General features: G+C 41.6%; 7 protein-coding genes, 2 long non-coding RNA genes and 2 pseudogenes across 19 annotated transcripts in view; 6 read left to right on the top strand and 5 right to left on the bottom strand.

Annotated features, from left to right (window-relative positions):
* slc38a9 (solute carrier family 38 member 9) overlaps window positions 1-687 on the top strand; it is a 24,422-nt gene extending 23,735 nt beyond the window's left edge. For both annotated transcript variants that reach the window (XM_086301598.1, XM_086301599.1), the window contains one exon: window positions 1-687. This exon is cut by the window's left edge and continues 1,088 nt beyond it. The gene's annotated coding sequence lies outside the window, so the exon portion shown is untranslated.
* A 10,578-nt stretch (window positions 688-11,265) lies between these two features.
* Window positions 11,266-68,243, top strand: nrg1 (neuregulin 1). 4 transcript variants are annotated; one of them, XM_086301595.1, is made up of 9 exons: window positions 11,267-11,643; window positions 11,755-11,946; window positions 12,035-12,999; window positions 17,094-17,232; window positions 19,047-19,114; window positions 34,166-34,268; window positions 35,006-35,156; window positions 35,250-35,371; window positions 67,518-68,243. In XM_086301595.1, exons 3-9 carry the CDS (start codon window positions 12,300-12,302, stop codon window positions 68,122-68,124), a joined length of 1,890 nt encoding a protein of 629 aa, XP_086157721.1. In that variant the 5' UTR covers window positions 11,267-11,643; window positions 11,755-11,946; window positions 12,035-12,299; the 3' UTR covers window positions 68,125-68,243. The 4 variants fall into 4 exon arrangements, with proteins under 4 accessions (XP_086157722.1, XP_086157721.1, XP_086157723.1 ...); XM_086301596.1 differs by having other exon boundaries at window positions 11,266-11,946; window positions 34,169-34,268; XM_086301597.1 differs by lacking the exon at window positions 19,047-19,114 and adding an exon at window positions 21,867-21,925 and having other exon boundaries at window positions 11,267-11,946.
* A 12,872-nt stretch (window positions 68,244-81,115) lies between these two features.
* On the top strand, window positions 81,116-89,351 carry LOC147326380 (thyrotropin receptor-like; annotated as a pseudogene). The gene is made up of 10 exons (XR_015130093.1): window positions 81,116-81,138; window positions 83,000-83,074; window positions 83,653-83,727; window positions 83,844-83,918; window positions 84,011-84,088; window positions 85,314-85,382; window positions 85,854-85,931; window positions 86,114-86,302; window positions 87,788-88,915; window positions 88,953-89,351. The product of XR_015130093.1 is annotated as a thyrotropin receptor-like (transcript).
* Window positions 87,125-114,187, bottom strand: pomk (protein O-mannose kinase). Of its 2 annotated transcripts, none has more exons than XM_086301591.1 (3): window positions 114,103-114,187; window positions 91,784-92,065; window positions 87,125-90,861 (listed from the first exon to the last, which is right to left on the bottom strand). In XM_086301591.1, the coding sequence occupies exons 2-3, from the start codon at window positions 92,063-92,065 to the stop codon at window positions 90,091-90,093; spliced, it is 1,053 nt and encodes a 350-aa protein (XP_086157717.1). In that variant the 5' UTR covers window positions 114,103-114,187; the 3' UTR covers window positions 87,125-90,090. The 2 variants fall into 2 exon arrangements, with proteins under 2 accessions (XP_086157717.1, XP_086157718.1); XM_086301592.1 differs by lacking the exon at window positions 114,103-114,187 and adding an exon at window positions 92,423-92,753.
* Window positions 99,268-104,598, bottom strand: LOC147326379 (uncharacterized; annotated as a pseudogene).
* Window positions 114,188-114,400: 213 nt separating the features above from the next.
* On the top strand, window positions 114,401-169,764 carry pam (peptidylglycine alpha-amidating monooxygenase). Of its 3 annotated transcripts, none has more exons than XM_086301590.1 (25): window positions 114,401-114,477; window positions 126,510-126,690; window positions 126,913-126,991; window positions 134,910-134,967; window positions 135,434-135,521; window positions 138,132-138,223; window positions 138,437-138,520; window positions 144,207-144,255; window positions 144,436-144,503; window positions 145,245-145,325; window positions 145,415-145,491; window positions 148,589-148,692; window positions 149,703-149,896; window positions 150,110-150,166; window positions 151,772-151,901; window positions 152,487-152,603; window positions 152,732-152,804; window positions 153,032-153,242; window positions 153,657-153,860; window positions 154,353-154,468; window positions 158,792-158,888; window positions 159,116-159,166; window positions 165,915-166,154; window positions 166,372-166,431; window positions 167,136-169,764. In XM_086301590.1, the coding sequence occupies exons 2-25, from the start codon at window positions 126,596-126,598 to the stop codon at window positions 167,312-167,314; spliced, it is 2,604 nt and encodes an 867-aa protein (XP_086157716.1). In that variant the 5' UTR covers window positions 114,401-114,477; window positions 126,510-126,595; the 3' UTR covers window positions 167,315-169,764. The 3 variants fall into 3 exon arrangements, with proteins under 3 accessions (XP_086157716.1, XP_086157714.1, XP_086157715.1); XM_086301588.1 differs by having other exon boundaries at window positions 126,871-126,991; XM_086301589.1 differs by having other exon boundaries at window positions 114,419-114,477; window positions 126,566-126,690; window positions 126,871-126,991.
* A 40,720-nt stretch (window positions 169,765-210,484) lies between these two features.
* Window positions 210,485-212,713, bottom strand: LOC147326376 (uncharacterized). Of its 2 annotated transcripts, none has more exons than XM_086301585.1 (4): window positions 212,151-212,713; window positions 211,683-211,841; window positions 211,548-211,604; window positions 210,485-211,115 (listed from the first exon to the last, which is right to left on the bottom strand). In XM_086301585.1, exons 1-4 carry the CDS (start codon window positions 212,710-212,712, stop codon window positions 210,868-210,870), a joined length of 1,026 nt encoding a protein of 341 aa, XP_086157711.1. In that variant the 5' UTR covers window position 212,713; the 3' UTR covers window positions 210,485-210,867. The 2 variants fall into 2 exon arrangements, with proteins under 2 accessions (XP_086157711.1, XP_086157712.1); XM_086301586.1 differs by having other exon boundaries at window positions 211,548-211,601.
* An 8-nt stretch (window positions 212,714-212,721) lies between these two features.
* On the bottom strand, window positions 212,722-213,832 carry LOC147326375 (uncharacterized; the record flags this gene model as incomplete). The annotated part of the gene is made up of 1 exon (XM_086297783.1): window positions 212,722-213,832. A coding segment is annotated over exon 1 (1,092 nt), but the record flags the coding sequence as incomplete, so codon positions are not given.
* A 2,747-nt stretch (window positions 213,833-216,579) lies between these two features.
* On the top strand, window positions 216,580-222,362 carry LOC147326374 (uncharacterized). Of its 2 annotated transcripts, none has more exons than XR_015130470.1 (4): window positions 216,580-216,789; window positions 218,298-218,352; window positions 218,609-218,704; window positions 221,588-222,362. It is a non-coding gene; the product is annotated as an uncharacterized LOC147326374 (long non-coding RNA). The 2 variants fall into 2 exon arrangements; XR_015130469.1 differs by having other exon boundaries at window positions 216,580-217,139.
* A 2,548-nt stretch (window positions 222,363-224,910) lies between these two features.
* On the bottom strand, window positions 224,911-226,900 carry LOC147326373 (histone-lysine N-methyltransferase set-1-like). Its single transcript, XM_086301587.1, has 5 exons — window positions 226,849-226,900; window positions 226,029-226,154; window positions 225,783-225,945; window positions 225,471-225,663; window positions 224,911-225,175 (listed from the first exon to the last, which is right to left on the bottom strand). Exons 2-5 carry the CDS (start codon window positions 226,129-226,131, stop codon window positions 225,065-225,067), a joined length of 570 nt encoding a protein of 189 aa, XP_086157713.1. The 5' UTR covers window positions 226,132-226,154; window positions 226,849-226,900; the 3' UTR covers window positions 224,911-225,064.
* Window positions 226,901-237,770: 10,870 nt separating this feature from the next.
* Window positions 237,771-245,268, top strand: LOC147326372 (uncharacterized). Its single transcript, XR_015130468.1, has 2 exons — window positions 237,771-238,131; window positions 238,261-245,268. It is a non-coding gene; the product is annotated as an uncharacterized LOC147326372 (long non-coding RNA).
* The last annotated feature ends 7,196 nt before the right edge of the window (window positions 245,269-252,464 follow it).

Genomic DNA, 252,464 nt, shown 5'->3' with positions numbered 1-252,464 from the left:
GGTCACATGGGGATCAAGATGCACTGTGGTAAAAAAGCAAGCAATAGCTCAGTATTAATAATTCTTATAGCAGGGTAATATTAAACTATTAATAACTAGTTTTGCCTCATAGGCATCTTTGTATGTTACCCATGCCCATAGTTTTTGGCCCCTTCTTTCACATTTTAGTCTAATATGTTTCAGCCATAACAATTGTTGATACAAGCTATTACTTGGTTTATATCTTGGTATTTCTCATGCTATTATGTGAGTATTGCAACGTTTAGACATTACAGCAGTATTATCATGTTAATACTGAGCTGTTATTAAGTCCTGTCATAATAGTGAACAAAATTATAAATATCAATTTGGGGTTTTCAGATTGATTTCCCTTTCCACACAGCAAAAATGAACAGAAATGTTGGGTGTGAGGGAAGATAAGGTGCTGCGAAAGTCACTTGTACAAATCAGTCAAACTGTTTAGGTGTTTGGTTTATTTTATTATTATTATGAGTTGTTTTTTTTTCCTGTAGCACACAAACCAAAATCTGATTTATTTTTCTCCACACTTTGTATTATTTTATCTACCAGTTTACACTAATTAAAGCTTAATTGAAATTACTTTGTCTTTGAACCTTTGAACCAAGTACACTACAGTTGTTGTAGTTAATCTAAAATGGTATAGTAAGTAAATATGTTTACTGTAAATAGTTGGCTAATAATTGATTCTGTCGCCCTCTATACACACACACACACACACACACACACACACACACACACACACACACACACACACACACACACACAAGTCATTAAAGTGCAAGGCAGATGTTATGATTTCATACTGTTACCCATTTGTATCTATTCAGTTATTACCCGTTCACCTGAGTCTAGTTACTGAGGATGATGAAATCATCCATTGCTAAAGAATGAATTCAATTCAATTCTATTTTATTTATATAGCGCCAAATCACAACAAAAGTCGCCTCAAGGCGCTTGAATGAAGTCAGCTGTGATTTGGTGTCTCCTCTTTGAGAAAAATCCTCCCCAGTGTCTCCTTCCTGTCGCTGCTCTATTCATTCATCCAGTCTGTCATTCTAAAACCATGGTACATGGGCTCCCTCTAGTGGTACGCGGGAATCCCCCCCCCCCCAAGGGAAAAAATAAAAAAATGTAAGATTAAATAATGTTCTGATCAGGCACGTGCAGAGGTGGGGGGGCTAGAGGGGCTTGAGCACCCGCCCCTTTCCTGATGGGTGCCCAAGGTGCCCTTTTGTTGAGGCAACTATTAAAAAAAAAATATATATATATATTTTTTTTTTTAATGTGTGTGTGCGTGCGGAGTCTTGTCTGTGCCCCTCAACAATAATATTTAACTATTAATCACAATTTTGCTAAATAAAAGGATCTAGCTTGCATCAGTCACATGATCACATTTAACCAATGATCGCCCTTAACGGCAGAACGCGCTCGTTACGAGCCGGGAACGAGCTCACAAAGAGCACGCGCATTTTTTCCGGTCCGTAGCTGTAGGAGAAACACAAGTTAACTCAGAGACACAGACTGATGCGACAAAACCAGTAAGTAGGTGTACAGCGTACACTGTAGTGTATAGCACCCAGGAGTATTAGCTTATTTTGTACACGTTGGTAAGCTGTCTTGTTGCAACTGACGAACTGAAACAAACGAGCGTGCTGTGTGTGCAACAGCGCGACAAACATTACCTGTCCTTTTATTAACTGCACAAGTAGTGCTGGTCATAGCTGCTGGCTACCTGTGTAAGGCTGTCATGGGTCTGTAGCTCTGTCACCGTTTTAGGGAACATATTTAGTTTTAAAGTATTTAGAAACATATTTAGTTTTAAAGCAAATTACAGGGCTTTTCCTGCCTTTCTGGAGGGATTATATTTCACTAAAAAACGATCTAATATGCATGTCCACATAATTATGCATTATTATAATTATAATATATTAAAAAAACACTGTATTTTAAAGAACATACATTAAGAAGCAGATTATATTAGATTTATATTTTAAATAAGACAAAATTTGGATTTTACAGCAGTAAAATTATTGTATCTCTACAGTTTAAAAATGTAATAAGCTTTGCCCTGCACAGAGTGGATAGTGAAACAAATGGAATCATCATAATGACATTATTTCATATTTATTACTTCCCCCTCCTCATTGCTTTATTATTGTAGCTCTAGTAATAAATAATAATAATTTAAAAAAAAAAGATTCTGGATCAACACCATGATGCCCATAGTATATACAGTATTCTGAAGAAAGTCTAAAATGTCATTGTGTGTGCGTGCATGTGTGTGTTTTATTTAGATGGATTTTTAAAAAAAAATATTACTCATGATATAACATTGTCCAGACATGCCTTCCAAGGACATGAGGAGGAAACAGTAGGAGCTGTGTGAGGCTATAACATTTTTCTGTCATCATTTTATTTTAGATTAAGTGCAAGAGTTGTTAGGTGTGGATAATTAGATTATAGTTTATTGCAATAGCAAGTTGTGCCTTGTTCTCAGATAGACAGCAAGTGGAGAGTGATATATGAAATGATGGGATGGAAGGAAGAAGAGAAGCAAAGAGTGAATCACAGACAGAGCCTAAATTATTTCTCACAGTTTTTTGTTGCCTTATGGTTCCAAGCGCTGTCACCAATCTTTGCATTTTGTTATTATCTCATGACACTTGTTTAATCAGCTACCATCTCTCCTATGGACTTTTTAATGTTTACAGTCTCAGATCAACTCAGCCCTGCCCTCCAGCACTATCCACAGCAACCCCTCAACAGCAACATTGTACCCATCAGGTAAAGCATCGGCTACGTTTGCTTTGCCTTGTTGCCCATATTAGATTCTTGATGAATGTGTGTTGTTGTTATTCAGCCTGGTTCAATGTGCCCCTTTTTAACTTTGAGCACCCGCCCCTTTAAACCTCTCTGCACAGCCCTGGTTCTGATTGATGGATTTCTGAAGATGTACAGTACAGTGGCCCCTAGAGACAAAGCACGTACAAACTCCAAAGCACGTACAAACTCCAAAATTTGTATGTGCTTTGGAGTTTGTACATGCTTTGTCTCTAGGGGCCACTGTAGTACAGCTCTACAGAAAACTAAACAGTAGTAAGGTTTGTAGGGTTACTGAAGCTGGGCTAGCCGGTATATAAAGGTGTGCTACGTGATCACTAACTACACAGCTATGGTTGAAATAATATAAACACATTAGCACACTGAAGCTGGAGGATTCAAGATTCTTTATTCGTCACATGCATAGTTATACAAGTATAACATGCAGTTAAATGTAATCTGACATGCTCCTCGACATGTGCAAAAGGGGGAGAGAAGAAGAACGTTATATATTATATACATTAGGTGAATGTGCAATAGTAGCATTGTATGCAGCAAGCAGGTGAATTCTTTACATTAAGTGAATTAAATAAGAGTAGACAATCTGAACGTTTTAGAAAATAGACAATATTAACATATTTAAAATTAACACAGGGACTTCCACAGCCTTTTTTTTTTTTTTTTTTTTTTTTGTGTCCCGTTTGGATCTTTAGCCATCAGAATTGTTGTCTTAAGGCCAAGAAAGATGCCAAGCGGATTTATTTTACCAAGTGGATCATCATGGCCTTGCCATATTGGTCCATTTGATTGACCTTTATTATAATTATGTATTTATTTTATTTTTGGTTGCTACAAACGGGACAGACATGACTAGGGGATAGGACAGGGAGAAAGAATGAAAGAAAGAGAGGGAGAGAAAGAAAACCAAAGGGGAGAAGAGACGGTGAGAAGGGGGGGAAGAAAGAAAACAAACAAACAAACAAAACACCTGGATCACCTGTATGGAGAAAAAAAAACAGAAGAGAAAGCAAATAACAAAGAGCAACATAATAAAAAAACAGCACCTTCACAATAAACTAGCTAGCAGTAGATAACAGTAGTTACTAAATAATAAACGATATTGTGCAGCACGCAAGATAGACAGCGCACAATATGCTTTGAGGCAGCAGCCAAGAAAGGTGTAGTCCGCGTCTGTGAACACCTGTGTGTACACCTGTGTGGATCAGCATGCTTGTATTCCAAAGGTTTCTCCATGTAACGATCTGCTAGGGAGCGTGGGGAGCCATAGCCCCGTCCACCAGGGTATGAAGCAGGTATGGAGGAGATCCAGGCCCCAGATATCCAGAGGCCCCAGAGTACAAGGACCCGAGGAGGACCACCAAAGGGGGAGGAACCGTGCCACCCTACTGGGAAGAGCTGAGTAGAGCCCCAAACGAGAGGTCACCCCGCAGCTATGGAGCAGAGGCCAGAGGGGGTTGCAGTGGCGTGCCCGTGGGCTCTGCCAGCAGCCAGCTGTGCCAGAGAGGACCGAGCTTCAGGCCCAGAGGCCTGAGGGCATCCCACCCCCCGGAAGGAGCCCAGCCGGGCCACAGGCGCCTGGCCCCGCCAATCGGCCACCAGGAGTGAGCCGGTACATACATGAGCGCCCAGCCCCAGATGACAAGGACCACCAACACACCAACGTCTGAGGGCATCAGCCACCGGCAGGGAGTGTGGTGAGGGGAGATAGGCCTCCGTACTTTAGAGGGCCTGAGATGTACCCAGAGAGGTTGAGTCTAAGATCCAACCTGACATATAGACACAGACGAACAGGCACACGCGGACACAAACATGCATTCCCACCCCATATGCACAACCAAATACTCGGCACTCACCCAACGTGTAGACAGACACAAATAGACACTGCACAGACAGTCACACTCCCCAAACATACTCTATATCCTAGGTCCAGGTACCCCCGCCCTCAGAGGGGCAAGCCGCACCTAGACCCAGGAGATGTAACCCTTCTCTCTGGGGTGGAGGCAAGCGGACCACCTCCTTATCTGCAGTAGCAGGGAGGCCCCGCATCCCAGACCCCAGTCTGACGGCCAGCACCTCCTCCCAGCCCCCCAGCCCTGACGGCTAACAGAACTGGGGTGAGTGAAGACCTCAAACCTCCCTACGCCCGCTCATATGTAGTGTTGCTGTGTGCTGTTCTAAAGTGCATTTAAAACTCAGGAGAGCATGGTACTAGCTTCCTCTCAGAGAGCAGCACGGCTCCTCCCGAAAACCCTTAGTGTCTAAAGCATTTAAAATTGAGGGTAGGGCACTAGCGCCAGAGGTGGGTTGGAGTACACCGACCATCCTCTGGATGCTGTAAAACGTGCCCACCCCCAAGGCCCTATATGTATGTGTTATGTGAGAGTGTGAGTAATGTGGATGTCTAGGTTGCAGAATAAAATTGAGGCACAGAAGAGGCGGCCAGAAGGGGATAGAGGGAGAGTGCCTCCCCTGCACCCTGGTGACATACCTGCACCCCAAGGTGGGTGTGGTATAGCGGGAATAGGGAGGCAGCTGAGGATGGGGAGGGAAGAAAGGGAGGGGCAAGCGGCCCCTCCCTGGGGCCAGCTCCCCCGCTGACCCCAGTAGGCACCCCCACTCTGGAACCCACCAGGGCAAGGGGGCCCAGGCCCATCCGGTCCGGGGCCCGCAGCAGCAGCACCGCCCAGCCCCACAGAGTCCGGGGCAGCCCACCCGACTCCACCCCAGAGAAAACTGCACCCACCCCATCATCCAATCATCTCTCAAACTATACAAGACAATAGACACCCAGGTTGACTTCATTCTCCACCTCTCCTATATATCTCCCCCCACCTGCAGAGTGAGCTCCTGTAGTGAGGAGACCACCTGCAAAGATATAACAACTCCCCACCAGTTAGAGAGCCCCCTAGTTGGGCCGATGCACCAGAGGTCCCCTGCACCCACCCGCCCACTGCTCCGGTGACACAACAGCCAGGACCCAAGCCCCCAAGGCCCGGCCCCAGACCCCCTAGCCTCCACGCCCGTCCCGGACCCTCCCAGGGGCAGCCAGGCTACCAGGCCAGTAACCAACGTCCGCCAGCACAGACCCTCCCCCATCTCTGCTGTACGCAGCCACAAGGAAAACACCATCTAAGAGCCCCCAGACCTCCTAACCAGGTCATGGCCACATCCCCCAGGTTAGGCCTTCTAGGGAAACGTCCCTAGGGACTCCCCAGATGCCCTAAGGCCGTCCCTACCCCCATATCAACCACAATAGAGATAGATTGAAAATGTGACGTCATTCAGGGGTAAAACCGCAAAGAATTCTGGGAACTCGTGGCAAGAGGTACTAGTGCACGCAGGCTTTCAATTGAAATCAGTTATACAGCGATAAAAAGAAACACAAAAAATGGCAAGAAGCTGTTGTATTATTAACTGCAATAGCCGGTCGCATGACAGCCACGGAAAGCTGACGGGTAAAGAGATCGGTTGTTATCGGATTACGTCGTTGAAGAGAAATTGTTCGAGCCATGTTTCCGAAGTAACAAAGAGGCGACGGGTGGCCTGGATTGCAGCCATTCAAAGATCAAATATAACGTCTCAGAACACTCCAGCTCACATGTTAGTCTGCTCCAAGCATTTCCACAAAGGTCAGTGTTTTGTAGTAGTTAATACGTCATTTTTCTTAACATAATTGGTGATATAGGTTACAAGCAAGTCTGGCGCTGAATAGAAATTGTGGCGCTATGCTCCTTTGTTTATTGTGCATAAATAGTGAATTGTCCTGACACAATATTGCGTTTCGCTTCTGTTATTATGGTACATTGACAAAAACATATACTTTTATTCACAGGGTAAAACAGTTTTTTTGTATCACTAATTGCCCAGTACGATTACAGCATACAATATTATTGTCACTGCTATATTTCTGTAATGCATACCAGAAATTATTTCCACTACTAATTAATTACCGTTGAGCTCAAACAAGGAACTCATCATAGACTGTATTTAGTTTGGATAGTTTTTCTTGAATAGTACTGATATATTCTTGTGGGATGTTCCTGGGATCCAATGTTCATAAAGACTATCAAAGTGAAGCAGAAGCAGAGTTTAAAAAAAAGAAAGAAAGCATTCCCCTTTAGTATTAGTCTGCAGGTTCTTTCCCCTCTACGAGACAGCTCAGACCGTGTTGCTCCTTGTGCAAACTCATCTATGTCCCATGGTTCAGGTGCTTGTTTTATGTTAAATACTTTAGACTGTGTCTGAGGTTTTCTCTTATAAACAGTGTAGTTAATAACTTTGCCCTTAAACACACAGAAAAAAGGCTAAACCACAATAGGTGCACATCTTTCATTCAACATTTTAAGTAATTAAAAGGATTTTAAAAACTTGAACGTGGCTTACAATCAGTTATGGTTGACAAGGACCTTTATAATAGCATAGAAAAATACCTTTGAATACAAATGTTCATGTTCCTTCAAATATCAGCTTACTAAAGTGTACACAAGTTCTTTAGCATACTTTTCTTCAATGACTAATGAATGAGAAACATAACGCAAATAGGAATAAATAAAAAATTTCCACCTACCTTAATATGAGTGTTGTTGTTATTAGGATATACAGAGTCCCTTGTAGTTTTTTCGGTCTTTGTGTCACTCTTGAGAGGAAAAACTTCAGTGTCTGTCTTATGGATGTCTTCATAACATACTGTTAAACTTGTGTATCTTAATGCTGAACAGTGTCTTATGTATGACTGCCATCTTGATGAGTTTTCTGGCACAAGCAGGTTAGGGAGATTTCCGGTAGGTCAGAGTTTCAATATCACTCACCGGTGTTGTGTATTTCCTTTACACTTACTGATGGATTTATTCTCTTGCTGGCTCTTCAAAATGCAACACATTGCACAAATCTTTTAGTGCAATGTCTCAAAGCTAAAACAATCAAAGCAATGCCCAGTTTGAGAGAAAGTTGCCTTCCTGGGACATACAGTCCCGATCAAGACCACTTGAAAAACGGTTTCCAATGCGTCACATTGGTGTGCCGTGAGAAAGGATCAGGCGCCCCAGAATGATGCAGCACTTAATAGCAATAGATTAATATTTGAAAAGAAAAAGTAGTCAGTCTGACCTGGGTCCTGGTTGGGGACCACTGGTCTAAGTCATAAAAAGGTCATCATGCAGTATTCTATCATTAAAAGCTTATACTGACTACTAAGTACAATTTTCCATTGACAGGTATGGATGGCAGAGGAAGTTTTTTCCCACTTACCTCATGGAAATGCTTGCATCAGGCATGCCAAAATGAATTTTTGAAGCGATTAACAATAATGGTCGAGCTAGTCATTACTGAGTTCATGTTTGGAACTTTGAATTATGTTTTGGGGGGTTTATGGGTTGTTTTTGGAGTGTGGTCCTAAACTTTTGATCAGCTGTAATACAGCCTGTTTCAGTTCAAGCGTTGTTTTCAATAAATTGCATGCTCAAAAAATGTTTTGTCTGACTCCAATTTCTTGGTGCTGCATGTCGAAGCTTTACTTGGAACTTTGTTAGGATCCAGCCACGCAAAATATGACTTTTTCCATTTTTCAAGTTGTTTTAAACTTTTGATTGGGATTGTATAATCTCTGCCACTGGTTAGAGAAGCTGGAAGTGGAAGACTCCCAGGTGGTGCTTCGACCTAGGGAAAAACCAGCAAAGTGTAAACGCACTCTCCCAGAGATCCTGTCATACTTCATGTCCCTGCCTGGTTCCAGATCCACTTCAGCAGCAGCTGGTCCCACCATAAAGGCATGCAGTACAACCTAGTGGACTGCCGTACCATTGTAAGGGGTATTGATGGTAGGACCCTCCACCCTCTAGTGTGTACGGTGGGGTCTGAGAAAACAGAACTCAGGGACCTGCAATCTGAAATCTACTGACATTCAGTGGTGACCATTTTAAACACTGTAACGTTATCTGTAATAGCTGCATTAGTTATCTCAGAATCAGAATCACTGATTTAGGTTCAGTGAGTCATCTTTCTAATAAGTCTGACTTTAATTACTAAATTGAATGCTGTAAAATTGGTTATTAATGACAGCTTTGATTGGCAGTTCCTGTCATGGAGAGTGATGGTCTAACAGAGCTCCTGAGCCATCGTAGGTGGATGCAGTGCCTAGCCTTGGTGGATCAATTCTGGATCCACTACATTTGAAATTAACTACCTTCACTCCACACATGGCACAAATGGCAACAGGAAAGGGATGAGTTGTTAGCGGTCTGCGTCCGTGAGACTAAACCACACAGCATACAGTATTTTACAGTAAATCCCTCACTCACATTATGGATGTGTAACTTGGATTCTTGTTTAATAAATGAGTGAACGACAGATACCTGAGTGGCAGTGGATTTTGTGGATAGGTTCTCTGTTCTTATTAGACAACCCTGTTGAGATTGTAGATGCATAAAGTCAGCACATTATCATCTTCATCATTCATAGTTCAGGAGGTCAAGTCTGTCTCTCTTAAAGTGACATCCTCCATTACAAAGAGACCTGTGTATATCTGTTTAACAACTGTGCAGAGTAGAATTCCTGGGATCAGTCAGCATTTAATTTTCATAGTCATGGCTGTTTAAAAGTAAATGTGTGTCTATTTTATATTTATATGCAGCTGCCAAACATAAGTACCTCCATGCGTTTTTCTCTGTCATCCTGCAGGTTATAATGATGCAGCACCAGAATTGAACCAGGACCGGAAAACTGCCCAATCATCTCATCTTTGGAGCTCTTCATTTTTAAAAAACACAACTAAATTCAAAGTTTATACTAGATAATAGCTTACTATATAAAGCTGTGTCTTTTTTTTAACAACAAGTTCACATGTTAGCTCTCAGCACAGCTGTGGATAGAAAAAAAAACAGAAAACTCAGGACAGGGAAGGATCAGCTTTATTTAAGTTTTGAGGGACATTTGATAGTTTTTGATGATGATTTTCTCTATGTGATTACATGAGCTTTCCCCAGATTCAGACCTCAGGACCAACCAGTGATAGACAAAAATCATTCTATACTCTCGGATGAATACACTTAATTGTTGTAATGACAGAGTAAATTTGTGTTAACTCCTAAATTAACAGATGAAAAAGGCAAAACTATATTATATGCTGTCAGTGAAAGTTGTAGCTGTTTTACTGAAAATATTAAAGACAAAACATGAAAACTGAATATATTAATGTAACTGCTGTCACTACATATATTCTTATCTTTACTCAGTTTCATCCTACTCTTTTCATTCTGAAGCATCAACAATAAATGAGTTTGGTGTTTAGGAAAACTCTGACATGCTTAGACCTGTATGTATTTTGAATGCAAACACTGAATATAGTGTGGGGGACTTTTACAGAAAGGGAAGCAAACATACACAGACAAAAACATCTTCCACTATTTAGCAATTTGAGATTTACAGTATCGGATAAAAAAAACCAAACATTTGTGCTGCTTTGCATCTTTCTGCAAAATCTGTAAAATTATTTCTATAGTTAAATAAATACTACTAAATTGTTGGTAATTTAGTAGATATTTTCAAGATAAATGTCCATATGGACTGACACACATTCATGTTCCTCAGTCCATTGTTTTATAATGGCGACTCTACTCTTGGATTTCCATCAAGGATGGCATTCTGTTTTTTGCAGCACTCATGCATGTGCCTAACTAATAGAGAACATAATCAGAGTTGATTGAACAAACTGTGATTAGCCTCTCTGAAAACGGAGTTAATTGTTAAAGTCAAAGTCTGTTTAACATAATTTTAGTAATTTAGTACATATTTTTAATGTAGACTTTTTCCATTTATACATATATTTATACACACACACACACAAAAGCGGAACATTAATCAATATTGGACACAATATCACAGGAAGTCATCTCCAAAAAATACCATTAATGGTATTAATTCTGTCTGAGTAAGTGGAAAGGGTCACAGTAGTGTCAGTGTTCAGTGTTGCAGTGACCCGACCTTTCTAGATGTTTCCATCTTGTTTAAGCCCCGACACATCCAGAAGACTATGGACTGTGGATTGTCCTTCTAGCCCTGGTATGAGTGGGGGAGGGAAGTTAATAGTTTTATTGGTAGTCTTGGGGCTTTCTGTCACACTTGATCATTATACAAAAAGAAGTGCCAGTTTTGGAATCAATATCCCCATTTTATCCAGTGAAACATAATACTATATACCAAGATACATGTTGAAATCTAGGCCAAGAAATACATAACACCATATTTAAGGCTAGAAATGCCTAAGAACAGTATCTATCTATCTATCTATCTATCTATCTATCTATCTATCTATCTATCTATCTATCTATCTATCTATCTATCTATCTATCTATCTATCTCTCTCTCTCTCTCTCTCTCTCTCTCTCTCTTTTTCTCTCTCTCTCTATCTCTCTCTCAAATTTATCATGTTATTATTTGTGCAGACCTGATGCTTGAGATGAGTAGGATACAACAGCTTTATCCCCTTAGGTGGATCATGTGGCTGCTTTCTCTGCATAAAAAAAGGAAAAAGCCAACACACCCTTTTGGACCAGCATAATGAATGGGGAGTGGTGCTAGAGGGTGTGGCTACAGCAGTTTGCCTGTCTCTGATTTGCTGACATATGCTCTAATTGGATCAAGTAGGAACTTGCTTAGGTTGATGCTTTGTACAGGGATTGGGAGCAGCCTGCATTGCACACTACCAGACAGGAAGAGAGGCAGTGAGGGAGGAGGCCAGAGTCTGCACAGCTCACCACTTGAAAATAAAGGATTGAGAGAGGAGGGGTGAGAGAAGAAAAGGGGAGTATCCAGTTCTGCCCTTCTGTGCTGCTGCAGCCCCCCTCCCACTCTGTGTAATTTCCTTTTTTCCTCTTTCCCCTTACTCATCTGTTTCAGTGGCTGCACTGAGAGGAAGGACACCTGCCGCTCCCTGATGATTCAGCTTTTCAGCTGTTTGGAGCTCCCAAGACTAGACAGCATGTCCCTCCTGCCACTGCAGTGCTTGGCTGGCCTGTCCTCTGCACTACATTTGCCTCAGCTAGAGCTGGCCCATCACGTCGATACTACCTTTTCTTCCCAAGTATTCAGGTGAGTGAGTACAACTGTTTCACTGCTGCTCACTAGTAGACCGCACATTTTAAAAAATCTTTTCCGTATTTTTTGTTTCTGCCTGCAGGAAATTTGACAGTTGTTTTCCTTGTGAAAAAAAAGCATGAATAAGGAATTCCTATTTCTAATGCATAGACTGTCTACGTATCCCCTGGATTGTTAGCAAGGTTCCACTCTTTGAAGGGCATCACCTTTCTCTGAAACCCAGCTCTCCCTCTGTGTCTACACAATGGAAAAGATACTAAAAGACATTGGTGGAAAAATGTCATTGTGTGATGATCTGAGTTAATAGCTAAGGTGGTAAGAAACACTTCTTCAAGCAGTGTGAAAGGATGACCGAGGGAATGGAGGAAGTCTCTGCAGGGCCAGCCCCCCCTTTTGGATCAGTCTCCCCCACTGGCTCTACTGTTGATACTAGGCAAGTCCCAGAAGAGAAACCAGAGGAGACAGAGGCAGCTGGTGAGAGTGGGGAGGAGGCTATAGAGGGAACTGCAGAAGGAGGTGGTGCTGGTAACGATGGGGAGCATGTGGGGGCTTTTGGAATTGTGACCTTGCCAGAGGCCTGCTGCGTGTGCATAGAGATGGAACAGATTAACAATTGCCTGCACTCTGAGAAAATCTGCATCCTCCCCATACTGGCCTGTCTGCTTAGCTTAGCCCTCTGCACAGCTGGACTCAAATGGGTCTTTGTGGATAAGATATTTGAGTATGAACCACCATCACATTTAGATCCTAAGCCTATTGGACAAGACCCAATTATTATACCAGTTGAACCCACATTGGGAATAACAGTCTCGTTTCCTCATGCAACTCCTTCAAATAACTCCCTAACCACCACCTTCACCCTTACCCCAGAGCATCCTGAAGTTTCAGTAGAAGATAAATCTACACAACAGCCGCATGTGTCTCAGTCTTCACGAGTGATTGAGCCTGCTGTCACACTGAAATATAACGCTGAACACTATACCACCCCAAAGCAGACTCCCCAACGAAAGTCAACACAGAAATCACACAGCCATCATCAAACTATCTGTAAGTACCCAATACTTGTTTATATAAAAATCTGTAAGTGGGTTTTTCTTTAAGTTACTTACATATTTTTATGAGCCTAAATTAGATATACTGTAGGTTGCAATGGCTAGACATTACATGCTAACACAAAATTATGATTTTCATCATTGCAAAAGATAAAACAGGTTGATATAATAAGATTCAAATAACTTTTTTTCTCTTGTATCATTCATTTTGTAGTGTTCTTTTTTTCTGTACAAGAATGTTCTGTACCTGAAAACAGATGTGTTGTGACTTGCACACGGTGCCATGAGTAAGCCCCTGAACTATTTCTACACAAACTGTGTAAGTGTGTACCTTGAACCTTCAGTTTAAATCTACTTTACCCATACACTAATTGTGCGATTTCTGGGAGTCATCCTCTTTTACCCACTTTAGAGTTTAAGTGGCCCTTTATATTATAATGAAATGACTTAAGTAATTAAAGTCAATCAGTGTTTTCTTTAAAATGTTTTTCCTGTTTGCAAAAAAAACGTGAGAAATGTGAAAGATCTCTGAAGTGTGTGGATGCACATTTCGAGATATACTGAAAAGTGCATATCAATAAATGATGCATGACATAAACTGAAAACCCAGGCTGTGGCACAGCCAGACTTCCTGTTTTCTGCCTATGCTACATTTCAAGGTCAGAGCCTTCTTGAAGCTAACTGATGTCCCCACTATCCCTGAGGCACAGGGGAAAATACACCAATCCATTTATGCTCTCTTTCTGCCTGGGCCTCTCAACTAGGCTGTTTTGTTTGTAGTCACATCACTCTGTGTTGTATTGTGGTGAGGTAGTGGTGGTAGGTCAGGGGTTGGTTTGTAGACAGTGCTTTACTTAAGAATGCTTGAATACCAGCAGTGACAGAAGGTTAATGTTTAAAAATTACCTCTGTTAATTTTCTTTCTGAGTGTCCCAAGTGAGATTCTGATGCTGAAATGTATAAATGTCTTGTTTTGGCCTGTAGAATGTTATCTGATTTCTGGCAAAGCTGGTGTCTCTCGGTGATAGCACTGCTGCTCCTCCCCTATCACTCATCTCAAAGTTGCAGCCCTGTTGTAAATTTAGGAAGCAAGTGCAGCTTTATTCCAAAGACTGTCTGTACTTTCTAAACGTTTCACTTTGAAGTTTGACATTATGAGATGCATTGTAACTGTCTTACGCTTCCCTTTTCTATGTTTTTTTTTTTTTTTTTAAAACACCTCTTCTCCAGTATTTTAAAATTGATAACAGTTCATCCATCCATTTCTTAACCAGTTATCCAGGTAAGGATTATGAAGAGTCCAGACCCTTTCTTAGATGTCAGAGGATGACCTGCACACCTAGGACATGTTCCCAGTCTATTGCAGGGTCAAAATGGAGACAAACAAACATTCATACAACTATGGTTAATTTAGAATCACTCCTCCCCTTGCTCTAAGAGCTCTGTAACACCAACATTTCTCATCAGTGGGATAATAAAGGTTTATTCTATTCTATTCTATTCTAACCTAACCTGCATATCTTTGGATTGTGAGAGGAAGCCAGAGTACCTGGAGAGGCATAGGAAGAACTCCACACATGTAGGCCATTGAGTTTGAACCCAGTATTTAATTGCTGTGTGGCAACAGTGCAACACACTACAGCACTGTGTTGCAGTCCTAAAAATCTTGGATATATGTATTTAACCAGATGCTTAATCTGTATGGTTTTACCTTGGCCTCCTCTAAAACTGTGAAGAATCTTCTAGAGTCTGGAGTCAGTTTTGACCAGGATATGGCTTTCAATGACTGCTTTCTTACATTTGTGCAATACCTCTAAAGATAGAAACATCCTGTCTCAGATCAATGCTGAAAAAGTAGTTCATGCATTTTTCACTTCTAGGCTGGACTATTTTAATTCATTAACAGGTTGTCCTTAAAAATCCTTCTTTCCTTCTAGTTCTGATGGGAACTAGAAGGAACGATCATTTACCCACCCCCTCATGTCTTCTTATATGTTTTAGTTATACAGCACCAAAACATAACAACAGTTGTCTCAGAGTGCTTTATACTGTAAATTGAAAACCCTTCAATAATCAAGAGAAAACCCCAATGAGAAAGTGCTTGGAAAAATGGAGGAAAAATGGAGGGAGATGCAGCCATCAGCTGTGATAGAAAAGGAAGAGCACAGAGGAAGACAGGCAAAAGAAAGACATTGGAAGAGAGCCAGATTTTAAAGTTAACTAATGATTAAATGCAACGTATTGTAGAAATACATAAAAAGTCAAAAGAGGTGAGTGAAGAAGAAACACACAGTACATCATGCTCCCAGCAGCTGAGGCCTAGTAGAATCAAGATAATATCAAAGAGGATAAAAACCTATAGCAGGGGAGTTTATAACCTTTAAAAAGCTGATGAGTTACATTTCTAAGATACTGATGTTGTGGAATTATGACCACGACCTTTTAGGATGACTTATATTGTCAAACAACATTTTTGACAATTATCTTCACGCATGATAGGTGGAATGGCTCTCGGCAAATGATTGCTGATTTTAATCCACTAATAGCTTTTACACACTATTGCTACAATTCATTTCATTAGCACAACTTAAAGCATATTGCAATGAAATGTAATCCATCCCTTCACAATGGCTGTGGATAAAAGTCTAAAAATATTTTGGGAGCTTTTGATATTTTAATGGCAAGCTACCGCTAATAATTATGTGAATAACTGCATGTAAAATGTGTTCAACATTTTTTCAACTCTTCTTCTCACAAACTTAGAAGATTTCAAAATCTTCTAAGTTTGCAAAATGCCATTTCCTCTCCATGATTTGGGTTACCTGCTTTGACAAAAAGTTATTGCCACTTCTATCTTGTGATAGGAATGCTCTTTATGCCTGAAAATTATTTGAAATATTGGTCAAACATTTCATGAGAGAAATGTTTGACCAATATTTGACAGATTATTGGCCAAGAAGTAATTTATTGCATGTATTATATATGCAACATGCATATCCATCCATCCATCTTCATCCGCTTATCCGAGGTCGGGTCGCGGGGGTAGCAGCCTAAGCAAAGAGGTCCAGACCTCCCTCTCCCCAGCCACCTCCTCCAGCTTGTCCGGGGGAATACCAAGGCGTTCCCAGGCCAGCCGAGAGATATAATCTCTCCAGCGTGTCCTGGGTCTGCCCCGGGGCCTCCTCCCGGTGGGACATGCCTGGAACACCTCGCCCAGGAGGCGCCCAGGGGGCATCCTTGCCAGATGCCCGAACCACCTCAGCTGGCTCCTTTCGATGTGGAGCAGCAGCTGCTCTACTCTAAGCCCCTCCCGGATGGCCGAACTTCTCACCCTATCTCTAAGGGAGAGGCCAGCCACCCTTCGGAGGAAGCTCATTTCCGCCGCTTGTATCCGCGATCTCGTTCTTTCGGTCACTACCCACAGCTCGTGGCCATAGGTGAGGGTAGGGACGTAGATCGACCGGTAAATTGAGAGCTTCGCTTTTACACTCAGCTCCCTCTTCACCACGACTGACCGGTGCAGCGTCCGCATTACTGCAGCCGCAGCCCCAATCCGTCTGTCGATCTCCAGCTCCCTTCTCCCATCACTCGCGAACAAGACCCCGAGATACTTGAACTCCTCCACTTGGGGCAGGAACTCATCCCCGACCCGGAGTGGGCACTCCACCCTTTTCCGGCTGAGAACCATGGCCTCAGATTTGGAGGTGCTGATCCTCATTCCCGCTGCGTTACACTCGGCTGCGAACCGCTCCAGTGCGAGCTGGAGGCCCTCACCCGATGAAGCCAACAGAACCACATCATCCGCAAAAATCAGAGATGAGATTCTGAGGCCACCAAAGCGAAAACATGCATATGTTTAACAAAATATAATTATGACAGTTTACACGTGTTAATCATTAGCCCACTTGCATGGATACTCTTAGCTGTTCATTGGGTAATAGGAAAGTGGGGAGAAGGTTACCTGTAGGGTAGGGTTAAAATGGTGTTCTAGTTATGGCATAGGTCTGGCGCAGAAGTATAATTCATATTTAAGGCCGAGGATGCATGTGTTGTTTTCATGAAATGCTAATTATAGGTGTCTCTCCCCAGCTACCATCAGCACTTCCACTACAGCAAAGACCTCAAGTCACGTAACCCGCTGCAGTGACAGTCAGAGGAACTACTGTGTTAATGGAGGCGAGTGCTTTACCCTTGAAATCATCCCGGGCAGTACAAAGTTTCTCTGCAGGTATGCCATGAACTGTAGGTTAAGCTCACTGAATACTGCTACTGCTGGCATTTGTAATGCCAGAACAAAATAATTTTTGTACTTTATCCTGCTTAACTAACTAAATCCAACCTATATTGTCTGAAAAGTAGACATGATGATTTCTGATGAAAACATTAGAAATATAATGGAACTTTATCATACAACCCCAGGTCTGTAAAAGCTGGGATGTCAGTAAAAATAGAATGCAATGATATGCAAATCCCATATACTCATATTTTATTCTCAGTAGAACACAGAAAAAATCAATTCAATTTAATGACAATGGTGTGCTTGGTTCTTTCTTCTTTATGAAAGAATAAATTTACGTTGAAACCAAGCACACCATTGTTTTTCTTGTGACATTACCAATAAGTTTGATGTGTCACATGACTCTCTTGTTGTATCCAAGATGGCCGACTTCTAAATGGCAAACATGGCCACCACCCATCTTGAGGAGTTTGCCCCCTCACATATACTAATGTGCCACAAACAGGACTTCAATATCACCAACCATTCCCATGTTATTACGGTTTATCCATATAAATGGCCCACCCTGTAGATTGACCAACCTGTGTACCACTGGTTGACTACAAGAAAGCAGATGACTCAATGCCTATGCATGGATCCTGGAATGCCTAGAACTATACAGGATCATCAGGACCCTAAGAGCATTCATCAGGAATTCAATGGGGATGTGGTGAACAGCATTAGAGGACAATTTCAAGCCAAACACACAAGTCACCATCAAGTGCGGGATCTACCAAGGAGATGCCCTGTCCTCACTGCTGTTCTGTATAGGCCCGAACCCCCATAGTGCTATCATTGACAAGACTGGCTATGGGTACCGAATACGTAATAGAACAATTGTCAGCCACCTCCTCTACATGGATGATATCATGCTGTATTCCAGGAGTGAATGAGGCATTGATTCATCGATCCATACCACCAGGATCTATAGCAACAACATCAGAATGTCATTTGGACTGGAGAAGTTTAGCCAGATGGTAACAAAGAGAGCAAAAGTACTACCAGAAGGGAAATTTGCTGACAATGTAGACTAGGAGAAGAACCATCATGGATAGACAGGGCCCTCCAGGGTATGTACCACCAGCAGATGGTAGAATTGACTAACAGCCAGAAATCCTACCACTGGCTGGGTAAAGCTGAAAAAACAGCACAGATGCAGTAATCATAGCAGAACAGAAACAAGTTCTGAAACAATCAGGCACATAACAACAGGGTTCAAAATGCTAGCCAGCGAGACATACATAGAACGCCATAACCAAGTGGCTGGCATGCGGTGTATCTGTGCTAAGTTATGGCCTGGAAGTCTTGAGGTCAAAATGTGATACGCCATTTGACAATGATTGAGCTAAGATAAGATACTGTGGGGCTTTCAGATAGCCTGTCCAGGGGCCTATCCTTCCATGACAGTGAGGGGAATGATTTGCCCATTTGCCCATTACTTAAAAAAAGTCACTGAGGTAGCTGAACAACTCCTTAGTGGCTGGGTCACTGAGGTGGATGAGGATCACCCTAAGTTCCTAAAGACCATGAGTGTTATAGGGCTTTTTTGGTATGCCTCCCATCCAGGTTGGGAACTCCCACTATGTTTATTATGTTGTAATTGTAACATTATATCTAGATTTTTTTTTTTAAACAAAAAAAGCATTATATGATAAAGTTCTATCTTGGAAAATAGTATGTTTTGTGACTGTGTGTCATTGAGTGTTTGCGTCCTGTGGATAACAGTAGGTGCTGTTTTTGTCTTGTCCTTTCTATCCATTAACTAGGTGCTTGGCTGGATTCACTGGGCACCGATGTGAACAAGCAGTTCTTAAGAATGTCTCAGACCCAAAACGTATGTGAATACAACTGTATTTAGTCCCACATGTCATTGCTGGTGTTTCACTCTTAGCATATTTTCTCCAGGAAATAGTGGAGAAATTCATGTTGCCTTCTATGCACAGATATAAACTTGGTGAGCATGCTGAACTTATTTCTCCAAGTTCAAGTAGACTCTATGTAGAACATGGTCTAAAGGCTTAAGCATACTCTCTTCTGCAGTGAATTTGCATGTAATTCACATCTCACCACACCTCATCCATCCTGTTTAGACCAGTGATCTCCACTTCAGTATGAAGTGGTGTTTCTTTGCATTCAGCCACATTGCCAGATCATCAGAAAACAAAACATTGATTATGTTCTTGTACAATTTGGGTTCTGTAGTGCAAAGCAATTTCAGATTCTCCAAATCTTTATCTTATGCTAATATCATCTATCATACTATCAGTCACAAAAGTGGTTATCAGCCTGATAACTCAACCGAGGGTTTCACCAGTTTAGCTACAAGCTTTTACAAGGTTTAATATTAAAATAAAGTAATTAAACACACAATACATCTAAATATACCTGTGTAACTATGGAATTCAAAGCATCGGAGTATGAGAGTGTATGATAAGAAAATCAATAGACAGTATATAGGCCTATATTATTAAAACAGCTAAATTATGTGCGTGTATTTTAATTGCTTTTAGTAGTCAGCATTATATAAAACGTTGTATAAATAAACTATTTATTCAAAGCTAGAAAGGAAAGCTGAAAATAAGTGGCCAGTTATTAAACTCAATAATCTCTATTATTACAATACAGGGAGATCTGGCTATAGTCAAAATTGTGGATTTAGTTAAACAAATGCGTAAATCAAGATATACCCATGATGTACAAGTCTAACTCAAGCCCTATTCTTTTATTTGCAACTCAGAAAGTGTTAAATTGTGTCAGCACATTAAAGAAATATAAAAAGGAAAATATAAATATATTTATGAAATATAAAAGGAAAATCCAAACTGGTAATTGGGTTTAGATGTAGAAATGATATGAACAATAATAACAATATTAGATGCAATAGTTTAGGATTATACCACTATATTACAGCTTATTGAAAAGCTTTAAAATTATCTGAAAATGCATAAGAGCAGATGAAAGTTGCCCCTAACCTACAGTGCTACAGTCCTATTGATTTCTTTTCTTTCTTTTTTTGATATTTTCTTTTTTTTTTGATATTTGCTGATATGTGACAGATCATCAAAGTAAATTTAATATCAGCCAAAGATTACCTGAGTAAATGCAAAGTGCAGTTATTAAATGATTTAATTTAAGAGAAAAAGCTATTTAAACCTACATGGGCTTATGTAAAAAAGATAGCTATTCTTTAAACCTATAAGCTGTTTGTGCCATACTTGGAAGCAAGAATTACAATCAAGCATTTGCAATAACTGACAATGTCTTTCAGATCACTGGAATTTTGGCCCACTTTTCTTTGCAAAATTCAGCTACACTGGAAGGTTTTGAAGCATGTATGGCCTGTTTAATGTCATACCAAACCATCTCAGATGGATTTAACCTTTGACTAGGCCACTACAAAGCCTTGACTTTGTTTTTTATTTTTATTTTTTGTTTGTGTTGTATTTTGATCCATGATTCCATAAATTGGGGTACTTAATCCAGACCTTGAAGCAGGCCTTGCCCATCATACTACCACCACCATGTTTGACTGTTGGTATGATGTTTTTTTTATGAAACGTGTTTAATTTATTCCAATTGTAATAATAATAATGATAATGGATTGCATTTATATAGCGTGTAATGGAATGCAAACCTTCCCAAGAGTTAAACTTTTGTCCCATTTATCCACAGAATATTTTCCCCAAAGTCTTGGGGTTCATTGAGGTATTTTTGGGGGGAAATGTGAGACAATTCTTTTTGATCAACTGTGGTTTTCTCAGGATGCCAATTTTTATCTAGTATCTTTCATATTGTTGAATCATATCAGTCTTGCAAGTGAGGCTTGCGGTTCTTAATCCAGTTAATCATAGTTAATTCAAGATTTAACATTAAGTAACTGTGTTACATAAAGCCAGGTAGGTGGATAACTATTATGTATAAAAAATAAAATGATTGTTTCTAATCTGCATTTTGTAACTTGTACTCGGGACATCTTTGTGTATTAAACATATTAAAAACGTTTTTGAAATGTGTAAGCGTGAAAAAATTTCAAAATAGTAGTAGTAGTAATAATAATAATAATAATAATAATAATAATAATAATAATAATAATATTGATCAACAGCACTGCATATTTCACTGCATATTTATCTTGAGCAGGTTAGCAGGTCGCTGTAAATTTTCAAGTCTAAACGTAGTGTTGGAAAATAAATGTCACATACAAGAGAGCAGAGGGATTACCTGTTGCAGTACTGAATGACCAAGAGTAATGGAGCCATTACTGGGGTCTTTAATTCTATTTTGTCTGAAATTTATGCAACTGGGGTTATCCTAATTGTCTTATTACATACATGCAAATTTCAGTCTGTTGCAAAGAGAGTAGTTAAATTAGGTTAACTGTAATCACTAAATTAGAATTGATCATCTGTCATTTATGACTTATGCAATATACAACGTAGTCTGAAAGGGTAATTTTAAATAAAGACTCAATAGGTAGACATGCTGGTTTAGATATCCATAACACCAGTGATGACTGTGGGTTTTGCATATGACATAAACTAACACCCTCTTTCTCTTCTTCTTTATTTCTCATGTTTCCTACTCAGGTGTCCAGTTGAATTTACTGGTGATCGCTGCCAAAACTATGTAATGGCCAGCTTTTACAGTATGTCTATTTCCTCTCATCTTCTTGGCTTGCAACTTGACTAACAGTTAACCTCTTTATTTCTTCTTATATTTTTCATTAATGCAGTGTTTCTCCATTTAAGTGTTTTCTTTAAAGCTGTATTTATATTTATTTAGTATGTATATTTATATACATTCAGAAATTGAGTGTTTCAATCCATGAAATGGTGGATTATCATACTTGAATATTAGAACATATTTAACTGAGTCTAAAAGGCGATGCAACAATACAATACTCAACAATACTCAAATGGCTCAAAGCATACTAAGAAAAAAAAACCCTGCTCTGTTACAGTACGAATACCAGCCTGGACTGTCAACACATGGAGGGTTGGATCCATGACACTGACACCAAAATGTCAAAACGTTCAGCAGAAATTTACATTCTGATGAACAAATCTCTGCTCTGTGGACACATTTGGTGTACTCAAACATATTCTCCATAGTCAATCCACTTTATGGTTGGTAAATGGCCTGTATTTATATAGTGCCTTACTAGTCCCTAAGGACCCCAAAGCGCTTTACATATCCAGTCATCCACCCATTCACACACACATTCACACACTGGTGATGGCAAGCTACATTGTAGCCACAGCCACCCTGGGGCGCACTGACGAGGCGAGGCTGCCGGACACTGGCGCCACCGGGCCCTCTGACCACCACCAGTAGGCAACGGGTGAAGTGTCTTGCCCAAGGACACAACGACCGAGACTGCCCAAGCCGGGGCTCAAACCGGCAACCTTCCGATTACAAGGCGCATTATGGGTAGTGCATTCTGTGATAGTTTTCCAATTCAGGTCTACTGTACAGAGTGATTGCCTTATATAGCGTTTTGAGTGCTCTGGGAGAATAGAAAAAGTTATATACTGTAAGAGTCATTCCATTTACTATTTAACATTTAACTGTCTTGGTCACTGTAACTGTTAGTTACTGAAGCTTTTTGTTTGGTGTTTTCGTCCACAGAACTGCTGCAAACTTGTTTCTTACTTTTATATTACATTGTCTTTTATGCCACAATGATCAAAAGGCACAACTTTTATATTAAGGTAAATTTTCAGTTTCTGGTTTCACTTTTCATCATGTAAGTCTGATAATGGAACAAGCAGATGCTTTAGTGTGCTAACTTCTATTGCAAATCTTTATCCAAATTGAAAATAAGACAGTCAACATTTATACAGTATCAGCATTTGAAAGATGAATTCACACATCATTTATCATACATTTGCATTAGAAATATTAGTACAGTGAAAATAGGATATACCCACAAAACAGGAATTTTACATTTTAAAGGGTATAACCTTTAAACAACTGCAATGAATTAAACAATATTTTACCAAAATAGCATAGAAGAAAAGCCAGAAAAACCACAAGGAGTGTGTTCATGGGGATTTTTGACAATTTTTCCAGAAGTGCATTTGTGAAGTCAGACACTGATGTCTCAACTCTGATTAATCCAAAAGGTGTTCTGTGTGCGCTGGTGCACAGTCATGTTCGAACAGAAATATTGATATACAGGGTGGGCCATTTATATGGATGCACAGTAATAACATGGGAATGGTTGGTGATATTAAAGTCCTGTTTGTGGCACATTAATATATGTGAGGAGGCAAAATCCTCAAGATGGGTGGTGACCATGGTTGCCATTTAGAAGTCGGCCATCTTGGATACAACTTTTGTTTTTTTAATAGGAAGAGGGCCATGTGACACATCAAACTTATTGGTAATGTTACAAGAAAAACAATGGTGTGCTTGGTTTCAAAGTAACTTTATTCTTGCATGAGTTATTTACAAGTTTCTGACCACTTATAAAATGTGTTCAATGTGCTGCCCATTGTGTTGGATTGTCAATGCAACCCTCTTCTCCCACTCTTCACACACTGATAGCTACACCACAGGAGAAATGCCAGCACAGGCAACCAGTATCCGTAGTTTCAGGTGCTGCAAATCTCGTATCTTCACACCTTAGACAATTGCCTTCAGATGACCCCAAAGATAAAAGTCTAAGGTGGTCAGATCGGGAGACTTTGGGGGCCGTTCAACTGGCCCACGACGACCAATCCACTTTCCAGGAAACTGTTCATCTAGGAATGCTCGGACCTGGCACCCATAATGTGGTGGTGCACCATCTTGCTGGAAAAACTCAGGGAACGTGCCAGCTTCAGTGCATAAAGAGGGAAACACATCATCATGTAGCAATTTCAAATATCCAGTGGCCTTGAGGTTACCATTGATGAAGAATGGACCCATTATCGTTGTACCCCACATACCACACCAAACCATCACTTTTGTTGTTCCAAGAGTCTTGGAGGGATCCATCCAATGTGGGTTAGTGTCAGTGTTCTGTTTGTTAAATTCACCATTCACATAAAAGTTTGCCTCATCACTGAACAAAATCTTCTGCGTGAACCGAGGGTCCTGTTCCAATTTATTTTTTTGACCATCCATCCATCCATCCATCCATTCGCTTCCGCTTATCCTTTTCAGGGTCGCGGGGGGCGCTGGAGCCTATCCCAGCTGTCATAGGGCGAAAGGCCTATGACAAAAGTTGTATCCAAAAGTTGTATCCAAGATGGCTGACTTCTAAATGGCCACCATGGTCACCACCCATCTTGAGGATTTTGCCCCCTCACATATACTAATGTGCCACAAACAGGACTTTAATATCACCAACCATTCCCATGTTATTACGGTGTATCCATATAAATGGCCCACCCTGTACACTCTGGGTTCCTTCCACTGGAACTAAGGGGCTATTACATTCAGTTCTTTTTAATTCTTTTGGCGGCAAAGAAAGACTGGACCCAGGGTGGTCAAAACTCAATAAATGATCTTTAATTTACATTTACATTTCATACATTTCCTGTTTTTCAGTCTGGCTGAGCACTTAGTTTGTGAGTCAAAAGTGGCTTTGCTTTACAAGCCTTTATTACTAAAATACATAAAACAATATAATCAGAAAATAAGCACTAAGAATATATGTTTATTCCTTAACAGGGCCAAGCCCAACTCCTGAAAAACAACCCCACACCATACTCCTCCTTCCACCAAACTTCACACTTAGCAGAGTGCAGTTAGACAAGTACCTTTCTAAGCTCCTTAGACTACCATGATCTGGATGACTGAGAACCTACACAGACACTTACATGAGTACCAACTGCCGCAACTGCCAAAACCAGACACCTAAGCCTTCATCACTACATCTAATGGTTTGCATTGCACTTGGTGATGTAAGGCTTGCATATAACTTCCCAGCCATGGAAACCTATTCCATGAAGCTCTATACGTCACTGTTCTCAAGCTATTCTGAAGGCCACATGAATTATGGAGGTCTATAGTGATTAACCCTGCAGAAAGTTGACAACCTCTATCATTTTGCGCCTCCTCTGACTGTGGAATATTTAGTAGGGAGTAAATTTCACGCCTGGACTTGCTTTTGCACAGGTTGTATAATATCACTGTGTCATGCTGGAATTCACTGAGCTCCTGAAAACAACCCATTATTTAACAAATGTTTGTAGAAGCAGCCTGCATGTCTAGGTGCTTGATTTTATATATCTGAAGTTTTTTATCACAGAAGTTATTGGAACATCTGAATTCAATTATTTGAATTGGTGCGTTAAAACTTCTGGTAACATAGTGAACTTCATATATGGGCCATAAATACATGTGGTTATTATTAGGGGTTCCCCAGTTGAGTGAGTAACACACGCCAGTGTTATTTTGTCCAGCAGAACATACACTGTGTGGTTAACAGTAATTTTATTTAGAAGTGCAGTTTTGGCCACACACTGCCAGCTGTCTCATACCCAGAGATAACCTTTTCTACTCTGCTCTGCACTCAGTGGCTGTCCAGTCCCAGCTTCAGCTCTTCCTTCCAGGTCCTGGCGCTCTACTGGAATAGGGGAGGCATGACTAGATGATAGTTGCCAGTGTCCCCCGGCACTGTCCTCTGAACCCACTTCACCACCCCACTCCTGCAGCCAAGCCTCAGACCACACCCCACTACATGCTGATTGAGGCCACTATAATAACATTGTAATAACCATTGATACTAAAATCTATTAGATAAATGATGTACATTTTTATTATGCCTTTTAAATTCTGAACTAATATAGTTGGCTGAAGTTTTTCTAAGTAACAGACCAGTGCATTTATTCTTAGCTTGCTCTGAATTTAAAGTGCAGAGATGTCTACAAACCAAAGTGCTTTGAGTGCTCAGATAGAGGAGAAAAGCACTACATAAGCATGATGCCATCTGATTTTGTTCCTGCTGGAAGAACAGGAAGAGTATTATGTGAAATATATAAAAAATTCTAACTTACTAATTTTGGTTTATCAGTACATCAAAAAAGGCTTGTGTCTTAAACGCAAGGTAAAGTTTGAACTTAGTGCTTATCTTTTGGTGTAACTGCCTTGGAAATGATAGGGCCCATGTCTCAGTAAGCAATCATCTCAAATTCAAATCTGGGTATGTGTGGAACTGGAAAAAGGTGATAGGCAGTTCTGAATTTCATCCTTTTTTGGTAATCTTTGGGCTGATGATCTTTAACCACTTCTCATTTGATTAACTTTGAGTATTCTGATATTGTCTGTTTTTGACATTCATTGGTGTAGGCTCATTTTTCTTTAGCTGGTATAGATATTCTTATATGTGATCAAGGCTTTAACCAGGTATGAGGTCCCCATTAGTTAAGTTAAAACATTAAAGTATTAAAACATGTGGCTAAATATACAGGATTTAATACACTGTCAACTGATCACCACTTGGTGGTGAGTTGGATCAGGTTGCCGGGGAGGACACTGGACAGAGCTGGCGCGCCTAAACGTATAGTGAGGGTGTACTGGAAATGCCTAGGAGAGGCCTTGGTCCACGAGTTCTTCAACACACACCTCCGGCAGAGCTTCAACAGCATTCCAAGGGAGACTGGGGACACTGAGTCCGAATGGATAATGTTCAGCATCTCCACTGCCAAAGCCGCTGCACTGAGCTGCGGCTGCAAGGTGGCCGGTGCCTGTCGTGGTGGTAACCCCTGAACCAAATGGTGGACACCAGAGATGAGGGGAGCCATCAAGCTGAAGAAGATGTCCTATCGGGCTTGGTTAGCCTGTGGGACTTCAGAGTCAACTGATAGGTACCAACAGGCCAAGCGGAACGCAGCACAGGGAGTGGCTGGAGCAAAAACTCAAAAAGACTTTTGGACTGCCTCAAAGAGATTCTGGCAAACCGTTACGTTACTCAGGAGGGGAAAGTGGTGTGCTACCGGCACTGTGTATAGTGCGGGTGGAGCACTGCTGACTTGTTGGGTGGCAGAAGGAATACTTAGAGGACCTCCTTAATCCCACTGGCATGTCTTCCGTGGAGGAAGCAGAGACTGGGGACAAACTGGATAACCCGCCAATCTCTGGGGGCGAGGTCACTGAGGCAGTTAAACAACTCCTTGGTGTCATAGCCACTGGGGTGGATGAGGTCCGCCCTGAGATCCTGAAGGCTCTGGATGTTGTAGGACTATCTGGGTTGACACGCCTCTACACTGTTGAGTGGAGATCAGGGGCAGTACCCCTGGATTGGCAGACCGGGATGGTGATTCCCATCTTTAAGAAAGGGGACCGGAGGGTGTGTTCCAACTGTAGGGAAATCCCACTTCTCAGCCTCCCTGCCAAGGTCTATGCCAGGGTGCTGGAAAGGAGAGTCCATCCGTTAGTCAAACCTTGGACACAGGAGGAACAATGCGGTTTTTGTCCTGGTCGTGCAACACTGGATCAGCACTTTATCCTCTCAAGGATACTTGAGGGTGCATGGGAGTTTGCCCAACCAGCTTAGTGTGGCCTCGGGGTGTCCTGTAGGAGGTGCTCCAGGAGTATGGGGTGTCTGGCCTACTGTTACGGGCCATTCGATCCTTGTACAACCATTGCAAGAGCTTGGTCCACATAGCCGGCAATAAGTCGGACTTGTTCCTTGTGGGTGATGGGCTCTGCCAAGACTGCCCTTTGTTGCCGATTCTGTTTGTAATTTTTATGGACCGAATTTCTGGATGTAGCCAAGTGGCGGAAGGCTTTCACCTGGGTGGTCTCAGATTCTCATCTTTGCTTTTTGTGGATGATGTGGTTCTTTTGGCTTCATCAGGTGATGGCCTTGAGCGTGCTTTGGAATGGTTCGCAGCCAAGTGTGAAGCGGTGGGAATGAGAATCAGCAGAGGTCTGGGCTTCTCTTCTTGGGTTGCTGGACAGTGTTCTGGCACCTTTAGTTTCTGAGTATTTAAATCTGATTGGCAAGTTGAATGCTGAATTTGTTCATTTTTTATGTTCTACATCCTGGTGACTCCAGTGACAGCATGGAAATACTTGCTCAGTAATAAGAACATAATGCCTGCTTAGACTATGATGTGATGCATTTATGGTGGAGATTTAAAGTTGTAGTTGCAGGTCTTAAGTATCTAGGTAGCTCATTCCAAGTCTTTTCAAATGCAGTTTTTTAAACAGGTCAAAGGTTCAACATAAATGTTATCATTAGATGGTGAGCGAAGGGGTCTGTGCAGATGTCTGCATGCCTGTTTCTTGTAATAACATGGACTACTCAGTCCATATATATACAAGTATACAGACAAATCAATATTTCCTTCATGGTTCTTCATGTTGCAAGGTAAAAAAGAAAAGAAAAAAAAGATTATAAATAAAAACCAAGCAATTCCAAAATCTCCTGTGAGGAAGGACACTTCTTGGTGGCACAAGGGGGGAACTCCCTTTGAACAGACAAAAATCTTTGTCAAAACAAATAGAGAGTGCAGCCATCCACAGTGAGCAGTGTGGCTGAGCTGAAAGTGAAGCAAGAAACACAGAAAGATGGCAAAAATGATGGGGGGAAAAGCACTGTTAAATACATCTATTATTGTAGAAATAAGGTTATTTGTAGAATAAGTTATTAGTAGAAAGATTGAATACAATAACTTTTAGGTCTTCAAATCTGTGTTGGAGTGTATTATGTATTGGTGTTATGTGTTATTCCTCAAGGAGATTAAAATGCAAAAGGTGTTTTGAGTGAAATTCACAAGTATTTAACTGTTCTGTCCTCACTAGATGTGGGCGTGATTTAGCTTATCTCTCCTTTCTCTTTTCTTTTTGTAAAACTAAATAAACACAAAACAGATAATTACCTTCTCATTCACTGAGCATACATAATGTACTAATTGAAACTTGGTTTTCATGACAACCAGCAAAAACATCAATCTTAAGGTTGCCTAAATTAAACATAAACACCTTCAGTTAACTAGCATTATTGATCATAGCAAGTTAGCAAACACATGCTAATATACAGTCGCTAGCGCACAAGTAGCTTTACAAATGAGTAATGACCACACAGCTGAAATAGTAACTCAGTATACTCAAATTACACATGCATCACAAATCAGATAGTTGAGGTTATAGTATGTAATGGAAACTTAAAGGCATGCGTGGGCAAAGGTTTCACCTCCACTGAGCACTTGTAGCAAACAAGCTGGGCATAACAACTTCCCAAATCATACAAACTGTAATGTATGTTTGCACTGATTGCCGATCACGCTTCAACTGAGTCGTCCTCGGTCAGAAGGAATGGCACTCCACAGTGAGGTAGTTCAAATAACTTTACTAAGGAGGTGGCAGATGACATCAACAGGATGTACAGCGTTGGTAGGGAGGCATTACAGTATTCACATGCAGGTAAAGGGGGTGTGAGTGTGTATATGGGTGTGTGTGTGGTCATCTGTAAACAGAAAGAACAAACATTTGTATTAACCACTATGGATAGCAGTGTACCCCTTCTACAGTACTGTGGGTTTCCAGCGTAATGTTATACAATCTGCCATAACCTCATGGCCACTAGATGGCACCCTAAGACCATAAATGAATTTCTGGCTCGTATATACATTGGCAAACCAGACCTCTGCAGATTACAACGCTTCAGAGAATAAACATAGTAAATAGTTACATCCACCTACAACCACAATGCTTGACAGTAAGTCATATATGGAATGAAATCTGGGCTGAACACAAGCCTGCCTGTAGTAGGTCAAAAAACGTATCTTAGCGATAGCAACGAGACTAGCTTCTTACGTAGCAAATTACACAGATAAAGTCAAACAAGCATCGCTCTCATCTTACAATACTCACATAGTAAGCACGCACACAGTATTAACTCACACAGGAATGCAAGTAAATACGTTATCCTCCGACACACCTCTCATCTGCGCAGAACTGCGCTGAACACGTTCCCAACCGGAAGTACAGATACCAAGGTGCATCATGGGTAACGTAGTATAAACAGTTACAATGAACAAACGGACTTTTAACACAAACAAATCATACAAACAAAAGCATATTACCACATTAAAGTTATACCAACACACAAATTATTTTATACCACTACTTCTTTTACTTTACTGTTTAGTTTCCTGTATACCTCAGTCTTTCTTTATAGTTTCCTTGGGGAACAGAAGGATGAGCTGAGAAACTGGACATAGGTAAATCCGTGGAGCACCTTGTTTCACAACCCTAACCTCCACCTTTCTGACTTTATTATCTTGACTAGGGATGTTCTTAACAATGAGACCAATAGGCCGTTCATTTCGCTTGGTTGGTCATCCTTCAGTAAGACAATGTCTCCGACTTGCATGTCCCTTTTGTCATTGATCCACTTCTTTCTGGACTGCAGTGTTGTCAAATATTCTTGTCGCCATCGTTTCCAAAAGATGTCGGCTAGACATTGGACATGTCGCCACTGTTTCCTGTATAGGTCTTTCAAGTCAAACACCCCTTCGGGAGCAGACACAACGTTTGCCTTCTGAGTAAGAAGCATTGCTGGTGTCAACACTGTCGGTGACTCTGGATCTGTACTCACCGGAACCAATGGATGAGCATTCATAATTGCCATCACTTCTGCCATCAAGGTGAAGGACTTCATGAGAAAGACGGGTAGGCCCCGACTGCAGCAGCATGGCATCTAAGATCTGATTCAAGACTCCAGCTCAGTCCAAGGCTACGCTGAACAGGAAGAGAATCTGTCCCTAGGTCTAGGTTTTTCAGGTCCTTGGCCAGATCATCAGCTGGAAATGCATCCATTACCTTGCTACTGTTTGAGGCAATTTTGTGTAGCCATAAATTGGACTCAGCTAACATCTTCTGTGTTCTTTGAAGAAGACTGATGGCTTCTGTTTCTGTAGGGAGTGAAGTCAGACAGTTGTCGACATAAAGGTTTCTGGTAACAAACTTCCTTGCATCTTTGCTGTGCTCTGCCTCTCCTGCTTGAGCTGCTTTTCTCAGCCCATAGATCGCCACAGCTGGTGAGGGGTATTGCCAAACACATGCACTGTCATGCGGAACTCTGTCACATCTTTTGAGAGGTCATTGTTTCGGTACCAGAGAAAACGTAGGTAGTTCCGGTGATCTTCCCTTACAGTAAAGCAGTAGAACATCTGCAGTTATTGCTATAAGCTCCTTTCGAAACCGCAGTAGCACTCCAACCAAAGTGTTGTTCAAGTCTGGACCACTTAAAAGGACATCATTCAACGACACCCCCTCGTGTTTGGCGCTCGAGTCAAAAACTACCCGTATTTGTCCAGGCTTTTGCGGATGGTATGCTCCAAACAATGGAAGATACCAGCACTCTTCCTCAGGCTTCAAAGCACGTGCTAACTCTGCTTGCTGAGTGTCAAACATCTTCTGGATGAACTTAACAAAGTGATCTCTTATGTCTGCCTTCCTGTCAAGACTCTGCTTGAGAGTGTGCAGTCGTTTAAGAGCCTGCTGGCGGTTGTTTGGCAGTCGCTGCCTATGTGTTGCAAAGGGCAGAGGTGATCGAGATGACGTCGATGCTTGATGCACCAATGTAACCCATCTGTATGTTACGTCTGTCTATGCATTGTGTTCTGGCATGAAAGTAAGAGACAGGAGACAGCACTGGGTCTTTGGCTTTTTACTGCACATCTGCAACACAGAAATAAAGGCCTGAGCTGTGTGTGTCGCGTCTGCCAGGACACCTCTCCTCCGGCCATGCTGAAAGGAGCGGTGACCGGGGCACACATGCACGCGCCTACGTCATATGTAGCGCGCACACACATGAACACACACAGACTCAGATCACACAGGCAGGAGATTAAAATGCAAAATGAAATATTTAATTTAAAAAAAAAGGTGTTTGGGGTGAAATTTACAAGTATTTAACACATATGTTACATGAGCCTCAATAGATTTTCTTTGTACACTGGCTGTGATCAGCTGCTGCGGCTCTGAGATTTTGTTAATATTTGTAGATTTACACATTTGAATTCAAGAAGATGTAAGCAGATGTTTTTAATGAATTGTTTTGGCTGATTTCCAACGCCAAGTTTATCAAATGTCACTGAGTAGTCCTTATCATTCTCCATTGCTGTGTGACGTTTGCTCTCACTCTTTCCTCTACCTGGGAAACACAAGTGGACACAGTGTGCAGGCTGAACACAAACAGTTTGTGTGTCTGCTGATACTTGTTAACTTGTTAACTGAAACATTGCCTTTTAATTTACCTGCTATATTACTCCTTTTATGCTCGCTCCTCTTCTGTAGGTCTATCTAGATTCTGAAGTATCACAAATATATCTTATGTACATTGACACTCGTTTTGATGTGGCAAAACTCCCCAAAACAAACATACAATAAGTTATGCATAAATTACACGTTTTTGCCTTTTCCGTCACTTTATATGTAATAATCCTTGGTGAAACACCGTTAGGATAGTCCTTTGTGTATAGGGATGGGTATCGTCTAGGTTTTATCAGATACTTATGCCACACCGGTACTTTTGAAATGGTGCCAGTGCTTAAACAGTGCTCGAACCGGTGCTTAAAGAATGGAAAACACAAACTTTGTCCAAAAACCTCTCATGTTTAGCTGTGTTTTTTTGTAAAAAGATAACAATGTTAGCCTTTTCTGCAGCTATAGGGCATATATGGTATCACTCTTGGCTGGAAGCAGTGCTTAAACAATGGAAAAAACACAAACTTTGTCCAAAGACCTCTCATGTTTAGCTGTTTTCCACTTTTTCTTTGGTCATTTTAGCTTTTTTGGCCAGGGTGAAGGGAGTATCTGCCATCAAACAAGAAGACAGCCGCATGTAACTACGACGGTGTTTGTTAGGTCACCTTACATGCATTAATTTAATAACGTGGTTAGCCTACTCAACGTAAATTACACACGAACAACATTAAGCCACATTAAGAGAAGAACGGCTGCTGCTAGCATTATCATCTGCCATCATTTCTGCTACACTGGCAGGGCTAGGGCCAGGACTCTCCTCTTCGGGTTCTAGGGGGATGTTGCTAACTCCAGATCCGATAACAGGCACCACACCCGCAGTAGATGTGCTTGGTGTGAGGTCTTGCAGCAAGCTATCAAACACGGCGCATTTCTCGGCTTTTAACAAAATGCTATACGTCGCCAGGTGTTTCATCAGATTCGAGGTGTTACCTCCTTTGACAGTATCACAGTATCACCTTAAAGCACTTGTTGCAGGCTGCTGAGTTTGCATCTTTTGCTGTGAAGTACAGCCAGACTTTTGACCGCTTCGCCTTGGGCATTTTTAATCTGTAGCTCTGCTCTAAAAGAACATACCTACCTGGGCCCACCTACTATCCTTGGAAAGGTAAAATGATTGGCTAGAATCCAAAGTGTATGACATCTCAAGAAAAAAAAGCACCGAAATAAAGCAATGAAATGTGCGGTGCTTTTCGGTCTGATTACTACCGTTTATGTCAGAACTGGTGCCATAATGGCACCGGATACCGGTACCCATCCATATTTGTGTATTAACTGTTTAGTTTCAAACCACTTTGATATTTGAAGGTATGCAGTGATGTGAAATGAAGTACTTTGTTATTTGTCACCTCTACGACTGATTTAAATTTGATTAATTTTGGACAAAAAATAAAAAAAATAATATGAATTATAAGCTTATGGGAATCAAAGAGCATAATACACCTGCCACTGCCTTTCCCCCTCTAATAATTACATTTCAGTTAGATTAAAGACACAGATTTATCTCTCTTCAAATCTTTGCATGTGGACTGTGGTTGCTAGAAATATAAAAACTGTATTACAGAGTCGTTTTAAAAATTGTTTGGGTTTAGGGCTGACAGAGTCTTTGTGTGTGTTTGTGGTTGACTGTGTGTGTTTAGATATAATGTTTTAAAGAATGGTTGTCCTTTTTTTTCAGAAGCTGAGGAGCTGTATCAGAAACGTATTTTAACAATAACTGGAATCTGCATTGCGCTCCTAGTCGTTGGAATCATGTGTGTGGTTGCCTACTGCAAAACCAAGTAATGTCATTAATGCCATTTTTTGTTTTTCATTGTATACTATGTAGGTACTGTCCCTGATTTTATTATAGTTTCATATTGTACCGCCAAATTCAGGGTGCAGTTTCTCTTTTGTAGTTGTGGTTGAATAAATGAATGCAAAATGTATAAAAAAGAAGGGGCATCAATAAAAGAAAGTATTCAGATCAAAGAATAAAAAAAGATGTTAAGATGAGATACTCTGAAGTATTTTAATTAGTAGATGCTCAATTGTACAATTTTAATTGTGCAGTAGACCTCCTTGGTTCAAACATTAGTATAGACTATTAGTTTTACAATTTTTGTAATTGAAAATGTATGTTTGTTTAATATCTGATTCAAAGCATGATTTGATGTGTCTTTTATTGTGATTTAGCTACAAAAGTCTGTTACATTCATCCATTGCACTTCTTCACACAGTGAAACCATTATAACATTTCTAAAGTTACCTATAAAGCTGGACATCATCCACAATTCAATGATCAGAGATACGGTAAAACCAAGTGGGCTGAGAGAATTTTGAGGAATTTGTGTTGCTCGTGGCCAATACAACCATATTCATTGTACTGTTGTACAATGTTATAAACATAAATTACTTTTGCTAGCATCAACTATGAATTACTTTTACTATCTTTTTGTTTATGTGGGACTGCCATCAGTTATGTATCCAAGTTGCGATCTGGGCTCTTTCACGATCTACTTTGTTTCTTTACAAACAGGAAGCAGAGAAAGAAACTACGGGACCGTTTAAGGCAACGTCTAAGGAATAAGAGGAAGAATACCAGTACTGGTATTGACTCCAATGTGGCAAACTCTACCACTGGACGCCCAAATTCTAACTTGCCTCTTCAAGATTTGCAGCTTATTGGTGTATGCTGTTACTGTTATCAAATAAAAGGAATCACAATTTGAATCTGTAAATTCATAACAGTTGTCAGTGTGGTTTCTGCTTTCTGTTTATAGCAACATAATGGAAAGACAATGAAGCATACAGCTGAAAAGGAGACAGAGACAAACCTTTCCACAAGCAAATATACCTTATCTGTGCATAATCCTACCACACTCACCAACATCTCCAGTCAAAGGTAAGAGAATGACTTTATATTTTCACCTTGGGTATTTGATATTATTGAGTTACTTGGTTACTACTTGGTCGGGGTCCAGGTAACACAAGAGGACACTATATAATGTAGTAATTGAATTTGTTGCCAGAGCAAACTATGTAGGGTACGTGGGACACTGTTTAGCACATATGTGACTTTGGTCATTAGAACCATTAACACTTAAACTCAGTGCACACTTTAAGAAAAGCTGTGTGGGAATTTGATTTTCCTCGTAGAATTGAGCTTTACTTTTAATCTGTGTGTCAAGTGTCAAATCAAGTGTTAGTTGAAATATAGCTGAAAATTGCCTTCCATTTTTAGATAGTGAAATAAATTAACTTGTGAAAAAACTAGTGAACAATAGATTTTGCTCTAAAAACAGCATTAACTACTAAAGTAATACTGATCATAGTCTTGAAATTACATAAAGCTAAAGCTTTATATTACTCTCACCCAGAGTGGCAAAAATACAGACATTCTGTACTTACTTAGAAGTACAGACCAAAAAAAAAAAACTCCATTAAAACTTGAAGTACTAGGGGTGGCTGTAGCTCAGGAGGTAGAGCAGGTCACCTACTGATCGGAAGGTTGGTGGTTTGATCCCTGGCTCCAGTCTGCATGTCAAGTATCCTTAGGCAAGATACTAACCCCAAGTTGCTCTGTGATGCGTCCATCAGAGTATGAATGTGTAGTAGTTAGAAAGCACTATGTATAGAGAAAGTGCTTGTGAGAATGGGTGTGATTGGGTGAGTGTGGCATGTTGTATACAGCGCTTTGAGTACTTCGGAAGAGTAGAAAAGTGCTATACAGGGAGTGCAGAATTATTAGGCAAATGAATATTTTGTCCACATCATCCTCTGCATGCATGTTGTCTTACTCCAAGCTGTATAGGCTCGAAAGCCTACTACCAATTAAGCATATTAGGTGATGTGCATCTCTGTAATGAGAAGGGGTGTGGTCTAATGACATCAACACCCTATATCAGGTGTGCATAATTATTAGGCAACGTCCTTTCCTTTGGCAGAATGGGTCAAAAGAAGGACTTGACAGGCTCAGAAAAGTCAAAAATAGTGAGATATCTTGCAGAGGGATGCAGCAGTCTCAAAATTGCAATGCTTCTGAAGCGTGATCATCGAACAATCAAGCGTTTCATTCAAAATAGTCAACAGGGTCGCAAGAAGCGTGTGGAAAAACCAAGGCGCAAAATAACTGCCCATGAACTGAGAAAAGTCAAGCGTGCAGCTGCCAAGATGCCACTTGCCACCAGTTTGGCCATATTTCAGAGCTGCAACATCACTGGAGTGCCCAAAAGCACAAGGTGTGCAATACTCAGAGACATGGCCAAGGTAAGAAAGGCTGAAAGACGACCACCACTGAACAAGACACACAAGCTGAAACGTCAAGACTGGGCCAAGAAATATCTCAAGACTGGTTTTTCTAAGGTTTTATGGACTGATGAAATGAGAGTGAGTCTTGATGGGCCAGATGGATGGGCCCGTGGCTGGATTGGTAAAGGGCAGAGAGCTCCAGTCCGACTCAGACGCCAGCAAGGTGGAGGTGGAGTACTGGTTTGGGCTGGTATCATCAAAGATGAGCTCGTGGGGCCTTTTCGGGTTGAGGATGGAGTCAAGCTCAACTCCCAGTCCTACTGCCAGTTTCTGGAAGACACCTTCTTCAAGCAGTGGTACAGGAAGAAGTCTGCATCCTTTAAGAAAAACATGATTTTCATGCAGGACAATGCTCCATCACACGCGTCCAAGTACTCCACAGCGTGGCTGGCAAGAAAGGGTATAAAAGAAGAAAAACTAATGACATGGCCACCTTGTTCACCTGATCTGAACCCCATTGAGAACCTGTGGTCCATCATCAAATGTGAGATTTACAAGGAGGGAAAACAGTACACCTCTCTGAACAGTGTCTGGGAGGCTGTGGTTGCTGCTGCACGCAATGTTGATGGTGAACAGTTTAAAACACTGACAGAATCCATGGATGGCAGGCTTTTGAGTGTCCTTGCAAAGAAAGGTGGCTATATTGGTCGCTGATTTGTTTTTGTTTTGTTTTTGAATGTCAGAAATGTATATTTGTGAATGTGGAGATGTTATATTGGTTTCACTGGTAAAAATAAATAATTGAAATGGGTATATATTTGTTTTTTGTTAAGTTGCCTAATAATTATGCACAGTAATAGTCACCTACACACACAGATATCCCCCTTAAATAGCTAAAACTAAAAACAAACTAAAAACGACTTCCAAAAACATTCAGCTTTGATATTAATGAGTTTTTTGGGTTCATTGAGAACATGGTTGTTGTTCAATAATAAAATTATTCCTCAAAAATACAACTTGCCTAATAATTCTGCACTCCCTGTATAAGAATAAGTCCATTTACTAATTCAACTTCTTTACTCAAATAAAAGCGAAAAAGTACAGGCTCTGAAATATACTCCAATTAAGAAAGTAAAAAGTTGTTGCTTGTTGGAAGATGATTCAACCAGCAGTTTTTTTACAAAGTTAACTGAACCTGGCGCTATAGTAGCCCAGCTTATACTTGAATTACTTTAGTAGAAGATGGAAATTGAAAAAGAAGGAAAAAAACCCCAAACTTTTTCTTGTCTCTAACCAGCAAAATGAGTATGGAAGGGATTAAAGTGGGATTCAGCACATGGAGGAACCCTAAAATTGTAGTCAATAGGGAAAATAATCACAACTCAAAGAACTTTCTATTGAGAACTCCAGCAGATTTTTCACAAACTGTGATTAACTGAGCTGGGCTACTACTGCTCTAAGTTTTACTGCTCTTGTGGATTTACACAACTGAATAGATCAGTGGCACCCAAACTTTTTTTGCTTTTTTGCAATTTGTTTTACAAGAAGATCTTCAGGGTCTTTGAATTAAACTGCAGCCTCTTAGTTGAATCACAGGTAAGATCAATGAACTGTTCCTCCTTGTATGTGCTGAAGTCAGCAGGGGGTGTTGGACTGAAGGGGTCACGGATCCAGTCATATTATTTGGAATCTTGCACCAGGTAATGTCTCTGGAAATGTTTCTGAAGGGCAGACGTGTTTGTTCATGCATGGGATCACTGTATTCTGCAGCTTGTTGTCTTCAATGAATGATTTCAAATTCTCAAATGAGTCCACGTTTCTATCTTTCACTCGTTGCTTCCACATTTCAAGTTTTCTGACAAATGATGTGACTTTATCTGTCAGATGTGGGAGGTGAGTGTTCCTGCCCTGCATCTGTAAATTTAGTTCATTGAGTTTCAGGAACATGTCACTGAGGTATGCCAGTTTCATGAGAAAGTTGTTACAGTTAAATTTGTTGGTAAGATCACTGCCCTCTTTCTTCAAAAAGCTGCGGATCTCATCTCGCAGTTCAAAGACCTCTCTCCTTCCCACATGACAGCCATTGGGACTCGCTGTGATACAAAACGGCTGTGTAGTTGGAGCCCATTTCTTCACACAGTGCCGAAAAAATCTGGGCTTTCACAGGTCGTGTTTTAATGTAGTTGACTGTGGCGATGACATCAGTCATTACCAGTATGGGCCCATGTATAAAAAAGTTATAGTATTACTAGTAATAGACTGCAGCGAGAACTGCCAGCATCTGAGCCAGACTCTGTCTGTCTCGCTCATCATGGTCACCTAAATGCACAGTAATGGCAGGTTTTGTAATAAGGCAGATCACGCTAACATAATATGCACTGTTAGTTGATTATTTACCTGCCGCATTAACGGGAGAAGACGTGCAAACGTTACCGCTGCTGCTGGGTTGAGATTCACGAGTCCGGAGCGGAATTAAAAACACGACATTCATTTAAGGTCATTGTGCGTTTTGTGAGAAAATGCTTTTGCATATTCGTAGTGTTTCCTCCCTTAAACAAAATATCTACTTTATACTTTACAAGTATTGCAAGTTGCCCTGTTGTCATCTGTTCTCGAAAAGTATAACCAAACTTTTGAGCGTTTGAGCCGCCATGTTTCCTGCCAGGTAAATGACGCTCCGCAACGTGGTGACGTCATTCGGGGAAACTGGAATCGATAAGGGAATCGTTTGCAAAAATGGCAAACAATTCCAAGGAATTGAAACAGTGGGAACCGGTTCTCAACAAGAACCGGTTTTTGATACCCATCCCTACTCATTACCCACCGTTGTGCAGGTGAAGCCAAGCGCAAGAAATGCTTCATCATATTTTCTGCTTTTTGGTTTGGAAGGAAGTGGGTTTGTATGCATATTTGGTGATGCTTCAACTTCTGCTTTTCGTTTGTGTGCGAGCCCCGTCAAAAACCTGTCCATTATGCTAGCTAGCAGAGTTCTTTTTTTTTTTTTTTTGGTTAATTCATACCAAAAATTGCAATTGCTCTGCGCCCTAGACAGTTTCTGTTACTTGGGTGGTTCATTAACAACTAAAGCACAACATTGCCTAATTACCACAGACCTTAAGAAGATATACAAATTGTACTTTGGCTGTCCACTGGGTGACCAGGATAAATCTTGGGGTCAACATTTCTCCTGCAACAGTTGTTCCAGTGGACTTGCTAACTCTGCAAAAAGCAGCAATGCTATTTGCAATCCTGATGGTGTGGCAGAAACCGTGAGATCATCTCAATGATTGCTATTTTTGCCATGTGAAGACTTAGAGACTTAGAGACTTAGAGCTATTTATTGTCATTGTGCAGTTTCTTGCACAGCGAAATTGGGTAGCTAGACCACAAAGGTGCAAAAGTAAGAAGAAGAGAAACCAATATACAACGAAGGGGGGAAAATAAATAAATACAATAAAAAGCAGTGTATATGTATACATATATGTGAGTGAAACTATATACAATGGTGTATGTGTAAGAAACATTGAAATAGACTGGGACCAAAATATTGCACATGAGCCAAAAATATTGCACAGAACATGGAAAGACTTAGATATTGCACATAGATGATCAACAGCACTGTCAGAGTGGATGTGTTGGGGAAGTCTTTACACATTCTTAGTTTGCATTAAGAGTTCTGACAGCCCACGGGAAGAAGCTGTTCTTTAGTCTGCTGGTTTTGCACCTGATGGATCTGAGCCTTTTTCCAGAGGGCAGGATGTTGAAGAGGTGGAGGTTAGGATGGAGGTGGTCCTTTATAATTCCCCTGGCTCTGGAGAGACATCTTGAGCTGGCAATTAAGTCCAGGGAGGGGAGTGGACAGCCAATCACCTTCTCTGCAGTTTTGATGACCCTCTGTAGTCTCTTCTTGTCAGCTGTTGTGCAACCAGTGTACTACACAGGGATGGCGTGCACCAGCACACTCTCGATAGTGGCACGGTAGAAGGACACTAGGAGTTCAGTCTGCCTTATAGGCAAACTGGTGGGGGTCGAAGCTGGGTGGGAGGCACAGGCTTTGAGCACTCTACCAGGTATTCCGTCGGGCCCAGCAGCTTTCCTCTGATTTACTGCTCTGAACACATTGCGGACCTGATGTTGTTGGAGGCTAAATGTGTGGGGGCTGTGCTCAGAGGACGCTGTGGGCAGGGTGGTGTGCATGGTGGGGGTGACTGCAGTTTTCTCGAAGCGGTTAAAAAATGGTTAAGTTCCTCTGCTAACGAGCTGTCCATATTATCTATATTTGTCCCATTGGCTTTGTAATTGGTTATGTGTTTCAGGCCCTCCCATACCTTCCTGGAGTTGTTATCAGAGAGGTGATCTGATAGCTTGTTTGAATAGTCCAGTTTTGCTGCTCTGATGCCTTTTTAAGGTCTGCTCTTGCTCTGCTGTACATGTCCTGGTCCCCAGATTTGTATGCACAGTTGCGTACCTTTAACAGTGACTGAACCTTGCTTGTCATCCATGGTTTACAGTTGGGGTAGACCCGGACCCGCTTTTCTGTGGTGACAGTGTCTATGCAGTGTTTGATGTAACCCAGCACTGCGGTTCTGTGAGTCTCTAGGTCATCCTGTTCAAAGACACTCCACTCTTTGAGAGCAAAACAGTCCTGCAATTGAGCGAGAGCTTCCTCAGAAATGGTATAAATGGTTCTGATGGTGGACTTTGTCCTTTTCCTGAGTGGTGTGTATGCCGGGACAATGAGTAGGGAGAGGTGGTCGGACATACTCAGGTGGGGGAGGGGAACAGATCTGTAGGCTTGCTTAATATTTGAGTCAACATGATCCAAGGTGTTATTTCCTCTCGTAGGGTATTTCACATGTTGTACAAATTTAGGCAGCACAGTTCTTAAGCATGCTCTGTTGAAATCCCCTGCAATGATGTGTACTCCCTCTGGGTATGTCCGTTGCTGTTCAGAGATTATGTCATGCAGGTATGCAAGGGCTGAGCTAGCATTAGCGTCTGGTGGTATGTAGACTGCTGTTATTAGCACTGCAGGCAGTTCTCTGGGCAAGTAGAAAGGTCTGCACATGACAGACATTTCCTCTATGTCCGGGGAGCAGACTGTGGTGATGATCTTAGTGTTTGTGCACCAGTTTGCGTTCCTTCCGCCGCCTGCGTTTCTTGGCAGAGCCAATAACAATCCACGGAGAACCCGATGTTCTGGCTATCTCCGGGGGGATGTTGTGCACCCTCTGATAATCACTGGTAATTGGGATCTGGCTCTTATATCCGATCTTGCATAATTCCAGATGGTTGTCGGAAAATTTGGCTTTACATAATAAGATAAACAAAAGAATAATAAAAAGAGGGGAAACAAAAAGGAAAGGCACCTAAGTGGAGCGCATAGAGCTGCTGCGTCTGTGCGCGCCGCCATCTTAATTGAAGACAAAAGGATTCTCTGAAAAAACAAGCACAAAATTGTATATATCCCACCCTGGATTCTACAATAAGGTCTGTTCCTCATGATGACCACATGATGGATTAGCTTCTGTAGAAGGTGGTAAGGAACATATTCAAGGCGGATCTAGTTACAATCCAGAGTCATCAGATCCTGATTACGTGACCAATGAAGATTCAGAACCAGAGACTTTTACACAAGTAGAGCTGAACAATCTCGTTTGTGATCTGAATCTGTCAAAAGACAAACTTTATTGCTTTGAGGGTTAAGCAGAAGAATGTGCTTACCAAGGGTGTTACTGTAAATTCACTACAGAAGTCAAAGTCATAACTTGACAGCGTTCTTCACTCCTGATGGCTCACTGTGCTATTGTCATGACATCAACAGAACATCAACATTTAGCAGTTTGTCACAAGAGCATGTTCCCGCTGAATGGCGTCTCTTCATTGATTCTTCACAAAGAAGCTTGAAGGCAGTCCTACTCCATATTGGAAATGCCAAACCAAGTATGCCGATTGCCCATTCTGTTTATCTAAAGGAGTCCTATGACAATATGAAGACACTGTTTGAATTAGTCACGTATAAAAATCCTTAGTGGAACATCTGTGGTGATCTGAAGGTGATTGGTATTTTGATTGGAATGCGAGGAGAATTCACCAAATAATGCTGTTTCCTGTGCCTGAGGTACAGCCGATCTACTGTGGAACATTATATCAAGCGTGACTGGCAGCCATAAGATGCCTAGGAGCCAGGAACAAGCACTGTCAGGTTTCTGCCTCTGCCTTGAGGTAGGCTTGATGAAAAATCTTGTCAAGGCCATGAGCAAAGCAAACTCATCAGGTTTTCAGTACCTTGCTGAAAGGTTTCCAAAGATGAATCCTGCAAAAATGAAGGAAGGGATATTTATTGGTCTGCAGATCAAGACTGTTTTGCAGGATGAAAGTTTGGGAGGCGCTCAAGTGGCTCGAAAGCTTTCTGGGCATTACCTAGTCACCTGCATAAAAGGAAGGAGTTCAGCATCTGCTTAATTCCTACCAGAAACTGGGTTGTCGAATGTCAATAAAAAAACATTTCCTGCACTCTTACCTCAAATTATTTCCAGAAAATCTTGGCATGGTGAGTGATGAACAGGGAGTGTTTTCATCAGGACATTAAGTTAACCGTTTTATGCGTGAATTATGACAACCTCAATCAGGATTTTTTTTCTTAAGTATTTTTATTCATCTTTAGGCATAAAAAAAGATGAATAAAATATTTAAGAAAATATCCTGATTGAGGTTGTCATAATTAATGCATAAAAGGGTTAAATAACAATAATTACAAGGAAACACGTCATACGCCAGGGTAAGGAGTGACACATCAGTGTCCAATGTAGTGGTTTGTGTGCAAGTATACCATCAACACTGACACAAATACAAGAAAATGGCCTTTGAATAGCTGTCCACCACTGACTGACTACTTGTGGATGCTGTACTGTACAAATCCAGACATAGTATACACAAGGGTTTTTAAATAAATGGTGGTAGCTGACTGACACTGACCTGAATATTTATTGAGTACTGAAACAGTTAATTGATTGGTGCCTGTGGTTTAATAAAGACACTATGCAAATCCATTGCAAATTAATATTACTCATAATTCAAAAAGTTAATGTGAGAAAAAAAACTAAAAGCAGATCTATAAACTGGTTTAGAAAAGTGTGTTGTGTTTCTGATTATTACAAACATGTTTTTGTTTACCTGTGTTATCAGAGACAATGGTTCTATGGCACATAAATTTAATAGTAATAATTGTGTAATTTCCATTTTCCTGTTCTATCAAAGTTACTTGAAAAGGTTATGGCAGAACAATTAACTGATCATCAACCAATCAATCAACTGTTTCATCCAACACATTTTGGTTTTAGATGTTCTACAAAAAATGAAAACCGTTACTTTGCTGAGAATGTTATGTGCAATTTAGATGATGATAAAGTTGTGCCAACAGTGTTTTTTGACCTAAACATGGCAGTTGGCTTATAGCATAGGTGTCAAACTCTGGCCCGCGGGCCAAATTTGGCCCGCAGCCTAATTACAGGGAGTGCAGAATTATTAGGCAAGTTGTATTTTTGAGGAATAATTTTATTATTGAACAACAACCATGTTCTCAATGAACCCAAAAAACTCATTAATATCAAAGCTGAATGTTTTTGGAAGTCGTTTTTAGTTTGTTTTTAGTTTTAGCTATTTAAGGGGGATATCTGTGTGTGTAGGTGACTATTACTGTGCATAATTATTAGGCAACTTAACAAAAAACAAATATATACCCATTTCAATTATTTATTTTTACCAGTGAAACCAATATAACATCTCCACATTCACAAATATACATTTCTGACATTCAAAAACAAAACAAAAACAAATCAGCGACCAATATAGCCACCTTTCTTTGCAAGGACACTCAAAAGCCTGCCATCCATGGATTCTGTCAGTGTTTTGATCTGTTCACCATCAACATTGCGTGCAGCAGCAACCACAGCCTCCCAGACACTGTTCAGAGAGGTGTACTGTTTTCCCTCCTTGTAAATCTCACATTTGATGATGGACCACAGGTTCTCAATGGGGTTCAGATCAGGTGAACAAGGTGGCCATGTCATTAGTTTTTCTTCTTTTATACCCTTTCTTGCCAGCCACGCTGTGGAGTACTTGGACGCGTGTGATGGAGCATTGTCCTGCATGAAAATCATGTTTTTCTTGAAGGATGCAGACTTCTTCCTGTACCACTGCTTGAAGAAGGTGTCTTCCAGAAACTGGCAGTAGGACTGGGAGTTGAGCTTGACTCCATCCTCAACCCGAAAAGGCCCCACAAGCTCATCTTTGATGATACCAGCCCAAACCAGTACTCCACCTCCACCTTGCTGGCGTCTGAGTCGGACTGGAGCTCTCTGCCCTTTACCAATCCAGCCACGGGCCCATCCATCTGGCCCATCAAGACTCACTCTCATTTCATCAGTCCATAAAACCTTAGAAAAATCAGTCTTGAGATATTTCTTGGCCCAGTCTTGACGTTTCAGCTTGTGTGTCTTGTTCAGTGGTGGTCGTCTTTCAGCCTTTCTTACCTTGGCCATGTCTCTGAGTATTGCACACCTTGCGCTTTTGGGCACTCCAGTGATGTTGCAGCTCTGAAATATGGCCAAACTGGTGGCAAGTGGCATCTTGGCAGCTGCACGCTTGACTTTTCTCAGTTCATGGGCAGTTATTTTGCGCCTTGGTTTTTCCACACGCTTCTTGCGACCCTGTTGACTATTTTGAATGAAACGCTTGATTGTTCGATGATCACGCTTCAGAAGCTTTGCAATTTTGAGACTGCTGCATCCCTCTGCAAGATATCTCACTATTTTTGACTTTTCTGAGCCTGTCAAGTCCTTCTTTTGACCCATTTTGCCAAAGGAAAGGACGTTGCCTAATAATTATGCACACCTGATATAGGGTGTTGATGTCATTAGACCACACCCCTTCTCATTACAGAGATGCACATCACCTAATATGCTTAATTGGTAGTAGGCTTTCGAGCCTATACAGCTTGGAGTAAGACAACATGCATGCAGAGGATGATGTGGACAAAATACTCATTTGCCTAGTAATTCTGCACTCCCTGTACATTTGGCCCGCGGAGCCATACCAAATTACTATTAGAGCTGGCCTACTGGTATTATACAGTTAATATATATATTGTTTAGTATTAAGCTTTGCTTGTTCCATATTCAGTTTTTCAGCAAAACTTGTTTGAGTCCATAAGAAAAGATTCGTTCTTATATCTAGAGGAAGATTTTTTTTTTCAATAAATATTAGCGTTAGCCCGCGACTTTGTTCCAGTTTTGAATTTTGGCCCACTGTGTATTTGAGTTTGACACCCCTTGCTTATAGTGTCAAAAAGACAGTCTGTGTAAACTGTTTAAATTTGATTTTTCAAAATACACAGTTAATTGGTTTGAGCCATGTTGTATTATGGTTTTATTTAATTGAATGTTGTAATTTTGTTTGTTTGGATTTTGAATATAAAAGCCAAAAAGTGACAAAAAAAATGAATGTTTATGAATTTGTGATACCTATAAACTCTATGTGCAGCATATCAGTTTCATGCTCCAAATTGAAACTGTTTAAATGTTAAACTGTATTGTCCCTTTTTAAATAAATAAATTGTCCGGGCAACAAATTAGTTCTTTGATTGAGATATGAGCAGGTCTAGCCCATCGGTTGTTAACAAGAACAGCAAGCCCCCTCCTTTCTGCTTACCACTCACCAAGCTGTCACTGCCACCCCGAACAGTGTGGAAGCCTTCAATAGATACACTGTCATCGGGAATGTCCTGTTTCATCTGTATTTCACTAAAGCACATCAGGCTACACTCCAGATACTCCATCAGACTCCAGAGTAACGCTATTAGTTCATCCATCTTGCTTGTTAGTGACCTAATGATCAAGACAAGAGTAAGAACACCAAGAAAAACTATATATAGTTGTTCCCTCGTTTATCGTGGGTGTTACGTTCTAAACATAACCCGCGATAGGTGAAATCCGCAAAGTTGTATATAACATTTGTATTCTATTGTATATATTATTCTATTTTATTCTATTGTATATAGTATTTTATTTTATTGCATTCCAGTGTTTTCTAATTTCTGCTACATAACTTTGCACTTTTGCTGTAACGAAACAAATTTCCCACCTGTGGGACTAATAAAGGTCATCTTATCTTATCTTATCAATTATTATAGATGTTTTTAAGGCCGTAAAACACCTCACTACACACTTTATAGTTTTCTCAGACAGGCATCGACATTTTCACACGTTTCACTCTTGTTTAAAGAATCGCAAAGTTCAAACCTTCATAGAAAAATAAGTCCAGTATTATAGAATGAAACCAAAGATCAAACCCTCTTTTCAGGTCAAGAACATGGGAATAGAGCAGCTGCGAGAGAATGCAAAATTAATGAATCAATGGTGCGGAAGTAGAGAAAGCAAGAAGAATAAGTTGAATAAAGCTTGACTTATCTGATTGTTTGGTTTTGCTTAATGTGCCTTGTAATCCTTTGATGCTGACACTGTTGTGTTTGTTGTCTTCTGCTAGCGAAGATTTATGTAAATTTGACAATTTGGTCTACAGCCGATCAGGACACAGAACTCAATGTGCGGTAAAAAAAAGAAGCAAAACTGGACCCCCCAAAAATACGCGAAACAGCGAGGCCGCGAAAAGTGAACCGCGATATAGCAAGGGATCACTGTACATAATTTTAAACTCTACAGGCAACTTCTTAGCCCACTGAGCACTTGAATAGATATTGACCAAAGTGAACCCTATATATGTAGAGTGCTTTTTCTGTGACTGGCTGTTTACAACCATTCTATCCACGCATCCATCCATCAGAATTCTTCCCCTTATCGGAGGCTAGATCGCCATCCAGCACTCTAAGCAGAGAGCCCAGATCTCCCTCTCCCCAGCCACCTCCTCCCATTTATAAGGACAACACCAAAGCATTCCCAGGGCTTGTATTTGCAACCTCATTCAGTCACTACCCAAAGTTTGTGACCATAGTCGAGGGTGGGGACAGATCTGGCGGTAAATTGACAGCTTCGCTTTTACATTCAGCGCTCCCTTTTTCTACTTTGGGTAGAATCTCACATTGGACCTGTACTGGGTATTCCAGTCTTTTATAGCTGAGGATCTTATTCTGAGGTGCTAATTCTCAGTCCTGCTGCATCTAAACGCTTCAGTGCAAACTGGAGGTCACCACCTCATGATACCAACAGATCCACTTTATCTACAAAAAGCAGGGATGAAATTCTGAGGACACCAGAATCTGTGACAAAGAGTCCAACATGCACCAAAAATGAGTACAACCTATTGGCAGCAATGCAGACCAAGCTCTCACAACAGTTGTGCAGGCCAGATACCGCATACTCTAGAAACTCCCCCAAACGATACTCTGAGAGACACACTCAAAAGCTTTTTCCAAGTGCTCAAAATATATGTAGTCTGGATGGTAAAACTCCCATGCACCCTCACATATCCTTAAGAGTCTAAAGAGATGGTTCAGCATTCCATGATCAGCACAAAAACCACAATGTTTCTCCAGAATCTGAGGCTCGACTAACAGACAAACCCTCCTTTCCAGTACCCAGCTTTGTGATACCCCCATAATTAGAGCATAGGGTAGCATGAGCGAGCCATAACCCCCAGACTTTACTTGCTTCCTCTACAGAGGAACTTTCAGTGAAGGTCCCAGACACGAGTTATTATAAATTAAATCAAATTCAGTTTTTATATAGTGTCAATTCACAACAACAGCCACCTCAAGGTGATTTATGATGTAAGATAAGCATCTCACAGCAATATAAAGAAAGCCCCAACACTCAGATTAACCTTACAGCATTTTTAATAGACAAGGCCAGTTCACAGCATTAAACCGAGTTATACTGTGGCATCAACATAAGCACAGTTTTAAACAGATTTTTTTTATAACTTGGAAAATGAGTTTGCCAAATTAATTATCAACAGTTATTTTTTCTGTGTAGCTGTGGAATTACTGAAAACTGTTTCTGGAGTACTTTAATGTTCCAGAAATCTTAAAATGCAAAGGTTATGAAGTCTCTCGACTCCTGTCCAGTTAGTCTGTTGTACAATATGATACATATTTTTATGAAAATAAATCATCATAATAAGGAGCACAAGTCATTCCTAAGAGAAGTAAAAAATGTTTAAAAATAGTCATCTGAGTAAATATAAGTTTCCAGATTTAAACAAATATAAAATTTGCTCTGTCCTATCACCTGAGGAAAGTCGGGTTGATTAGACTGAGCAGAATTCAGCTTTGAGAATAGAGTTACCTGTGAGAGAGTGAATCTATAACAACACTCACAAAGCAGAAACCCTTGCATGTATCATGGCTTCTTTGTGTGGGTAGCTGCTGAGTTCTACATGCATGGGTTGTTGAATTCACATGTGAAGTTTTAATTGTTGTTAAGAGCATGAGAGCATGTCATGAGAGCAAAAATACTGTCTGTGCTCTCATGACTGTGAGCCTGCCAGAGGGGAGGGAATTAAAAAAGAGTTTGTCCACTGGCATGTGATGTATCCATTTTATGTTTCCTGAAGTGAACAACAAGCTCATTTGTCTTGCTGGTACTGAGGAGCAAGTGGTTGTTCTAACACCAGGATGTGAATCCCTGGACCTCCTCTCTGTAGGTCGTCTCATTGTTGTCGGTTATCATCCCCACCACGGCTGTGTCATCTGCAAAATTGTATATAAAAATTGTGTTATGAATAGGGGTGCAGTCTTGTGTGAAAAGTGAATATGAGAGTGGGCTGAGAACGAAGCCCTGGGGTGTGCCATGGTTGAGGACAGTGCTGTGATGAGTTCTCCAAGTCTGTCATGCTGTGGTCTGCTGGAAAGGCTATCAACTTGGCATAGTAAGAACAGCAGGACAGATAAAACTCCTGGAACAGGGAGTCAGTCTGCAGGCTCCTCTTTTAGAATAACGGGAAGCCAATAAAGAGAAGCTAATATGGGAGAATTAGGGCCTCTTTTTATTTAGTTCCTATTACTACTTTTGCTGCAGTGTTCTAGAACCACTGAAGGCTTTTCAGGAATATTTCAGAGCGACCTGATTATAATGAATTGCTGTAGTCCAGTGTTAGGAGTAATGTGAGAACTAGCTTTTAAGCATCATTTTGAGACAGGATATTTCAAATTTTACTGATATTGTCCAAATGAATGAAGACAGTTCTACATATTTGCTTATTGTGTGTGCTCAGGGAAATATCCTGACCAAAAATTACTCCAAGATTCCTCCCAGTGTAAAAACCTCTCTCATTGGTTGCCTTTTTTCAGAGGCAAACGCAGTATCCAGCATCATGTGCAGTGAGAATATAACATGTTTACCATTTTCCCAAAAACAAATTCGGATCCACAAAAATTAAGTATATTCAAGTTAGGGAACAAGAAGGCAAGTATTAGAGCCAAGAAACCACTTTGTTTTAAATGCCTTTTTTAAGTATTAAGGAGGGAAAGAAGGCCTTTTGAAGGAAGCTGGGGCAGAGGTCACAGCTCATCAAGAAAGTTTGAGTTATGAGGTACCATAAGATAAGGTCTGCACTGACAATACCTCAGTCAATGTGTGCTAGTCCTGATGGTCTCAATCCAAATGGACTCAAGTCCTTCTGTCCCCCCCGGTGTGTCCACCTCCTGGTGAACATTGCGGACAACTACTCTACTATTATTTTGCTATGCTTTTGAAAAGGTCACTTCTCTTTAGATGTAGAAAATTGTTTCATCTAGTAAGATAAAAGATGAATAAGATCAGAAAAAATTTACTGGGTACTGGTTTTTCCTGATGACAGAATTAACACTTGCATTTTAAATTGCATACATGTTCATACATAGTTCATACATAACCTGGAATACAAAACATACTTTGATAACAGAAAGAAGATATTCAGTGCAGAAATTTTTCCCATATTAATTGCTTTAATGGTCTACAGGCCTAAAGACTGTCATTATGTAAACAACGCCCTCCCTGTCTCTGCAGCTGGAGTAATGACTGGAGCAACAGTGTACAGTCTGACACTGAGTCTGTCTCTGTGATGTCATTGGCGGAGAATAGCCAACGTGCCACACAGGGTGCCCGGGGTCGTCTGAATGCCACCGGTGGCACCAGTGACTTAAGTGCTCATTCAAAGAAGTGCCGAGATGCACCCAACTCCAACAGACACTTGCCATAAACTCTAAGGTAATTGATTAATTAATGAATTAATTTTCAATCTGAACCATGAAGAATATGAACCCAATCCTTTAGGAGACATCTAGCCTGTATTTCTGAAATGGCAAAAAACCAGAAAATTGCTAAATCTATATGGTAAATACTTCAGAACATATGATGTCACTATTGTGTGTTATATAGTGTGCATCAAAGTCCAACACTACTGTCTCCAAAATATGACAATGGAAGAAATGGAAAAATAAATAAAAATAAAATGTTAATAGAAAGTATATACAGCTCATTGAAATCGAAAATGAATACCTCTCAGAAAATAATTCTTGTCTTTCAAGAAAAATGGTACTTACAATGAATTATTTTAAAAGATCATTTGAAATATTTGAATATTTCATCATTCAAATCTGTCTACAGTAAGTTCATACAAATATGACATAATCAAAACCTAAAGGCCAGTGTTTCTGTTGAGTGAAAGACTTGAGTGCTTTTAATTTGAAATGGATGCAGGAAAGATTTATTTATTTATTTTTGTATGATGTTACCTCAATGAAGTATCTTTAACAATGTGCAGCAGATCTAAGATATATAAAATTGAAATATCATATCACATGTTTGAGTTTTATAGATAAAACAAAAGAAATAAAAAAAAACCAAACAAAAGTGCATGAGCTGCCACTTTTCTTCACCATAGCTATAGTTATCTTATCATTATTCTGACTCAACTATATTTTGGTTTTTTCTTTGAGATATTTTTTTGACTTTGTGAACTTGTACTCTAAGCAGTAGTTTGCAAATTATTGTAAAAATCCCATGTATTTACATTCATGAAAGAATTTTGCAATTGCAGACTTCGACGATATACCTACATCATCAAAAATGTTCTTGACTTGGCAAGATGTTGTGAAGGAATTTCCCTAAACTTCTTAATCATGGAAAAAAATCTACAGTCATCCACTTTAGTTGTCTTCCAGGCCTTCTGGTGATTCTGAGCTAGCCAGTGGATTCCTGCTTTTTAAGGAAGTGCCAGACTGTTGACTTGTTTATCTGACAAGTTTTTGCTATCTACACTGTTACAAAAAGAAAAAAAAAAGTGTTTGGTGCAAGTCAGAATCTCATTCCTGTACCACACTACTTTGCATATTCAGAGAAGTTGGATCACACAGAGGGAACACTGAGGGAGGAATTTAAACTCTGTAACCAGACTATATTAAGAATATTGTGGATGTACAAATAAGTATTTTTAAACATGCAAGTTTTAACATAACTTATATTTTTTATGTGTCTTTATAAAGGCTCTCTGCAATGTCTCACATCTTTTATCTCTAAAAGAATGGGGCCCATGTATATGAAATTTATAGTATTATTATTAAATATTTCAGTACTTTATAACAATTAGTGAAATACTTTTTCAAAACCCTTGAATTAAAGCTGAAGGTCTGCATTAAAATAACATCTTAACTGTTTCATTTAAAACCCACTGGGGTCATGTAAAGAAGCAAACTGACAAAAATTGTAAGCATTGCCCTTGTAAGCATTGAAGAAAAATTAAAGAGGTCTATAAAATGTATCCAATTATTTAACCAAAAGAATGGCTTAAAAAAACTGGCTGAGAGAAAATAGAGGATTGTGTAATTTTTAAAAACATTTTTGTTTATTTTTGTTTTTCTTCTTTAGACACAGAAAAGGAGAGCAATAAAATGAAAGAAAGAATTTGAGTATCCAGTGAGGTTAGGAAGTGGCTACTCCCTCAGTACTTTAATGAAAACTAGAGTATTGGTTTGAAAGTGGTGCTAATCACCATACATGCAACAGATTCCATTTTTGCCACTGCAAAGTCATGCTGGTTCTCCTCTGACAACTGTCATAGCAGAACCCTTGACCTGTTGGGTCAAGCAAGATGAGCAGTGGTTACCTAATTACAATAGCGGTTTTTGATACGGGCGACACAGGCGGTTGCCCGGGGCGGCATCATGGTGGGGGTGGCATCACGGGCATCTGCAAAAAATAAAAAAATTAAAAAAATTGCTTGTACTCATGCTGCCCCGACATCAGTCAGCGCAAATGGCATAGGCACCGATCGGTTTTCTATCGCCCATTTGCTGGGAGTAAGGGTGCCCTCCGTTTGTGAGGTGTGCCAGCTGCTTGCGGCACAGGGAGGAGAGGGCAGGGTGGCGGGGGTTTCTCCGGCTGGCTGGAGCAGCATCTAATAACCAACTCGCAAAATAAAACAAAATAAAAACAAACCAACAAACACAAAAACACCAGACATTATGATACAGACTTATAATTTGCACCGATGTCTTTTTGAAATTCTATATGCGAAAAGTGAGCGCGAGCGCCTGCTTGGTGCTGAAGTCAAAGTAAATTTTATTCTCATATTCGCTATATACAGTACAATAGAGAGACTAGACGACAAGGCTCCAGTTACAGCAGTGCAAATAAACAAACAATAAATATAGGAAGAGTAAGAAAAAAGGTATCCACTTTAGGACTAGCGGTAAAGAGATCAATAACAATTTAAAATTTATAATTTACAGTTTGATGATTTAAAATCTCACACACAACCTGTTGAAAGTGGAGGGGACCCTGCTGCTTCCAAATAGAGCACATTTCATTCATAATGTTGTAAATCCAAGCCCATTATGTATTCATGATTTGAATCCTGGGTTGTGTGAAATCCCAGCAATACACCCTAGACAAAGTGAATCTGTGAACTAAGGTGTAGGTTTGTTAGGTTATGTTGTGGTGATCTTCGGGTTGGGGGATTTGTGTTCATACGGGAGTGCAAAATTAAAACCAATGGAAGATGGACAAGAAAAGTTCAAAGCCATCAGGTCCTCATTTTAGAAAATAGAGAAAATAAGTGGAGGAGAAACGAGCAAAAGATACAGGCAAGCAGATGTGTCATTGGATCATGGCAGGTCATGTATACTGAAACAATCAGAACCAGAATACTTTATTAATCCCTAAGGAAATTATGTAGGTTACAGTTGCTCCAAAAACAAATGGTAAAAATAGTAACAGTAACAGACTAAACTCCAAACAATACATTATGTTACAGATTTTAATATTAATTATACATTGTCAATTGTTGATTTGTCCTCTTCTCGTTGTATGACAAATTATGATGGCTGTTTGGTAGCCATTTGCATACTATGCATACTCTCTCTCTCTCTTTATGTGTGTGTGTGTTGTCGTGGAAATTTATTAACAAAGCCTGCAGACCTGATGAGCAGTTAAAACCCAACACTTTATTTCCCATGCATGAGGAGAGACGTCAGTCAGGCGGCACTGAGAGTTGTCTCTGACAATGAACAGTTCAGGTCCTTTTTAAAACACAGTCATAGAACAAAAGGCTTTTACTGTTGCAGTTCACACCTTGGTTCTAAACAGAAAACCCTCTAACACCTTTGAGACTCTCCCCCACTGTGGGGCCAAGCCTACCTGTGTGAGCTTCCATCTCCTGGGAGACATTCACCAGGTTCTCACCGTCTGTTTCCCAGTGTGAATGAGGTGTGAACCAGACATACTAAACTAAGTAACATCAAAGCATTTCATCAAGACAATACATTAAAGAGAAATCCTACTACAATTCCCACCCTCTTGATTGCATCCCAATCACTAATACCAAGGATTTCTCTTCCTAACATTCTGTTAATTACATCAGCAACATTGCACATTCAAAAAGGTTTCACAATATCCATCATTCTTACAGTGTCAGGAAAAATAACTTCACTCATCACAATCATCCTCGCTCTCGCTATCATCAATGTAATCTTCAGCTTTCAACAGGGTAAGCTGCAATTTGGGAGACTCGCTTTCTCTTGTCAGTGCCACTGTGATTAATCTACTCAATAGGGTACGGAGGCATGGGATCAGACAGCAACCGCATCATGTGAGAATGGCAATACAAGTGGCTATGGACATTAGCAACGACATCACTATGGCCTTATACTTCCCAAACTGTCTGTTGAACCACCCGTCTAAGGGGTTATTAATGCCGGAGTCCTCTGTCATTTGGGATGACAGTGTTTGCAAACCTTCCAAGGCTCTGGTTACAGTGCCGCCTGGAGCTGTGTTTTTTGGAATGAAAGTGCAGCACAGAGGACCCACCATAGTGCAGACCCCCCCTTTTTCAGCCAAGAGCATGTCCAGAGCCATTCGATTCTGCCAGGCCATCAAGGATGCGGCAGCCAGCTGTTCAGATAGGCCTGCCACTGCATCCCGTGTCAGATTTGGCCAGTCGCTGGACGTTGTAATGGACATAGTTTATTCTGTCCATATTCTTATTCGGAGTTACCCATAAGAAGATAGACTCGAAGCCCCTGCAACCTGGTTAACCAATTTAAACTCATCAGGGACACTTCTGGGGACACCTATAGCGTCTATATAAGTTGTGGAGTTTTTAGTCAAATCAAAATCTTGCGTTGTGGTCCTACGGGCCCTTCCCACATGGGTCTCTGCAGAGGTGTGGGACCCTGCTAACACTATAGGGAGAGCCAACCTCACAATGGTCCAGGTTCCTGACCAGCTGCTGGGCAGAGTAGGCACACCACTTAACACCTTGTCAACGCACCACCAGAACAGATCGGCTCAAGCCACGTTAATGCTGCTCATATTTTCCCATTTTGTGACATTTATTATTTTAGCACACGATAAATCATCAGGAGCTCCTACGGGGGTGGCATTTACTCTGGTTAGGCATGGGGAGAACACGGGGGGGGAGTGGTAGCATGCAATCAATTCCTGGTCTGTTCTCCCAGAACAATAAAGGGACAGGCACAGTGAACAGTGTGGGGCAGGCTGCAGAGCAGGCCACACAGTCTGTCATGTTGCTTACACTGGCCGTGTATGTTATCCAGTCAAGCCAAGTATTTGGTGGTCTGAATGTTTGCTTGGCTATGGTGGCGGTGACCTCCGTTGCATTAGCACGGGTCACACTGTGGTTTGGGCTTAATGCACGATGTAGTCTTACCTTTATTATGCCCATTGTGTCTGCGCCGGCCTGATCCACTCCTATGATTAAATAATAGGAGTCTTCTTTGGAGTCGTGGCATTGTCCCGGGAAGTTTGGTCTCCTGGAAAATGGGTTCCAGAGGGCAATCATCAGCCCACTGAAGAGCATCAGGGCTACCCCAGTGATGAGCTGCTTCCTGGCTTGTTGCATCGTTGCAGGTAGAGGGTAGACTGCCTACTACCTGAATGAGGTGCGGGGATTATTCTGTCCCGCTTGTCTCGTCCGGTTGTTCCTCCATTCCAGGTGATTCTCCTCCAAACAGCTTACAGTGGCTGGTGTGGATCCAAGTAACTCGTTCTCCAACCTTCACCGCTGTTTGTGGCCAGTAGGACTTGGAATGGGCCCAGCTACCGCTTCGCCTTCCAGTGTCTCCTCCTGAAATCCTTCACTAACACCCAGTTCCCTGGTTTGAACGGGTGCAGGGGTCCTTCTGCTGGCCTGGGCAGGGTTGCTTTCACTGCTCTGTGTACATGCGAGAGAATCCTGGAGAGATTTTGACAGTACACAGTCATTTCGCTGTTGCACTACTCTGTGGACATGCCTGTCCATTTCGGGGGTTCTGCCCCCTCTCTGGCAGGTCGTCCATATAACACCTCATAAGGGCTGAGGTGTACTGGGGGTTTGGTCCGTGTGCGCACATACATCAGCACGAGGGGAAGTGCTTTTGGCCACGTGAGGCCAGTTTCTTCACAGCACTTCACCAGCTTGGACTTTAAGGAGCCATTCATTCTCTCCACCGCACCTCCAGATTGTGGGTGATATGCACAGTGTGTTTGCAATTTGAAACCTAGTTGCTCGCTGATTTCCTTCAATGCCTGGTTCACAAAGTGAGTGCCATTATCACTTGTGATTTTCCCCGGGATATCCCACTTGGGAATGATTTCTGACAGGAGGGCTTTTGCCACTGCACTGCTGTCTGCACTTTTAGTGGGGAATGCTTCTACCCACTTAGAGAACATGTCCACTACCATCAGACAATACTTCTTTCCCTCGGCTGGTGTCAATTCAATAAAATCCATCATTAGATGTTCAAAAGGCATATCGGGGGGGGGGGGGGGTTGCAGTGTTTACCTGTGAGACCCACATTGTTGGTCTCACAAATGAGACACCTTTTGCAACACCTCTCAGCTGCTGTGGAAAAATCCTTTGGTGAACCATAGCGATGTTACTGCTTGTAGCTTCACCCCTTTAGACACATGGTCTAACCCATGTGCCCATTTTAGAAAACATGGGAAGAAGTGGTTAGGCAGACATGGGCGGCCATCAGGGGAGCGCCAGACAGATTTGACCAGTGTGCAGCCATGTTTGCGCCAGATTTCTCTGGCTGGGAGGCAAATGACTGTACAGCAGGAGATCAGCGAGGCTAGGTGTGGGCAGCGGCGCCAAGACAAGTTGGAAGGGTAGGCCTCCTTCGGCGGCTGCTTTGGCGGCTGCATCGGTGGCAGCATTTCCTCGGGAGACAGAATCAGTTTTACCTGTGTGTGCTGCACACTTCAGTACAGCAATGCGAGCAGGTAGGAGGATGGCGTCCAGCAGTGCTGCTACCTGGTTAGCATTCAGGTTGGGCTTCCCATCAGATTTCAGGAACTTTCTGTGTCTCCACAAGGCGCCAAAACCATGTACCACACCAAACGCGTAGCGAGAGTCAGTGTAGATGGTGTCCGACTCACCCTCCGCAAGTTTACAGGCTTCTGTGAGCGCCACAAGTTCCGCAGTCTGTGCTGAGAAGTGTCTGGGCGATGAGCCTGAAACAAGAGTAGCATGATCAGAACACACAGCAAAACCCTCCCGGTTAGTTCCACATGAATCGCGTGAGGAGGAGCCATCTACATATAACACAATGTCAGAGTTCTCGATGGGAACATCTAACAGGTCGATCCGAGGTGTACAAGTTTCACCCAATACAGCAGTGCAGCTGTGTGGCTCACCATCCTCTCGCGTGGGGATAAGAGTGGCTGGGTTAGGTGTTGTGCATCGTTTCACTGTGATGGTGGGCATGTCAAGCAGTATGGAAGAGTACTTGAGCCAGCAAGCTGCAGAAAGGTGTGAAGTTTTCTGCTCCAGCAAAATAACAGAAACTGCATGGGGTACCTGCACTGTCAGAGGAGAGTGCCCTACGATGTCACGTGAGGCGAGAACGGCCTTTTCACATGCAGCTACTGCTCGCAGGCATCCAGGCAGGCCCGCAGCCACTGGGTCAAGCTTGGAAGAGTAATAACCCACCGGGCGAAGGGAATCACCATGGTGCTATATGGCTCTATGGCTTCCTGTTTCAGAGGATATTGTCTTTGGCATGGTCTAAAAGAGGACTTTGAAGTGATTACCACTTGCTCACAATCTTTAATTAGCCTACATCATACATATAGGAGGCCCACAAGCCATCAGGCACCTCTGTCAGCAGGGGGTGTGAGGAGTTTAGAGGAGGTGTCGTTTGAAGCAGACAGTGTGAGACAGCTATGTCCACTAGCTCAACTGAGCGGACACAATGGACTGTATATGTCACGGTTTTCTTGTAGGCTTTTATTTCCCGAGAAAACAACACTGCTTTCTTGTGATCTGTAGTCTCCCAATCACAGGCGCGGTAGCACCAGTGCATAAATTCTCCCATGTCTTCCCACTGGTAGCTGTAAGCTTTTGCCAGGGAAACATGTGGGACCGATGCATCCATAGCAAACATGTTTCTTTGCTCATCAGTGAGAGAAATCGCAAGTGCAGCAAATGTGGAGCTCCAAAACATACATGTCACAGTTAGCAAATCATTCTTGGTTCTGTACCATTCTTCCTCATAACTGTCATCAGGACCATGCAGAGAAAAATGAGACATGCAACTCAACTCTCCGGAAGCCATAAAATAGACGTCTGGAGGCATGCAGTTGCGAGTCCCTTGTACGAATTCTGTAACAAACAGCCCCTCCTCCAGCTTCCACCCGTAAGCGAAAGCCGGGGTCACGGGGCTATATTTCACCATCATATAATCATAGTCAGATTGCGTGATTTTAATGCCATTATAGCAGGAAATTAAACTTATTTTCAGCTTGCACATCAAATCTCTGGCAAGCAACTTGACCGGGCACAGGTCTGACCACAGAAACCCGTGTGTGAATTTTCTACCCTGTCCGTCTACACAACACAGGGGTGAAAGTTTCTCTCTGTATGGTTCCTGATGCGGACACAGAATGAGTGAACCTCTCACCCAGCACGGGCTGGGGTGAGAGAGAATCTGAGCGTAATACAGAGTTGGTGGCCCCGGAATCTACAAGAAATTCTACTTCCTGATTACAAACTAACATTTTATACAAGGGTAGTGATTTATAAGGCGCGCTATTTAAATGTACATACACTCAACAAAAATATAAACGCAACACCTTTGTTACTGCTCCCATTCCCCATGGGATGGACGTAGAGACCTAAAATTCATTCCAGATACACAATATAACCATCCCTCCCAAACAGTGGTCACAAATCAGTCCAAATGTGTGGTAGTGGGCACATCTGCTATATTGAGATAATCCATCCCACCTCACAGGTGTGCCACATCAGGATGCTGATCTGACATCATGAGTAGTGCACAGGTGTACCTCAGACTGCCCACAACAAAAGGCCACCCTGGAATGTGCAGTTTTGTCTCACAGCAAAATGCCACAGATGCCACAAGCAATGAGGGAGCGTGCAATTGGCATGCTGACAGCAGGAATGTCAACCAGATCTGTCGCCCATGCATTGAATGTTCATTTCTCAACCATAAGCCGTCTCCACAGGCGTTTCAGAGAATATGGCAGCACATCCAACCGGCCTCACAACCGCAGACCTCGTGTAACCACACCAGCCCAGGACCTCCACATCCAGCAGGTTCACCTCCAAGATCGTCTGAGACCAGCCACCCAGACAGCTGCTGGAACAATTGGTTTGCACAACCAAACAATTTCTGCACAAACTGTCAGAAACCGTCTCAGGGACGCTCAACTGCATGCCTGTCGTCCTCATCGGGGTCTTGACCTGACTCCAGCTCGTCGCCGTAACAGACTTGTGTGGGCAAATGCTCACATTCGATGGCGTCTGGCACGTTGGAGAGGTGTGCGCTTCACGGATGAATCATGGTTCACATTGTTCTGGGCAGATGGCAGCTGAGAATGTCCCAGTTCTTGCATGGCCAGCATACTCACCGGACATGTCACCCATTAAGCATGTTCGGGATGTGCTTGACCGGCGTATACGACAGCGTGTACCAGTTCCCACGAATATCCAACAACCTCGCACAGCCATTGAAGTGGAGTGGACCAACATTCCACAGGCCACAACTGACAATCTGATAGACTCCATGCACTGCATGAGGCAAATGGTGGTCACACCAGATACTGACTGGTTCTGGGTCCCCAGACCCCCAATAGCGCAAAAAAATACACATTCCAGGGTGGCCTTTTGTTGTGGGCAGTCTGAGGTACACCTGTGCAATACTCATGATGTCAGATCAGCATCCTGATGTGGCACACCTGTGAGGTGGGATGGATTATCTCAATATAGCAGATGTGCCCACTACCACACATTTGGACTGATTTGTGACCACTGTTTGGGAGGGATGGTTATATTGTGTATCTGGAATGAATTTTAGGTCTCTACGTCCATCCCATGGGGAATGGGAGCAGTAACAAAGGTGTTGCGTTTATATTTTTGTTGAGTGTATGTACCAGCTGGTGACACAGAAACCGTTCTACATGCTCAAAAGTGTGATGTATTAAAGTGTGTGTGTCTGTGTGTAAAACACTTTCTACGTCAGTGTGTGTGTGTGTGTGTGTGTGTGTGATTTTCACTTCCCTGTTCTGATGAGGTGGGAAAACCACAGCCTGAAGCATTCTCTGGCGTCCTTTCCCTCCGGTCTCAGTCTGCCTGCACCCACCACTGGCCCTGGTCACTTGGTCGTTTTAGTGTTGATGATGTTCGCGTCTTGGATAGCCTCGGTTAGGGCAATTCCGCTTCCAGTGTCCAAGCTTACCACAGGATAAGCAGGCATCTAGGTCTCCTCACCACTGCTGTCGTTGTTGATCGCATCGTCGATCACGCCATCGATCATGCCGTCGATCACGCCGTCGATCACGCCGTTGATCACGCCGTTGATCACGTCTTCCCCCCCGGCCTCGGCCGCGCCAGCTGCCTTTACAGTGGAAGCCACCCCGCGGGTTCGCTGAGGCCTTTTTACAGAGTTAAGGCTGCGTTGTGGAGGTCGCCGCTCTGTTTTTCCTCTTTCTTGCTTTTTACTTTCGTCAAGGTGGTTCTGAGCGTGGCGGGCATGGCGTCGTAGTTCCGTTAGCCGAGGTTCATTTTCCCTCCCCACTTGCGAACACCTTACTTCGGCTGCCACATCTGATCTTAGTCCCCGTAAAATATGGCCGCAGAGATGGTGCTCACATGTGGAGGCGGTGACACCTGTCATGTCATCCTTCGGTATTCCACCATTAGCTTCAAACACATTTATCATACGAAGTATAAAATAATCCACAGATTCGACCTGTCTTTGCTTGTAAGCCTGACAATATCCATGGTTTTCTTCATGCTCGTAGGTCAGGTGTCTTACCCCCAGCGTAGGGTCAGGCAAGGAATCCAGATCGGCATCGGCGTTCAGGCCCGGCAAAACATCTTGTACTAGGGCACAAGGAGAAGCACAAACAGTGTGTGAACAGGGAAATTATGTTTTGTTCTCCTTGATATACGGCGGCGGAAGAGGCGCTGAGGCCGATTCTGCATCAGCTTCCCTTCCATGCACTTCTCTAGGCAACTCTTTCAGAGCTGCTTTCTTTTCCCTCCTTTCTGCTTCCATCATCCACATTTTCAAACATTCCTTCTCATCGCTTATGCTACGCAAATCTACAGTGTTAACTTTCCTTTATTTCAAAAATTTCACTTCCTCCTCCCGCAACTGTTTCTCTACTTTCTTTAACTGGTTAACACTCAGCGATCCCTTCCCGGGAAACCCGTTTACTTTTTGCCACTTAACAACATATTTCATACACCCAATTCCCCATTTCTTAACCATACAGTCAAATATTGAGTTTTGTCCCTGGCTGCCTGGTGGAACGTCTGCCGCTCTACTGGATCTAGATCCCATTTTACTACATGAGGCGTCCCCCGTGAGGTCCTTGCCTTCTACGGACCAAGGAACGAACACCGCCACTCCGTGCACTATAGTACGCAGAAATGGACTCCGACAGTGTATCCGAACCGCTGTCCCTGTGACGTACTTGGACCAAACACAGGTCTGGGCCGGCTTCTCCCCAACAGCGCGCTCGAGCCAATGTCCTTGTGATGGACATCTCTTTTGGCTCTCAGCGAAGGCGGTCGCACTTTTGTCCTCTCCTGCCCTTATCTTCCCTGCTTAGCTTCTTATGTCCTTGTCTTGTCTTGTCTTGTGTTTTTACTTACTTTTCCCTGGAACACTCTCTCACAGTCTGTTCTCTAAAACCTAAAAGAGGAATTATGGATTTGATCAACTGGTCTCTGAATGCAATTGACACCCCTTCTCAACGAGAATTCTGGGCTCGGGTGAGCCTGACTGCTGAAGATATCTACCTATTCGGAACCATGATAACAGGGTTCTTGCTGATCGGAGCTGGCTTGGCCCTGGCTTATCGAAGAATTAAGGAAGCGGAACCGGCTGTTCAAACCCCCACAAGGCTGCCCGCTGGAATTGAAATGATGGGACGAGGCGTGAGTTTCTCAAAATGGGCTCATTGAGTGCAGCACGGATAAGATCTTGGAGAACGCACGGCTGCTGTGAATACTCAGAACAAGACCTCTGAGTGAAAAACTGAATTACATCTGGAGGGACTAGCTCGAATAACACCTTTGAGCGCAAATTGGATCACATCTTGGGAAGTGCACTGCAGTCGTGAGTTCTCAGAACCTGCTCTTTGAGCACAAGAATGACAACATCACGGAATGTAAGTAACATCATGGCAAAGCTCACGGCTCTCCAACGGGAGATTGAGAGACCAGTGTTGGACTGTTAGAACAGCTTTGAAATTCATATGAGTTGTTCGCACTAGAGTAAAAACCACCATCACTTCATGCGGAGACCCCTTCGGCGCCAGCTGCGGTCTCAAGGCTGGAGCTGAACAAAACACCCTGATAACGACTGTGTTTAGATTGTTCCCCCCATTCCATGCAAGGCCACCTGGGTTGGCTGGAAGACTGTTTACTTAGCCTGGCGGGCGAAGGACACTGTCTCAGCTGAACTCTGGACACACACACACACACATACACTGATATGCACACACTGATCCCCCCTCCCTTTCCAAACGCCTTCGATGCTTGTGCCCTACCGGGGAAGATGGCAGTCGACTGGACCAGCGCAGACATGCTGCAAGACCGGATGCGCTGTCTACACCGGCTCTCGCTTACCCTTTACCCGCCCCTGTTGCTTGTCTTGTGTTTCTATGGTGCATTGATAGTCATGTGCTTTTTGTGCTGAGGTGTTTTTTCTGTTATCAAACTGTTCTCTCACTAGGTTTTTTTTCTCCTCCTCTTACCTCATGTTATGTATTTTCGTTGTTTTTTTTCCTATCAGCCTACCTTTCTGACATGTGTCCCCAATGTGATGTTTGTGTAAAGTTGGTCAGAAGGTTCCTTTGTAAGTGCGCATGCGCCATTAGCGTGCTGCCTGCTGTAACCCTAATTTCCTTCGGGATTAATAAAGTATTCTGATTCTGATTCTGATGGACCGTACCCAACACAAGCCTGGGGCCTCAAACCGCCAGGATTTTTCTCCAGGAGACTCGAACTCCTCTGGCGCCAGAGGGAGTGTTCGCCCAGGGCGCCAAACAGGCTAGTACCGCCGCTGGCGATAAACAAACAAGAGAGAAAAGCCAATCAGCTGATCATTGATCAGTTTCATGATTGAAGTAGCAACAGGAGAGGGAGGGGGAGAGAATGAGAGAAGAAGAGGCTGTACAGCATAAAGACAGAATAACTCCAGCTTTGTGTCTTTTTCCATTCTAGCTGAAGTACGGGACAAACTGCGTTCCTTCTCAGCTCAATACGAAACGTGTAATATTTTCTCTGAATGAGGGATGATTCCATTTTTTATGGGACGGTTGCAACTCTACTAACTAACCTTATGAATAAAATAAAGTTCGCAATCAGCAACATGATAGCACCCACCCAGCTGTATAGAAACTCCATCATTCTAGCTAGTACGCAGTACGAGTTATTGTAACTGAGTGTAAAAATTCAGCACTACAAAAATAAACTATACCTAAACTTGGTTTATATCTTACCCAGTAGGGGTGCAACGATATTGAACCGTTCGATACAGTGCTTTCGGTTCGGTACGCATATGTATCGAACAATACAATTTTTTTCAATTTTTTTTTTTCAATTTTTTTTTTTTTTTTTGTGTCCCGTTTGGATCTATAGCCATCAGAATTGTTGTCTTGAGGCCAAGAAAGATGCCAAGAGGATTTATTTTAAGTGGATCATCATATTGGTCCATTTGATTGACCTTTATTATAATTATGAATTTATTTTATTTTCAGTTGCAAACGGGACAGACATGACTGTGGGATAGGACAGGGGGAAAGAATGAAAGAAAGAGGGGGAGAGAAAGAAAGAAAACCAAAGGGGAGAAAAAAAAAGAACAATACAAAATTTGTAATTTATTTTATCAACTTTCCTTCTGACGATGCTGTCTGTGTTGAGCGCTCAGTGAATCTGCATTTGACTACTCCGCCTAGGCTCGAGAGTGCAGCCTAGGCGGAGTAGTCGAACGCAGATTCACTGAGCACTCAACACAGACAGCATAGTCAGAAGGAAGAGCGCAGGGCAAGCTAGCGAGACAGAAGTGGACCTCCCCACCCTCATTCAGATCTGGCGTTTGGAATTATTTTGGTTTTCATGTGACGTATGACCCTGAAGGTAAGCGAGTCATGGACTAAAGTAAAACAGTATGTTGGATGTGCCATGCAATGCTCAATTACATGGGTGGGAGCTAGTGTGTTAGCGCAGTTAGCTCGTTAACGTGTTGGCCGTCTAGCCCCTCTGTATAGGGTAGCTCGTTAACGGAGATTTGCCGTGTTGTGGCGTTAAGGTTATTTCAACGAGATTAACCTGAAAGCACTAGTGGGAACACAACGAATATGACTGCACATTTACACCGACATCATCCTAGTGCAAAGACAAAAACAACAAGCATGCATGCTACAAACTTTAGCCGAGTCATTTAGACAGCTGTTAGCACAGGATTCTCCTTATGGAGACCTGATATGTTTAATATGCTGCTGAGAATATAGCCCAGAAGAAGCGGATAGTATAGCTTTTATTTTGGAAAGAGACATTTCTCTGTAATAAACTCTCTTTTCCAAAGATGAGTGATTCCTCAATCAGATACAGGGCTCGCAATATCGCTAGCCCGACGTCCCAGGGCTATCTCTGCCCTGCCTGTCGGGCTATTGTAGGAAGGAAAAATATATGTCAATGCTTTTGCATTCTTTCAGAAATGTAGCTGGGTAATTATGTCATTGGGTGAGCCACTGTCAATATGTGACATATTGAAATCGTGTTTGAATTTGCGCTTGTTTTTTTGCTTTCACTTTGCAATCGCGCGAACTGTGTATAGAGAGCGACAGCACTGATCTGTGAGTGATGATAATTTGTGCACCAATTCCTCTGACATCGTCTTATTAATTGTTAGCTTACTATGCAAACATGACAAGTGAAATCTCCCGCAGCTTAAACATGTGAGAGGTTGATCGCGCAGAGAATCGCTGAGCTTATGTGAGTGCGGCAGGATATATATTTCACTACGATGACCTGGATGATTGAGAACCTTCACAGACAGATATATATTTTAGTTCTGCTGAGCCAAATAAGACAGGTCAGGGTGAAGAAGTGACAGCCAAAGAAAAGCTTACCACAAAACGGAGAAGTTATGACAAATCAGACTATAAGGCAAAAAGAAAGTGCAGCTTTATGGTTTCATGGACAAAAGAATTTCTGTGGCTGCAATATGACGAGCTAAAAAACAACACGCACAAGGGTTAGGGTTAAATTTAAAAACTGTACTTTTGTGTTAAAATATATATTTATAATTTTAATAAATGACAAATTAAAAAGGCATGAACATTTTTTTTGTATCGAAAAAATATCGAACCGTGACACCAAAGTATCGAACCGAACCGAACCGTGAATTTTGTGTATCGTTGCACCCCTATTACCCAGATAGACTGCAGGTCATAACTTCTTTCCTGAAGTTCAGTTCACCTGACACTCGGACCGGCAGCCGCCTCGGGTCTCTGCTCTTGCCTCCCCTTTCCTTCATCCACCTGCTAGCCTCTGTGGTAGCTCCGCCATTGCCACCACCAAACAACTTAGTTATTTTTACACATCTGCCAGCACCTGGCCAATCCACCACCTTTCATTGTTTATACTGTTACTAAAAAAATGAATAAATAAATAATCGGCCCATAAAAACGAAAAATCACCATCGTCCAGCTATGGTCTTGCCATCAGTTAAGCTGGCACGCGCACCCAGGGTTGCCGACCCCTGGATTAAATGCACTCTCTCATTTCATCTGTAGTTGTTCTGTCAGATACAATTACGCCTTGCAGAAATATTAGACTCACAGACATATCATGTAGGGGAATGAGACCTGTGTCATAGTCTTCATGACTATGAAGTTCATAGTGCTTCATAGTCATGTTCATTGGTTTAAGACGAATGTGTCTTTGACAAAAGTATTTGATGTTTTGAAAATGAGATGGGGCTGGACTAGTATGGGCTCAAAATGTGGTCATAAATATTTTGTACTTGTAAATCAGTTTTGTACTTGAAAATCAGGATTTGTATGTCTAAAAAGAATTTGTGTGTGCGTAAAAAAGGTTTGTATGTGTAAAAAAGATTTGTGTGTGCGTAAAAAAGATTTGACCGCCAAACCCATTTGTTCTCTGATTGGATTGTTACATTTGTGATTGACATGACATTGACCAATCAGATGAAAGGAAGAAATATAGGGTCAAAATTCGTACTTGTAACTTGCAGGTTTTTTTTGGCTAAGTCCACACACAAATCTTTTTTACACACACACAAATTCTTTTTACACATACAAATCCTGATTTACAAGTACAAAACTGATTTACAAGTACAAAATATTTATGACCACAGTTTGAGCCCATAGACTAGCAGTCTTCTTATGATCATTTGTTAAAAAAACTTCTTTTGTGTGTGTGTTATAGGTAAATAAATCAAAGTGCTTAATTAACTGAATTTGCAGCTTAAAGTATAAAAGTGCTTTTAGTCAGCAACACTAGAAAATCATTATGTCATGTTAATTCATTTAACACCCAGTAATAATGTGATTAGTTATTGTGTGTTAAGTTATACTGATGTTGAATTGAAATGCTACTGACCCAGTTGTATAATCATTGTTCACATGTGTCTGTGAAGGTTCTCAGTCATCCAGGTCATCGTAGTCAAAGGAGCTTGCAAAGAAAAGCGTCTGGACTTCTTTAAGTTGCTTGAAGACGTTTCACCTCTCATCCGAGAAGCTTCTTCAGTTCAATTCATTCAGTTCAGTTCATTGTTCACATGTGTTTTTTTTTTTTTTTAGGTTTGTACCAGTGATGGCAACTTCAGAGTCGCAGAACTCTCTTGCAACCCCTGGCTCTCCTCCATCCGAGATTTCAGCCCCCATATCCAGCCTAGCTATCTCTGTTCCCTCTGTGACTTTAAGTCCCTCTGGTGAGGAAGAGCGCCCTTTGCTGCATCAGCTGCACAAGTCCTCAAGCCGGGATGTACAAAAGAGAACCTCTTCACACTACAATCATGGCCATGTGGCAGATAGCTTGCCATCTAGTCCACTGTTCGCTATGGAGAATACTGACTACCAAACCATACAGGACACCAGAGCTGCCAGCTATATGTTTTCAATAGCACCTGTGAAATTAATTAACACAAACAACAATGTAAGTGACTGCAGCAACAATAGTGTCACTGACCATGTGGTTGATTATTTGAGGTTAAATGGTGACAGCATACTAGTAAGTGATACAGAGGAGCCTCGGGGGGAACACATACCCTTCCTAAGTGCAGACAGGAATACAGTCCTTTTACTCAGGGCTGTAGATAGCGGCAGGACTAACCCAGCATCACCAAATGATGACCTACCAGTAAAGTCATCTAGCCTCATCAACCAACAAGATTTAATTGCTGCGTAAAGTAAAAAAAAAAAAGAAAGAAAAGAAATTGCTAAGATTACTTCACATGGAGGAAGAATATAAACAACCTTTAAACCTTTATTTTCGATAAATTCTCATAATTTATTTGCTGTGTAAAGACTTTTAAAGACAAATGAAGAATGAAACTTTTATTTTAGAGATGTAGTAAATAAAGTTTTATAAAAAAAACAGTACAGATGTCTTGTAGGTAAAGTGCCATACGCTAGTATGCAGCAGTTCATAGTATAGTTAAAAGAATATTTCAGTGCAGACAAATATCAATGGTGCCTTTCTGTTTAGTATGCTTAAGGGGCCGTAATATTGCATACTGGGCCATGCATCACCCTCTTATTCTTCAAGTTAATAATCAGATGCTCTGTGTTGTCTGCCTTTAACATCTTGCACTTTAGGGCACCCACTGACATATTTGAAATCAAATGTTATGGGTTCAAAGTGTATGCTATGTTCTTAAATGCTGTCATGAAAAAATGAGCAGACAATTGACTTGAATTGATGGTTTTCTTACCTGATGTCCTACTTTTATCACAGTCTTATGGTATATATTATTAGTAAGCTTATAACCTGGATTCCATCAAAATGTCAGAGATCTTAACTCATTCACTGCCAGCCATTGGCAGTGAATGAGTTAAACCCATTGACTCATTCACTGCAATTGACGGCTATAGACGTCAATGGCAGTGAATGAGTTAATAATTTTATTCATCACTGGACTACACTGTGGATGACCTGCCAGAAATGAATATTGTAGCTGTGAGATAAACATACATTCATTAAAGTTTGCCTCAACAAGGTGCATAAGATACACACAAAGAGTTGTATTTACATTCGACCATTTCTATGTTTAAGAAGTATTCACTGAATTGTATGGCATTGTTATAACAATTAAACAATGTTCATGCTTAAAGAGTAGCAGCCTAATAATCCTAAGGTTTCTGGTATGGGTTAAGCTGGATGCTGGTTTTCACATGCCCCATAATCCTCCTTAGAAGTTTTATTTATTCCTATGCTGACAGATGTTCTGCCTAAGTATAAACTGTCTCAGTTAAGGTGGTACAGTCAACGACTACTAGTGTGAAGACCAGCAATTCTTTAAAATAGTATCTTTAAATCAACAATATCTACAAAGTAAATTAGCTACAAGATCTATGTCTGATTTGTTCTTGTGTGAATCCAACCAGTGCCTTGTATTGCACTGTGGATCTTAGAGAAGTGCTGAATGTATAAATTGTGGTAATTTCCTTTAATTTAAACCATATTTCTGGAAAAAAAAATTGAAATTGAAATTTCCCCCCAAATTAACTTGTTATCCTCTTGCTGTAAGAGTCAAGTTCAGGTTTTTCCTTTTAATTTAAATGACCTGTCTTGATATACAATTACAATTATTTTCAACAGATTGAATATAAACAATGCAAGATATACAGTCATTTCATCTGCACACATTAGTACATAGAGAAAAAAATATCTTGCACATTTTGTCACTTGAATGGTTAGCATAACACAGAGAACATTGTTTTGAAATGGGGGTGTCTTTAATTTATGTAAATATATCAGGAAAATCTCCTGCATTGTTGTTTCTCACTGAATATCACATTATGTGTTTTGTGTGTTAGTGTCAAAGCATTTGGGATTGAAAAAGAACTTTCAGTTGTTCTGTCTCACTATTGATTGATACAATGAAAGTCTTGTGCAGCTGTAATAATAAATAAAACACACATTTCACATTTGAGCATACATGTGAACATGATTTATATGTCAAATCTATGGCTTTTTATCAGTTTGGGTTTTTTTTGGTAAGGACTGATCATTTTAAAGAACTGAAGATGAATTCTCTTCAGTTCTTTAAAGAGAACTTTGTAATTAGACCTTCTGGACCGCTCATGGCAGAACAAAGTCCCAACAATGATAGGAATTAGGACAAGACTCCTGGTGTCTAGATGCTGGCAGTGGTGGAATTGAGGATGAAGGCTTGGATGTGGGTTCTGAATGGAAGGAAATGTGGAGGAGTCGGGTTGCACATATGAGAGTCTGAAAGACAGAATGACGAAACAGCAGTGAGATTTAAAGCACACACATAAGAGAGGCTGATTGTCTTGCAGCAGGCAGGCAAGAAAATTATCCAGCTTAGAGTGATGATGTCAGTATTGTCAGAGTTTGACACTGTGGGAAAGTGGATGTGATGTAAAGAATGGACTTGCAGTCAAAAACCCAGGAAAGCAGGCAGATTAGTGAATAATTTCTTATAGTAAACACTATAGTGTTTAGACTACACAACTTCAAATTAAGTCCTGGCTGCATATTACACTGAAAATAAATAATAACACAAATTTGTACTCCCTTTACATACATGTTATTCTATGTGCTGAGCAATGCCATTTTGTTTTAATTCTGTATTTTACTTGTATCTTTGATACCCATTAAACATGTAATTTTTTTTTCATGTAATGTCTTCTTTCATGAAAGCAAATAAAAGTAATTTTTGAGCACAAAATTTTGATTTGTGTTCATGACTTATTGAGTGCATAAGGTAAAGCTGCAGATCTTGCCAAGCTTTAAGCAGTTTAGGAAAGCTAAAGACACATGGGTAGCGGGACAACTTCAGTCCTGTATCATTTAATTAATATAATTAATAATGAATTCATCTTACTGCTGGCTATCATATGATGTATATTAGCTTGCTGATTAAAGGTAATATATATATTACTAATTTATGATATATATTATAATATATTGTAGTAAACTTACCATTTAGTTCACCTTTAGTTCAGAATGAACCCAATCCTGGCACCATTCCTCTTCTGCAGCTTTCTGACTACTTCACTCGTCACCATGGCAACCACCTCTTACCCTCCTTTAGACCCGCATGAAAAGAGAGAGTTCTCCAAGCCCAGAAACTCGTGACCATGTTTACCTTCTGGTGCACTCACTAGTGAGACAACCCTCCCCCTTAAATTCCTTAGAGAAGGGGACTTTCTCTGTAATGTCTAATAGTATCAGAGGAGCAGTCCACCTCCAAAACTTCTCCGCAATACACTGTGTGCAGTAAATGACAAAACACAAACACACATATGTGATGCTAATTATGAGATATTAGCCTTACAGACAAACATAAATCGCAACATGGAGGCTTGGGGACCTCATTTGTTCACACCACATCAATAAGATGCTCTCTGATGGTTAGAAGGGATGGCTACTGTGTCACACATAGCTTTGCACTACTAAAGTGTTTTTGGTAACATGAGACTGACCAAGACAGAAGTACGAAGAGTGTGAAGAGAGATAGTGAAATGCGCCAGTGCTTCTACAGGTTGTCAGACTGACAACCTGTGGAAGGCAGTAATTGGTGTGCAATATTTTTACAGGAGGGCTAGTGGAGACAATGACATCTAAGGATAGGAATTAAATTCTGAGTAGTTCAGTTGTACTGGGTCCCAATTTCCAGTAGTTTAATGCTTTATAAATGTTAGTCTGCTTGCTTAACGATTTTGCTTATCGGTTCCACTTGCACTTGTGCTGCAATCACATGATTTCCATTCCAGTGCTGGAGGAGGAAAATAATGGTGCAGTCTGTAGGGTGGAAATGGACATTAATTTTATTTTTACTTTACAAAAGGACAACAGAGCAATGGTACAGTGCAAACTGCATACAGGACAGAAACAACTGCATTATGCTGCTAACAAAATAACATACTAACACTAGCAAGATTCGTGTTAGTGTGCTAACACGAAGCTTGCTAGCTTTAATTCACTTTGTGGTTTCCCCAGTCTGCTGGTTTAGAGCCCCCAGACAGGAGGATTCAGGGTAAATGGCCTGTATTTATATAGCGCTTTACTAGTCCCAAATGTGAAACGCAGTTTGCTGCTTCTTTTGCTGCTGGCTCGGTGAATTTTGGTTGGAGAGAGACAAAACCTGCGCTCAGAATCAGCGCAAAAAGACGTAATCACAGCGCGGACCGGACGCATCAGAATCGCTAAGTTCCGACAGCGTGTCCGTCTACGGGCCATCGGGTGAGAAAGCCGAGAAAGATAAAGCCGATTCTGATGCGTGGGGTCCGTTCTGTGTTTACGTCTTTGTGTGGAATCCGTGTACCTGCTCTCGTTTGCTGTTTGGTTGTTGTTGAAATGGTTTTGTGAGCTTTAATCTGAGAATCTGGCGTTTCTGGCAAAACACAGTTATATTTAAAAGTCGATTCAGGATTTAATGAATTGATATCGCTTTATTCAAGCTACTCACCTCCCACTTCCACCTGCACTTTCAACTGGACCACGGCCAATCAGAGAGGTCCCACCCCTTACTATCTCTGATTGGTTTAGTCCACGATAGGGGCATAATGTGTGTCTGTTGTTGACCACAGGGAATGTTGCAGATATTTATTTTTTTTCTTGCTACCCGAACAGTTGGTCGCACAGGTGCAACCAATTTTTTTTTTTAGTCGCACCACTGAAAAATTTGGTCGCATTTGCGACTAAATTGGTCGCACTCTAGAGCCCTGCCTGATGTGGGGCATGAAGGATTTTAAATTGTACTCTCGATTCAACAGGGAGCCAATGACGAGAAGCTAGATAGGAGAAATATGCTTTCTCTTTCTAGTCCCTGTCCGTATTATTGCTGCAGTATTTTAGATCAACTTATCCTCTATAACTTAAAGTGGTCAGTTTGACATATATTACAAGTGTCATTATCCTGTTTTTCTTCCTGGCATTATCCAGTTTTTGTGTTTTGTTTTGGACTCGTTATTCACTTTTTTGATAGTAAGAAGTTAATTATGTTCTAGTTGAGGGTGTTACTTTCTGGTTCCTCTGAGTTTGTATTTATAGTTTTTGATTTCTGGTCTGTTCATGTCTGTCCCAGTCTCATCTCCATGTTTTGTTATTCTTGTTTTGTTTGTCTCAGTGTGTGTGTTACAGAGATGGGCAGTAACGCGTTACTTGTAACGCTTTACTGTAATCTGATTATTTTTTTCAAGTAACGAGTAAAGTAAGGGATTACTACTGCAAAAAAGGTAATTAGATTACCGTTACTTTCCCGTAGGAACGCTGTGTTAATAATTCAATGTCCACGTTAACGATCATTTCGCTTTAGGTACTTTTCTTTACTGTGTTACTAAAACCGTGATTTTTTTGCTAGAATGTCTCATGACAGTGACGTAAGTGAGTGCAACGTTTGTGATCAACAATGGATAATATATCAAGTGCAGGAGAGAGTATGAGCATGGAGCGTTTAAAGTGTGGAAGTACTGACCCTACTTTAAGTATGATTCCATAAAAAGTGACAAAAACATTAGTGTCCGTTGTGCGTGGGAAGAAAACTTCTTTTTACAGCGAAAAAAACCCCCCTAAACACCGAGTGCGCAACGACGTAATGGGAAATTCACAGAGAAACTCGTGGATTCTTCAACTGACTGCTGCGGCACACCTGCACCAGGGCAAACCTCCGCCTACGCCACTCCTGCTTTACAGGTGAAAATAGAGCAAAAAGGACCGCTAGTCTTTGACTTTATTTATTTTCTGCTGTGTTTTACTTGCATCTATTTGAAAGACTGAGTGTAAACACAAAAAATATTTTATTTTATGTGCAGAAAATAGGTTTAAATGTTAAACTAATTTATTCAAGTCAGAGAATGGTGCATATAATTTAATTTTTGCTTGATGCATAAAGTTAAAAGATTAAAACTGATAAAACAAGTTAAAAAAAAGAGACTTTTCCATTTGATTACATTTTGTATGATGGATTGTGCAGAAAAAGTAGAATTGGGCTGAAAGATCTATCGCTTTATCACCTATTCAGGTTGTAAATCGTGTTTTTTAAAAAGTAACTAAGTAACTAAGTAATTAATTACTTTTGAAAATAAGTAATCTGTAAAGTAATGGGATTACTTTTTTTGAAAACAAAACTTTACTTATTTATTTATTTTTATAAAGCTCTGACTTATATTATGAGCATGAGTCTGTGCAGCGGATGTCCTAGCCTGTTTGGCACCCTGGGAGAACACTCCCTCTGGCGCCAGAGGAGTTCGAGTCTCCGGGAGAAAAATCCTGGCGGTTTGAGGCCCCAGGCTTGTGTTGGGTACGGTCCATCCCAAGGACATTGGCTCGAGCGCGCTGTTGGGGAGAAGCCGGCCCTGTCCAAGTACGTCACAGGGACAGCGTAGAGCTGGGCGATAGAACGATAACGATATGTATCGCGATATAACTTTTACTCGATAGAGAAATTAAGCTATCGCGATAGACCTCGCCGCTCTTGTCCTCTTAAAAAAAAAAAAAAAAGGTCAGCCAATACAAATTAGGTAGCGCAGAGCCGAACCAATCACAGCCGCAGCGTCACGTACAGCACAAGTGCCAAGCCGCACGTGTGTTTGTTTGGGAAGCAGCCAGCGGGTAATGGAGCCAGCGCGTAATGGAGGAAATGAGTGTGCCGACTAGAAAAATCAACCGAGCGTGACCGAAGAGAAAACAGATGATGGTTCCAATGCCGGAGAGATTGTCGAACGGAAGAGCCATAGAAGTTCCGTAGTGTGAAGGTATTTCGGCTATTTCAAGTCTGACAAAAAACAGAGTAGCGTGCACTGTAAATTGTGCCGAAAGCAAGTCTGGAAATACAATAAACTGGTGCATGCGTCACACTGTGCGCCACGTTATTGTTTCGGTGAAATGAATTTCTACAATACTGTTACTGTTAATTCTACTCTCTGCAGTGTTTAAATGCTTACATATACACACAGTTACTGTCCGTCCACACATACGACTCGGTTCTGCTTCTATGCCCCAGCTTTGTTTACTTTTTCCCACCGAGGCTTCTAGACTTCTGATTGGCCAACATTTCTGCACGGTTAGGAATCTAGCGCCACCTGCTGCTTTGGCATGTTCATAGCAGCGTTTTCCTTCATTTCTGCCTTTATGTGTGGACGGGATTATTTTTTAAAACGAAAACGGAAAATCTCCGTTTTCAAAAATACCCGTGTACGTGTGGACGTAGCCTCAGTCTCTGACTGGAAGCGCTAATTCGTCATTCGGCTTTTGTCAGACTAAAGTAACTGTTAAAACTGTTTGAAAAGCTAAGCTATACAACAAGGAGAGATTGAGAATTTCCTTTTAGTTCTCAGTTTATTTGATATTGACAAAAGTTAGTCAGTTTTGTCTGTTCTTCTGTAAAACAAACTAAGATTTATTTTTAGAATTAATATTTTGTTTCTAAGTGGAATTGACAATTTAGTAGTCTGTTTCGTTTGTTCTATTTTGAAACTTAAACGCTTTAGCGGCTGCCTTTTGTGTAGTTTGCAATATTTGCCTTTATTTATCTGAAAAAGTCTCATGTTCCTTAAGTACATCTACCCTGTTGAACTTATTATGGGAAATAAATATTTAAATAAAAACAAGCTGCTTATTATTTCACATTTTACTTGTGAGCAACGGCACATTTAAATCTTACAAATATAGTTATTTGGCTTATATCGTGATAGATATCGTTATCGCCTGAAATGAAAAAAACATATCGTGATATGAAAAAATCTCATATCGCCCAGCTCTAGGACAGCGGTTCGGATACACTGTCGGAGTCTATTTCTGCATACTATAGTGCACGGAGTGGCGGTGTTCGTTCCTTGGTCCGTAGAAGGCAAGGACCTCACAGGGGACGCCTTGTGTAGTAAAATGGGATCTAGATCCAGTAGAGCGGCAGACGTTCCACCGGGCAGCCAGGGACAAAACTCAATATTTGACTGTATGGTTAAGAAATGGGGAATTGGGTGTATGAAATATGTTGTTAAGTGGCAAAAAGTAAACGGGTTTCCCGGGAAGGGATCGCTGAGTGTTAACCAGTTAAAGAAAGTAGAGAAACAGTTGCGGGAGGAGGAAGTGAAATTATTGAAATAAGGGAAAGTTAACACTGTAGATTTGCGTAGGGTAAGCGATGAGAAGGAATGTTTGAAAATGTGGATGATGGAAGCAGAAAGGACAGAAAAGAAAGCAGCTCTGACAGAGTTGCCTAGAGAAGTGCATGGAAGGGAGGCTGATGCAGAATCTGCCTCAGCGCCTCTTCCGCCTCCGTATAACATGGAGAACAAAACATAATTTCCCTGTTCACACGCTGCGCCAAAAATCGGTCCACCCCGAGGATCGGGTCCCCCGACACAAACAGAGTAACATAGTGTACGCTGTTAAGTGCCAGAAGGATTGCCAGGATTTATACATCGGGGAAACCAAACAACCTCTGGCGAAGCGGATGGCACAACACAGAAGAGCTACCTCGTCAGGCCAGGACTCTGCAGTCTATTTACACCTACAGGCCAGTGGACACTCTTTCAATGATGAGGATGTGCACATCCTGGACAGGGAGGAACGCTGGTTTGAGCGCAGAGTCAAGGAGGCCATTTACGTGAAAAGGGAAAGACCATCTCTGAATCGAGGAGGGGGCCTAAGGGTACATCTGTCACCATCTTACAATGCTGTGATTGCAGTCATTCCCCAACTCTCTGTGAATGGGACTCATGGCCATTGATCAGTGGTCTTTGATCAGTGGGTTTTGGTCAGTGGTTGTTGATCAATGGTCATGAGAATTTGCATAATTATGATTAAAGAACTGACCTCCCAGCCCATTGTTCCTTCAGGGGGCTGGTTTCAGTCATTATGCAAATGTACTGTTTATAAGATTGGGGAAACCTGCAGTCAGCTGAGACTGAGAAGTCACTTGGATGAGTGATGAAACGTTTCTCCCACAAAACGCTACGTCCAGATGAACAGATTCAACTTTTGGAGATTCCCCCTCCCTAAACAACTAAATGCCATGTTGCCATATCATTTTTTGATTGGTCGACATGGTACATTTTTCGACCAGTAGGAAAGGGTGGGTTTTTTTGTTGTCCATTTTGCTCACAGGCGGAGAGTGCTTTCAAGCGCTTTCCTTATAAAACACAGTTTTTACCGTTTCTTCCCGCTGTAAATATAAACAACGATAGTATCCAGGAAGAAATCCAAACATTGCATATATTTTTATTATAACTCTGGTTTTACGAGGCCTATCAACACAATTTAAAAACTGGTATAAAGTCCACACTTTTCCCGTCAATTGTTCCTTCTGTCCTGCTCACATCTCCAATGGCTGTAAACGTTGTCAATTAACGTGGCTTCACTCCACATCAGCCACGCCACTTTGATAGCTAAAACACCAGTGTGTGTGACAGGATGCTATCTTAGCCTGTCAATGACGTTGATTAGCTGCGTATATACGAATGTGAATCGCATTATTGGCTGGACTATGGGATAAGGTGGCATCGTTCTAATGCCATATGGGAGCAGCCAGTCACTTACTGACTAACACTGCAAAACAGAATTGTTAAAGTATTTATTTTAATTTCAATTCAGGTTAGATTTTTTTTGTGCGCAACGCAGATTTTTTTTTGCGCAGAGACCATGCCAGCAGTGCGCAATTGCACACGCGCGCAGCTAACAGGGAACATTGGTCATGTGTATTATGTTTAGTTCTGCTTCCTCTTTCTTGCCAGTCTGATTATGTTACTCAAGCGTGAAACTGCATATCAAGATGCTGAGTTCACCCTGTCGCCAGCATCTGATCAGTTACAAATATAGATAATTTTATTAATTTATTAATACATGGGAGAATCTGGTGGTTTATAATCGAATATTTCATTGAATTAATGTTTAAAAGACAGTCTTGTTTTTTATTTGTTCCACAGTAGCCTCAGTGGTCTTTAAAGGCCTTGGAGTAAGTAAAGAATTAATAATACAAATGTAGGGTTAGGCAGTATTCTCCATATAAAGTCAGCAAGTAGAAATATGTGCTCCATTTTAGAAGCTTTAGAGAAGCTTGTCTCCTTTTCTCTGTGTTTGCACTCCTTGTCCCTAAAACAAAACATACATTTTTTTCCCCTGTGCGCATTCCTTTGAAGAAACTTTCCTTGCAGTGGTGAGGTAATCAGGGCTCATGATGGAATTTCTGTGGAATGATTTGAACCTGTGGAATAACCCTGTGGTACCGGAACTTTCATAATACTAATCTTGTGTTTGGATTATTGATTCACGTTCGTGTTTTAAATAAACACCTAAATAAACCTTTAGTACTAGAAATAGTATAAGTTCTGCCTGCCTCAGTGGTCCGTTGACAGCAAGTTTTTATTATAATTTTATTTCAGATGAAATAAGAAATGAACAGCCTAGGCAAAAAAATGCCTTTAGGGTTTAATGAAAGTATTAAAAGTATCAAAAGAATAATGATGATATAAGATTTAATAAGATTTAAACTCTTAATACTGATCAAATATATACCTAACATATTTACTGTATAATCTGCATTATACAAGTAGAAAATTATATTCAAAATCTTATTTTGAAGGGCAGTTGTGGAGCACTTGCAATTGGCCAAAATCCAGGACAGCCCAGTGGCTTTGAAAACTCAAATGAGCAGAGTCTTCACAAGTACTGCTTTTACAATGAATTCTGTTTTTCATATTACTATTTTAACTTTTATCCTTGTCAAGACTACTATTCATCTGGAGTATTGTCCACCTCATTGCCAGTGTGAGTGGGAAATCCACAGTGTGTCGTGCTTTGGAGTTGAGGTTATTCCTGTTTTCCATTCCAGCACAAAGGAAGTGTAAGTAACCACAGTCCTTAACCGCTGATTTCTGTGACTGTTGTGGTTAGACTGAAATGCCTTCAATTTCTCTTTTAGATGGCTTCTGGGGACAAGAATGTATTCTATTCCTGAGAATGCATTTGCAAACTTGGCCAATATTTCACAAATGTAAGATACTTTCTACAAAACTATCCTCTTTCTTTCAATCTAGTAGATTACTACTCAACAAAGTAAATAAACAATATTGACAGTAAACTAGTGCTTAACCAATTACCTTCATGATCCTCTATTGCAAGTACTGACTGAAGACAAAAATTACAGTTATTGTAATAAAAATAAACCTCTTATTATATATTATATTTTATATGAGACTTAAAGGCACTGTTATCTCTTAGTATATGTTTCCTATATGCTTAATAAAAATGAGACTTTCAACAAAACTTTTAACTATTCTAACTATTAACATTACGGGCATTTTTTTCCTTCCCCTCAAGTAAAAGTTAAAGCAGAACTGAAGTATATACTGCCCTGGGTCTTATAGATGACATGATGGTTGATGCAGAAATGAAAATCAGTGTATGTTGCTAATGCAGAGCTGATTGAGGTGGAATGTATGGTTCAGAAGGGGTAGAGTATTCATAGCTCACTGGTCTGGTTAAACGCAGAGAGCTCTACTTTTGGTAGAAGGAGTTTACAAAGTATGTAGCCTGTGGACTACTCTTGTTTGTTTTATTTTTGGTCCTCTAGTCAGAGAAATGTATTAACCAGCTATTGTGGTTTGAGCAGCCTTTTAATAGAATAGAATAGAATAGAATAGAATAGAATAGAATAGAATAGAATAGAATAGAATAATCCTTTAATTGTCCCACAAGAGGAAATTTGGTTGTAACAGCAGCAAGAAAAACACATATACAAACAAACAGTATACAGGACACAGAACAGAAACATACACATTTTTTTTTTACATATTTACATCAAGGACAATAGTTACCAAAAACAGAGTACTGCACAGTTATTAGTACTGTACCGAATATGTGTTAAAAATGGCATCTAGTGGAACAGGTTATATGTTCAACAACTTACCACTGTGATCAAAAAAAGAGACATCCTTGTCACACTGCAAACTCTGATTTAAATTCAAAATACCTTACTAAGGTATTTTGTCATTAAACACACAGTCATAAAGAGCAAATAAAAATGAAATGATTCCGTAAAGACCACAAGAATGGCCAGATTGAAGTAACATCTTGTGTTGTGCCTTGCTCTTCTGGACATTTTCATTTCTAAAATGTAGTCTTTCATTTCATAACAACGCTGTCAGGTTTAGTAATAACAGCTTCATTTGTGTAGCACATTTCAAAAAACAGAAAACAAAGTGCATCACGGTTTTGATAAAAACCACACATTAAAGATTAGGTTAAAACATATTGACTTATGGATTCATAAATAGACACAAAATCATCCATACAACCATAGATTCATTCAACTCGAACCTCAGTTTTTGCCGGAATCAGATAAAAGACATTTGAATACATGCAATTGGTTAATTTCAATTAGATTAAATTTAATTAATGCAGTGCCAAATCACAAGAACAGTTACCTCAGGTTGCTTTATTACTACAGTAGAGAAAAAATCTCAACAATCAAATAACCCCCTGAGCCCGTACTTGGTCACGGAGGGAAGGAAAAGCTCAGTTTTAGCAGGAAGAAACCTCTGGAAGAACCAGGCTCAGGGAGAGCCAGCCATTTTCTGTGACTAAAAGAGGAAAGCAATTTATTAAAAGCATACCCTTGTTTCTGTCTGAAGTTGTCAACACTATCACTCTTCAGTGATTGCCTGTGTATTATATGCAGTGTGCATATAATACACAGGACAACCTAACTCGAAATAAACTCAAGAATGGTAGAAACTAGACTAAGAAACATAGGTCGCACAGAGAATAAAAATGAATGAATAAACAACATTCAAAAAACCCATGAACACAAAACACTTTAGTCAGTGACGCAGGTACCCTGACAGCCTTTAAGTCTGTAAGACATGCCTGTAGCTTAACTAATTGGTTTCTGTTATCTGCCTTCATGCATAAATAAAGCTGGTATTATCTGCATAGCAGTGAAAATGTATGGTATGTCATCTAATAATATTATCAAAGGAAAGCATGTCTTATTTAAATTGAACTGGTTACTGCATAGAACCCCCTGGAACTTAGCAAATTTTGTGTGGTGAGCAGAGATGGGCAGTAACGCGTAATCCGATTACTTTTTTCAAGCAACGAGTAAAGTAAGGGATTACTATTGCAAAAACAGTAATTAGATTACCGTTACTTTCCCGTAGGAACGCTGCGTTACTGCGTTACTAAAACCGTGATTTTTTTTGCGAGAATGTCTCCTGACAGTGACGTAAAGCAAGTGCGACGTTCGTGACAACATCTGTGTGCAGATCAACAATGGTTAATATATCAAGTGCAGGAGAGAGTATGAGCATGGAGCGTTTAAAGTGTGGAAGTACTGACCCTACTGATGATTCCATAAAAAGTGACAAAAACATTAGTGTCCGTTGTGCGTGGGAAGAAAACTCCTTTTTACAGCGAAAAAACCCCCCAAGCAAGCACTGAGTGCGCAACGACGTAATGGGAAATTCACAGAGAAACTCGTGGATTCTTCAACTGACTGCTGTGGCACACCTGCACCAGGGTAAACCTCCGCCTACCACACTCCTGCTTTACAGGTGAAAATAGAGCAAAAGGACCGCTAGTCTTTGATTTTATTAATTTTCTGCTGTGTTTTACTTGCATCTATTTGAAAGAGTGAGTGTAAACACACACAAAAAAAAAGAATTATGTGCAGGAATGTGCAAAAAATAGGTTTAAATATTAAACAAATTTCTTCCAGTCAGAGAATGTTGCATATAATTAAATTTTTGCTTGATGCATAAAGTTAAAAGATTAAAACTAATAAAACAAGTTTTAAAAAGGGACCTTTCCATTTGATTACATTTTGTATGATGGATTGTGCAAAAAAAGTAGAATTGGGCTGAAAGATCTATCGCTTTATCACCTATTCAGGTTGTAAATCGTGTTTTTAAAAAGTAACTAAGTAACTAAGTAATTAATTACTTTTGAAAATAAGTAATCAGTAAAGTAATGGGATTACTTTTGGGGGGAAGTAATCAGTAATTAGTTACTGATTACTTTTTTCAAGTAACTTGACCACCACTGGTGGTGAGGGGTATCAGGTGCTGTACTAAGGTGTAGCAGGACAAGCAAACGATGAGTCCACTGTCAGAGAACATTAGTAACCTTCACTAGTGCTGTTTCTGTGTTATGATAAACTCTAAATCCTGACTGAAACTCTTCAAATAACCCATTCTTCTGGGAATTATACTGTGCTGTTTTACAACTGTTCTTTCAAGAATGTTTAAAATAAAAAGAAGGTTAGAAATCAGCCTATGATTAGTTAAGATAGCTGAATAGTAATGTATTTTAAGTAAAATACATGCGTCTGGGAAGGGATCTCAGTTTTGAGATCCCTTCCCAGACGCCTTAACGCCCACTCACATCCTGGGCCATCTGATCTCAGGAATTCGCATGATAAGGTGGGGCCAGGTTTCACAATGAACTCACCCGAAACTCTGGCTGATTGGGACCCACACCCAGTTTCACACCTTGGCTCAGGTGATTAGAGGATCATCAGGGGGTCCTTTTGTCCCTCTGTAGGGGGATACTCCCACTAGGTTTATATCTGGGACTCTCCATCATTTGACCTTAGAACTGAAGAAGCTTCTCGGATGAGAGGTGAAACGTCTTCAAGTAACTTAAAGAAGTCCAGACGCTTTTCTTTGCAAGGTCCTTTGACTACGATGACCTGGATGACTGAGAACCTTCACAGACATATTTTAAGTAAAGGTTAATATGTTGCTAGGAGGTTGCAGTAGAGCTGCAGTGGTGAGTTTTAAGTTTTGGAGAACAAGCCATTTATTGTCTTGTCAATAAATGGCTTCGGCCCATACATCAGAGTTATGAGTTTCTAGAGCTTTATTATCAGCTATATATTTTTTTTTTTCATTCTTATTCATAGTTGTGCTTCTTATCCATCCAGGATCTGTATCTAATAATGTTCTTATCAGAAGATATCAAATTTGATTCAGTGACCATCATTTTTGTCTTTAAAAGTTGTTCAGACAATTAACAGTATTTCTCTCTCTATTTCTTTCTAAATCTCTCAATCTTCAAATCAGAAGTTGTACTTTGTTTGTGTGTTTTTCAGATACATATCTGATGACAGTACATTAAGATATCTTGAAAGGCATTCTTTCTACAACCTGTCCAGGGTCACACACATGTATGTAAATTTCATGCACAAAAATTTAACATGTAATTGAAATTAATCATCAAATGAATGGATTTATGCTTCAGAAAATACAAATAAGTCTTGTATCATGTTTCCTCTGTCCTGCAGTAGTACTGGCAAAATGATTTTCAAAGACCTGGCTTTTTTTAATGTTGGAGATGGGTTGGTTAGATGTAAAACATAATTATACAGTAATGTACCGATTATTTCAGCAGATTATTCAATCCTTACATGGTTCTTCTCGGTTCCTAAATCCCACCAGCTTCTCCTTTCAAGTACAGGGTTACTGTGCTATTAAACCCTTGTCATTAGCTTTGCATTTTTATATAACAAGCCCCAATATGACAAGCCCCCTTTCCTGTCAGATACTCATATACTCAAACACATGTATAACAGGTTGAAAGTGTTACAGTAGATAACTTGTGAAAAGATTTCTATGGATGTTTCTATAATTAAAACAGTTTTGGAGATATCTTAGACTGAAAAAAATTTTTAGGCAAAAAAGCATTACATGAAAAAATGCAAATATTTTGTGTTTGTGTCTCTGTGTATGTTTTCATGTCCAACAGACAACTAAATGGCATCAAAACACTGTCATATATTGATCAAGATGCTTTTAAGAATCTGCCTAATTTAAAATATCTGTAAGTATGATTTTATTTGTTTATTTATATTATGACTGTATTGTTTGTTTTCCAAATAAGCAACATAAAAGTTATGTACATTTATTGATTCTTGACTCAGCTTTCTTTTAATACAGTGGGATCACAAACACAGGTCTCACCACCTTTCCTGGGCTACAGCATATTCACTCCAGCCAAGACCATTTTATATTGTATGTAGCATTTAGTCATAAATATTCTGCTGCACATTCCTCTAATAATTTGACTTGAAGCCTTTGTGTGTGTGTTTGCTCCTTTTTAACAGAGAGATGGTGGAGAATGTTTTTATCCAAGTCATACCTGCTAATTCCTTTACTGGAATATCTCTGAATACTTTGACTATGTGAGTTTAATTTAATGTCAATGACTAATAATGCAACACATTTTATCTCTTAATTTGCCATGTTAATGGAGCTTGGTGATGACTCTTCATACTTGCTGGCATATGGTTATTGGTTAGGTCTAGAAAGACGGTCATGGTTTGGGATAAAATTCCTTCCTTCCTTCCTTCTGTCCATGAGACGTTATCACTTCAACCTCCTCAAAGCATGGAAAGAGGCTCAAACTGTTTCTCTGGTGAGCTATAGTGATGGAAAGAGATGAGTTGGGGCTGGAGGTGCTAAATTCAACCATTCCCACCTCCCTCCATTGTGATGACCACCTCACAGAGGCCAAGAGAGTGGATATTACTGCATTGCAACAGTGTTTTGCAGATTTGTTCTCCCCAGTAGCAGCTCGCTCATAGGGCACCATTTTGAAACAGTTCCTCAGATGGATAAGACAGCACCCATCGCATCCTGCCTGCCTCCCATGACCAACAAAAAGGGCAGTTCTTGGGGCTGGCTGGTTATTGCCACTTGTTTATCCTGAACTTTGTGGATCTGACCAGCCCCTTGAAGGATCTCCTTCCAGTGGACGGAGCAGTGCCAGGTGGCATTTGTACAGGTGAAGAAGGCTCTCTGTGAGGAACCCCTGCTTCACACTCCTGACTTTTCCCTCCCCTTTGGTTTTGCAGACCCACGCTTCAAACTGAGGGCTGGGGACTGTTTGTCACAGCAACTGTAAATAGACTGGTACTTCATGAGTAAATGGAACACTTTTTACTCTAAGCTTTTTTTCATCCAATCAAACAGACAAACATACAGCAATTGTTTTCTATGACTTCTATGACTAAGTGTTTTGTCAAACAGCGGCACACACTCCCACTCAGCTGAATGTTTCAAGGACAACTGGGGGTTCAGTATCTTGCCCAAAGATGCAGACTGGAGGAGTTACCACACCTGACCAGAGATTGTAGCCCAGTATATTTGAGAACTCTACCAACTACAATACTTTTGGTTATACGCCTTATGTTAAAGATGCAGGTTTGCACATCAGTCATATCTTGATGGCTTGATTTAAAATCGTTTTCCAATATGCATACCCTGCAGATTATGACAACAGAATGTATTTAATGTCGTTTCCAATGGCATACATGTCAGTGTGAAACATAGAGATGGAACTAACGTTTAACAACAAATTTAATTATGAAGATTTAAGATTTACAGGGTTTTCTTCCCCTTTTTTAGTGTGCTGAATAGCAATGGTGTGAAAGAGATCCAGGACTATGCTTTCAATGGAACCAAACTGGAGGAAGTGTATGAACTTTTGATTTATTCACTAAACTGATAGGACACAAGATTCAATTCACATCTTGTATTTATTTATTTCTTGTCTATATAGTTTGTGTCTGAAATTTACTAACGTGCTTGATAGATGGGATAAGTCATAGGTAGATTATAGCCTCAAGTGAACAAGCAATTTTAATGACTAAAATTTCTGGGCAGGGTCAAATAATGTTGGCCCCTTTGGTAGTTGTAGGTATACTGTTTCAGATACTTTAAAATGTTCTAATGTCATTGATTATGGTTTTCAATCTTTTTTTTTTTGTTGTTTAATTCAAAATGGACATGAAACATTGTACAACAGTTCATTTCTTTGTTATTCTTGGAGTTTCATTTTACTAAACACACTTTTCAGAAAAAAATACATTTTAAAACTGAAGGTTTGGTAAAACTAAATAGTTTTTATCATGTCATTTTGTTCCCCATCTTTTCCCAAATATTCAGGTATCTTGATAGGAATTTGGATTTAGAACAAATAGAGGAATTTGCATTTTATGGTGTGATTCAAGGCCCAACTCACCTGTGAGTACAGAATTCACAAAAGACAAAGTGTTCTTGACAAAAATCTCTCTCTCTCTCTCTCGCTCTTTTATTCTCTCTCCCACCCTTCCTTTATATAAAGACAGAGAAAGACAGAGAGAGAGGGAGAGAGAGAGCTCTGTAGCCCAATGAATTAATTCTTAACTATTTGTCTGTCAATCCAGAGATCTTTCAGATACCAAAGTACACTCTTTACCATCAAAAGGTATGAAGAACATTGAAAAGCTCCAAGCTAAAAACACATGGGCCTTAAAAATGCTGCCCCCCTTAAGAGCTTTTGTTCACTTACAAAGCGCTGAATTGACCTTCCCAAGCCATTGCTGTGGTCTTAAAATGCTGAAAAGAGGGCAAGGGTAAGTCTTGGGAAAATATTCCCTGTTTTTCTTTTACTTGTGTACTTCTTTCTCCTTTCTGTTGTAATGTCCATAGTATTAGGCCTTGGTTATTCTCAAAAGCTGTAACTAGCTACTAGCTAAAAATTTTAGTGTATGAAAAAATAGTTACTTAGAACATGGCAATAATTTAGCATTTAAACATTTGACAGTTGAAAAAAGATGCACTGTAGATTGCAGCTTTTGTTTTGTCTGTTTCCATCTTTAGCCAAACATTACACAGAATTTATACTGACTTAACATTCACTATGCTGTCCTATATAACCTGCTCAATGACTGCTATAAATTTACAGAAACAAAAAAGTGAGCTAATTGTAACATCAAACCCTACATAAGGTCATAACAACTTGCAATGTGTGTTGTTTATATAGTGTTGTGATTAATTGCTGTTTTTTGACTGTTGCGATTGCTATCACAATGTGGTTATAATACTACATATTATGTTATACTTTTTAAGACTATTTTAGTCTTTAGGTGGAAACTATTGTCGAGTACTGTCTGTATCTCAGACAAGATCCAACACTCTGACATCACAAAGTGACAAGTGAAAACCATTATGGGTTTTTACTTTTTACACTTTGCATCACATGTAGTAATTCATGGTGTAATAAACACGTTTCCAAAAAAGGAAAAAAAATATTATTTGCAAATTTACATTCTATTTAAAATAGTGCAAAGACAACATAATAAATGTTCATATTGATACACTAATTATAACTTTAAATGTAATACAACAGCAAGTTTAAATTAAAGTGAGTTAGAAAAAAAATTGGAAAAGTTGCATAATGACAAAAATCAGGCTTTATTTCAAATTCATTGCATGACTTCCACATCAGAAACTCAAAAGAAATCACGGACATCACATCCTCTGGCTTAAGAGGAGAGGGACATGTTATTAGGGCACAGTTTAAAAGTCAACATCTATGGGGTTCATTAATGTACATATCTTGTACATCTCCATTAATGTTGAGTGTGGCTTTGGAGAAACACATGTTTATTTGAATGATAGCCAAACCAAATTCTGAATGTATAACAACAGTCCAGAGTAAAGCATGTAGGTGCTAACTTGACCTGCCTGTGTTCCAAACCTCTTAACAATTCAAAAGCTATTTTATGAAATAGAAAAATATGACAAAAATCACAGGAATAGTTAATGTAAAAAGACTTTCATTTACAGTGTTCTTAAAAGAAGAGATAATGAAACTCAGTGGTAAACATAGACTATGTCCTAACTGTTTTAATAGTAACAAAAAAAAGCACATATGGTCACTTGCCTTTGCATTTTTAATTAAAAATAGGCTTTAAATGATTTGAAGATTATTGCATTGTTTTTATTTACAATTTAAATGTGGTTAAACAACAACCCACTTTCGTCACAAAATTTGTATTTGAAAATATGCTTGTAATTCATTCCCTGAAAAATAACTCTTTTCATTTCTGTGCAAGACACTCTGAGGCAGTTATCTGCAACCTGACATGGGCTACTTCAGGAAAGCTGCAGCTGTCTTCTGCAATGCTCTCTCAGAGGTATCTGGAGTACAACATCTCACAACATCTGAAATCTAAAAAGTTTGGTATTCCAACTCATGGCAGTGCAAATAGCAATCCCAACAGACTGATTTGCCCAACCAAGAAGTCTCAGGATGATACTTTGTTCTATGTAAAAACATATTCAGAGCATCTCAGTGAAGTTTTTGACTTTTCGCTGTGTAATGAACTTGACGCAGATGATGGACCCTCATGCACCCCCCTGCCTGATGCTTTGAACCCCTGTGAAGATGTGATGAGTAAAGACATCCTCAGGATATTGGTCTGGGTCGTCAGTTTATTTGCCATTTCAGCAAACCTATTGGTGCTCTTCATCCTGTTGACCAGTCGACAGAAAATGTCTGTTACCCGTTTTCTTATAGGTCACCTGGCATTTGCAGATTGCTGTATGGGGTTCTACTTGCTGGTCATTGCATTTGTGGATTTCTACACACGCTCCAATTATCATCACTATGCAATTACCTGGCAAACAGGAAGTGGCTGCAATATAGTAGGAATATTATCTGTGTTTGCCAGTGAGTTGTCTGTGTTCACATTAACTCTAATCAGTCTTCAGCGCTGGAATGCCATCTTCTCAGCTATCAGGCCAGACAGAAAAATGAGGTTGCGTCATGCATCTGTGCTAATGCTTGTTGGCTGGTTGTTGTGTGCGTTTCTTGCACTGCTGCCAGTAGTTGGTGTGAGCAGTTACCAGAAAGTAAGCATCTGCTTACCTATAGACACTGGGACAACTGCTGCACGGACATACATTATTTCTGTCTTGATTGTTAATGTCACTGCTTTTATGGTAGTATGCTTATGTTACATCCACATCTATTTTATGGTACACAATCCCAATCATAACTCCAGCAGATACGACGCGAGCATGGCCAAACGTATGGCTGTTATTATTTTCACCAACTTTTTATGTCTGGCTCCCATTTGTTTCTACGGCCTGTCTGCAGCTTTCCACCACCCGATGATAACTGTCACAGATTCCAAGGTATAACTTTACATACTTGTAATATTTAATGCACCCCCCCCTCCCTCCCTCATTTATAATAAGGGTTATGTCTTTTTCTCAACAGGTGCTGCTGGTTCTTTTCTATCCTCTCAACTCTTGCACCAACCCATTTTTTTATGCTATCTTGACAAAGGCATTTCACAGAGATATCCTGATGATGCTGAGTCAGATGGGTCTTTGTCAACGGCAAGCACACCTCTATCGAAGCCAACTAGTCAGTATTACTCCCTACATATAAAGAAAATGTCTACCCCAAAGCCCAGCATCCATATCCCAAAACAAATAAGACTCAAAAAACAAAAAGTGGCTTTTTAAATTTGATTAATGTCCATTTCTTATAGTAATAGTCATAAATGGTTACATATTCACAGACCTGATCAATCAAAAGTGTACTATGTCACCTAAACGGAGAAGTAACCATGAGGTTGAATTTCAATATTTAATGTATATGTCTTTGATGCGGTTACAAATAAATAAATAATGTCTGAACATTATACTATTCCAGCCATAAGGTGGAATAAGAAAACAGAACAGTTCAAATCACGAGAAAACAAACATTGCATTTTCTATTTTCTATTCGTTTTTAGAACCAGGTAACAAACCTTGGTCCATATGGGATTTAAAATATCAACCAAAGGGGAAAAATATCTAAACAATGGGAAATGTAAAGAGCAGGTTTATCCTAACTTTTTGTGATCTACCATTTATTCTAAACATTCTAAACTGCTAATTTAAACGAACAGCAAGTGAGACCCAGGTAGGCTGCAGATTGTTGGTTGTTCTGTATAATTAACTGCTCTTTTCTCTGTAAAAAAAAAAAAGGCTACTTATTAGATTGTTTTCAGGGTAAGAAGCATAAAAAAAAATTAAAACAATGTCTTGTTCACTGATAAAGCCACTGACAAGCCATTATGATCCACTGTAGCAGACTAATTCAACCTCTAATAAATCTATTTATAATCAAACTGGATCCTTGCCATTAGTATATGTAAATAACTAAAATGAAATAAAATAGCTCCATTTGGGACCACATCTTATCTGTTCATCTGGACATAGCACTTACACATCCTGGATAGTGAGACACACTGGTTTGAGTGTGGAGTCAAGGAGGCTATTTATGTGAAAAAGGTAAAGTCATTGGTCCGGGTCTTTGATCATTGGATGTTGATCAATGTGGCAGGGGTTTGGGACTGCTGCTCTACAGCATATCTCTAAACCCAGCACTGTCTCGTACCATGCTGCTGTAGACTGATTTGTAAACCTTCAAAACATCAAAAGCTGAAGGGCGGTCAGTGGGATCCTTCTTCTTGCACTTCTCATGGATCTGAAAAAGATGGAAATGGACTAAATCCCCACCAGGTACCTTTCCCATAAGGAACCACGTCACATCTGGGATCTTCCAAATATCGGTCTTCTCATCATACTCTGGCATGAGATTGTCTGAAAATGGCTTTCCATTGTTTCTGAATGGCCATAGCTGCTCTGGGGCAACAAAATCTCCAGTGAGCTCCCGATGGCCACATTTCACTGACAAGTTTCTGGACATATCCACTTCAGGAAGTGCATCAAGGTCATTCACTACTAGATGAAAGTCATTTGTCAGTAGAAATTGGGACAGAGTTTTCTCAAGGCTGTTTGAATCGCACATAACTCGTCGCCCAACTGGGCTGTTATGAAGGTAATGGAGGATGGTGACGTAATCTATAGCTAGCCTCAGCCGCATCTCCCAATTGTTGTGTTGCTGGTAATGCTCTTTTTCAAGAACATCATCCAGATTAAGCAATGAGCCAAACGGGTGGTGTTCTGTCAAAATGATGTGCTCTTCAAGGCAAAACCCCACCAATTGAACCACCTGGGGGCTCTGCAGAGCCTGTAACATTGACAATCCATGGAGAAAATCCTCCAAGTAATTGAGAGATGATAGCCTTGACAGAGCTACCTTCTGGCCTCTCCACTCTGCCAAATAAACCTGAGGAAAGAAAACAAAATAGATGAGATTCACAAGGTCTACTGACTGTTGCCAATGATAAAAATTAATATTTTTAACAAAATCTGTATTTTTAACTGTACAAACCTGCCATGTATTACTTTATGACATAATCAATTATTTTAGCTTTATTTATGCTTTTTTTTCTTCTTCTTTTTGTATGTCCCGTCTGACACTGTAGCAATTAGAATCAGAGTTATTGTCTAAAGGCCAAGAAAAATGCCCAACAGATTTATTTTACCAAGTAGACCATTACGGCTTTTGCTATACTGGTCCACTTGAATGTCATATTTCATTCAATCTTATTATTATTATCATCAATTTTATTTAATTTAAATACAATAAAATCAAATATCAGCTCCCCTGTTGACCCCCATAGTCACCCTCATTCCCCAGAAGCCATCAAAAGCAGGGGGCCCAGGCGACTCAGACACGGGCCCACAGCAGTAGCACCACCACAGAGTATGGGGCGACCCCCCCGACTCCACTGCAGAGGTAAATTACACCCACTCTGGCATTTAGTGAATTCAGTAAAAGACTACATGAGACAATAGACATCCAGGTTGAGTTCATCGTCCACCTCTGCACCTCATCGAGAGGCACTCTCAAGAGCTCAAGAGAGATTTTTTTTTCATGGTAACGAATGTGAATGTTACAATTAAGTTACAAGCAATTTGCCCTAAAACTTTCTTTTTTGAACATTAAACAATGTGGCATCTGTATAACATCAGCGTACTTTGTATTTTGTTGTGACATGTTGTCCAGTGTCACAACTATGATAAGTTGCTAAAGTTACAATGGGAAATTAACATGGAATCTCTTGACATTACATTTATTTGATACACATACAAACTTAGCCAATACACACACACACACATATACATATATATAAAAATCTGTCTACCTTCTTCACTGCTCCCTGGTCAATCAGCTTCAGCTCGTGTACTTCAGCATTTATTTGTAAACACTGGAGCCAGGCGGTGCAGTCTTTCATGGTTGGCATTTTAAAGTGTTGAGGCACACAGCCCACCAGAGGTGAAACTTGCTGCAAACCAGGCTGATACACAGAGTCCAGATAGAGGTAAATGAAGATATTGGTAAGAAGGAAAGCAGCAGCACATATTCCAACTACTGGAACAATGTAGGCCACAGTAGTCCTGCTGCGCTGACCCACTGTGCCCTGCATCTAAAATAAAAAGAGGAATGACAAAAGGGATATTGTAAGTGTACTAATTACAGCTACAGATATTAAAGAGTAGGACAACACGAGGCTGAAAAGCAGTATTTTCCTGCCTTACTCTCACACCCTTTGGCCACTGTGGTCAGAGGTATATTGTGTGGTCAGCTGTACCTGCTGTGTAGCCTTAACAATGGTGTGTGGTGGTCCTGTGTACCACAGAACCACCACACCACCATCCTGGTTAAAGTAGTAAATGATGGAAAATAGTTTTTCTTTAAAGATTTTCGGGAAAATATCCACTAGCCTATCTATTTTCTTATTCTCCCAGTATTAACAAATGTAACGAAGTAACAAATTACTTACTAGTGATGTTCGATTCGTGAACGAATCGTTCAAAACTCGAGAATCACTTTACTGACTCGTGAATCATGACGCACAAGCCCAACTGACTCACTGACTCATCCCTGTTTCTGTTAGCAAACTAATTCGCTTAGTAGAAATATATCTAGCTTATAATTAAAATTGCGGGGGGGAACAACAGCCAGTTTCTTAACAAAAGCATTTCTGCTCTGAACTGGAAGAAAAAACCCTGAGTAGAAGCTCACATCAAGAAAATAGCTCCTCGGTTCACAGTAGCATCGCTCTGCTAACATGCTAACAACACATTTGAGCTACTCACCCCCTCCCTTCCTGTGTTGAATCGTAAGCGTAAGCAAATCACTCAGGACTCGCTCACCCCCTCCCTCCTGTGCTGAATCGTAAGCGAATCACTCAGGACTCACTAACCCCCTCCCTCCCGTGCTGAATCGTAAGCTTAAGCGAATCACTCAGGACTCGCTCACCCCCTCCCTCCTGTGCTGAATCGTAAGCTTAAGCGAATCACTCAGGACTCGCTCACCCCCTCCCTCCTGTGCTGAATCATAGAGCGAGGGAACGAATCACTCACTCACTCACCCCCTCCCTCCTGGCTCACAGCTTCTTCTTCTTGGTTGGCAACCAATGTTAAGGCGCATTACCGCCCCCTGGCTCACAGCTCAGTGGACATTTAGATGAGAAAATATATATTTAACACATTTAAGGAAAATACTAATAAAAAAACAAAAACAGATGTTTATTAAGCAATTTTGATAGGAAATTGCTTAATTTTAGAAATGTTTTTGCTCTTTTTTGCTCTATAAAATAGTTTTTTTTTTTTTAGAATCATTCATCTTAGCAGTGGGATTTACATGAAAAGAGAAACAAATTAAGTTTGAGTGAAAATGTAAATTTTTTGCACTCTCTGGTCAACTGACTCAGTGAATCAAATGACTCAAAAAATCCGAATCACTTTGGTGAGTGACTCATTAAAACTCGATTCAGTAAAAAGAATCAAATTTACCATCACTATTACTTACTTTAAAATGGTGAACACACCTTCATTCATTTTGGTGTGCTCAACTTTATTACTGGGAATAAATCCAAAACAAATCTATGCCAGGGATAGAGGTAATGTTCTTGATAACTGTACATCTACTTTTGTGCCAGCCACTCACAGTCACTATTTTTCAAATCTCAGCTGTGTTTCATCATGAGTGACTGGCTGTCCCTGTCAATTCCTGTCATGTCTTAAAACCAGTGATGGGAATAACGGCGTTACAAGTAACGGCGTTACTAACGGCGTTACGTTTTTCAGTAACGAGTAATCTAACTAATTACTATTCTTATCGTTACAATGCCGTTACAGTCACTAACAAAAAAATGCGGTCCGTTACTATTTTTCAACAAACAAACGGTTGAAGCTGTGTTTAGCTTACCGCATCTTATATCAGTTGCACGGAAGTAGCTGACTACGTAAGCAGAGATGGGCAGTAACGGGTTACTTGTAAGAAAACTTCTTTTTACAGCGAAAAAACCCCCCTAAACTTCCAAGCAAGCACCGAGAGCGCAACGACATAATGGGAAACTCACAGAGACACTGCCGTATCCTTCCACTGACCGCTGTGGCACACCTGCACCAGGGTAAACCTCCGCCTACCTCAGCCCTGCTTTACAGGTGAAAATAGAGCAACAGGACCGCTGAGTCTTTGACTTTATTTATGTTCTGCTGTGTTTTACTTGCATCTATTTGAAAGAGTGAGTGTAAACAAAAAAAATATTTTATTTTATGTGCTGGAATGTGCAGAAAATAGGTTTAAATGTTAAACTCATTTATTCAACTCAGAGAATGTTGCATATAATAAAATTTTTGCTTGATGCATAAAGTTAAAAGATTAAAACTGATAAAACAAGTTAAAAAAAGAGACTTTTCCATTTGATTACATTTTGTATGATAGATTATGTAGAAAAAGTAGAATTGGGCTGAAAGATATATCGCTTTATCACCTCTTCAGGTTGTAAATCGTGTTTTTAAAAAGTAACTAAGTAACTAAGTAATTAATTACTTTTGAAAATAAGTAATCAGTAAAGTAACGGGATTACTGATTACTTCCCAAAAAAAGTAACTAATTACTGATTACTTTTTTCAAGTAACTTGACCAACACTGTACGTAAGTAATCTGGACGCTACAGCTTTAAGCAGCTGCGCACGCTCCCGATCACTGTCTAGCACAGGGCTGCCCAATCCCAGTCCTCGAGAGCTACTATCCTGCAGCTTTTAGATGCATCCCTACTCCAACACAGCTGAATCAAATGGTTTGATTACCTCTTCAGCATGCCATCATGTTTGGCAAAGGCCTAATAACAAGCCATTCATTTGATTCGGGTGTGTGGGAACAAGGATGCATCTAAAAGCTGCAGGACGGTAGCTCTCGAGGACCGGGATTGGGCACTGCTGGTCTAGCACAACACCTGGAGCACAGGGGGCAAAAGAATCGCATGAGTGCTGCTGTTTGACTGAGGAAGAATAAAGTAGTCGTGGTAAGCCAATCACATGACCACTTAAAGACAAAGCAACAAGGTGATATATACCAGTTTTTAAATTGTGTTGATAGGCCACGTAAAACCAGAGTCATGATAAACAATATATGCGGCGTTTTTTCCTGAATAGTTTCGTGACGTTCACCGTCTAACGACTGCACTAGCAAGCACTCTCTGCTTATGAGCAAAAAAACAGGGGAAGTTTTAGGAGTGACGGAGGGAGAGAGAGAGAGAGAGAGAGAGTCTAAACTCCGCTGTAGGTCCATATATCTTGAGGTTACTCTATTCCGTAACCCCTGTTCTCTGATAACATGAGTGAGTTGTCCTCAGAAGCCTCTATATCATTACTCCAGCCAGTATTGGCTGGCAGTCGTGACGCTTGCGTCAGGGAGGGGCACCTCCTCCCTATAAAAGGGTGTGACGCAGCGTCACCCGTCATTCAAGATAAGCTCACCTCTTCCTCGCTTCGTGCAAGGAGGGTGATCTGGTGAGACACCTCACTCATGTTATCAGAGAACAGGGGTTACGGAATAGAGTAACCTCAAGTTCTCTTTCAAACATTCGTTTCGGTGTCTCACTATGGGGATATGCAGACTCCCGTATTGCCAGATAAGCCCATCTGAACGACTGACTGCCAATTTAGGAGGTCTCGTGGGGACCCACACTTAACACAGTGTGGGCTAGAGACGGTGCAGTGACATCCAACCTATAAAACCTTGCAAAGGTCAAAGGTGAAGCCCAGCTCGCAGCTGCACATATCTCGTCTATAGAGACACCCCTAAAAAGGGCCCAAGAAGTTGCCATCCCTCTGGCAGAATGAGCATGAAGCCCCTCCGGGGGGGACAGACCCGTGCTGGAATAAGCCAATTGGATCGCCTCAACAATCCAGTGGGAAATGCGTTGTTTGCTAATGGGCTTGCCAAGATGTGGTTTAGCCCAGGAAACAAACAGCTGATCCGACCTCCTGAAAGCCTTCGTTCTCTCTATATAGGTACATAAAGCCCTAACTGGACAGAGAGCATGTAGGCGCTCCTGTTCAGGGGAAGAGAAAGGAGGAGGGCAAAAAGCTTCCAGCTCCAATGGGGTGCATTGAAGATAAGGATTTTTTGGGCACAAAGGCCGGATTTGGCCTGAGTGTGACTCTAGAGTTATCCCGCGTGAATCGGGTGCACTCTTTGTGTATTGACAGCGCATGAATATCACTGACACGCTTCGCAGATGCGAGAGCCAGGAGCAATGCAGTCTTCAAAGACAGGATTTTTATTTCCACCTGGTTTAGTGGTTCAAATGGAGGCTGTGAAACTGCCCCCAGCACCAGGGATAAATCCCACGTGGGAACGAGAGGTTTAGACACTGGGTGGAGCCGTCGTGCCCCTTTCATGAAACGGCAGACTAGCGGGTGATGGCTCACCGGGCCATCCACGAAGCCCACATGGCAGGCTGAAATGGCTGCTAGATATACTTTAATTGTGGAAAAGGCCTTTCCTTTATCTAACAGTTCTTGGAGAAAGGAGAGAATTGTTGTCACAGAGCACTGAAAGGAGAGAGTGTGAGACTTTCCACACCATTCCTCAAATACCCTCCACTTGTTCTCATACAATGATCTTGTGGAGGGGGCTCTAGCACTCTGAATAGTGGCCATAACACCCTAGGGAAGTCCTGCCGTACTCAGATTCAACCTCTCACGGGCCAAGCCCACAGGGCAAGGCGCTCGGGGTGAGGGTGAAAAATCTCCCCCCTGGCTTGGGAGACTAGGTCTCGTCGGAGAGGGAGAGGCCAAGGTTCGCTCCACAAGAGGGGCATAATCTCCGCTAACTTTCCACCTTGGGGCGATCAATATCATTGTTAGCCCTCTCTCTCTCACTCTGGTTAGAGTGGGAGAAATTAAGGCCAGTGGAGGGAACGCATAAAGCAGAGCATGTGGCCAGTTGTGAGCTAATGCGTCTACCCCTAGCGGAGCCTCCTGGTCCCTCAGGGAGAAATACAGTAGACACTGAGCGTTCTCCCTCGAGGCAAACAGATCGACCTGTGGCTGGCCAAAGCGGGTCCAGATTTGGGTCACCACATGTGGGTGCAGGGTCCAGTCCCCGTACTGCGGGTTTCCCCTGGACATTAAGTCTGCTCCCAAGTTCAGAGCTCCTGGAATGTGAGTAGCTCTCAGTGACAACAGATTGATGCTGCTCCACATGATCAGTCTGCGAGCCAGCATGTGCAAAGGACAGGAACGTAACCCGCCCTGTCTGTTGATGTACGCCACAACAGTGGTGTTGTCTGTTCTGATCAGAACATGGTGGTTTCTCAACAGGGGAAGGAAGTGTCTCAGTGCTAGAAAAGCTGCTAGCAATTCTAGCCAATTTATATGAGCACCCCTCTGTTGTGAGTCCCAGCTGCCGCTCACTGCTCTGCCCTCGTGAGTGGCACCCCAACCCGTGAGACTCGCGTCCGTGGTCACCACCTTTCTGGCTGTGACAGCTCCCAGTGACACCCCCTGAGTGAGAAATGTGGGATTTCTCCAACAGTGGAGTGCTGCAGCGCAGTCTGCTGTCACTCTGATATAGCGGTGGGTATGGCGCTTTCGATTCAGTCTCAGTGATGCAACCCATCGCTGAAATTCCCTCATATGCAGTCTGCCTAGTGGAATGACTGCCAGTGAAGACGCCATTAATCCCAGCATCTGCAGGCATTTTCTGAATGGGAGATACAGTGGGGCAAAAAAGTATTTAGTCAGCCACCGATTGTGCAAGTTCCCCCACCTAAAATGATTTTATTTGCACCAGAGCTACACTTCAACTGTGAGAGACAGAATGTGAAAAAAAAATCCATGAATCCACATGGTAGGATTTGTAAAGAATTTATTCGTAAATCAGGGTGGAAAATAAGTATTTGGTCAATAACAAAAATACAACTCAATACTTTGTAACATAACCTTTGTTGGCAATAACAGAGGTCAAACGTTTACTATAGGTCTTTACCAGGTTTGCACACACAGTAGCTGGTATTTTGGCCCATTCCTCCATGCAGATCTTCTCGAGAGCAGTGATGTTTTGGGGCTGTCGCCGAGCAACACGGACTTTCAACTCCCGCCACAGATTTTCTATGGGGTTGAGGTCTGGAGACTGGCTAGGCCACTCCAGGACTTTCAAATGCTTCTTACGGAGCCACTCCTTTGTTGCCCGGGCGGTGTGTTTTGGATCATTGTCATGTTGGAAGACCCAGCCTCGTTTCATCTTCAAAGTTCTCACTGATGGAAGGAGGTTTTGGCTCAAAATCTCACGATACATGGCCCCATTCATTCTGTCCTTAACACAGATCAGTCGTCCTGTCCCCTTGGCAGAAAAACAGCCCCATAGCATGATGTTTCCACCCCCATGCTTCACAGTAGGTATGGTGTTCTTGGGATGCAACTCAGTATTCTTCCTCCTCCAAACACGACGAGTTGAGTTTATACCAAAAAGTTCTACTTTGGTTTCATCTGACCACATGACATTCTCCCAATCCTCTGCTGTATCATCCATGTGCTCTCTGGCAAACTTCAGACGGGCCTGGACATGCACTGGCTTCAGCAGCGGAACACGTCTGGCACTGCGGGATTTGATTCCCTGCCGTTGTAGTGTGTTACTGATGGTGACCTTTGTTACTTTGGTCCCAGCTCTCTGCAGGTCATTCACCAGGTCCCCCCGTGTGGTTCTGGGATCTTTGCTCACCGTTCTCATGATCATTTTGACCCCACGGGATGAGATCTTGCGTGGAGCCCCAGATCGAGGGAGATTATCAGTGGTCTTGTATGTCTTCCATTTTCTGATGATTGCTCCCACAGTTGATTTTTTCACACCAAGCTGCTTGCCTATTGTAGATTCACTCTTCCCAGTCTGGTGCAGGTCTACAATACTTTTCCTGGTGTCCTTCGAAAGCTCTTTGGTCTTGGCCATGGCGGAGTTTGGAGTCTGACTGTTTGAGGCTGTGGACAGGTGTCTTTTATACAGATGATGAGTTCAAACAGGTGCCATTCATACAGGTAACGAGTGGGGGACAGAAAAGCTTCTTACAGAAGACGTTACAGGTCTGTGAGAGCCAGAGATTTTCCTTGTTTGAGGTGACCAAATACTTATTTTCCACCCTAATTTACGAATAAATTCTTTACAAATCCTACCATGTGAATTCATGGATTTTTTTTTCACATTCTGTCTCTCACAGTTGAAGTGTACCTCTGGTGCAAATTACTGACCTCTGTCATCATTTTAAGTGGAGGAACTTGCACAATCGGTGGCTGACTAAATACTTTTTTGCCCCACTGTATCTTCCCAACTGAAAAATGCCGGCATGTGATAGCATTTTTTTTTTACTCTGTCCACAGAGAGACACGCTCTGTACGAGGCGGAGTTTAGAGCTATTCCTATGAAAGAGATGGCCTGAGCTGGCTGCAGGACACTCTTTTGGTAGTTTATGGTGAAACCCAGAGCCATCAGATGATCCACTGTCAACCTGGTGTGCTCTCTTCCCATTATTTCTGACTCTGATAGCAGCAGCCAATCGTCTATGTATGTTGCTATGCGGATGCCCCGCCTCTTCAGTGGGGCTATGGCCGCCTCTGTGCATTTCATAAATACCCGAGGGCTCAGTGAGAGACCAAACGGCAGGACCTGGTACTCGTACATTCTGCCCTGAAACGCAAAGCGCAGGAATTTTCTGTGAGGCGGGTAAATAGGGATGTGAAAATATGCGTCCTTCAGGTCTATTGATGTAAACCAATCGCCTGGGCGCACTACATGCAGCAGAGTGGTGGTCGTCAACATCCTGAATTTGTATGACCTGAGATGCTGATTCAGAGCCCGTAGGTCCAGTATCGGACGTAGTCCCCCTCCCTTCTTGGGCACGAGAAAATACCTTGAGTAAAAGCCGCATTGGCTCTGCTCCTGGGGTATTTCTCGTACTGCTCCCTTTGATAGCAAGGTAGTTATTTCTTCTTGCAGGATCCTGGCTGATTCGCCTTTTGCAAGAGAGAAAATCACTCTGTGAAATCTGGGAGGGGTGGTTGCGAATTGCAAACGATAGCCTCACCCTAATGTCCTCACAACCCATTCTGGCGCAGCGAGAGCTCGCCATCTCTCTATTCTTGCTGACAGCGGCCCCAAAGACAGGTACTCCACAGTAGATGGAGCTCTGGCTCCCTCTTGTGGCGGAAACTGGTCCTTCGGACCAGGCCCCACTGCGCATGCGCGGGCGGCCCGCGCTTGACCAGCGCTTATGGGGCCGGACACCACTGAGGGAATCAACCCCGGTGGTGTCTGGGTGCGTGGGGGCATTATGTTTTTCAACATACTTTCTGTGTTTTTCACACATTTTTCCCGTGCCCTTGGCAACATGCCTGGATGCAACGGGTGAGTTTTTAATAAACTGTGTTTTGTGAGACAGACATGCTTGATTCGGCTGAACAGCGTTTCGTCGTCTCTTTTTTGAAATCCGCTCTGTGGGATCCAACTCGAGTCCCAGGCGCTGAAAGGTGGAGGCAGAACACACTTCTCCGAACGGGCTCCGGAACTGAGCCCTGGAGTGAACTTTGAGCCCGGGCTGGTCCGGCTCCGATCTCCCCGTGGGGGATGTTAGGCAGTCTGCTTCTTCTTGCGGTCCGACTGCTTGGCTGCTGGTGGGGCACCCTGAGCAGCAGCAGGCGGGACGTGTTTCTTGGGCCAGTGGGTCTTAGGGTTCTGCGATCCTAGAGGACCCTGGGCCGCGACCTGCGGGGCTGGGCGGCGAGGGATTTTAAACGTCGGCACGCCGGCTGGTGACCTGAGCGAACGTGCGGCGACCGGGTGGAGGCGCAGCCTGGGTCTTCCTAGGGAGACACAGCTGCAGGGCCTCTCCCTCTTTCTTCTTCTCCTTGCACCGTCTTTGCATGGTGGCAACGGCGGTCCCGAAAAGCCCAGCGGGGAAGATGCTTTCGTCCAGAATGTCACGTTTTTCTCTGTCCGAAAGCCCCGACAAGTTCAGCCATCTTGCCCTCTCCTGTAGGACGATGATGCTGAGGGCTCTGCCCGCCGCTTGTACTGCTGCTCTAGTGAGGTGGAGACACTGGTCTCTAACTACGCCCAGCTCTTCCCACAACTCGCTAGCATCCGGGTTCGCAGCAGCCTGGTCCTGGAGCTCCGCCGAGTAGGCTAGCAGGAGCGATGAGGCGTTCAATGCCCTCGCGGTGGTGGCAACCGATTTATACGCCTTGTCAGCCAGGGAGGACTGCAGGCGTTCGGCCTTGGAGGGCAGGGACGGACCAGATGACATGGAAAGTTTCTGGTTTGGGTGGAGATGAGAAGCCACCAGATTCTCCACTGTGGGAATTTGGTAGATGCCCTTCTCTTTCATTCCAGCGCAGTCAAACGCCGCCGCTCCCTGCACGGGGTTGGGTGACGAAAATGGCTTTGCCCAGCAGCGTGTGACCTCGTCCACGCATTCGGGGAAAAGCGGCAGTACCTGCTTAGTAGTGCGCTTTGCTTTGGGGAGCCTTTTACCCTCGTATCGTGAGGTGGAGGTCTCCGTTGTCACCGCGGGCCATGGGATTGCCAGCTTTTCAGCTGCCCGTTTTGCAACGTCAAATAGCTCCATGCCGCGGGACTGTGTGCCGGGGTTATCACAATCGGCCCCTTGTGTCGCAGAATTCCGACCAGAGGGGGCAAAGAAGTAAGTAAGTAAGTAAGTAAAATTTATTTATATAGCGCTTTTCACAGATAAAAATCACAAAGTGCTTTACAACACAGAAAATGGGAATATAAAACAATATAACAGTAAATAAAACAATGTAAAACAATAAAACTATAAAAACAGCATAAGAAGAAATTAATCAAATGCTTTTCTAAATAAAAATGTCTTCAGCTGTTTCTTAAAACAATCAATGGAGTCCGTGCAGCGAAGAGACAGTGGGAGAGAATTCCACAACCGTGGTGCCACAGTCTGAAAGGCCCGATCACCACGAGTTTTAAAACGAGTGCGTGGTACCACCAACAGTCTCTGATCTAATGACCTTAAAGCCCGAGAAGATGTATGTGATTTCAGCAGGTCAGATTAATATTGAGGAGCCTGACCATGCAGGGCCCTAAAGGTTAGAACTAAAATTTTAAACTGAAACCTAAAATTTACAGGCAACCAGTGAAGGGAGGCCAAGACTGGAGTGATATGCGATCTTCTCTTGGTGCCTGTTAAGAGACGTGCTGCAGCATTCTGCACAGTCTGAAGACGATTTAAGGCTGATTTGTTAAAACAAGTAAAAAGGCCATTACAATAGTCTAAACGAGAAGAAATAAAAGCATGAATAATCATCTCAAGTTCAAGCTTTGATACCATTAGTCTGAGTTTAGAAATATTCCGTAAATGATAAAAACAGTTTCGGACTAGCTGCTTAGAATGCTGCTCGAGCGACATCGAGCTGTCAAATAAGACACCGAGATTTCTAAGGCTTGATTTTACGTAAGGGTCTAAGAAGCTGATATGCTGTCTAATTTCTGGGACCATATGGTCTGGAGCAATAATTAGAGTTTCTGTTTTATCAGAGTTTAGTTGGAGAAAATTGTCATATAACCATTTGTTGATTTCTGTCAGACAATTACTTAAATTAGACAATTTATAAAACTCAGACATTTTGAAGGAACAGTATAGTTGGATGTCGTCAGCATAGAGATGATAGGAGATATATTTATAGCGCTTAATAATTTGGCCTAGGGGAAATACATAAAGTAAAAAGAGAATTGGACCCAGGACAGATCCCTGAGGTACCCCACACGGCAAAACTGTTGATTCTGATGTGACATGATTCATGCAAACAGTAAAAGATCTCTCAGACAGATATGATATAAACCATTTTAAAACAACACCAGTAATCCCAAACAAGTTCTCGAGTCTGTTTATCATGATACTGTGATCTACAGTGTCAAAAGCAGAGCTGAGATCCAGCAGGACCAGCACTGTGTATTCTCCAGAGTCTGCTGCCATCAAGATATCACTAGATACTCTAAGTAAGGCCGTTTCAGTGGAATGCAATTTACGAAAACCAGACTGGAAAGTGTCCATAACAGCATTTTTATCCAGGAAATAGTTAAGTTGTTCTAGTACTACTTTTTCTAAAATTTTCGATATAAAAGGCAATTTGGATATTGGCCTATAACTGTTAGGAAGAGATGGATCCAGCTGGGGTTTCTTTAATATTGGCTCGACGATAGCTTGTTTAAAGAAGCTGGGGACTGAGCCAATATGAAGAGAAGTATTTATCATTTCCACAATACAGGGGCCAATTGAATCAAACACACTAGTGAAAAATGAAGATGGAAGGACATCAAGGGGGCTTGAAGTCTCTTTTATATGACAAAGCAGGCCTCTGATGTCTTGTAATGTAACAGGAGTAAAAGACGACCAAGTATCAGAGGAGAGCAAGTTAAAAGTTTGATATTGAGAAGATGATGGAGAGATATTAGACCTGGTTGCAATGACCTTATTTCTGAAATAGTTCATAAACTCATTGCAGTCGGACGTTGAGTGAACTGGTGCACAAGGAGCATCAGGAGAAACAATACTCTTAATTGTTTTAAACAAGAATTTAGGATCTTTCTTTTTTGAAGCTATGAGGTGTGAAAAATACTCTGTTCTGGCATTTTTCCACATGTCATTTAGCAAGAGGATAGATTCTTTAAGGTGTAACTTATAAACCTCAAGTTTGGAAGCCTTCCACAAACGTTCTAGCTTGCGACAATATCTTCTGAAATTACGAATGTTTTCATTTAACCAAGGATGAGATTTCAAACGTAGGACAGTACTTTTTTTCAGAGGTGCCACTATGTCTAAAATAGAAGTACACTGGTTATTAAAGGATGAGACAAGAGAGTCCAAATCATTGTAAGTCATTTCAGCGTCAAACATGGCAGAGAACCTTTTGCCGGCGTTCAGGTTTATGATTCGCCTTTCAATCGTTATTTTGGGAGCCGGGGGATCCAAATAAAACGACAAGTTAAAATATATGCAGCTATGGTCACTCACATGGACATTTTCCACACGAATGTCATTTATATTTAAACCCAAGGAGAAAACAAGGTCCAATGTGTGACCCTTTACATGTGTAGGGCCAGAAACATGCTGCATAAAATTAAAAGACTCTGTGATAGTCATGAAGTCAGCAGCCATATTACAGGATGCATCATCAATATGAAAGTTAAAATCTCCCAACATTACCACCTTCTCTAATTTAATAATGGATGATAGGAGGTCGTTAAATTCAGTTAAAAAGACTCCGACAGGGCCAGGAGGTCGGTAGATTAAAATACAATAAAAGGTGTGCAAAGAGCCGACCTTGATCATCTGAAGTTCAAATGAGGTAAAAGAATCCGAGTTCATCAGTCTGCATGTGAATCTGTCCTGGTGCACAACAGCGAGACCTCCGCCACGTCCCGAAAGACGTGGAGTTCCGATGACGGAGCAGCCAGTAGAACAAATTTCCTTCAGATGTATATAATCCATGTTTTGTTGCCACGTCTCAGTTAAACACAAGAAGTTGAGAGATTCCTTTATAAAAAGATCGTTTAAAATAAACTATTTGTTTGTGATTGAGCGAGTGTTGAGCAGGGCAAACCTGATTGAAGACTTTTGGTTGGTGCAGTCAACAGCTGACTGCAGTGGCACTCGAAATAAACACCTGTGCGCACCTCTACACCTGTTACGCCGGGCGGGGACTTCAGGGCTAGCAGAAGCTAATATCCATAGTGGTACATCACCTCTGCCATCAAAACGGCGGTCGAAGGAGGGACGCCAAGTGAACATGGGGCCATCAGACCATAGACTCCGAGCTGGGAACTGCAGTGTAGCGTCGGCACCAGGTGACAATAGATGAATTGGTCGTAGGCACCGGGATTCTTCCCACATCCAAGAAGCTAATCTTCGGTACCTTCTCAGTCGCACCTGGACACCGGCCCTGGTTCCCCTACTTCTTCTTTTCTTCGTGTTAAATCCCACCGATATGTACGGTAACATGCAGTCAGGTGAGGAACACACAAAGGGTGGAGGGAAAAATTTCCTGTAACTGTCCCAGCTGTCACAGTAGCTCTCCATTGAATCTTTGATATACAACATCATGCCCCGATCATAAGTATTGGTGGCAGAGACAAAATCAAAACATAGGACGGTAAAAATAATATTGCAAGTGACAATAGCGGCCAGTATAAAACTATACCAGCGAGCTGTACAAGCGGCAAAGCCAAACACAGGCGCCATCTTGTCGAGCGAGCGTAAAAGAAAACGTCGTCATCCTCGTCCGAGACGAGATGTTCCGACGCTCCCTCAGAGGATTCGCTGAGTAGCTCGTCATTAGCCTCGAGGGAATCAAGCATAGCTTCGCAGCTGACCTCGGCATCATCCACCAGCGGGAGGACGATATCCATCTCGTGCCTGGTGTGGCGGACTCAGTGTTCTCCATCGGTGGGCCGATTGGAGACAGCATTGGGTCCTCCTTCGACAGGCTAGCTTGGCGGGCTAGCCTTCGGCGAAGGCTTTTTAGGGTGAAGCGAGCGCAGTGTTCGCATATAGCCGGTGTGGAAATAGCCGCTTGGGCGTGTTGCAGCCCGAGGCACATCACACACGCGTCATGTGTATCTGAACCTGAGATTTTGCAACCGCAGGGGCAAATTCTGGGCAGCGGTTTGCAGTCTGCCATATTAAGGAAGCTTAGTGTAGCTAGCTTGGAATGGCTGGACGGCTAACGCTGATTTTTTTTTTCTTTCTTCTCTCGGTGAGCTAGTATGACCTGGCTAGTGTGGTGGCTAGCGCTTGTGCTACTTGGCTTGGTGACCGTGTGTAGCAAAGACAGTTAGCTTGGTCAGCTAACTGTTGTGCTAGATGCGTGGTGGCAGCTAACACACTCTCCGACCTGGCTCTGTGGTGAAGAGCAGGCGACTCGAAACGCGAGCCGTGCTAGCGCCCGGTGACCAAGGTGTTAGCTTGTTCGTGTGGACAGTTAAGCTAGCACTCACGTTCACAGTCAGGAGAGATGAGGTTTCTAAGAAGCGAGAAGAGGAAATTGAATGACGGGTGACGCTGCGTCACACCCTTTTATAGGGAGGAGGGTGGCCCCTCCCTGACGCAAGCGTCACGACTGCCAGCCAATACTGGCTGGAGTAATGATATAGAGGCTTCTGAGGACAACGCAGAGACAGCGTTCCCATAGTGAGACACCGAAACGAATGTTTGAAAGAGAACAAACGATCACTGTGGCATTACTGAGAGTTGAAAAACTGTCTAAAGTCTTTCATCTTTAATAAAATGATCAGTGTTCTGCTCTACCAGGTGTAACAATTGAGTTTAACATCCAGGCATCCATGAAAACGGAATTTATGACATTTAACGGCGTTAGAAGTTAGCAGGGAGTTAGCTCGCTAGCTTTTATCTAAATACAATATAGCATGTCCTGACTGTGGGGTTTTGGAAACAAATTAAAACGTACAGCTCTGCTATCACTTCCAGCATAAATGAAGACAGAAAACTAAACAGCAGTGACGTTTGTAGGGTTACTGAAGTTGGGCTAGCTGGTATATAATGATGTGCTACGTGACCGCTAGCGACACAGCTATGTTAGCATAATATAAACAAGCTAACTTTTTTTCCACTCGATAAAAGTTAACGTGAGTGTTCTCGGTGGTCAGAAACAAATGTAATCGCATGGCAGGATGCTGTAAAAGGACCAAACTTCAGCCAGGAGAACAACTGAGATAATCCATCCACAATACGAGGTTAGTCATTCATATACTGCTGCATGGGCTGGGCTGTAGTTACATCCTAAGGTTTTAAAAACTGAGCTTAAATAAATGGTTAGCGGTAATAAAAGCCGAGGGAGGTCAACAGTGATCACTGACTGTTTTAGGAGCTTTTTGAGATCAAATAAAAGAAAATACATACCATTAAACATGTTAACAACACAAAAGCCATATTAAACGCAGACTACTTTAGACCCGGAAGTAGGATTCGTCGCGTCATCACTGAACAACCGGATACCCGTCGAACTCCCGCAGGCACAAAGAAATTACGGAGGCTATTACTTATCACCTGACCAAAGATATGGCTCCCATCAACACTGTGCAAAACGAGGGATTTAGGAAAATGATCAACACCCTAGACAAACGCTACACAGTGCCGTCCCGCAACTATTTTTCTATTGTTGCACTACCTGCTCTATACATGCAGTGTTGAGCAATGGTGGAGACGGAATTTCAAGCAGTACAACATTTTCCGGCAACCACAAAACGTGAGACATTTGTTGTTTTTATGTTTATTTATTGTTTTTATGTTCAGTCTCAACTGTTACGAAGTTGATGTGCAGTTAATAAATGCAATAAATATTTATATTGGAAAAGAAAATCGTGAGAGAATCGTGATCTCAATTCTAAGCCAAAAAATCGTGATTCTCATTTTATGCAAAATCGTGCAGCCCTAATCATGTGTATTTAATCTCTGTAATATTCTGGATATTTATAATTGAGCTATTTGCATACATTAAAGCTATTCCTAATTTTTGTAACTTTGTAATATGTCTGTGAAGGTTCTCAGTCATCCAGGTCATCGTAGTCAAAGGAGCTTGCAAAGAAAAGCGTCTGCACTTCTTTAAGTTGCTTGAAGACGTTTCACCTCTCATCCGAGAAGCTTCTTCAGTTCTAAGGTCAAATGGTGGAGAGTCCCAGATATAAACCTAGTGGGAGTAACCCCCCACAGAGGGACAAAAGGACCCCCTGATGATCCTCTAATCGCCTGAGCCAAGGTGTGAAACTGGGTGTGGGTCCCAATCAGCCAGAGTTTCGGGTGAGCTCATTGTGAAACCTGGCCTGTGAGCGACCATCTTTGAACAGAGGCGGGGGTTTACGACACCAAATCTCTGCCATCTATAATCCAGTTTTGAGATCCCTTCCCAGACACCTTAACGCCCACTCACATCCTGGGCCATCTGACCTCAGGAATTCGCATGATAAGGTGGGGCCAGGTTTTTTTGTAAACACTATTAGTTAGTTCGCAGATACCGGCAGCTGAAATTTTCTCCAGAAGGTGGATGGGCACTCCCTTAGCGACAGGGTGAGGCATTCAGTCATTATGGAGGGGTTCAGAGTAAAACTGCTAGTCCTCCACGTCGAATGGAGACGGCTAAGGTGGTTCTCTCCTAAGTAGGGTGTTCCAACTAAGCATGTCTTACCAAGAAGAGGCCCTGGCATAGACTCGGGACAACACGAGAGAGATTACATTTATTGGCTGGCCTCGGAAAAGCTTGATGATTCCCTGGATAACTTGGAGGAGGTGGCGAGAGGGAGGCCTGGGCTGCCGCCTCTGGAATTTAGATGCGTGGAAGAAAATGGCTGGATGAGTTCTTGTTTCGTTGTTTTAGAATTTTAGTTTTACTGAAGTGGTTGTTATGAATTTTCAAACAGCATGCATCATTCATAATGAACGCCACAATGCGCCACACTTTTCCAATGTTAATTTTTCATACTTTAACAGTACATGAACATTTTTTGTAGCAACATGTTCTCATATCATATTTACCATCGGTTTGTTTTAAGTGTTCTTAGCTGTTGTCTGTCTGGAGTAAAATGGTAAATGGCCTGTATTTATATAGCGCCTTACTAGTCCCTAAGGACCCCAAAGCGCTTTACATATCCAGTCATCCACCCATTCACACACACATTCACACACTGGTGATGGCAAGCTACATTGTAGCCACAGCCACCCTGGGGCGCACTGACAGAGGCGCCCCAATTTTGATAATGCATGATGCAAGGTGTTGTACAGTTAAGCGGCATGATTCATTTATTGAAGAATGTGATTAACGGTTTAAAAAACGTTTGTTATTAATTTTTGACTTTTTTTAAACAGTTCTTAAATTTAAATGAGTGTTTCTTTAGACTTGTCGGTTCGTACAACTTTTTTTTACGGTTAGTCGATTAAGAAATTAGAAATATCGCTAATCTTGAGTATGGATGAAAATGACTAAAATAACTAGTTCTAATAACTACATACTCTAGATTAGTCAAATGGTGCCAGGAGAACAATCTCCTCCTAAACTTCAGCAAGACAAAGGAGCTGATTGTGGACTTCAGTACAAAGCAGGCGAGGAATTACGAGCCGCTAAACATCAGTGGTGCGCTAGTGGAGAGAGTGGATAGCTTCCAGTACCTGGGTGTCCACATCACTCAGGACCTGTCATGCCCATGTCACATTAACACCCTGGTTAAGAAAGCCTGTCAGTGTCTCTTCTTCCTCAGAAGATTTAGAGACTTCCATTTCCAGCTGAGCATGCTTAAGAACTTTTACTTCTGCACCATTGAGAGCATCCAGATGGGGAAATATCTGCACCTGGTATGGGAACAGCACCAAGAAGGACAGACGAGATCTTCAAAAAGTGGTGTGCTTAGCCAAATGCATCATTCGCTATAGGGCTGCCACGATTACTCGGCTAGTCACAATTATGTTGACTATCAAAATCGTCGACGACTAATTTAATAGTTGACACGTCGTTTGAAGCTTTGTAAGATCCCAAAAGACGAAGGAATAAGTAGTAGTATTTAAGAGTGTAATAGCGGACTGAAACAGAAGATGGCAGCAATGCATGTACAAGGATGCCAGCTGCCGTTAACCCCCGAGAAGAAGAAGAAGCAGTGTCCGGTATCGTAGCTGTGTCCAAATTCAGAAACCGCATCCTCCTGTGTCCGCATTTGTAGGCCAATTACGTTACAGCGACACGACGAAGACTGTCCAAATTCGAAGACTCTGACAAATGCGGCCGACAAATGCACCCTTTATTTCCCCAGATTTGAAAGATGGGTCGGGTGTATACTTCGTGGCCCAACCTATCCCAGAATTCATAGCGCGGCCCTGCTCAGTTTCCAACAATGGCGGCAGCTAGTTAGTTTTAGTATTTCTTTTATTATTCTTTCTGGGTCACAAAATAAACGTTTAACATATTTTCAGGCGAGAATGTGGCTGTGTAAACTTGAAATATCTGCTCAGTTTATCAAGACACCACATATTTTCAAAAGCGCTCCGACGTTTTCAGAGACGTCTGTTACCCACCAGCTCGATATCTAGCCGGGGTTCAAGGCTCATTAGAGCCCGTGAGAACACCAGACTCTCGGCAAATCATTTTCAAACCCACTGCCGTCTTTCACTACTCAGGTTAAACATGATATATATGTCACTTAGATAACTTAAAAATGTTATTGTTTGGCTTTTTTCAGTATTTTATTTGTTCTTGAGTAAACCGGTTTGGCTGAGATTAAAGTTATAGTTTTAAAGAGCTGAATAAACGTCAAGCAGACAACTGATTATCAGAAGTGTGAGATGCTCAAGAATATACTCCGGTGTCCTGTTATATTTTAGATAGCAAGGAGCAGACGGCTGAGTTTATTAAACTCCACCGAAACAATCTGCAAATTTCATTAAAATTTAATAAACTATCATCTTGGCTTTTTTTTTTAGTTAGCACATGCCTTAAACACTTAAAGCTGTAAGATAATGATAGTTATATAAGAGCAGATGCATGCTGGTGCAATAAGCTGTATGTTTTACGTCCAATGGACGCATGACCTGATAAGTCGACTAATCGCAAAAATAATCGGTGACTAGTCAACTATCAAAATAATCGGCAGCCCTAATTTGCTATGAACTTCCTTACCTTTGGTCCATGTACACTAAGCGGTGCAAGACCAAAGCCAGGAAGATTATGAAGGATCGCTCTCATCTCAACAATGGACTCTTCTCACTTTTGAGTTCAGGGGGGCACTTCCACTCCCTCAAGTCCAAAACAGCTCCTCATTACAGAGGAGCTTCTTCCCTCAGGCTATTCAGTCCCTGAACCTTGTGTAGGACTGGACTCTCTCTCTCTCACTACTATACATCAGGAACTATTTATTCCACTGCAAACTGTTACTCTGCAAACTGTTTGTTTGCACACTCTCTACTTGCACACTGTTTATTTGCAAACTTTTATAATTTCTTAAATTTGTTTATCTGCACATTCTACTTTTGTTTTGTTAATTATTTTTTTAACCTTTAATTTTATTGTACATTTTTTACAGTTAATTTTAAAATTTGTATATTATGTAAATTACTTGCTAGTTTAATTTTATGTTTAGTTTTATGCTTACTTTTATGTCTACGTTTGGTTCGGCATTGCACAGCAACAAGCATTTCACTGCATGTCGTACTATGTATGACTGTGTATGTGACAAATAAAATTTGAATTTGTATTTCTATTCGTATATCTGAGACACTTTTCAAACAGTCTAACTACAACATGTTTTTTTTCATAGGGTCTAACAAAACCCACTCATCCAAACATAAACATGTTTGAATGAGTATTTCAAACAGGCTATTGCAAGCAGAAACTGATGAATATGGGCGTCACCTACTTAGTGAGGAGAAAAGTGGGACTGACCACCAGGGCCCTAAATGTGAGAGACGCCCTTGCAAGACTGGAACCAAAAGTTTGTTTTTATGACCGACCTGTCAATACCTCATAAATGTGTTTTTTCTAGCTGCAATACACTACAGGGAGCTACAGATCTATATTGTCTGCCAAAACTGCTCACAATACTAATGAAGTATGTAGTGTGAACGGCAAAGCATGAGGACAGAACAAAATGGAAACAGATTTAAAAATATATAAAAACAAAGTTAAATGCAGTCTGTGCAAATCTGTGCTTTTGTTCCAAAACAGCAATAATTCAGTGTACGAGCATTTAAAAGGCTGAAGAAGCTTCTTGAACAAAAAGTAAAAGATCTTCAAGAAACTTAAAGAAGTCTGGTCGCTTTTCTTTCCAAGCTTCTTAGATTACCATGAACCTACGCAGACATAAACGCTGTTACTGTTTGTACAGTAATGTTTATGTTAGCTATCCTGTTGGACCTTCCCAGGATGATGCTTGATAAGTGAACATCATTACAGTTTTGTTAGTTAATGAGTGAAATGCAATATTAAACCATTAAAAAGTATTAGCTATACTGTCTCCTAGTTGTTTGTTTTCCACTCACATTAGCATTAGCATTTCTTCTGAAAAGTAAACTCTTCTTTCTAACGTTAGGTAGTTGATCTGTGTATCAATAATTCGGAAACTTGTTACTCTGGATTAGAAAAAAAACCCTTTTTTATTTAATTTGAAGCTTTTATTTGAACTTATGAAGAGAAGCCATTTTTGATTTTCTATTTGCACAAATGATTTGTTTAAATACTACTAGTACTTTTTTTCACATTTGTATTATCTAATGTTTGTATTTATTTCATTTTATTCTGACGGTCTTATTGAGTAATGTTAAAAATACATTCGATTATTTTCAAATTCCTATGTTTCCTGTCAGCCCACCCTTTGCAGCTATGACAGCCTCAGGTCTTCTAGGAAGGCATTCTACAAGGTTTAGGAGTGTGTTTATGGGAATTTCTGACCATTCTTCCAGAAGCACATTTGTGAAGTCAAGCACTGATGTTGGACAAGAATGCCTAGCTCACAGGCAGGCTCTAATTTATCCCAAAGGTGTTCTATCAGGTTGAGGTCAAGATTCTGTGCAGGCCAGTCATGTTCTTCCATTCTCAATTCCCTCGTCCATGTCTTTATGGAGCTTGCTTTGTGACTGGTTCCCATATATGTTGGAACAGGAATAGGCCACCCCCAAATTGTTAGGAGCATGAAATTATCCAAAAGGTACTGCTATGCTAAAGCATTAAGAGTTCCATTCAATGGAACCAACACCAACCCTGCACTCTCTTTGCACCCATCTATCTGCTGTTAGTTAAGCAGGGCAGTTCGAGGAAGACGGTACATTGCAGTCTGATAAAATTAGCATAAAACCACACAATGACATTGCTTATTAAACAACAAAACCAAGCAACTAGGTAGCATAGCATATAGAAAGTCACTTATATGATGAGGAATGGTTTACTTTGCATTTATCAGTTCTAATGAAACAGACAAACACACAAGACAATTCAACTGCTGTATATAGTAGGAGAAATAATTTATTCATACCCTGCCAAATTTTTAAGTCTGGTCACTTGTCAACCCTGTATTGCAGATTGACATACTGCAGTTTGCAACATACTGTAGAGTACAATGACTTTATATATTTCAATGAGTTATGTATAAGTAGTATAAGTAAGTAATTCTTAGAAATGTAATCTTTGTTTTGTTACGCTTATAGAGAAAATGCTCATTATACAGGCTGAAACACTAAAATTACAGTTCCTTAGCCAAATAGGCCCAATAACAGTGTGTTAAAACAGTAAAACTTGTTCAATGACATGACATACATAATAGGCATAAAAATAGGCATTTAAAAGTTAGAGATGATATAGCGAGGGGGAACTAATTATTTGAGTCTCTTCTGAGCAACAAAAGGCTATAAATTTTTATGGTAGATTCATTTCCATTGAGCAGTGGGAGCCAGAATTCTGGCTCCCACAGACTTATTCTGACCTCAACCTCCATTCCCCCCTCTCCATCTCCATAGACAAAGAGCTGTCAAAGGACGTCAAGGACAAGGTTGTAGACCTGCACAAGGCTGGAAAGGGCTACAAAATCACCCAAAAAGCTTGGTAAGATGGTGACAACTGCTAGCGAGATTGTTTGGAAATGGTAAAAAAGAAAAGAAAATGACCTTGGACTTCGGAACTAGTCTCCTGCAGAAGGGCTAAAATCTGCGATGGGCACTGCTAGTACCATGTGGTTTTTACCAGTGGACAAGAGCGTTCCCTGTGCCTTTGGGTCAGGTGACTGTCATTTGCGCTTCTTTGCCTACTTCTTCCCACGAGAATCTATCATGCTTAAAGTATAATAATAAACCCACACTAAAGATCCCCAAGTAATTAAATACCACAGATGGCGGCAGGCATAAAATAGTGGCTTTTGGGCATGCGTAAGACTTTGACTACGTGCATTTCAGCGCGTGATATTCTTCGCACGGTTTTAAAATGGAACAAATGTGCAAATGTAAAATAATTTCATGTTAAGTTATATTACAACAATGAGATACAGCTAAATGGTGTCAGGCAGAGCAATCTTACGTTTAGCTAATGTAGAGCAATAACACAAGGAAGCCCACATAGAGGTGATGAAGCATATCTATTAATTAGCGTTATTTACGAAGATGCCTACCGTAACTAGGGTTCACATGGTGTTATGACTCAGGAGGTACTTTTTGAGGATAGCAACATGTCTGCTACCCCATCCACCATCAAACGTATCAAGAAAAAAACTTCCTTTCAGATTTCCAGAATAAAAGCATAGTAGTTCACCGAACTAAATATGACTTACCCAAAATATTCCGTTTTTATTCCCCATATTCAAGTTTCAGGGGTTGCAATAACTACACTGTGATGAGGCCTTTCTGAGTCTATATGAAAATAATAAATAATGAAATGCCGGCTTTTACTCTGAAAAGTGAAAGTGTGGACGCCACTGCTTAAGCTCAAGGAAGCATAGGTTATTACAATAACAGGCGAGTGGAAGACGCTGAGTGGCAGCGTGCAGGTATCTTTTCACTTTCAAAATTCATATCTTCAGAATCTTTAATCAAGCTCTATAGTACTTTTGCTATTGTAGTGAAACTGATAACCTGACAAAAAACGAACCAGCTTAACAGATGGCGGGCGTTAGCTTATGTGGAAAACCGATAATAAAGTTGCCTTTTTAGTAACCTGATAAGGTAGACCTAGTTGTAGGAAACCCCTAGCTACATTTTTCTTTAGATTTCGCTTGCTTAGATATAAGGTCATGTATATGTATCGATTCGCTAAATCGATGCATTTTCCCTTTGTAGCTTCCGGTCTATGTCCAGGCGTGACATATGTTTAGTCGTCACGCCAGTGCTATTTTTGCATTATTAAAAAACAAACGCTCAATCAATCAATCAGTCGAATAAATAAATTCTCACGTAATAGCTACACGCTTGTCGTTATAGGCACCGACCAGCTGTCATGTCATAAAATGTATGAACGTGTCTACCCTTATATTGCAATGATTTTTTTGTTTTTTAAAAGATGCTTAATGTTAGTATGTACGTAATAGTATACATGTGAAGATGTTCAGTAAGCCTTGCATTGTTTTTGACGTGTGGGAATAGCCCTGTTTCCATAGTTTCCTCCGTCTCCTGGGTTCTGATGTCAACAGAGCTTCCCCTTCTCACTCCTCCTCTGTTAAAGCCACCCTACTCTGTTATCTGTTAACAGATGATGAGTCACCAAGCAAGCAAAGCATCTCGGTTATTTTTCTTTCGCCATTAATAAGCATTCTCTGGGTTTCAAGTAGAGGAGAAAAGCAGTTGTTGTTGTTTGGATTTTGCCATAATGATGTTATCATCACATTTACGTTTTTGAGTATTTGAAAAGAAAAAATTGAAAAGACTGTTTCAAAGCACGTTTTGCTACAAGCCTCATTCAGATAGCATTTTTTACTATTTCTTAAGGACATGACTTTCAAATACTGTTCAGATACTGCTTTCTCTGAAAATCCCCGAAAGGCCTTCAGAAAGCATTTAGAACTATAGCTCTAGATAAATTGCAAGAGAGTCTGACACACACATAAACTTGCCTAAAGGTTTTCCTGATCCACTTGATCCACTTCCAGCATATTCTTTTGGCATGTTGAATTTTAAGGCAAATTTGAGTCAATATGTGCGTTTTGTCTCAATTAACAGTTATATTTTCATTTTCACATACTGTATTAACACAATAGACCTAAAATCACACAAAACAAAAAATCTCAGTAGGAAAAAGATTTTTTTTTACAATGAAAACAGAATTAAAATGCAGAAAATGTCTCAAGCTTTTTTTGTATAACTATCTATAAAATAATAATCATAATCATGCCACACAAATCATTTGTGCCACTCCAAAAATTAGTTCGTGTCCACAATAAGACAGACAATATCTATGTCGTCCCCTCAGCCTCCCTGGGAAAGTCTGTGCCAGGGTGCTGGAAAGTAGGTTGCATCTGTTTGTCGAATCTCGGATACAGGAGGAGCAATGTGGTTTTTATCCTGGTCGTGGAACACTGGACCAGGTTATTATCCTCTCACGGATACTTGAGGGTGCATGACAGTTGGCCTAACCAGTCTACATGTGTTTTGTGGATTTGGAGAATGCATTCAACTGTGTCCCTCGGAGTGTCCTGTGGAAGGTGCCCCAGGAGTATGGGGTGTTTGGCCCATTGCTATGGGCCATTCAATCCTTATACAACCGTTGCATAGCCGGCAGTAAGTTGCTGGCTATGCCAGGGGTTCCCTGGTTCCCTTTTTTCACCGATTTTGTTCACAGTTTTTATGGACAGAATTTCTAGCCTAGAGACGTAGCGGAAGGCTTTCACTTGGGTGGTCTCAGAATCTCATCTCAGCTTTTCGCGGAGGATGTGGTTCTTTTGGCTTTATTGGGTGATGGCGTCCAGCTCGCACTGGAATATTTCGCAACTCATTGTGAAGCGGTGGGAATGAGAATCAGCACCTCCAAAACTGAGTCCATGGTCCTTAGCTGGAAAAGGATGGAGGGCCCACTCCCGGTCAGAGGAGTATAAGTATCTCTGGGTTTTGTACACGAGTGATGGGAGAAGAGAGTGGGAGATCGACAGACGGATTGGTGCTGTGGCTGCAGTGATGTGAACCCGGTATCAGTCTGCTGTGGTGAAGAGAGAGCTGTGGGTAGTGACCGAAAGAATGAGATCGCGATCACAAGCGGCAAAAATGAGCTTCCTCAGAAGGGTTGCTGGCCTCTCCCTTAGAGAAAGGGTGAGAGGTTCAGCCATCTGGAAGGGTCTCAGAGTAAAGCTGCTGCTCCTCCACATGAAAAAGAGCCAGTTGAGGTGGTTTGGGCATCTGACAAAGATTCCTCCTGAGGTGCCTCTTGGGTGAGGTGTTCTGGGCATGTCCCACCAGGAGGAGGCCCCGGGGCAGACCCAGGACACGCTGGAGAGATTATATCTCGGCTGGTTTGGGAACGCCTTGGTGTTCCTTCAGACAAGCTGGAGGAGGTGGCTGCTTAGGCTGCTGCCCCCGCGACCAGGCCCTGGAAAAGCAAAAGAAGATGGATGGATGTTAGGGCTGCCACGATTAGTCGACTAGTCACGATTACGTCGACTATCAAAATCATCGATGACTAATTTAATAGTTGACGCGTCGTTTGAAGCTTTGTAAGATCCCAAAAGACGCAGGAATAAGTAGTAGTATTTAAGAGTGTAATAATGGACTGAAACAGAAGATGACAGCACTGCATGTACAAGGATGCCAGCTGCTGTTAAACCCAGAAGAAGAAGAAGCAGTGTCCGGTATCGTAGCTCGATACCGGACAACATAGCTCAAGTCTCGATAGAGCCCGTGAGAACACCGGACTCCCGGCAAATTGTTTTCAAGCCCACCGCCGTCTTTTGCTACTCAGGTTAAACATGATATATGAGTCACTTAGATAACTTAAAAATGTTATTGTTTGTTTGTTTTTTTTTCAGTATTTTATTTGTTCCTGAGTAAATCGATTTGGCTGAGATTAAAGTTATAGTTTTTACACAGCTGAATACACGTCAAGCAGACAACTGATTGTCAGAAGTGTGAGATGGTCGAGAATATACTCAGGTGTCCTTTTATATTTTAGATAGCAAGGCGCAGATGGCTGAGTTTATTAAACTCCACCGAAACAATCTGCAAATTTCATTAAAATTTAATAAACTATCATCTTGGCTTTTTTTTTAGTTAGCACATACCTTAACCTCTTGAGCCCCAAGGGGGTTTCTGAGCTTCCTGCTCGAAAATGTAATGCCCAAATCTAATTAATTATTTCTCTGCAATTACAAACTCTGTCCTTACAATCCTGGTATCAAAATAAAGCTAACACTTGTGAGATTTCATCAGCGGTGTAAATATTGAAGCAGATATTACTGTGTCACAGTTACTGAGACTGTAACACAGAAAAAGTAAGTATATTTTATCCTTGCCTAATTTTTTTTTTTTTTTAATTTTTAGCATATAACCTAGGGCTGCTCGATTATGGCAAAAATGATAATCACGATTATTTTCACTGAAATTGAGATCTCGATTATTTGACGATATTTATTTAACCCTTTAAGACCTACCATAGAAACAAGTCCGCCAGAGCTTATATATAGGGCTGCTCGATTATGGCAAAAATGATAATCACGATTATTTTCACTGAAATTGAGATCACGATTATTTGACGATATTTATTTAACCCTTTAAGACCTACCATAGAACCAAGTCCACCAGAGCTTATATTATTTTTTTACATGCTGTAGTGCCATTTGTGGGAGCATTTCAAGTTGCTATACATCAATAAGATAAGATAAGATAACCTTTATTAGTCCCACACGTGGGAAATTTGTTTTGTCACAGCAGGAAGTGGACAGTGCAAAAGTTATGACGCAAAAATTAGAATACAATAAGAATAAATACAGTACACAGCTGTACAGAATAGAATAAAATAATATACTATATACAGTAGAATAAAATAGAATAAAAATATACAATAAGATAAAAATAGAATACGAATGCTATATACAACTGAGTAAAAATACAACGATGCCAGAAAAGATTATTGCACTTAGTGTTATTGCACATGTGTGGATGTGTGTGTTTGTTCAGTTAAAGTCTTTGTTGTGGAGTCTGACAGCAGTGGGGAGGAAAGACCTGCGAAATCTCTCCGTCCCACACCGTGGGTGCCGCAGTCTCCCACTGAAGGAGCTGCTCAGTGCTGTCACAGTCTGCTGCATGGGGTGGGAGACGTTGTCCAACAGGGATGACAGCTTAGCCGCCATTCTCCTGTCACTCACCACCTCCACTGGGTCCAGAGGGCATCCTAGAACAGAGCTGGCCCTTCGGATCACCCTGTTCAGTCTCTTCCTGTCCCCAGCAGAGATGCTGCCGCCCCAGCAGACCACACCATAAAAGATAGCAGAAGCCACCACAGAGTCATAGAAGGTCTTCAGGAGTGGGCCCTCCACCCCAAACGACCTGAGTCTCCGCAGCAGGTACAACCTGCTCTGCCCTTTCCTGTAGAGGGCGTCTGAGTTATGAGTCCAGTCCAGTCTGTTGTTCAGATGAACACCAAGGTACCTGTAGCTGTCCACAGCCTCAATGTCCATACCCTGGATGTTCAGTGGTTGCAGTGGAGAATGCTTGTGCCTGCGGAAGTCTACCACCAGCTCCTTGGTTTTACTGGCGTTGATCTGGAGGTAGTTCAGCTGGCACCAGTCCACAAAGTCTTGAGTCAGTCCTCTGTACTCCTTGTCGTCCCCATCAGTGATGAGGCCGACTATTGCAGAGTCATCAGAGAACTTCTGCAGGAAGCACTGGGTGGAATTGTGGGAGAAGTCTGCAGTGTAGATGGTGAAGAGGAACGGAGCCAGAACCGTTCCCTGTGGGGCCCCCGTACTGCAGACGACCCTGTCCGACACACAGCCCTGAGTCCTCACATACTGTGGTCGGTCGGTGAGGTAGTCCAGGATCCAGGTAGTGAGGTGATGGTCCACTCCAGAGTTCACCAGCTTGTCCTTCAGAACCGAGGGAAGAATAGTGTTGAAGGCACTGGAGAAATCAAAGAACATGATTCTCACAGTGCTTCCAGCGGTCTCCAGGTGAGCGAGGGAACGATGTAGGAGGTGAATGACGGCATCATCCGCTCCAATGCCAGGCTGGTAGGCAAACTGAAGTGGGTCCAGTGATGAGCTTGTTAGGTGCCGAAGCTGAGCCAGGACCAACCGCTCCAGGGTCTTCATCAGGTGGGATGTCAGAGCCACCGGCCTGTAGCTGTTGAGGTCCTTGGGGCGTGAAGTCTTTGGCACTGGTACAACACAGGAGGTTTTCCAGAGCTGTGGGACTCTTCCCAACCTCAGGCTCAGGTTGAAGAGGTGCTCCATCACCCCACACAGTTGGTCCGCGCAGGACCTGACGACCCTCGAGCTGATGCCATCTGGGCCCGCTGCCTTCTTGCCATTAATCCTCCTCAGTTCCCTCCTAACCTGGGTGGTTGAGAGAGACAGGCTGGAGCCTTGTGTTGAGTGTGTATTGGATGCTGTTGTTGGGGGTGGGGAGGAGTGAGCAGGGTGAATAGAGGAGGTGTGAAGTGTCTGAGGTGGAACAGCAGCAGTGGGGGTGGGTGAGTCTGCAGCCGATGTTGTAGACTGTCTCATGGTTGAATCAAATCTGTTGAAGAAATGATTCAGTTCATTTGCCCACCTCACATCCCTCCCAGGCAGAGAGTTCTGCTGTTTGTGGCCTGAGATGGTTCTGAGGCCTCTCCAGACTTCACCAACGTTGTTTTGCTGACTGTTATAGCCCATATTTTAATAATATGTATGCATTAAGTCCATAGTAATTACATTAATTGCAAAAAAGTGCAATAAACAACAAAAAAATTGAAAATCGTTTTTGGTTTTTTTTTTTACATATATTTCTACTTGGGGAAATTTAAGAGGCTTATCCCTCAAAACTTTAAATACAAAAAAGTTGCAAAAAATAGTTTCCCACCACAGGAAATTTATTTTGAGTGTCTTCATAGTTTTATTTTGGAGATACAGCAATTTTTATATACTGCAGGAAAAACAAAAAACAATCTTATGATGCAAATTTGCAAAGAAAACAGCATGTGCATCAAAACAAACTATTTCCAGCAGTGCAATTCGAGTTCTAAGCATCCCAGCAACTATTCAGAAAAGTATAGTCAAACATGACTTATAAAAACACCAGTATAGGCTTTTAAGGCCTACAAGTAAAAAACTAAATTTTCTGCCAAAATGACGTCACTTCCGGTTTCGAACAGGAAATGGCGGACATGCGATAGTTCGCGTTGACGTCTTTTTCACTGTGGGAAGTGTTACGAACAGCTGATCGGATCGGCAAAGCATGTTTCTGGAATATTATGTTTTTGTTCCTGCAAGCGCTTTTTATGCAATTTTTGCAAAGCTTTATGTGGAAGGAAACCGTGACCGAGGACAAGCTGATGGCATAAGATGTAAGTACAACTCCTCCGGTTTCATATGCAAAACAAATTATTGCGCTAGCTTACGCGGTTCCGGTTCTACGGGGATTTAAAGGGTTAACAATAACAATGTATTGAAAAATGACTTTAAAAAATAATATAAAATAGTGTGCAAATACTGATAACAGTGCAAATGTTTGCAATATAAAAAATAAATGAAAAATGTAAACATCTATGTTTAGTGAACTTTGCAGTGTTGCTCTGTGGTGCAGCTATGACACCGTAGCAAAGTTTACACACTATGTCTACTTGATCTACATCTGACTCCGCGAACCCATAATGTTTCCACACCACTGAAGTTTTTTTTTTTTTTACCTCTCTTTTCAACCAACGGCAGTCACTCTCCTCTCCAAATAACTTCTGCTTAGCTTTCCGAGCTTCCCTTGGGTCCTCTTAATTGTTGTGATGCGTGTTCGAAATGCAGAGAGGTGCGCTCGATTTGCCACACGGAGCAGCGCGAGAGTAAAGCATGAGGGAGGGGCTAATAATCGGCTCAGTCATTTTTAATGATCGTTGAAAGCCCAGATCGTAATCGTGATTAAAATTCGATTAATTGAGCAGCCCTAATATAACCCTTTTAAAAATATGCCTCAGATCACATTTGGTTCCAGGATTTCAGTAACCAACATATAAACATCATCTGTGCAAAGATTTATGTTTCTAAAGTGAAACAGTGAAAAATTACAGCCCTGTCTATACATGAATATCCAGACGTTGTACAAAAATGTCCAATTTTGGCACACAATTGGACACCGTGCCAGTTGAATTTTTTAGGTATTGAAGAGCAGAAATTAATAAATTTTATTAACAGGCCTAAAAATGCTTTTTTTAAAATATATTTTTGAAGAATTAACCACACATTTACATGGTAATGGCCCTTTTCTGCAGTGTGCATGAAGCGTTTAATTGGTCTCTGGCCCTTTAAACTCAGAGGGGCTGTAACTTTGGTTTCTTTTGGTCAATTTGCATGATTGACACCTCTTTTTAATCGTTTTAGCCAATAGAATCAAAGTAACGATGCCACGTTCACGTCACTTCAACCAATCAGACGTTGTCTGTGAAGGTTCTCAGTCATCCAGGTCATCGTAGTCAAAGGAGCTTGCAAAGCTCCTTTTCTTTGCTCCTTTTCTTTGCAAGCTCCTTTGACCAATCAGACGTTACAATGCCAAAATCCACGTGGGCCCAAATTTGCTGCATGTGGTGTCTGTCCAGTCACGTGTCTGTAGGTGGGTCTAAAATGGAGATTGTTGACGGAAAACGGCTCTGATACAGCTAGGTAGGCGTGGTAACTTCTGATAATCACGTGGCTACCGTCTACCGGCGACAATAACGGAGGAAATTGGGACCGTAAGCCAATCTCTGTCTTAGCGCATTTGTGTCGCTATGTGTTTTTGTGGTCTTCTTTTGCGGCTCATTCAGTGAATTTTGGTCTGATCGTGGTGAAACTTGGTGTGTGGAGTCAGTGATAGCTCTGGAAGCTAACCAGCCTATCTTTAGCCGGTTACATGAAGTCTGGAGAATTTCCGGTTTGATTTTGTTTGTTTGGCGGTCTTCTGCACATTTACGTAACTGCTCTTTTAATCATGGCTTGTTTTCCATGTGTTTGGTGGTTGTAGAAATTGGTTATATGACATTTTAGCTGAGATTCAGAGGTTTCTGTGGATACCACACATGTCTGGACTTATATTTCTCACCCCGTGTTATAACCGATTAAATGTGATCTCCTCCTTTTTGCCCCCGGTACCGGGGGCGTGGGGCTTAAAGCTGTAAACTAATAATAGTTATATAAGAGCAGATGCATGCTGGTGTAATAAGCTGTACGTTGTACATCCAATGGATGTTGAAAAGGCTCTGGAGGTCCCTGTATTAAGCACGTAAACCTGTGACACAAAAATCACCAAACTCGGACCACCACAGACTGTTTTCCATCGTGGTGATGAATAAAATGCTGTGCTGGCATGTAAAAGGGCATTTATTCCCTTCAAGGACCTGAAGCTCCATAAAGCACCCCTCCATTAGCCAAACCCATCTGTTCTCCAATTGGATTGTTAAATTTGTGATTGATATGACATTGGCCAATCAGATGAAATGAAGAAAAATAGGGTCAAAATTCGTACTTGTAACTTGAAACTTGAGTGCAGAGTTTCACACGTATTTTTTGGCTAACTCCACACACAAATTCTTTTTACACATACAAATCTTTTTTATGCACACACAAATTCTTTTTACACATACACATCTTTATTAAGCACACACAAATTCTTTTTACAAATACACATCTTTATTACGCACGCACAAATTCTTTTTACACATACAAATCTTTTTTACATGCACACAAATTCTTTTTACACATACAAAACTTTTTTACACACACACAAATTATTTTTACACATACAAATCCTGATTTACAAGTACAAAATATTTATGACCACAATTTGAGCCCATAGTTTTAAGTCTGCACTTCTGACTTGATGAGAGTGGGTCTTGTGCTATGTCAATGTCTAAAATCTGTCATTTTATTTGGACACATGGCATGCCCATCAACTCTTTTGGGTTAAATATTCAAAGAGGTCTTGAAAATGGAACAATATAGCAATTTGGTTACAGTTGCAGGATTCATTTTAGCAGTCAAAATGCCAATCGCCTGATCCCTGCTTGTCTGTGGCAGTCAAGGCATTAGGGATAGGGTTTGGACTCAGGGGTTAGGGCTTTATATTGGACTATTGATCACACCATATCGACATAACTTTGCCCTGCTAGTCTGCTCACCTGAAATGAACTACTTTTTCATTGCTGTTAATTGTTTTGCTGCATTTGTTGTATGTATGAATAATACTAATAAATTAGTACTTGTGTTGGACCAATGAGACTATGAGTTAAGCAAGACATTTTGAGGAAGTCAGTGCATTTCAGACTGATTAAAATACCACAATGACACAGAACATACGGGGGCGTGGGGGAGCATTTTAGTTTATCACTTTTGTGGTGATGATTGCATTATTTAGCTTGGAACTTTTGTTAGAGCTCATCAAACAACGTGAGGCAGCACACCCTCATGTTACAAAATCAACCATTATGTCCACAAGACCGTTAGATGTCATATGTGACTTAGAGTGGGTTTAAAAAATCGATTTCCCCGATTCAAATTGATTTTAGTTCTTAAATAATGCAATATCGATTCAATAAATCCTGAATTGATTAAATGAACAAAAAAAAAAGTATATATATATATATATATATATACACACACACATATAAAAAACAAAAAAAACACCCAGCACGCCCCTGCGGGCGGTTTATCCTTCAAGCTCGGGTCCTCTACCAGAGGCCTGGGAGCTTGAGGGTCCTGCGCAGTATCTTAGCTGTTCCCAGGACTGCGGTCTTCTGGACAGAGATCTCCGATGTTATTCCCGGGATCTGCTGGAGCCACTCGCCTAGCTTGGGAGTCACCGCACCTAGTGCTCCGATTACCACGGGGACCACCATTACCTTCACCCTCCACATCCTCTCGAGCTCTTCTCTGAGCCCTTGGTATTTCTCCAGCTTCTCGTGTTCCTTCTTCCTGATATTGCTGTCATTCGGAACCGCTACATCGATCACTACGGCCGTCTTCTTCTGTTTGTCTACCACCACTATGTCCGGTTGGTTAGCCACCACCATTTTGTCCGTCTGTATCTGGAAGTCCCACAGGATCTTAGCTCGGTCATTCTCCACCACCCTTGGGGGCATCTCCCATTTTGACCTCGGGACTTCCAGGTTGTACTCGGCACAGATGTTCCTGTACACTATGCCGGCCACTTGGTTATGGCGTTCCATGTATGCCTTGCCTGCTAGCATCTTGCACCCTGCTGTTATGTGCTGGATTGTCTCTGGGGCATCTTTACACAGCCTGCACCTGGGGTCTTGCCTGGTGTGATAGACCCCAGCCTCTATGGATCTTGTGCTCAGAGCTTGTTCTTGTGCTGCCATGATTAGTGCCTCTGTGCTGTCTTTCAGTCCAGCTTTGTCCAGCCACTGGTAGGATTTCTGGATATCAGCCACCTCCTCTATCTGCCGGTGGTACATACCGTGCAGGGGCCTGTCCTTCCATGATGGTTCCTCGTCTCCCTCCTCTTTCTTGGGTTTCTGCTGCCTGAGGTATTCACTGAGCACTCGGTCAGTTGGGGCCATCTTCCCAATGTATTCTTGGATGTTCCTTGTCTCATCCTGGACTGTGGTGCTGACACTCACCAGTCCCCGGCCCCCTTCCTTCCGCTTAGCGTACAGCCTCAGGGTGCTGGACTTGGGGAACCCGAGAAGAAACAATAGACGTTCGTCTTTTTATATATATATATATATATATATATATATATATATATATACACACACACACACACACACGTACACCTGGGAAACGAAAGCTGCTCACTCACAGCAGCGCCATTGATGGTAATGGGGACATTTGCTTCTCTACACCTTCAGAAGTCCACTATCATCTCTTTTGTCTCTGTGACGTTAAGGATGAGATGATTCTTTTCGCACCTTGTAAGCTGCCTCATCACCTTTGGTGATAAGACCCATCACTGTTGTGTTGTCCACAAAACCTGAAACAATGAAATTGGAGTTGCTAGTGGCCGTGCAGTTGTGGTGTAGCGTGAGTACAGGAGAGGGCCCAGTACACACCCCTGTGGAGCACCAGTTTTCATTATGACTGGGGATAAGGTGATGCTGCCCAGTCTGACCACCTGGTGTCTGTCAGACAGGAAGTTAAGGATCCAGCTGCAGAGAGAGCTGCTCAATCCTAGATCCTGCAGTTTCCTGTCCACCCTTTAGGGAACAATGGTATCCTTACTGGATAATAATTAACACACTCTATGAATGGAAAGAGTTGTAGATGTTGTAGTTGTAGATGAATCTGAAACCAATTTGGGCCAGCTGAAAAATTCTGTGATAATTCCATTATGATTTAAATTCTAAGACTAGTATAGAAAGTGAATTCCCATCAATTTCCATCTCTACATCTATTCAAAAACAACCTTGACCTTTTCAGTAACGTGAAATTTTGTGATTTCTGTAATATCATGATATTTTATCTCGCATTAAACTTTACTCCCCTAAGCTTTAATATTATATCAAACTCACCAGGTAGATGTGTCAATTAAACAGTGTTTACTGTCTAATGGACACATTTTGTTAACAAAATAATTATATATTGCTGCCTTATTGGGGCAGGGATAGCTCAGTAGGTAAAGTGGTCGCCCCATGATCGGAAGGTCGGCGGTTCGAATCCACTTAACGGCTACCCTGAGGTACCCCTGAGCAAGGTACCGTCCCTACACACTGCTCCCCGGGTGCCTGCTTAGTGGGCTGCCCACTGCTTCACTGAGTGAATGGGTCAAATGCAGAGAAAAACAAGTAATTTCCCCATGGGGATCAATAAAGTATCCATTATTATTATTATTATTATTATTATTATTATTATTATTATTGGGTTCTATATCTGTCACTTTTGCATTTAGCATGTTTTTGTTTTTTGTTTTTGTTCTCCAGGTTTCTGCTCCAGGATTTTTGTTTGACAGTGACAGCATCTATTTTTACATTTTCAGCATAGAGACATTACACTGATAATCACTGGAATGATGGGAGTTCCTGCATCCTGTGTGGTGGTGCTAACATTCATTCTTTACAGCCACAGTTTGAAAATACAAAGTACTCTGCATGTGTCTAAAAGGTAAAAATATACACATATTGTTTTATTTTTTGTCTAGCTACAGCCTTACTAGGCTGTTAAAGCAACTTTAATTATAAAAACACAAAAATGTATGGATATGGTATGCTGGTTCTTGTTTTGATGTGTTTTTGGTGTAATTGAACATGTTATTAATAATTGATTTTGTCTGTATTACTGAAGTTCTCAGGAAAATGTTCTGAATCCCAGTAAATGTGTGTCCAGGACTAATCAGCAGCAGATAATAGCAAATCCATACAACTTCTCTGTGGATCTTCGCATGCCTGATGTTATCCCAACTGGGGTAAGTGTGTTTCCACTCAATGTTGGTGTGTGTCTATCAGTAGGGATGTGCAATATGACCAAAATCACATATCCCGATATAAAACATCTATCGTCCCGATAACGATATAAATCACAAAAATATAAAATTTTCTGTATATTCTGTGAATCTCGGGCAGCTCGACTTGCGTGAAGTGTTTCCAGCTGGGCGTCTTGTACCTGGAGTCTAATGTTTTAACCGATACATGAAACTACACCTTCTCAAACATAAGTTGTAATGGCCGCCGTTTTCTTTGTGAGTATTTATTACACGGCGTGCTGCAGGGAAAAGCCTGTTCTAACATTTGACTCTAAGGTTTATTTTTTAGCACCTGGCGGCTCTTTTTTGCGTCTCATCTGTAAACACTCTTCATACTCTTTCACGTGATTCAGTTTATTTTGAAAAGTCTCAACAGGATCTTGAGCTTTATTGTGAAAGGTTTATGTGGAAAATAAACAAGCGGACATGCGGTGGTTTTACGGTCGTTGTTGCTAACTTGTTGTGCTTGTCCGTCCATAGTGTGGTTATATTAAATATAAGAGAAAGAAAGAACTTTAAGAAATTAATATAGCCACTACAGTGACCATCAAAACGATGAAAAAATATTGCCGTGAACAGTTTATTTTGCGACACCATGAAGCAAACGATAGCGTAAAATGAAACGATAGATGTTTTTATATCGTCATCCAATATATATCGTTATATCGAACAGCCCTATCTATCAGTTGTTTGTTTCAGAAGTTTATGCGCACTTATCAAGGGTATGAATGCCATGGTAATTTGGGGCTTATAATTAGTTGTTTGACCTGTTCTTTTAAATAAAGTAGAATGATTGTATAGCTTATATAGTTAATGACTTTAAAATAAAAGAATTTAGTGCACAAGTTTAATTTTTAAAACATGATTTTTCTTTGTCCACACATTTAATACATGCAGGCTCAAATATATTTATATATACGCCCAGTAATATTCAGTGTCCTTAAACAAGTTGTAGGTTAACCAAATGCTTTTGGTAGCCATTAACAAGTTTCTGGCACAACTCTGGATGGATCACCTTTCTGCTTTTGTGACCTTTGCCAGCACCATCTTACCCTTCCGACCATACACAAACATCACACGGGGAAGACAGGTCAGAGAGGTATAACAATGGAAAATGCACAACATGAGGAAAGATGAGGATGAAAAAGAACTCCCCCCAGACTGAGCTCCAACAGGGAGATCAGTTTGAGAACAGAAAAAAAACGTCTCAGCACTAGGGCTGCCACAAACAATTATTTCGATAGTCGACTAGTCACCAATTATTTTTGCGATTAGTCAGCTTGAAGTGTTTAAGGTATGTGCTAACTAAAAATAAAGACAAGATGATAGTTTATTAAATTTTAATGAAATTTGCGGGTTGTTTCAGTGAAGTTCAATAAACTCAGCCGTCTGCTCCTTGCTACACAGTAAAAAACAGAGTGTCAATTTTACACTTACAGAGTTGATTTTAACTCTGCTTCAGATAACATTTGGTCCCACTCAAAATTAGAGTAAAATTTACTCTATGGCCAGTGTTAACTTTTTAGTGTTAATTCTACTCAGTTTAGTGTCAAAATTAACAACAAAATGTGTAAAAATATTTAACACTGAGGGTTATTCACACTGTTTAGAGTAATATGATTTCACTTTATAGTTATTTTTAGTCCAAGTTCACTCTAGTGTGTAATAATATTTCATTTTCATTATTTTTTCATATTTATCATATGATGCTATATTTCTAAATGGCTGTGATCTATCCTATATTATGAAAATAACTACAAACATACAGGTTACAGTAACAGCATTTATTAGCATAACAAACTCTTACAAATGACAGTAGCTATGATGCTCACCAGAGAAAGCAATATGGGACCACAAAGAGGGCGTTGTCATTCACTCCATACGACAATTGTATGTCAAAAGGCCTGGGATAATGCAGGCTGTCAACATGAAAGACAACTAAATCTTGCTTTGTCCTGGTCAACTCATAAGCGTGGAAATGTTCATGAAAGGCTACTGTACATAATGGCAAAGTGAGAAGTACCAGTTTCTCATGTATTATCAGAACTGACTCAATCTGGTAAAACACAGGCATTTCAGACACTACTTTGCCACAAATAACCAAATGCGGGCGGTAAACAATACCATTCTGTTTAGCCCAGTTCACTTTCATAACTTGAACTCTATTGGGCAGTTAAGATAAGATAAGATAAGATAAGATAGAACTTTATTAAAAAAACAACAACAAAAAGACAACAAGAACAACAAAAAAAACCCAACAAACCCAAAAGGTAAGGTTACCCAAAAACTTTTTCACGGAACTCAAAATGGGTTAACAATTTAAAGCTGTTCTGCAACAATGGAGGTTGATCAAGCCTTGAAAGGCTTCGCCCCAAGTCCAGCACCCTGAGACTGCACACTAAGTGGAAAGGAGGCCAAGGACTAGTGAGTGTCAGAGCCATTATCACTATCCAGGGTGAAAAAACAAAATGCATGAGTACATCTGGAAGATGGCTGCAACTCATCGTGTGCTTAGTAAATGCCCCGGGCAACAGAAACCTGAGGAAGAACAGAAACTGCCCTGCACAGCATGCACTACCAATAGACAGGAAAGGTGGCTGATATAGAAAATTCTTACCAATGGTTGGAGAAGGTTGGACTGAAAGATGGCTCAGACGCATGACTCATGGCAGCAATGGGAACAAGCTCTAAGCACAAGATCTATAGAGACAGGATCCCCAGATGCAGGGTCAAAGATGACCCTGAAACAATCTGGCATATAAATATAGGGTGCAAGATTGTTTCAGACAGGGCATACAGGAACATCTGTGCTGAGTATGGCTGTGTAAAGGTGGTGAGAATGACAAAAGTAAGATCTTGTGAGACCAGATGCAGATGGAGAAACTAGTAGTTGACTAACCAACCAGACATAGCAGTGGTGGATAAGCAGAGGAAAAAGGCCGTAGTGATAGATACAAAGTGATAGCAACTAGGGCTGGGCCATCTTATACTGTTCACAGTAATACCAGTATAATGTTAGGCAACGATAAGAAAATGAAGTATCGCAATGGAATATGGATAAAACGTGCATGCACAGTGCCTTTCTTTCCATACGCACATGGCCGAAAAAGCATAGCGGCAGCGGAGAATGAGAAGGGAGAAAGCGCATCGTTGAGTGAAACGGATGAGCCAGAATGGCTTTGTAAAAATGGTGCCACTTCAGTGGTGTAGAACTGGTTTGGTGTTTGTCCGTCAGATACCCACCAAAGCACTTTCTTTTTTTTTTTTTTTTTTTTGGTAGAACATGCAAGCGGGCCGTCGTTATTGCCGTATTTGTTGGACTAAGGCATTCGTAAATCTGGGAGTAATCTGGGTCCTAAACAGTGTTGCCAATTTAGCGACTTTGTCGCTATATTTAGCGAGTTTTCAGACCCCTTAGCGACTTTTTTTCTAAAAAAAAGACGTGAAAGCGCGTATCGCTTTTACTTTCAACAAGCAGCGGGTGCTGCAACGCAGTCAGTTCTTCTTTTACTCTTTTACTCTTATGCTGTTTTGTGGATCACAAGGTTTAAAACTACTTATAAACACACACACACACAAAGTAACTCCACCAGAGTGCCTATTTCAGGTCACTTTTGCCGGTCCAAGCCCGGGTAAAGGAGCAGGGTTGGAATTGTGACATTAAAAAAAAAAAAAATTGCTAAAAGAAATTTAATTTGTAGTTCTAAATAAACTCTAAATGCATTTAGAACGTTTTTTACTCACTTTGTGTCTCTTCCACGATGTTATTTCTCTCTCCAACAACATAGGTTACAATTAGATTAGCATGACCAATTATGCAAATTAGGTGATGACGTCATTTAGCGACTTCTAGCGACTTTTAGGACAACCAATAGCGATTTTCCTTACTGAGGAGTTGGCAACACTGGTCCTAAACTCCATCCCTTTCAAGTCCCAAAGTCAAACAAACACTGCAGCATCACTGAGAGTTAAAAACTGTCTAAATTCTTTCATCTTTAATAAAACGATCAGCATTGCTGCTTTGCCAGGTGTAACTATGAAGTTTAACATCCAGGCATCCATGAAAACAGAATTTATTACATTTAACGGAGTTAGAAGTTAGCGGAAGTTAGCTCGCTACCTAAGCATGATATAGCATGTTCTGACTGAGAGATTTCTGAAAAAATTCAAATGTACAGCTCTGCTATCACTTCCAACATAAATGAAGACAGAAAACTAAACAGCAGTGACGTTTGTAAGGTTACTGAAGTTGGGCTAGGTGGTATATAATGATGTGCTGCGTGATCGCTAGCGACACAGCTATGTTAGCATAACATAAACAGTGAAGCTAGAGGATGAACGCTAACGCTTTTCCACTCGATAAAAGTTAACGTGAAGGTTCCTGATGGTTAGAGACAAATGCAATCGCATGGCAGGATGCTGTAAACGGACCAAACTTCAGTTAGGAGAACAACTGAGATAATCCATCCACAATATGGATTATATTGTGGATTATATTGTGGTATATAGTCATTAATATACTGCAACAACATGGGAATAGAGCAGCTGTGATAGAATACAGCATTAATGAATCAAAGGTACAGAAGTGGAGGAAACAAGAAGAATGAGTTGAATGAAGTTTGATTTATCTGACTGCTTTGTTTCACTTAATGTGTCTTATAATCCCGTGCACCTTATAGTCCGAAAAATACATATTTGATTTTTTTATTTGGCACACTGCAGTTTAATGTTGCAAAGCACCTCTTTTTAACTTCAGTGGATATTATACATGGTTATGCTCAGGATATCTCAGCCCATTTCTACTGGAAATGCCTTTTGGTTAAACTTTCAGCAAGGAATTTGCATTTGCACTGTTACATTTCTATATAGCTTTAATGCATCTAAAAAACGGCTGCTTGTTTAAGTGAAAATAAACGGATGGCATTTTTTTTTGTTGTGGAGTTGTATTTTGTCTCACATCAATTATATCGTCAGTTATATCGTTATCGCAAATTTTCAAAAATATATCGTGATAAATATTTTTGGCCATATCGCCCTGCTCTAATAGCAACTAGGGCTGGGAGATATGACCCAAAATTCATATCTCGATATTTTTTACCTGGACGGCGATATAAGATATATATCTCGATTTTTTTTTTTTTTTTTTTAAGCCATAAAGTAAGAACAAAAAGAGAGTTCTTAGTAGAGATGGACCGATCCGATATTACGTATCGGTATCGGTCCGATACTGACCTAAATTACTGGATCGGATATCGGAGAAAAATAAAAAATGTAATCCGATCCATTAAATATCACGAAAGCACCTCACAAAACTTGCAACACGCCGTAACTCACCTCAGAACGTTAGCACGTCGGAGCAGTATGCATCACGTGATAGAGCGGCTGTGGCATGCGGGACCTGTCGGTGGTCTGGATAGCATGTGGAGCTTCGCTAGCAACCCGGCATTTCATCTCCGACAAAGTTATCCCCGAGAGAAGTAAAGCAAGTGTGTAAGTCCATCTCTGAATGTTTGTAAAGCATTCCTGCGTTAAGCTTAACAAACGACTGCCTCTTCTTGCTGCTACTTCAATCATGAAACTGCTTAACGATCAGCTGATCGGCTTTTCTGTCGGGAGTACGTCTCTCTTGTTTGCTTTTGGCCCACTTTGCACCAGAAAGAGGAAACCAGCGGCTGAACAACAGCAGCACGTTTAAGATCTATAAGCTGTTGTTAGAATTTATTTAATATTACTTTCTACTCGAGGATCTTTTTCTACATAGCTGACGGCTGGTAACTGTGCAGGGGCGGATCTAGCAAAGTTTAGCCAGGGGGGCAGATAGGGCATTAACAGGGAAAAGGGGGCACAAAGACATACTTTTCTTTCTTATTCTCATTTAAAATGTCTAGCTTTTAATAAATAATTATCTGACAGCCAAAGTTTTAATTTGATGCAAAATGAATAGAAGTCCATTACTGTATATAGTAACTATTAAGTCTAATATATATATATATATATATACCCTAGTAAGCTATAGTACTTTTTCCTTTGTGAAGGTACCATCTGTGCAGTCTGCAATTTTGTTGAAGAAAGATGTTGAATCTATTTAATATTTCTTGAAAAATAATTGATTTCTGTGCATTTTTTTTTCCACACTGCATCAAATTAAGGTTGATTACGTCGATTAAGCATCATGAGGTGGAGCGTGAGGGGTGGTTCCCTATTTTTTATTTATTTATTTTTGTTGTTGCTGGGAGTTGGAACCCTATTAGTTAGGTTGCTTAATATATATGCTAAGTACTCTTTAAAATACCAGAATAGGGAGGATGGTGTAGGTTTAAGTTTATTAGATTGATCAGTATTGCTGAACTATGAAATATTTTTTTGGATACAGGTATAACAGAATAGCTTTAGTGTAGTTGTTGTTTTAAACTTGAGTATGAACTTATACAAAATGCAGCAAGATATTTAAAAAACAGTTTTGTTGATTAAAAAACACTATATCGGATTCATATCGGTATCGGCAGATATCCAAATTTATGATATCGGTATCGGTATCGGACATAAAAAAGTGGTATCGTGCCATCTCTAGTTCTTAGTCAAAGCTGTGTCCCAGATGTCACACAGGCACTTTTATTAACATAGAGCATAGATGTACATAAGATTTACTCAAAAATAAATTATGAGCATTTATTAAATAATCATGCTCCATAAATAAAAGAAAACAATGTTGTTTTTGTGCATAACAAAAAGCTCACAATTGTGCAGTCAAAATGTAAACTAAAAGACGCTGAGCATAGTAACAAAGACAGATTTCACAGCTGCTCTGTTCCCAACTTCTACTGTGTGACTGACAGCATTGAGTTTGAAATCCTCTTCGTAACCACGTCTCTTAACAGGTGCCATTTATAGTCCTTATACACAGTAGGGTAATATTACGTTGAAGCACAGTACGTATCACTCCGCGAAGGCTCCTCGGTAGCCGTAATGCTCTGACAATCCATCAAGCGGTGCAGCACCGTAGCTTACCAAAGTCGTACTAAAACATTTTTGACAGATTGCTGAGCGCTGTGTACCACATAAAATCGGTTCGCGGCCATCAAGCACAAACAGAATTCATACATAAGGCGCGCTGTCAACTTTTGAGAAAATGCAAGGATTTTAGGCTGTGCAGCGCCTCTGGGCTGCATGGCGTTAGTGTGGTTAGCTCGTTAGCGTGGTTAGCTAGCTAACACGTTGACGGCGTCCAGCCCCACGCACGGGGCGATGTGCAGTAACCCTGACATGGCAAATCTCCGTTAACATCTTGTTGCTTCCTGCAGGTGAAGCGATGGGGGAGGAGGGGGAGCTGTGTTCAGTGAAGGAGGGGCGAGGCCGAGTAACGTTGCGTAAAGACAAAAGTGGACGAAAGAGAGGCAAACTTGCGGCTCCACAAGTATAATTATAACGTAACATAGACTATATCGATATAAAGGATATTGTCACACCTTATATCTCGTATAAAAATATATCGATATTTTTTAAAAACTCGATATATCGCCCAGCCCTAATAGCAACATCAAGAAGAAGTAACACAAGAAGTTCGAGAGATGTGGAGTGTTAAAACAACATTGGTCCCCATGAGCACAGTGACCTCTGTGGGGCAGTGACCCCCCAAACTAGGTGAGTGGCTTCAGCAGACCCCAGAGTGCAGTCCTAGATACTAGTCAGGGTCCTGTCTAGTAGAGGCTCTAAGACTGCGCTTTCCTGGACGGAAATCTTGGATATCCCTCCTGGGATCTGCTGAAGCCAAGGGGTATTAACTAGTGTGTGTGTACGTGTTTGTTTATTTGTTTTCTCCATTTAGGACTCATTGATGTCATTGTTTTCCTTAATATTTCAGTCGGACACTTACCTTTGCATGGCATTTCCAGTTCCAACTAGGCAAGATGCATATATTGGTGAGTTTTATCTTTTATTAATTTATTATATATTATAAAACCTACAGTGATTGGCAATTACAGAAAAAAATGTTTCTAGCTGACCTATAAGCTGGATACAAAGTAATAATGACAAGTTCAATTTATATCAACAGTTGAAATGGAAATTTTAAAGGCATCATTGCTATCACATGGTGTCACCATGATTACCTTTTGTATATCTCCTGTGTAAATTTCTTTTCACAATATAATATTTTATTAATTTCACTAAAAAAATTTGATAAAATTTCATATTTTGAAACATTTTTCAGGGAACTAAGTCATTGCTAGCTTTAAATTAATTAGAGGGTGGTGATGATCTTTCTCCAATTGACCAGTCTGATGTATTTTCAAAGAATCAGGCTGTTAGTCGATAAGGCGATTTGTTATGTGTGAACTTCACTGTCAATTTGAAGTTGAAATTTTTAACCAGTGTTTTTCTCTTCAGTGGACTTCATACCTCTTGCCAGTATGGATACAGTCCATCACATGCTGCTGTTTGGCTGTCAGACCCCTGTGTCCACCAACAGCTTTTGGTAATGCCCAACTTTAAATTAATTTTGTTAGTGTTTTTGTTGTTAGGAAAAAAGCCAGGACCCAGGAACAAAAAAAGGACCTTGCGTAAGAAGTGCAAGTTAAGCCTCTTTTTTATTATTACCTACTCGAATAGATTTGCCACAGTTCTCCATGCTTTTCAGGGGTTTCTATTAGGTCATAGTACCAGGTACTGAAATACTATCTGCTCAGCTGGGTTTTTAAAGTGATCAGAGCAGGTACTAAAATGTGACGTCGTCAGACTGCATGCCACCAATTGGCTGGTCAGTGTCGCCACTTAATGAGTCACGAGAGCATCTTATTCATGAAAAATCAAAACCACCATTTTTGAAACCCAGCAACAGTTGTAATGGAAAAAACTGTAATCTTAGACTATATTCTTATTTAAATACTTAACCATTATTAAAATAATGGCTAGCTGTGAACATCAGCACAGATCAAATCTAGTTTTGTTTAGTGCACCAATAATAGCTTTTTATTTTAGTTACCCACAACCACTGACTGTGGAAATGTAAATGCAGCATAAAAAAATGACTTAAGCAAGCATCATCTTCAAATGTAATATGAATCCCAAACTTGCACCTAGCTCTCACAGGCCTGCCATTTCTCTGCCCATTGGCACGAGAGTAGTACCCCTTCTAGCTGTATATGCACCACCAGCAAGGGAGTGGTCTCTGTGTCCCCCTTTGGGCACCTAGAGGCACCCGACCCTCAGAATGAGGAAGCCTCAGTCCCTAAAGGGGCTCCACTGGCAGGGATACGCTATTTTACCTGATATGTTTCCACCTAAGAGGCCCCACTTAAGCTCTATTCAGGTTGTCAGTCCAAGAGGTCTCTCAAGCACAAAAACTTTCTCTCTCTGCACACAAAAGTATTTTTTTTACTGTCTCAGGTATAACTCCCAGTTAGCATGTTAGATGTTCAAGGTACCATGTCAGTTGTTTTCATTATTGTATTTCATTGCTGTTCACCAAGAAGGTGACTCCAACAATGTTCAAATGTTACAATCAATAAAAAATGAGTATTCTTCTTAAATAATTGTAAATTCTCAGCCTGCAGGCCAAATGAGCCAGGTTAGGCAGGTGATACCTTTCCCTGCAGACACAGTGACAATGCCTCACCTACAGTGTTGCATGTCAGCTGGTAGCTCAGCCCCTCCTCAGTAGCACGCTTGTGCCCCTTTCTGTGAGTGATGACAACTGTTGCTGGTTCAGGCTTCCCCGTTTCCACAGAATTGTAAACATTACTGTGAGAAACCCTTTAGCAGTGATTAGGTTTTTCAGCATTAATGTGAGATTTCTAATTTTTGAGATGTTGTACAAATGGAAGAAAGCTCTCTTACATATTTGTCTCATATGCACACTTTTTTTAAAAAAATTTATACCCTAGGTGCATCTATTAAGAACCTGTGTGCACAGGATTTTTAACATAAATTATGTTTTTAGTGTTAAACTGTAATTATTCTTGTTATCCATGAATTTTTAAATGTTACTATTTCCAAAAATAGCAAGGAAAAAGTAGTAAAGCATATGATGCCAAATTATAGTTATTCTCAGAGAAATCCTGTGTGCTGGCTCAAATTTGGGTATAAAAACTAGACTTCACTCTGTGTCAAGACTTTGCCTTAAAAAACTAAGAAATTAATGTTTTTATTTTAAGTAAGTTTTTGACAGATTGATAACATTTTCCTATCTTTATGACAGGTGCTCTAATAAAATGAACTGTAGATCAATTGAGTCCTTGGCTTGAATATTTTTTCAAATAACTAAACTAAACCTTGTTACTAATTCTGACAATGTAGTTTCATCCTGGTAGTTATATACCGTCTATGACTTCAAAGTGAAAATGCTTAGCAGTGGTTTTGACTGCTGTTTTTGCTTAAGGTACATATGAAAAGCAACATGTATTCACAAACTAAAAAACATACAAATTCTATTGGACAATTTTCTATTAGGTTATGTCTTTCTTAATGTCACTGTAAATTTACCTTATAGCTACACTGAATACATAATGTATGCTGACTGCAAGCAGATGCTGCAAGATCCAATGAGAGAGAGGCAAAGCTTAGTTATTTTTGAAGTGTGCAGTAAAGAGATGGTGGATATACTGGACAAAAATTCTTGAATATGTTGCATGAATATGAATTTGATAAGCAGAAGAAAAAGCAGAAGAACACAGAGAAGTTTTGAATGGATGTACTGAAGGAGGATATGTAGAAGGTTGGTGTGGGAGGGGGATGCTAGACATATGCCATGATGAGATGGAGCCTGGTCATTCACTGTGGCGACCCGAAAGGGTGCAGCTGATGCAACATGGTTCTTTTGATTTGATGCTATACAACTGTAATTTGGCCGTAGAATTGCTCAATGACAAATGGTCAACCTGTCCTTGACTTAGTCTTACTATTGAGTTCTTAATGACAAATATTCTCGTATTGTAATATTTGTAATATTATTTGCTTGTGCGTTTGTCTTTCGTTATGTAAATGCCTCTATATGCTTGCTCCACAGCAAATGGCTAAACTGGAGATAGTTGTTTGTTTTGTTCTGTAACTGCCTTTGGGATTCACTGTTTTGTGGTAATTCATTAAGGGACTGTGGCAGTGTGCAAGGCACTTGTGAGGATGAAGCAGCAATTATGTATGCCTGGGCTCGAAATGCACCACCTACCAAATTACCCAAAGGTATGTCTATGACTTTTTCTGTATTGAACTGCTGCAGTGAAAAGGGGTGGAGTTTTATTTTTGACATTTATGTTAAAAGAAGAATCTGTAGGTTTTATGTATAATATTGTTATGTAGTGTATGCTACTCATTTTTTTCCCTCTTCTTCTTTTACTGTTTATATTCATGAGGTCTTATGTCCATTGTTAACCACTATTCTCTGTATTTTATCAGATGTTGGCTTTAAAGTTGGAAGAAGTTCAGGAATGTCCTACTTTGTACTGCAGATTCATTACGGAGATATTAGTGCTTTCAAAGGTGAGTCCTTTTGAAACATAAATATAATGTAATAAAAAAAATATATTATGTGCTCAAATTAAGCAGCTCAAATTAAAGCAGCAGTAATTCAGTAAAAATCTGGAAAGATCCAGAGTTTGAAAAGTAATTTTAAATACTACACTAAGACCATTCACCTCTGAAATAAAATGTTGCAATCTTTTATACCAAGTGCAATAACTTCTTCTAGTGTAGTGTAGTGTATATATCATTTCTGATATTTCTTTTTTTGTTTTTATTGAGCATCAACAATGTAGTACAAAGACATAGATATAGCAAGGCCACAATGCTCCTTTATATATATACTCCACCCCAAGAACATATTGGACACTGATCCAGAAGGAAAAAGAAATTAAAATAAATAAATGAATAAAGTGAATTTAAATGAGGTACAAGGAAGTTCACCATTTTTGAAGATGTGCCCTTAAAGGGGAATAGTTTACACAAAATGAATCCCAATCACACAGAAAAAAAAAAAAAAAGGATTTACGGCAGCTGTCAAGCATCTTTCAGGTGGATATGGTTTTAATTTACTCTAAATGTTTTAGCAATGTATCCCAAACAGCAAAGAATCTCTCCTTCGACCCCTTGAGAGCGTACTTTATCTTTTCCAACTGTATAAATTGTGTCAGGTCACTAAACCACAAAGCCGCTTTGGGTGGCTTTTTTGACTTCCAATGCAAAAGTATCCTTCTGCGTGCAAGCAGTGTAGTGAAAGTGATTATGTTTTTATGGCTCTTCCTTAGTGTTCTATATCCTCTCTCTGTGACACCAAATATGCCCATAACTGCATTGGGTTGAAGCTCAACATTCAATGCCTCGGACAATGTTTTGAAAATTGTTGACCAGTAGGCTTTTAAAGTTGGACATGACCAAAACATATGTGTTAAATCGGCAGAGGGATTTCTACATCTCTCACAGCATCTCTATGTTTGGAAATATTTTGGTTAGTCTTGCCTTGGAGTAATGAATGCGGTGTAGAATCCTGAACTGCATGATGTTTAATTAATTTGGCACAGAAAGTGCTGTTGTTTACTCTTAAAAGGGCGCTCTCCCAGGTCTCCTCCTCCAAAACCATCCCCAGCTCATTCTCCCAGTCTGCTTTGATCTTTGGCATTGTTATATTCTGAAAGGAGGCTATACAATTACTAATTCTTGAGATTAGGCCTTTAGGCTTAAATGTCAGTTTCAACAGATCATCTAGAGCAGTAAGTGGAGTTATATTTGGAAAGTCAGGGTTGTGATGCTGAAGGAAGTGACGAACTTGGAAGTATCTAAATAAGCTGGGCCGAGGGAGGTCAAATTTGTGTGATAAATCCTGAAAACTTGCCAAGACACCGTCTATATTAGATTAGATTAGATTAAACTTTATTAATCCCTCGGGTGGGTTCCTCCGGGAAATTCAGTTTCCAGTAGCAAAGCACCGACAGAAGTTGCATGTTACAGATACATTAAGGGGAATGAGAGTAAGGATATAAGCATAAATACACCATATATACACATATACACATATATAGATACAGAATATACAATATGGATAAATAGGATTGCTCATTTGAGTGAGTATATTGCACAGTGATTATTGCAGAGTCAAATATAAGAAAAAAGACAAAACAAAAACAAATATTGCAAATATTGCACAGTGTAGAAAAGCACCTACAGCTCAGTTGTTCCCGCCCTCCCTTGTCCCCCTGTTTCTCCTCCCTCTCCCCTCCAGTGAGGAGTTAAACAGTTTGATGGCGTGTGGGACAAAGGAGTTTTTAAGTCTGTTGGTTTTTGACTTTGGGAGAAGCAGCCTGTTGCTGAATAGGCTCCTCTGATTGTTTACGACCGTGTGCAGAGGATGCCCAGCATTGTTCATAATGTCCAGCAGTTTCTTTAGTGTCCTTTTCTCTACCACTGTCACCAGAGTGTCCAGCTTCATGCCGACCACAGAGCCAGCCTTCCTGATCAGTTTCTCTAGCCTGCATGAGTCCTTCTTTGCTGTGCTGCTCCCCCAGCACACCACAGCATAGAAAAGTACTCCAGCAACCACTGACTGGTAAAACATCCTCAGGAGCTTCCTGCAGATGTTAAAAGACCTCAGCCTCCTGAGGAAGTACAGTCGGCTTTGGCCTTTTTTATACAGGTGCTCTGTGTTGCATGACCAGTCCAGTTTGTTGTCCACCCACAGCCCGAGGTACTTGTACTTGTTGACCACCTCCACCTCCTCCCCCTCTATCTGAACTGGCAGTGGACCTGGTCTGGACCTCCCGAAATCCACAACCAGTTCCTTAGTCTTTGAGGTGTTGAGTTGCAGGTGGTTTGTGTGACTCCATGCGACAAAGTTCCTCACCAGACTCCTGTACTCCTCTTCCTGATCATCCCAGATACACCCCATGATGGCCGTGTCGTCTGCAAACTTCTGAATGTGGCATAATTCAGAGTTGTAGCAGAAGTCAGAGGTGTACAGGGTGAAGAGGGGACAGCACAGTTCCCTGTGGTGCTCCTGTGCTGCTGACCACTGTGTCAGACGTGATGTCCTTCAGCCTGACGTACTGTGGTCTGTCGGTGAGGTAGTCGGAGATCCAAGCCACCAGGCAGGGGTCCACCTCCATCCTGTTCAGTTTTTCCTGAAGCATACAGGGCCGGATGGTATTAAAGGCACTGGAGAAGTCAAGAAACAGGATCCTGATCGTGCCTTTTCCCCCCATCCAGGTGTGAGTGGGCTCTGTGTAGGAGGTACAGGATGGCATCCTCCACTCCGACACCCGCCTTGTATGCAAACTGTAGTGGGTCCTGGGCATGTTGTACCTGTGGTCGGAGGAGGTTGAGGAAGAGCCGCTCTAGAGTCTTCATAAGATGTGACGTCAGTGCCACCGGTCGGAAGTCATTCAGCTCATTGGGCCGGTTCTTTTTGGGGACCGGGACGATGCAGGATGTCTTCCATAGGGCGGGCACTCTCCCCAGTCGCAGACTGAGATTGAAGACTCGTTGTAGCGGCTCCCCAAGTTCAGCAGCACATGCCTTTAGCATCCTAGGACACACCTTGTCTGGGCCTGCTGCCTTTCTGGGGCGAAGCTTCCTCAGTTGTCTCCTGACAAGGCTCTAAGAGAGGTGGCGATGCAAGATGCCGCTTCAATTTGGCACCAGTCTTCATCAGGGGTATTGAGCCAGTATATGATTTTTTTTGAACATTTGAGGACCAATAGTAATGGCGGAAATTTGGAAGTCCTAAGCCGCCTAGGTCTTTAGGCCTCTGTAACTGATCCAGACATATTCTTGGTTTTTCCCCATCCCATATAAATGAGATAGAATAGAATAGAATTCAACTTTATTGTCATTGCACATGCACAGGTACAGGGCAACGAAATGCAGTTTGCATCCATCCAAAAGTGCTTTAGTGATATAGATATATTACAATATATATTAACAATAATATAGATATGTAAGTATATTACAGAAATGGGTCTATTATGGTATGTATAATGGTATGTATATGGTAAGAGATCAGAGCTTTATCAATAGATTTAAAAAATGATTTTGGAAGGTAAAGTGGGATACACTGAAAAAGATAAAGAAACTTTGGGAGTATATTCATTTTTATACAATTTACCTTCCCTGCAAACGACAAATGAAGTGGCTTCCATTTCTTTAAGTCTGATTTGACCTTTTCAAATAACGGACAGAAATTTTCTTCATAGAGATTATGCAGATCTCTTGTTATATTTATGCCTAGGTATTTGAAGCCATTTTTGGCTGTTTTGAAAGGTGCAGCACTATTCTGTATTTGAAGAGCCAGATCGTTAACAGGATAACATTCGCTTTTACTGAAGTTCAGTTTGTACCCAGAGAAGGAGCCAAAGCTGCTTAAGGTGTGAATAATATCGGGGACAGATGAAACAGGATCAGATACATACATTAACAGATCATCTGCATAAAGGGACACTCTATGCTCTTTATCCATCCTATGGATACCCGCAATTGATGGCAAGGTTTTGAGTGTAATAGAGAGGGGCTCTATGGCCAGGGCGAATAACAATGGACTTATTGGACAGCCCTGACGGGTACCCCTTGTCAACTTAAAATAACGTGAACATTTACCATTTATGATTATAGAGGCTTTGGGTGATGTATATAAAAGTCATTTCTGATATTTCTAACATTAGTTTTCTGTTGTTTTTCAACCAAACACACAGTTGTAGGTTCTCTACATTTAACCTTTGGTGAATCTCTCAAACCTAAATACAGTATTGTACAAAAGTCTTGAGTCACCAGTCATTTCTTAATATTTTGCTAGGAAATGGGGAGTAGGTGCACCTGTCTGTGCTGCCTGTCTGCTGACGGCCTCCTATAACATGCTTCAGCTTCACTCTACATGGATGCCTTTGCCTTTCTGCACGCCTTCCTATCTGAAGAACTATAAAATTTTCCTACTTGTATAGTTAAATAAATATCTACTATATTACCCAAAATGATTTATCATTAGTGGACAATGACAGTAGGTGCAGGATTTGTTTTAGAACCATTCCTTTAGCAAAAGAAGCAAGGAAACACTTCACTACACATAACACTTCATTACTGGCAAATTGTACATAAATGATCAAAAATAAAAATATTATTTTGCATAAAAATGTTCCCCATGGATTAACATTTCTCCTCAACATGTTTAGGACTGAGCTTAAACATTTCATACTTTCTTTAATTTACAGTAAATGCATCAGATTGTATAAAATTTGTCATGAGAAGACCACATATCTTTTGGGAAAAAAATCAGCTGTTAAGAACTTAGAAAAACAGATTTTAAAAAAGTATTAAAATATATAGTTTATAAAGTTTTTATATCTACAAGAGACAAGGCAAAACTGTTGGTTAAACGGTGCACATTTGCTCAACCAAGTGATTTCTCAGAGATGCTATTCTTAAAGTTTTAGCTGAGCTTCCACTTGCCAGTTTTATTAAACTGGATTTGACACCTTCTCTTCTTTATGAAGGCTTTCCTTGCTAACTTGCTAAAGGAGTTATTACAAACTTTCACGCACTACAGTCCATCTTCTCTATGTCACACAAGTTGTATCTAACTTGGGTACCACCTAAATTTGGTAAAAATTTGTCAACTTTCTTGAACACTATTAGCCTCTGGCCTTCTAGCCTGGGCTGATCAATTTGAGCTAACCAAGCAAGCCAAGGAAACTGCTGTTCTGTGTCACTTGTTCATTGACTTCAATGGGCCACTATTTTTAATTATTGATATTAATAATATTGGGCCATTGATATTATTAATATTGGCTATTTATTGATCCCTCTCTATCAACATTTATAACAACCAATAAATAAAAATTTATAAAGTAAACAAAAGTGTTGATTTTGCATATTTGTCCACCAGATGGTGCACTGCAATTTGCCAGTTGCAGCACCTGTGTTTGAAATGCCAAAAACACACCAGCTGATATGAGCAGAGTAGTGCAGCGCATGAATGAGTAAATAAAGGACTTCACATAATGAGTGTTTGTTTATGTTTTGTGTTGGAAAGAAAAAGAAATTGTCTGATACATTAGAAGATCAGATTTTTAAAACACCAAACATCAGTATCTTCTCCAAAATCTACATTGGTTAGGCTCTGATCATTTATGTTAATCGCAGCGTAACTGTATAAATATCATAGTCCCCTCTTATTTGCCTGTTGCAGATCACCATAGAGATTGCTCAGGACTTACTTTAAGAATGACTTCTAGGCCGTAAGTAATGAGTTAAATATATCAACTTTTCAGTTAATAATGAAACAAAATAAATTAGAAGATGTTTTAACAGTTGTTTCTTCAAGACTGCTTTCTGGTTGAGAACATCAAAGAATATAAACATTGATAACCTGAAAAAAAACTTTTTTGTTTTTGTCCTTCTGTTGGACTTCTAAAAAGGCAGCCATTCATTGCTGGCATATATTTGCTCATGTCTGTGGACACAGTTATCCTTCCAGGACAAAGAGGTATGCTATAAGTCTTTTAACATAGCACAGTCCAACCTGCAGTAAATCGTGTGTTTGTGTGTGACAAAGTCTCATTTACGGGTTTATGTACTTTGTCATATAACAAAACTAACTTGGATAGCGTCTTTATTTGTAAGTAACAAATTGAATAGGTTGATTTTGTTCATCTGGACGTAGCGTTTCGAGAAATGTTTCATCACTCATCCAAGTGACTTCTTCAGCCTCAGCTGACTGCAGGTTTTCCCAACCTTATAAACAGTACATTGCACATTTTCTTCTGTGATTGCAGCTATTCTATAACTCTCTGTGAATGGTACTCATGGCCATTGATCTATCGTCTATGATCAATGGTTGTTGATCAATGGTCATGAGAATTTCCATATTAATGATCAAGGAACTGACCTCACAGCCCAGTGTTTGTTTAGTGGGCTGGTTTCAGTTATTGTGCAATATACTGTTTATAAGGTTGGGGAAACCTGCAGTCAGCTGAAACTAAAGAGGTCACTTGCATGAGTGACGAAACGTTTCTCCCTTTGAATATACTATGTCCAGATGAACAGAATCAACCTTTTGGAATTTACTTATCTGGATGATTGAACATGCATCAAGACAAATTGAATAAATATTTAAAAGTAAAGCCAGCTGTTTCAGTCTGTTCACAAATGCTTGATAGAATGCATGAATGGATAAGTCAGAAGAAAAGTGATGCCTGTCCTGACTTGCTTTGCTTTCCTGTGTTAGTTACAGATGCAGATGTCGCATGCGATTATACTTCATATCCAATCTACCCATTTGCCTTCAGGACCCACACACACCGCCTTGGTGAGAAAAACAAATAATTTTCTAACTTTTTCAGATCATTTTTTTTTTATCAGTATAAGTGTTAGTATGAATTAGTCTGTTTTTCACAGGTAAAGTGGTCAGTGGCTACAGAATCCGAGATGGGAAATGGACCCTGATTGGGAGACAATCCCCTCAGCTACCACAGGTAGGTCATCAAATCAAAGGCCCATTTTTGGGAACCACACAGTACTGTGCTTGAGCAAACTCTCATTTCTTTATATACTGCTCAAAAATATGTTTCTAAATCATGGTTGGCTTGGGGATCAAATACATTAAATAAATTGAAGGAACACTTTTAAAGTATAGTATCAAGTCAATTAAACTTCTGGGATACTGATCCGGGCAGTTAAATATTAGAAAGGTTGTTAATCAATTTCAGCTGCTTGATGTTGGTGAAAAGAACAACAGGTACACAAAAGAGGGTCAAGAATGAGACAAGCCCCAAAACGGCAATGGTTTTCCAGGTTGAGGGCCCTGACATTTTTTCCATCCTCATCTTTCCTGACTGTATATATACTTTATATCCAGGTGATACTTAGACTTTAAAAAATGTTGGATAGATAGTCCAGTTCCTCTAGGATGGCCCGTTCATATGTGCCATTTGCAAAGGTTTGCTGTGTTTCTCAGCTTATTCTCAAGAGCATGAAGGAGAAAGGCAATTACTTTAGGAGAGCTGGGGAGTACAAGTTCCTTACCCAATTATAACTGGTATGTGTTCCTTTGTACAAGAAGGAACAGTATGAGCATTGCTAGATCCCTACAAAAAGATCTCCCACAGAGCATTGGTGTGAATGTCTATTACCGGAAAATCAAGCCATCCACATAATGTACTGTAAAAGAAAACATGATTCACCAGACTAGGCCACCTTTTTTCCATTGCTCTGTGTTATAGTTCTTATGCTTTACAATGCCCATTGTTTGTGCTTTAGAGGTGCACAGGGTTCAGCATGGGAACCCTGACTGGTCTGCACTGTGTATTCTGATACATTTCTATCAGAACCACACTTTTTTTGGCAGTTTCAGCCACATTCGCTCATCTGTTGGATCAATTCACACAGGCCAGTCTTTGCTCCCTATGTGCATCAGTGATGTACATGGAGTGACACATTTGGCTGCCCATGACCTTGTTGCTGGTCCTGTTGGGGCCGAGAGGGCCAGGCTGTGGGTGTGGACTCAAATGCAGACACAGAGGGAGGCAAAACAGGCGTGAACACAGTGCTTTATTTACAGTGCCTAGTGAACTTACAAAGCAGGAAACTATGAATGCTATGAACTGAGGGGCCAAACTATGAACATGAAACTCTGAGTGCTATGACTAGGTGCTAGATTTCACCGATGGATCCTGGGAATGGAAAAAGGGGCACCGGCTTGGATGGAGGTACGCAGTCACTATAATGAGAGGAGACAAGTAGTCAGTGGCAGTCTAGTGAATCACAGCTGAAGGAGTAGACTATGGTGGTTAGGGCTTACGCGTTGCAGGTTAAAGTGTCATGTGATGAGGGGGTGTCCAAGGGGTTCCGGGTGAGGAGTGTCCAGAGAGGATCCAGAATATACTTGGAGCGAGGGACTTTGCAGGGAGGCAGGCAGGTGTAGTCCGATGATGGAAAGGAAGCAACCAGATGACAGAACCAGCGTCCAGGCGGAGATGTGAGTAGTTTAGCTTGGGAAGTGCGACTGCCAGGTGGGTCCTATGACAAAGAAAACACGGTGAGGAGAAAAGCAGTAGTTAAGGGCTCTCACAAGGGCTTGGCGGCCTAGCACTAACGTGAGTTAGCAGAAGATCTAGCAGAGGTCTGTTGTGAATGCTGGTCTTATATGCTGGTGACTTGATTGGAACCAGGTGTGGAAGCTGATTGGAGTCTCTGCCTGAAGGTGGAGCCCAGCGGAGTGGAAAAACCCCGTACTCACCCGGACCATGACAGGTCCACCAGTTATCTTTCCTTGGACCACTTCTGATAGATACTGACCACTGCAGAATACACCACAAGAACTGCAGTTTTGGAGCTGCTCTGATCCAATCATGTGCGCATCACAGTTTGGCCCTAGTCAAAATCTTTCAAATCCTTAAGCTCAGCCATTTTTCCTGCTTCTAACACATTAAGATTAAGGACAAAATGTTCACTCATTAACAGAAGCTATGAGCCCCCGCATCCTCAGGACCTTCTATCACTGTGCCATTGAGAGCATCCTCACTGGATGCATCACCACCTGGTATGGCAACAGCACCGCCTACAACTGCAAAGCTCTCCAGCGAGTAGTGCGGTGCTCTGAACGGATAATTGGAGGTGAGCTTCCCTCCCTCCAAGACATCTACAGGAAGCGGTGCCTGAGGAAAGCGGGGAGGATCATCAAGGACTCCAGTCACCCCAGCCATAAACTGTTCAGACTGCTTCCATCAGGAAGGAGGTTCTGCAGCATCCGGTCCCGTACCAGCAGACTGAGAGACAGCTTTTTCCATCAGGCCATCAGACTGCTGAACACGTCATAGACACCTCAGCTTCACTACTGGAACTTCAACATTATGCACTCCACACTGTATATAAATGCCACTTGTTTTGCACATATTCAACTCTGTATATTTTATATATTTTATTATTATTATTATTATTATTATTTTATTATTATTTTTTTTACTATTTAATTTGTAAAAATCTTTATACACACACACACACACACACACACACACACACACACACACACACACACACACACACACACACACACACACACACGTAGGAAAATATTTAGTATACACATCCAGAAATGCATACACTATTATATATTGTACATATATTTATTAGTTTCAGGTTGGCCATTCTTGTAATTTGCTCGTTTGTGTTGTTGTGTTTGCACATCTCTGTTGCTTGTGGGGCTCGCACACAAGAATTTCACTCGCATGTGCTGTGCCAGTGTGCCTGCACATGTGATGTGACAATAAAAGTGATTTGATTTGATTTGATGAAGAGATTAATCTGTTACGTCAAGACACAACTCTAGCGTCTAGGCACTGTAAGTAGGTGCCTTTTTAGGCCTGAATAATGTATACAGCAATTTTAAATACCTTAACAAACAACTAAAAAATTGTCCTAGGTACAAAAACTGCAAGAAACCTAATGTAAAAGCAGGTCTTCTCTTTCTTTCTCTTTAATGCTTTCTCTCTTTCTTGCCCACGTTGTCTGTTTCTTTTCAAGTACAGTTTAGTTTTCTCTTTGCTCACCACTGACTGATTTTTTTCTCTTTAGGCTTTCTATCCTGCTAACAAGCAGGTGACTGTGAAATATGGTGATACCCTTGCTGCCAGATGTGTGTTCACTGGTGAGGGTAAAACCTCAAAAACTTACATTGGGTGAGTTCTTCAACCTAATGTAACCTTAGTGAAAAAGTATTAGACTTATATCCATTTACTGTTTTTCTCAATATGGTATGCACTGAAGGCATAAAGAAACCAAGCATTAAGCTTCCAAGCATTAAGATTTAAAAAAGCACTGTGCTAAAATTGTATTGATCTTAATTTAAAAAAATGTCTCGTACCAAAGTCTGCCCTGCCTTTCCACATAAGAATGTATCTAGAATGTGGGTTTTTTGTATGTGCCTGGCCCGTAAGGCCAGCTAGTATATGGTAAAATGGTAAATGGCCTGTATTTATATAGCGCCACCCTGGGGCGCACTGACAGAGGCGAGGCTGCCGGACACTGGCGCCACCGGGCCCTCTGACCACCACCAGTAGGCAATGGGTGAAGTGTCTTGCCCAAGGACACAACGACCGAGACTGTCCGAGCCGGGGCTCGAACCGGCAGCCTTCCGATTACAAGGCAAACTCCCAACTCTTGAGCCACGATTGCCCAGTAATTGCACTTGCCTTATTGAAATGAATGAAGGCCCAGTAATGCTAATTTCTTAACATGGACTAAAGCTCTTAAGATGCAACCATCTTATTTCTTTCACATTTTAGTTTTGATTTCATCTGACATTTACAAATTGTAAGATGATTAAAAAAGGCTAGTTCTAAGTGCCCTGTACTGTCCTGCCTTTTGCGCAATGTTAGCTGGGATAGGCTCGTGCCGGCCTGTGACCCCGATAAGGATCTTGTATTTCTTGTGCTGGTAGTTGATATTAATAAATTGTGTCCAACTGTGACAGTTAGTCATTTAAAATAAATATGCTAGTCCTCAATTGTCAGTGATTATTGCTAATTTATAGAGGGATAGCTGCTGAAATATAGTACTCTATGTTGAGAAGTTTGTAGACAAGGTCTTAATGTTACACTTACAACATAAAACTATTTACACAAACATTATTTGCATATACTAACTAGGCGAGAAATCAATACCAGGTATCTATCTTTTTTTAATACAGCGGTACTTCTGATGATGAAATGTGCAACTTCTATATAATGTATTACATGGAAAGCAGACATGCTATCCCTTACATGAACTGCATGGAGATGGGTTCTGAAGAGCTGTTCCAACATATTCCCCCTGAGGCAAATGTACCCATTAATGTCAGTCCAAGCCATATGAATTCTGTGATGCATCTGGGACAATCCACAGGTACAGCGACATCAAATATTGTTCATACTAACCATCTCTAATCCAAATTGTTAACTTAGCATTTGTTGTTTTTTGTAGAATAAAATCTATGCTAATTTAAGATTTTTAGTCATTTTTCGCAATTCTTTCCATCTGTGGCCCATTGTCTTTTTAAAATTAATTGTATAACTACCATATTTAGTTACCATATTTTGGTTTTTTTCTCTCATAAAGATGATCGTGACTACGCAGTTGTGCTGGATACAAATAAACTAGAAACTGTGGATCAGGGTAAGTTCTAACACTTTGCACTCTCTCTCTCTTTGTCTTGCTCTCTCGCTCTCTCCACACACACACACTCTCTCACACACACACACACACACACAAATACTATAAGAATATGAAGCTTTTTGTATTATTGTAGGGTCTTTACCTTACTATATAAAGCACCTTGAGGCAACTATTGTTGTGATTTGTAGCTATATAAATAAAATTGAATTAAAAAATTTGAATTGAATTTAAGCTAAGGATAACAATGTAATGATGTTTAAATTGTAGTGTAGGCACTAGTTCCAGTGCAGTCTGCATTCAGGCAAGTGTACGTTTCTTACACCTTGAAAAAAGCATTACAAGCCCAATGCACAGTCACTTACATAAATTTGAAGTATGTAAATATGCATGTATCTTTTTTCTGTTGCCTACATTGTAGAGCAGCGGTCGCCAACCCCCGGGCCACAGACTGGTACCGGTCCGTGAGTCATTTGGTACCGGGCCGCAAGAGTAAGACTCGGGTGTGAAATGTATGGTTTTCAGTGTTTTTATTGGTTTTTAGCATTATTTTGTTATCGGGTTTTTTTTTTCTTCGTTAACTCTGTTTTCCTGGGTCTTTTCACGTGTGTTATGAATAAATCTTCTTTTTTTCGGTATCGGTACTAGTTTTATTTTGTTGTATTTATCCGCGACACCTTAAAGGCCGGTCCGTGAAAATATTGTCGGGCATAAACTGGTCCATGGCGCAAAAAAGGTTGGGGACCGCTGTTGTAGAGGGTGACTTTGCCATTAAACACGAAAACAAGTACAGTCAGGGGTTAAAGTAGGATTTAGGTGGGGGAATCCTGAAATCAGTTGTAATGGCTCATTATGGGGGAAAAAAAATCACAACTCAGAATAATTTTTATTGAGAGCTCCAGTGGATTTTCTTAGTGTACAGGCTGTGATCAGCTGACCTGCTGCTCTTTGTAGATTTACACACCTGAATTCAACCAGATGTCAGCTGATGTTTTACAAGTTGTTGGCTGATTTACTGCTTATGCTAATATTTTACTGGATGGCCTCTGTGCAATTCAACAGTGTTATTTACTTTAAAGCCATCACAGTACAGCAAATAACAGTTAGTCTACCTCAGTTTGTTTAGCATCACATTTCACAATATGAAAAAACATAATGTCATGTGTAACATAATTCATAATTCAGTGGTACTACTAGGGTAGTACCACTGAATCATAAATAACTGCAACTGAAAATGATTCTGAAGCATGAATGAAACAAGTCATACCAACTAGATACTGGGAATCTGATGCAGCTAATTTGGTAATGCAAACATGTGCGCTTTTCTTTCTATGATTACACAAAGCTCTTAATTATCATTGACGGTTGAAACATAAATCCCAATTTAATTCTTGAGTGTCATAGCCCAGAATAATCACTGATTTGTATCCAGTCTGCAAATACAGTGCACTAGTTTTGTTATTGATATATTGTATGTGCACTTTACCACACTGTGTACATTTATTTATTATCATCAGATACCAGGTACCACCTTTTGACACTGTGTTGAGCATACCTTAACGTGTGTGTGTGTGTGTGTGTGTGTGTGTGTGTGTGTGTTTGTTATAGACTACCATTTTGAGCAAGTTTCAGCTTGGCCACAGAGTTCACTTCAGCTAGGACAGGTGTCAGGACTTGCTCTTGACTCAGATTCTAACTTGGTCATTTTTCACAGAGGTGACCACCACTGGGGAGCAGAGTAAGTTTATTTTACTTAAGTTATAACCATTCTTCTCTTAAACAGCTTTTTCAACCAAAAGAACACCAAAAAAACCCTCTCAGTATTGTTGTGTACTCTCAGTCTAATGTAATGCCTTCACCTTACTGGCAAAGAACACAGATCTCGTATTAGCGATTAAATTTTTAATAATTGTATAACAAAAAAATCCAAATAAGTTTTAGTCTTGATGGTTCAAAAAATTACTATTATAGTTAAGAAAAGCATTTAGTGTCTCCTCAGACCGCAACCTTTTTTAGTCTAATAGGATGCCAGTTACCAGTCATGTCTAAGAAATGAAGAATAGGAGGAAAGGAAGCTGAAAAAGTGATTTTTACCAGTAGATTGTAGGATGAAAGGATAAGTATGAGATAACACAAAAAAAGTGCATAATAGAAGTCAGCTCTAATCACTTTTTTGTATAATGTGATGTGGATGACAATTTACTTATTAAACAAAAATACTTTCTGTTGCATTTGACGTCTAGAAAAATCACCACACATTGTTTTTATAAAAATGCAAAAAGACATTCATGTTTTTTTTCTTTGTTTGTTTTTTGTTTTCCAGCTCTTTTAACAATCAGGCAAGATACCAGCAGAGGTCCCTAGGACCAATTCAGCAGTCTGCCATTTTAGTTGTGGATCCATCCAAGGGCAGTATCTTGAAGGCTTCTGGCAGAAACATGTAAGTGATACAGAGCTTTTGTGTTTTTTTGTTATTGTTTTTTTGTGTGTGAATTAGAGTGCCGACAACCAGGCATCTCAAACACAGTCATAATTGTCTTATAATGAAGCATTTCTCTGATGTTGCAGGTTTTTTTTGCCTCATGGAATAACAGCAGACAAAGAGAATAATTACTGGGTGACTGATGTGGCTCTTCATCAGGTAAGCTGCTGTTTTTGTAAGGTGCATTCTCAATGAGTGTGTATAGATTGCACTTCATATTTGCCAATAAATTAAAAGATGGAGACATTTTGAAATTGTATATTACCTATAAGAATAAGGTTTGAGGATTACGTATTTAAAGCGGATGTTGTATCAATTAACTTAGTTTAAATGACCACAAATGCAAAAGGGAAAGTTTAAGATGCTTCACTTTGTATACTCATCAGGTGTTAAAAGTTAGCAGTGATGGCAAAGACAAAACCTTGATGGCATTAGGAGAGGCCTTTATACCAGGGAGTGACAACAACCATTTCTGCCAGCCCACTGATGTGGCAGTTGACACTGAAAGTGGGAACATCTTTGTCTCTGATGGTTACTGTAATGCCAGGATAATTAAGTTCTCTGCTGATGGCAAATACCTGTCTGAGTGGGGTGCAGGTATCTCACCAGCCACACACACACACACACACACACACACACACACACACACACACACACACACACACACACACACACACTCTGCAAAGCTTGGATATTAGCCTATTTGCTACAATGCTTAAACCATACAAGTAGTAAGAAGTATTAGACACTAAGGTGACATCTCATAAAATATAATTTCTTTATTATTCTGCCACACAAGTTTTTGTGGAGATTTTAATTAGTTATACTTGTGTTAGCTGTGGAGTATACATGTATCAATTTCAAATGCAAAGCTGTATTTGCAAACATTGCTGTTTCTTGATTTATGAAACTAACATAAATAGATCCAGAAGGTTAAGAGATTACTGCTACCATAGTGTCTCCAGACACAATTTACATTATTTTAACCTTGTCTTATTTTTTGGACTATAGGCTCATCAGACAGGAGAAGGCGAATACCTTTTCATATTCCCCACAGCCTGGTGTTACTTCCTGATAAAAAGGAAATTTGTGTGGCAGATAGAGAGAATGGACGCATCCAGTGCTTTATAGCAGAAACTGGAGAGTTTGTCAAGGAAATTAAAAAAGATGAATTTGGAGGGGAAGTGTTTGCTATCTCCTACAGCCCTACTGGGGGTAAGTTTACTGAATACTCAGTAGAAGTCAGTAGTCGTATTGTTTCCTCTTAAGCTTGTTTTCTTGCTGCTTACTGCAATAAGCTATTGTAAAATATATTTTTGTGCATACCTTCTGCAGTTTTTTTTTTACTTTTCAGTCTAAGTGGTGTCCTCAATATTATTATTATTTTTTAATGTTAATCAATGTTCATCCTTTGTTGTGTTAGGTCACGATGACATCCTCTAGCAAAAATATGTAGATCCGGTGTTTACAAGCTTTATGCGTACTCGGAACTAATATCCAAGATGCATTCATTTTAAGAGTTCTTTTTATTTATTTTATTACTCAACAACTCTCTTCCTGCTTTACATGTATACATGCTTAACAATTTGTGTGTGTGTGTGTGTGTGTGTGTGTGTGTGTGTGTGTGTGTGTGTGTGTGTGTGTGTGTGTGTGTGTGTGTGTGTGTGTGCGTGCGTGTGCGTGTGTCTGTCTTTCTTCTATGTGAAGATGGCTTGATTTTTGCAGTAAATGGGGAATCGCTATCTCGTCCAGTTCCAATTAGAGGTTTTGTTATAGATTATTCAACCAAGGATATTTTGGACACCTTTAGCCCTAACAAAAAGGTAAAAACACTTTTTAATACAATCAAAGGTTCTTTCCCCCCCAAAATGTTCTAATAACAGGTCTATTGAAATCAAAAGCCTGCCTGCGTCTGCTATTTTAAGATCTCTGTGGAAGTACTTCTATTTCTATGTCCCCTTGTACCTGTGCCTCTGGTTCTTCTCTCCCAAGTATTCCTTCAACTTGATTTATGTTTTTGTGGGAAGTGTAGGCAGTTGCTGGAAGGCAATTATGGTGAATGGTCAAAGTGATTAGGGAACATTGTCTAAAAATATTTTAGTGCATTTTGAGCTATCAAGACATCATGCTACAGATCTGACATCAAGAAGGCCGCTGCAAAAAGGAGTGAAACATATTTTCCATGTCGCTGTGTGACATGAAGGAAGGACCCTTCATGTAGCCAATTGGTGAGTAATTTCAAGCTAGAAGATGAGAGTAACACAAGCACTTTATCTCCTGGTGAAAACGTTAGCCCTTAGGTTGTACAGGCGCTGCTGAAATTCCTAGACATGGAGCAAATTCTCCCATCATAACCTCCCCAGATTGTGTAGCTTTGCTCTCAGGTCCAGGACGTATTGAATTTCTCATTTTTCGCTGGGCTTGGACCTTCCTCCCAGTTTTCCTTAATCAAGTCCAACTTTAAAATTTTATTCAGCCGCTCCACCAACCTGTCAGTCTGAAGGTGGTAGGCACTGGTCCAAACAGATTTAATGCCCAGTAATTCCTACAGCTCCTTTAGTGTGCAAGACATGTGCCCTGTGTGCCCTGTTCAGTCAAGATCTCTTTCGGGATACCAACTCAGGAGATTACCTGAAAGAGCAACTGCACGGCCTCAGGACATCGTGTTGCATAATCCATCAGAACTAATACAAAGCCGCATGCACTCCAGTGAAATGGCCCAATGAGGTCCATGCAAGTGCACTTGAACATGACCTCCATCAATAGTAACGAGAGCAAAGGGGGTTTTGGAATGGCGGGATTTTTAACTATCTGACGCTCCAGGCAGGATGCACACCACCGGCACAAATTCACCTGGATGCCTGGCCAATAAAATCAGGCCATTATTCGCCCCCAAGTTTTGTCATTACCCATATGCGAGTGTCACGACTTACTCGATAAATGATTTAATACAAAGCATGTGTCTACATGGCTTCAGGGCGCACAAAGTTACCATCAATTTCAATCCCTTGGTCAAAAGCTCAGGTGTAGGGTGTCGTCACAAGCCTGCTCTAGTGGAAATCTTCCGTGGGGTGAATCATCCTACTCTTCCCCGGAGTTGGTTTCGGACAACTCTGCATTTGTGGCTTGCAAAAGTATTCGGCCCCCTTGAACTTTCCCCACATTTTGTCACATTGCAGCCACAAACATGAATCAGTTTTATTGGAATTCCACGTGAAAGACCAACACAAAGTGGTGTACACGTGAGAAGTGGAACGAAAATCATACATGATTCCAAACATTTTTTACAAATAAATAACTGAAAAGTGGGATGTGTGTAATTATTCAGCCCCCTTAGTCAATACTTTGTAGAACCACCTTTTGCTGCAGTTACAGCTGCCAGTCTTTTAGGGTATGTCTGTACCAGCTTTGCACATCTAGAGACTGAAATCTTTGCCCATTCTTCTTTGCTAAACAGCTCCAGCTCAGTCAGATTAGATGGACAGCGTTTGTGAACAGCAGTTTTCAGATCTTGCCACAGATTCTCGATTGGATTTAGATCTGGACTTTGACTGGGCCGTTCTAACACATGGATGTGTTTTGTTTTAAACCATTCCATTGTTGCCCTGGCTTTATGTTTAGGGTCGTTGTCCTGCTGGAAGGTGAACCTCCGCCCCAGTCTCAAGTCTTTTGCAGACTCCAAGAGGTTTTCTTTCAAGATTGCCCTGTATTTGGCTCCATCCATCTTCCCATCAACTCTGACCAGCTTCCCTGCCCCTGCTGAAGAGAAGCACCCCCAGAGCATGATGCTGCCACACCATATTTGACAGTGGGGATGGTGTGTTCAGAGTGATGTGCAGTGTTAGTTTGGGACAAATGGGACTTCTTATGGTTTTCTGTTAACAATGGCTTTCTTCTTGCCACTCTTCCATAAAGGCCAACTTTGTGCAGTGCACGACTAATAGTTGTTCAGGTGATTCCCCCACCTGAGCTGTAGATCTCTGCAGCTCGTCCAAAGTCACCATGGGCCTCTTGGCTGCATTTCTGATGCGCTCTCCTTGTTCGGCCTGTAAGTTTAAGTGGACGGCCTTGTCTTGGTAAGTTTACAGTTGTGCCATACTTCTTCCGTTTCTGAGTGATCGCTTGAAGAGTGCTCAGTGGGATGTTCAAGGCTTGGGAAATCTTTTTGTAGCCTAAGGCGGCTTTAAATTTCTCAATAACTTTATCCCTGACCTGTCTGGTGTGTTCTTTGGACTTCATGGTGTTGTTGCTCCCAATATTCTCTTAGACAACCTCTGAGGCCGTCACAGAGCAGCTGTATTTGTACTGACATTAGATTACACACAGGTGCACTCTATTTAGTCATTAGTACTCATCAGGCAATGTCTATGGGCAACTGACTGGACTCAGACCACAGGGGCTGAATAATTACGCACACCCCACTTTGCAGTTATTTATGTGTAAAAAATGTTTGGAATCATGTATGATTTTCGTTCCACTTCTCACATGTACACCACTTTGTGTTGGTCTTTCATGTGGAATTCCATTAAAATTTATTCGCGTTTGTGGCTGTAATGTGACAAAATGTGGAAAAGTTCAAGGGGGCCGAATACTTTTGCAAGCCACTGTAAATACACAGAAGGCTAATGAGAAAAGTGAGAACACACGGGGGACACAGCTGACAAGAATTAACATGACACCACAGGGCAAGTAAAACTAGACACACCAAACATGTAAATGTAAGGTGACAGGGGATTTCTTTAAATCACCCTGTAATTCTTCAGCTAAAACACCTGAGTTAGAAAACACAAAGACTGCACTCGTCTTTACACGCGTGGGCAGTCACTTCTGAGATCTGCGGCTGGCCACTGCCTGCATTCTTTATTTATAGGTCTTGTGTGTGTGTGTGTGTGTGTGTGTGTGTAAAAATAACGTCACTCAGAATCAACAGAATCAGCACATGCACACTTAAGATTATAGCTTCGGGTTATTTCCCTTTTCTACATCTGTTCTCTAAAAACGGGAAGTGGTTTTAGTAGCTGAATAAGTTCATCACAAAGTTATTAGGTGAAAAGTCACATAGACATGTAGATTGCTTAAAAAACAGAAAAACACATTTCATGAAGCTGATCAAATTATATAAAAACAAAAATCTCTTGACATAAGGCCTGCATGACAAAACAGGAAACTGAGGAACATGACACGGGAGTGAAGGAGAGGCAGACGAGAGGAAGCAAAGGAACACGAAAGAGCACGAGGGAGTGTGAGAGGAGACGAGAGAAACATGACAGACTGGGGAAACATTGATAAACATCACAAGCAGGGGGACGATAGAATGAAACATGAGAAGGGAAGGGAAACCAGACACAAGAACTCAGACAAAATATACAAAGACTGACACACAGAGAGAGACATAAAGGGCAAAGACAAAAGAGGCAATCTATAATCAAAAAGCTAAACAAAACCACGTAGACACTACAGAATAAACTCAAGAGTAATAAAGTGGAGCTAAACATAAATAACAATACAAAATCAAAACACAAGAAAACTTAAAACACTGGGTCAAATGACCTAGGACCAGGACAGTGCAGACACTACACTGTCATGGTCGCATTGTCACATAATGGCCCAACAGGTTATTAAACCCGGGCCAGTTCCCGGAATCAGGAAATGCAATAAGTGCGAACCAACTGCAGCTTTCACTCTATGCATTTTGCCCTTAAATTTAATAAGCAATGGCACTGTAGGATACTACAGTGAACATCCCCGTGAACACACCTAACCTTGAACCACTCTGCCTCCAACAATGCCCCGGGCCACAATATCATTGAAAGAGTGAACAAGAGTCAGTTTGTTGAAGAAAACCTGGAAATGAGCAGATTCAGTTCAGCTTCTATTACCATGATAAGAGTTTAAGTTAATGCTTTTCCTGCAATAGAAAACTCTTGAGTTTCCGTCATCCCAGTGTTAACAAAATTTTAGCTAAATCTGTTTGCAGTTGTCCAAAGTATTGCGTACATTCTGAACCACACAGTAATGTGTGTGGTTCACACATTACTGTGTGGACCACACAATAATGTGACCCACCTTAAACTACTAAGAAGTTTAATGGTGGGTCATTATGTTGTCTAGAATTTAAGTGACTTGTATTTCTCTTTCAATTGCAGGAGTTCAAAATGCCTCACGATATAGCTGAAACTAGGGATGGCAGTGTTTTTGTTGGGGATGCCAGCAGCAAATCCGTCTACAAGTTTACAACAGAGAGTAAGTTTATCTTCATCAAAATAATGCTGCCAACTTTTAATTGTTCTAGCAAAATCTATCATACAGTATGTTTGGGTATTAAGTCCAATTTTGATTGATTAATTTATTTTGGACTTATAAGACTTGAATTATGGTTGCTTCTTTGTTGGCTTTGCAGATGAACAGTAGTACTAGGTTGTATACATCAATTATTTTTTTTGTTTTAATTATTACCTTTTATTTTCAAGAGTTGCATCATTCTGTCAAGAAAGCTGGAATTGAAGTTCAAGAACTTGAAGGTCAGTAATTGGATACCTGGAGGCAGCAGGTACATAATCTTTGAATCCATAAGGGGCAGGCAGCTATTCATAACAGTGAGTCACAGACATTTAAGATGTGACTTCTAGTGATGCCTGATGGAATAAATAGTGATTTGAAAAGAAAAAGGTTTCAAATTAAAAGTTTCCTAACTTTGAGGCAACCACTTAAATTGCGACCTAATGAGATCAAAGGAAAATGTTGACTGACACTTTTGGCATAGGAAACTGGAATGTGTACTAGCAACCAATGCAAGCAATGTGCAACGAGTGAATCATATCACTCGCTCACATATCACAATCATAGTGTATAGATGGCACTTAAGGGGGGTGGCTGTAAGCTCAGGTGGTTGAGCAGGTCACCGACTAACCTGAAGGTTGGTGGTTCAATCCTAGTCTGCTCCAGTCTGCATGCCAAATATCCTTTGGCAAGATATTAACCCCAGGTTGCTCTCTCTTTGAGTGGAGCTCAGAGTAGAAAAGCACTATATACGAACCAATCCATCTGCATTGCCTTAGCGCAAAGCATAATGTCTTCTAAGGTATATAATCTCATTTATTCATCCATCCATCCATCCATCCATTCGCTTCCACTTATCCTTTTTAGGGTCGCGGGGGGCGCTGGAGCCTATCCCAGCTGTCATAGGGCGAGAGGCGGGGTACACCGCGGACAGGTCGCCAGTCTGTCGCAGGGCTAACACACAGAAACAGACAACCATTCACGCTCCCCATACAAACACGGGGAGAAAATGCAAATTCCACACAGAAAGAGTTGAACTCAGGACCTTCTTGCTGTGCAGCAACAGTGCTAACCACCGTGCCACCATGCTGCCTATAATCGCATTCAGAATACAAAATTCATTGCCTATATGGGATATTTTTGAATATTAATGTCAGATTAAGGTCACCATGTACCATTGCTACAACCTTTGAAGAATTCCACAGCATGACATGACTGCTTTTGGACATTCTGAAACAGTGTTAAGGTGATATCCATCACACTTACAAGAAAGGAAGTTTAAGAATTCCAAATAGTGAAATTGTCAGGGAAGGCTACAAGGCAATCACAGAAAAACTGTGAAATCGCTTTCCTTCACCTATGTCTTGCGTTTTCCATTAACTAGGATGCCCCTCTTTCTTTCAACAGCTATATACCATTTTTTAGACCTGAAATATTTATATATATGGCAAGGATTTTTTTAAGGAATCAAGGAATTTTTCAATCCAGTTCAATTCTATTTATATTACACCAGAATGGTATTTGTGGCTTTTGTTTTATTTCTTTAAAAAGGACTGTGCAGTTTAACATAGTCCAAGTACAAAACATGAAACTGATGTAACACACATAAGTTTATAGCTATTGCTATCCTAGTAACAACCATTGTCCCTTGTTGGTCTTACAATCACAATACATACATTTTACAATAAAACATATATTTTCATAAAACCAAAATACATCATAAATACAACTACAATTAATAGACAATAAATGAAAAAACAACAAAAGCAATAACAAAAATCATTACGTAGTTGGAAGCAGTGTTGGGCAAGTTACTTTGAAAAAGTAATTAATTATAGTTACTACTTCTTCAAAAAAGTAACTGAGTTAGTAACTTAGTTACAATATTCTAAAAGTAATTAATTACTTGAAAAGTAACTATTGTGTTACTTTAAAAAAAACGTTTAACCCTCTGGGTCCAGGGTATAATTGGCCATTTTGAACTACTTTTGGTTTTCCCTCCACATTTTACCTTTAAAAACTATTTACTTTGCCTAGTTTGGTATCATCCTTGTCAGCACAACCTCACATGTCTGAATTTACAGTTATGTTTTCATTTTGACATACTGTATTAACACAATTGATCTAAAATCAGACAAAAAACATAAAATCAGAGTAGAAAAGGTTATATTTTTATAAAGGTTATACTCTAACAACCACGAACATGTTTAATGAATCATATTTCATAACCTTAAATGCAAGTATAAATTGTCAATTTTAAAATCCTATGCACAAGTGTTGCAAACAACAAAGTTATCCATTATTGCATCCATTTACCTTTTACCTTGATTTTTTTAAATAACCATTTCAAACTATTTACAGAACAATCAGCTGTTCTGCATTCAATAAGATGCCACACAAATTATTTGTGCCACTCCCAAAAAAATAATTTCTGTCCACTATAATAAAGAAGACATCGCAGGTGCAGGTTTGACAGCAGCAGGTGTATCACTCCTTTTTCTACCTGGAGACAGCACTCGCCTCATTGTTCTGACACACGACACAAAACTATCCACAACACAAAACTATCCACAACACTACACAAAACTATCCACAACACTACACACTAACTACGCAAGACAACACATTAACTACACACTCCAAACATGCTAAACATCACAAATAAAACTCACTCTCTCTCTTTTTCTGCTCTCTCTCTCTCTCTCTCTCTCGCCGTCACTCCTAAAACTTCCCCTGTTTTTTTGGTTTTTGTTTTGTCATAAGCAGAGAGTGCTTGCTAGCACTGTCCTTAGACAGTAAACGTGACGAAACTATTGAGGAAAAAACGCCGCGTATATATTGTTTATCATGACTCGTGGCCTATCAACACAATTTAAAAACTGGTATATATCATCTTCTTGCTTTGTCTTTAAGTGGTCATGTGATTGGCTTACCACGACTACTTTATTCTTCCTCAGTCAAACAAGAGCACTTATGCGATTGTTTTGCCCCCTGAGTTCCAGGTGTTGTGCTAGACAGTGATCGTGATTATCGTCCGCGGGAGCGCGCGCAGATGGTTAAAGCTGTAGCGTCCAGATTACTTGCATAGTCAGCTACTTCCGTGCAGCTGATATAAGATGCGGTAAGCTGAACACAGCTTCAACCGTCTGTTTGTTGAAAAATAGTAACAGACTGCATTTTCTTGTTAGTAACTGTGACGGCGTTGTAACGATAGGAATAGTAATTAGTTAGATTACTCGTTACGCCGTTACTTGTAACACCGTTATTCCCATCACTGGTTGGAAGTGTGTTCAACAGATGGCAAGCCTCTATTGAAAATGCTGAAAGAACAAATTTAGATCTGCAATATGATATCTTGCAGTTGCTGTTCACCATGCTCCTAGTAATACAATTACTATATCTTGTCTTTGTGTGTATCTATTAAGACACTCTGGGGCCAGCCTATTTATACATTAACCCTTTAAAGCCGGTCGGAGCGGACATGCTCCATTTTGCGTAACTATTTTTAAATCCCGGTAGCACTGCAACCACGTGAGCTAGCGCAATTTTTTTTTTTTGCATATGAAACCGGATGAGCTGTACTTACATCTTATGCCATCAGCTTGGCCTAGGTCACAGTTTCCTTCCACATATAGCTTTGCAAAAATTGCATAAAAAATCAAGCTTAAACGTGCTGCTGTTGTTTAGCGCGACATCCGCTGGTTTCCTCTTTCTAGCGCAAAGTAGGAGATAAACAAACAAGAGAGAAAAGCCGATCAGCTGATCATTGGTCAGTTTCGTGACTGAAGTAGAAACGGGAGAGGGAGGGGAGAGAATGAGAGGAGAAGAGGCAGCTGTGCAGCTCCAGCTTTGTGTCTTTTTTATTGTAGCTAAAGTACGGGACAAACCGTGCTCCTTTTCACCTCAAAACGAAACGCGTAATATTTTCTCTGAATACGAGACGATTCTGTTTTTTACGGTACGATTGGCAACTCTAATAATTAACCTTATGAACAAAATGAGCTGTATAGAAACTCCGGCATGCTAGCTAGTACGCCGTACGGAAAAAGTCAGCATAACGAAAATAAACTCCACCTAAACTTGGTTTATATCTGACCCAGAGAGACTGCAGGTCATAACTTCTTACCTGAAGTTCAGTTCACACTCGGCCCCGCGGCCGCCTCAGGTCTCTGCTCCTCCTGCGTCCCCTTTCCCTCATCCACCTGCTGGCCTCCACCACTTGCTAATGTTACTGAATCTGTGGAAGCTCCGCATAGCCACCACACAAAGTAATGAACAATGACCCTATCTAAATCCCAGTAACGACTAACGCGTTCCTGATTTTAGTATAATAACTAGTTACCGTGCTCGTTACCACAATAATGATGAAGTTAATAACGTGTTAGTCCCAGCACTGCTTTTGGACAACTGGCAGGCAAAGCATTTTGATAGGGGATTTCTTTAAATCACCCTGTAATTCTTCAGCTTAGACACCTGAGTTAGAAAACACAAACACTGCAGTCGTTTTTACACGCGTGGGCAGCAACGAACGCACCCTGCGAATTGCGCGCCGCAACTGCCTGCGTACTTTATTTTATACATGTCTGTGTGTGTGTGTGTGTGTGTGTGTGTGTGTGTGTGTGTGTGTGTATGTGTGTGTAAAAATAACAACATCACTCAGAATCAACAGAATCAGCGCATACACACTTAAGATTATAGCTTCACTTCTGAAAAAGCACGCTCTGCAAACCTGCAGTTTCCTGTCAGGTCTTTGCACAGACTCAAAGCAACGGGTTATTTCCCTTTTCTACATCTGTTCTCTAAAAACAGGAAGTGGTTCGGTAGCTGGATAAGTTCATCATAGAAGTTATTAGGTGAAAAGTCACATAGACATTTAGATTGCTTAGTAAACAAGAAAAACACATTTCATGAAGCTGATCAAATTATGTAAAAACAAAAATCTCTTGACATTCCCACCTGTTGAACAGAGAATGAAATGTACTAGTCATCAGTAAGTAACTACTTGTCTTTCACATTTACAGTTATTACATCATTAGTTGCACTTCATCTTCATATTACAAATAGGAAAAGAAAGACTTCATGATCTTCATCGGTTCGGGTACATCTGCATATGCTGTGAGTAATAAACTTATCATCTATGGGATTACAGCCTTTAAACAAGGTATAATACAAGTAAAGAAAAGCAAAACAAAATAAAACAAATAAAATAAAACAAAACAAAATGAAATGAAATAAAATAAAATAAAATCAGGAAAAGTCCAACGCCGATCAACAGTCTCTATGGCATCTGAAGCCATGGTTTAAAGAATGTACATTATCTGGTATGAAGGTCCAGCACACGGTGTTGAATAAGACGCACAATTCCCTTTTCTCAGCCAGGATCATGTCCAGTGCTACTCGATGTTGCATTACAGCAATTCTGAGAGCGTTCCTTCCTGGATGAGGATGTTGATGTTGATGTGCAGTTTACACAAGTCATTCTGAAGGTGTGATCAGAGATCAGAATTAGTGCACGTGTTCCAGCGTGTTTCCCATATATGGTTAGGTATTTTGATGTGCTCTTTATGTGTGAGCACACGTAGCAGTCTTTCTCTGTGGTCCTGTTAAGCACGTATCTGTATCAGGCAATTTTCATCCACAGATAGATTTAGTCTTGTATCATGTCCATTAGATGGAAGTTGTCGTGTGTCCATCTCTTATCTCGGCTTGTGTATGGGTTTCTGCCGTCTTCCAGGTAGGATAGTCTGATGAATAGAGCCGTTGCCAGTAGTAAGACGCCAGTCATCACCTAAACAAACTAAACAGCAATGGGCCAAGAACAGATCCTTGAGGAATACCCATTCTATTTTCCAACATGGATGACTTTCCTTTATCAACCCTCACTCTGCTCTCTTTTGAAGAAGATACGACTCAAACCAATCATCTGCTTGCTTTGAAAAAGCTAATTTATCAAATTTAATCATCTATTTTTATAAGATGATCCCAATTGCAATTTGCAAACTCCTGTTCAAGTTTTACAGTTTCAGACTTGGGATTAAATGTCTTTACATGGCCAGGGTTGTTTGTACTAAAATACTGCAGTTGTTTTTTAGTCAATTTCCTAACAGTTAAAATCATATAATGATCAGACAGACCAGTTAATAGATTATTGTATCCTACTGAGAAAACCCCAGCAATCAGATGACCCGCTTTGAGCAAGCACTTTGGCAATAGTGGAAAGGAAAAACTCCCTTTTTTTTAAAGAGGAGAGGCAGCCATCTGCGTGGTGGTGAGAGGAAGAATGAGGAGGAACAAAGAAAAACTGTGGAAGAAAGCCAGAGATTAATAATAACTAATATTCAATTCAATCATAGCACTGAATTGATGCTTTTGACCCTTATTACATGGAGTGCCAACTCTTAATGGTCACAATTGCAAAATGTATATAAATCACAAAAACAGCTTTACTTAATCATTTTATTCCTAACAGTAAGCACATTGTGAGTGAAACAAATGAGTGAATAAGAAACACTCGTCATCGGAAGCCCCCAGCAGCCTAGACCTAGGAATCAAAGGTTTGCTTCAGCTGGCATCACAAAGGAAGTAACGTATCATAAGGTCGTCACAGTTGACTGGTGACACAATTGCTTGTGATAAAAATACCTTTGTTATTGGATTGATTCTTATATAGTGCTTTTCTACTCTCTCACATTTACCCAATTACACCCATTCTCACAAGCACTGTCTCCAAACTGAGTGCTGTCTAACCACATTCACACTCCGATGGATGCATCGGAGAGCAACTTGGGGTTAGTATCTTGCCCAAGGATACTTGGCATGCAGACTGGAGGAGCTTGGGATTGAACCACCAACCTTCTGATCAGTAGGTGACCTGCTCTACCTCCAGAGCTACAGCCACACACTTATCAGTTGTGGTTGCTGGGATCTTTGAGGCTTTACAGAACTGGTGTAAAAGGAACACTGATAACTAGAATATGTCTCTCACTATAGAAATGGACGCCGTTGTCCAAACTAAGGTAAAGCAAGACACCTCAAAGACCGCAGCCATCCAAGAGAAGCAAACTGTGGTCCAAAAAACTCAACCACAGTTAGAGGCAGACAAAGAGAGGAAGAGTCCAGCTAAGCTTAACAAAGGAGAGCGTGTACTCCCAGTCATCATCACCACCCTGCTGCTCATTCCTCTGGTTGTTGTGATCTCCATAGGAGTCTTCATTTCCTGGAGGAAAAAAAGTATGTATGAAAACACCCATGGGAGTCTGTGCAGAAAATCCATTCGTTTTTAATATTGAACAACAAATGAGATAGAAATTAGGCCATTTTAACTACTGTTGACTGCATTGTCTTCTTGCTATAGTCAGTGCACATTGTTCTGCTCTGTTTCCTCTCTTGTCTTTGGTTATCTTAACAGTCAATGAACATTAAAGGTAATACTGTTGAACATTTGCAGATCAACATGAGGTCAAATCTGAACCCAGCTCGGTGAGAGGCATTTTGGGAAAAATAAGGGGTATGTTGTTTACATTACATTAAATATTTAATAAATACCAGACTTCGTTTTTATTTAATATAAGGTTTAAGATACTTCATGTATTTTTTTCATTTGTCAGATATACTAACTACCGAATATATTCAGCTGGATTTCCAGTAGTATGCTCATACTGTAAAGTTCAGCTGTCACAAAAAAACAATAGTTTTGCAGTACCGACAGGCTATGAGAGAAGATCATTTATTGACTTTGTTTTAGCTAAGACCCATTTACTTGTAACCAACACAAATTTAGGTTATCACTCTTCCTTCTTTCTTCTCTTTTGTCTTCTTTAAAAAAAAATGTTTTGATACTAAACCATTATTAAGGAAAAATATTGTAAAATGTCAGTCATATGTACAAACTTTTAACATTTAACCCCCTTCTGCCCCTTCCTTTACCACATTATGTCTAAAGCAGTGTTCATTCATCTTCATTAGTGTCTGTTGAAGGCATGACCAGGCTAGAAAACATTTCAGAAAATGAAAATAGAGCCTCTCTTATGTCATCATCTTATTGACCATAGCTTTACACAGGGATGAATGAATATCCTCAATATAATGCACTGCCAGTGTGTAAACTGAAGCCATCATTCTAAGTTGAGAATTATTTCTCTTAAATCTGTAGATTTTTATCGTCATATTGACATCTTCATTTCCTCCTCTCTGGTATTTAACCTTTACTAGGTAAAGCAGTGGGCAGTCTGAATCTGGGAAACTTCTTTCCATCCCATAAGGGTTATAGTCGTCAGGGCTTTGACCAGCTGAGTACTGAAGGCAGTGACCAAGAGAGAAATGATGAGGACAGCAGTGACTCTGAAAATGAGGAATACTCTGCTCTGCCGCCGCCTCAGTCCTCCTCTTAGATGTTCTGGGGCCAACTGCAAACCTTCCACCAACCTTCTGCTAAAATCGCTGATGTAGTTATTCATCACATGTGTAACTGTTGTACCAGCTGCCAATGTGTGTGTGTGTGTTATTGTATGTAAAAATATTTTGATAAGTTATTTATTTAATTCAGCTATGGTATTCATACAGTCTTTTCTGGCATAATCTACTCATGTCACAGTGTCACTCATTTCATTTCCCCAAATCAAACCTGCTTTTACTGAGATTGTTAACAATATTTTTGAAAAATCTGGAGTTGGTTTTGGCCTTAAAATAACAATGCAAATCTGTTAAAAGAATGAGATCGTTTCCCCATTAGCTGTTAAAGGCTGATGTTAGATTGCTGTCTGCCTTCAAAGTCAGTGTTTTTGTTTTGTTTTTTTTTTAACATGCATTCCCTTTGTTTTATTAACAAAGGATTCATCTTGATGGTGATTAATCAGCCTCCAACTGTCCTGCACCATAATGTAGCTCTCACTCTAGTCATTATGGACTTGGCTTCCTCGCCAGCTATATTCTTGCTGTTCATGGCGAAAAAATACTCTGATGAATTCTGTCATTTTTCTGTTTGTCAAGTTTTTAGCAAAAGTGGCATTTCATGTGATATTGTTTGATTTGAAGTGTGAAATAGAGAAATATTGTCAATTCATTTTTTTCAGTTTTATTTATACAGCACCAAATCACAACAACAGTTGATGAAATGTTTGTAATAATACGCAAGACCAGACAGAGACTGCACAAGATGCATTTAAATATCACACTCACTTGAATAAAAATTGCTTGTGTGGTGAAACCCACTGCATATGAGATTTGATGAGAAAAAAATGTTTTAATCCTGTATTTGGGAAATTCTTTTTTTTTTTACAGCCACTGAAATGACTAACTATAATTATAATAATGTATGGTCAGACATATATAGTGTTATAGAGGGAGATGGCATATAAAAGATTTCCTATATCTGTTTTTGTAGCAGCAGAGCTAAATCTGTTTGTTAGAGTAGCTGGTGCAGTGATTGGTCAGGATTATCCATAATGGACAATGGTGACAACCTGAACCAATGCTTCAAATGTGTCCAGTTTGCAGCCAATCACACAGCCAGCCTCTCTAATCAGTTTATTCAATCTGTTGGTCACTATATTATGATTTGATAATATCACTTAATAAATTACTTGTTCATAAAAGATTGCTTTCTCTGGGAAAGTTTCCCAAATTTAAAACATCTGATCTTGTTTGCAGTTTCAGTTATTGTGTTATCTATATGGTAACCTACTTACTGCCACTTTTGCTGGTCATTGTGCTTGTTGCATTGAAAAGGAAATGTAGTGGACGACGCAAACACTGTTATCGTCACCATGTTAGTGGTTGACATATGGTTACTTCTACCCTTAAACACAATGATTTTACACCGTTTCATTATCATTTCAATTTTTCACTTAATCTTAAGTTGGATCAGTTTTTTTTTTTTTTTTTTTACACATGATCCTGTGCCTCTTTGCATCTGTCTTGCCTTTTGTTTTAATCACGTGCCATAACAACACATACCATGGGATGAAAATTGCTGCCAGTAGAGCTTGTATCATAGTGATTTTATTTCCCTTCAGAAAATTTTATAGTGTATAAATTCATATATACCTGAATCTCTGTGCACTAATCATTCTTTAGAACAGGGGTAGGGAACGTTAGTCCTCGAGAGCCGGTGTCCTGCAGGTTTTAGATCTCACCCTGGGTCACGACACCGGACTCAAATGATTAGGTCATTACCAGGCCTATGGAGAACTTCAAGAAATGTTGAGGAGGTAATTTAGCTATTTAAGTCAGCTGTGTTGGATCAAGGACATCTAAAACCTGCAGGCCTCTCGAGGCCTGGAGTTCCCTACCCCTGCTTTAGAAGAACCACTTCTCAAGTTTCAATAACGCTAAACCCAGCTTATAAATATATATATACACAAAATATATATGGTTTTGTTTTGTCTTGTTCTACCCAGCAGCCTAAACCAACTGGGTGTTCTGACTTAATCAATAAAAGCATTTATATGTAAAAATCAATAAAGACATATTCAGTCTGATGGCAGCAGTGCGGAACAAGTGAAGTCCAAATTAATGTGTATTAATTAAGGAAAATTCACTGAACACACTTCATGCACATACTGGAAGCTCAAAGATAGTGGAGGAAGACTTCTGTTTATTCAAAATATTCAAGTTTGTTCAGGATTCTGAGGTTTAGTTACAGTTACTCTTTTTTCCTTTTTTATGTAGTCTGCACCACTTCTTTTTGTATTTATCCTCAGTATATCATAATGTTTGATTTCCTAACACGGTGCCATGTTTTACATGTGAATGCTGTAATATTAGTTGTGACACACTGGTTCTGCTGCAAGAGTACTATTTTCAGTAACTGTTATTTGTGTAATAAAGTGTTTGCAAAGCATTGTGGAAATCATGGTTGTTGTAGGATCAGAACACTTGTCATGTGGTTCAAACTGATACAAGAGATACTGAGATGCAAACTGAATGACTACTGCGTTTGCACAATTAGTGACTACATTTGGAAAACCTTTAGGATATGACAAATAAATTTTTAAAAAAAGTGAACAGGAAAATGTTTAACACTGAATTACATCACTATGGGGATTTTTTTTGTTTTGTTTTGAGTTTGTGATAGGTCAGGAGTATTTAACAGACCTACAGAGTCAGGCTTTTGTATTGCTGATGGTTGAAATAATGACACCACATAGTTAAAAGTCTGATGTTCAGGGACTGTAGTTCTCTACACAGTTTAGGCAGTTTCCACCTGTTTTTATTTAAATTTAAATTGTCAAAATCACCATACGCATTGGTTTTACCTATCCTGACCTTTCTTTCTTATTATGTATTTTGTTGTTTGAACTACCTAATGAGTAGTTTTCTCTTTTGGTTTGCTGTGATATTCAGTTCAGTTTAATTTGATTTATAATGTGCCAAATCATGCCAACAATCACCTCAATGGGCTTTATAATGTAAGGTAAACAGCTTGCAATGGTAGAGAGAAAACTCCAACAAACAAACTATGCTTTTTGACCAAGCAGTTGTTGACAGTGGAAAGAAAAGTTCCTTTCTAACCTTGGGCAGAACCAGGCTGAGGGAGAGGCAGGAATATACAGTAGAGAGATACTCCCATACAGCTTATGACAAAATTTGATTCAGTTTGATTGATGACCCTAATCATGACCTTTTGACCTCCCCCCTCCCCCCCGGAAGTGTGTAATTTGATCCCCTAAGCGTGACGAATTGCATCCGGAGAAGGGAGGGGGGAAACCCCCGGTGCATCCGGAGAAGGGAGGGGGAAACCCCCGGAAGCGCGCCACCTGTTGCGCCACCTGTTGCGCCACCTGTTGTTGGAAAAAAAAGAAAAAAGTTTTTAGAGGGAGGGAGGGTCTGCGGCAGGGGAGGGGAATAAAAGCAGAGAGGAGGCCGTCACAATTTCTAGGCACAGACGCAAGATGGATCCTTTCATTCTGCAGCCCAGCAGCGTTCCTGTGTATTTGGACGGCGAAGAGATCTGCTCTCCCGAGGCCGCTAGCATGGGAGGCAGCAGCAGCGAGTGGTCCTCGCCGATTATCAGCGACACCCCCGTATACAGTAACAGATCCGAAGCAACCGCCGCTCCGCGGAAAGAAGGCTTTGAGTATGACATATTCAAATACAGCATATTTACTATGGAAGGCCTCGATCCAGACCTTGCGACCCTACCGGAAATACTCCGGAAGTGTCTAGTCATTTTCAGACCTGATGCGTCATGTTCCTTAAGCATGAGGGGAGGGGTATGGTTGCTGAAGCATAGGGGTGATGCAGCAGCAGTTGACTCTGTGCTGTATAGAGAGACAGAGCGGCAGTTAGTTTTCCACAAACTCATAGTTTGAATTCTGTTTCAATATTATGACAATTTTCTCTGTATTTTATTTATTTATTTTTTTTACAATAGCGGATGTCATTTTACTTTCTTAAGCTGCACCGGCGCTTGTAATGGGAAAAAAAGAGTGACTTCCTGTAGAGAACTGTTTCTTTCAATAGTATTTTATTTTCCTATAATACAGACGCAGTAAAAAAAACCTTTAAGATGATCAGCCTAGCAACAAATTGCATTTTTAGGCTACACCATAGCTTGTGATGAAAAGAAGAACTTTCTATCCGCTTGTAACCTACAGGCTGCCTACCCCGTATGTGTAAAAATGAATAAATATCCCTTAGTGAATACTTTTCTTTGAATACTACTTTTCCTTTTGAGAGTCCCTTTTTACAAGGGACTGAAAAACAAACCATAATTGCCGTGACAGGCGATCTTGTTTCACACACACACACACACCGCGGGTCAAGGAGGAATGAGACAGCGGTAGAGTTTTTTTCTTCATTACTTTTACAATGGGTTTTCTCAATAGACAGAAAATGATGACGCTGAGGAGTCAACAGCCGATATTATCATTGCTTGTAACCCGGTAAATAATTTCGTACATCTCCCCATAAAATAAGCCTTAGTGGAAAAAGCTCATATTCGAATAAGTTTATTAAAGCCCCCCCCTCTGTGGGAAAGAGTTTTTTTCTCAGTTTAAACCATGAGGCGAGTTTTGTCAACAGGAGGCGAGTTTTGTCACGAGCAAGAACAAGGGCAGACAACTGTTGCCCATAAAGTAAAACAAATATCCGCCTCTAAGTCGTATTTTACGACTGCAGAATGTGGAAAACAGACAACCCTCACAAGAAGGCACCTAAAAAAAAAAAAAAAAAAAGGAAATTGGATACACCATACTTATAGTATGAAGGTAAAATCATTGATGGTAAATGTAGCCTGAAAATTATATTGTGATATTTTAAAAAACTAAAATGAACAATATAAAAAAAGCAATAATTATAAGTAAATGAAGGAGATTATCATATTCTTTTTTCAAGTGGCACTTTGGTGGACGTGTTATATTTAGGTCACATATCACCAGGTGCTAGCATCTTGAGTACAGCCACGTATTCAGATGTCACTGATGTCGTGTTTTTTGCTTCAAGCAGTGAAACACAATTTAATATTTCCATCTTAAGCAGGATAATATTTGAAAATGACTGCGCTTTGTTGCAAGTTGTTGAAACAGCTCCCTGTTTCATTGCTAAATTGTCAAAGGAAGCAGAATAACAGCTCTATGGAACATAAACATTTCTATAGCAATAATATTAAAATATGACTTTTTTATATCACAAAAAATGTTTATCTGTATTATTGTGAATGATATGATATGGCACAGCCTTGGGTGTAATGTTGCATGTTTTTTTTTAAATATACTAAAGTTGCTGTAAAAATTAATCCTTAATTCTGAGAGGTTAGACATTCATTGGCCTTTTTTTTTTTATTGTGATCCACTGATTCACTTTGAAAGGCAGCATTACTCAGACAAAAAACAATGTCATAGTTTTCCATGTGGGCACATCACAGTACATAAGTAGTAATATACCTATACCTATTTTTGCCCCCCACACCCCGAGGGCATTCCCCCCCCCCCCTCTCCCCACCCCGAGGGCATTTTCCCCCCTCCCTATCCCCCGCCGCGTCCGTGTGCGTGTGCACGTGCGCGAGAACGGACTTTTTGCATGTGCGTGTGTGTCCAGGGGTCATATGAGTTCACATGTGTTTAATAGAGTATTATTTAATGAAACCATTATGTGTTTTAATTAAACTCTTTTTAAAGGATTGTATAGGTCTCAGAGTTCTGTTATTTAGACATAGATTATTTAATTTAACTACTTTAGGGGTATTTTAACTAGTTAGGAGCCTTTTGCATTTTCTTCAGTGCTATTTAGGAGCAAATAACAGGTATCCCTTTAGAAATAAACAGTGATACTTCTAAAAACCGTGTATTCCCACACAGCATTTAATTTAGCTAGTTTAGGAAGATTTCACTTTTCTAATAGTTTCACAGGCTAGTAGTTTTTTGTTTTTGTTTTTTGAATAGAGCACCACAAACAACATGTATCCCTTTAGAAATAAACTGTGATACTTCTAAAAGTATCAACCTCAATGTGGCTTTATTGCAACTAGTCCTATAATTATCTACTAGTCTGCAACAGTTAGACTCGCTGATTACACATAGCTGATTTAACTACTTTAGGGGCATTTCACGTTTCTAAAAGTTTCACAGACCAATAGTTTTAAATAGAGCACCGCAAACAACATGTATTTCTTTTAGAAATAAGCTGTGATACTTCTAAAAAAACACATATTCCCACACTCTGTAACAGTTAGACAGAGGGGGTGCAGCTAGGCTCCCAACAGTCTGCAAAAGAAGTCATGAAGCAAACAAAAGAGGCTCCTTATCAAGAGCATCCCAGCCCAAAGGTGTATATACACAAACAGTTAATGGCTTTAATGCAACTAGTCTTATCATGTCAGAGGCCAGCAGAAACCATGACCAACAGAGTCTCCAAAGACTTTCCACCTTTCTTCCTTACATCACACTCTTTTATCTCTACATCTCAGAGGTCAACTGAAAGTAGCCCCACCTATATAAAAACACCCCATCAGACACACAGTAATTTCCTCAGCACTTCACAACTGCCGCAAGGTATATCGTTTTAACTTTTTATTTTTTCACTTGAATGTGCGTTGGAGCCGACTTTGCTACCCGCACAGAGCGTTTCTGACAGTCGGGCGCTGCTTATACAATAGAGAAAAGCAACAATACAGAGTGTTTTCTCTGCTCCAAGAAATCCGAGGGCCTTTCACAAGGTAAGCATGTCTGTTATACCCAGGGCATAAATGTCTGTATGTCAGTGCTAATTATTCAAAACCTGTTTAAAACGTGACACATATGTTGTCCGAAAACATTTCCTCTAAATTTGCAAAGTTACTGATTTAAAAAATATATATTTTCGAATTTTTAGTTGCATGTCAAACATATGATAGACTCTTGAGCATATTTATATAGCTAAATTCGCAATGGTATAACCGTGCTAAATAAAAGAGTCCCAAGCACCAATGCACTCTAATCCACTCTGCTAAACTGTATGTTGATAAGTACATGAAGCGTACCTCTACCTCTACAGCTGAAAACAGTTTGTATCCGCACTCTGAGGATCTGCTGAATTGTTTTTAATAAGGCACTTTTTGACGAACAGCAGATGATGAAATCCTCTTCATTGTAGAAACTGTCCCTAAGCTATTGTTGCTCATACTTACTGAGGTCCCTAGCTACTTCCTTACTATGTCAGTAAACTTTTTTGAAAAGGAAGCTGCTGTAGATTTAAAGAAACATCTTAATTGAAGCAAAGGCAAAAAAAAAAACTGGAATGAATTTTATGTGACTGTTCATATTAAAGCCAACAAGTGAAAATCCAAAAAATGGCTTCAATCCTTTGTATTAATGATCTCCCCCCCCCCCCCCCCCTCTCTCTCTCTCTCTCTCTCTCTCTGTGTGTGTGTGTGTGTGTGTGTGTGTGTGTGTGTGTGTGTGTGTGTGTGTGTGTGTGTGTGTGTGTGTGTGCCCTCACAGAAGGAAGGTCACAGCAGGAGCTTTTCTCAAACGCATTACCAATCAGTTTTTTACAAGAAGTGTAGCTCACACAATGGTATAAATGTATTCTTTGCGATACTTTATAAATATGAAACTAAAGATTTTGAGTTCGTGCACATTGTGAAGCAAGAATCTAAATATTTGTGTCACAATGATTTCTATAAAAGGGTGTTGTTTGTGGGGATAATGCAACAAATCTTTTGTGCGTCCTATTAATGATCAATGATAATTGAAGAGGAACCCAGGCTCGGGACATTTTCATGACAAGTGACAGCGCAGACATCTACTTATGAGAGAACATGTTTTATCATCATAAACACGGTGATATGAAGCATCGTTAAAGTGTCTCTTCAGTAATGTTGACTCATGTTTTTAATAATGACTTTAAAACACTAAACTCTAATTTCTGTGGTTATTTTAAGTTTACAGAATATAACATGTTGTAAGACGACCAGTTTTACTTCTCACTGTACGTGTTATGTGTATCTATTTATCATGTATGCTACTTTGCTCTGTGGACTGTAAAATGTTTCATTGTGTTCATGAAATAAACCAGACTTTCACTGTCTGCATCTTTTACTGTTTTTCTGCTTTTGTTCACTCCAAGTTTGACAAAACCTACAGATATCCAGAGTTAACTCACTAACAATGTGGAGCAGTCACAGTGTATTTAGCTGCTTTTTCCCTGAACACAACCAACTGAGAGAAACGCCTGTAGGCCTCACTTTGGTCATTTGAACGCTGAAGGAGATTTGTTCCATAGACACCTTATACTAGTGTTTCCTGCATTTAATCCATCACTACTATGTTCTATATAAATCCAGATTCCTTTTATAGTTTGCAGTGAAATTTGTTAAACCATTGCTTAATGGGGCAGAAGTACAAGTCACTCTTTACTAACACATTTGTAGATGAGTTTATAACTGAACAACACAGCTAGCAGTCTCACACACTCTTTAGGTTTTTCAAGTTATGTGTGTAAGGGTTTAGTCTATCAAACCTTACCCTTTTCTCCCCAGTATCACAACAGTATGACTCCCAAAGTATGGTTCAGTAAACAACCAATGATTCTAAAGACAGAACAGAAAGATACAGTTGGAAGATGAATGATTGCGTTTTTATGATGCGTAGTAAAACGACCCCCTCTTCTTCTTCTCTGTGCTGGTGTTGTTGTTGTTGTTGTTGTTGTGTGTGTGTGTGTGTGTGTGTGTGTGTGTGTGTGTGTGTGTGTGTGTGTGTGTGTGTGTGTGTGTGTGCCTTAGAAGTCAATTAATACATTAGCCATACTTAAAAAACATCTGAATTTCATTTAGAACTGAGATTCTAAGTTGTAAGCAGGGTTAGGGTTAGGGCATCTTCCAACCCTTCTGCTCAATCAACCATCAGAGTGACAGAACTTGGTACATATTTGGTACTTGGTACCAGGGATACTGAGCAATCTTTAGTCTCTGAAGATCCAGCCACGAACCCTACATTTGAAGATTGGAGTGAAGACACACCGTATTCACCAGTGTCAGAGTGGAGCACACCCCCCTCACCACCACAGCTGTGGACTATGGACACTGACAACAAGGAAGATTTTTTGTATTTCGGCGACTCTCCCGACATTGATGAGGTAGACTGGACATGGCCACCCTTCCAAGGCCCTGAGAGATTACCGGAACAGCTATGGGATAATGATGAGGACTTACCCTATGTACCCACGTAACCGGTGATGAATTGTGAAGTTACAATTCTTTTCTGAAAAAGCATTTTTATTTTTGTATATAAATAAATGTTGATGTTGTGCTATGGGATTGTATGTTTCAAGTTTACTTATAATGTGCCAAATCACTACAACAGGCGGCTCAAGACGATGCCATCCAGAGTAAGGATCTTGTTAGCCACAGTGTTTCTAAGATTTTTACGCCCCGTTACAATAACCTCAGTTCTATCTGAACTTAGAAGCAGAAAATTAAAGCTCATTATGTGTCTAAGACATCCCGGCAGTTTAACCAATAAAAGCGGGTATCATATGCATAGCAGTGAAAATGTATGCTATGCTATGCCTTCTAAAGCGCATATGATGTAAACAAAACTGGTCTTTGCACAGAAGCCTGTGGAGCTTCATAATTAAGCTCAGTGTGTGAAGCGGCGGTTGCTTCGGATCTGTTACTGTATACGGGGGTGTCGCTGATAATCGACGAGGACCACTCGCTGCTGCTGCCTCCCATGCTAGCGGCCTCGGGAGAGCAGATCTCTTCGCCGTCCAAGTACACAGGAACGCTGCTGGGCTGCAGAATGAAAGGATCCATCTTGCGTCTGTGCCTAGAAATTGTGACGGCCTCCTCTCTGCTTTTATTCCCCTCCCCTGCCGCAGACCCTCCCTCCCTCTAAAAACTTTTTTCTTTTTTTTCCAACAACAGGTGGCGCAACAGGTGGCGCGCTTCCGGGGGTTTCCCCCTCCCTTCTCCGGATGCACCGGGGGTTTCCCCCCTCCCTTCTCCGGATGCAATTCGTCACGCTTAGGGGATCAAATTACACACTTCCGGGGGGGAGGGGGGAGGTCAAAAGGTCATGATTAGGGTCATCAATCAAATTGAATCAAATTTTGTCATAATCTGTATGGGAGTATCTCTCTTACAGTGAACAGTAAGGGTGATGACAGGATAAAAGACACTGTGGACGAGAGCCAGAGATCAATAATAACTGATGATTAAATGCAGAGTGGTGTATAAACACATAGTAAAAAAGATGAGTGAAGAATAATAATGATGGATTGCTTTTATATAGCGCTTTTCTAGGCACCCAAAGTGCTTTACAATTCCACTATTCATTCACTCTCACATTCACACACTGGTGGAGGCAAACTACAGTTGTAGCCACAGCTGCCCTGGGGCAGACTGACAGAAGCGCACCATCGGCCCCTCTGGCCAACACCAGTAGGTGGTAGGGTAAAGTGTCTTGCCCAAGGACACAACGACCAGGACAGGGAGAGAGCAGGGGGATCGAACGGGCAACCTTCCGGTTACAGATGAGCTTCCTAATCCCCTGAGCCCCCCATGAAGAAACACTCCATGCCCCCAGCAGACTACACCAATTGTAGCATAGGTATTTTATTTTAAATTCAATTCTGAAATTACAGGGAGCCAATTTAGAAAGTGTTAGGTCTGCACCTGCAGGCCTTGCTAGCTCAGAGACTTATCACCGTGAACACAGCAAGACAATTAGAGCTCGATCGGTTTTTACTTGCGCAAGGGAAGCCTGATCAGGATCTTGGAGCTCCAAGTTTTTCACCTGATCCCAGACAACTACAACTCCAGCCTTCCCTCGCAACCCTTTTATTAACTTCAGCGGTTACACAAAAATCTCATTAATCATGCGACAGATAAGACACTCACATGTGAACATGTGACGTGTGCGTCTGTGATATGTTAGCATGTAATGTGTATGTGTGTGTGTGTCTGAGCATGTGATGTGATCATGTGATGTTTGTGTGTGTATGTGTGTGGAAAACAGAGGTGAGCATTCTTGCTAAAGATCTAATCATCTTGCACAGTGACAACCATATTGATTCATAATTCTCTAACAGAAAGTATGGGAGAAATATGCTCTATTTTGTCCCTGTTAGTATTCTTTTCATTGACGTCTCATTCAGGGAAAGTGTCAAATCTGAAAATAGATATTAAATTAAACCATACCAAAATAAAGTGATCTCTCTCCTTTCATCTCAACATTGCTGTCATAAAGTTGATTGCCTGTCAGTTAATGTGTAGATTCAGCCTTTAGACTGAACAGGCTGATCCAGAAGGCAAGCTCTGTTCTAGGATCCCCTCTGGACCCAGTGAAGGTGGGGAATGACAGGAGAATGGTGGCTAAGCTGTCATCCCCTGATGGACAACATCTCCCACCCCATGCAGGAGACTGACAGCACTGAACAGCTCCTTCAGTGGCAGACTGCGGCACCCATGATGTGGGATGGAGAGATTCTGCAGGTCTTTCTTTCCTACTGCTGTCGGACTCTACAACAAAGACTTCGCCGCTGACCAAATACACACATCCACACATGTGCAATAACGCTAAGTGCATTTTTTTTTCTGAAAACTTAGTATTTTATTCTATTGCATATAGTATGTTATTCTTTTTATTGTATCCTATTCCATTGTTTTTCTTAATTTTTGCTGCTGTAACTTTGCACTGTCCACTTCAATCTTGTAAGAGACTGCAGCACTCCTATGTCTCTAAGGGTGTGGGAGCATTAGCTTGACTAGGGGTTGAGTCCATTAACAATGAATGGAGCTGGGGAAGTTGAGAGCTATGGAAACACAGCTACCATTAAACAAGTAAACTAATTTCAGTGATTGAACATCATAACAGTTTACTATGGCTAATCAACTTATCCAACATGTGTGATGTAGAGAAGCTGGAGTGTGACAACGTTGTTAATAACTTCTTTAGTACTTTAGCAAGAAAAGCTATGACAGTGATGCAGAATGGACAGCTCTGACCATATCTGCTATAATAAAACAGGCAAGTTGCTGTCACTATATTCTTCATTTCCAGTTAATACTTGTACAGCTGCTGTTATTGTGTGTATATATACATATATATATATATATTTATATATTTATATTTCTTCATACATTCTTATATAGTTCTATACTGTGTATTGTGTATTTTGTTGTACAGTTATTTTATTTTCAACTTTAATTTTTATATTTTATCTTATTCTTTCCCAGTTAAATTTACCCTTCATTCTAATTTGTGTTGTACAGTTATTTCATTTTTAACTTTAATTTTTTTTGGGCAGCACGGTGGCGCGGTGGTTAGCACTGTTGCTGCACAGCAAGAAGGTCCTGAGTTCAATTCCATCATCAGGCCGGGGTCTTTCTGTGTGGAGTTTGCATGTTCTCCCCGTGTTTGCGTGGGTTCCCGCCGGGTACTCCGGCTTCCTCCCACCGTCCAAAGACATGCAGCTTGTGGGGATAGGTTAATTGGATAATCCAAATTGCCACTAGGAGTGAATGTGAGCGCGAATGGTTGTCTGTCCCTGTGTGTTGGCCCTGTGACAGACTGGCGACCTGTCCAGGGTGTACCCTGCCTCTCGCCCTACGACAGCTGGGATAGGCTCCAGCGCCCCCCGCAACCCTGAAAAGGATAAGCGGAAGTGGATGGATGGAACTTTAATTTTTATATTTTATTCTTTCCTAGTTAAATTTACCCTTTTTAATTTTTCATATTTATTTCCTATCTCATTCATAGCCTTTTCCTTTTCTTTCTTTTTTTTCCTTTAGGTCACGAGCAGTTGTCTAAGCATTTCACTGCATATCGTACTGTGTATGACTGTGTACGTGACAAATAAAATTTGAATTTGAATTTGAATTTGAAGTTGTTTAGGTGCAGGCTCAGCATTGCTTTCAAACATCTATGAGAACGTTTGAATTTATTATGTTTAACCAGCTCTGTTGCCAACACTCCACTTTCATTTTTTCATATTTTAATCCCTTCTATAGGTTGACTGTATGTAATACACTGCTGAAGCCTTTCAATTCACCTGATCTTTTTGTTTTTTTAGAATTTTAATATACTTTTTGAAAAATTAAGATTTAGGATTGTGTTTCTGAGCTTATGAACAACAATCATATTTTCATAGTATGAGGTCCTCACAGGACAGCCACTGTTAAAATATAATTTATAGAATATGATTCTAAACATTAAAAACATTTGAAATGATCTTAAACATGTTATTCAACTTAACATTGATGGGAAACATTTTTCTGCTGAAGAATTATTTTTACCTTAGATACTTTTCATTTATGCATTTTTATGTATAATGAGGTGCTTTCGTTGTGTGTTAACTGAATGGTTTGAAAAACTTCCCCACCATGTGTCACATTCAGGTAATAATATATTTTTTAAATAATATAGTAGATGTTCATTTAACTATAACAGTAATGATCCATCCATTTTCTTATCCTTGTCAGGGTCTGCAGAGCTGCAGCCTGACAGGTGGCTGTAGTATGTTACTGCTGTTCTTTCTTTTGGATACACACTCTCTCTTTCTAGTCCTTGTCAGTACTCTCACTGCAACATTTTGGATCAACTGAAGGCTTGTTAAGGAGTTTTAGTGAATGAATAGTCCATCTGAGAAGTAATAAATGCATGAACTGGCTTTTCAGCATCACTCTGAGACAGGATGTTTCTAATTTTAGAGCTGTTGTGCAAATGCAGAAAGTACTGATGCATTTTTGATTAATATGTGCATTGAAGGACATACTCCTGGAGGCCATGGTAATGCCATCCAGAGTCCATAAACCTTGCTTTCTCCAAGTTAGTGGATTGGACTGGGAGTAAAACAAAAGTTCCCCTTAGATTTTTCCAAAAAATGTAGTTGTTTTAACTGCCCCTTAGGGGCAGACCCATTGTTCCACATGGGCCTGTCTTCCAGTGCAAGGCCTGTTTGCGCAGACTGAAGGGCAAAGACATACGAGTCAGTAGCCATCGCATCAAAGTCTATGCCAACAGAACAGCACAGGTTTTTCAAATATTCTGTGTAAAATCATACATTTCAGGTTATTTCACCAGGGCCAGTGTTGATGGCTGATACCATCCACATTACACCAGGGCTTGCGGTGCTGGCTGATGCCATCCACATTTTTCCAGGGCCTGTGTTTCTGGATTAGGCCAACTACATTTCAACAGGACCTGTGCTGCTCGTTGATGCCATCCACATTACACCAGGGACAGTGCTTCCAGTGAGGCCATCTTCACCACACCAGGGCCTGCGTTGCTGGATCATACCATCCACATTACACCAGGGCCTGTGCTACTGGCTGAGGTCAACTACATTTCACCAGGGCTTATGTTGCTGGCTAAGGCCATCTACATTTCACCAGGGCCTGTGCTGTAAGTAAGTAAGTAAAATTTATTTATATAGCACATTTCACAGATAACAATCACAAAGTGCTTTACAATAAGATCAGACATACAAGTTAAAATTAATTAAAAGCCCGTTTGTATAAAAATGTCTTCAGCTGCTTTTTAAAGGAGTCAGTAGAGTCTAGACAGCGTAAACACAACGGCAGAGAGTTCCACAGCCTAGGTGCCAGTGTCTGAAAAGTCCGATCCCCACGTGTTTTAAACCTAGTACGTGGGACCACCAGTAGCCTCTGACTTGAAGACCTAAGTGCTCGGGATGAAGCATGAGGTTTCAGCAGGTCAGAGATATACTGAGAAGCTTCACCGTGCAGAGCTCTAAAAGTTACAACTAAAATTTTAAAATGAACCCTAAAATTTACAGGCAACCAATGAAGAGAAGCCAAAACTGGAGTAATGTGTGACCTCTTGTTTGTACCAGTTAAAAGTCTTGCCGCTGCATTCTGTACAGACTGAAGGCGATCCAGAGCTGATTTGTTGAGACACGTACAAAGACCGTTACAATAATCCAAACGAGAAGAGATAAAAGCATGAATAATCATCTCAAGTTCTGCCTTTGACACCAGTAGTCTGAGTTTAGAAATGTTTCTTAGATGATAAAAACAGTTCCGGAAGAGTTGTTTAGAGTGTTTCTCAAGAGACATTGAACTGTCAAATATAACACCTAGGTTTCTGATACTCGACTGAAATGAAGGGTCTAAAAAACTGATATGCAGCCTAATTTCTGAGAGCATGTGATCAGGTGCAATAATCAAAGTTTATGTTTTATCTGCATTTAACTGAAGGAAATTGTCATTTAACCATTGTTTGATTTCTGACAGACAATTATTTAAACAAGACAATTTATACAACTCAGAAGCTTTGAAAGAACAGTACAACTGAATGTCATCAGCATAGAGATAATAAGAAATATTATTGTAATGTCTGATAATGTGGCCTAGAGGAAGTATATACAGCAAAAAGAGAATAGGACCTAAAACAGATCCTTGAGGTACCCCAGAAGGCAGAACTGATGTTTCCGACAGCACATGATTTATACAGATAGTAAAGGATCTCTCAGATAGATACAACATAAACCATTTTAAAACAACACCAGTAATCCCAAACAAGTCCTTCAGCCTATTTATCATGATGCTGTGATCAACAGTATCAAAAGCAGAGCTGAGATCCAACATAACCAGAACAGTGTACTCTCCAGAGTCTGCTGCCATCAGAATGTCACTAGACACTTTAAGCAAAGCGGTTTCAGTGGAGTGCAATTTGCGGAAACCTGACTGGAAAATGTCCAGAACATTGTTCTTTTCCAAAAAGTTGTTCTGCAACTGTTTTTTCCAAGATCTTTGACACCAATGGTAATTTTGATATTGGCCTGTAACTGCTTGGAAGAGATGGGTCCAAATTTGGTTTCTTTAATATTGGTTCAACAATAGCTTGTTTAAAATAGCTGGGAACTGAGCCAGTATAAAGAGAAGTATTAATTATTTCCAGAATACAGGCCTCATCTAACAACAGTGGGCCTGGTGAAATGTGCATGATATCGGTCAGCACCACAGGCCCAGGTGTAATGTGGATGGCATCAACTAGCAGCAGAGGCCCTGGTCGGGTGAAGATGGCCTCACAGGAAGCACTGTCCCTGGTGTAATGTGGATGGTAGAAGCCAACACCACTGGCCCTGGTGAAATGTGCATGATATTGGTCAGCACCACAGGCCCAGGTGTAATGTGGATGGCATCAATGAGCAGCAGAGGCCCTGGTCGGGTGAAGATGGCCTCACAGGAAACCCTGTCCCTGGTGTAATGTGGATAGTAGAAGCCAACAACAGTTGCCCTGGTGAAATGTGGATGGTATTGGCCAGCACCAAATTCCCTGGTGTAATGTGGATGGCCTCAGCCAACAGTACAGGCCCTGGTGTGGTGAAGATGGCCTCACAGGAAGCACTGTCCCTGATGTAAAGTGTATGGCCTCAGCCAACAACAGTGGTCCTGGTGAAATGGTGATGGTATTGGCCAGCACCACAGGCCCTGGTGTAATGTGAATGTCTTCACCCAGTAGCACAGACCCTTGTGTATTTTGGATCGCATCAGCCAGCAACACAAACCCTGGTGAAATGTGGATGGTATCAACGAGTAGCACAGGCCCTGGTGTAATGTGGAGGGCCTCATCCAGCACCACAGGCCCTGGTGTGGTGAAGATGGCCTCACAGGAAGCACTGGCAGTGGTGTAATGTGGATGGCCTCAGCCAACAACAGTGGCCCTGGTGAAATTTGGATTATATTGGCCAGCACCACAGGCCCTGGTGTAATGTGGATGGCATCAACGAGTAGCACAGGCCCTGGTGAAATGTAGTTGGCCTCAGCCAGTAGCACAGGCCCTGGTGTAATGTGGATGGCATGAGCCAGCAATGCAGGCCCTGCTGAAATGTGGATGGCCTCAGCCAGCAACGCAGGCCCTGGTGTGGTGAAGATGGCCTCCTAGGGAGCACTGGCCCTGGTGTAATTTGGATGGCATCAGCCATGACCACAGGCCCTGGTGAAATGTAATTGTCCTCAGCCAGTAGCACAGGCCCTGTTGTAATGTGGATTGCCTCATCTAACAATACTGTCCCTTGTGAATAATGGATGGTATTGGTCAGCACCACACACCCTGGTGTAATGTGAATGGCCTTAGCCACACCACTGGCCATGGTGAAATGTGCATGATATCGTCAGCACCACAGGCCCTGGTGTAATGTGGATGGCATCGACGAGCAGCAGAGGCCCTGGTGGGGTGAATATGGCCTCACTGGAAGCACTGTCCCTGGTGTAATGTGTATGGCCTCAGCCAACAACAGTGGCCCTGGTGAAATGTGGATGGTATTGGCCAGCACCACAGGCCCTGGTGCAATGTAAATGTCCTCAGCCAAGTCAAGTAAAGTCAAGTTTATTTATAAAGCACATTTAAAAACAACCAAGGCTGACCAAAGTGCTGTACAATAAAATACAAATATAAAATACAATAAAGCGCAAGTACATAAAACACCTCACTGATAAAACAATAAGTTAAAACAGTAAGTTAAACCTTGGTAAAAGCCAATGAGAAGAGGTGAGTTTTAAGAGCAGTTTTAAAAGTTCCTAGGCTTGTGGAGAATCTGATGTGAGGAGGTAAACTGTTCCACAGTCTGGGTGCAGCCACAGCAAAAGCCCTCTCTCCCCTAGTCTTTAATCTGTACCTGGGAACATCTAAAAGCATCAGGTCTGCTGACCTCAAAGATCTCCTGGGGCGGTAAATGCTAAGAAGCTCTGCCAGGTAAGGAGGTGCAGTACCGTTAAGAACCTTAAAAACCAGCAGTAAAATTTTAAAATCAATCCTAAAAGCAACTGGGAGCCAGTGGAGAGAGCAGAGGACCGGAGTGATGTGGTCTCTCTTTTTGGAACCGGTCAGCATGCGAGCAGCAGCGTTCTGCACCAGTTGGAGGCGATGCAGACAGGAAAGATCTAAACCAGCATAAAGGGAGTTACAGTAGTCCAGCCGTGATGTAATAAAAGCATGGACCACCCTTTCTAGATCGCTCCTGCACAGGTGGGACTTGACTTTAGCTAAAATCCGTAGATGATAAAAAGATCCCTTGACTACGGAGCTGATTTGTTTATCAAGTTTAAAAGCACTGTCAAAAGTAACACCGAGGCTCTTAATGGAGGAAGTACATTTGAAAGTTAGGGGTCCCATAAAATCAAAGGAAAGGTTGGGGTCTTTAGGAAGCCCAAACTCAATGACTTCAGTTTTACTTTCATTTAGATGTAGGCAGTGTTGGGGAGTAACGGAATAGATGTACCGCCGTTACGTATTTAAAATACAAAATATGAGTAACTGTATTCCGTTACAGTGGTGGTATTTAGAATACAGTTACTTTGTTGAAATAAATGGATCACACCGCGGTACTTTCCTGTTTCATATTGTCGCGGGTCAGGACTGTTTGGGTTTTGTTTGACAGCCACGTGCTGTTGTTCCAGGCGGCAGCGTTACGGTTGCCATGGTTACAGGGCGACGCTCTATCTCTCGCGCGGCTGTGTGTTTCCTGGGTGAGAGAGCACCTTTTTGTTGTTGTTGTTGTTGTGCTAAGCTAACAGGCAGAATGCTACAAGAATAGCTCGAAAGAATGTAGCATCATGGGCAGTATAGTCCGTGTTGCAGGGAGAATGGACTGCCATACCCGTTATGTGTCTGTGAGCAAGAGGAGGGAGAAAAAAGGATAATGGAGTAATTGATTCAATAAGATAGTGAAACAACATGCAGTAAAATGTTGAGCATGTTTAATCCAGTGTGCAGAGCAAGGTTATTATTATTAAAGAAAACAAATGAAATAACGAAAACTAGAAGAGGAAAAACGTTTGCTTTAATGGAAATAACAAATAAAATAACAAAAAACTAACTAAAACTGTAATGCCTGTCCACAAAATTAGCCAAAGTCCATTGAATTTGTTGTAAAATGTGTTTAGTTTCATTGATGTGTGCGTGCCCTACAATAGCTAAGTCAAGGCGCTACGGTAGTTGAGTCGTCTGTGTTGCTGCTCCGTCCACGCGCAGAATCATGTCAGGAAAGTCGGGAGGAAGCGCCTGAGTCCCATTGAGGATCATTTTAATATGACCGTTTTTTAGATATAGCAAGAGTCTTGTGGTGGAGAGAGACACAATGTCCTCCTGAGACCCAGAGAAAAAGAGGGGAAAAGGGAAAAATAGTTTCGTTTTTCTTTTTCTTTTTTTTCTTTTTTCTTTTAAATAAATCAGGTGTTATTAAAATAACAATCTCATAAGATGAAGATCAGGGACCAACCCAGAAGTCACTGACACTTCACTAGCTGTAAACTATTGGTTCAGGAATAAGTGATGGCACTGAACTTTCTATTTCACAAAAGTCAATTGATTTAGGATATCTGAGGAAGTACTGATTTTTATTTGGAGACACAAAGGAACATTTGGCACTTCCCTCATCTCACAGCTGTTTCATTGTTACACCCAACCATTCTATAATTGAAATGCCTTGGACTGTTAACCATTTCAGGCAAGCTTTTTCTTGAGTTTTGGAGAGAACTCTTCATTACTGATATTATTCAGGTCATGTCTACATGTTTGTCCCAGGTTTCTCAGTCAAGAGGAGCTTGAACTCCAGATACGGTGAATCCTTTTTGCATATTGAAATCACTGATAACTTTCAGCAACGACGTGATCTTGTAGAAACAATTAGGGCCCATGGACTCATCTATAATTGCGACTCTTATTTTTAATCTATTGGAAAACATTTCTGCATTTTACCCATATTTATTTTCAACTTAAAATAAAAAATTCCAGATTCTCCTACATATTGGTTTTGAACCAGATAGGATGATAGATATCAGGTGGCCCTGTGTCTCTATTACACCTGCCACTGCATCTCGATAATCTTTGTGTAGTTCTTACTGGGGTCTCACCCTCTCCTATTTGGTTCACATGACTCTCATTCTTTGAAGAAAAAAAAAAAACTATGCTTGAATCTCGCTCAGTTATTTTGTTAAGAATTCTCTCTGCCTTTGTTAAAGAGTTGTCTACTAGGAAAAAGTGAAATAAAATATAGGTATAAAGTCCCGACGTGCACTACAGTACACATTAAAAGAGTAGGCATGTTCTCTGTGAAACTAAATAAGCTTAAAAAAAACCCCAAAAAAACCAACCCTCAAATTGTTTATTAGATGTTTATTTTCAAAAAATAATAAAAATCTGAGTTTAACAAAACGGTTCAAATGAAAATATCAAGTTTATCTCTCTAGCTTCCATAAAATGTGCTTGTGGGCATGCCGGCCATTTAAAAGGTAGGAAAAACAATTGGCAAGGCCACAACCCCACACATGCGATATAATTTTAAAGGTACTGTTGTCCTCTCTAGGAAACATCAGGACTCAGGAGAGTGGTAAGTGGAGTATGAGAGCTACAAGCGAAAACTAAATGTACACTACAGTGCGCTAAAATAAATTACTGGGTCATCAGGGGGTCATGAGGGACATTTATAAAACGAAAGTCCCACAAACCTTGAAGTGCACTTGAAAAGCTCACACGAGAAGGTTATTCTAGCTAACCTTGAAGAGCTCATCAGGGGGAGCACACTCCCCCTTTTGAAGAGCTCCCCCACTCAACCTGCATCCTCAGGAAACAGCTAACCCTAGATAAGGCAGCGTGATGCATCCCGGGACAACGGGACTGGGACGCCTAAATAATTGTGTGAGTTAATCACCTTCAAAAGGTTTATCAATTAACTTGAACCAAAATTAGGAACACGCAGTGCTGCAAAAGTTAATAGTCTTAATACTCAAGGATAAGCAGAAGAGCATGGCTGATATGATGAAACCGGGATTTTGTTATACTTAATTTTTGCAAAATATAAATAAAACTATAACTGACACTAATCATAATTAAACTGAAACTGAGGATTTTCAGAAAATAAAAACTAGACTAAACTAGCAAAGAATTGGTAAAAACTGATTACAACTGGTACAAACATCAGGACCGGTGACTATTGAAGATCTGGAGTTGAAATAAAAAAAAAAAGAAGAAATAAATGAATAAAACTAATGGAAATGGCAAAACGATTATAACCCTTGTGCAGAGATTGGCGAATCTGACTGGGATATGTTATACAATGGATTGTCGTAACAGTCAACGTTAAAGTCGCTTTCGGCAGTCCAGACTAAGATGGCGTTGAACATCATTAGGGCGGAAGAGGGTTGGTGTGACCAAGGTGTGGTTTGGCTTGTTGTATGTATATTTTGAGATCAGATGGCTCTGGATGGACCAGTTACCAGTGATGGAAGGAGGACAGACTCATTAAATGAGGAGAAGGAATTTTCTGGGATTGGAGATCCTCTGGGTGAGTGGTTGACTAATAGCATGCAGAAAATAAAAACTATCTGTTGTATTAATTGGTAATAGATTGATAATTGGCCACATTTATAGTTGTATTAACTTGTTGTGGACGTAGTCGACTTCAAGTTTAAGCACTCTAATTAACAGGTTGAAAATAGTGATATTAAAGGAAGAATATGCAGCGCCACCCTGTCAGACGCCAGTGATGGTGGAGCTCAGTGATGAATCAGGTGAGCTGCATTCATGGCTGAATCAAAACAGAGTTTCCCCTGCTGTGGTCAGGGAGGGAGAAACCAGGGGAAGGTCAAATTTAAGAGAGCCATCTATAAACGTTTATGTGTCAAATTAAACGGGAAAAAAGGGGGTGTTTTACTGTTATTTTCACATCGGCATTATTATTGTATCAGAATCAAGTACTAAGCATTGCATTGATCATCATCTAATTGAAGTTTTTGATATTATACTAACATTTGCGTTCCAGTGATTGCTATAACCTCAGGTTGATCTTTTATTTACAGGTGTTAGGATAATCATATAATCTTTCTTTGCAGGTGTAACTATGATTATCTTTATACATATTGCAGTTTGTTGCTCATTATAGAGTTGTGCTCAAGCTAATAAGGGTTAAAAGCTACAGTCAGCGCGATGTTTGGCTGATCTATGGATTTGAGTGACTTGGAGCAAAGAAGGCCGCACGCGCTTACACACCACTGATATCATATTATTCTTTGTGATCTTTTATTCAATTATGTCTTTTGCTAAGCTTAAGTAGTGGTAGTTGATTAAATGACATTTATTAAAATATTAAATACCTGAGTCAGAACATTACACGCAGGTCAACTTAATAATCTGGGAAACCTTGTAGCTGCCTAACCTTTTCTTTTAATTTTCTAACTCTGTTGATTTGACACATTGGAGTGTGCCAAAAAGGGGGAAGTTGAGTTTTAACATCAAACAAGGATTATTTGAACATTTTATAATTTCATTTGTGTCTTGAATACCTTAGGTATGGTAAAGCTTAAGCTAATAGTGGCCCGAGAAGTTTCCGGACTTTTTTAGAGAATCAGTGAGAAGCATAAATCATTATTTCCATGTTTAAGCATCAATCATTGAAATGAACTGGATAGCGTTTGGAAGATTCGTTAATTTATTTGCCTTTTGTTAAAAAGAGTGGTTTCAATCATTTTCAGACACACCTTGCAAATGTGCTTATAATGAGTTGGCACTCGGCCTTTTGAAGGTCATAAGCTTCGTTCGGCGTGATGGTCCGGACTGATAAAGTGTAGGAAATGCCTTGAGTGCAGGGGGCTAAATGCAAACACGCTTACACACACATAGGATATGATTAGAATAAGTCCCTGAAACATTTTGAATGTTTTAAACCAATTCTGAATCACTAGAAGGTCAGTAGATAACAACATTAGATTATTAGGGTTAGGAAGAGAGGTGTTTTGGTTTTCTGTCTCTTACAGAGAAAGGAACAGACACCAGACGAGGTTACAGATATGCGAGGATCCTTGGCAGCAGAGATAGATACGGTGACTGCCGAGACACCAGTTGGGTCCAAGGGTCATGGCGTTTGGGCTCCGGGTAGTCACCTTAAAAGGATGGATCCCATAATCACAGCAATAACCATGAAGGGGTTGGCGGAAATCCGGGAACACCAGACCAACGAGGTTCGAGAGGCTCTTGGGCAAAAGGGGGACGCGTTCCTGATCTTTTCTGGAGGACACACAGGACCCGAGGATGCACAGATCGTTGTTTGCAATCGGGGCAGAATAATCCCCTGATCTGTGCCACGACTGAAGGGTTGTCTAACCCCTGAGGTTGAAGAATGAAGAGCAGAGGATCACACAACTGGAAGATACTGGTGGCTGCAGCAATAAAATAAAGGTTAAAAGCTCCTTGGACAGAGGTTCTAGTCTGAGTACGTCTGAAGGGTATAAGGTAGCGCTAAATAAAGCTGTGAAAGACCTGGGGAGTGTCATCTGTACCTGATAGTGTTGTAGTAATAGTTTTTCTTGCACCTGAACTGCACAAACACAGAGGTCATCTCACATATGGCTCGCCCATCAGGGGGACAAAGGACCTCCGGAGTGAGAAGAAGTGAACCCGGCCACACTGAATTGAAGGGTGTTGGTGAGGTCATTATTCTAATGACCTCATCAGGGGGAATTGTTAGATTATAATATTATTTTATGCCATGTTATACTCCTAATTAAAGATTGTGAATTATTATGTAGTTTTAGTTTGCATTATTCACCTGAATTAGAAGAAGCTGACAACTATTGCATTAGTTAAACTGATTTGCATTAAAGTAGACTGCTGATTTATTGTGAATGAATGATATTGTTTTATGATGCATTATACTGCTGAGTTATAAGAAATACTGTTCGCAGAAAGTCATCGCCTTATTTGTCTGATTAGAAGAGAGAGTATACTGGAGTTTTCTGCCCCATCTCAGCAGGAGCAGATAAACAGGGAGCCAAGGTTGTAGCTTAGGCGCCGTGTGAGAGAAAAGCATGTGAATGTTTAGGCTTTTTATGATAAGGTGGAGGCACCAGAGGCTATAAGAGTTTGAGTAATGCTCCACCATTTTGAGATCTGAGGCTGTCTGCATACAGTGTCCATCTCCCACGCGTGTGTGCATTAAAATCATCGTTTGACTCAACCCGGCCGGACCAGTGTTGTTATTGTGGTTTTTTCTCTTGTGTCCATCCCCAATTTGAACTCGTAACAATGGCCTCAGCCAACAACAGTGGCCCTGGTGAAATGTGGATGGTATCAGCCAGCACCACAGGCCCTGGTTTGGTGATGATGGAATCACAGGAAGCACTGTCCCTGGTGTAATGTGGATGGCCTTAGCCAACAACACTGGCCCTGGTGAAATGTGGATGGTATTGGTCAGCAGCACACACCCTGATGTAATGTGAATAGCCTGTGGTGCAGACCGACACCATCCACATTACACCAGGGCTTGTGTTGCTGGCTGATGCGATCCACAATACACAAGGGCCTGTGCTACTGGCTGATGCCATCCCCATTACACCAGGGCCAGTGGTGTTGGCTGAGGACATTCACATTACGCCAGGGCCTGTGGTGTTGGCCAATACCATCCACATTTAAAGAGGGCCAGTGTTGTTGGCTGAGGACATACACATTACACCAGGGACAGTGATTCCTGTGAGGCCATCTTCACCACAACAGGGCCTGTGCTACTGGCTGAGGCAGACTACCTTTCACCAGAGCGCATGTTGCCGGCTGAGGCCATTTACATTTCACCAGGGCCTGGCTGCTGTCTGAGGCCATCCACATTACACCATGGCCTGTGCTTCCTCTGAGGACATCTTCACCACACCAGGGCCTGTACTGTTGGATGAGGCCATCCACATTACACCAGGTACAGTTCTTCCTGTGTGGCAATCATCACCAAACCAGGGCGTGTGGTGCTGGATGAGGCCATCCACATTTCACCAGGGATTGTGTTGCTGGCTGATGCGTTCCACAAAACACAAGGGCCTTTACTACTGGCTGAGGATATTCACATTACACCAGGGCCTGTGTTGCTGGCCAATATAATCCACATTTCACCAGGGCCACTGTTGTTGGCTGAGGCCATCCACATTTCAAGAAGCACAAGGGACAGTGCTTCCTGTGAGGCCATCGTCACCACACCAGGGCCTCTGCTGCTCGTTGATGCCATCCACATTACACCTGGGCCTGTGGTGCTGACCGATATCATGCACATTTCACCAGGGTGTGTGGTGCTGACCAATACCATCCATATTTCACCAGCGACAGAGTTGTTAGATGAGGCCATCCACATTACACCAGGGCCTGTGCTACTGGCTGAGGACATTCACATTTCACCAGGGCCTGTGGTCATGGCTGATGCCATCCACATTACACCAGGGCCTGTGGTGCTGGCCAATACCATCCACATTACACCAGAGCCAGTGTTGTTGGATGAGGCCATTCACGTTACACAAGGGCCTGTGGTGCTAGCCAATACCATCCACATTACACATTATGCTGAGGCCATACACTTTACATCAGGGACAGTGCTTCCTGTAAGGCCATCATCAGCACACCAGGGCCTGTGGTGCTGGATGATGCCATCAACATTAAACCAGGGCCTGTGCTACTCGTTGATGCCATCCACATTACACCAGGGCCTGTGGTGCTGGCCAATACCATCCACATTTCAACAGGGCCAGTGTTGTTGGCTCAGGCCATCCACATTACACCACTGCCAGTGCTTCCTGTGATGCCATCATCACCAAACCAGGGCCTGTGGTGCTTGCTGAGGCCATCCACATTACACCAGGGCCTGTGCTACTCGTTGATACCAACCACATTTCACCAGTGCTTGTTTTGCTGGCTGATGCGATCCACAATACACAAGAGCCTGTGCTTCTGGCTGAGGACATTCACATTTCACCAGGGCCTGTGTTGCTGGCCAATACCATCCATATTTCACCAGGGCCACTGTTGTTGGCTTAGGCCATACACTTTACACCAGGGACACTGCTTCCTGTGAGGCCATCTTCACCACACCAGGGACTGTACTGTTGGATGAGGCCATCCACATTACACCAGGGCCTGTACTGTTGGATGAGGCCATCCACATTACACCACTGCCAGTGCTTCCTGTGATGCCATCATCACCAAACCAGGGCCTGTGGTGCTTGCTTAGGCCATCCACATTACACCAGGGCCTGTGCTACTCGTTGATGCCATCCACATTACACCAGGGCCAGTGGTGCTGGCCAATACCATCGACATTTTACCAAGGCCAGTGTTGTTTGCTGAGGCCATCCACATTACACCAGGGACAGTGCTTCCTGTGAGGCCATCTTCACCACACGAGGGCCTGTGCTGGTGGCCTAAGCCATTCAAATTACACCAGGGCCTCTGGTGCTGGCCAACACCATCCACATTTCACCAGGGCCACTGTTGTTGGCTTAGGCCATCAACATTACACCAGAGACTGTGATGCCGGCTTCTACCATCCACATTACACCAGGGCCTGTGCTTCCTGTGAGGCCATCTTTACCCCACCAGGGTCTTTGATGCTCGTTGATGCCATCCACATTAGGGCCTGTGATGCTGGCCGATATCATGCACATTGCACCAGGGCCAGTGGTGTAAGCCAAGGCCATCCACATTACACCAGGGTGTGTGTTGCTTACCATACCATCCATATTTCACAAGGGCCAGTGTTGTTAGATTATGCCATCCACATTACACCAGGTCCTGTGCTGCTGGCTGATGCCATCCACATTACACCAGGGCCAGTAATTTCTGTGAGGCCATCTTCACTAGACTAGGGTCTGTGCTGTTTGCTGATGCCATCGAAAATACACCAGGGCCAGTGATTCCTGTGAGGCCATCTTCACCAGACCAGGGCCTGTGCTGCTAGCCATCCAAATTACCCAAGGGCCTGTGTTGCTGGCCGAAAACAACCACATTTCACCAGGGCCTGTGGTGTTGCTGGATGAGGCCATCCACAGTACACAAGGGCCTTTGCTACTGGCTGAGGACAATCACATTACAACATGTCCTGTTGTGCTGGCCAATACCATCCACATTTCACCAGGGCCACTGTTGTTGGCTGAGGCCATACACTTTACATCACGGACAGTGCTTCCAGTGAGGCCATCTTCACCACACCAGGGCCTGTACTTTTGGCTGAGGCCATCTACATTACACCTGGGCCTTTGGTGCTGGCCAATACCATCCACATTTCACCAGGCCCGTTGGTGCTGTCCTAAACCATCCACATTTCACCAGGCTTGTGTTGCTGGCTGATGACATCCACAACACAGAAGGGCCTGTGATACTGGCTGATGCCATCCACATTACACCAGGGCCAGTGGTGTTGGCTGAGGCCATCCACATTACACAACGTCCTTTGGTGCTGGCCAATACCATCCACATTTCACCAGGGCCAGTGTTGTTGGATGAGGCCATCCGCATTACACCAGGGACAGTGCTTCCTGTGAGGCCATCATCACCACACCAGGGCATGTGGTGCTGGATGATGCCATCAACATTACACGAGGGCCTGTGCTACTCGTTGATGCCATCCAGATTTCACCAGGGCCAGTGTTGTTTGCTCGGGCCATCCACATTACACCAATGCTAGTGCTTCCTGTGATGCCATCATTACCAAACCAGGGCCTGTGGTGCTGGCTGAGGCCATCCACATTACACCAGGGCCTGTGCTACTCGTTGATACCAACCACATTTCACCAGGGCTTGTGTTGCTGGCTGAGCGATCCACAATACACAAGGGCCTGTGCTTCAGGCTGAGGACATTCACATTACACCAGGGCCTGTGGTGCTCGCCAATACCATCCACATTACACCAGGGCTTGTGTTGCTGGCTGATGCGTTCCACAAAACACAAGGGCCTTTACTACTGGCTGAGGATATTCACATTACACCAGGGCCTGTGGTGCTGGCCAATACCATCCACATTTCACCAGGGCCACTGTTCTTGGCTGAGGCCATACACATTACACAAGGGACAGTGCTTCCTGTGAGGCCATCGTCACCACACCAGGGCCTCTGCTGCTCGTTGATGCCATCCACATTACACCTGGGCCTGTGGTGCTGACCGATATCATGCACATTTCACCAGAGTGTGTGGTGCTGACCAATACCATCCATATTTCACCTGCGACAGAGTTGTTAGATGAGGCCATCCACATTACAACAGGGCCTGTGCTACTGGCTGAGGACATTTACATTTCCCCAGGGCCTGTGGTCATGGCTGAGGACATTCACATTACACAAGGGCCTGTGGTGCTGGCCAATACCATCCACATTTCACCTGGGCCAGTGTTGGTAGATGAGGCCATCCACATTACAACAGGGCCTGTGGTGCTAGCCAATACCATCCACATTACACCAGGGACAATGGTGTTGGCTGAGGACATTCACATTACACCAGGGCCTGTGGTGCTGGCCAATGCCATCCACTTTACACCAGGGCCAGTGGTGTTGGCTGAGGACATTCACATTACACCAGGGCCTGTGGTGCTGGCTAATACCATCCACATTTCACTAGGGCCAGTGTTGTTGGATGAGGCCATCCAAATTACACCAGGGACAGTGCTTCCTGTGAGGCTATCATCAACACACCAGGGCCTTTGGTGCTGGCTGATACCATCCATATTACACAAGGGCCAGTGCTGCTAGCCTTCCACATTACCCAAGGGCCTGTATTGCTGGCCGAAACCATCCACATTTCACAAGGGCCAGTGGTGTTGCTGGCTGATGCCATTCACAATACTCAAGGGCCTGTGCTGCTGGCTGATGCCATCTACATTAAACCAGGGCCTGTGGTGCTGGCCAATACCACCGACATTTCACCAGGGCCAGTGTTGTTTGCTGAGGCCATCCACATTACACCAGGGACAGTGCTTCCTGTGAGGCCATCTTCACCACACCAGGGACTTTACTGTTGGCTGAAACCATCCACATTACATCAGGGCCATTGGTCCTTGCCGATGTCATCCACATTTTACCAGGGCCAGTGGTGTTGGCTAAGGCCATCCACATTACACCAAGGTCTGTGGTGCTGGCCATTACCATCCACATTTCACCTGGGCCAGTGTTGGTAGATGAGGCCATCCACATTACAACAGGGCCTGTGCTACTGGCTGAGGCCATCCACATTATACCACGGCATGTGCTCCTTGTGAGGCTATCGTCAACACACCATGGCCTGTATTGCTGGCTTAGGCCATCCACATTGCACCAGGGCTAGTGCTCCCTCTGAGGCCAACTTCATGACAGCAGGGCCTGCGCTGCTGTCTGAGGTCATCTACATTTCACAAGAGCCTGTGTTGCTGGCTGATGTGATCCACATTCGAAGGGAGACTCGGCTTCGCACCCTTCATTCACCCGTAGCTAGCCAGGCCCCTGTAACTGGTGCAGCCGAAGATAGCGTAGGCCCCGCTAGCTGTTCCCCGGCAGACCCCAAGCAGCTGGGGAAAGAGGGCGGCTGGGTGACGGTGAGGAGGAAGCATAGTCCTAAACAGAAGCCCCAGGTACACCACCAACCCGTTCATGTGTCTAACTGTTTTTCCCCACTCGGCGACACGCCCGCCGGGGGTCAAACTCTGGTAATTGGTGATTCTGTTCTCAGACATGTGAAGCTAGAGACACCGGCAACCATAGTCAATTGTTTTCCAGGGGCCAGAGCAGGCGACATTGAAGGAAATGCAAAACTGCTGGCTAAGGATAAACGTAAATTCAGTAAAATCATAATTCACGTCGGCAGTAATGACACCCGGTTACGCCAATCGGAGGTCACTAAAAGCAATATTGAATCGGTGTGCAACTTTGCCAAAACAATGTCAGATTCTGTAGTTTTCTCTGGTCCCCTCCCCAATCAGACCAGGAGTGACATGTTTAGCCGCATGTTCTCCTTAAATTGCTGGCTGTCTGAGTGGTGTCCCAGAAACGATGTGGAATTCATAGATAATTGGCAAACCTTCTGGAGGAAACCTGATCTTGTTAGGAGAGACGGCATCCATCCCACTTTGGATGGAGCAGCTCTCATTTCTAGAAATATGGACAAATTTATTAAACCCCCCAAAATATGACTATCCAGAGTTGGGACCAGGAAGCAGAGTTGCAGTCTTACACGCATCTCTGCAGCTTCTCTCCTCCTGCTACCCCCCCCCCCCCCCCCCCCCCATCTCCTTACACAGAGTTTCTGTCTGATTTCTCAGACTCTTTATCTGATTTAGTGCTCAGCTCAGATAAAATAATTATTGTGGGTGATTTTAACATCCATGTAGATGCTAAAAATGACAGCCTCAACATGGCATTTAATCTGTTATTAGACTCAATTGGCTTTTCATAAAAAGGAAAAGAACCCACCCACCACTTTAATAATCACACTCTAGATCTTGTTTTAACATATGGCATAGAAACTGAACATTTAACAGTGTTTCCTGAAAACCCTCTCCTGTCTGATCATTTCCTGATAACATTTACATTTAAAATAATTGATTACACAGCAGTGGAAAGTAGACTTTATCAAAGTAGATGTCTTTCTGAAAGTGCTGTAACTAAGTTTAAGAATATAATCCAACCACTGTTATCATCTTCAATGCCCTGTACCAACATAGAGCAGAGCAGCTATCTGAATACTACTCCAACAGAGGTCGATTATCTTGTTAATAATTTCACCTCCTCAATACATACGACTCTGGATACTGTAGCTCCTGTGAAAACTAAGGTCTCAAATCAGAAGTACCTGACTCCGTGGTATAATTCTCAAACACATAGCCTAAAGCAGATGACTCATAAGCTGGAGAGGAAATGGCATGTCACAAATTTAGAGGATCATCATTTAGCCTTGAGAAATAGTGTGTTGCTTTATAAGAAAGTCCTCTGCAAAGCCAGAACATCTTACTATTCGTCACTGATTGAAGAAAATAAGAATAACCCCCGGTTTCTCTTCAGCACTGTAGCCAGGCTGACAAAAAGTCAGAGCTCTTTTGAGCCAACCATCCCTTTAACGTTAACTAGTAATGACTTCATGAACTTCTTCACAAATAAAATTTTTATCATTAGAGAAAAAATTACCAATAATCATCCCACAGATGTAATATTATCTACAGCTACTCTTAGTACCATTGATGTTATATTAGACTCTTTTTCTCCAATTGATCTTTCTGAGTTAACTTCAATAATTACTTCCTCCAAACCATCAACGTGTCTTTTAGACCCCATTCCTACAAAACTGCTCAAAGAAGTCCTGCCATTAATTAATTCTTCAATCTTAAATATGATCAACCTATCTCTAATAATCGGCTATGTACCACAGGCCTTCAAGCTGGCTGTAGTTAAACCTTTACTCAAAAAGCATCTCTAGACCCAGCAGTCTTAGCTAATTATAGGCCAATCTCCAATGTTCCTTTCATATCAAACATCCTTGAAAGAGTAGCTGTCAAACAGCTAACAGATCATCTGCAGAGGAATGGCTTATTTGAAGAGTTTCAGTCACGTTTCAGAGCTCATCACAGCACAGAAACAGCTTTAGTGAAGGTTACAAATGATCTTCTTATGGCCTCTGACAGTGGACTCATCTCTGTGCTTGTCCTGCTAGACCTTAGTGCAGCATTCAATACTGTCGACCATAATATCCTATTAGAGCGATTAGAACTGTCACGGTCGGGCGGATCACACACAGTAATTCGGCGTGCCCGTGTGGCGTGCTGGCTAGACCCAAGCGCGGCGAAGGCTAGCGGTGGGTTTGGAGCAGACACGCAGTTATTCTAGTAATGATCAGTGCACGAAGCGTGGCTTCGGAACTGTCGTTACAGACAGAGAGCGAGCGGAGCCGGGAAGAGAAAAAGGATTGAAAGGGATTGTCACTCACGGTTGCTGAATCAGGCGGAGACTGACGTCGGCAGAGTTTCGGAGCTCCTGACACGAAGAGACTGATGTCTGAGCGGCGAACAGGTGGGTGGCGTCTCTCTTTAACCCCGGCCCCGTGATCAGCTGATCACAGCCGATCACCGGCTGACAAGAACATGCTGTAGGTATTACAGGTACTGCAGTGGTTTGTATCATATCTATCTAATAGACTCCAATTTGTACATGTAAATGGAGAGTCCTCTTCACACACTGAGGTTAATTATGGAGTTCCACAGGGTTCAGTGCTAGGACCAATTCTGTTTACACTATACATGCATCCCCTAGGCAGCATCATTAAAAGACATAGCATACAATTTCACTGCCATGCAGATGACACCCAGCTCTATCTGTCCATGAAGCCAGATAACACACACCAATTAGTTAAACTGCAGGAATGTCTTAAAGACATAAAGACCTGGATGGCCGCTAACTTTCTGCTTCTTAATTCAGATAAAACTGAGGTTATTGTACTTGGCCGTGAAAAGCCTAGAAATATGGTATCTAACCAGATTCTTACTCTGGATGGCATTACCTTGGCCTCCAGTAACGCTGTGAGGAACCTTGGAGTAATTTTTGACCAGGATATGTCCTTCAACGCACGTATTAAACAAATATGTAAGACTGCGTTCTTCCATTTGCGCAACATCTCTAAAGTTAGAAAGATCCTGTCTCAGAGTGACGCTGAAAAACTAGTTCATGCTTTTATTACTTCCAGGCTGGACTACTGCAATTCATTATTATCAGAATGTCCAAAAAACTCGCTGAAAAGCCTTCAGCTAATCCAAAATGCTGCAGCAAGAGTCCTGACAGGGACTAGAAAGAGAGAGCATATTTCTCCTGTTTTGGCTTCCCTTCAAACCCAGAATTGAATTCAAAATCCTGCTCCTCACATACAAGGTCTTGAATAATCAGGCCCCATCTTATCTTAATGACCTTGTAGTACCATATCACCCCATTAGAGCACTTAGAGCACTGATCCTGAATCCTCCCGTAGTTATGCTGCGATAGACGTAGGCTGCCGGGGATTCCCATGATGCATTGAGTTTTTCCTTTCCAGTCACCTTTCTCACTCACTATGTATTAATACAGCGGTCCCCAACCCCCGGGCTTCGGTACCGGTCCGTGAGTCGTTTGGTACCGGGCCACGAGAGTTGAGAGTTGAGGCTCAGGTGTGAAATGTATGGTTTTCAGGATTTTTATCGTTTTTTTAGCGTTATTTTGTTATCGTTTTTATCGTTAACTCTGTTTTCCTGGGTCTTTTCACGTGTGTTATGAATAAATCTTCTTTTTTACGGTACTAGGCCGGTCCGTAAAAATATTGTCGGGCATGAACCGGTCCGTGGCGCTTAGGGACCGCTGTGTTAATAGACCTCTCTGCATTGAATCATATCTGTTATTAACCTCTGGCTCTCTTCCACAGCATGTCTTTTATCCTGTCTTCCTTCTCTCACCCCAACCGGTCGCAGCAGATGGCCCCGCCCCTCCCTGAGCCTGATTCTGCTGGAGGTTTCTTCCTGTTAAAAGGGAGTTTTTCCTTCCCACTGTTACCAAAGTGCTTGCTCATAGGGGGTCATATGATTGTTGGGTTTTTCTCTGTATCTATGAAGCACCTTGAGGCGACGTTTGTTGTGATTTGGCGCTATATAAATAAAATTGAATTGAATTGAATTACGGACTAAACCTGGGACATTTGTGGCCCCAGTGCATGTGCCCTATCTGCCTTGTTGGTGTCCTTGATTTTTAAAAGTAAAATGTCTTATTATGCTATAAATAATGCCAGAGAGTGAAATCTGTGCTGATCCTAATACAAATACCTGAAGATAAAGTGCCTTGGTTGTTTTCGATTGTTCTTTTCATCAGACATAATAACTACTCAGATCTCCTGGACTTCTTTCTTTCTTTCTTTCTTTCTTTCTTTCTTTCTTTCTTTCTTTCTTTCTTTCTTTCTTTCTTTCTTTCTTTCTTTCTTTTCATTCCTGAAGACATGCACATCTTCAGGAACAAAGCTACAACCCAGATGACATTGTCAAAAGTGTCTTTAACTGAGCTTTGAGAAAAGGTGGACTGCTGAATGAAAGTAAGATTTGCATTTGGTTTGGAAATCAAACTCCTCGACCAATACTTAATATTCCTTTTCCATATTTTCTAACACACACACACACACACACACACACACACACACACACACACACACACACACACACACCAACAGATATTGTGTATATATAAATGGTGAATGCTCATATCGAACATGGGCCAAGTTTCAAATAATGAGGTCAGTATATGTACAAGTAATCCCTGCTCCAAGCACAGAAGTACCACCCACCTGCTATTCAAAACTTCTGAGGAGCAGCCAATAAGACAAAGGTTGGCTCAAAGAGAGGACAGCTAAACTGGCATATTTCAAATGGAAGATAAATTGAAGGACTGCACCAAGACTCAGTATAGGATAAATAAGCATATTTTCAGCAATGAATCACACAAATTTGCTGTAGTGCACAAATTAAAGTATGGAGCTGGAAATAAACATAATTAGCTCTCTTTAAGGGACTAAAACATCTCTAGATTGTATTTTGAATAGATCATGAGTGGTCCATTTTTTTTGTCATTTGCTATAATAAAATCCCCCTCATAATGTAGTGAAGAGTTGCCAAGGCCATCTATCTGCAGCCGTGGTTTTTAAGATGCGGTACTTTTTAAAATACACACAGTGGGACACTGCCATAGACTGGTGACCTGTACAGGGTGTACCTTGCTCAGTCTGTGACAGCTGCTCCAGCCCTTCATGACCCTGAATCAGATACACCATTAAAAAGGGGGTGGATGGATTGACAGGGGATCAGAGGTATGGTGGACTGTAACTAAATAATTAAATAGAAAAAAATTAACTGTAAAAATAAATCTGTTAGGGTGCCTGGGTTCGTTGACCCAAAATTTTGAGTTTTACATTATTATTGAACTTTGATTTTGCCATTATTTATCATTTCTAGTCTTTTGGTTTCTTAGAGTTCTGTCTTCTGGTTTCTGTCTCTGTGTTACATAGTTGTTCTGTCTCCCCCTGTCTGCTGTATCCCAGTCGTCAAGTCCGCGTTGTCTGTGTTATGTTTCCTGTTTTACTTTGAAAGTCCATGTCTCATGTTAATGTATCTGGATTTGCTTCCCTTGTCTCGCTACCCTTATTTGTCCCAGCTGTGTTTCTCTGTTGTCTCCCATTCCCTGATGGCTCTCTCTGGGTATGTAAGCCCTGAGTTTTCTTTGGTCTTTGTTGCGATCTCCCTCATCCTATGCTGTGTGTTCTGTTTGGCTGCCTGTGTAAGTTTCTTTTGGTATTCTTGCTTTTGTTATATTTGTGTTTAGCGTTAAAGCTGTTTTGAGTTCACACTTTTACCTCCAAGTGTCTGCACATTGGGTCCGCAGTTCCTGCCTGCACACAGCACATGACAAAATCATTGTGTAAAAACAAAACAAAATGCTGTCTTCTTTATTGACCATTTACCGTCAAACACATTTCAACTATAAGCTTTCATCAGTGCAAACCAAAGCCACATCCCCAGATATAGAACCATGGGAGGTTTAAACACTAATTAGTGTGAATGCTTGAAAAGTTAAATCAGAAGAGCAGGCTGTCTTTACACTGTTACCACATCCATATAATAAACTCCACAGGCATGAAAAATGAGAATTCAGTAGACATGACATATGTGAGTGAAGTTGGCCCCCCCACCTTCTTCAAATCCAACAAAAGTGGTATCAAACGTTTGTGCTGGTTTGTGCTGCAAAAATTGTCGTTTGTGCTGCTATCATTTTAAAGATATTAATCAAAATTTCTAGAGGTCATCAGAGGTCAACCAGCCCCCCCACATTAATTAAATCAAACAAAATGGGTGTCAATCAACTGTGCTACGTTTGTGCTGGTTTGTGTGGCTTCTGTTTTAAAGATATTAATGAAAATGTAAAGGTCAACCAGCCCCCCCCCCCCACACACACACACATTAATGGAATCGAACAAAATTGATGTCATACATTTGTGCTACGTTTGTGCTGGTTTGTTCTGCAAAAATTGTCGTTTGTGCTGCTATCATTTTAAAGATATTCAAGAAAATTTGTAGAGGTCATCAGAGGTCAACCAGCCCCCCCACATTAATGGAATCAAGCAAAACTGGTGTCAATCAACTGTGCTACGTTTGTGCTGGTTTGTGCTGCTAAAATTGTCGTTTGTGCTGCCTCTGTTTTAAAGATATTAATGAAAATGTAAAGGTCAAAAGGTCAACCAGCCCCCCCACATTAATGGAATCGAACAAAATTGATGTCAAACGTTTGTGCTGGTTTGTGCTGCTATCATTTTAAAGATATTCAAGAAAATTTATAGAGGTCATCAGAGGTCAACCAGCCCCCCCACATTAATGGAATCAAACAAAACTGGTGTCAATCAACTGTGCTACGTTTGTGCTGGTTTGTGCTGCAAAAATTTACGTTTGTGCTGCTATCATTTTAAAGAAATCCATACAAATTTCTAGAGGTTATCAGAGGTCAACCAGCCCCCCACATTAATGGAATCAAACAAAACTGGTGTCAATCAACTGTGCTACGTTTGTGCTGGTTTGTGCTGCCTCTGTTTTAAAGATATTAATGAAAATGTAAAGGTCAAAAGGTCAACCAGCCCCCCCACATTAATGGAATCGAACAAAACTGGTGTCAATCAACTGTGCTACGTTTGTGCTGGTATGTGCTGCAAAAATTTACGTTTGTGCTGCTATCATTTTAAAGAAATCCATACAAATTTCTAGAGGTCATCAGAGGTCAACCAGCCCCCCCACATTAATGGAATCAAACAAAACTGGTGTCAATCAACTGTGCTACGTTTGTGCTGGTTTGTGCTGCCTCTGTTTTAAAGATATTAATGAAAATGTAAAGGTCAAAAGGTCAACCAGCCCCCCCACATTAATGGAATCAAACAAAACTGGTGTCAATCAACTGTGCTACGTTTGTGCTGGTTTGTGCTGCCTCTGTTTTAAAGATATTAATGAAAATGTAAAGGTCAAAACTTCAACCAGCCCCCCCACATTAATGGGATCGAACAAAATTGATGTCAAACATTTGTGCTACGTTTGTGCTGCTAAAATTGTCGTTTGTGCTGCCTCTGTTTTAAAGATATTAATGAAAATGTAAAGGTCAAAAGGTCAACCAGCCCCCCCACATTAATGGAATCGAACAAAACTGGTGTCAATCAACTGTGCTACGTTTGTGCTGGTATGTGCTGCAAAAATTTACGTTTGTGCTGCTATCATTTTAAAGAAATCCATACAAATTTCTAGAGGTCATCAGAGGTCAACCAGCCCCCCCACATTAATGGAATCAAACAAAACTGGTGTCAATCAACTGTGCTACGTTTGTGCTGGTTTGTGCTGCCTCTGTTTTAAAGATATTAATGAAAATGTAAAGGTCAAAAGGTCAACCAGCCCCCCCACATTAATGGGATCGAACAAAATTGATGTCAAACATTTGTGCTACGTTTGTGCTGCTAAAATTGTCGTTTGTGCTGCCTCTGTTTTAAAGATATTAATGAAAATGTAAAGGTCAAAAGGTCAACCAGCCCCCCCACATTAATGGAATCGAACAAAACTGGTGTCAATCAACTGTGCTACGTTTGTGCTGGTATGTGCTGCAAAAATTTATGTTTGTGCTGCTATCATTTTAAAGAAATCCATACAAATTTCTAGAGGTCATCAGAGGTCAACCAGCCCCCCCACATTAATGGAATCGAACAAAACTGGTGTCAATCAACTGTGCTACGTTTGTGCTGGTTTGTGCTGCATCTGTTTTAAAGATATTAATGAAAATGTAAAGGTCAAAAGGTCAACCAGCCCCCCCACAGTAATGGAATCGAATAAAAGCCTTCAGTTTTCAGGCCCCTCTTCTGTGGAACCAGCTTCCAGTTTGGATTCAGGAGACGGACACTATCTCTACTTTCAAGATTAGGCTTCAAACTTTCCTTTTTGCTAAAGCATATAGTTAGGGCTGGACCAGGTGACCCTGAATCCTCCCTTAGTTATGCTGCAATAGACGTAGGCTGCCGGGGGATTCCCATGATGCATTGAGTTTTTCCTTTCCAGTCACCTTTCTCACTCACTATGTGTTAACAGACCTCTCTGCATTGAATTATATCTGTTATTAACCTCTGGCTCTCTTCCACAGCATGTCTTTTATCCTGTCTTCCTTCTCTCACCCCAACCGGTCGCAGCAGATGGCCGCCCCTCCCTGAGCCTGGTTCTGCCGGAGGTTTCTTCCTGTTAAAAGGGAGTTTTTCCTTCCCACTGTTGCCAAAGTGCTTGCTCATAGGGGGTCATATGATTGTTGGGTTTTTCTCTGTATCTATGAAGCGCCTTGAGGCGACTTATGTTGTGATTTGGCGCTATATAAATAAAATTGAATTGAATTGAATGTTTCATTAGAGTGGGTGTGGCACACTTAATCAAAATGATTTGCCAGTGGGACTGTTTGAGAAAAAAGCCTCATCGGGTGAGGGATTTCTACGTGCGATCAATGGCACAACTTGTCAAGTCCCAATCCTTGGAAGAAGCAAAGGTCCTAATACGTAGCATTGCTATTGTGGCATTAAGTGAGACAGAAGGCTGTGACAGTTTTGGAAACCCCATTATGTCAGAAGTGTCCAAATCAAATCTGAAAAGAAAAATTGCAGATGAGACTATGTTTCTGATGATAAGGAAGAAGAAGACATTAGATTGGATCCATGCACAGAAATAAACACCGACTTAAGGCAGAGGGTGGCAGATATTTGTGAGGGGAGCAGGTGCCATGCTGAAGATCATGGTGATCGAGACAATATGCACTATCTACCTGAGCTCGTCCCACACCTAATTAGATTGGGAGGATACCTACCACTCTGGACTGGAGAAATGGTTCCCCTATTTCAGAGCGAAAAAGTCACTGCAACTTCAGCTAATGTTGAAGCAGAGTTCAAGAACATTAAACATGGTCTGTTCAAGCATGAAAATCTCCCTATAAGGATAGATAAATTCATTGCATGTCATCTTGGTTTTATTGAAGGGAACATGCGGATCTGTTCTGCAAAACAAATACGAAAAGAAGCAGAGGTTGCCAGACAGGATGGTACAGTGAAGTGTCAGTATCCACACAAAGCCTTTGTGGAGTAGGAAGTGGATGATAACCCCTCTCAGGAGCCCAAAAGTGACACAGACATAGACATACAGGAAGGGCACGAAGTACTGCAGTGCGTTTCACGTTGATATCAGGCACCTCCTAAAAAGGGAAAAGAAAAGTTCATTTAACGCAAAGTTTTCAGGTGTCATTCTTTGGGGAGAATACATGTTTATGAAACTGCATGACATCAGACTCTACCAAATTTTGGAGACTTTTCTTTTAAGATACAACCTTTCTGTCTCTTGTGACAGAGAGTCTGTTTCTTAATCATTTGACAAAAACCCTACACAGTATTTTAAAATAGTGTTCTCCAGATCAGAGCTGTAATCTATATAGAACATGGGGTTCAAAGCAAGGAAAAATTGTGTGTTCATCAGTGAAACCTTTAATTTGTGTTAATTTTATCATTATCAATATATGAAATCTTCACCTTAAGGGACTTAATGAATGGTTTCTTCTAAAAATTAGAAATGATTGAGTCATTTCACATCATATGAAAATATTAATTTTTAATACAAATTTGGCCCTACAAAAATGGAAACTCAGTAACAAAGATGATGGAGATTCTCTAAACACGAGCGAATATCACAGTAAAATTGTTGATTGTGATTTACACATTGGATGTATCCTCAGTGATTTGGTACAATTATACAACATTTTATAAGAACTGAACAACTGATGAAACTAATTATAGGCCAATCTCCAACCTTCCTTTCATATCAAAAATCCTTGAAAGAGTAGTTGTCAAACAGCTAACAGATCATCTGCAGAGGAATGGTTTATTTGAAGAGTTTCAGTCAGGTTTCAGAGCTCATCACGGCACAGAAACAGCTTTAGTGAAGGTTACAAATGATCTTCTTATGGCCTCTGACAGTGGACTCATCTCTGTGCTTGTCCTGCTAGACCTTAGTGCAGCATTCGATACTGTCGACCATAATATCCTATTAGAGCGATTAGAACATGCTGTAGGTATTACAGGTACCTACAGCAGGTGTTACAAATATAGAAAAATGTTGTCGTAGTGAAATGCAAAGCACGAGCAGAGCAATTTCAGTTAGATTAAAGAGAATGAAACGTGTCTACTGCAGTGGTTTGTATCATATCTATCTAATAGACTCCAGTTTGTTCATGTAAATGGAGAGTCCTCTTCACACACTGAGGTTAATTATGGAGTTCCACAGGGTTCAGTGCTAGGACCAATTCTGTTTACATTATACATGCTTCCCTTAGGCAGCATCATTAGAAGACATAGCATACATTTTCACTGCTATGCAGATGACACCCAGCTCTATCTGTCCAAGCCAGATAACACACACCAATTACTTAAACTGCAGGAATGTCTTAAAGACATAAAGACCTGGATGGCCGCTAACTTTCTGCTTCTTAATTCAGATAAAACTGAGGTTATTGTACTCGGCCCTGAAAAGCCTAGAAATATGGTATCTAACCAGATTCTTACTCTGGATGGCATTACCTTGGCCTCCAGTAATGCTGTGAGGAACCTTGGAGTAATTTTTGACCAGGACATGTCCTTCAATGCACATATTAAACAAATATGTAAGACTGCGTTCTTCCATTTGCGCAATATCTCTAAAATTAGAAATATCCTGTCTCAGAGTGACGCTGAGAAACTAGTTCACGCATTTATTACTTCCAGGCTGGACTACTGTAATTCATTATTATCAGGATGTCCAAAAAACTCACTGAAAAGCCTTCAGCTAATCCAAAATGCTGCAGCAAGAGTACTGACAGGGACTAGAAAGAGAGAGCATATTTCTCCTGTTTTGGCTTCCCTTCATTGGCTTCCTGTTAAATCCAGAATTGAATTCAAACTCCTGCTCCTCACATACAAGGTCTTAAATAATCAGGCCCCATCTTATCTTAATGACCTTGTAGTACCATATCACCCTATTAGAGCACTTCGCTCTCGCTCTGCAGGCCTACTTGTTGTTCCTAGAGTATTTAAAAGTAGAATGTGAGGGAGAGCCTTCAGTTTTCAGGCCCCTCTTCTGTGGAACCAGCTTCCAGTTTGGATTCAGGAGACAGACACTATCTCTACTTTCAAGATTAGGCTTCAAACTTTCCTTTTTGCTAAAGCATATAGTTAGGGCTGGACCAGGTGACCCTGAATCCTCCCTTAGTTATGCTGCAATAGACATAGGCTGCTGGGGGATTCCCATGATGCATTGAGTTTTTCCTTTCCAGTCACCTTTCTCACTCACTATGTATTAACAGACCTCTCTGCATTGAATCATATCTGTTGTTAACCTCTGTCTCTCTTCCACAGCATGTCTTTTATCCTGTCTTCCTTCTCTCACCCCAACCGGTCGCAGCAGATGGCCGCCCCTCCCTGAGCCCTGTTCTGTGCTTTTTAACACAACAGCGCATTCGAAATCGAAGTTCTTGCCTGCAACATATTAATATACTTGCTTTTTTACGGAAAAAATAAACATAACGAAGGTTCCGTTTTACTTACAAGTTTCTCCAAATGTGCTCTCCAGTCGCTCGAGAAGGGCAGCCATATTGAACAGAATTTTCTGTCAACGTCGTTCAGGTTAGAGAGAAAACGTCATGACGTAGTTGACATACACATGCGGAGCTCGGAAAAAAAACATTTACTCAAAAATCATAATTAAGAAAGCAGTATTTACTCTTAACTTCTAAGCCATGTACAATTATAACTGTTTGAATCGTTAACAGAACAAAAGTTTTAAGTTGTTTCAACTTTGAGGAATTTCAATTGTTATATCCACAAACTTTATAAGTCAGGTAGACTGTTGGGGTTTACAGTGCAGTAAAACTTGGCAAAGGACAATACTGTGTCATGAACACCTGTGCCTTTGATGCCTTCTGTCAAAGTCTGTGCTGCGTTTACTGTGACAGTCGTACTGCTCAAAACATGTTGAATAGTTCAGAGGAGAACAAAGTATTCCAGCTTGTGAAATCCCTTGCTTCAAAGGGTGTCACTCAACATGCCTATTCATTGAGGGCAGAGGTGCTGAGCTCAATATTCTGCCCTGTTCAGTTGAAGACTGGTGTTCATCGTGTTGATGCACAGTGCCATGTGTCCACAGTAATTCAAAAAACAATGACGGAAAATCCAAGTGTTCACTTCACAAGACAGTGTTCCTCCCAGTACTGCAAACTTTACACACCAAACACAAGGCAAATACCTTTTGTTTCCATTGATCTGTCAGTCCTCTCAGCTTCTGGCATAGCTCACCTTCAGTCTGCTGTTGAACAAGGGCTCAACCTTCCAGCATCGCCATGCCTAAGACCAATCGAAAGTCCTGATGCATCTCCAACAGCATTTAAAACAGATTCATCAGGAAAGCAACTTTGCACAGGGACTGTTTGTCACAGTTTCACCCTGAGAGAGCTTGTATGGATTGTGTTAATGGAAAATTGTATTTAGTAGTCAGTATAATCTTTTAGTGATATAAGTTTGCATATGGTAGAATACTGCATGTAGTTATTTGTATTAGGAAATATTCAACCATGTATACTTAGAGGCATATAATTAATTGTGTGTGATCTTTAACAGGCTGCAAAGGCTTGGTGTGTATTCCACACTAGAATGCACACCCACATCCTGGGAGCACGAGAGAGGTCATACCTTCTCTTATTGTTTTATGGTAGGATTGACGTAGTTACATCTGTTTTAGTCTAAGTGCTTTAACTGCTTGACTTCCTCACCAATGTTATCTAGGGTGAGGGAGGTCTACCCTCTTCCTGACCAAGGATCTGCCTTTTATGACCCTTTGATCAGCAGGACACACACACACACACACACACACACACACACACACACACACACACACACACACACACACACACACACACACACACACACACACACACACATACGGGTCTATGTGGTATGGAGGGACTATCCTACGTCAATCCGCCCGGTGGTGGTTTAAGTGGACTACCCTTTTCAATGGACTTAGAGCCAAGGGAGCGAGGTTAAAGTGTTCGAAAAAATCTGAAAAAAATTTGGGTCACTTCAGACCTCATACACTCCCTATAGAAGTCTAGATACACTGATACACACCAACCAGACTCTATTGTGTTTTCTGGAGACATTGTCCACTTGACAACAATGTGTTTTATGAGGTCCAAAAAAAACAATATTGGGTCTTTAAAGGGACAATGATGTAATATTTAAATAGCTCATCATTACCATGAATACACATCTGACAGGACACAGGATTACTGGAACATCATTTTATTAGTGTTCTTGGATCTGAACATTAATTTTAACCATAAATAAAAAAAGAAATCTATGGACAAAAATGCCCACGCTTCCCACAGAAATATAAAAATATAGAAAACAGAAAAATTAAAAACATTTAAAATGAATTTTAATAGTTTAAAGGTAAATATTAAGGGGAGAAAATATGCATTTATAATTTTTTATTTTAAATATAACCCGTCAAAAAAAAACCCTAAATAAATTAAATGTAAAAATTATGAAATACAAACTGCTTCTGTATTTAACAAGAACTTTTTTTTTTCTTTAAACAGAACATCAGTGTTAACAACAATTGGCAATCTGACCAAGATGTAAAACCACATCTGGCTAAACAGTTATTTTAATTCATTTTTTTCTGCCTTTTTGCAGTTAATCCTCTGTTTCTTACAAAATCTCTTATGTTTTGAACTGTTCTTCCTGCCAACACCGGATCTTCTACCAATTTGCAATGACTGCATTCATTTTTGGTGGCTAGTTTCCCTTCGTTTATGTGGTCTTTAAAATGCCTCATCACTGCAGCAACCTCAGCCTTGGACCACATGTTTTTGGGAGCTCTTCGGGAATTGTGGGATTGAGCAGCATTTTTCTCTGGAAGATATATAAAGTAGTAGTAGTTAAAACAAACAAAAAACCAAACAAAAAAAACAAAAAACATTTGCTTGTTAAAAGAATGGATGCTACCCTGTACTAACTTCTGAAATGTGTTGCTACCATCAATATCAAAACGAGCTAAAATTCTCTTTGAAAATTTATCAAATTTCTAAAATGAGACAACATTTAGTGTTCCGCTGTGAATAAAAGACTGAATAAAAAGTTGAATAAAAGTCTCTTGATGCATGCTCAATCATCCAGGTAAGTAAATCCCAAAACGTTGATTCTGTTAATCTGGACGTAGCGTTTTCAGTTGGAGAAACATTTTGTCACTCATCCAAGTGACTTTTTGCCACCACTCTGCAGTTTGCCATATGTTGCAAAGTGATGAAACAATAATAAGCTTAGAGAACCAACTGCACCCCTTACCTTCAGAGGGAGCAGCAGTCTCACTTGCTGCAGGCATTGTGAGTGGTCCTTCATCTGCTGATTACACAATTTGATTAAGTTTTAATATTTGTAACAAACATTTTATCCACAGAAACCAAGCTAGTGGTAACTTACCACAATCTACAGTGTCTTGGAGCTGCGCTGTGTTTGTGGAATCAGCTACTGCATGTACAGGCTCACTGGTGCCACACGCCGACATTGTGAGTGCTGTGTCATCATCATCTGATTCACTCTCACTGTCCTTTGTTTCAGCATCACTTAATGCAATTTCATCTGAGAAATTGTGGGGGGGGGAAAAAACAAAACAAAAAAACAAACAAACACAACCCCCCCAAAAACCTCACATTAACAACGAGATATGACAAAATACAGAACAAATACTGGAAATTATAGTACATAGTTTTACTATTTAAGGCCACCACTCTGCAGTTTGCCAAATGTTGCAAAGTGATGAAACAATAGACTTCAAGAACCTTAAATCATGGACATTTAACAGAATGGTCTGTGCTTTTAGGTTTTAATTCTGTTGATAAAGCATAATATTCAACTACTGCCCTAATATTTGCTCCTTTCAATACAAACCTTCTATTTTGATCTCATCCAGTGATTTCCCCTGGATCTGGGAAAGATGTCCTTTTTCCAGTGTTAAAAGCAGTTTGGAAATCTTGGCCAGCTGTGTTGTGGGAACTGGTAATCTGTAGAATTCGCGGTGAACGTGGATATCATGACCCAGGAAATCTGCAACCTGATCAAGTTCGTTGTTTTTCAAATTAAGGACTTGTGAGAGTGTGGCAACATGTTTTCTGAGCTGTGTCGATCTTAGATACTCAGGCTGCTTTGCTCCACACTGGTGTGCATGAACACGCAAGGAGTCCATTCCTCTGTAATGACTCATTGATCGGGGTCTTGCAAAGAGGTAGATATTAGTGGCACAAATACCACAGTCAGGCCTCCTACTAACCAGTAGTGACAGAGCATCCAGCATGCTTGGTGTTAGCAGAACTGGAACATTTCTGTCCCTTTTTCCCATTATTTCTATTCTACAGAAATAGTTACAGAGTCTCTGTTCCATTTCTGAGAGCCCCATGGCAACATCTGTGTGGAGTGCTGTTTTGTCTCTTTCAAGAAAACTTTTGAGGCGCATCTTTGAAACCCCTCCAGAACGTCTTCGGTTGAACACAATGATTTGTGAGAGTGTAACTTGTGCAAGTTGGGCATAATTCTGAGCTGTGGCTTCGTTCTCCAAGCTGCAAAAGGCACTTTCTGCAGATTTTTGAAGGTAGTGATGGAGAATCCGAACATCTTCTGTAAAGGGCAATGTTGATGGCTTGTTAAACTTTGCCTCACTCAATGTGTTCAAGGCACGGTGAGACACCATCTCGGACCATTTGGAGACATACAACTTCTTGAACGCATCAGTGGACTTGATTAGGGCTTCATCCTCTGTCATGAGGGCACGACAATGGATAATGTCAGACATTTTATGCAGTGTATGTCCCAGTTTCAGCGCAAGGCTTGGAGTTTTGTATGACAGTGTCTCTTCATCAAAACCTGAAACTTTCTTTACTGCTTGCACAACTCTCTGGAAATTAGCAGGCTTAATAGCTTCTTCCATGTTATGCACTGAGAATTCTGTGCGCAGACACAACAACAAACGTCCCGCTTCACGAAGCTTCTGTCGTATATAATCATACTTTGTAGGGTCTTGTCCATGTTTATTGTAGAGGGACTGGGCAAACTGAATAACAGTAAAGTCATTTCGCACAGCTGAGGCAATCTCATCTTGTTTCATAACAGCAAGAACCTTCCAGACTCCACTTGACACCTGCGGATAACACTGAGACTCCAGAGTTAAAGCCAGGCCGAGTACTTTGGTTCTTCCAGGTTCTTTATCCGTGTCATCTTTTGGTTTGTTCGGACATCTGCGGACATGTCTCCAAAGATCCTTGCGAACATACATCCCTTGACAATAAAAGCAATGAGCGAACTTTCCCTCTACTGCTTTAATCTTGGGTCTTCTCTTCACTTTCAGTGGTCCCACTCCACCATGCAAAACTGCAGCATTATGCTTAAAATTTCCCTTATTTCTCAATTTCTCTAACAGACTTTTACGCTCGTTTGAGTCTCTAGGCAGGGAAAATGCATGCACAACATCAGGAGCCGTTTTGTGCGTTTTCAGGTGGCGGGAAATTTTAGCTTGTGGTTTGCCACAAAAATAGCAGTAATTTCTTTTACTTAAAGTCATTTTTTCTGATTCAGTTTCGCAAAGCTCATTTTTATCTTGTGGCTTGTCCTTTGTCAAGTTGTGGATTAAATTCATTGAATCTGATTGTTCATGCGCTTTGGAGATGTCATTTTGGCATAGCAGACCTTTTGATGTGCTTGGCAATAATGAGATGTCTTCATCTGAATCTTCATCATATGACTCTGAATCTGGCACATATTCTTCTTCTGATATGCTGTGGTTGCCATCATCATCGCTTGATATTTGATCCAGAACTGAATGTGGCAATCCATCCTCCCCTGAATATTCAGAAATTTCTTCTTTCTGGAATGTAAGAACAAAAGTTATTTTAATTGATCAATACTTTAGACAGGTAAAAAATAAACTGAAAAACAAAGTCAAGCCAAATATGAATGGGATACACACCTGTGTTGACTGGTGGCAATTCTGATTTGCCAATTTTGTAAGGCAAGATTTGTGCCAGACCCCTAAACAAACTGAAACACATTTTGATAGACTTAATTTAGCTTTGCAGTTCTATTTAAGTGAAGTAGTTTTTTGTCAAAGCATTGCAGTAATGTCAAATGCTGAAAAAAAAAAAACAAACCAAACTGTTCACACTTAAGGATATTTTAATGACTACACATACACTGCTAATCCCCCCCCCCCCCCCCCCCCCCAAAAAAAGGACATCCCAGATGTGAATGAAGGAATTATTCTTATTAAATACTTTGTTCTTTAGGTAGTTGAATGGCATGAAAGTGTGTAGTTGAATGTGTGTGGCCTCCAGATGCCTGTATGACTTCCCTACAATGCCTGGGCATGCACGGGATGAGGTGGCGGATGGTCTCCTGAAGGATCTCCTCCAAGACCTGGACTAAAGCATCTGCCAACCCCTGGACAGTTTGTGGTGGATGGAGTGAGACATGATTTAGGTCTGGGGAACAGGCGGGCCAGTCCATAGCATCAATGCCTTTGTCATGGAGGAACTGCTGACATACTCCAGCCACATTGTTACCCAATGACAGTCAGGCTCTCTGGCAGGTACAGAAATGCCACCCCTCACCATTACTGACCCACTGCCAATATGATCATGCTGGAGGATGTTGCAGGCAGCAGAACGTTCCCCACGGCATCTCCAGACTGTCACGTGCTCAGTTTGAACCTCCTTTCAGCTGTGAGGAGCATAGGGTGCCCGTGCCGAAGTTGCCAAACTTTGTGTTTTCTGGCAAATGCCAAGCATCCTGCATGGTGTTGGGCTGCAAGCTCAATCCCCACCTGTGGACGCTGGACCCTCAAGCCACCCTCATGAAGTCAGTTTCTGACCATTTGAGCAGACAGATGCACATTTGTGGCCTGTTTGAGGTCATTTTGCAGGGCTCCTCTTGTTCCTCCTTGCACAAAGGTGGAGGTAGCGGTCCTGCTGCTGGGTTGTTGCCCTCCTATGGCCTACTCCACATCCAGGTAGCACCTCCATGCTCTGGACACTGCACTAACAGACACAGCAAACCTTCTTGCCACAGCTCACATTGATGTGCTACGCTAGATGAGCTGCACTACCTGAGCCACTTGTGTGGGTTGTAGACCGTCTCATGCTACCACTAAAATGAAATCACCGCCAGCATTCAAAAGTGACCATAACATCAGCCAGAAAGCATAGGTGCTGAGAAGTGGTCTGTGGTCACCACCTGCAGAACCAGTCCTTTATTATGGTGAATTGACTATAATTTCCACTTGTTGTCTACTCTATTTGCAAAACAGCATGTGAAACTGGTTGTCAGTGTTACTTCCTAAGTGAACAGTTTGATTTCACAGAAGTGTGTTCTGACTTGGAGTAACATCGCATTGTTTAAGTGTTCCCTTTATTATTTTGAGCAGTTTATGTTATGGAATGGGGAATTGAGGACAATCCCAAGTATACCATTTTTACAAGGTCCTGCACCAATGAGGTAATACTACATTTCTTTAATTAGACGTGACCACCCATTAATTAAAAAGGGAGCAGTGTTCATTTCAGCTAGTCTTAACTTGTTGAACTCTATTAATGCTTTTTACTATACACTGTACCTATTCACTAAATGTCTCACCTTTGCACTTATACCCAAGCCACTTGAGGGAGGAAACCGGTCCCACACACTGAATGCACTTGTCCAAAGATGATATTGTTGTGCACACCAGACGATGATTGTGAAACTGTTAGCAAAATATTGCAACATTTATTTGTTTTGGACAGTTGGAAAGGTGAGGTGTTTTCAATTCAGTTGCAGATATCAACTAATAAACTTCGTCCATGTAAATCACATCACACCCAGGTGACTGCCAAACACACACACACACACAGCATCCATAAAGAATGATGTGTGTGTGTGTGTTGGGGGGGGATTTTTTCTTCTGAAAAAAATACTGGCTACAATAATTAACAACTGATTCCTTTGCAATCATCCATCCTCTTCCACTTATCCTTATCAGGATTGTGGGGTAGCAAGCAGGTTTGGGGCCTATACCAGCTACCATAGGGCAGTACAACCTGGACAGATCACCAGTCTAACATGGAAGGACAAGCATTTGCATTCACACCAAAGGGCAGTTTTGAATCACCAGTTAACCTAACCCCATAAGCTACATCTTTGGACTGTGCACTGTAATCCCTAACAGTTGTTCTAGCTCATAACTAATAAGCTCATAACACTCAAATGTCGTTTTGTAGTTGAGCAAACTATAAAGTATTGAGCTCTGTTGGCTTTTATGCAGCTTTAATTGAATAGGGCTCAATATTTTTTAGCTAAATTTTTTGGAACGCTCAAAAAGTTTAAGAAGCATATATTAGTGACGTTCTGGTGGGTGGAGTCTTGTCGCTCCCTCAGGAAAGCTTAGTCAGCCATCTTGAATTTACCTTGATACGGGGAAGTTTTGGCCAGCCCGTGTGGATTAAGAGTCCCCAACTTCAACCCACCACGACCACCACCTTATTTTTTTTCATCAACTGCCCTAAATTTGGTAAGTCTAACGTGTTTTTGTTTTGTTTAAATTTAATTTCGATAAACATTCTTTTTTATTTTTTACTGGAAATATATTCGTACTTTGTGCACAGTGAATGTTTGTTATAAATGAATTCGAATCCAAGTAATTGTAATTTTAGAAGTTTTCTAATGTGACAAATACGTAATGTTATTTCAAATTAGAATGATGTAACGTTTTGGCGGTTTTCCGTGGGGGACAACATTTCCCATAATGCATTGTATTCTTGCCCGGGAAGTTGACGGTGGCAGTTCTAGCTCCATGCATTTGAACTTTCTACTAAAACTTTCCACTGGTTGTCGTATTCGCCGGTAACGTACGTGCGTATTGTGAGTATACTTATTTCAATAAGTGTCCGTGTTACACAGTCAGTAGTTTACGCTGTTGAGCTGTGTGTGTGTGCTAGCATGAAGCGAACAATAATAAACAACATGAGTGTGTTATCATGATGGTAATTAGACACGTTTGTATTTTTTCGTAGTCTCAAATGTGTGGTTGTGAGATAATCTCGAAATCCTTTTAACAGTTTAGAGGGGTATTCCACTAAGCGAGCTCTACAAGTCAAGGCTTGCGGAAAAATGCATCGCCTGATTCAGCCTAACATTATACACTGGTCGAACTCGGTGCTACGAACGAAGTTCAGCTAAATTGTTCGCGCTAATTCGACAAGGCTCAACCAGCCAGACTGAGGCGCCTCCTTGACACCTTTAAGCCAGACCCTATCGATCTTTGCTAGATAAATTGAAATGAAATGAAAATAAAGAGCCGCGTTCTGCTCCCAGGCTAAGAAAGAATCATTGATGCAGACTGTGCGGATCACAAATACTCCCTAACCTGTAAGGCTGGGGTGTCCAAACTTTTTTCACTGAGGGCTACTTACTAGAAATTAGGTAAATAACCTTAACTTTAGTGTATTAAAGTGTATTAAAGATCACAAAATCACTTAAAAGTGGTCGAATATGTTATATTGTTGAATATAATTAAAGACAAAACTGCTTTCATCACAGCTTTCCATAAATGGATCTTTATTGATTCATTCAGAAAAAGCTTTGGTAGCTTATTTTCAGAACAGCAGCCTCAAATTTCTTCTTAGACAGAAGATTTACAGCACAGAGAAAAAACAATAAAAGGGAAAATAGGACGGGTAAATTTCAAGTTTGTTATTTAAGTTATTAAGCTTAGCAACACACCTATCAACATTAGTTTGAAACGGTTAACATTAACAGACTGAACTGGACTTAATAACAGGAGTGCATATAATCTTAGTAAATTATTGTGGTGAGTATCAGCTGCGCTGGGTATGTAAATCGGGCCATCCAGCTGCGGTGCTGATTCGACGTCACTCGTGCCAAAAATCCGGACAAATGTCACTTGATCAAGGAGCAGATCTGCATCAGATGAGATCAGCTGACTACTTGTGTGTGTGTGCTGTGCAAGAAATGTTTTTGAACATTAATAAGTCGTCTTTGTGCACATATTGTTTACAGATATCAGACTGCAAAGAGCGCTACAGAGAGTCAACATTTCACCAGTTGTCAGTGGGTGAGTTTTATAATTTGTGTCCCAATTTAAATAAAAAATAAATACAAAGAAACTAGAGAATTTTGCCTTGAATTATTCAAAATTTTTAGATTTTTTTTGGGTTACCCTTCTAGATTGACAGGTTTAGCCCGTTACACAAAAAGTTTGGACACCCCTGATCTATAACAATGACAATCAGAACATGGCTATCCAACACTTTGTTTTTACTCTGCATTTGTGTAAATACTATTCTAATAGATATTGTGTGTTCATCTAGGAACAGCATGATGTAAATACAAGACGGGCCCTCGTCCTTCGTGCACTTCCTGTGTACCTGCGTGAAGATGCCTCCACGTTATTCAGGACTTGTGATGTAAGTGTACTGGCCTCAGCATCAACCATATGACATTGCTCAGAACTCAAGGAGAACCAGGGTGTACAGTGGGGCAAAAAAGTATTTAGTCAGCCACCGATTGTGCAAGTTCCCCCACTTAAAAAAATGACAGAGGTCAGTAATTTGCACCAGAGGTACACTTCAACTGTGAGAGACAGAATGTGAAAAAAAATCCATGAATTCACATGGTAGGATTTGTAAAGAATTTATTCGTAAATTAGGGTGGAAAATAAGTATTTGGTCACCTCAAACAAGGAAAATCTCTGGCTCACACAGACCTGTAAGGTCTTCTGTAAGAAGCTTTTCTGTCCCCCACTCGTTACCTGTATGAATGGCACCTGTTTGAACTCATCATCTGTATAAAAGAGACCTGTCCACAGCCTCAAACAGTCAGACTCCAAACTCCGCCATGGCCAAGACCAAAGAGCTTTCGAAGGACACCAGGAAAAGTATTGTAGACCTGCACCAGACTGGGAAGAGTGAATCTACAATAGGCAAGCAGCTTGGTGTGCAAAAATCAACTGTGGGAGCAATCATCAGAAAATGGAAGACATACAAGACCACTGATAATCTCCCTCGATCTGGGGCTCCACGCAAGATCTCATCCCGTGGGATCAAAATGATCATGAGAACGGGGAGCAAAGATCCCAGAACCACACAGGGGGACCTGGTGAATGACCTGCAGAGAGCTGGGACCAAAGTAACAAAGGTCACCATCAGTAACACACTACAACGGCAGGGAATCAAATCCCGCAGTGCCAGACGTGTTCCGCTGCTGAAGCCAGTGCATGTCCAGGCCCGTCTGAAGTTTGCCAGAGAGCACATGGATGATACAGCAGAGGATTGGGAGACTGTCATGTGGTCAGATGAAACCAAAGTAGAACTTTTGGGTATAAACTCAACTCGTCGTGTTTGGAGGAAGAAGAATACTGAGTTGCATCCCAAGAACACCATACCTACTGTGAAGCATGGGGGTGGAAACATCATGTTATGGGGCTGTTTTTCTGCCAAGGGGACAGGACGACTGATCCGTGTTAAGGACAGAATGAATGGGGCCATGTATCGTGAGATTTTGAGCCAAAACCTCCTTCCATCAGTGAGAACTTTGAAGATGAAACGAGGCTGGGTCTTCCAACATGACAATGATCCAAAACACACCGCCCGGGCAACAAAGGAGTGGCTCCGTAAGAAGCATTTGAAAGTCCTGGAGTGGCCTAGCCAGTCTCCAGACCTCAACCCCATAGAAAATCTGTGGCGGGAGTTGAAAGTCCGTGTTGCTCGGCGACAGCCCCAAAACATCACTGCTCTCGAGAAGATCTGCATGGAGGAATGGGCCAAAATACCAGCTACTGTGTGTGCAAACCTGGTAAAGACCTATAGTAAACGTTTGACCTCTGTTATTGCCAACAAAGGTTATGTTACAAAGTATTGAGTTGTATTTTTGTTATTGACCAAATACTTATTTTCCACCCTGATTTACGAATAAATTCTTTACAAATCCTACCATGTGGATTCATGGATTTTTTTTTCACATTCTGTCTCTCACAGTTAAAGTGTACCTCTGGTGCAAATTACTGACCTCTGTCATCATTTTAGGTGGGGGAACTTGCACAATCGGTGGCTGACTAAGGCTACGTTCACACTGCAGGCGAAAGCGCATCAAATCCGATTTTTTTTTTACCCTATGCGACCCATATCCGATCATGCTATGACAGTGTGAACGGCGCAAATCCGATATTTTCAAATCCGATCTGGGTCACTTTCGTATGTGGTACTGAATCCGATACATATCCGATGTTTTAGAAAGCGACTGCTGTTTGAACGGTCAAGTCGCATTAAATCCGCCTTTTACGTCACCGACACACTGAAGCCAATTATCAGCGCCAGAGAAGCGCCCGAGAAGACATCGCGAACGCTTCCTGGCCATCCAGTGTAGATGTTAGTGAAACTGTTGGGAAGACAACGTAAACATTTTATTTGTACTGTATAATCTGCAGATTCTGACAGAAATCTGCAACTATCCTTTGAAGCACCGCTCCTCTCTTAAACAGCAATAAGGATCATTATTAGGTTAATTACATTATTATGTAAATAACAAAATAACTTAAAGCAAAAACTGGGAAACGTGAAGTCCGAAGTCTTTATATTAAGGGCCATCAGTCAAACAATACTGTTGCTCTGGGTCTAAACAGAGCGCGTTGTGTGTGACATCTTCTTTTGCGCATGCGGGCCGCTTTGAGCGTTCACACTAGAGCGCGTTTGCTGTCGCATTTTATTTGTAGTGTGAACGAGCAGACAAAAAAATCGGATTTGATCAAAAAATCGGAATTGAGCATTAAGACCTGCAGTGTGAACGTAGCCTAAATACTTTTTTGCCCCACTGTATATCAGGAAGGATGTTCAACACAGTCCTCATCTGACTTGTTTTCTCCCATATATCAACTATTGTTGAATAAGATTGCAAGAAGATTGTTACGCATAAACCAGAAAACATGAAAATAGTTGAAAGATTATTATACAAAAAAAATCTGCAGATAAAAACTATCTCCCTTTTTAAAATTCAAGTGTTCTATTTTTTTGGAGGTGCCATGTTGTGGTCAGAGAAATGTTTGGTAAATAACAAAAACAAATATCTTGGCATATATTTATTATTGAAAACATTTATTTGCACATATGTTTTGAAACCAAACCCAAATTAAGATTATTGTAATGCATCATGATGTATCGCAATATCAAATTAAATCGTTGACATTATAATCCTAAAAGAAACGTGCGACTTATGAAGATTCACACCTCTAATCAATAGCATGATTTGTGTCCTTGTGGGGCTGAACTCATTCTTGTATTATTTTTGTTTTGCAGTCAGCAGATGGTCCAGACCTCACTGACACTCCTGTGGCTCTGCTGACAGTTGTCACGGATGACACTACTGATTCGGCCCTCTTCAGTCCCGAAAGCATCTGCATTGTCGTTGAGGATGAAATACTTGTGAATGGTCCCACAAATCTGGCTGAGTCATTTCTCCTGCTCTTTGGGTACATCTATGCATTAGACCTACAATACCCAAAGAAACTTGAGCTTACATTCACATTTATCCAAAAGGTTGTGATGTGCCTTGAGGACAACAAACCACTGAAAGGGCGTCTACTGATGCTGAAGAATGATTTGTTCAATGAGTGAATCACTCAGAATGGACTACTTGTTAAGCTGAGTATTGAGGAAGCTTTTTTGTTTGTTTTTTTCCTAATCATTTGCCTCTTCTACCTCACATTTAAGATGAATGACTGTTCAGTTCACTATTCATGTTTAATGTTCTGTTGCCTAATACGTAAATGCACTGCCTTGATGTTTGTTCCCTATAAGTACAGCAGTGGAAACCAGTACTGTTTTTTTTATGTATTTTTAAAAAAGAAAGTGAGCTGCAGCTGTCAAGGTACAGTAAGTGTTAAATGCATCAATGTTCTAATAGCTGCAATTGCTGTTAATACTGAAAATGTTATTGAATTTTAGAATTGAGATGGAGACCCTTGGAGTCTTTTTCTCTTGTTTTATTTATGAAGCACTTTTTTATGAGTGAGCTCTGTTGTTTGTGCCTTTTTAAAAGCACATTGTGTTTAATAAAAAGTTGTTAAATTGTTAGTGTTGTTACTTTCATGTTTTCTAACACTTTTAGCTGATTATAATTTACTGGGTAAACAGTTTAGAATTATTTGTAAGTGTATTTCCCACAGTATTTTAAAAAATATTGAAGATTTTAAGTGTTATTTCCCATATTATAAGTTAGAAAATATGAAAAAGTTTGAGTTTATTTCCCACATCGTATGAGTTGCAATATGTAAAATATTTTGAGTGTCTTTCCCACCTTAATTAAGTTGAAAAAATTGAACATTTTGAGTTTATTACTCCCTAATTATAAGTTGAGGAATATCAACATTTATGAGTTAACATTGAGGTAATTTAAGGCAACTGCAACTATAATTTTTATTGTAGTTAAACTTAAAACTTTTAAAAACATCACTAAAAAATTGTTGTGTAATCTGTTACACAACAATTTTTGAGTTCTGTGAACTTATTAGGTTTTACAGTGTGGGAAGAAGCCAGAGTACACAGCCAGAGAGAACCCATGCACTACAGCAGTAAAAAGTGCCTAAAACAAGTTAAGAAGTTGTATAGTACTATCTGAAGGAAACGGTTTCCAGGGCCTACTCCGTGGATCGGCTTCCTCCGAGGCGTGGACGTCTATCAGCAGAGAATGTACCTTCACCTATCAGCAGAGAATGTCCCTTAGTCTGTAACACAGTCAAATATATTCTCAAGTAATATTCAAGCATGCCATTCAGCGTGTTAGTACGAGCTCGGGAGCAGCTTGGGAGAACAAGAAAACAGAGACTGCTTTAGATTGTCTTCCCAAAGTGACTCAACTTTATTCACAAGTACAACAGTTTATATAGAGGGTAAAAATTCATGAGACAGCAGATTTATCAGTTTAAACCAGTACAGACCAAGATAAGGCAGCGTCTTCCTGCCCTTGGGTGAAGAAGCATCCTTTGTGTAGTTTATCAGTTCAGCTACAATTGTGATTATCTCAGCGACATATTTTCAAGGCACAAAACGAAGAGTTCTTTCATTAGTGAAATCTGAAACAAACCATTTGGCCTTCAACAGGCGTCTAAAAGATTAAGAAACTAATGTAGCTGAGGGAGTGATCTCTGTGGTATTTCAACCTTGTACCAGCCTGTGATTCTCACACATCAATTCTTGGGTCAAAGAGAAAAACACTGAAACAAAGGGGCCTTATTGAATGACAGAGTTTTCCTGCATAATGTCACTATAAAACAATATCCAGTAAATGCTACCATGGTACTAAAATACCTAACACTATCTATCTTAATGTTCAAGCCTGAGTTTCAAACCATTTCAACATAGAAACAAAGCACATGTAGTCAGTTCTGCATGCTGTAGGTCAAACTGTCAAAAAATACAAGAAGACCCCTCCTAAAACCAGAGTGATGTCACCATGAAGCAAACTTTGACGGAGTCTCCCAATAACAGTGTGGTCCTCCTAAGTCACATTTGGGTGGTTAACACACACACACACACACACACACACACACACACACACACACACACACACACTCAGATGTTATCCAGACTTGCACTTTGAAACAATGAAAAGGACCTACAAGCCACGGTCCATGTAAATCACATCACACCCAGGTGACTGCCAAACACACACACACAGCATCCATAAAGAATGATGATAGATTAAATTATTAGTTCATTAAGTGGTACACTGGATTATATTTACCCTTTCAGGCTCTGGATGTTTCAGGTCCAGATCATTGTTTGGAAAGCTGTTTGGTTGCGGCTTTAGGCAGCTCACAGTCTTCTGAATCTGGCTGGTCTCAGTCTTCATGTGTAACAGATAGAAAATGAATATACAGTGCATTTTTGAAGAGGCTTTTGAAACATTAAATAAACTGTATGAGAAAGATAAGTTTCAAGCTAATGTCTTTAAAATATTCACTGTCATGTATAGAGAATTTAAGTCCCTATGATTAAGAGACAAATAGTCAGTGTGATTTCTTTATTTTTTAAGCCATTGCTAAAGGAGTAAAACAATCACCTGTAGCAGCAACGAACTGTCACTAGGGCCCATTTATCTTCGAGGGCCAAAATTTAAAATGAATCTAACTAAAGAGGCTACACAGCAAAATCTCCAGTGTTAAATTAACACTAGAGAGTGTCTATATGGGTCCACACAACACTGTTGAGTGTTAAATTAACACTTTTAACAGTGTTATATGTTTAAAAGTAACCTAGTCAGTTTTGAAGATTAACAGTGGCTAACACTGAGCAGTGCTGATTTTCTAACACTGGAATATTTCTAACATTTTGAGTTATTTTCCAGTGTTAGAAAATCAGCACTGCTCAGTGTTAGCCATTGTTAATCTTCAAAACTGACTAGGTTACTTTTAAACATATAACACTGTCAAAAGTGTTAATTTAACACTCAACAGTGTTGTATTTAACACTGTCTATAAGGGTCCACACAGTGGACCCTTATAGACACTCTCCAGTGTTAATTTAACACTGGAGATTTTGCTGTGTAGAATCACATTAAACATCAATCACTGTTAAAATTTAGAAACCGAAAGCCATTTTTTTTATTTCTGCATACCTGCTGATATTTTTTTAGTGCTTTTAGAGGGCTTTGATGTGGCAGCCATCACAATTGCCTGTTTTCCATTAGTACCTACCCCTGTTTTTCCAGTAGGTTATAGTACCATGTAGTTTTTCAGTAACTACTGCACCAAGGTTCCAAGTGATCCAAAGTGATCAGAAAATTTGACATAGACTGAATGCCACCAGGTGGCTGGTCAATGGTGTCACTCGATAAGTTATGAGTGCGCCTCCTTCGTGAAAATCCAAGCCATCATTTTTGAAACTCTGAAATGTTTGAAATAGCGACCAAAATTAACAGCGTGATCCCTGAATTGAACACTAAAGTATAGACTGAGCAGCAGGCATTTTGTCACCTTGACGTCCATGCTTGCTGTGGCATTTATATCACTGGATGCTCGGCTGCATTGCTATAGTGACCCCAGGCACAGTAGGTGATACTCAATTTCAGTGAAAAACTAGATGCCCTAAGTCACGTTAAGCCAATTTGAGTAGGTACAAATGTAAAAATGGCTTACGGTATGCAATTTATCAGTTCCAAAAAGTACAATTGTAGAAATACCTTGCATCTCCAGAGCCAATCCGAGTCACCATAATTATAGTCTATTTCTTCGCCTGGACTTATGTCTCTGCTTGCAAATAAGCATAGATGGGGCTTTCCATTGATATTTAATATTTTCATCTTAGCACTTGGACTGATGTGGTTGTCGTTGACAAGTCTGCCTAATGACCCATCTTCTTGAGATGCATCCACACTGTGGGGTTAGGCAAAAAAGTATTAGCTTAACTAGTTAGTTAGGAAGCTTTTTTTTTTCATAAATCAAAAGCAATGTGTCATTTAATCTTAATCAAACTACACTGATATAATATGCACCACCAGAGTTTTCCATCAAACTTGAATTCAAACATGAACACCTTCAGGCTGTCATGATAAACTCTGTGTCTCCGCTCACATTCTTCTTTTGTTATGAGTTTACCTCTGTATTCCAAAAGGAAGTCTCCTTTTTGGAATGGAACAGTCGTGAAAATGCCCCGACCTGAATTGCAGAGGCATACCAAGTGAGTGACAAAAGACAAAGTGACAAACTCCAAATCTAATCCAAACTAAAGACCAACTTACCTTTGAAGGCATTTATGTAGTGGATATCAAGTCCCAGTTTGTCCCTTCCAGCAGAAACATGACAGACTGCATCCTCCCGTGGAGGAATGCGTCTCCTTCGCATGTTCTCCTGTACGTTTTGATTGGCTGTATTACCAAAGCATATAAAGTATTACGATTAACGTCATCATTGTCATCATCATCAGTAGTAGCAAAACTAGCAGTAGTGTAGTTTACAGCATAAACACAGCTGACTTATTCATAGTCCTAATTTATGCCTTCTTTTAAAATGTTAAAGGCCTAGTACTCAAAATGGCGACATGTGACATTTCTGTAATGGCGACTGCAGAGAGTGATACAAGTACTGAGAAAGCTTAGGCATCAAAACTGTAAGAAGTTTTTTCTTCAGGCATATAAATAAATACACGACTAAATACACTTATACCCTTGCTTTTATTTTAGGGCTGTCAGCAGAATGGACAGACATTGGACAAACTGCCCGAAATTAGCTAACAGCGACATCAGGGATTTTGACTCAGACTGCGCTGGTTTAATTGTTAATCGCGTTAGTCGCGATGTCGGCATTAACACGTTTAAGCCACAATAATGCTTTAACACCGAGTAAATCCTAACACGGGTTAGCCCGCTTTATCGCGTTGACGCGGTTAGTCGTCAGCCCTATTTTATTTACTCAATGACAAACGCTGGGGCCGTTTTACTTCTTCAAAGACTCACTAACAGTCCATAAAGCATAAATTAAACCAGTTTAATATAGGCCTGTGCACCTATAATTTCATATAGTATTAAAGTCATGGTGCATTTTACATTAAAAAAGGCTTACCTTTGTGTTTTTAATCCGTCTTCGTATTGCCGTCGACATACACTTGTTAAAGGGCACATTTACAAGTCATGTTTTAGGGGGACACATGAATACACAGCAAAAAGTCGAAATGTCCCCGGAGCCCAGGTACAGCGCAGGTCAAATGTCAATCCATACCACATAGACGCACTCTCACACACACACACACACACACACACACACACACACACACACACACACACACACACACACACACACACACACACACACACACACACATACGTTCAATGGAGTATAAAATAAAGACCAGGGCAGTTCCTCACCTGAGTCTCTCAGTAGGGAGCTGCCCTTGCTAGCAAGAACTCTGTGTGTTTCTCTTCTCTGAGTCTTTACTGAAGAAGTGTTTTAGAATATTTTCCCTAACAGATTGACACAGACCTTGGAAAATGCTCTACAGAAACTCTGGAGCACAGTTTTCACAGTCCAAAAAGGTTTTTGCTTACTGAATTCCCATCCACTCTGCTACTTCAAGGAGAGAAATTCACACTGAAAGCAGTCATTACATTTCAGGAGGGCCCAACACCAGAAACACTCGGGCATTATATGACATTCTGTAACAGGACCCCGTACATCTGGGAGATGTATGATGACCTAAGAAAGGATGTAACCATAGCATCTGAAAACACCAGCGTATGTCCGCACGCTGTGCTCTACACAAAGAAATGATGGCAAGATCTCATGAAAGAAAGTCCTTTTCTAGTTTGTGAGTTAGATGATGGAAATAGCTGTTATTTTTCAGTTATTGTATTAGACTTGTGAGGCTCAGACAGTTCAATGTATTTACCTTTTCTAACAGGAAACATATATACTACATTGTTCTCGTAGTTTTGTATTTTGTTACCAGCAAATAAAGTTTTTTCTCTAACCGAATGCATTAATTATTTTAAATGCTATATTTAACCTAGTTTTTAAATAAGTTATTGCAGTTTGATTACTAGGTTTAAGAGTGTGATCATAAGAAAAAAATATCCAATGCTGGTTAATATCTCTCAATTTCTTTACGGTAAAGAAAGTGGCTGGTTGAGCTTTAGAAACTTTTGGTAATATCTTTAAAATGAAAGCGGCACAAACGACAATTTTAGCAGCACAAACCAGCACAAACGTAGCACAAACGTTTGACACCAGTTTTGTTTGATTCCATTACTGTGGGGGGGCTGGTTGACCTCTGATGACCTCTAGAAATTTTTATCAATATCTTTAAAATGAAAGCGGCACAAATGACAATTTTAGCAGCACAAACCAGCACAAACGTAGCACAAACATTTGACATCAATTTTGTTCGATTCCATTAATGTGGGGGGGCTGGTTGACCTTTTGACCTTTACATTTTCATTAATATCTTTAAAATGAAAGCGGCACAAACGACAATTTTAGCAGCACAAACGTAGCACAAACGTTTGATACCACTTTTGTTGGATTTGGGTAATGTGGGGGGGGCTGGTTGACCTCTGATGACCTCTAGAAATTTTGATTAATATCTTTAAAATGATAGTAGCAGAAATGAAAATTTTTGCAGCACAAACCAGCACAAACGTAGCACAAACGTTTGATACCACTTTTGTTGGATTTGAAGAAGGTGGGGGGCCAACTTCACTCACATGACTTTTCTGTTCATTTTAAGCAGCAGAAGTGAGGCGCATGTCTGTGTGCGTGTGTATGGAGCCATTGGGTGCAGTCACTATAGCAACCAGGCTCACACCTGCCTGCTTAACTAGCTCTGTCTCTCACTCTGCCAAGATTCATCTTAAACACTTCTCTTTCAACTGCTGCTGTGTCCTCAGTGTTTGCTCTACAGGTATGATTTTACCCTCAAAACATTGCCATCGTTGTTCTCTTTCCAGCACCTTGTCTTTCAAAGCTCAGACATTTAAAATTTTTAAACTGTGTGGATCCAAGTGGAGGGATCACATTTTAGTCATTCAGTGACTCAAAGAATATGAACTTTTAATATTCATTCAGAGGTTTTCTGACTCTAAATTTTCTTTTCTCATTTCTAAGGTTTTTCTAATTTACAATTAAAACATTTTCAGCTTTTTTCCAACTTCTTCTTCTGTGTAAACGTCAGCTTTTAGCACTTCAGCACTTTTGTTTTCAGATTAAATTCTTTTTCTTTTTTTCTCATTCAAACTTTTTAACTTAAAATTCAGCAATTAATTCATTTCAATGCATACATTCAGATTCAAGCATTCACACTGCAGTTTCTTCAGAAAATGCACTTTCTAGTTGACAACTAGAATACATACTTACATCATGTATGGACCAATGAAGAGGAAGCCATGAATCAAGCCAAAGTTAGAAACTTAAGAAAACTTTTTTTTTCCTTTTCTTTTTTTTTTTTTTACCAATGTTTGTAATTAGGGTGTAGATAGGTACACAAAGCTACATCATCTGGGGCTGGAAAAGAAAAGCAGCACTGAGGTGCTGAAAGATGCAGTTCCAATAGTGGCCACTTGAGGCTGGGAATCATGGGTGTCCCATGTTAAAATGTCCAACTTTAAACATGGATAGTTTCTGTCTATGATAACTGAACTCTTTCTCAGAATCAAACTGCTTCAGTTTTGCTGAGGCTTAAAGTTTGGGTGCATGTCCTCTTTGATGAACTCTTTGGCTTCCACTAATACACTGTGGCTGAACTGAACCTCTCAACTGTGTTTGTGCTCATGGTGCCTTTTGGAGTATTTTTTTTTAATGACAAATAGTCTGGCCTGCTAACTGCTACAAACCATCCACAAACCATCCACTTCAGTTTTGCTGAGTAAAATGCTAGTATTTTATTCATCTGTTTCTTTGCTTTAAAAGAGTCTTCACGTTACATCAGAGCTACTGGGACATGCACACATGAAAGTCAAAACAGTAGTGCAGTCCTTTGCTCTCCAGTCATCTTATGAACGTCTTTGAGTTTAGCCAAAATGCCGGATAGCTGCTGCCTTTTCGTGTTTCTTTACAGCAGCCAGAAGGGCGTAGAATATGGCACCAACATGTGAACACACCCCTCCTGACCCTGCCTTACAGGTCAAATCACGCCAATCCCTGCATTTCCACAGTAACCTAGTCTGTCAATGGAGGCTCATTTAAACTGTAGGACTGATTCACTGTAAAATTCCAAGTCAACAAAATATAAGATTTACACGTGATCATTCATTTCAGCAAACAACAATTTCTTGTTCTTCACCTCTCTGATGACAACCATATTTACCCATCCAGATCGAAAACGCATGTAGATGTCCGTACTTTGAAAGCTTTGACCTTGGTACCAGTGTAAGGTGATCGAGCCATATAAGACGCCACCGAACTGGAGCTCTGGGAGAGACATTGATTTAATTTAAATGTAGATAAAGCTGCCAGCGAAAAGTATGGCTCACAAGTCCCAAAATCCATAGTTTCTCTGAATGCAGCTTGCTAACGTTAGCCCAGATTTGTGACTCCAAAAATCCAACATGGTGGCCATGTTGTTTTCTTTGCAGGGTCCTGAAATCAGTGTGGGATGTCCATGTGGCTACAAACACATCATAGTCTATGAATGATAGAAAATAAAATCTAAACCATAGCAACATTACATTACACCTGTGATATCTTTAGCATTGAAGGTGTCTTTATTTGGTATTCAGTAAATGTATCTCCTCATCTTTGTTAATGCTACATTTTTTTTAACTACCATTTGTTGTTACCATGGCAATGATTCCCTTCAATAAAGATTGTTGTTGTTGTTGATGTTGTTGGCATCATCCAGCACCACAGGCCCTGGTGTGCTGATGATGGCCTAACAGGAAGCACTGTCCCTGATGTAAAGTATATGGCCTCAGCCAACAACAGTGGCCCTGCTGAAATGTGGATGGTATCATCGAGTAGCACAGGCCCTGGTGTAATGTGGATGGAATCATCCAACAGTACAGTCCCTGGTGTGGTGAAGATCGCCTCACAGGAAGCAGTGTCCCTGATGTAAAGTGTATGGCCTTAGCCAACCACAATGGCCCTGGTGAAATGTGGATGGTATAGGCCAGCACAACAGGGCATGTTGTAATGTGAATGTCCTCACCAGTAGACCAGGCCCTTGTGTACTGTGGATGGCATCAGCCAGCAACACAAGCCCTGGTGAAATGTGGATGGTATCAACGAGTAGCACAGGCCTTGGTATAATGTGGATGGCCTCATCCAGCAACACCACAGGCCCTGGTGAAATGTGGTTGTTTTCGGCCAGCAACACAGGCCTTTGGGTAATTTGGATGGCAAGCAGCACAGGCCCTGGTCTGGTGAAGATGGCCTCACAGGAATCACTGGACCTGGTGTATTTTCGATGTCATCAGCAAGCAGCACAGACCCTGTTCTAGTGAAGATGGCCTCACAGAAATCTTTGGCCCTGGTGTATTGTGGATGGCATCAGCCATCAACACAGGCCCTCGTGAAATATAGGTGGCCTCAGCCAGCAACACAGTCCCTGGTCTAATGTTAATGTCCTCAGCCAACACCATTGGCCCTGGTGTAATGTGGATGGTATTGGCTAGCACCACAGGCCCTTGTATAACGTGAATGGCCTCATCCAAAAACACTGGCCCTGGTGAAATGTGGATGGTATCGGCCAGCACCACAGGCCCTGGTGTAATGTGAATGTCCTCAGCCAGTAGCACAGGCCCTGGTGTAATGTAAATGTCCTCAGCCAGTAGCACAGGCCCTGTTGTGATGTGGATGGCCTCATCTAACAACTCTGTCGCTGGTGAAATATGGATGGTATTGGTCAGCACCACACACCCTGGTGAAATGTGCATGATATCGGTCAGCACCACAGGCCCAGGTGTAATGTGGATGGCATCAACGAGCAGCAGAGGCCCTGGTGTGGTGAAGATGGCCTCACAGGAAGCACTGTCCCTTGTGTAATGTGTATGGCCTCAGCCAACAACAGTGGCCCTGGTGAAATGTGGATTATATTGGCCTGCACCACAGGCCCTGGTGTAATGTGAATATCCTCAGCCAGTAGTAAAGGCCCTTGTGTTTTGTGGAACGCATCAGCCAGCAACACAATCCCTGGTGAAATGTGAATGGCCTAATCCAGCACCACAGGCCCTGGTTTGGTGATGATTGCCACACAGGAAGAACTGTACCTGGTGTAATGAGGATGGCCTCATCCAACAGTACAGGCCCTAGTGTTGTGAAGATGGCCTCACAGGAAGCACAGGCCATGGTGTAATGTGGATGGCCTCAGACAGCAGCCAGGCCCTGGTGAAATGTAGATGGCCACAGCCGGCAACATGCGCTCTGGTGAAATGTAGTCTGCCTCAGCCAGTAGCACAGGCCCTGTTGTGGTGAAGATGGCCTCACAGGAAGCACTGTCCCTGGTGTAATGTGTATTTCCTCAGGCAACAACACTGGCCCTGGTGAAATGTGGATGGTATTGACCAACACCACAGGCCCTGGCGTAATGTGAATGTCCTCTGCCAACACCACTGGCCCTGGTGTAATGGGGATGGCATCAGCCAGTAGCACAGGCCCTTGTGTATTGTGGATCGCATCAGCCAGCAACACAAGCCCTCGTGAAATATAGGTGGCCTCAGACAGCAGCTGCTGTCGTGAAGTGGGCCTCAGAGGGAGCACTAGCTATGGTATAATGTGGATGGCCTCATTCAGTCGCACAGGCCCTGTTGTAATGTGGATGGCCTTATCTAACAACACTGTCCCACGTGAAATGTGGATGGTAATGGCCAGCACCACAGACCTTGGTGTAATGTGGATGGCCTTAGCCAACACCACTGGCCCTGGTGAAATGTGGATGACATCGGCAAGGACCAATGGCCCTGATGTAATGTGGATGGTTTCAGCCAAAAGCACAGTCCCTGGTGTGGTGAGGATGGCCTCACAGGAAGCACAGGCCCTGGTGTAATGTGGATGGCCTCAGCCAACAACAGTGGCCCTGGTGAAATGTGGATGGTATTGGCCAGCACCACAGGCCCTGGTGTGGTGATGATGGAATCACAGGAAGCACTGTCCCTGGTGTAATGTGGATGGCCTCAGCCAACACCACTGGCCCTGGTGAATTGTGCATGATATTGGTCAGCACCACAGGTCCAGGTGTAATGTGGATGGCATCAGCAAGTAGCACAGGCCCTGATGTGGTGATGATGGCCTCACAGGAAGAACTGTCCCTGATATAATGTGGATGTCCTCATCCAACAGTACAGGCCCTGGTGTGGTGAAAATGGCCTCACAGGAAGCACTGTCGCTGGTATAAAGTGTATGGCCTCAGCCAAAAACAGTGGCCCTGGTTTAATGTGGATGGCCTCAGCCAGCACCACAGGCCCTGGTGTAATGTGGATAGCCTCATCCAGCACCACAGGTCCTGGTGTGGTGATGATGGCCTCACAGGAAGCACTGGTAGTGGTGTAATGTGGATGGCATCAGCCAGTATCACAGGCCTCTGTGTTTTGTGCATGTCATCAGGCAGAAACACAAGCCCTGGTGAAATGTGGATGGTTTCGGACAACAACACAGGCCCGGGTGTAATGTGGATGGCCTCTGCCACTAACACAGTGGTGTGGCGAAGATGGCCTCACAGGAAGCACTGTCCATGGTGTAATGTGTATGGCCTCAGTCAACAACAGTGGCCCTGGTGAAATGTGGATGGTATTGGCCAGCACCACAGGCCCTGGTGTGGTGATGATGGAATCACAGGAAGCACTGTCCCTGGTGTAATGTGGATGGCCTCAGCCAACACCACTGGCCCTGGTGAATTGTGCATGATATTGGTCAGCACCACAGGCCCAGGTGTAATGTGGATGGCATCAGCAAGTAGCACAGGCCCTGATGTGGTGATGATGGCCTCACAGGAAGAACTGTCCCTGGTATAATGTGGATGTCCTCATCCAACAGTACAGGCCCTGGTGTGGTGAAAATGGCCTCACAGGAAGCACTGTCGCTGGTATAAAGTGTATGGCCTCAGCCAACAACAGTGGCCCTGGTGAAATGTGGATGGTATTGGCCAGCACCACAGGCCCTGGTGTGGTGATGATGGCCTCACAGGAAGCACTGTCCCTGGTGTAAAGTGTATGGCCTCAGCCAACAACACTGGCCCTGGTGAAATGTGGATGTTATTGGCCAGCACCACAGGCCCTGGTGTGGTGATGAATGAATCAAAGGAAGCACTGGCAATGGTGTAATGTGGATGGCCTCAGCCAACAACACTGGCCCTGGTGAAATGTGGATGGTATTGGCCAGCACCACAGGCCCTGGTGTAATGTGGATGGCCTCATCCAGCACCAGACGCCCTGGTGTGGTGATGATGGCCTCACAGGAAGCACTGGTAGTGGTGTAATGTGGATGGCATCAGCCAGTATCACAGGCCCCTGTGTTTTGTGGATGTCATCACGCAGAAACACAATCCCTGGTGAAATTTGGATGGCCTCATCCAGCACCACAGGCCCTGGTGTGGTGATGATGGCCTCACAGGAAGCACTGTCCCTGGTGAAATTTGGATGGCCTCATCCAACAACACTGGCCCAGGTGAAATGTGGATGGTATTGACCAGCACCACAGGCCTTGGTGTAATGTGAATGTCCTCAGCCATGACCACAGGCCCTGATGAAATGTAGTTGTCCTCAGCCATGACCACAGGCCCTGGTGAAATGTAAATGTCCTCAGCCAGTAGCACAGGTCCTGTTGTAATGTGGATGGCCTCATCTAACAACTCTGTCCCTGGTGAAATATGGATGGTATTGGTCAGCACCACACACCCTGGTGTAATGTGAATGGCCTTAGCCAACACCACTGGCCATGGTGAAATGTGCATGATATCGGTCAGCACAAGAGGCCCAGGTGTAATGTGGATGGCATCAACGAGCAGCAGAGGCCCTGGTGGGGTGAAGATGGCCACACAGCAATCACTGTCCCTCGTGTAATGTTGATGGTAGTAGCCGGCATCACAGGCCGTGATGTAATGTGGATCGCCTCAGCCAAAAGCACAGGCCGTTGTGTCGTGAAGATGGCCTCACAGGAGGCACTGTCCCTTGTGGAATGTGGATTATATTGGCCAGCTACAGAGGCCCTAGTGTAATGTGAATATCCTCAGCCAGTAGTAAACACCCTTGCGTTTTCTGGAACGCATCAGCCGGCAACACAATCCCTGGTGAAATGTGGATAGTATCATCGAGTAGCACAGGCCCTGGTGTAATGTGAATGTCCTCAGCCAGAAGCACAGGCCCTTGTGTATTGTGGATCGCATCAGGAAGCAACACAATCCCTGGTGAAATGTGGTTGGTATCATCGAGTAGCACAGGCCCTGGTGTAATGTGGATGGCCTAGGCCAGCACCACAGGCCCTGATTTGGTGATGATGGCATCAAAGGAAGCACTGGCGGTGGTGTAATGTGGATGGCCTCAGCCAACAACACTGGCCCTGGTGAAATGTGGATGGTATTGGCCAGCACAACAGGCCTTGGTGTAATGTGGATGGCCTTAGCCAACACCACTGGCCCTGGTGAAATGTGGATGACATCGGCAAGGACCAATGGCCCTGATGTAATGTGGATGGTTTCAGCCAAAAGCACAGTCCCTGGTGTGGTGAGGATGGCCTCACAGGAAGCACAGGCCCTGGTGTAATGTGGATGGCCTCAGCCAACAACAGTGGCCCTGGTGAAATGTGGATGGTATTGGCCAGCACCACAGGCCCTGGTGTGGTGATGATGGAATCACAGGAAGCACTGTCCCTGGTGTAATGTGGATGGCCTCAGCCAACACCACTGGCCCTGGTGAATTGTGCATGATATTGGTCAGCACCACAGGTCCAGGTGTAATGTGGATGGCATCAGCAAGTAGCACAGGCCCTGATGTGGTGATGATGGCCTCACAGGAAGAACTGTCCCTGATATAATGTGGATGTCCTCATCCAACAGTACAGGCCCTGGTGTGGTGAAAATGGCCTCACAGGAAGCACTGTCGCTGGTATAAAGTGTATGGCCTCAGCCAAAAACAGTGGCCCTGGTTTAATGTGGATGGCCTCAGCCAGCACCACAGGCCCTGGTGTAATGTGGATAGCCTCATCCAGCACCACAGGTCCTGGTGTGGTGATGATGGCCTCACAGGAAGCACTGGTAGTGGTGTAATGTGGATGGCATCAGCCAGTATCACAGGCCTCTGTGTTTTGTGCATGTCATCAGGCAGAAACACAAGCCCTGGTGAAATGTGGATGGTTTCGGACAACAACACAGGCCCGGGTGTAATGTGGATGGCCTCTGCCACTAACACAGTGGTGTGGCGAAGATGGCCTCACAGGAAGCACTGTCCATGGTGTAATGTGTATGGCCTCAGTCAACAACAGTGGCCCTGGTGAAATGTGGATGGTATTGGCCAGCACCACAGGCCCTGGTGTGGTGATGATGGAATCACAGGAAGCACTGTCCCTGGTGTAATGTGGATGGCCTCAGCCAACACCACTGGCCCTGGTGAATTGTGCATGATATTGGTCAGCACCACAGGCCCAGGTGTAATGTGGATGGCATCAGCAAGTAGCACAGGCCCTGATGTGGTGATGATGGCCTCACAGGAAGAACTGTCCCTGGTATAATGTGGATGTCCTCATCCAACAGTACAGGCCCTGGTGTGGTGAAAATGGCCTCACAGGAAGCACTGTCGCTGGTATAAAGTGTATGGCCTCAGCCAACAACAGTGGCCCTGGTGAAATGTGGATGGTATTGGCCAGCACCACAGGCCCTGGTGTGGTGATGATGGCCTCACAGGAAGCACTGTCCCTGGTGTAAAGTGTATGGCCTCAGCCAACAACACTGGCCCTGGTGAAATGTGGATGTTATTGGCCAGCACCACAGGCCCTGGTGTGGTGATGAATGAATCAAAGGAAGCACTGGCAATGGTGTAATGTGGATGGCCTCAGCCAACAACACTGGCCCTGGTGAAATGTGGATGGTATTGGCCAGCACCACAGGCCCTGGTGTAATGTGGATGGCCTCATCCAGCACCAGACGCCCTGGTGTGGTGATGATGGCCTCACAGGAAGCACTGGTAGTGGTGTAATGTGGATGGCATCAGCCAGTATCACAGGCCCCTGTGTTTTGTGGATGTCATCACGCAGAAACACAATCCCTGGTGAAATTTGGATGGCCTCATCCAGCACCACAGGCCCTGGTGTGGTGATGATGGCCTCACAGGAAGCACTGTCCCTGGTGAAATTTGGATGGCCTCATCCAACAACACTGGCCCAGGTGAAATGTGGATGGTATTGACCAGCACCACAGGCCTTGGTGTAATGTGAATGTCCTCAGCCATGACCACAGGCCCTGATGAAATGTAGTTGTCCTCAGCCATGACCACAGGCCCTGGTGAAATGTAAATGTCCTCAGCCAGTAGCACAGGTCCTGTTGTAATGTGGATGGCCTCATCTAACAACTCTGTCCCTGGTGAAATATGGATGGTATTGGTCAGCACCACACACCCTGGTGTAATGTGAATGGCCTTAGCCAACACCACTGGCCATGGTGAAATGTGCATGATATCGGTCAGCACAAGAGGCCCAGGTGTAATGTGGATGGCATCAACGAGCAGCAGAGGCCCTGGTGGGGTGAAGATGGCCACACAGCAATCACTGTCCCTCGTGTAATGTTGATGGTAGTAGCCGGCATCACAGGCCGTGATGTAATGTGGATCGCCTCAGCCAAAAGCACAGGCCGTTGTGTCGTGAAGATGGCCTCACAGGAGGCACTGTCCCTTGTGGAATGTGGATTATATTGGCCAGCTACAGAGGCCCTAGTGTAATGTGAATATCCTCAGCCAGTAGTAAACACCCTTGCGTTTTCTGGAACGCATCAGCCGGCAACACAATCCCTGGTGAAATGTGGATAGTATCATCGAGTAGCACAGGCCCTGGTGTAATGTGAATGTCCTCAGCCAGTGAAGAAAATATAATCTGAATCAAACATTATTCAGCTTTAAATATTGTTCAGCTTTAAAGTTACTGTGCAACTGTGTAATAAAAATGTGTGCTCACGACTTTGGCCTTGAGAGCGATAAGAAGCGAAGAGACTAGAACACCCAAGGCCGATTTCCTTTTATGGAGTTGTTTTTCTGCTAATGCAGCACTTTCCTCACAACCCCCTCCTGTAAGTTTTAGAGAATATATACCCATCCTCACAGCAAATATTTGGAATCTCTTGATGTGAGCTGTTTTGAGAGCTTGTCTCTGTCTGAATAAAAGTTCACTGATTCCCCATCTGCAGCAGGTGTCCGGTTGTCTTCATTCTCCGCCAGCCTGGTTAAGTCAATTCCTCCTTAACATCTAAAAGAACCTATTTAATGAAGGAAGACGGGTTCACTTTGTGTTTAATATTATTCTATTGCTGTTGTTGTTTTTTTTATATCCTTCAATTGGCGTCACGAACAGGATCCGCTCCAGGTCAAACTGGAACGGGAGGGAGGACATCGGCCGTGGTCTGAGTGAACGGAGTTTGGACAAAAGCTGTGTACACACAAAAAACAAGGTAAGCAGACCTTTTATTTCTGCTATATTGAACATTATAAAAATACTTAGTGTCCAAACTCCTAGTAATTCATAACCAAAATTGTCTGGCTTACTTAAGGCTTGTTGAGAATCAGACAAGTGAATAAGAGATAAGTGAATAAGAAATAAGTGAATAAGTGAATAAAGATAAGAGTGAACTGAGGTCTGACCACGGTTGCAGCCGACGGGTTTGCTCTCCGGTGTCGGATACATACCTCAGCAGGTCTGGGACCTTGAAAGGGTTTATTAGTAACGCCTTTCTAAACAAATTAAAAGGTTAAAGGCCTTGAGAATATTTTTTAGTAATATTCTCTAAACTACAGAAGGGTTAGGAAGGCCCAGAGGACTTTATTAGAAAAGATCCTCTAAAACTTAAAAAAGAGAAGTACTGGTTGGAGTCCATAGGAGGGGTCCCTTTGATCAATAGGAGAAAACGGATCTCTTCTTAAAACCCCGATGATTTTAGTGTTTTAAATGTTTTGATGTTCTGTTTGATATTGGACACACATAAATACACGCTGAATGCTTGCTGTGGAACACTGGGCAGGACAGTTTAGTTCTCCGTTGTTCACAGATTACACAATTAAAGGAACTAGGTTCCTCTTTTGGTTAAAATAATACACCACACATAGAATTTTTTTACACATTTATTACATACATAAGGAGGGTAATGAGTGACTGCAGGTAATGTATGAAGTGTGAATGAGACGTGTGAACAAGGTGACAACCAACTAGCACCCCTATCAGGAAGCTCTAGGCAAGGTTACCCGCCAGACTCCGGTTTGGTAGAAGCTTGGTAACACCTGAAGGGATATTTCAGTGCTGACTCACCTTTAAAGCAGCGCCCCAGCTGATTAGTGCCTAACAGAGGCAGAAACCCAGCTGGCCCAAATTCTCCTTTAAAAGCAATAAAAGAACACTCCTCCATTGACAGTAAAATGGATGGAGAATTAGATCGAGAAACTAATGATGATGGTTGGGGTCCCGGTGTTATTCTTAGCACATTGGGAGAACAATTAACATGTGTTGAGACAGTCATCAACTCCACACACCAGCCTAAAGAAGCAAAACAGCTGAAAGATGCTTTTAAATTAGTCAAAAAGTTAGGGGTAACCTCTTCTGGCATATGTCTATGCGGGCCCGTGTGTAAATAGAACATAAATTACCGGTGTGTGTAAATAAAGTGTAAAATAGTGGTATAAACTGTCTGTTGAATTTCTCCTGAGTGTTGAAAAAAAGGAAAAACTCTTTTCTGCTCTCTCTGAGAGAGGGGCTGTGTGTGTGAGACAGGAAGTGTGCATGCCCATAGAAGGAAAGAGATGAGGTAAACTCTGTGCAGATAGACCGAAGTAAAAAAAAAAAAAAAAGGAAAAGGGTCTCTCTCTCTGTCTCTGTGAGAGGAAAAAGGTGGGGGCCGAGTGAGCCCGCGGGGCCGAGCGGGTCCGCGGGAGCGAGCGTGTATGCTGTATGAGGAAGAAGGGAGTGAGAGGGAGCGAGTGAAAAGAGTAATCGAGTATTTGGTGATTTTTTTGTTATTTCAGAGGCACTGGGTAAGAGTTTTGACTTTAGCTGTGAGAGTTGTGAAAAGAGCAGGTTTTTCTTTTGTTGTAGACTGTGAGTAATCGGTGTTTTTCTGCCTATTGTGCTGCGTGGAAGACACAGAAGTGTAGAAATGTTTGTGGTTTATCTTTGTTTGACGTTTTATACAGACTTGGTTGATTCAGGGTGATTTCTCCCGTTTAAGGGAGGAGTTGCATTGTGGTTATGTTAAAGCTTTGCTGTAGGGGTATGTGTGTGATTTTGTGCTGGCTTCGCATGTTTAAATGGATGCATAGAAGTTTGTCAGTGAGAAATTGTTATGGTGGGGTTTTAAAGTTAGTAAAGAGTCAAACAACGCCCACTGTTTTAAAAAGGCCCAAAACATCATAAAAGACACCTCACATCCTGGCCACTCCCTGTTCGAACTGTTGCCCTAAGGCAGACGGTACAGGGCAATCAGAGCAAGGACTAATAGACTCAAACACAGCTGTTATCCAACTGCAATAACACATCTGAATACTACAAAAATGTCCACCATGCCACTCTTGTGTTAATCTATGCACGGTCTGAAGCATGACGGTGGGAATACTTAGTATTTTAAGTATTCTATCTATTTTATTGATTGAATTTTATTGTTTTTTTATATTTGATATTACTAGGGATGATGCAATGATCGGGGACCATTCTTAATGTCGTCGGTCTCATGACAATGACAATAAAGTTTTTGATTTTGATTCTGATTCTGAAATACACCCTCCTCAAGAGTTCAATGATTTAGGCAGTTATGTTTATACAAATACTAAATGTATGTTTAGTGTCTTCATACAGGTGTTTTTTCTTAACCTGGAAGCCTGAGTACGGCAGCAGAAGACAGGCCAAGCTTTGGCTAAAATTCACGACTGGACACCAGAGTTGTCCTCACCCCTCCCGGTAAAACAAAAAAGAGAGAATGTAGTTTGAGGCGGGTTTTTCTTGCTGAACTGCTCTGGGTGCTGTGTCCCTGAATCTCACCAGTGTTAACCTCTGGCGGAAGACATGGAGAAAAGGAAAAGATGTTCCTGGTAAATCACTGAAACAAATAAAACCACACACAACCAGAGAAAGATATGAGAAGGGTGAGGAACAGACACATGTGCGTGTTAGAGACATGCCTCGTTTGAGAAAAAGTTAAAGTAACCCATATAAAGACGCACCCATACATGCAATGAAGAAACAGCTTACATACATGTGCACGTACATGCAAGGTTAAAGTAGCGACACTTAACATACACCTGTTTTTAAATGATATAGTTTATACATTACTGACAATTAAACGCTTTGGGTTGCAGGACAACAACGTAACGTCAAAAGACAAAGACACTGGTCTGAGGATTAAGTGAGGACACGACAAATTTAGTGGTTAAAAGGGTCGACTTGGGACATGTTTTTGTTGATTGTTTAAGACAAATGACTACTGAATGATAGGAAATTCCTTTTTAGGTTTCTAAACAGGATCTTAAGAATTTTAACACGTACCTGTGTTGTCCTGTCAACTTGAGGGGTTATGAGTTGATTATATGGTGAAAAGAAAAAAAAAAAAAAAAAAAAACAAAAACAAAAAGGGGGGAGACGAGATCTCGTTGTTTCTCCCCTCTCGGGATAACACAGCCAACACAGCACAGCCAACACAACATCATTTTCCTGTTCGCCTGTTTTGTTTTGTTTTTGTTTTTTCTGAGAGCCGAAGCTGACCTGGACTCCTACCCTCCCCTCTACCATCGTTGCCCTCTCCGCGACCATCTTTGACCCTTTGACCCCTGAAGGCCACAGCAGCTGGACTCACAACAACAACTTGAGGATGTCAACAGTGCTGCAAAAGAGTGATCTCATGCAGCAGAGACGGAGAGCACTAAACCTAAAGCCCGTTTCACTACACGGGGGAAATTCCCAGGCTGCGTCAGCTGACAGAGCTGTGACGAGACGCGCATTAAGCCCGGAGGAAAAGGGACGGTGAGCAGAAGGATGCTGACCTCTGAGAAGAGCCGAACAGCAGAGCTGCAGAAGGCAGAAGCAAAAGGGTCAAGGTACAAGGAGAAGATGCAGGCAGCTGCAACAACGGATGAAAACAGACCCAAAGAGGAGGGGAGGACCCTAGGCCATGCGTCAGGCCGCTGGTTTACCTAAACTACAGAACAGGAAGGTGATGAACACAAACATATACCAACACACGAACACACACTTCTGCATGCGCCTACTTAGAATGAAGGGAAACACACACATGAACACTTATGCACTTGTTGAGGGAGCAAAAACTGATACATACCCATGCACTAAAATCAAAATGTTGATTTAATTTACTAAGAAGTGACACACAATGCTCCAGCTGCTGCAATGAAGAATGCTTTACTGACAAAGGCTCAATGCTGCACACAACAAAGTCAAATACAGAATTTGCTATAATAATAAGCCCAGAGGGCATTTGTGTGGTCTGGGGAGCAGAGTCCGGAGCGGTTTGGTTATGAAAATGATGCCCGTGCGAGATATCTGGGGCTTAAGGCCTCGACTTAATTGTTTACTCTACACTAAAAAGAAAAGAAAACACTCTGAGCAGTGGTGCAGAGTGAAAACGAGGAATTAACAGTGTGAGTTTTATTTCAGAGCGCCACGTCATTGTGATGGAGATTTAATAAAGGAGGAACACACGGACAAAGAAGAAGAGAAGGGGGGGGCAGCCCTTGAACGCGATTGCCTGAGGCATTAAAGTTCTGTACTAAATTCTGGTTTCCAGTGTGAGAAAAGTCACGCAGTGCCAGTAGTAGAGCTAGGTTGAGTGATGATTCTAAATTACTGTAAGTAAATCATCGTACACCGTTCAAGTTTCATGATAACGGGGATCTAGACTTTGTTGAACCCTAGGCAATTTGAACAGGTAAAAGTCGAGTGACCAAGTAGCAGTTGAATAAAAGTCATTGAATAAGTGTTGAAATAAACTGGCAGAATTAAGAGAATTAAAACATTTCAAGAGCTCAACTTACTTAATGGTTCAATTTTGTTTCACGAACGCAAAACATATAGGTTTATGAATATGAAAAGGTTGAGGTGGTGTTGATTTGACTCTGTGTAGGTTTAGGTTGGTATTTTTATTGGTGGGAAGAATATTCAGTGACAAGTCCTAAGACCCGGGCGTCTGCATTTTGTTTTTGTTATTTTTCATTTTATTTTGTTTTATATTTACTGATTTTTGTTTGTGAATCTTTTCTTTAAGCAGATCTGCACATCGGAAATTACAAGCATTACACGTCGGCGAGAAAATTGTTGTAAGTGAGTTTCTCCGCATTGAAATGGGTTCTGGAGGAAACACTTGTGGGGACAATTAGAAACGAGAGTCCCTGTTTAAAAAAGGATTCAGCGAGGTAATCCAAACTCAAGTTCTTGTTTCTTTTTGAGATGACGTCATTTTGCTGAGTGTGGAAACTAGATGCGACGACAGGTTTCACTATCAGCAAAGAACGGATGAATGGATGAAAGACTGGGAATAAAAACAAACGGACTGACTGGTAAAAGATGACAAGACTTGACCATGACTCAAGGTTAACCACCTCCACCTAGATAGGATAAAAGGGTGGATGAATTTATGTGGGTTTCTTTTACAGGAGTAGAAGGATGACAAAATATTCGAGGATGAGTGAACCTGTAAATGCCATTTTTGTGTCTTGTGTTGCTTACAGAGGTAACTGCGCAGCGTTACCATTTACATTTTCTTCCCTACAGGGTTACAGTTTTAATGTTTTTCTATTACAGGATTTCTGGGCGGATGTGTGAAGAAACGGTGTTTATGGGTTAGGAGTTGGGGATGCTATTACACTGTATTCTGGTGAGAGTGTTGGGGGAGACACACCCTGTCTTGAAAGCTGTGATTCTTTTACAGGACATGTTTTATAGCACCTATGGAATGAGGATGCCTGACTACGGTCAATGTGCTGCTAATGTTTGCTTTGCTTTGGTGAGAGGGGTGCAGTAGAGAACAGACAAGTGACATGACAACAAGTAATAATAACAGATAACAAATTTGGGGACAGTTTGACCTAGAGCCCACTAACTGGCCATTAGGGGCTCTCTCTCTCATTGCCCAAAGGGTGAATAAAGCAAATTGTGGCAATAATAGTGATTTAATGATTGGAGAAACCTGAACATGATACTTGTCTGTTGAGCTGAATCGTTTATTACTCTTATGATTTTCCGGTGGGACTATGAAGATTTTTTGGTACAGATTGCAGGTTGTTGCTCTTTAACTCCTAGAACACGCCCTTGGCGAGGTGAGGGGAACTGGACCACCTTTCTCTGACCCATCATACTCTATTAGACGACATACAAGCTAAGTAAACATTTCTTGGCCCTTTCCCCCTGAAATGACAGGCAGGCAAAGATGTTGCGTCTTTGTTTGCTTCCTGGCCCTGGGTCTCATTCCCATTGGCATAATCCTGATCTGTGAAGGGCCCCCGACACTTGTGACACCTTGAAGTTCAAAAGCTTCGCCCACTTCTGACAGTCCCAATCTGACAAATGTAGCCCCTAGGGTCTTGCCCACCACTTCCTCTCCAGTTTTACCATATTCACTTTTGAATGTCCTTAGCAGTTACCGTTCTGAGTTTATTTTACGGTTGATTTATTCTTTCACATTTTCACGTTTATATCTCTCATTATTATAGTATACTCTGTACTCTCCACATTTTTATCATTACTTATGTTTTTTGATTGCTGAGTTACAGGAACTGTTAATTTTGTGTCACTACCCTGGTTGCACTAACTCGTTGTACCCTTGTGTGCAGGACAGCTGTTACTGCTTTCATCGGGAACCGAGACTGCTTGCAGCCGACCCCTGGGCAGGGTGGTGCCTGGACTCTTTTCTCCTCATCTGCAATGACAGATAAAGACAAATGAAAAGACCCGAGGAGTTTTTCGAGCCAGGCTTCGACACGTCTCTGTGTTCCTTTGAATGTTACTTATTTTTGTGTGTTGACCCATTTAAGATGGGTCAAAAGGGGGATTTGAAGAAAATATAATCTGAATCAAACATTATTCAGCTTTAAATATTGTTCAGCTTTAAAGTTACTGTGCAACTGTGTAATAAAAATGTGTGCTCACGACTTTGGCCTTGAGAGCGATAAGAAGCGAAGAGACTAGAACACCCAAGGCCGATTTCCTTTTATGGAGTTGTTTTTCTGCTAATGCAGCACTTTCCTCACAACCCCCTCCTGTAAGTTTTAGAGAATATATACCCATCCTCACAGCAAATATTTGGAATCTCTTGATGTGAGCTGTTTTGAGAGCTTGTCTCTGTCTGAATAAAAGTTCACTGATTCCCCATCTGCAGCAGGTGTCCGGTTGTCTTCATTCTCCGCCAGCCTGGTTAAGTCAATTCCTCCTTAACATCTAAAAGAACCTATTTAATGAAGGAAGACGGGTTCACTTTGTGTTTAATATTATTCTATTGCTGTTGTTGTTTTTTTTATATCCTTCACCAGAAGCACAGGCCCTTGTGTATTGTGGATCGCATCAGGAAGCAACACAATCCCTGGTGAAATGTGGTTGGTATCATCGAGTAGCACAGGCCCTGGTGTAATGTGGATGGCCTAGGCCAGCACCACAGGCCCTGATTTGGTGATGATGGCATCAAAGGAAGCACTGGCGGTGGTGTAATGTGGATGGCCTCAGCCAACAACACTGGCCCTGGTGAAATGTGGATGGTATTGGCCAGCACAACAGGCCTTGGTGTAATGTGGATGGCATCATCCAGCATCACAGGCCCTGGTGTGGTGATGATGGCCTGACAGGAAGCACTGTCCCTGGTGTAATGCGGATGGTATTGGCCAGCACAACAGGCCATGTTGTAATGTGAATGTCCTCAACCAACACCATTGGCCCTGGTGTAATTGGGATGGCATCAGCCAGTAGCACAGGCCCTTGTGTAATGTGGATGGTTTCGGCCTGCACCACCGGCCCTGGTTTAATGTGGATGGCATCAACGAATAGCACAGGCCCTTGTGTAATGTGGATCACATCAGCCAGCAACACAGGCTTTGCTGAAATGAAGATGACCTCAGACAGCAGTGCAAGCCCTGCTGTCGTGAAGATGGCCTCAGAGGGAGCACTAGCTCTGGTGCAATGTGGAAGGCCTAAGCCAGCAATACAGGCCGTGGTGTGGTGATGATAGCCTCACAGGCAGCACATGCCGTGGTATAATGTGGATGGCCTCATCTACCAACACTGGCCCAGGTGAAATGTGGATGGTAATGGCCAGCACCACAGACCTTGGTGTAATGTGGATGGCCTTAGTCAACACCACTGGCCCTGATGTAATGTGGATGGTTTCAGCCAACAGCACAGTCCCTGGTGTGGTGAAGATGGCCTCACAGGAAGCACTGTCCCTGGTGTAATGTGGATGGCCTCAGCATACAACACTGGCCCCGGTGAAATGTCGGTGGTATCGACCAGCACCACAGGCCCTGGTGTAATGTAGATGGCATCAGCCAGTAGCACAGGCCCTTGAGTATTGTGAATGAGATCAGCCAGCAACACCACTGGCACTTGTGAAATGTGGATGGTTTCGGCCAGCAACACAGGCCCTTGGGTAATGTGGAAGGCTAGCAGCACTGGCCCTTGTGTAATGTGGATGGTATCAGCAAGCACCACAGGCCCTGGTGTGGTGATGATGGCCTCAATGGAAACACTGTCCCTGGTGTAATTTGGATGGCCTCATCCAACAACACTGGCCCTAGTGAAATGTGGATGGTCGTAGCCTGCAACACAGGCCCTGGTGTAATGTGAATGGCCTCAGCCAAAACCACTGGCCCTGGTGTAATGTGGATGGTATTGGCCAGCACCACAGGCCCTGGTGTAATGTGAATGGCCTCATCAAACAACACTGGCCCAGGTGAAATGTTGATGGTATTGGCCAACACCACAGGCCCTGGCGTAATGTGAATGTCCTCAGCCAACACCACTGGCCCTGGTGTAATGGGGATGGCATCAGCCAGTAGCACAGGCCCTGGTGTAATGTGGATGTTCTCAGCAAACAACACTGGCCTTGGTGAAATGTCGATGGTATTGGCCAGCACAACAGGCCCTGGTTTAATGTGGATGGCATCAACGAGTAGCACAGGCCCTTGTGTAATGTGGATCACATCAGCCAGCAACACAGGCTCTGGTGAAATGTGGATGGTCTCATCCAGCACCATAGGCCCTGGTGAAATATGGATGGTATTGGTCAGCACCACACACCCAGTGTAATGTGAATGGCTATACCCAACACCACTTGATCTTGTGAAATGTTCATGATATCGTTCATCACCACAGGCCCAGGTGTAATGTGAATGTCCTCAGCCAACACCACTGGCCATGGTGTAATGTGGATGGCATCAGCCAGCAGCACAGGCCCTTGTGTATTGTGGATGGCATCAGCCAGTAGCACAGGCCCTGGTGTAATGTGGATGGTATTGGTCAGCACCACACACCCAGTGTAATGTGAATGGCTATACCCAACACCACTTGATCTTGTGAAATGTTCATGATATCGTTCATCACCACAGGCCCAGGTGTAATGTGAATGTCCTCAGCCAACACCACTGGCCATGGTGTAATGTGGATGGCATCAGCCAGCAGCACAGGCCCTTGTGTATTGTGGATGGCATCAACAAGCAGCAGAGGCCCTGGTCGGGTGAAGATGTCCTCACAGGAAGCACCGTCCCTGGTGTTATGTGGATGGTAGAAGCCAACAACATTTGCCCTGGTGAAATGTGGATGCATCAACAAGCAGCAGAGGCCCTGGTTGGGTGAAGATGGCCTCACAGGAAGCACCGTCCCTGGTGTTATGTGGATGGTAGAAGCCAACAACATTTGCCCTGGTGAAATGTGGATGGTATTGGCCAGCACCACAGGCCCTGGTGTAATGTGAATGTCCTTAGCAAACACCACTGGCCCTGGTGTAATGTGGATGGTATTGGCGAGCACCACAGGCCCTGGTGTAATGTGAATGGCCTCATCCAACAACACTGGCCCTGGTGAAATGTGGATGGTATTGGCCAACACCACTGGCCATGGTGTAATGGGGATGGCATCAGCCAGTAGCACAGGCCCTGGTGTAATGTGGATGGCCTCAGCAAACAACAGTGGCCTTGGTGAAATGTCGATCGTATTGGCCAGCACCACAGGCCCTGGTTTAATGTGGATGGCATCAACGAGTAGCACAGGCCCTTGTGTAATGTGGATCACATCAGCCAGCAACACAGGCTCTGGTGAAATGTAGATGACCTCAGACAGCAGCTCAAGCCCTGCTGTCGTGAAGTTGGCCTCAGAGGGAGCACTAGCCTTGGTGTAATGTGGATGGCCTCAGCCATCCACATTATACCATTGTAATGGCACAGGCCCTGTGTTGTAATGGCACAGGGCCTGTGTCCTTACAACAGGCACAGGCCCTGTTGTAATGTGGATGGCCTCATCTAACAACACTTCCCCTTGTGAAATATGGATGGTATTGGTCAGCACCACACACCCTAGTGTAATGTGAATGGCCTTATCCAACACCACTGGCCCTGGTAAAATGTGGATGATATTGGTCAGCACCAGAGCTCCAGGTGTAATGTGGATGGCCTCATCCAGCACCATAGGCCCTGGTGAAATATGGATGGTATTGGTCAGCACCACAGGCCCTGGTGTAATGTGAATGTCTTCAGCCAGTAGCACAGGCCTTTGTGTATTGTGGATCGCATCAGACAGCAACACAAACCGTGGTGAAATGTTGATGGTATTGGTCTGCACCACACACCCTGGTGTAATGTGAATAGCCTTAGCCAACACCACTGGCCCTGGTGAAATGTGCATGATATTGGTCAGCACCACAGGCCCAGGTGTAATGTGAATGACATCAACGAGCATAAGAGGCCCTGTTTGGGTGAACATGGCCTCACAGGAAGCACTGTCCCTGGTGTAATGTGTATGGCCTCAGCTAAGAACAGTGGCCCTGGTGAAATGTGGATGATATTAGCCAGCACCACTGTCCCTGGTATAAAGTGTATGGCCTCAGCCAACAACACTGGCCCTGGTGAAATGTGGATGGTATTGGCCAGCACCACAGGCCCTGGTGTGGTGATGAATGAATCAAAGGAAGCAATGGCAGTGGTGTAATGTGGATGGCCTCAGCCAACAACACTGGCCCTGGTGAAATGTGGATGGTATTGGCCAGCACCACAGGCCCTGGTGAAATTTGGATGGCCTCATCCAGCACCACAGGCCCTAGTGTGGTGATGATGGCCTCACAGGAAGCACTGGTAGTGGTGTAATGTGTATGGCATCAGCCAGTATCACAGGCCCTTGTTTTTTGTGAATGTCATCAGGCAGAAACACAAGCCTTGGTGAAATCTGAATGGTTTCGGAAAACACCACAGGCCCGGGTGAAATGTGGATGGCATCAATAAGTAACACAGGCCCTAGTGTAATGTGGATGGTATTGGTCAGCACCACATGCCCTGGTGTGGTGATGATGGTGTAGCCCAGCTAGAAAAAAAGAGCAGTGGAAAGTAGTTTTTTTTTCATGTATAATGTAAACAATTTAGTCATTTCTTTTTTTTTTATGTTTAAAGGAAGATGTGGACCAATAAGATTATCTGTTGTCATTTAACTTGGCCAATCAGCAATGAGCTCCCAGTGACCCTTGCTGTTGACCTTGATCACATGATTTCCTGTGTTGCCATTTCGTTCCTGTTCATATAATGCCATGTGCCAGAGAAACTAATGTTCCCGAAGTCGAATCGCTAGGAGTTAAAAGCAAGTCTGCTGCAGTTGTTTTTGGTTGTTCAGAGTTTCACCCTGTCAACGGTCAGGTTTTTTTGTTATCTGGTAAAAGGATGACTCGACAGACGGACCCAGTCTGAAGCAAGCCCCATCGAGGAGCAGTGATTCCACAGTTCCAGTTAACTGGATGGCGAGCCAACCCGAAATTGAAAAGGATTTGCCAAGGTTTTATTGAAGCCAAAGTTTCGTTCCCATTGAAGCTTCAGATACCTGCAGGACTACGAATTTTCTTCCTTCATCGGAGTGTGGTAGGACAAACATTAAACAAACTGAACGGGCCCCAACGATCCATCAGTTACCAGACATTGTCCATTCATACAATTGACTCAGAGAAAGCTGTATGCGCGCACTTTTATTTAGTTTGCTATTTTGGGGGAAATATTTTGTATTTTATTTTATTGTTTTTTTCATTACATTGTTGCAGCTGCTGTGTGTCAAATATAACAAATTTGTGAACAGTCTATTGTGGTGTGGTCTCTCCTTATTGGTGTTTATACCTTGGGCTCCTGCCGATCCTAGATCTCCTGCTACTGGCTAGTGGAGTTCGGTCATTCTTAATGATAAGTCGTAAGTCCGGTTACAATGGCCTCACAGGAAGAACTGTCCCTGGTGTAATGTGGATGTCCTCATCAGGACAGGCCCTGGTGTGGTGAAGATGGCCTCACAGGAAGCACTGTCCCTGGTGTAAAGTGAATGTCCTCAGCCCGTAGCAAAGGCCCTTGTGTATTGTGGATGGCATCAGCCAGTAGCACTGTCCCTGGTGTAAAGTGTATGGCCTCAGCCAACAACAGTGGCCCTGGTGAAATGTGGATGGTATTGGCAAGCACCACAGGCCCTGGTGTAATGTGGATGGCATCAAAGAGTAACACAGGCCCTGGTGTAATGTGGATGGCCTCATCCAGCACCACACGCCCTGATGTAGTGATGATGGCCTCAGCCAAAAGCACTGTCCCTGGTGTTATGTGTAAGGCCTCAGCCAACATTTCGATTGTATTGGTCAGCACCACACACCCTGGTTTAATTTGAATGGCCTTAGCCAGTAGCACAGCCCCTTGTGAATTGTGGATCACATCAGCCAGAAACGCAGGCCCTGGTGTGGTAAAGATGGCCTCACAGGGAGCACTGGCCCTGATGTAATGTGGATGGCATCAGCCAGTAGCACAGGCCTTTGTATATTGTGGATGGGATCAGCCACCAACACAGGCCCTGGTGAAATGTAGTTGGCCTCAGCCATGACCACAGGCCCTGGTAAATGTAAATGTAAATGTCCTCAGACAGTATCACAGGCCCTGTTGTAATGTGGATGGCCTGATCTAACAACACTGTCCCTGGTGAAATATGGATGGTATTGGTCAGCACCACACACCCTGGTGTAATGTGAATGGCCATAGCCAACACCACTTGATCTGGTGAAATGTGCATGATATTGTTCAGCACCAGAAGCCCAGGTGTAATGTGAATGTCCTCAGCCAACACCACTGGCCCTGGTGAAATGTGGATGGTATTGGCCAGCACCACAGGCCCTGGTGTAATGTGAATGTCTTCAGCCAGTAGCACAGGCCTTTGTGTATTGTGGATCGCATCAGACAGCAACACAAACTGTGGTGAAATGTGGATGGTATTGGTCAGCACCATACACCCAGATGTAATGTGAATAGCCTTAGCCAACACCACTGGCCCTGGTGAATTGTGCATGATATTGGTCAGCACCACAGGCCAAGGTGTAATGTGGATGGTATCAGCAAGTTGCACAGGCCCTGGTGTAGTGATGATGGCCTCACAGGAAGAACTGTCCCTGGTGTAATGTGGATGTCCTCATCCATCAGTACAGGCCCTGGTGTGGTGAAGATGGCCTCACAGGAAGCACTGTCCCTGGTGTAAAGTGTATGGCCTCAGCCAACAAGAGTGGCCCTGGTGATATGTGGATGGTATTGGCCAGCACCACAGGACCTGGTGTAATGTGGATGGCCTGATCGAGCACCAAAGGCCCTGGTGAAATATGGATGGTATTGGTCAGCACCACACACCCTGGTGTAATGTGAATGGCTATAGCCAACACCAGTTGATCTGGTGAAATGTGAATGATATTGTTCAGCACCACAGGCCCAGGTGTAATGTGGATGGCATCAACGAGCAGCAGAGGCCCTGATTGGGTGAAGATGGCCTCAAGGGAAGCACTGTCCCTGGTGTAATGTGTATAGCCTCAGCTAAGAACAGTGGCCCTGGTGTAATGTGGATGGTAATGGCCAGCACCACAGGCCCTGGTGTAATGTGGATGGTCTCATCCAACAGTACAGGCCCTGGTGTGGTGAAGATGGCCTCACAGGAAGCAATGTACCTGGTGTAAAGTGTATGGCCTCAGCCAACAACAGTGGCCCTGGAGAAATGTGGATGGTAATGGCCAGCAGCACAGGCCATGGTGTGGTGATGATGGAATCACAGGAAGCACTGTCCCTGGTGTAATGTGGATGGCATCAGCCAACAACACTGGCCCTGGTGAAATGTGGATGGTATTGGTCATCACCACACACCGTGGTGAAATGTGAATAGCCTTAGCCAACACCACTGGCCCTGGTGAATTGTGCATGATATTGGTCAGCACCAAAGGCCCAGGTGTAATGTGGATGGAATCAGCAAGTAGCACAGGCCCTGGTGTGGTGAAGATGGCCTCACAGGAAGCACTGGCAGTGGAGTAATGTGGATGGCCTCAGCCAACAACA

The sequence above is a fragment of the Aulonocara sp. 'chitande type north' Nkhata Bay genome, linkage group LG7 (assembly GCF_057382095.1).
Source record: "Aulonocara sp. 'chitande type north' Nkhata Bay isolate Kocher_YH1m ecotype deep benthic linkage group LG7, A_spYH_male_GT1.1, whole genome shotgun sequence".
In the NCBI taxonomy this organism is placed as follows: Eukaryota; Metazoa; Chordata; class Actinopteri; order Cichliformes; family Cichlidae; genus Aulonocara; species Aulonocara sp. 'chitande type north' Nkhata Bay.
This window is presented reverse-complemented; position numbering and strand designations above follow the sequence as displayed.

Bases quoted from the DNA above. Each gene is read 5' to 3' on its own strand.
- LOC147326376 (XM_086301585.1), bottom strand. From the start codon at position 212,712: ATGCGCCTCAAAAGTTTTCTTGAAAGAGACAAAACAGCACTCCACACA. The intron at 211,842-212,150 runs GTTTGTATTGAA...ACAATTTCTCAG, and splicing joins GGATGAGATCAAAATAGAAG to ATGAAATTGCATTAAGTGAT. The intron at 211,116-211,547 runs GTAAGGGGTGCA...TATATCTTCCAG, and splicing joins GACTGCTGCTCCCTCTGAAG to AGAAAAATGCTGCTCAATCC.
- pomk (XM_086301591.1), bottom strand. From the start codon at position 92,065: ATGCAGGGCACAGTGGGTCAGCGCAGCAGGACTACTGTGGCCTACATT. The intron at 90,862-91,783 runs GTAGACAGATTT...TTCTTTCCTCAG, and splicing joins ACCAGGGAGCAGTGAAGAAG to GTTTATTTGGCAGAGTGGAG.
- nrg1 (XM_086301595.1), top strand. From the start codon at position 12,300: ATGACCGAGGGAATGGAGGAAGTCTCTGCAGGGCCAGCCCCCCCTTTT. The intron at 13,000-17,093 runs GTAAGTACCCAA...GTCTCTCCCCAG, and splicing joins CAGCCATCATCAAACTATCT to CTACCATCAGCACTTCCACT. The intron at 35,157-35,249 runs GTATGCTGTTAC...TTCTGTTTATAG, and splicing joins AAGATTTGCAGCTTATTGGT to CAACATAATGGAAAGACAAT.
- LOC147326373 (XM_086301587.1), bottom strand. From the start codon at position 226,131: ATGCGAAGGAGACGCATTCCTCCACGGGAGGATGCAGTCTGTCATGTT. The intron at 225,664-225,782 runs GTGCATATTATA...CTAACCCCACAG, and splicing joins TTTGATGGAAAACTCTGGTG to TGTGGATGCATCTCAAGAAG. The intron at 225,176-225,470 runs GTATTTCTACAA...CAAACATTTCAG, and splicing joins ATTGGCTCTGGAGATGCAAG to AGTTTCAAAAATGATGGCTT.
- pam (XM_086301588.1), top strand. From the start codon at position 126,596: ATGATGGGAGTTCCTGCATCCTGTGTGGTGGTGCTAACATTCATTCTT. The intron at 145,492-148,588 runs GTAGGTCATCAA...TTTTCTCTTTAG, and splicing joins AATCCCCTCAGCTACCACAG to GCTTTCTATCCTGCTAACAA. The intron at 150,167-151,771 runs GTAAGTTCTAAC...TGTTTGTTATAG, and splicing joins ACTAGAAACTGTGGATCAGG to ACTACCATTTTGAGCAAGTT.